The 259,202-nt window shown below is 51.1% G+C and overlaps 13 protein-coding genes and 1 long non-coding RNA gene across 45 annotated transcripts; 7 read left to right on the top strand and 7 right to left on the bottom strand.

Moving 5' to 3' along the window:
- Positions 1-13,704: 13,704 nt before the first annotated feature.
- Positions 13,705-41,520, bottom strand: CHRDL2 (chordin like 2). The gene is made up of 11 exons (XM_087758019.1): positions 41,439-41,520; positions 33,083-33,195; positions 32,534-32,627; positions 31,345-31,487; positions 28,090-28,183; positions 26,909-26,964; positions 25,394-25,562; positions 24,271-24,465; positions 21,316-21,498; positions 16,594-16,686; positions 13,705-14,727 (listed from the first exon to the last, which is right to left on the bottom strand). Exons 1-11 carry the CDS (start codon positions 41,518-41,520, stop codon positions 14,648-14,650), a joined length of 1,302 nt encoding a protein of 433 aa, XP_087614145.1. The 3' UTR covers positions 13,705-14,647.
- A 15,967-nt stretch (positions 41,521-57,487) lies between these two features.
- RNF169 (ring finger protein 169) lies at positions 57,488-87,249 on the top strand. Of its 7 annotated transcripts, none has more exons than XR_015705194.1 (7): positions 57,488-57,842; positions 71,161-71,237; positions 76,727-76,873; positions 77,800-77,912; positions 78,631-78,730; positions 81,395-83,783; positions 86,024-87,247. XR_015705194.1 is itself a non-coding variant. In XM_087759554.1 (6 exons), the coding sequence occupies exons 1-6, from the start codon at positions 57,503-57,505 to the stop codon at positions 82,604-82,606; spliced, it is 1,989 nt and encodes a 662-aa protein (XP_087615680.1). In that variant the 5' UTR covers positions 57,488-57,502; the 3' UTR covers positions 82,607-87,247. The 7 variants fall into 7 exon arrangements, 4 of the variants coding, with proteins under 4 accessions (XP_087615680.1, XP_087615681.1, XP_087615683.1 ...); XR_015705193.1 differs by having other exon boundaries at positions 83,980-87,247; XR_015705192.1 differs by having other exon boundaries at positions 81,395-85,770.
- Positions 87,250-88,670: 1,421 nt separating this feature from the next.
- XRRA1 (X-ray radiation resistance associated 1) lies at positions 88,671-106,021 on the bottom strand. Its single transcript, XM_087759553.1, has 18 exons — positions 105,824-106,021; positions 103,887-104,020; positions 102,690-102,832; positions 102,383-102,454; positions 100,599-100,671; positions 99,818-99,915; positions 98,437-98,570; positions 97,716-97,814; positions 96,331-96,590; positions 95,039-95,079; positions 94,177-94,293; positions 93,195-93,288; positions 91,925-92,043; positions 91,230-91,490; positions 90,503-90,659; positions 90,263-90,375; positions 89,473-89,578; positions 88,671-89,334 (listed from the first exon to the last, which is right to left on the bottom strand). The coding sequence occupies exons 1-18, from the start codon at positions 105,943-105,945 to the stop codon at positions 89,234-89,236; spliced, it is 2,244 nt and encodes a 747-aa protein (XP_087615679.1). The 5' UTR covers positions 105,946-106,021; the 3' UTR covers positions 88,671-89,233.
- Positions 106,022-106,057: 36 nt separating this feature from the next.
- SPCS2 (signal peptidase complex subunit 2) lies at positions 106,058-116,594 on the top strand. The gene is made up of 5 exons (XM_087759558.1): positions 106,058-106,146; positions 112,991-113,074; positions 113,412-113,576; positions 114,526-114,656; positions 116,338-116,594. The coding sequence occupies exons 1-5, from the start codon at positions 106,108-106,110 to the stop codon at positions 116,522-116,524; spliced, it is 606 nt and encodes a 201-aa protein (XP_087615684.1). The 5' UTR covers positions 106,058-106,107; the 3' UTR covers positions 116,525-116,594.
- A 561-nt stretch (positions 116,595-117,155) lies between these two features.
- On the top strand, positions 117,156-120,034 carry NEU3 (neuraminidase 3). 2 transcript variants are annotated; one of them, XM_087758480.1, is made up of 4 exons: positions 117,156-117,217; positions 118,422-118,477; positions 118,578-118,820; positions 118,939-120,034. In XM_087758480.1, the coding sequence occupies exons 2-4, from the start codon at positions 118,451-118,453 to the stop codon at positions 119,896-119,898; spliced, it is 1,230 nt and encodes a 409-aa protein (XP_087614606.1). In that variant the 5' UTR covers positions 117,156-117,217; positions 118,422-118,450; the 3' UTR covers positions 119,899-120,034. The 2 variants fall into 2 exon arrangements, with proteins under 2 accessions (XP_087614606.1, XP_087614607.1); XM_087758481.1 differs by having other exon boundaries at positions 117,194-117,217; positions 118,324-118,477.
- LOC148055964 (uncharacterized) lies at positions 120,005-121,215 on the bottom strand. Its single transcript, XR_015704966.1, has 2 exons — positions 120,713-121,215; positions 120,005-120,624 (listed from the first exon to the last, which is right to left on the bottom strand). It is a non-coding gene; the product is annotated as an uncharacterized LOC148055964 (long non-coding RNA).
- A 1,575-nt stretch (positions 121,216-122,790) lies between these two features.
- Positions 122,791-130,536, top strand: P4HA3 (prolyl 4-hydroxylase subunit alpha 3). Of its 4 annotated transcripts, none has more exons than XR_015704965.1 (13): positions 122,791-123,011; positions 124,621-124,763; positions 124,963-125,183; positions 126,148-126,297; positions 126,394-126,445; positions 126,636-126,793; positions 126,878-127,054; positions 127,498-127,562; positions 127,744-127,903; positions 128,445-128,502; positions 128,762-128,830; positions 130,069-130,165; positions 130,365-130,407. XR_015704965.1 is itself a non-coding variant. In XM_087758478.1 (13 exons), exons 1-13 carry the CDS (start codon positions 122,818-122,820, stop codon positions 130,433-130,435), a joined length of 1,620 nt encoding a protein of 539 aa, XP_087614604.1. In that variant the 5' UTR covers positions 122,791-122,817; the 3' UTR covers positions 130,436-130,536. The 4 variants fall into 4 exon arrangements, 2 of the variants coding, with proteins under 2 accessions (XP_087614604.1, XP_087614605.1); XR_015704964.1 differs by having other exon boundaries at positions 128,367-128,502; XM_087758478.1 differs by having other exon boundaries at positions 128,440-128,502; positions 130,365-130,536.
- A 1,563-nt stretch (positions 130,537-132,099) lies between these two features.
- Positions 132,100-165,851, bottom strand: PPME1 (protein phosphatase methylesterase 1). 8 transcript variants are annotated; one of them, XR_015704669.1, is made up of 16 exons: positions 165,670-165,850; positions 152,721-152,814; positions 150,113-150,205; positions 147,176-147,233; positions 146,566-146,617; positions 144,606-144,760; positions 143,981-144,071; positions 143,179-143,244; positions 142,261-142,393; positions 141,395-141,524; positions 140,664-140,708; positions 138,820-138,884; positions 137,728-137,795; positions 134,167-136,397; positions 132,993-133,176; positions 132,100-132,890 (listed from the first exon to the last, which is right to left on the bottom strand). XR_015704669.1 is itself a non-coding variant. In XM_087757131.1 (14 exons), exons 1-14 carry the CDS (start codon positions 165,765-165,767, stop codon positions 136,379-136,381), a joined length of 1,167 nt encoding a protein of 388 aa, XP_087613257.1. In that variant the 5' UTR covers positions 165,768-165,850; the 3' UTR covers positions 134,124-136,378. The 8 variants fall into 8 exon arrangements, 2 of the variants coding, with proteins under 2 accessions (XP_087613257.1, XP_087613258.1); XR_015704668.1 differs by having other exon boundaries at positions 132,100-133,176; XR_015704670.1 differs by lacking the exon at positions 132,993-133,176.
- Positions 165,852-166,020: 169 nt separating this feature from the next.
- On the top strand, positions 166,021-217,017 carry C2CD3 (C2 domain containing 3 centriole elongation regulator). 10 transcript variants are annotated; one of them, XR_015704974.1, is made up of 34 exons: positions 166,021-166,150; positions 166,280-166,540; positions 167,451-167,608; positions 168,314-168,513; positions 168,951-169,168; positions 170,036-170,168; positions 171,367-171,495; positions 172,708-172,852; positions 173,261-173,421; positions 174,669-174,884; positions 175,344-175,456; positions 177,271-177,389; positions 178,380-178,502; positions 180,010-180,477; positions 181,322-181,473; positions 182,675-182,918; positions 183,503-183,686; positions 184,499-184,679; positions 186,334-186,506; positions 187,448-187,568; positions 188,781-189,049; positions 189,883-189,972; positions 190,835-191,455; positions 192,344-192,661; positions 198,059-198,197; positions 199,560-199,624; positions 201,307-201,512; positions 202,607-202,707; positions 203,570-203,746; positions 204,722-204,939; positions 206,882-207,935; positions 208,608-208,710; positions 216,160-216,809; positions 216,918-217,017. XR_015704974.1 is itself a non-coding variant. In XM_087758508.1 (34 exons), the coding sequence occupies exons 1-33, from the start codon at positions 166,090-166,092 to the stop codon at positions 209,746-209,748; spliced, it is 6,999 nt and encodes a 2,332-aa protein (XP_087614634.1). In that variant the 5' UTR covers positions 166,021-166,089; the 3' UTR covers positions 209,749-209,762; positions 216,155-216,267. The 10 variants fall into 10 exon arrangements, 7 of the variants coding, with proteins under 7 accessions (XP_087614634.1, XP_087614636.1, XP_087614632.1 ...); XR_015704976.1 differs by lacking the exons at positions 216,160-216,809; positions 216,918-217,017 and adding exons at positions 213,149-213,272; positions 213,766-214,276; XR_015704975.1 differs by lacking the exons at positions 216,160-216,809; positions 216,918-217,017 and adding exons at positions 213,149-213,272; positions 213,712-214,276.
- Positions 217,018-217,162: 145 nt separating this feature from the next.
- Positions 217,163-221,761, top strand: LOC104022710 (putative mitochondrial transporter UCP3). 3 transcript variants are annotated; one of them, XM_009476458.2, is made up of 7 exons: positions 217,163-217,608; positions 219,150-219,288; positions 219,418-219,628; positions 220,131-220,328; positions 220,799-220,900; positions 220,982-221,162; positions 221,316-221,761. In XM_009476458.2, exons 2-7 carry the CDS (start codon positions 219,163-219,165, stop codon positions 221,410-221,412), a joined length of 915 nt encoding a protein of 304 aa, XP_009474733.1. In that variant the 5' UTR covers positions 217,163-217,608; positions 219,150-219,162; the 3' UTR covers positions 221,413-221,761. The 3 variants fall into 3 exon arrangements, with proteins under 3 accessions (XP_009474733.1, XP_087614640.1, XP_087614641.1); XM_087758514.1 differs by having other exon boundaries at positions 220,799-221,162; XM_087758515.1 differs by lacking the exon at positions 217,163-217,608 and adding an exon at positions 218,784-218,857 and having other exon boundaries at positions 220,799-221,162.
- A 456-nt stretch (positions 221,762-222,217) lies between these two features.
- DNAJB13 (DnaJ heat shock protein family (Hsp40) member B13) lies at positions 222,218-226,883 on the bottom strand. Of its 2 annotated transcripts, none has more exons than XM_087758518.1 (8): positions 226,749-226,883; positions 225,744-225,847; positions 225,290-225,451; positions 224,687-224,844; positions 223,398-223,511; positions 222,776-222,889; positions 222,604-222,680; positions 222,218-222,399 (listed from the first exon to the last, which is right to left on the bottom strand). In XM_087758518.1, the coding sequence occupies exons 3-8, from the start codon at positions 225,447-225,449 to the stop codon at positions 222,246-222,248; spliced, it is 777 nt and encodes a 258-aa protein (XP_087614644.1). In that variant the 5' UTR covers positions 225,450-225,451; positions 225,744-225,847; positions 226,749-226,883; the 3' UTR covers positions 222,218-222,245. The 2 variants fall into 2 exon arrangements, with proteins under 2 accessions (XP_087614644.1, XP_009474736.1); XM_009476461.2 differs by lacking the exon at positions 226,749-226,883 and adding an exon at positions 226,110-226,436.
- On the bottom strand, positions 226,790-241,311 carry PAAF1 (proteasomal ATPase associated factor 1). Of its 2 annotated transcripts, XM_087758512.1 has the most exons (12): positions 241,194-241,311; positions 241,074-241,114; positions 240,065-240,168; positions 239,557-239,646; positions 235,084-235,182; positions 234,224-234,374; positions 231,919-232,113; positions 231,467-231,558; positions 229,289-229,404; positions 228,312-228,394; positions 227,800-227,882; positions 226,790-226,928 (listed from the first exon to the last, which is right to left on the bottom strand). In XM_087758512.1, the coding sequence occupies exons 1-12, from the start codon at positions 241,238-241,240 to the stop codon at positions 226,851-226,853; spliced, it is 1,179 nt and encodes a 392-aa protein (XP_087614638.1). In that variant the 5' UTR covers positions 241,241-241,311; the 3' UTR covers positions 226,790-226,850. The 2 variants fall into 2 exon arrangements, with proteins under 2 accessions (XP_087614638.1, XP_087614639.1); XM_087758513.1 differs by lacking the exons at positions 241,074-241,114; positions 241,194-241,311 and adding an exon at positions 238,529-238,589 and having other exon boundaries at positions 240,065-240,172.
- COA4 (cytochrome c oxidase assembly factor 4 homolog) lies at positions 241,289-242,530 on the top strand. The gene is made up of 2 exons (XM_009476518.2): positions 241,289-241,409; positions 242,110-242,530. Exon 2 carries the CDS (start codon positions 242,122-242,124, stop codon positions 242,392-242,394), a length of 273 nt encoding a protein of 90 aa, XP_009474793.2. The 5' UTR covers positions 241,289-241,409; positions 242,110-242,121; the 3' UTR covers positions 242,395-242,530.
- Positions 242,531-243,604: 1,074 nt separating this feature from the next.
- Positions 243,605-253,140, bottom strand: MRPL48 (mitochondrial ribosomal protein L48). 2 transcript variants are annotated; one of them, XM_087758519.1, is made up of 8 exons: positions 253,035-253,140; positions 251,088-251,131; positions 250,729-250,766; positions 249,670-249,755; positions 248,723-248,895; positions 246,866-246,968; positions 245,946-246,035; positions 243,605-243,861 (listed from the first exon to the last, which is right to left on the bottom strand). In XM_087758519.1, exons 1-8 carry the CDS (start codon positions 253,122-253,124, stop codon positions 243,787-243,789), a joined length of 699 nt encoding a protein of 232 aa, XP_087614645.1. In that variant the 5' UTR covers positions 253,125-253,140; the 3' UTR covers positions 243,605-243,786. The 2 variants fall into 2 exon arrangements, with proteins under 2 accessions (XP_087614645.1, XP_009474738.1); XM_009476463.2 differs by lacking the exon at positions 253,035-253,140 and adding an exon at positions 252,705-252,790.
- Between the last annotated feature and the right edge of the window lie 6,062 nt (positions 253,141-259,202).

Here is a 259,202-nt window from a genome sequence, read left to right as displayed (position 1 = left end):
GACATTCTCCAGCTGGGATTAAAGCAGTGGTGGCAGGAGTAGGATCTTCGGTGCCTCGGCCCCAAATGCAAACCCTCTGCCCTGCCCAGGGATGGGGCAAAAAGGGGTGTCAGTGTCTGCATTTGGGGGGCACACAAATCCCAGCCACCCCTGAGGGAGGGGATATCCCTGCTCCCACTGGCTCTGCCGTGCTGCCCACCATGGTCCGGGGATGGTCCACCTGAGTCCATCCCACGCCAGCATTGCCGGCTGGGCAGATAAAGCTGTTCTAACCCTGGAAAAAAGGCTTTGCCATGCCATGACCAGCCGGATCCTCGGTCAGAGCTGAGTGCCGGAGAGAAAATCCTGTTCCTGTGGGGTGGGGAGCAGCATTTTGGTCTCTTGGGCCAGCTGGACATCCTGATGCCTCCATGACATCTGGAGAAAGTCTCTAAATGCTTCTTGAGATGGAAACTCAGAACCATTGTAAACCACCCCCCCCCCCCCAACCTCCAAGTGCTCCTACCCCAAGGGAGGCTGGGGGTCTCACCCACTCGGGTGCAAATCAAGAGTAATCAGGGGCCAGAGGCGTCCCTGCAGGTCTGCAGCAGTGAATTCAGACCTTCTGCAAGACCTTGCGGAGGCCAAAATTATGGGTGGGTTCAAGTAGGGACCAGGGGAGCACATGGAGCTGCCGGTGGCTATTGAGCACGATGGCTTTGGATGCGACATCCACCTCCACGCCCCGACCCAGCTCCTGTCAGGAAGCAGGGGGCTCCCCAAGGAAGGGTCATCTCCCACTCACCCTGTTTCTGGTGGTTTTCCTCAATTTGGGGAGACAAGCCTGGCCCTGGGGGGTTGTCTGCATGCTCCCCTCCAGCGGGCTAAGCAGTGCCACGGCCGCTGCTTGGCGACTTCAAAACTCACTGCAGGGGCAAAAAAAAACCCCGAAAAGCAGCATCTGCTCCCCAGGATCCCCCCTCTCCCAGCAGGGCCCACGGGCTGGAAAGGGGAGCAGGCTCTGCCCTGCCGGCATCAAAGCAAGGGCTGGTGCCCACGTCAAAGCTTGGAGAGCTTCATGAACCATCACAACACTGTGTTGGGCCTCTAAAAAAGCTCTAGGATGTATAAAAAAAGGCAGATTATAGAAGGGAGGAGAGGATGACATGGGAGAGGAACATGCACAGGGCACTCAGGGACCTGCTGAGTCCATCCCGCGGGGACACCGGGATGGTATTTCCCAAAAATCTCCCGCTGATGTACCCCACTGCACCATCCCAAACCAAGACGTTTGAAGAACAAAATCCCAGGGTTTTTTTGGTTGCAAGAGAGGCCTCCTCCCTCCCCTTACCTTGGTGTAAAGGGAATAAAACCGCAGGCTCTGTGAAAAGCAGAGCCTGAGCCCTCCCCACCAATTCCCGGCTGGGAGACTTGGCGCTGGGCTCACCCATAAGTTTTCCCCCAGCTGGCCTCTCTTCTGGCCTGCTGGCTGGTATTTTGCAGCTGCTTTTGTGCCAAGGAGCTGTGGATGACGTTATCCCTCTTCCCCAGACCAGGTGTGGGGAGCACGGCTGCTCCCTGGGGGTGCAAAACCTCGCAGCAGGGGGACGGGACCATCCCCACCGGGAACAGGGAGCCCCGTGCTGGTGAGAGCATCACCCAAGGCTCGTTTTGGAGCCCCACGCAGAGATCGGGCTACTCTACTGTTGGTCTCGCCAAAAGAAAGAGCAATGAGCTACAACCGAGCTACGACTGCACGTCCCAGCTCCCACCACTTCTCCATGTGCAGCCCATCATCTGTCTTCTCCTAGGGCCTGCAACATGACCCTGAGGGGCACCACGTCCCTTGGAAGCTAGCCAGCACCCAGTTCAACCCAGACATCCCCATCCCAACCAGTGCACACGCTGCCTAGCCGAGGAAGAGAGGTAAAACTCAAGTTTTGGGTCATGGGAGAATGATTCCTCCAAGGCAAGGACCAGCTAGAAAGGGTTAAATTGCCATTTCAAAGGCAAAACCTCCCTCAAAATCTTCTTGGATGCGTAGGGTTAAACCCTGACCATGCCAATGTGAAGGACAAAATTCCCTCTGATTCCAGCGTGCCCCAATTTTAACTGGAGCCGCTCAGAACTGCAGGGCAGGTTCAAGGGCAAAAGGCACCCAAATGCTTTTAGGGATCTGGTCATCTCGGGCCAGTGGTTGGTGAGGCTGAGCAGGAAAGGCAACGCCAGTCACACGATGTCTTACTTATTAGCAGATCAGCACTGTCTGGAGAGTTTGTTCTAGTCGTTTTGGGTATCTATCACAGGCTGGTGGTCCTTTAGATGAAGGGCCAAATTATATCCACCTCTAGCTGACCTTTTTTGTTGGTTTTGGTGATTCAGATTCATCTTCAAATGCCAATAATCCATCTTGGGAAGCCAGCAAAGCAGTTTGCAGTTCTCCGCTGGAAACCTCTTGGCCCAGGTAGCAATCGCTAATAGCCACATCACGTATCGATGCAGCTATCATCACGTATTGAAAGCCTTCGCCTGTTGTGTAACTGGGTCTTCCTGACTTCCAAGGAAGGTCACTGGGGGAAGGACATCGTGCAGTTCTCCTCTATGTCACGTCTGGGCTGCTATGTCAGGAGACTCCAGATTCCCTCGCTCCGCCGAGGAGAAGGAGCCTGCGTGGTGTCTGTGTAACTTCTCAGGACGTGCTAAAAGCAGCCTGGAAGGGGATCAATGTTTCCGTTCATGATTTAGTGCCGATCCTCCTGCCGCGGAACGGGAGCCGGAAGCCTGACGGGGTTTGGAGGAACCTCAGCAGGTCCCTCGGCAGCCCCCTGCCAAACCCCGCTTGCAAACTGCTGTCACCGGTCGCAAAACTCTGCTTTACCAGGTTTTCCTGTGCAAACTGCAGCTTGGAGCACTCGGCACCAAGCAAAAACCAGCCATAGAGACAGGCAAGAAGAAAAAAAAGACCTAAATTTGGCTTTTTTGGATGGACACTGACATGGTAGGTGTTGGCTGTGGGGGACACTTGCCTACATTTCCCATCTAGACAGGTTTCTTGGAGACCTGCCTGTCCATCCCACTCTGGACCTGGGGGTTTAATATCCTGTGGTTCTCTTTGCACAAACACTTGGAGGTTGGAGGACTCGTTGCTGAGGTTGTCCTGGAGTTTAGTCCTTCCTGCATCCCTCACCCCTCTCACCACAGCCATCACGGGGGGGAATACCCACCCTGGGTCTCCAGCAGCCGGTGGCTGTGCAACCAGCGTGGGAAAGATGTGGAGACAGGCAAGAAAGAGGTCCCAACCGTGGGAGTGGGCTCTCAGGACCTTCCTCCTCTGGGATGAAAGCTGGGTCTGTGGTTGGGGCTGGGAACAGGCGATGGGTTCCCACCTGGCAGGAGCCAGCATGCAAGCCCACGGTGACTTGTCCAGCTTTCTCCAAGCAGGACAAAGTCCTAGAGGGAAACTGGACCAGATCCTTCCTAAAATGTGGGCGAAAGCCTTCATGCCACGCGAAAATGAAAGATGCATGGGATAGCAGCAACAGGACCAAGTGACGAAAAACGTTTCCCACCCAGTCCTCAGCAGCCATCGTGCTGCTTGGTGGGAGCCCCACGACAAGAGCACAGCCCGCTCCAAGCCCTAGCAGTGCTTGGGACAGCCGTTGCTGAGCACTAACACCACAAAGCATCTCATTGTCTGTTGCAAACGGGGACCACAGCTGCCATTTTGCAGATGGAAGCACCCCCTCCTGGGGCGAGCAGGACTCCCACCGACATGGATCACTCACACACGTGTCCTTAGCATGGCCGCTCTCTTAAAAGACAATTTTTTTCCATCCCACAGGCGAAGAGCTCTCTTGTGCTGCAGGGCAGCTCCAGGAGGGACAAGGAGTTGGGAACAACATGGTTCATCCCCCTGCAGAGGAGAACAAGCTCATCCCAGGGCTGCTGGGTGAGGCTGGTGAGATGCGGTGCTATGGGGGAAGGAAGCCATTGGGACAGCCGCGCCACAAATTAATGATGTCCAACGCACACTGCAGCATTCACCCTGCTGCTCAGGACCTGGGAAGACCCTTGAGGTGTGGGTCCCCTGCCTTGCTGGGTGGCCCGGGACACCCCAAGTGGGGTCATCCAGCCAAAAAGCATGCCCACGCAATGTCCCCTCCCAAGCCAGTCACTTTGGCTTCCCCCAGTGACCCGCAGGGAGAAATGGTGCTGCGAAGGCAGATCTCGTGACACTGGATGGCCACATTTCACAGCAGACCCCTCCATCCCTTTGTCTCTGTCCCCTTTTGAACTCATATCTATGTCCTCGGCCATCACAAGAAGCCACGGTGCCCATTCCAGCCATGGGCTGAACCTTAGCACCCCAGCCCATCTGGGACCTGCACCTTCCCAGGGCAGAGAAGGTTAGCTGTCTTCCTCTGACCACCCCAAATCCACCCATCCAGGCGTCCAGACCAAAAATCCGTCACACAGCCACATTTCAGGGCTGTCCAGTCAATCCCGAGCAGATGTATGGGTGTCTGATCAGATCTGAGCACGAGCCATGCTGCCGTCCGGTCACGCAAGCGATTGCCCCATTGACAAGAGGAGGCCAATGCATCCAGCTGGCAAAGCTCCCGGTGCAAGTTGTGGTGGCTACAACAGTGACCCATGAAGGAAGATATGCCCTACATCACTGCTCCCGTGGCTATGTCAGGGTGTAGAAAGCTGGGTGTCCTCTCTGCAGAAGACGTGGTGGTGTCCATGCTTAGCATAGCCTCCACCAGGCATGGCTGGACACCCAGCTTCCGTGGGCATGGTGAGTGTGTTGCACAGCAGTGATTGCAGCAAAAACAGGGCTACAAATCCATGTGTTGTTCCTATTCAAGACCCCATCCACACCCAGACCCCCCCCGCCGCTGCCCCAGCCTGGAGGAGATGGGGGACAGCGCGTTTCACGTGGTTGGTACGAGGTGGTGGTGATGGGGACACAGAAGCCCACTGCTCCTCCCACGATGCAGGAAGGGACTGATGCGCCCCGGGGATGCATGCCCAGGCATGAAGATGAGGGAATGTGCTGGGACCCCAAGGGAAGAGCATTTGGGGACTGTAGGAGACAATGTTGAGGGGATGGACCAGCAGCGGGCAAAGGGAGGGATGAAGGTGGTCTGGGGAGGAACACGCATATGAAAATAGAGGGATAAGGGGATAAATGGCCCGGTTCCGTCTAAGCAGGCAGATGGTCACTGCGCTTGTCCTCAGTCAGCACAGTTTGTCTAATTAATTAGACTCCATTTCTTCATTAGGCTCCATTTCTAGCTGTTCTCCTGGTTGAGGGGCTCTCTCCTGTGTGTGCACGTGTGTTTGGTGGTCTGGGTGCCAGCAACACAGAGCACAGGTCACAGCCGGGTGTTGAAGAAGCTGTCAGTCTGGGACGGCTACTGGAGAGACTGGGGGGCTGCGAGTTGGAACTGGTGGACTGGGAGGTCCAAGCCAGCTACTGGAGAGACCATGGGACCTGGGTGTTGGCTGCTGGGAAGGCCAGGCAGGGTGCACGTGGGCTACCAGATGTGGCATCTCCTAACTTACATGACATGTAATGGCATGACATGGGACTCACTTCCCAGGTGGTCACCTGGAGATGGACTATACATGACTCTGGCCTGAATTTCCAGCAGGCTCCAAGCTCCTCTTGGTGCAGGTTTGGACACGACGAGCAACCACTCGCCCTTAAAAATCAACGGTGCTCCCTGCTGCCCAACTTGGCAACCCTCAAATCCATCTTCCAGCATGCGCAAGAAACTGCCCAATCTCCAAAGTGGTCCAAGTCCTTCTGAGCACCAGCAGAGACCTCTGCAAACCCCAGCTTTTCCATGGGGATTGCTCAAGCTTCACCCGCTCAAACTCAACCCCCAAAGCTTGAAGGGGAACATGTCCAGGGCAGAGCTTTTTGCTACTTGGACATGTGGCCAAGGTCTTCTGCCCTGCTCCCTCCAAGGCCACCACCTTCCCATTTGGGGACACTGACCCGCAGCTCAGAGGGGCACAGTGAGATACGGGGTGATGTTTGCAAGTCCTTCTCCCTGTGTCTAATGGGTCCATCAGGATTATTTTCATTGTCTGTGCAGCTGGGAGGCAAAAAGGGGTGTCCAGGCCAAGTAATCCCTCTTACTTCATTTTCAACTGTTTTCAAAGCCCCTGATCAGACGACCCAGATGGTGCTAAATGGCCATGAACAACCTTTAAACAGTGGGTTATTGTTGGGCTCATTGAGTTAGATAATTGTGATGGGCCTGAACTAATTAATTTCTACCCAAAAAAAAGCACTGAATCATGGTCTTTTGGCAATGCTGGTGAGAAGGACTTGTAAGCAGTTTCCTTCGGATTTATCCAGCCCATACAAACAGGGATCTCCGCCGGGGGCTGCATGCTCCCATGGGCAAAAAATAGGAGAGCAAGAAACATCACCTTGGTGCACCAGCAAGGGCAGCCGTGGGCGGCTCTCCTGCATCCCATGGGGCAGGAGGACCACGAGCACCGTGGGATGCTCCTCCAGCTCCGTCGTACCATCGGTCCGTCCCTTTGGAAACCCCACATTTGGGGATGGTCACGTAACACGTACAGGGCAGAGAGGCCAAGCGTCGTGCCGGAGGAAAGAGCCGTGGTCGTGCCGCGCCGGTCATGTTTCCTCCACCTCCCATCCCTCCTTTGGCTCCCGCCCTGCCAGCCTCAGTCTCCGAGGATTTCCCTGTTTTTCTCATCACCCCTTTCTCAGCACCCGTTTTCCAGGCAGCCGGGGGCTTTTTCCAGTGTCCAGATCGTCCTGACTCGCTGGCAAAGCTTTCCTCTGCGGGGATTTTTTGTTTTCCAGTTTTGGGGGTGTCAAGCTTTGACAAAGCTGGAGGCAGGGAAATGCGATCTCGTTTCCCCAGCAGCTCAGACAACTTGCCAGATTAGGTATATCCTGAGCTGCTCCGGCATCCAAAAAGGTGCAGAAACAGGGGAAAAGAGTGATTACAGACACATTTCTGTGTGAGAAGAGACAGGAAATATTAGGACTGTTTAGTCTGGAGAGGAGACAGGTCCGCGGTGGCACGAGAACAGCCCGTGAGCCGCGCAGCACGGACAGTCCTCTGGTTTCTCCATTTCTCATCGCCGCAAAAGAAAGGGATGTGCAGGGGAGAGTGGACGCGGGGGAAACACTTGCCCGGCAGAGTGCACGGGTCTCTATGGAGAGCTACAAGCACTGTTTTAAGAGAAATCCCATCCCTTTGGGGAGAAATCCCCCCCCTTGGCTGGGGGAAGGTGATATGAGAACATACATCCCAATTCAATGGGAGATGCTTCAACTGCGAGCCAAAAATTCAAATCATCTCCAAAGCCGTGGGCTTCATGCAGGACTTCCAGGGCAGCACCAAACCCAACAAAACCTTCTGTTATGTGACTTAATTTCCCCATGGCAGAGCCCTAAGGGTGCAGTGACACCCCAAAGGGAGCAGAGCACGTCACCAGCCCCGGCTCTCCCGTCTTGCCCAGCAGGGAACAAGGCTCCAGCGGACGTAGCCGAGAGGTACTGGCTTTCCCTTTGCTCCTGAGCTGCCTGCGGGGAAGGGGGGCTTCATGCAGATTAAGGTGAAAGTAGATATTTTGCATGACTGAAAATCCGATGCAATGGAAAACAGCAGGAGCCAAGGAAGTGAGTGTAGCTGGCAATTATATAGACATATAGTTTAGAGAAGTGTTTTGACTAACCTGATAATAGAGCATGAAATAGCATGGCTCTGACGTAAAAAAACCCTAAGACCCCAGAGGTAGAGCCAAGATTTCTGATGGTGACTTGCCATTCGTCCTGGAGCACACAGCCACAGGGTAATTCAGGTTGGACGGGACCCCAGGAGGTCCCTGGTCCAACCTCCGGCTCCAAGCAGGGATAGCTTTGAAGTTACATCAGGTTGCTCAGGGCTGCGTCCAGGCAAGGGCTGGGTTTCTCCAAGGATGGAGATGCCCCCCCCTTCTCTTGGTCCCTGTTCCAGCATTTGCTCAGCCTGAAGGGGAAAGCTTTTTTGGCATGTCTTACAGCTGGGCTGGGTCCAGCCTGTCACCGCCTGCCTGGTACTGGGGACCCAAACCGGACCCAGTGCCCAAATGTGCTCTGCAGAGATCAAAGGTGTCTCGGCACAGGTTGCACCAGCCATGGGATATCCGATGCACTTATTGCACACAAAACAGGTCACAGCAAGAGGAGGGAGGGATTGCAGGAGGGCTGGTGGGATATGGGTCCCATAGAAGAAACAGCAGGAGATATGGGTCCCGCAGAAGAAGCAGCAGGAGACATGGGTCCTGCAGAAGTGGCAGGAGATGTGGGTCCTGCAGAAGCAGTGGCAGCATGCAATTAGATCATGACATCTTCTCGCTGAGGGTTGAGAAGGGACTGGGGTGAGGGGACAACTGCCCCAGCCAGGGATGCTGCGTTAAACACCCCTGTGTGTTGCTGTTGCCCCATGGAGCCAAATCCCTTCCGACGGGAGAGATGCTGCCATAGTCCAATTGCGTGGATGCACCTGTAAATACCCCGAGGAGGCCGGAGCGAGTTAAACGGAGGAGCTGCCCTGCGGTGCTCAGAATGAGCAGCATTTAACCCACATGCAAAGTGCTGGCAGAAGCCAGGCAGATGCAGGCAGGGTGGCAAAATCCATCGATGCCACCTCAGCCCTCACGCAAGACCCCTTCTCCTTGCGGGGCTGGGCGCGCTGATGTCCCCTTCTCCTCCTGGCTCAGGCCAGGGCTGGTGCCTGGGTCCATGCCAGGTTCTCCTGGACAGGACATTTGATGTCCCAAAGCCCTCGGTGTCATACAAGCTGTGTTTGGGTGTTTGCTCTGAGTTTTTTTGCTCTCAAGACATCAGGCAACTGCTACGTGATGGCATCAAGATCCATTCTGCTCCTTGGTGCCACCAGTGGGTGCTGGCTTTCTGCTGATGGGTTTTATCCACATCAGCAAAGGTCTGAGCTGGCTGAAACTCCTTCTCATGCTCTGTCTAATTCAAGAGAAACATGGGGAAGGCTGTCCAGAGCAGGGGGACATCAGCCAGGTTACACAGGGAGATCTTGGAGAGCTCCATCTTTCCCAAACCATGCATCCATAAGCTGAGGTTTCTTCTTTCTCATAGATGTGCAAACACAGTCAGGACTGCAAGGTTTTGTTCCCAACCCTTGAACAGATCAGAAAGGAGTCACAACCAGCACAACCGGACAATGATAGAGCTGCAAACCCTGTTAAGAAGCTGTAAGGAAGGTGGCCCAGCTGTAAAGAAAGACTACAAAGGTGCTGAGCTACCTGGGGGTAAGGGGAGTAAATGCAATCGTCAGTGAGGGTTCATGGACGCTTTATGCATGGCAGGGCAGGGTGGCCTCAGCCCTGCACGCACGGGGAAGGACGCCGTCCCTGCTGGTCCCCCAGCCATGGTGGGATGGATGCCGTGAGACACGTGGGATGCCCCTGGGGAACGTCCCCTGCGGACCCTGGGAGCAGCCCCCTCAAACCCTCTGCAGAAAGCCCAGCCCTGCCCTGCAAACTCAGTGTCGCAAGAGATGAAAGGTGCCACGGCACTGTGCCAGCTTTGCCCCAAATCAACCCCGTCTTCACGGCTCGGGGTGGAAACGGGGTGATTCCTGCAGAGGCAAAGGGACGCAGGGAGGAGGAGCGGGGCGAGGGAGGCGATGCCACCAACCGCGAAATGTTGGCTTTTGATCCGTGGCTGCTGATCCAATTAAAAGGGTTAATCCCCAGAGATGCCCCCGTGGGGAAAGCAGCCTCTAAGAGGTCCCCCATGGGGAGGTATGGTCATTAGGGCAGGCTCCTGGGACGGACGGGTCTGGCGTATCACTGACACGACTGCAGGAGATTACCCACCGCTTGCAGCCCCGTCCAGCCCCACAGCAAGTCCCTCTGCCCCTCCTCGGCCACACGTCACCAGGCAGTGCTCCGTGCGGAGGTTGGTCACCAGCCCACGTGGCCCCTGTGCATGTCTGGGATGGTTTTGTACAGTCCTGGGAGAAATGAAGGTCCCTGACGCTGGCCAGCATTCAGAGTAAACCAAGGTAAAGCTGATGTCTTCTCCCTCCCATACCACTGCAGGGAAGGAGAAGCCAGAGGGCCCAAAAGGTTATGGCTGGAGAAGGATGGATGGGAAAGGATGGATGGATGGATGGATGGATGGATGGATGGATGGATGGAGAAGAATCATAGAATCATAGAATCGTTAAGGTTGGAAAAGGCCCTTTTTAGGCTGCCAAGTCTATCACTAAACCATGTCCTCGAGCACCACATCTATCTGTTCTTTAAATGCCTCTAGGGATGGAGACTCAACCACTGCCCTGGGCAGCCTGTGCCAATGCTTGACCACCCTTTCGGTGAAGAAGTTTTTCCTAATATCCAACCCAAACCTGCCCTGGCACAGCTTGAGGCCGTTCCCTCTCGTCCCATCGCTTGTTCCTGGGGAGAAGAGACCGACCCCCACCGGCTTCAGCCTCCTTTCAGGCAGTTGTAGAGAGCAATAAGGTCTCCCCTCAGCCTCCTCTTCTCCAGACTAAACAACCCCAGCTCCCTCAGCCGCTCCTCATAAGACTTGAATGGACAAGGAAGGATGGATGGGAAAGGACGGATGGATGGATGGATGGATGGATGGATGGATGGATAAAAAGATGGCTGGATGGATGGATGGATGGAGAATGGACAGGAAAGGATGGATGGGGAAGGATGGATGGATGGATGGATGGATGGAGAAGAATGGACAGGAAAAGATGGTTGGGGAAGGATGGATGGATGGATGGATGGACGGATGGATAAATAGACGGATGGATAAAGAGATAGATGGAGATGAATGGATGGGGAAGGGTGAGGAACCCACCTAAGAAACCCATGGTGGCAGCTCTGCCATCTGAAGGGAGAGCTGAGCCCACCCCTGATATCCCTGTTGGCTCAGGGATCACTTCAGATGGGTAAGAACCCTTCCTGCCTCACTGCAGGGAGCAGGGGGGAGGCTTCTGGGTCTCCTTGGGTGGAGACAAGCTGTCCTGTGCCGCCTGTGGCTGTGTCCCCTGGATAGCAGACACTGGTGCTGCTCCAGGACCAGTGCAAGGTGAAGCACCTCCAGGCTTATTCCTCCAACCAAACAAGCAAAAATCAACGTCATCCTGGTTTTCTCTGCCAGAAGCTGGCAGCCGAGATAGGGTGCTTGGCTCCTGCCTAACTGGAGCTCACCCCTTTGGGCTGTGTTGCTGCAGTGAGTGAGGGGGAACAGCAGCCAAGGTGAAAACGTTTTACTGTTCAATATAAAATTTATGGGGTGCCTTTTATGACAGCATCCCAAAGCAGGGCTGCAGTAAAGGGATAACTAAAAGGCAGCAGAAAGCCTGATCCGCAACAACTGAGAGCTGGCAGTGGCGTAACACCTGATGGTGGGGGAGAAGCTGACACCGGAGAAGATGCAATGCTGCGCGGAGGCAGCCAGGGCCTGGGGGTGCAATGGGTCTGGGAGGTAAAGCAAGCTACGGAAGGATGAGATAGTCACATCATGCAAATGGCATCTTTGGAGACTTCCACATCTTCCTTTCGTGGTGGGTACGCTCAGCACCAAACCCCGTTTGCTAGGACCAACTTCAGTGCAAGGACAACGGCAGCAGTAGGAGCAGAGCACACCCAATCCATCCCGGAGCATCTGCTCTGCTGCAGCAACCAGGGCAAAGCCCTCCGTGTGTCCTGGGAAGGGACCAGGCGGCAGCATCAGCTCTGGGTGGGAAGCTCCTTGGGATGGGACTGCTTCATCTCCACCTTGCATCTCCATCAAACCTCTCTCCAAAGAAACTCCCTCTTGCGTATCACGGTTAACCTCCAAATCTCCCTGCCCCAGGCAAAGCTCAGCCGGGGGCCAGGGCGAGGCAGCACTGACAGGGGTGAGGCAGCTCTGTGGTTATTTCAAAAACTCTTTTTAAAAGAAATATACTGCACCACGCTCTGGGTAGAGATTACTGGGTGAGGGACAGCAGGGACCTCGTCCCAGGCAGGTTCCTCCATCACTGCTCACCAAAGGGTTTCTCCTGGCCATGGAGCAGCTGGCACCATCCACCACCCTCGGGGAGACGGTAGAGGAGCTCTGTCTACACGGCACTCAGCACCCAAGAGGTCTCCTGCCTGCATCTGGGCTCAGTATAACCTATATGGGCTCAGCATAACCTATACTGGGCTCAGTAACCTGTAGGAAACCTCGTCTGGGCCGGGCAGTGCAGGGTTTGTGCTGGTTTTCTCAGGCCATCCCTAGGAACCAAACCGGGCAGCTTCATTTCAAATACCTGCCGCTTCTGGTAAATGAGTGTAAATTGGGCCTCAGCTCTACCTCAATTACAGCATGCAAGAGCCACTTAATTAGGCTGACGAGCGAGGGTCAGGCTCTGCCTGGGGACTGGCAGCATCCTCCCTGCTGGGGCACGGCTGCGGTCATGCACACGGCGGTGGGGTTAGAGGGTGGCTTCACCCCTCTTCCTTTGCCCCATGCCATGAGGGACACTTTTTCCTGATTTTTTTTTTTTTTGTTCCCAAAGAACTTTTTCCTGGATAAATATAACCAGATCAGCCCTGTTGCCTGGATCATCACACGGCTCCGGTGAGCACTGCCAGGTCGGTGCCCACCGGCTGCTCCGATTATCCCTGGTTGCTCCTTGCTGCAGGTCCGCTGGAGCTGTGGATGCTTTGCTCTCTGGCTTAGAATCACAGAATCGTTAAGGTTGGAAAAGACCCTTAAGATCATCGAGTCCAACCGTTAACCCAGCACTGCCAAGGCCGCCACTAAACCATGTCCCCAAGCACCACATCTCCCCGGCTTTTAAATCCCCCCAGGGATGGGGACTCAGCCCCTGCCCTGGGCAGCCTGGGCCAGGGCCTGACAGCCCTTTGGGGAAGAAGTTTTTCCCAATACCCAACCCAAACCTGCCCTGGCGCAGCTTGAGGCCGTTCCCTCTCGTCCCATCGCTTGTTCCTGGGGAGCAGAGACCGACCCCCCCGGCTCCAGCCTCCTTTCAGGCAGTTGCAGAGAGCGATGAGGGCTCCCCTCAGCCTCCTCTTCTCCAGGCTGAGCCCCCCCAGCTCCCCCAGCCGCTCCTCCCCAGCCTTGGGCTCCAGCCCCTGCCCCAGCCTCGCTGCCCTTCTTTGGCCTTCTCTGTCCTTTGGCCGTGCACAGATCCGGTTTCCATCCACATCCCGAGCGCATGGCAGCAACCGCCGTTTTTTGGGAGCATAAGGAAGAGAGAAGGAGAAGGCACGGCTGTCCCCAGGGCATGAGCTGCTCGTATCGATCCCTTTATAGCCCCATGTGAGCGGTTGCCTGTCCAAGAGTGAGCACCTGCACTCACTTAGCAGCTTGCTTGGGCGCCCGTCCAGCACACCAGGACCTCCCAGTTCCCGGCCCAGGTTTGCCCCCAGCCTTCGCCCGACCCCCGTGCCTACTGCCAGCCCCGAGCTCCATTTTCAGCCCCAAACTGGCTGTGGGCCGTAAGCAAATGGGGTGGGATGAGCAAAGCATCCATGGGATGCTCTCTGCATGCCCCAATCCTGCATCCGAACCCTGAGGACGTTGTCTGAGTGAGTGTAAGGGGATCAGATCCCCCCAGGATGGGGGTCCCAATGAGGCCCCCCCGAGTCGTAACACAGACCCTTACGGGGAAAGGAGAGCCGGCACAGGAGGCTGAATCAAGAAGACGCTTTAATCAGATTTATCAGACAGATTTGGATCTCCAAATAAATAGATTTATCAAAACAGAATAAAACAAGAAACCAGGGATAAATATATGTACCAAAACAACCTGAAAATCCCCCAAAGCTATTTCCAGACAGGGGGAGGGCGATGCTGCTGCACACCCTCCTCCCCACACTGCAGAAATGGTCCTGTTTGCCCTTTGGGAGATGCACCTCCTGTGAATACAGCCCAGTAGATATTATGTAGGATATATATAAATATATAGCATAATAACATGCTTAGTAGCGACCTTAGTGCAGTGTTTGGGGTCTCCGACCCTGTCAGCAGGTGGGTCCTCCCAAAAACTACACCTTTGAGTGACCTGCAAAGAAGGTAAAAGAATCCTCCCAGCTGAAACAGAGGAGAAAAGACCCAAGATTTTTCAAGAAACACCCTTTGGCGGGTATTCAGCCAAAGAAACCCTTTGCAGATCACAGGGGCTCCAAGAAAGGAACTAAGGATGATTTTTCTCTCCTTGCAGGTCATCTTTATGCCGGCGGTGGTAACAAGCATGGTCTTGTCCTGCTTTACTGCTAGCTCCTGGTGCTCTTCGGAAATGCCGGGGTGTCAGGGACGTATCCCCCCTCTTTACCTCGCACCAGGTCTGACATCTCCGCCCCCTCTCCTTCCTCCCTCCGCACACTCGACATCTTCGGTAGCAGGAGATGACGGCCGGCCTCTTGCGCTCTCCCGCTGGAGAGAGGCACCTCCACGGCTGCGGCTTCAACGCGGTTCAGTTTGGTTCATTTGCTGGAATTTCTGTAGTTTATACTAGTGTATCCTTTATTGCTGTGCCAGTCTATTTAATAATGCAACTTTTTTTTTTTCTTATATATGTGTATGTGTGTATCTGTGTGTGTGTGTAGATAAATCAATAGCTAGGTTAAAGTTTTTTCTTTACAAGTTCTTTGTTTCTTTCTCTGGGCTCTCTGTCATCCTCAGCTCTGACGTCTGGGCGCGGAAGATGTTCCAGTGACCTGGATGAGAAGGACACTCATTAGCAACAACCCTTGGAGCAGGAAAACACAATTTACCCCACACGTAGCACCCTCCGCACTGGAGGACCCACGAGGACCGTGCTGAGAGAGAGGTGGGGAGAGAGGTCTGCCACAAGGCTGGCCGCGGCCAGAGCAGCAGCTCATCAGCGGCCCCATAATCCGGTCCTAGACTTTGCCGTCTTGCAATTAAAGTGGTATTTGAGGTCAAGAGGGGCCCTGTATACCTCCTGCAAGGCAATTAACAGCACAATCAAGGGCATTTCCAATGCTTTCCCTGGAAACCACTCGCACGCTCTTAGAAGAAAGAGATCTCAGTCTGAAACCGGGATAAATCCCCCTCTCTGACTCCTCAAAGGATGTTTTAATGTGAGCGGTTAGGGCCATGTCCTCCCCGCGTGTCCGGGATTCAGGCTGACTCCCCGCCTCTCAGAGGGGAGAAGCCTTTTGCTTGTCCTCTGACTCATCAGCAGAAAGCCCAAATTCATGTTTCTTGGGCCATGGGCAGGTATGCGTCTTTCCTCCCTTCTGTCAGTCCCACTTCTTTGGGGTGGGTTGCTCAAACCCCTCCTATTTATACTCGTTTTTCTGCCGCTGCCCCAGCCTTGGCTCTTCATGCAGGGCATTGCCACCACCTACGGCCGGGGAAGGTCCTGCTGCAGAAGAAGAAGAAACCCCCCTAGGTCCTGCCACAGCCTCACGGGTGAGCTGCAGACTCCCTGCAAAGCAAATGCGTCAGTGGGAGCTGGGCAACACCCCAAAAATGAGCACAAAGCTCCCCAATCCCTCTCCTTGCTCCCCCAAAACACCAGCATCCCTGTACTTGCAGGAGGTGGCTGGAGGTGCTTTCCCTCTAGGTGGTTGTTTCCCCTGTAATCCCAGTAAGGATTATGCAGCCCTAATGTCGTCATCCCCAGGGAGGGCATATTTTCTAGCTGAATTAATCTCCTGTTGTGAAGAAATCACCAGCCAATGCTTTCCTAGAACTTGCAGCAACGGCAGAGGGATGGTTTCACAACAGGGTTATTTGTCAGGGGAAACTGAGGCAAGAAGAAGGTGGCACGTGCCAGAGACTCCATCATGGTGTGAGAGCCAACCTGGGAGCAGAGACTTGAAAATCCCCCGGGGTTTGGTCAAGCGATGTTGTCTTGACTGGCTTGAAGGTGAAAACAAGTCTCCACCTTCCTTGGTGCACTGGGCGTGCTGGTATGCACTGGGCAGCAGTGCTGTTCCCGGCTGACCCGGTGACCTGTGGGTGCTGGACAATACGGGAATGGCTCCGATCTGAACCTAACCCATTAAACTCTAACCCAGCCCAGGCAAAGAGGCAGCCAGCGGGAAATAGCACAGCAGTTTCGCTCCACACAGGCACTCTCGGCATGTGCACTGGCATTCCTGCTTTTTGCAACATTTACGCACATCCAAGAGCATTAAGAATGATTTTTAAAAATATTTCAAGAGTTTATTTTTTTTCAAATCCCTTGCATCATTTTTTTCCAATCCCTTGCATCATTTTTTTTCCCCCTGTAATGCCAGATGGATTAGATATAAAAATCAAACAGTTTTACAGGCTTTGGAGAGACAAAGCCTTTGGATTTCACAAGCATGCATCCACTTTTAGAAAGCTGGCTGCCCTTTTTGATACCATAAAGTGAAAATGTGACCGCTAACCAGGAGCATTGCGTATGCGTGTGAAGACAGGTCAGCCCTGACTCGGCTACATTTGCACAAGCCTCGTCCCTATGGTTCGCTCCCCACGTCGTGCCGGGATTTATGCAGCAAGAGACGGGGTTGTTTGGGGCAGGGTCTGCCGGAGGAGTGGAGAAATGGGATTTTTTCCCTCCTTACCTTCGTTCGTCCTGGTGATCAGCCTGAAGTTCTGTGCTTCTTGCTTGAATTCCTGTTTGCTGATCTTCTTGGTCTGTATCAGATGAAATATCCCTGCGGAGAGAAACAGAGGGCATCAGACTCTGCGGCGCTCAGTTTAAGGCTCAGATGGGTTTGGATGCACACCTCTCTCCCACCCTGAGATGCAAAAAGGACACAGGCTGCACTGGATGCCCCGGAGTCCTGGTTCAGTGCAGGACCAGCTGCCGAAACCTGGTGGGAGTTTGGGAGCGAATCCAGGGCTGGCCAAGGACCAGGAGAAATCTCATGTGAAAACAGTAACTGCTCGTTAAATCAGAACAGGGCAGGGACACCACCACGAAGCAGGTGAAAGCAATCAGATTTTGTTGCTCTGAAAAGCATCTCACCCTGGAGGGGGTCTGACCTTCCCCAAAACCATAAGAGAAATTAAGGTGAGACCAATGGGATCCCAGGATCCCCCTCCTCTCCGCTCACTCCTGACCACCTATCCTCCCCAACAGCAGAGACCCCTCCATCCCATCCCCGGATGCTTTCCTTTCCTGGAAGCAACCGAGGACCAATGTTTTCCATCCCTCTGCCCCCAGCCCTGAAACTCCTCCAGGACAGAAAAAAACCACGAATGACCTCAGCAGAGATTGATATTTCTGTCCCTGCCAGCATCGTCCCATTAGCGGAGGTGCCTGACTCAGACGTTTGACCCAAGAAAACCAGAACCTGCATTTAGCAACGAAAGCGACCTTTCTGCAGGATTAGGGGTTATGATATTCATATTCGCCTGCGAAGCGTGACAAATGGGGCAAGTATGCCTGGCACATCCTTCCCCACCTCTCACCCAGGCTCCCTGTGCGTCCAGCATCTCGCTGCCGGCAGATGTCAGAGGCAATGTGGTCCCCCTTATTTGGTTAAGAGACTTTCCCTGATTCCCAGCAGCAATTACACGTAAGAGTATGTAACGAATGGGAACTGGCTAGCAATCCATATAAACGAGATGTTGTGGACGGTGGAAAGTTAATACAGGAAGTCAAAGACATCCAGAGAAATATGTGGCTATTTGGACTATTAATAAGTCCTTTAAGTGGTTCAGGAAAAGAAGTCCTACCAGTAACAAAAGAAGATACTGGATGGAGATAATAAAACTGTTAATGACGCAAGGAAGGCACAAGTGTTCAATAAATCCTTCTGGTCTATACTTAGAAAGGAGCAGGAGGGTGTGCTTCTAGTCCCCGTGGCTGGTGAAGCTCTTTCCAGTACATTAGTAACCAAGAGGATATTTTAAACAAGAGCTTCAAGAGATAAACATCTTTTAATCAACCGACCTAGATAATGTTCACCCAAGAGCCCTCAGAGAGCTGGCTGAGACCTTTGGCCCCCCCGGACAGTCATTCCTGACACATGCCAGGTGCTGGGGAGCAGCAGAGGAATGCGGACGATGCTCTAGCACGCACAAGGAGAGCACGAGGCAGCGCAGATAAGAATAGACCGCTGCGCTTGCCATCTGCCGAAGAGGCAATCTGGGATGGAGCTGGTAAAGGGCGATGCCTTTTCCCGGCAAGCAGATCCTGTCCAACAGGCAGGATCATTCTTTGCAAAGTCTGGGATGAGGTGGAGGGAGGTGGTGGGGCTGTTGGGCACTTACCACCTTTCTTGGTGCTTTAAAGGGGGCTTATAAGAAAGATGGGGACAGACTTTTTAGTCTGCTGTGATAGGACAAGGGGGGATGGTTTTAAACTAAAACAGGGGAGATTCAGACTGGATAGAAGGAAAAATTTTTTCATGCTGAGGGTGGTGAGACACTGGCCCAGGTTGCCCCGAGAGGTGGTGGATGCCCCATCCCTGGAAACATCCAAGGCCAGGCTGGACGGGGCTGTGAGCACCCTGATCTGGTGGAAGGTGTCCCTGCCCATGGCAGGGGTGGGACTGGATGGGCTTTAAAGATCCCTTCCAACCCAAACCCTTCTGTGATCCTATGATTCTGTGCTTTAGGCACTGCCTCAGGGCCAAAAAATAAGCAGTCCAGTAGAGCACAAGGAGTGAATTAAGGACCAGCCCCATCTCCAAGGGAGCAATTCATCTTTTCTTATTTTGGAGAGACATGGGAGAGACAGGCTCTTCCACAGTGCCATTCTACCCATCCTAAAATGGGTGGACGGGACATATTGTAACTGCTTCTCTCTGCCGCCTACGTGGGGAACCAACATGACTCTTATGTCGTGTGATACTTAATGCTGGGCCAGGGATTTAACACAGTCTAATTCAAGAAACTGGTCTCAGGACTTGCTAAATCATCTGCAAAACAAAGCTTCGGTGGGTGGATGGAGACGGGATCATGGGTGGACATGGGTGTATGAGACCCATCCCAGCAGAACGCAACCTTTGACCAGAGCCCCACACCCCATTTTGGGCTTTGTACTTCAAGAAAGACACAGAGAGAGTCCAGAGCAGAGCTATGGGATGGACCAAAGGACCAGAAATTTCAATCAAGGAAAGCCTGAAAAAACTCAACTGCTTAAACTGTGTAAGAGAGGACAAGGGCAGGAGCTGATGGCATCTTCAGAGGAGAGGCATCTGCCCTTCACACCCACGGTGGAGAGGATGAGAAGGCATGAGCTCGAGCTGCAGGGAAGCTGCACACTGGGAACAGTCTTCCCTTAGGAAGGGGTCTGTGGCTCTGGAAGAGATTAGATGGGCTGTACAGTCTCCGTGGCAGGAGATCTTCAAGCACGTGCCAGAAGAGCGTGGGGATGGCTGGTCCAGACTCCTCAGGTCTCCTCCAGCCCAGATGCGAGGGTATACCAACATGGTGAAACACTGGGGATTGCTGAAGGTCCCAGAGCTGCAGGTTTTCAGGATAGAAAGGAATATTTTGATCAACATCTAATCAACAGCCTGGGAGGGTAAATGTGGGAAAGAGGTCCATGGGGGGATTGCACCTGCAAGTACAGCCCAGGCCTCCAGTGAGGTAGGGTGAAGGGCAGAAGTCAATGACAGAGCCTCCAAACCGTGCTCGTCCCTCTCTGGTCCTGCCTGTTCCTTTGTTGTCCTCACTCTCCATGATAATTCCTTTTCTAAAACATCAGAAAGTCACATTTCAAAACTCCTGAGGTGTTCAGACCCCTAAAAACATGGTGAAGTCCCCACTGCCACTCATCTTGGGGCTGGTGGTGCACCACCAGCAAGCTGGGTAAAGCTTTTGGCTGGGTGTTGGCGCCAGTTTCTCCTCCTGCCTTGTGGAGGAAACCGTCCCGGCACAGAAATAGATGAGGCCACGTAGGTATCATAAGCCCATACAAAGGCAGATGGACAGGCTCCAGGCGCAACTTGCAGCCTCTTTTCTCCACACATGCTGCTCTGTTGGTAGAGTGATGGACCATGGAGAGGTGGAATCCATATGTGACTGAGCTCATGCTCTTTCCCAATAGTAACACTTTGCTCTGCCAAGCAAAAGAGCTGTGTTGGCCTCGGGGACAAGGGCCTCCCCTGTCCTTGGCTGGCAGGGCTCGGGAGCTCCGTGCAGACGCAAAGCTTTTGGCCTCAGAAGGTGGCGAGAAGGTTTGGGTGGTGACCTCTGCCAAGGAGCGAGAAGAGGAAATGGTGGGGCCCAGACAGTGCAGGCTCAGAGCTGTTCTCCAGCTACAAGGTGCCATTGTGAAGGAGGCTTTGCTGAGGCGGGGGGGGAGGACAGGGAGAGGGGCACCATGGAGGACGGAGGATGGCAGGGGGAGGATGGAAACATGGTGGCAGTCAGGGCTTCATCTCTGGAGTTAATTTCTCCAGCTACTATCTAAGTGTGTCCACCCTTGGCAGCTGGGAAGAGCCAGCCCCAGGAGGGCTGAGGTCTCCTTAGGGACAGAGGTGAGACACAAACATACCCAGGAGACCAGAATACCTGCCTACAGATGCCCAGAAGACACCCAGCTACATGGGCTGAGGGTCACTGCATCCATAGGTAAGGTGTGACCAACCTCAAGTGCTCAAGGCACAAGTTTTTGCAAGGGGTAGAGTATGTCCAACAGAGTGAGGACACTGTGATGCTTTCCCAGGCCCAAGAGAAACAAAACACAAATATCTAGTAGAGATAGGCTCCTCAGGTCCATAAAAGTGTTGCAAAGCTAAAAGTATGGGGACAGAGCAAGAGATTGGTGTCATTTGACAGTGTATTTGCCATGCTCTGACCTCTGGAGGACACACCAACAGGAGCATCCAAATCCACCTGTCCAAAAAGTGGGCTGGGGGCAATCCATCCCCACTGCGTGCACCTTTGCAGCAGCTCTGCAAGCTTTGCTCCCAGTGATGGGTGGACTGGGGGAAAAAAAGAGTAAAAGTAAAAGTATGGAATGACCAGAACAATTTTTTGTTTTGTTTTCCATGTCCATTTGGCATGGAAGCGGGCAGGTTTGGAGGAGCAGCCCCATGGCCCTTGCCTTGTTTGCCCACGTGCTGTGCCTCTGAATGGTGTTGCAGCTCGTGACAGGGTACACTGGGGCCAAAAGTGGTTTCCAGCCCCTGGTCTGCATGCAACTGCAGCAAAAGAGCGTGAAAGGGGGGAGTTAGAAAAGCCAACCTGCTGTCAGCAGGTTTCAACTCACTACACAAGGTCTGGAGCACCATGAGAAGAGCCTGAAAAACTGAACAAAGCTTGGAAAGCACCAGGTTTCCACACACACCTCCTCCCTTGCTGGCTGGTTTCATTACAGTACTCGCCTTTAATCAGCTTCCAGTTGTAGATTTCCACCTCTTCCGCGGGCTCCTTCTCGATTGCGATCGTCCTGAGGATCTCCTTGGAGGTCTCTGAGCTCGGCGGCACAAACATGTACACCAGGACATGGTTGGGGTTCTTGCCACACTGGGCAGTGACTATTTCATCAGTGGGTTTGACTCTTGTTTCTGGGCAAAAACAAGAATGGAGTTGATTAAACAGGGGCAGGAAGGAGCTTGGAGGAGCTATCTCAGCACCCAAGTTGAGGAAAGGGCATCTCATTGGGTTCAATGCCATGTGGCGCAGCTGCATCTCTGAATGGGACCTTGGCTCCCAGGGTCCGATCCCCAGCGCTGAGATCAGCAGCAAAGGGAGATGTTGATAAAGGACCTATGGACCTGCTCATCCCCATATTTTCCATTCCCCTTGATTTTGGCAGCCTCTATGCCAGGGGGGATGGGGAAGCGGGATTTCTTCCACCTGGATCCCCCATACCCGCTGCAGAGACCTTGGTGCCATCATCACTGCAAAGCCCAGGCTGGATTCCCTGCTTCCCATCTCGCTCCCGTTGCCTTCCCGGAGGAGCAACGTCAGCGAAGTGAAGGGATGAGCCCGCAGCACGGGAGCCAGCACCGTGGCCGGGCTGCCTGGGCAGCATGCCCGGCTCAGCCCTGCGGGTGGGCTCAGCCCCAGCCCGGGCCCCCTCCCCACATGGGGTGCAACGGCAGGGAGACCCACACCGGGGGCACCGGCGGGACCCTATGTGACTTTTTCAACATCCTTGGTAAAGCAGAGCTGCTAATTTTTTAATTTTTTACATGTATCTGGAGTAATTAAGAATCCCCCATGGTTTTGGAAGGAGATTTATTGCCTTTGGTTGTGGTCCTTGGAACACAGAGGAGCCCAGCTCTGCTGAATTTAGCCTTGTTCTCTCTGTCATTTTGGATGCTGAAGCTTTTTACACTACTCGAAAGAAAGTTTGGCTATAAATAGACGCGTGGGGTTTATTTTAGTAGAACAGTTATTTTAGGCCTGATTCTGCTCTCCCTCGTGCTTTCTGAGGCGGTCCTGAGAGAGGGGATGGAAATCCCAATTTAAAGGGATGCAAAGCCGGGCTTTTCCAGCAATGGGAAGACAAGTGTTCAGCTCTGGAAGCTCAGCGTGATGTGAAGGGGGACGACCACAGCCCACCAACCTCATCCCTGCCACCGCGGGGTTCAGGTGCAGGAAAACCTCCGTCCCAGACCATTAAACTTCACCCACTCCAGGGCTACTCTTTGCATCGATCGAGGCAGCCCCACCTTCACGACAGGGAAGGAACCACACATCCTTGCAGGTACAACAGGTATTTAACAACCTCAGAGCTTCCCGCTGGAGCCACTCGATGGCCAACAGTGTTGGGGAGGAGGAGCAGGGACCCAGGGGTCCCGGCTGCTAGCTCTGCTCCCAGCAGCTGCCGTGGTTTCCCCATCCAACCAACGCATCGCAGCAATTCCCCTTCGATCAGGATCCCTTTTGCAAACAGAAATTGCTCAGCATTTCTCTCCGAGCTACTGGGTACGAAGGAGGAAGAGGAGGACAGTCATGGAAACTGCCTGGAAAAAGAAGATGGGTGAAACCTCCGTGCAGTGAAACAGAGGGCAAGCATGTAACTTGGCTGAGCAATGTGTATGTGTGTGTGATTGCTATCTACGAGTACTGGAAAGCAAGAAGAAAATAATTTTGGCTGGGTCAGAGTGTTTAAATGGTAATAAATGAAGACTGAACAACAGACAAGAGATCCCAGCAGAGAAAGTTGTAGACTTTAGACCAGAAAGACCCGCTATAATGGGAATGCAAGACTGGAAGGGCTCTGCTCAGTCATCACATCCCATTCCCACCAGGCACCACGTCATAAATCCTGCTCATAAACATATCAGAAACCTTATTAAAGCAAGCTGAGCTTCTGCCCTTCGCTCCCCCGGGGAGGCCATCCCAGAACCTCGCTGCTCAGAGGCTGGAAAACCTTGAAAATCACAGCTGAAATTATTTTGCAGCCTGTTTGCCTCCCATTCTTAAACGTGGCAAGGCCCCTTGCTTCTTCTCCCTGGTGAGACCCCTACATGAAACCACCTTGAAAATGCACATCAGAGGAGATCGCACAGCGATTGCTGCATCTGCAGTCAGGCTCAAAGAGAATCAGGTATCTTTAGTTTCTCTAGGGAAGCAGTGGGTGCTCCATCATCTAAACATCTACTCTGAATGATAGCACGGAGAGGTATAACCTAGAAAGCGTTCTCCAGTGGGAACAGGAGAAGATCTCATGCCCTGCCACATCTTTGCCAGGTCTGTGGTTTAAGGTAAACAGCTTTCCAAAGACCAAGAAGCAACTGAGAGACCCAAAACCCATTGAGCATGAAAAAAATGGTGTCCTCTCCACCATGTCCCAGCCCCAGCACCAGCCCAGTTCTATCTGGCCCACCCCAATAGTTGTGTGCCTAACCCTCCCCTTCCCGGGACAGGGACCTCAGCTCAAATTCAAACCAAACCATGAGTGCCACAGATAACCCCGCACTCGGAAAGTGTCCTCCTAATCTCAAACCTACATTTCAGCTGCCACAATTTAACCCTATGACTTCTTGTCCCAGTGGGAGGTCTGGAGAACAGACCGTGCCCTCTCCCCAGAAAGCATCTTCTATCTGTCTGAAGACTCTTCGCATGTCCGTCCTTGGGCATCTTTCTCCAGACTACACCCACCCAACACATGCAACCTTTTGGGATCGGTGCAGCTTCCTCACCTTGGGTCACTCCTGCTGCCCTCCAAGACAGGCCAACCCTTACATCAGTGCCCTGCTGAACTCACCTGGTGTGAATTCAAGTCACCAGTGATATGAACACCTACGCATCTGCTCTGCACTTTAAACCAAGGCGAAAAGAAGGAACTGGAAAGCAGCTGTAGGAGCAGGTGGGATCCCACCTACCTGGACATATTTTACAGCATTTCCCATCTACTTTCTCTGGATAGTCGCAAGGATACTCCTTGGGGCATGTGATCTTCTGGCAGTCCTGGACGCCATCCCTGCAAGTGCAGAGGATGCAGGGCAGGAGGCCGTAGAGCCGGAAGACGGGGTGCCACACTTCCCCGTGGGAGTAGGTCTTCCCATTGTAAACACAAGCTGGAGGAGAGAGAGATAAGAGCTGCTGGTGGAAATAAATCCTCCTCCTCTTTGTACACTCAAGGCTTGGTGGAGCTCAACACATTTCACCACCTTGCAAATGGGTGGCCCCACTGTCTTGAGGAACATGGTCCTCTGTCAACACATCCGGACACAGCGGACATAGGGATATTGCAGCCATCCCACCCAGGAGGTGCCATGGGGCAGGGGGACCAGCTCTAGGAGATGGAGGCTGCTGGAGTCAACCACCCTGGTGGGGGCGAGTGGTAAGTGTGGGCAGGAGCTCACCTGCCTCCAAGCCTCTGCAAGCCCAGGGTCTCTCCCAGGCTGTCACAGGCATGAAGCACAGTGAAGAGTGCCACCTGCTGACTCCTCCATGGAAATTTTTGGAGGTCCCAAAATTTCCTCCAGAGCTTCATCTCCAAGGTCTGGAAAGAGCCCTTCTGAAGACACAGTGGTGGGAGAGCCCCCAAGAGGAGAAGGAACTTGTCTTTTCCCCTTTGGCTCCATGGGGTTTCCTCCTCATCTCACTTTCCAACTCTTTCCTCCAGGAGGAAGACCACAGCACTGGGACAGACCCAGCATACGATGTGTAGGTGCAAGGAGGAACATCCTGTCCCTCTGCGGCACTGTCCTGGAAGGACCACATGGAATCTTCCAGCTGAGCACCTCCCTTCCCAGGTCCCAGATCTCCAAAACACCCCAAGGAGTAATCTTCTTCCAACCCTTTTTGGAAAGCGGTAGATTCATGCAGCCAAGGGGCTGTGGGCCACCAGGGCTGAGATGCTGGGTGAGGCTGGCTGTGGAGGAGTGGGAGGTGGGACCTGGTGGTGAAAAACTGCTGCTGAAACAGATTCCCTGGAGAATTCAAGTCCTGGAGAAGTCACCTTAGGCCATATACAGACTGCCTGGCCCTTCCATCCCTTACCTTTCTTGTGCTTCTCTTTCAAGACAATCTTCACGGTGGTGCCACCTCCTCCCTTGGGTTTGAAGCTCCTGGGAATGAACTCCAGGGAAGAACCGAGAACAGTGGATGCGGTGGCTCCGGGTGGCTTCCTGCCCGCTGCTTCCCCCGAGCACTGGTCTTGCGAGTGCCTCTGTGAGCAGTCAGAGAAAAGAAGGGGACTCAGACCCAGGTAGTCTGGTTGTTCTCACTCCAAAGCATGCTGGAAAAAGCCATGCACACCTTCCATCAGGAGTGGAAGGTCCAGAAACCACAGGGATGAGCAATGACCCAGGAGCCATCTCAGTGCCTGCCACCGCCTAAGGGGTGCTGAGCAGTTTGTGTCAATGCCCCGCACTGATGTCCGCCCTATGCTGCAAGTGGGTCACCCTCATTGGGGCAGCACCCTTTTCATCCCACACTCAACCCAACGCCCTCAGGTGAGGTCCTACATCACCAACACGGGCAGGGAAATGCACTGGTCTTTTCTAGATGCCTGCTGGGAAACTGAGGACCAGCATCCGTGCAACCCAACCAGGATCAGAGAGGTAAGGACGGGCCGTATCCTGCCCTCTCACCTGGCTGGCACCAGGAGGGTTGGTATGGAGCTGCCAGCCAGCGGGACTGAAATCCCGGGAACATCCTGGGCTTCCAAGAGCGAACCGCTGGGACAAGACATGCAACACAAAGAGTTCCCTTGTGTCTATTTTGGAGGTTTTATAGGTGGTGGAGGTGTGACGCTGGCGTTTCACCCAGCAGTATGGAAAAGGGCAGGGCCAGGAGCTGTAAGTGACCTAATCCCACAGACCTGGCATGGGCCGCCCAGCTCTGAAATGTCACTGTGAATCAACCCTCGGCAGCCAAGGAGTCACATTTTCCTTGCTGGGGCTGCCGATAAAAACAGCCCGGGGAAAACACGGTGGTGGCCAGCTCCAGCGCTGGCTGCTCTGTGGGAGCTACAACTGGGAGGCAGGACACCTTTGAGCCCAGGGTGGAGAGGAGACACCATCTCCTGAGGCAAAAGCCCCCAAAGACAGATTTGGGCCATCTGATTCTATGGGTAGGGGTCACGTTTGGCTGTTGGTCACCTCTGAGTCTGCTCTGCTCATGTTCTTCATCTGTTTTAACCCACTGGTCAACCTCAGCCAGGTTGGCCAACGAAGAGGAGAAGTGCCCAAGATTTCCAGTTCCCGCAGGTCTTTTGCTCTTCCAGAGACATCAGAGATGCTTCAGAGGAAGAGGACAAGAGTCTTTCCGTGGTGGTCTGAAGTCTCAGCCTATGCTGATAGCCTTCACCTAAAGTCAACTCCCAGACACGATTCATCTGCAAACCAGGTGTCTGTTGTTCTGCTATCTGAGGAACTGACTGTCCTCCTAGAGCCACTGTGGGTCATTTCTTTGTAGAAGACCATGGCCAAGGGAAAATGGCTTTCTTTGAGCTGTGTAATGGGGCTGTGCTAGCAGCAATAATCTGAGTTTTAAAATGCAAACATCACGTACAACACCTCTGTTTAACTGCAGGGGCTCCTCTTCCGTGGACTTCTCATACGAGCCATCTGCAAGGAAAAACATTGTCCTGTGAAATGCTGGAGGGCTGAAAGAGGATTTGTGCTCTGGGGTCCAGCTGACTAAAAGCAGTTCTCTTCAGAGTACTGGCCCATCTGTGCGGTCTGGAGAGAGAAGAGCTTCGAATATGCAAGTCACATTGCCCAAAGCAAATGGGAGCCATACCCCAAAAACCCTTTTATCCCCACTGACTATTAAAAAGAGCTCAGCTCCAAGACATGGCCTTGTAGCTTCTGAAGTTAGGTGGCATGAAAACACCCCAGAGGAAGAGTATGAGGTGATGGGGATGATCTGGCATTAAAAAGAAATCCAACGACATTTCTCACCAAGTCAATGCCATGCCCCAACTGCACCAAAGAAAACTAGGAGAGAGGAACACAAATTGCAGAAGGGGAGAATTTGGAGGAGGCACCTGGAGGAGGTCATTATGTAGCCATGGCCAGGAGACCACCATGGCCTTCCAGCCTCATAAATATTTCTTGTATTAAAGAGTCATTTTATGCTGTGACTTCATTGTCAGCAAGGTGTGAACCTGCCCATTTGCTCTTGAGTCTGTCTCATCTGGAGACATGGAGTTTGATTCTCTCCTCACCCTCCCAGGTGTGAGTCATGGGAAAGAGCAGCAAATCCAAGAGTTTCTCCCCCACGGAGAGCTGTGGGAGTGAAACTCAGCCATGCTGCACCAAGGTGGAAGGCAGGGGTTCCCTGGCTGTCCTGGAAACTTCACTGGAGCAACAGCAGCATGCACCATCTTTACATGGTTCATACGACCATCTCCATCCTGGTGGGTGAGTGGTCTGCAGGACTTTGCCCTCCATGCAGGTCACATCTCTTGCATGATGCACCAGTGGCAGGGCAAAGAGCTCCGCCCTAGCCAGCGCATGGGCTGCAGGGAGGCAGGACACTACTAGGTGTGGGAGGGGAAGCATGCAAGAAAAAACTTGAGCCCTCATCTTTTGTTTCCTGGTGCAACCAAGACACAGTAAGTGGCCTGATTTACAGCACAGGCTTCCAAAATCCTGCTAAAGTGGCTTGAAATGGCTTCTGCCAGCTGGTGGCAACCAGCTGGGGTCTCCCAGCCTTCGCTCAGGAGCAGGTCCTGGGCCCCTCATTACCTTTGCAGACCTGACAGCAGGAATCTGGCACGGTTAGGGGAGAGGAGCACAACAGCTCCGGGCAGGTCACCAAGCCGCAGTAAATCTGGCCTTCCTAGGAGGGCAGGAGATAAAAAAAGCATTGTCAGCATTACCAAGGTCTGGACAGGGCTGTAGGTCCTCCATGTTGGGGTGCCAGCACTTCAAATTGCAGATCTAGCATAAATCATAAGCACCCCAATAGTCCATCCTCAGATATCACCAATCTGCCCTCCCTCTGTCTTGGGTTATTTGATAACACCAGAGTCAAGCACACAAAGACACTGGGTCGAGAGCTGTGGATGGACGTTCAGGTGTAGACCTTCTTCCGCTGGCTTGGTAGTTAGGTTGGAAAACATCATTGCCATAGTGATTCAAGCTGAAAACCACAGGCCAAGGCCAATCTTGACCTTAGTGCATCCCTGTCCCACTTCAGTCAATGGATTTGCACCCATTTGCTGCACAGCTATGTTTTTCCTGCCCTGCAGAAGGGTAGAGAAGGATGTTCAGCAGCCCAGCAGCAGCCAAACCTCAACAGCAAGGTCCTCTTCTCCATGCAGCAATTTTCTCTGGGGTATCCCTAAGCTCTCAGTCAACCACAACCAAGAGGTTAACCAAGGATTTCCTTAGAAAACCAAACCACAGCAGGTTCTTCTACCGTCAGGAAGCCAAGCCGCTGTGTAGAGGACGTGAAGAGGAGGAAGAAAGTTTGGTAAATGAGAGGATTTGGTGGAGGTCACTGCAAACCAAACCCTGCTCTCTGCTTCGGGGACCTCCATGGGGTCCAGACCTGCAGGGAGCAGGGTTTGGCCACGGAGTCTTTTCCTTCTTTCTCCTTCTGACCGGCAGCTCACAGCGAAGACCTGCCCTGGGCAGGAAAGAGCAAATGTCATAAAAAGCAGGATTTATCCTGGAGGCTCTAGTCTCAGGGCGGTTTTCAAAGAGGTTTAGACCAGCTGTTCATGCAGCTGTTCTAGCAGCTGACAACATCAGACACAGCCCGGCGAGACCCTGCTGCTGCAAGGCTCCACAGCCATCCTTTTATTTTCCCCTTCGTATCCAAGGCATTATCCTGCCGAATAAACAGAGCCTGAGTGAGAGCCAGTGCCTCCGAGAGGGACACGTAGGTCTGCAGGCTCCTGGGGCTGGTGGTGGATGGGGTAGGAAAGCAGGGCCAGGTGGGCACATACAGCCAGGTTCGAGGGCTCCTTCCTGGTGGGCTGGCATCCAGCTGGGGTCCCTCAGAGAGAAACCAGCCTCAAAACTGTATAATTTCTACGTCGAAGCTATTCCTCTTGCCACCTAGCTCCAAGCCACCTAGCTCCGAGGTGTGCACAAGCACCAAAGGCTCAGACCAGCTATCCCGGTATCACGGATACTTTACTATCAAGCATCAGCTGATGGTAGCCACCGTGTGCATGCTCTTGGCATGAGAGAAGGAGGTGGTTTGGGCGCTCTCACCCCTTTTTTCTTTCCTGGCCAAGCTTAGTCAAATTATTTTCTGACAGCAAAGCACAGACCAGCGGAGCCTGCTGCCATCCAAGGGCTCTGTACGATGGGCAGTGAAAGCCAAGTCTGCAACCCTCTTCTTTTCTATGGCAGAGGCTATAGCTGCTGCAAGCAGTTCCCCACAGCATCCAAATCCAGCGTTGGCACTTTCTATCCCCCTTCCTTGCTCCCTCTCAAGGAGGAGGAGCTGCTCCATTTATCTCCCAACACACAGTTCCTGGCATGCGCGGCCCCATGCTCCACGCACCTTCCCCATCGCCGCTGGCCAGGCTGCCTCATGTCTCCCGAGTGAAGTGTCAGGACTCCTTTTTTGACAGTTTTTAGCAGGATCCCAGCCTGTGGGAGAGGGCTGGGCAGAGCGGAGCCAAGCCCTGTCTCAGGGCATTGCTGGAGGCTCACGGAGAAGGAACAGCCCTCCGGTGCTGGCAACGGGTGGTGGATGGGCAATCCATCACGGGGATGCATCCTGGCCACCGTCGCAGCCCTCAGGTAGGGCAACCAGGACCATCACGGAAGATGGGCATGCAATGGTCCTGCAAAGGTCATTGCAACTTGGTGTGAAAGGCAGACGCTTCCTGCAAATGCTTTTTGTAGACAGCCTGGAAAGCACGTGCACATCTCCAGGGCACAGCTCTGCACACGATGGCCCAGAGGGCTGGTGAACACACTGCAGGACTTTCCAGATGAAATCGGCTCCTGCTGCAGCCTGGCCACCCAGGTGCTCAAGCACATCTCAGCCCTGGGTTCAGCTTCTGCTTAAGTCCAAGCAAAGGGGATGAAGATCACCAGGCGCCTGCCCATTGCTATCCCTGATGGCCAGGCTCTGCTGCAAATGCCCCCATCTCTCTGCCGTTGTCTCCCGCCTGCGTCAGGGGTGAACTCCAGCCATGCAGGGCAGGAGCTGGCTGCTGGAGGCATCGCGAGACCCAGGCATCCAGCAGTGGTTGGGAGCCACCAAATCATTTCTGGAGCTCAGCTCAGTCCCACCAGCTCAACACTGGGCTCAATGTACCAAGAACTTCTGAAGCCCAAGAGCTGGTATCCATGCTGCCTTGCAGGCATGCTGAGCTCTCCCAGGTCCTCCGACCACAAACCCCACCTACTTTGCAGCAAGCACGTATGGGGAAAGGCTCCCGGCTGTCCTCTCCACTGGCCGTCTGCCATACGATGCCTCAGTGGGGCAGGTGGGATAGCTGGATGCTGCAGGGACAGCACTGGTCCTCGCAGCAGGCAAATGCACTTGTTGGAGCGCCCAGTGGGGATAGGGCTGTCCCCCTGCCCACCCCAAGGAGCCCCAGCAGGGTCCACCCAGAGTTGGACCATGGGATCTCCAGTGAATTACCTACCCTTGGAGCAACTTGTTTGTGCTGTTCCCACCAGGGAGATGCAGGTGAGTGCTTCGTGCTCTGACCCCAGCGGCCGGTGGCCATTTGCAGCACACCTTGCTCTGGGTCAAGGCCAGATAACACACCCGGGCAGAGAGGGAAGCACCCAGCTCTGCCGTGGTCCTTAGTCAACAGGCAGGGAGGACCCAGCACCATTTCAGAGGAAGCTCAGAGGAAGATCAGTTTCCTGCACTGACAACCTGATCCTGATGATAAACCATCCCACCATGGGCTGGTACCAGCCAACGGTCCTCATGAGGTTTTTGACCCGGTGGGCCACTGTTGGGGTGCAGGAGCAGACCCTGAGCCCTCCCCGCCCCCTGTGGGCTCGCAGGTAACTTACGGAGCAGCTGCACTGCACACACTGGTTCGGCTGGCGGCTAGGAAAGAGCTCACTGGTGGTGAACATCTCGCCTTGCTGGTACGTCGTCCCATTGTACTGGCAGGACTTGATGGGTGCCCGTAGGCCAGAAGGGGAATGTGGTTCTGGAAAAGAAGATGAGAAAGCAAGGGGATGAGAGCCAGCCCTTGCCTGGCCCTGATGTAGCACAGACGCTCAGCAGATTCCCCACCAGCCTAACCCAAAAGGACAAGGAGACCTTTACACACCACAGTTATCACAAAGAAGTGGCCGGGGTGTTGCATGGCCTGTGGGGATTTATGTGCCCAAGAGCTTTTGGAGAACGGGGCTGCCCTCACCACGCTGAGCTCAGCTCAAAGGTAAAACTGGAGTCTGACCTCCTGGGTTCTTGCACCCCTTGTGCCAGAGCGGTGGCAAAGCTAGTCAAAAACCATCGATGATTTGGGAAATTAAAAAAAAAAAAAAATAGAAAAAAAAGTGTTGTTAATTTTTATCTAATTACCCATGGGAGAAGCCTTTTTTATCTGACTCCGTCTGATGTTGGAGGTCATCACATCCAGGGGAGGGAAAATTTCAAGAATTTTGTTAAACATCTTCAAAAAAATTTTTTTCCTGTATCCAACACATTTTGCTGGCAAAAGATCTGAATAAAGTGCCAGCTTCTGGTTTGTCACTGAACTATGAACTGACACTTTGTCCCTACGAGGCTTCTTGGGATGGGGGGGAAGTTGAAGAAAATGGTCTGGTAGACAGCCTTTTTCCATCAAAATTACATTTTTTGGGGGGAAAAAGCAACGTGAGCAGCCTGAGCTGCCATTGCTGCTGTGACCCCGTGAGCAGGGCCAGACCCAGCATCGCTGCACTGCCCCAGGCATGAGCGTTCAAGTGACTGCAGCTGAGGTACGTCCTTCATAGAATCACAGAATCACAGAATCATTAAGGTTGGAAAAGACCCTTAAGATCAAGTCCAACCGTTAACCCAGCGCTGCCAAGGCCACCACTAAACCATGTCCCCAAGCACCACATCTTCCCGGCTTTTAAATCCCTCCAGAGATGGGGACTCAGCCCCTGCCCTGGGCAGCCTGGGCCAGGGCCTGACAGCCCTTTCGGGGAAGAAGGCTGCAGGACCACTGCCACCTTGTCACCACCTCCCCATGGGATGTCCACCTACCGAGACACCGCGGGCAGCACTGCTGGGGGTCAGTGACGGGGCTGGCGCACTGCAGAGCTGGGCACTGGATCCGGTAGCACCTGATGTTGGTGTTCTGGGGAGAGAGAGAAAGACAGTTCATTCAGCTACATGTTCACCCCTGCAAGAGGAGGAAGATGTTGGATGATGGTCCCATTATCATGATAGACTGTGCTGGTGTAGCTCATCGAGTCAAGGATGTCTCCATCCCTGGCTCAGACCCCACTGTCAACCAGCTCATGGTCTCATCTCTCATCATCAAAGACCACCCATGGTCCCACAGCAGCCCTGAGCCACCTCCACCCACAGCCCACTACTGAGACAGCTCCCTCACAAGGTCAACCCAACATCCCCAGGGGGACGTGGGGCTTTTTCAAAAGGCAAGAGATTAATCCATCATCCCTATGGGACTGGAAAGAGCTTCTCTGGTCAAATTAGACACCACAACCGATCTGCTTAAAAGCTGCCAAAGCAATATCCCAACGTAGCCGCATCCCCACCACCTCCCTCGGCACCTCGCAGGGGACATGCCTCGGAGCAGCTGCAGCGGATGCAGTACATCAGCCCCTGCGGCTCCAGGTAGGGGTGCCAGCTCTCGCCCGGGCTGTACTTCTTGCCGTTGAAGTCGCAGAACATATCTGGCCCTGAAAGTCAACCAGGAGAAGCTTCGTGAGAGAAAGGGACAGTCCTTGGGAGATCTCTCCTCCATCCGTGATGGGAAGAGCAAGGACAGCTCTGTGCCTTCATGCTGTCCCCCATGAGGAGCTGATGGCCACATCCCATCGACCAGGCCCGAGACTGAATACATTCCCCAAAAGCCTTTTTTTTTGCCATGATTTGTTTTTTTAGGCTGGGACTCATCTGACCAAACAGCAACTCCTCTGAGTAAGCTGGACTCCCTTCGCAAGCAAGGAACAGAATGGGTGTTTTTGAGGCAAAAATTAGAGTTGTCACTCTAAAATAGGTCAGTAGAAGTGCTCGTTGGAAGATGGACAGGTGATTACAGGGTGATGCTATGAGACTGAATTTCCCCCAGGGAGACCAGAAGGGCTGGGAGTGGTGGGGGAGATAGGAGAGCCTGAATTTAGGAGACATTTTCACTGTTACCCAAAAAAAAGAAGAAGAAGAAAAAAAGACATTTTGAGGTAGAAACACATTTTGCTCCCCCTAAGAGCTTCAGCTCACTCTCTCAAGGAGCCCTGGACAAGCGCTATCAGCACCCAGACAGCCAAGCACCAGCCCTAAGGAGCAGGACCGTGCTGGCTTGCCCCATCCCACCAGGCTCAGCCCCTTGGCTTTACTGGGCTTGACGTCGCACTAGTCTGGCTGGAGTGGGTTGAACCATGCTCTTCATTTATGGGGCTGTCCATGGGGACAGCAAGTCCACCTCGTCCACTTTTTGCCCCGAAAAGCACAAAACCATGTGTTTTTCTATTCCTCTGATCTTATCATCCTGAGAAGAGCCAGTTTCCAGCCATGCTCCTGAACTACAGGTGTCTGTCCCAGAAACCATCCAGCCCTGCCTACACTGGGCTGGGTTTAACCTTGCCGCAGGGAGAGAGATGAGATGGTGCCCAGCATGACTGGTGAAGGAGATCCCCTTTGGTGATCCACCCTCTCCCTGGATTTTAGCAGGTCCCTATCAACCGCCTCCATCTCCAAGCCCTTGGTTACACACCAACCCTTTGGCAGGACGAGGCCATCTTGCAGCAGGACCTGTGGGACAAACCATGGCCATAATCACCACCAACAACCACAGGGCTTTGGCCAGAAAGCCCAATTCAGTCATCCTTAACGTTCACATCAAAAAGCATTGCCTGGTCCTGCAGGACCAAGCTCCAACCCCGGTCAGACCTGCAGGAACCTGGACCCCGTAACTCCCACCGCAGCCCATCGGCTGCTCCCGCTCTCCCGTGGCGTGTCCCCAAGCCCTGACCAGCCGGAGGGACGTGACAGGGCTTAAGCTCTTTTGTGAATAAGCACACTCCTGCCCACGTGTGTTATTAGTGGTTTAAGTGCTTACAGTCCCACTAAAAACCAAAGGTAACTTAAAAGGTTATGTCATCGAGGGGATTTGAGGTAGTTTGGGCGATTACATTGCTCGAAGGCAGCGGAGACATTTATACTCCCTGAAGCATTTATGGGTCTTTTAAAACCTTGCGGCACCCTGGGGATGCGGGGAGAGGGGAGAGGGTTGTTTTCCGAGGCATGGTGCCCAGCTCATGCCCACCACACAAAGTCATGCAAGCTAGTGGGTGCTGACCCTGCTATGCTGCTGGAATGACTCCTCGATGAACAGCAAAGGGTCCCCACAATGAGCTCGGTGGCACTCACCACCCCAGTGATGCTAAAAGCCATCCCATGCTCCGCTCTGTCACCTGGGGTAAAGCAGTGGTTTAGAGAGCCCGGGCCAGCGTTGCCCTACCTTGCCAAAGCTGGTGTTTCTCCCACCGACCAAGCAAAACTCATACGAATATGCTGTGGTGGGCTGCCATCCCTCCTCCAGCTTCTGACCATCCTCAGGATGAAGAATGCTCTACCATGGCCAGACCCTGTGGCCATCAGGAAGGGCAGCCCTAGGGGTCTATGATGATCCTTATGGGTCCCTTCCAACTCAAGCCCTACGGGTCTGCCAGCAGCCCTGAGCTCCACATTGAGTTAATGGCTTCAAGTACATGATTCTCCAAGTTGTACCTTCAAAGGAGGTGGCCACCAGCTGTCCAGACCGCCTACTCCAAGCACAGCGGTGTGGGGCCAGCGCTGCATCTGCAGAGGTGGAGATTTGCAATAATTTTGGGGTGGATGCCACCAGAGGGACAGGCAGGAGGCTTTTCCCTACTCAGGTCTTTACACCGTCCCCATAGCTTGCTCCAAACTTCTAACAAGTCAGCAAACCCATATTCCTGGCCATGCACAACACGAGCTTACAGCAAACCACGCAAGAACAGGGAGTGCGTGACTGGAAACTGCAGAAACCCAGGAGAAAGGAAAAAAAAAGAAAAAAGAAAATCATCATTTTGCAAAAGGGTGAGAAAATGACTTCATTTTTCCCTGCTTGCAGCATCTTCATGAATTACACTGAGGGTGAAGAAATCAAGTTGCCTTCGTGTGACGCGGCCCTGCTCAGCTTGCAGGCTCCCATGCCAGTTGGCTGCTTCGTTTAAACATTTAATCACTTGCCTTTCACAAGTAGAGCCCTGGTTTGGGTCCAGCCCTCGAAAGCAGCCTGATTCATGTCTGCAAAGGGCCCACTGGTAAAATTAAAGCCGACTGGCAGCACTGGGCAGCAGCAGACACGTGTCCGCATCTCAGTAGCACTATGCCACGTATTTGGCAAGAGGCGCCAGCGTGTTTGGTTAAAAGCAAGCTGGGGATGGATGGAAGGAGGAGGCTTAAAAGCTGGAGGCTCTGGATCATTTTTTCCCATGCCAGGCTAATAATTTCATTTTCAGAGGTCAAACTTTGGATATCTTCCCAATTCACTGGGAGTGAAAAGCCATTTGTGGCAGTAAATTGCTCCCGTGCCGTTCAGTCTCCTTATTTATTGCGTCTTCGGCAACAGCACGCTCACAAAAGTCACGTTGTTTTACTTCTCGTTTTCCAGAGAGGGCTCCTGAGCTGCAGAGCATTTTCAAGGCTGCAGTACCAAAAATCCAGATGAAGCCATCACCTTGTTTTCCTTCCCGAGGACCATGCGATCCCTGGGTGGGAGAAGACAGTGGGCCAGCCTGGTCCACGCCACCTTGGAGACACAACAAGAGCTTGCTCGTTGCAAGCCAGAGGGTCCATGCTTGGAGGTGGCCCTATGGGACCTGGAAGCAGGAGCAGAGGTAGGAAGGGGCAAACACCTCCCATTGCAAACACCTCCAAGAACAGGTCCCATCTAACCAGTTTCTTCCCAAATACAAGAAGCCCCAGATACCAGACTCTGCTCTTCAGAATACCGTTATGGGTTGTATGAACCAGAAAAAAACAGGTGAAAGATGTGGAAATGATTCCTCTGCCACCCAGCAGCAAGTTCTGTGGCCTCGTGTCCAGAGGGAGGGTGGAAGATGCTGTGGAGAGCAACTCCTCCATGTGGGAGCTGCTCTGCCTTGCCCACCCCGAAGGGCTCTGCTGGGGACATCATGGAGGAGGAAAGTTTCTCCCTGCCACCCCATCCAACATATATTTTCTGCCATGGCTCCAGTGTTTTCTTGGGTGAGGACCCCCTGGTTACATCCAAATCATTGAATACCCCAGGCCAGGGTCTGGGGACAGTGGCCTGGCCCAGCTCATGTCCATACCCACCTGCTGGGACTGCCCTGGCCCAGCTGTCCCCAGGCATTTGGCGAAGCCCAAGTTGGCACCGACCAACACCATGCTGGGGAGCGCACCCTCAGCAAGAGTCTGGACACCCCCGGCCAATGCTCAAGGCTGTGACCAGGCCCTGGTTTACTTTGATTATCATTCATTGTCATTAATTATCATTAATTGCACCCTGGATGGCAAGGAGGGTACGTAAGATGAGATGGAAAGTAGGAGGGGGCGGACGAGGCAAGAGAGCGCTGTGGCAAAGAAAAGGGTGATCTCTGGCCATGGCAGGGACAAGAAGAAGCAATCAGCTTGGGGCAAAGCCTGGAAGATTTAGGACAGGTATTGTGGGAAGCTTTCCAGCTACCAGGAGATTTAAATCCCAGAACAGGCTATCGTGGAGGCTCTGAGACACTCTATGAACCCCCCAGAGCAGCATCTTCATGAGATGGTCTAGACACATCAATCCAGGGTGACAAACTGAATGGCAATGGCACGGAGAAACCCGCCTTGCGCTGCATTCAGTGACTGCTGTCGTCTCTCTCACACCATGAGAATGGCCTCGACGCCTCTTTAGGATGTCTCTCAACAGCTTCCTACACCAGCCACCAATAAGACGTCATCCTATGTCTTCATGACCTGCTCTAGATCCAGTAAGAGACCATGAACCGAGGGAAGATGGGCGAGACCCCACAACCTCTTTGTTGAACCATCAAACTGGCCGATGTTGGTCAGACCACCCCTGGACATCTCCTGGCCTCAGATGCAGACAAGTCCCCTCTGGCCAGCATGTCCATGAGACCCGTCCCTTCAAGCTCTCCCACCCACCAACACAGCCCGTTTGAGCCAGTTCCTTGCACCCCTCCACATTTGCAGTGGGCTGTGAGGACAAGGACATCCCCATGGGTTTCCCAACATGGTGTGACTCATCCCACTGCCTGGACACTTTGACCATGGTTGAACCAGGGGCCAAAACAGGTCAGATGTTCTCCTGCACCGATCCCAAGTGTGGCAGCAAGAACCAAGATGAGCTATTAAATTTGCACGTGTGATGGCTACTGAAATACCACGTTCTGCTGCCAAATCCTCCTTTGGCTCAGGCTCAGCCGTGGTCACTTCACCTTCCTTTGGATATAGGGACCAACGACGCTCAACACAGTCAAGCCACATACACACGCGCGCGTGCAAGACCCTGCCCCTACACCCCCCACTCCCACGTCAGGGTTTCCCAGACCTGAGCAGGGCATCCTGATGGGTCGTGGGAGGTTTAAAGATGCTTTTACATCACTGCTCCATCAGCCCGGGGAACGGCTCCCATCCGCACGCTCATTACCCAGCCGGGTCTCTGCACGCGTGGGATCACCGTGCAGCAATCCTGACTTACACTGGAGCTCCTCTATGCTACAGGACACTGAAGTGGCCCCAGAGGTGAGCCCCTGCTGCAGGTAAAGCCCTGACTTGTGGCTAGAGAGGGGCTAATGCAGACCCCAAAATGTGGAAAGCCTTCTGCCTCAGTTTCCCTAGCAGGGACTTTCACTCCAGGTACCAAACTGGCTCCAATAAGGATGCTACCGAACCATCCCGCAGGTCTCACCCCACTTCTCCCTTGTTTCACCTCACGGCACAGGGGTTTCTCCCACCTCTGTGTCCCCAGGCGATCCCCCCGCAGCTCTCCCCCCGGCAGGGCACATCGGAGCCAGGCTCCCGGCCCCGACAGCTTTTTCGGAGGTCACGCACCTGCCAGCCAGCGCCGCGCCGGGCGTGCGGGGGTGTGTTTATGCAAACCAGTTTGCGAGTTTTAAGAGCAGTCATAAATAAAGTGTAAAAAGTACTGTCTGGTACAGAAAGTCCAGGCGCTCCTATGACAGCCCTGTATTTATGAAGGGCTTAAAATGCAACTTAGCTGAGAAGGGACTGGTTAAAACACACCGGGCCCTTGACATGTGGCATCCTAATGACTCTGCTCACATCCAGATCGCTTCCCACGCACTCGCCTCGCTCAGTCCTGGGCTGGGAATTTCTTCTCGGGACTTTGGGAGCCTGGAAAACTCTGCAGCTCTGTAAATGCAGCCTCACGAAGCATCGCCAAGCTCCCCAGGGTGGAGAAGCCAAGTGAAGCCCCGGACCTAGAGCATCCCCGTGGGCTCTGCGAGCAGCAGATGGGGCCCCATTTCCCTCCTCTCCTTCCCAAGGGGACGCTCGGTTGTCTAAAGCGGGGCGTGCAGCCCTCGCCTCTCCCTTACCGTGGCCACTGGCAGGATTTGCTTTTCGTCCCCGGCCTTCCCGTCTTGGACCGCTCGGTCCCTCGTCACGCTGGATCCAAACTTGTAGGACAGACAGATCCCACAAACCCACTTTTCACCAGGAACCACATTAAAAAGAAATGAAATGGCAGCTTCCAAGCTCCTGGAGAAAACCACTGCCCCACGCTCTCCAGAGATGCTGGTGTTTAAATGTCTCTAGCCAAAACATCGTTGGGTTCAACTATTGCCGCTGAATTACTCATAGTGGCCGGGCTGAAGCACATTCGGCCCAGTAACCTGTGCCTCTGATATTTTTTCAGCTGAGAATGTAAATCCCCTAAAATAGCCTGTTTCTGTGGGCAAATTCTTCTTTTCTGACTTGCCTTCAAGCCCGAGCGTTTCTGCTTCTCACCTATTTTTAGCCACGACACTGTAGGTCTCTTGGCTGATGAGACTGCTCGTAACTAATTTATTCCTGACTTCATTCTCCCTGAGCGCTTGGCCCCAAGAAAAATGTGAGGCAGCGAGCTGCAGAGGTGGACGGTGGAGAAAAGCCCACGATTTGATGAGGACCTTGTCCCCAAGACCCCCCTGCCCTCGACCACGGGGCACCTGGAGCCCCAGCCAAGCCCCCCACAGCGTGGGATGCTCCCGGCAGCAGAACCAAAGCGATGCAGAGCTGGGGGCGATCCCAGACATCCCTGCTCCAATCCTGCCCCTGTCCCGCAGCCCCCAGCCCTTTATCGGCATTATAAATCCTGCAAACAGACCCCGGTGCTTCCTCCCAAAGCAGACAAACCCCTACCGTCCCCATTCATCCTGATTTGTGCCCAACTGAGGGGTTCTGCTACCATCAGCTTGAAGAGGAAACACCTCACCTAGCATCTGTTTCACTTTCTGGAGACGTCTCCATCCTCCTCCTAACGCGGGTACCACGGTTAACGCAGCCCCGGCAGAGGCAGGGAGTCAGACCCACATCCCTCGCGCAAGAAACGGATGCTGCGGTCTGAGCTCAGCGGCTTTCGATGAGCCCGGGGAAGGGAAAGGAGCCAAACTCACCCAGATTTTGCTCTCCAAGGCTCCGCACAGCCCCGTCCATCCGCCTGCCTTTTCCCCTCAGCCCACCCCACTGCCGGGACAAGCAATCCAGCGCTTACATTTTGGGTCGGCGCTCCAGGAGGACGATTATTTGCCGAGTGCCTAATGCACCGCTGGCAGCGGACAAGTCGTAAATCACCCTAATGCAGCCACCGACAGGCTCTACTGGGATTTCGGGAGATTAAAGGGGAGAATAAATATAGGGACACAACGGTCCTGCTCTGGTTTGCTCGGCACTGGGGTGGCTTTGCGATGTTGTAGGGGTGCCCAGCACCTGCTGGTGGAGTCCCAGTGCTTTGCCCGAGCCAAACCCACCTCCCAGCCCCAATTAACACCTCCAGCACCCTCCGAGCTGCTAAACAGCCCTGGCCAAGTCCTTCACGCCTTTTTGTACAAGGAAGTGCTCAACCTCCTTTCCCTTCCCCATCTCAAATCTTATCTGCCGCAGTCGGCCAGCTGGGAGCAGGAGCAATGAGAGAACAAGGGATGGATGTGGAGATGGACAAGGGATGGACGTGGAGATGGACATAGAGATGGACAAGGGATGGACGTGGAGATGGACATGGAGATGGACGAGGGATGGACGTGGAGATGGACAAGGGATGGACATGGAGATGGACAAGGGATGGATGTGGAGATGGACAAGGATGGACACAGAGATGGACAAGGGATGGATGTGGAGATGGACAAGGATGGACACAGAGATGGACAAGGGATGGATGTGGAGATGGACAAGGAATGGATGTGGAGAAAAGTTCCCAGTTTTGGTTTGGGGGGGTCATTTCCCCAAATTGCCCACATCCCTGTCCATCCTCGAAGGGGAGATGCACCCAGGTGGGGTGGGATCTGTGCAGGGGATGGGCTGTAATTCAACCTCCTGCCCTACGCAATTTCTAGCCCACGGGAGGAGGGTCCCAGACCTTCCCCATGCCCCTGCTGGCCCACGAAACCCCACAGCCCCCTCACCAGCACGCCACAGTGTGCTCGGCACTGTACGTCCCCACAAGGGACAGCAGCGGGTGGAAGGGGACACAGCCGTGTCCCCAGCAGTGCAGGATGGGGGACCCGGCTTGCTGCATGGCCTGGGACATCCTGGCCACAGAGGACCGGCACCTGCCATGGCAAGGAGCCTCCCCGTCTCCCTAGCCATGCCCGCAAAGCCCCCCCACAAACTCTTGGGGACCCCGGCGATGGGGAAACTGAGGCACAGAGGGACCCAGCGCAGCCTGGAGGGGAGCAGCGGGGGGACTTACGAGCCCGGGCTCGGCTCTCGGAGGCGAAGAGGAGCAGCAGGCACCGGAGGAGGAAGGCGAGGGGACCCGCCCCGGGAAGCATCGCAGCCCGGCGATCGGCGCCCGGGGGCTTCGGTCCCGGTGCCCGGGGGTGTCTTGGTCCCGGTGCCCGGGGCTGCCGCTGCCCGATGTCCCGGTGATGCCTCGGTCCCGGTGCCGGGGGGAGCTTCCCTCTCGCTGCCGGTGCCCGGTGGTGCCGCTGTCTCGGTCCCGGGATCGGATGCCTCGGGGCCAGTGTCCGTGCCCGGGGGAGCCGCGGTGTCGGTGCCCGGGGCTGCCGGTGTCCGGGGGAGCCGCGGTGCCGGTGCCTGGGGGTGTCGGTGCCCGGGATGCCGAGGTGCCGGTGCCCGGGTGTGCCGGTGCCCGGGGGAGCCGCGGTGCCGGTGCCCGGGGGTGTCGGTGCCCGGGATGCCGAGGTGCCGGTGCCCGGGTGTGCCGGTGCCCGGGGGAGCCGCGGTGCCGGTGCCGGTGCCCGGCGGGGCTCGCCTCGCTCCGATCAAAGGCGCCTCCTTTAGGGAGAGCCGAGGAGTTTGTTTGTTGGTATTAAAGGCGGAGATGGGGGGGCGGGGGGGATCCGCAGGGCGGTTTGTTTTTTTTTTTAATTATTATTATTTTTCCCACTTTTTTTGGGTGTTTTAGGAAATTCCTCGGCGGCGGGAGGGCGGAGGGAGGGCGGGCGGGGAGGGGGTGCGGGAGCCGCGGGTTTAACCCCTGCCTCCCTGCAGCCTGGCCCGGGCTCCGTGGGGCAGAGCCCCGGGGGGGGGGGGGGGGGGTCCCGGCAGGAGCTGCCGGCCTGGCCCCCGTCCTGGGGTGCTGGGAGCCGGGAGGTGAGCCTCAGGGGACATGTCAACCCCCGCAAGGCCGGGCTGCACCTCTTCTCCCTGCCAAACCCCACCTGGCTCTCAGACGCTTGAGCCAGGGAGAGGTTTAAGCCCCCACGCTGGGGCTGAGCCCACGCAGATGCTTCTGCCCCATCCCAGGGCAAAGCCGACCCTGGCACGGCCCGGAGCATCCCATGCTCCAAGCGGGGCAAAGCAAAAATCCTCTCTTCCCAGGGTTCTGCTCTGCCACAAAGGTCCCCCAGTGCCCTGACTCCCTTCCCAGTAAACCCCAGTTCCCTTCCCAGTGCCGCAGACGGGCTCCGTCCCTCCCGGGGCAGCGGGGTGCAGCTATCCCCCCTGTACCCGCAGCGGCAGAGGTTTCAGCGAGACAAAGCGGTCGAGCTCGCTCTCCCCACCAGCTGCTTTACATTCCTCCAGCTTCACAAAGCCATCTTAAATGACCAGCGTAGCCCCTGCCTGCAGGAACCCCCCCGGCCCCCAGCCACCATCCCAAATCGCTCAGACCTCGGCTGCCCCTCATCTCCGCAGCATGGAGCTGCTGGGCCTGAAACGCCGTCGGCTGGAAAGCCACCGGTCACACAGTCACCCCTGGAGAAGCCACCTCGCCTCCAGACATGTTGCTTCTGGTCCCGCTGCTCCCCAAATCCCACACGAAGCGGTCCAGCTCTGGCTGCCAGCCCTGTCTGTGGGGCTCAGCTTTCTGCTCTCCAGGACCCACATGGAGAAGCTGGGCAGGACTGGATCCTCCCTGAGCGGCCATGTCCACTCGGCAGCGCTGCTTCCCATGGCCAAAATAACCCAGGGCCACCAGTTCCTGGTGGAGATGGGTTCCTGCAGCTTCCTCAGACCCCCAAGGCCAGATTTTGTGTGTTTTTTTACCCATTTCTCCTGCTCCACCTTCACAGCTACTACTTCCAGGGGTGCTTAGAGCAAGACGCCTTATTAGCACAAGAAATACAGGCTTTAACGCAGTGCCGAACACCTGTAACAAGTAACACCTGTAACCTGTGCCCAACAAACAAGCGATGGGACGAGAGGGAACGGCCTCAAGCTGCGCCAGGGCAGGTTTGGGTTGGGTATTGGGAAAAACTTCTTCCCCAAAGGGCTGTCAGGCCCTGGCCCAGGCTGCCCAGGGCAGGGGCTGAGTCCCCGTCCCTGGGGGGATTTAAAAGCCGTGTAGATGTGGTGCTTGGGGACATGGTTTAGTGGTGGCCTTGGCAGTGCTGGGTTAATGGTTGGACTTGATGATCTTAAGGGTCTTTTCCAACCAAAATGATTCTGTGATTCCCTCCCCAGGCAGGCTTGGACAGAGGTCCCAGACCTTGCAGGAGCACTGGGCTGCTTCTTTGCAAATGGCTTCATCTCTACACCACGGGGTCTCTCTCTTCCCCTCATCTCCTTCAGCTTCCTCGCACCACTGGCCGGGGAGAGACTGTCATCACCTGCGATCCCGTTGGCACCAGGTGACCGGAGATCTCTTCCATCAGCCTAGTTATTTATTTTCCTCCATTAATTCAAGCTCAGGATTAGGCTTTCCAGGGTGTGAGATCTTTGTGCCTGACGCCAACTCACTTGAGAGTGGCACCAAGCCACCAGCCTGCCAACAACTCCAAGGTGGCCCCAAACCCCTAAGCCTGGTCACATCCATCAGCCACCTTCCCCATTTGGCTCAGAAATGAAAGCAGTCAAGAATTTCTGCAGCAAAAACTCTTCTTTCCCTCCATCTCTCCTTTCTGTCTGTCCCTAGCCCTGCCCCAGGAGCCAAACACATCCCCCGGTACCAAACTACTCCTGTAGGTGCCTGTTCCCGGAGCTGGATATGAGGGAAATCTCAATTGTAATAAGAAACCTGTTTTAATCACGCTTTGAATCATCAGCTTTTGTATTTTCTCTTTAAGCTGCTGAGCGCAAGAATTCAAGATGCATTTCTGCACCTGCAGGGGCTGGATGCATCTTTAGGGAAGAAGGTGGCAATCACCGAACCATGGCTAGCAAACGCAGGCGAGTCCTCACCCCACCTCGGCTCTCCCGTACGGGAATATCTGCGATCCTCAACGAGCGCAGCCCTGTGCGCAGCGCAGGAGACAGGGCCGGGTCGTCTGCAGGGATCATCACAGGTCTACTTGTTTACAAGCCCTAAAAATAATTATACTGCTTGGTGCCCAGCATGATCCTGCTGAAGGACCAAGTCACTACAGTAGGAGTCCAGAACCTAGGGCTGCTCTGCACATCGTCTGGCACCCACAGAAAGCACAAGCAGCGTCGTTGCTGTTGCATTTCAGGGCTAACCGAAGCAATCCTGGCACGACCACACACCTTCAAGACAAACCACAAAGCTGTTTTTTAGAGAAGGCAGCGACATGCCTTGTAGGTTACAGCATCTGAGGTGTCAGAGCAAAACCCAAAGCCCGGGATGGTCCACGCTGCCCACTTCTCCTCTGAGCGATGGGTCGGCACCCCTGCAGCCTCCGTGTAGTTCTGGGAGGGGGATGTCCCACGCCGTAGTTGGGGGAGCCGCATTTTTTTTCCCCGTCTTGCTGTCCCCCGTCCATTTTCTGCACACTGGCAGCTCCGTGCCTCCACGCAGTGCAGATTCACACCGGCCAGGTTCAGCTCACCCAACGGTCCCCAACGTACCGTCCAACCCAGCTTCCCTTGTTTCGCCGCTCCACTCATTTCCAGCTCCCTGCAAATTTTGCTAGCAATGCCCCTCTATTTCTTCCTATGCCTCGATAAAGACACTAAAGGGTTCTGAGTAAACAGCAGGCTCCTTCCAGCTCCCACCAGGAACAGAGCCGGTACCTCCTCTCCCAGCTCTTCCCTGGCGCAGGGCAGACTTGAAAAGCCCATTTGTAGCGTAGGTCTGTGGGCAAGTCATGAAAGTGCTTAGAAAAATGGGGACGCGAAGCCCAAGTCAATGAAGTTATTTTGCGTCTCTGCTGCAACAGCAACAGCTGAATTCAGGACTGTAGATCCTGGCCCCGCATCAGGGCTCAAACTTATGGGAAAGTTCAGCCATGTCCTAAGAGCAGACCCAGGAAATAAAGGCCAGCCTTGTCAGGAGCAAGGTGCTGTGTTACATCTCTGTTGCGTCTCATAATGAATACATTCACCCTTTGGCAAAAACGAGGTTTTTTATCTTCATCTGCGAAGGAATCCGGCTGACAGTTCGGTACTGCCAACATCAATCCATCTGCGATCATGAATCAGGCTCCAAAAACCATAGGATTGGCTTGCAAATAATAAAACTTGGGTCCTTTATATTTGCCTTCTGGTTCCTGAGCCTTTAGGTCAAACTTGCTTCATGTTTTCTGGGCAATCGAGAAGTCGAGACGATTCCTTTTTTTTTTATTTTTTTTCGAGTGAAAACTGAGATTCTCCTACAAACTACTGAATAAACAGCGTGGGCTCCAATAACATCCCCCGCCACGCAAGCCTCGTGGCAGGATCGTGAGCTGGCCAGACTGCAGGCTGGAGGAGCTGGCTGCACACCATCCCTTTCCCTGGAAGTCTGCAGCCCAGCATCCCCGATGTTTGATCCGGAGCGCGTCTGTGGGCCAGGAGAAACGCACACGCGAGGGCTGCCAGCTGCAGGCGACGGAGCTGGAAACCTGCAGGAGTGTGAATCGTTGCAAGCCGGACTAAAGAAGTCCAGCTGCAGGAGTGAGTCCTGTCCCAGGGATGGAGGAGCTGCTGCCTCGCTTGACATCGGGCTGCAAAAACACGTAGCCTGATGTGGTTTCTTCTGCTCGGGCGTGAGGGCTGCCCATCCTGGGGAACGCAGGAGTAAATCCTCATTATCAGTCATCCCGCGGTGAAAACCACAGTCCCCTTTCAAGCCCCACAGCCAGCCCACCCCACCGACCCTCAGCCAGCTACACAGTCCAAGCTGGCACCAACCTCCTTTCATCAAGCAGGGAAAATCACCTCCCATGAGTGGATTCTGTTTTTTTTTTTTTAAACACGGGCTGTGGCATGAGACCCTGAGCAAAACCACTGCAGCCTCGTGGGAACTGTGGCTGGCGGGAGGGCAGATGCGCTGTCACCCAAATTTGGGGTTGGCCAAGGCAGAGGCAAGATTCCTGTTGTAACTCCGTAGTCTCCCTCTGTCCCTGCTGATGACTAGTGACCATGGCCTTTATTTTTGGCATGCATTCAAGGAGTCGATGCATCCTGCATCAGCATGCCGGAGGTCCAAGCTAGAGTCAGTGGAGACAGAGCCCTCCCATCCCAGCAAGATGGATATGAAATGGGATGATGCCTCTCTGCCAGACTCCGCGGGGTAGGGCTAAATCGAGCAAAATCCAAGTTTTCTTCGTACCACAACTTCATCAAACTCCCATCCTACACCTGGAGCCTCAGGGGTTTCCTCTCCTTGCCTGGGGATTTGAAAGCTTGTTCATGTCACTTCTGCAGGGAGACACAAGCTCAGGGTACCTCCCCAGCCCCCGGCGCCAGCCCAGCCTCCCAGGAGGTCAAGAGTCGTATCTTCAAAGCCCCCCAAGCGCAGAAGACACGCCACCAATGCTGGCAGCCCAGCCCGAGCCTTGCCGCAGAGTTCAAACAAGGCTGAGACCAGCCCCGACTGATCCCCTCCCCCTGCTTTCCCACACCGCCTTGTTTTGGGGGGCTTTATCCCTCCCTCCCGCTGCCCTCCTCAAGGAGGGCCCTTGTCACTTTTGTCACTTCTGTGTTGCGCTGCTGTTGTGCTCTCTCTGCAGAAGGACGAGGTCTTGCAAAGTCCTGCTTGGAGAGCATCAGCCACAGGCTGGATACCCTGGAAATGCTTCCCATCAGCCCTTTTCCTATTTGCCTCTCTTTTGGGCCTTTCCAGAAGGCAGCAGCTATGAATTCTCCTCCATATCCAGGAGTGGCCACCACAGAGAAGTTGGTCTCCTCCACTTCTCAAAGCCTTGAGCTCACGCATGGGTTGGGCAGGAGTGTAAGACTCCAACTCCTGGCCCATCCTGCTCGACAGCCCTCCTCCCTGTAGGCACAGCAGCCACCAGGAGGTAGAGAGGGACATTTGGATAACTGGGGCTGATGGCTTGGATGGCTCTGTTCCCCGCTGGTCCTTCAGGGCACCGTGCAGAGATGGACAGCTGGATGGGGAGGCAAAACATCTCTCTCCGAGGTGCAGAGTCAATCTTGCCTCCCTGCACAATGCCCCAGGAGTTCCTCTCACCGCTGCCTCTGCAGCTCCGATCGGGGTGGGAAAAGGAGAGCTGGCAAGGATCCTTCAGGCTGAGCCTTCGCCTGTTTTTATGCTGTTCCTTCTCATGGATTAAACCAGCAGTGGAGTAATGCTGTAATTCACAGCAGTGAAACCACAGGAGAGGAGCTACCTCCTTCCCACGACTGACGGCGTAACCCTTGAACTCTGCGGCGGGCTCACTGCAGCCACCTCTGCAGCCGGTCTCCTGTGCCGCCTCGACCCAGGGCCTGGCTTTGGTTCAGTGACGGCAGGAGATGTGCCTCCAAGCTAGAACTCAGCACCGAATGTCTCCTGGAGCTGCAAGGAGACACCTTGCCTGCAAGCAATCAGCACCTCTTCATGACACAGCAGCTCGGGGAAGCTGCCTCCGGCTGCAATTCTAATACAGACATCACCTAACACATCATCTGATTTCCTGCTCCCATCCCGATGAGTGATTAACGCCGGCGAGAGCTCCTCCTGAAGGTCTCTTGAAGGCAACTGTGTTCGGGGGATGTTCAAGCAAGCGTTCACCGTCGGAGATTGCTCTGCCCAATGGACCACGCGTGAAGCAGCCCTGCTCGGGAGCTTTATCACATCTCATACAAAGACTATCTATGGAGGACATCACTCTGCCTCTCCTGAGGACATCGCCCTACCTCTCCTGACTCACACTCCGGGGAAAGGGAAGAGCAGCCTTTGCATCTGTCACCCTACAGCGATCTAACGGCCTGCAGGACTCGTGCTGGAGGCAACATAATTTATTACAGCACCTTGAACGCAAAGTGTGTTCCCAAGGGCTTTGCGGAGTTGCGGCAGGATCCAGTCAAACCCTGCGAGAGCACTTGCCAGCTGTGGGTTGCCAGCATCTGAGAAGGTCTGTTCCCCATGCAAACAGCCATGACTACTGCAGGCAGCGGTTGTTTTTGCATGAATCTGAGTGCTGAAGGACTTAAAAGAGCTCTAAAGCTGCATCTTTGGGGGTTTAAGGAAGTCAATGACTGATGAGGCTTAGATAATTTACCAATGGAATCACGTAGTCCAACCTGGAATGGGAAATTCGGTAATTTTTTTAGCATCTGAGCGTGTTGCCAAGCACAAGACCAACGAGCGGTAAATAGTCTATATTCAGCGATAGAGCGAGGATCGTGAGTAAGAGATTCCCCTCCAGAGACGGAGATCAGCAACCAAATAAGAGAGAGGGGTGAAGAGAGGCTGGGCAAAGCAAGGGGGAAGGGCAGAGAGGACAAACGGGGGAGCACAGTGCCCTGGGCCTGTCCATATCTCCTGTCTCTGCTGCAACACATGGCAAGCGTCTGGCCAGGGCCGGCACCATTGCTGGGAGGGCCACAAAGAGAAATGGCGGTGGCAAAACCCTGCCAGCTCCTCGGGAGAGGTGAGAAGCAGAGAAAGGTTCCCCGGCAGGCTGGGCAAGGCAGAGGTTTTGGCTTGGGGTGGCGGGATGCGAGGCTGGAGCCTTGCACGGGCTTAGGATACCCTCTGCAGGCCAGCGCTGAGCTCCGCACGTCCCAAATCCTAGAATCACAGAAGGGTTTGGGTTGGAAGGGGCCTTCAAAGATCATCGAGTCCGACCCCCTGCCATGGGCAGGGACATCTTCCACTAGACCAGGTTGCTCAGAGCCCCATCCAGCCTGGCCTTGAGCACTTCCAATGATGGAAGGGGGGCCAGGGCATCTGTGGGAATAACGGGCCCCCTCTGGCTCTGTCTAGCAGCAGCATCTACAGGACAGGCACCTGAGTGGCTGGACTAAGTCCAGACCCGGCAGCAAACCGCTGCCTCCTTCAAGTCGTCATTTGTCTTAATAAAGTCATTACAATTTTCTTGTTTCCTGGAAATTGGCTTTTTTGCCGACGGGCATTTTGTGGATCCCCACAACAGCGAGGATTGATGCACTGATATCCTTTTAGTCATCCGACAGCTAAACTAGGGACAACTAAAGATAGAAGTGTGGGTGAGAGAGCAAGCAAATGATAACCCTGAGCAAGTTCCTGGCACACATTTAGAGGCTGTTTCTTGGGCACGGAGCTTCCCTTCCTCTCTCCAACCGTGAGTCTTTCAAGGAGGCCTGAAGGTGTAGGGCTTCACCTCCGTCTCTGCAGCCACATTTTCTTTGCTGCCAACCCCATGTCTAGGGTAGCCACGAGCCTTCATCAGAGAGGGACCTGACACTGAAATGTGGTGAAAAGACAGATTGTTTTAGTGCCCCAGTAAACAGCTGAAAAGCAGAAGAGAAGCACAAGAGATTTCCATAGCAACCAGTGCAGAGGCTCTGCCTCCTCTGGTTTTCTCTGATTCACCTTCCCCGCACACAGACAGTCCAGGGGTGCTGGCATGAGCCCTGACCCCGCTGGAAAGGGATGGCCTTAAAGGAGGTGCAGGGAGCACATGACAGAGCCAGGCGGACAGAAGTCCCCTACACCGGCTCCTTTGCCAAAGGAAGCACCAAATTCCTCTGGAGGGGGATTCTGAACCTAAGTCTTGCTTAAAAATGCCAAAAAAAATCAATTCTTCAAGCTGATTCAAGCCCCTGAGTATAGAAACCTGCAAAGTGAAGTCATGCTCTCAGAGCCCTGAGTACAATTGCCATCGCGGTGACATCCAGCCCAAGCACTACTAATATCTGCGTTTCAGGCAATACACAGAAAGGCGAGAGCTCTGTTTGACTTTAAAATAAAGCCCCAGACAGACTCGATGCACCTTTGGTCTTCTCAGGAAAAAAAAAAACCAAACAAACAAAACCATAAAGTCACCCTGGCCAAGCTGAGGGCTACGAAAGAAGTTCTTGCACACCTGAAGATGAAGCTGGTAGGTAGCAGCTGAGGAAGCAGCTGGGCTGGAGAGCGCAGAGAGCAGAGGGGCAGCAACCGGCGGGCATCAAAGCAGGACCGTGGCTGGGGCAGCCCTGTGAGAAGAAACAACATCTGAGCCACGCTGGCATTTGAGATTTCTTCCTCTACTTATAGAGATTTGTAATAGAAACAAATACTCGTTCAGACAGGATGGCAGGTAGGGGGAGACATCCCAGCGGGACCGGACAAATCCCAGGCTTAAATTTCAATAAGAGAAATTCAGGTAAAAGAGTGAGAAATTAAAAGATTGGGACTGATCATTTGGGAAGGCTTCAGGGTCCCCACTGCTGGTGATCTTGGAGAAGAGGCTGCAGGAGGCTGTCAGCGATGACACACACAGAGCTGATCTCACCTTGGACCGAAGTGTAAGAGCAACCTGGATCGCCGTGTCCAGCCCTCTGACTGAAGGCTGCCAAGCTGTAGAAATTTAGTTTTCATGGTCAACCGGGCATCTGCACCATGTGCCATGCTGGGACGCAAAACACCTCCCAACACCCCACCTAACGAACAGATTAACGCACCGGGGGAGCGTCTCTGAGCTCAAAGACCTCTCCTGCGCCTGCAGCCCCGAAGCAGCAGGGAGTTCGGGTAAAAATCAATCCAGCACTCCTGGTTGTCCAGACTGGGGTGAAATTCCCTTAAATACGTTTGCTGTTGGTTCTTAAGGGCATTAGGCATTGGAAAGCAGGACGTGCAAACGCGAGGCATGGCTTCTCTGTGCTCTGCCCTGCTCAGCACACAGCTTTGCAAGGAAAACATAATTCCCAAGCAGACGCCCCAAAAACATGCGCAAGCGCTGATGGTTTGGTGGCATTTACTGATGCCTCATGCATGTCCCCTCCAAACCCTCTGCCCTGCTCCTCCACGACGGCTTCCTGAAGCCTTTGAACGTCCCTGTGTGAGCGGGCGTCTCTCCTGCTAGCATTCTCTCAGCAATGTACAGGTTCCCGAAGGCTCTGCTACCCTTGATCCAAAACCTGAGCGCTCTGCTCAGCTGCGGGTAAATAAACTCCAACTATAGAGTAGACAGGAGAAAGTGCTGGAGGTATCGGAAGGATGGAGAGGCACCAGAGAGATCTGGTGGCCACAGTGACCTAAAACCAAGAGAGAACAAATCTCCTGAAAAAAATCCTTAAATCTCTATTATACCCATCTTCCCCTCATTCCCAGGGCGCATGAGAGCAGTCAAACCCACGGCAGGCGACTGACAAAGTCCGGATTGTCCCATGTCCCCGCTTCCCTAGTCTGGCAGAAGACACAGCCTCTCCTGCTCCCTGTGTAAGTCCTAACACCCCAACCTCAGCCCCCACAGCTGGTGCAGGAAAGAGCAAACTCACCCCAGGGGAAGTTTCAGGGCAATGTTGGTTTATCTCCCTCTTCCTTCCCTGCTAATTCATCTCCCAGGATGACGGGATGTTACCAAGTCTCCTGTGCGCTTGGCGTTGCACAAATATTGAAGCAGGGGTCCAGGATCAGCTTAAGCAGATAATCAGAGAGACAGGACGGCTTCCTGACCCAGCGCCCACGATAACCTGGCAAGCAGAAGAGCTGGTGAGACGGCCAGGCCTCCTGCCTGCGTGGGAGCTGAGCATCTCCCACACCTTACATTTACCCCCCCAACAAGCCACGGCTCAACCTCACGTGCCCGCACGCGGCCTCGCTCATGCCAGGCCATCTCGGAGGCGGGCTTTCCAAGCGCATATTCCTCTCAGACTCATCATGAGGAGCCCAGATGTTCAAGCAATTTAGGTGTCTGGAGAGGGAGGTAGGCACCGGGTGGGATTTTGACAGCATGGAGGCTGTCAGTGTGGCCACCCTCGCCCACCCACCCGCTCCCAGCCCTTCCCGGGATGCCACACCATTTCTGGTACATCACAGCAATTTGTGGCTCTGCAGACGGGGCCTGTAGCTGCTAACAAATGAAATAGTCCTTACCCAGGCTAAAGCCACACTACGAAGTGCTTTCATCCTTCCCAAACAGGGCGGCCGCATCTAAACTCCTTTTGAAGAACAACCTGCGGCCTCAGTAACCCCAAAACCGTGCCGGGGGATGGGCTGGGTTGGGCTGGGGTTGTTCGAGACCAAAACTGCGCCAAGGATCTTTCTAAAAATTCACCAGGAGGCTTTGGGGTGTAACACAAACCCCTTCCCTGGGATCTGGACTCAGCCCCCAACCCCAGCACTTCAATTCAGGGAGCAGTTGTGCCAAGGCAGCTCCTAGTCTAGACTCCGCCGTTACCAGCCTGAGGTGGGAGGAAGGGATGCGGATTAACGAGGCCAGCAGGGAAACCAAGACAAGACTTATGGAAGATTTATGTCCAACAACGGAAAAATAGCTTTCTGGTGTCAGGGACAGGCTCAGCCAGTTGCCTGGGGAAGCATTGCTCAGGCTGAGCGGCTGGGGGAGCTGGGGGGGCTCAGCCTGGAGAAGAGGAGGCTGAGGGGAGCCCTCATCGCTCTCTGCAACTGCCTGAAAGGAGGCTGGAGCCGGGGGGGTCGGTCTCTTCTCCCCAGGAACAAGCGATGGGACGAGAGGGAACGGCCTCAAGCTGCGCCAGGGCAGGTTTGGGTTGGGTATTGGGAAAAACTTCTTCCCCGAAAGGGTGGTCAAGCATTGGAACAGGCTGCCCAGGGCAGGGGCTGAGTCCCCATCCCTGGAGGTATTTAAAGAACGGATGGATGTGGTGCTCGAGGACATGGTATAGTGATGGACTTGGCAGCAATAGGTTAACGGCTGGACTCGATGATCTTAAGGGTCTTTTCCAACCTTAACGATTCTATGATGATTCTATGATTCTATGATCCCACTGCAGGGAAAGGGGGTGACTGAAGAACCCCTTGGGAACCTTGGCAGCCCGATTTTCCATGAGTCCTGCACGCCCCTGGGCAATGCCAGGGCATGATATCACACAGATCTGAAACTCCGCGTAGCGTTTGCCTTTAATAACCAGCCAGTCAGCTTAGTACCCTGTCACTGGCAACATGGCAGGGAGGTTTGCATACCCTCATTTCCTGAGGAACACATGCATCTGGGTGCCACAGCTCCTCTCCTCATCCCTTCCCTCCTGGAAGAGTGTCCCTGCCTGGAGGAGGAAGGGGAAAAGGGGAGCTACCACGAAACAGACCCCAGGAACCGGCTCCTAAGGTAGCTGATAACCCCCCAGGGACAGAGCTGGGGTTCGCTGTAGGCACCGAGCTCCTCCCGGCCGGCAGCCAGCACCCCTCGCTCGTGCCCACGCCGCGCTGCCTTCCTTATTTTCAAAGCCTGTTTGCCTGGCTGTTCGCTGCCTCCTTTTCCCTGCTCGCCCCGCTCTGGATGCGCATCCCCTCTACGCCAGCTCTGTTTTGCAACCTCTTTCCCACGCCCCAAAAAACCCCCACGATGATTAAATGTGATTTTTGCATCTCTTCCTCCGAGGCTCCCCCATAGGATGCGGCACCTCGCAGGAGGAGAACGGTTCAAAGCCTTTCTCCCGCAGTAAAAGCTGTTAAATCGTCAGTCTGTTCCACGAGCATTGAAGCTCTCCTCCTCGTTTGCTAATCACTTAACACTGCAGGCCAAACGCTGTCAGTCTTCTGTCAGAAATGACTTTTCCTCGTATTAAACCTCTTGAGGAGTATTTGTTAAATGTCGTTAATGAAAATAATCAACTCTGCCTCGCTAAATCTTCAAACGCTGACAGCAGTGGATGTACAGCTGTGCTGTCCCTGCAGCTGCAAGGCTTCATCCAGCGCCGTAGGTAGGAGTGCAGCTCCGTAAGATTTTTAGCCCCGTTTCTTAGCTTGGGCTAAGGAGGCCTTGCAGGTCTCATCACTTCTTAATCAGCTGGACCTTTCAACCAGCCTGATGGAAAGATAGAAATCTCAAAGATATTGCACATCAAAGCGTTCTGTGCAAATGGGAGCTAGGTAGAAGAAATGCAAATTAGCGCCCTGCACTAAATTGGGTACACTAGCAGACACTGGAGAATCCACAAGGAGCAGGGCTTCATGGGCTCTGTGTGGAAGTGCAGTGTTGAAACCATAGAATCACAGAAGGGTTTGGGATGGAAGGGGCCTTTAAAGCCCATCCAGTCCCACCCCTGCCATGGGCAGGGACAGCTTCCACCAGATCAGGGTGCTCACAGCCCCAGCGAGCCTGGCCTTGGATGTTTCCAGGGATGGGGCATCTCCCACCTCTCGGGGCAACCTGGGCCAGTGTCTCACCACCCTCAACGTAAAATATTTCTTCCTTCCATCCAGTCTGAATCTCCCCTCTTTCAGTTTAAAACCATCCCCCCTTGTCCTGTCGCAGCAGGCCCTGCTAAAAAGCCTGTCCCCACCTTTCTCACAAGCCCCCGTTAAGCACGGCAAGGCCGCAATCAGGTCTGCCCGCAGCCTCCTCCTCTCCAGGCTGAACCCCCCCAGCTCTCAGCCTCTCCTCCCAGCAGAGCTGTGCCACCCTCGCACCATTGCTGTGGCCTCCCCTGGCCCCGCTCCAACAGCTCCATGTCCTTCCCGTGCTGAGGACCCCCGAGCTGGACGCGGGGCTCCAGGGGGGTCTCCCCAGAGCGGGGCAGAGGGGCAGAATCCCCCCCCTCGCCCCGCTGCCCACGCTGCGGGGGATGCAGCCCAGGAGACGCTTGGCTTTCTGGGCTGCCAGCGCACATCGCCGGCTCATGGCCAGCTTTTCATCCCCCAGCACCCCCAAGTCCTTCTCCTCAGGGCTGCTCTCCACCCCTCCATCCCCCAGCCTGTACGGACACCGGGGGTTGCCCCCACCCAGGTGCAGGACCTTGCACTTGGCCTTGTTGAACCTCATGGTGTTCACACAGCCCCACTTCTCCAGCCCGTCCAGGTCCCTCTGGATGCCATCCCGTCCCTCAGGCCTGGCACCCGCACCACTCAGCTTGGTGATTTGAAATTTTGTAATTTGATTTTATGTGATTGAATTTATGTGAATTGATTTTATGTGATGGAAATTTGATGATTTGATATGATGTGATTTACTCAACCTCCCTGCCCCTCGCACCCTAAATAATTAGGCAAGAGTAGGACCTGCCCCATCACCCCCTTCACCCCTCCTCAGTGAGTTATTTAGCAGATGTGATGAATTTCAAGTCCCTGTTTCAAGCAACAATAGAAAATGATGGGTTGGGGGGCAACCTGAAATTTTGGGGGTTAGCCTGAGGCTGCAAGTTGGCGATTTGGGTTCCTCCAGACCCCGTGGCTGTGGAACTGTGCACCAAGCAACAACGCTGACTGAATACCTACAAGCAGGTATTAGCCAGAAAGGGTTAAACTAAAGGGTTGGTGCGATACCGGCCCCTGTGCTCTGCCAGTTAACGCAGCAGAGAGTTCATAACCTGCTCATCTCATCTGTGAAGCTCCTGGACCTTTACAGGCGGCCAGGTGTTCTTCACAGTTTCACGTCCCCTAACAGGCGCTGAGGAGCCCAAAATGGAGCATGTGCTGTGGATATAAGGAAGAAAAGCTGTAAGTAACAGCAAATCAACATAGGATTGTTAGCACATGGGGATTTTGTGGTGTCTTTTTAAAGATCTTGTAGGAAAAGTAAGTTTGCAGAGGACACCCAGTCGGGCGGGAGCGTTGATCTGCTGGGGGGCAGGGAGGCTCTGCAGAGGGCCCTGGCCAGGCTGGGTCGATGGGCCCAGGCACTGGGTGAGGGGCAGCAAGGCTCAGGGCCGGGTCCTGCACTGGGGGCACAACAACCCCAGGCACCGCTGCAGGCGTGGGGAGGAGCGGCTGGGAGCTGCCCGGCGGGAAAGGGCCTGCGGGTGCTGGTCCACAGCCGCTGAACATGAGCCAGCAGTGTGCCCAGGTGGCCAAGGGGGCCAGTGGCACCCTGGCTTGTATCAGGAACGGTGTGGCCAGCAGGAGCAGGGCAGGGATGGTCCCCCTGTGCTGGGCACTGGGGAGGCCGCCCCTCGAATGCTGTGCTCAGCGCTGGGCCCCTCACCCCAAGGCGGCCATGGAGGGGCTGGAGCGTGGCCAGAGCAGGGCAGCGAGGCTGGGGCAGGGGCTGGAGCCCAAGGCTGGGGAGGAGCGGCTGGGGGAGCTGGGGGGGCTCAGCCTGGAGAAGAGGAGGCTGAGGGGAGCCCTCATCGCTCTCTGCAACTGCCTGAAAGGAGGCTGGAGCCGGGGGGGTCGGTCTCTTCTCCCCAGGAACAAGCGATGGGACGAGAGGGAACGGCCTCAAGCTGCGCCAGGGCAGGTTTGGGTTGGGAATTGGGAAAAACTTCTTCCCCAAAGGGCTGTCAGGCCCTGGCCCAGGCTGCCCAGGGCAGGGGCTGAGTCCCCATCCCTGGGGGGATTTAAAAGCCGGGGAGATGTGGTGCTTGGGGACATGGTTTAGTGGTGGCCTTGGCAGTGCTGGGTTAATGGTTGGACTCGATGATCTTGAGGGTCTTTTCCAACCTTAACGATTCTGTGATTGTATGATTGTATGAAGAGGGTGGAAGGGGAGCAGGAGGCCGGGATGGCCTGCACCATGCCCCACGGACACGCTCCCGGGCTGCCGGGAGCCCCCATCCACGAGGGAAGGTCTTAAACCCTCTGAGAAACCACCGGGATTTGAAGCAGCTCCGTGAAACCCCATCCGGCAGCAACAACCTGAGATTACAGCCTTCCATGAAGCACCTGGTGAGGCTGAAATAAAAGATGTCCGCCACACAGAGCCAGCTGTGGAGGACCTTCCCCACAGCCTAGGGAGCGGCAGTTTGCTAAGGAGCGTGCAGCCAGCAAGCCCTACGCCCTCCCCGGGGTGATGGAGGGGGCACAAGGCTCCTTCGGGGCCAGGGCTCGCCCACAGGGAGCCCCTCTCCCGCCATGCAGCCCCTGACAGGGCGCGCGGCCTCTGATAGGCCCCGTACCACACAGAGCCCTCACGGCTACTGAGGCAACCGGGAGGTGGCCCCTCCTTATATAGCCGTGCTCATGAATAACCAATAAGAAGGCGTGGCCAGTGAGGAGGCGTGGTCAACGAGGAGGCGGTGCTCGTGAAGCCTGACGCGCCGCCATGCTCATGAATATGAAGCGCGGGGCGTGTCTCCTTATTAATTATGCGGGGTGGGCGGGGCCTCCCGCCCCAACGTTCTGTCCCTTCAAAGTGTGAGAAGATGGCGGCGGCGGCGGGCCCCGGCGGCCGGGCCGCGGTACCGGTGCGGCGGGGTCGACGGCGGCGGGGTCGGGCCGGGGCGGCGGCGGAGGAGGACGAGGTGGTGTTGGCGGTGGCCGAGTGCCCGGTCTGCCGCCAGGCGCTGGCGGAGGCGGTGACGCCGCCCTGCCGCCACTCCTTTTGCCTCGCCTGCTTCCAGCGTTGCCTGCAGGGCCCGGGCCTCTGCTGCCCGCTCTGCCGCAGCCGTCTCTCCACCTGGGCCCGCCGCCAGCAGGCCCGCACCGAGCCCGCCGCGACGACGGCCGCCGGAGGAGGCGGGGAGCAGCGGCCGCCGGACCAAGGTGCGGCGGCGGCGGCGGCGGCGGCGGCGGCAGCGGCGGCGGGCCCCTGCCCCTCCCCCTCCCCCCGGTCCCAACGGCGGGGGGGGGCGGGGGGGGGCTGGGCCCCGAGGGGGCGGGGCCGGCGAGCGGGAGGTGCGATGAGCCGGCGGGGGCTCAGCCCCGAGGGGGGCGGGGCCTGCCAGGAGGGTGAGCTGAGTTTGCGGGGGCTCAGCGCCCTCCTGCGGGGCTGAGCTGGGGAAAGGGGGGGGGGCGGCGGGGCTGAGCCCCCCTCCTTGGCAGTGGAGGAAGATGGGCCTTGGAGGGGCAGCCCCGGGGACGGGGGGACGTTTCCCCACCTCGCCATGCCCAGATCAAACATCTCCTCCATGCACTGAGCGCGGCCGGGCTCAGCCGTCGGGCCGACAGCATCAGCGGTGGGGAACGGCGGGGGCAGCCGAACGGTGCCCCCCTACCCGGAGCGCCGGGGAGGTGCCAAGGGGCAGCGGGCTGCCGGCAGCGTCTCGCCCCCTCCTCAACCCCACGTTCATCCACGGGTTTTCACAAAACAGGGGCAGGTCTGGCTTCTCCTTCGAGCGCCTCCTTGAACCCCGAAATGGCAAACGGCCAATTATTTTTTATAATAACGTTGCCCAAAAAGCGAAGGGTTACGGCAGTGCTGCCCGTCGGAAGGGCTGGTAAAAGTCGGGCGGGTTCCTGCCGCGTCGAGAGACGAAAGCTATTGCGCCGTGGGAAGTCCCGCTCCCTTGTTGACATAAGAAAAAGTCCATCATTTTTGAGTTCATGGCTTTTTGTCACGAGTTTCCTCCCCGTCTCAAAAGCCGGCAGCCTTCCTCAACTCCTGGAAAACCGCTCCCTGCCTTTCATTTAAAATAAATCCTTGGTTGAGCTGGCGGCGTTGCTCTTTCCCGGTGGGAGCCGAGGCGCTGCGGAAGATGCCCACCTTGCTGCTGTCAAAACTCCCGGTGCGCCGGGATCGCCCGCCGGCGCCGCGGTGCGTGTTGGTCGGAGAGGTGATGCGGCAGCGCTGGCAGAGATCGGTCGCCTACGCTGCGCTTGCACGAGCGCTTCACCAACGTAGCAGCGCCGGTGGGAGCCCTGTGGAGCAGGGAGGGCTTTAAGCTACGGATAAATGTCCTGTTAGCCGTCCAGCTGTGCCCTGACCGTTTCTTTTTGAGCCTGTTACTGGTCTCCCGGTTCGTGCTTGTGTCAGCACCCTCTTAATTTGCTGCGGGAAAAATTGGCAGGATGAGCTTAAACAGCTTAAATTGGTGGTTTGAACTAACCCCACTAACCTTTGCTGGAAGCGAACTGGGAAGCCTTGGCGCAGAAGGATTTGCTGAATCAATGAACAGACGGGCTGGTCCGGAGGGAGCCGAGCCAGGCGGCTGGGAGCGGTTCCTCCCTGGCCCAGCCGGAGGAGGGACAGCAGAAGCTCCCCGAGCCGATCTCCACTCCAAGGCAGTGCTGTCGGTCATGCTTAAATATACTCGGCTTGGTCCGACCTAGCTTGAATGAGGATATCCAGCTGTGCTGCAGGAATGCTTACGCGGTGCCTTGGCTGTTGGTTTTGGGTTTTTTTTAATTTTAATTCTCTGCTTGTCTTGAATTGTCTAAGATGTATATATTTTGCAGCAGGGCACGCGGTCATCATGTTGGTTGTCATTTTCTGCCTGCCTGAATTTCCTAAAGCTCTGGAAGTGTCTTGGAGAGAATCATGGAGGGTCTTAGCGCTGAGAAACGTGGGGTGTGCCCCCCAAACGTGGACGGACACCTGCACCTGAGCGTCACCTTGTACACCTGGAGTATGGCTTTGTCACGGGCACTCTAAATTGGGCCAGACTAACCCCTACTCGCGCTGTACTCCGTGTTTCATAGCGTAGACCTTGCCACTGTAAAATTGCGCTGAAAGCTGTAGAGCAGTTGAGTTAACAGCTGATGAGGTGAGCTAAAATGAGCTGTCATCTTGAACGGCATTTCTGCTGCATTTCCAGCCTAGGCTCAAGCTTGTCCTTAAGCAGCGCCAGACGGCTGCGGCGGGCTAAAAGCTGTGAAGGTAATTGGCCACTTACGTTGTAAGTTGGGATAATAGTGTGGAAATCAAAGGTAGTTGATCCATTACAAATGGTAACCTACTACATACACATACTGAACATGAGCCAGCAGTGTGCCCAGGTGGCCAAGAGGGCCAGTGGCATCCTGGCTTGTATCAGGAACGGTGTGGCCAGCAGGAGCAGGGCAGGGATGGTCCCCCTGTGCTGGGCACTGGGGAGGCCGCCCCTCGAATGCTGTGCTCAGCGCTGGGCCCCTCACCCCAAGGCGGCCATGGAGGGGCTGGAGCATGGCCAGAGCAGGGCAGCGAGGCTGGGGCAAGGGCTGGAGCCCAAGGCTGGGGAGGAGCGGCTGGGGGAGCTGGGGGGGCTCAGCCTGGAGAAGAGGAGGCTGAGGGGAGCCCTCATCGCTCTCTGCAACGGCCTGAAAGGAGGCTGGAGCCGGGGGGGTCGGTCTCTTCTCCCCAGGAACAAGCGATGGGACGAGAGGGAACGGCCTCAAGCTGCGCCAGGGCAGGTTTGGGTTGGGTATTGGGAAAAACTTCTTCCCCAAAGGGCTGTCAGGCCCTGGCCCAGGCTGCCCAGGGCAGGGGCTGAGTCCCCATCCCTGGAGGGATTTAAAAGCCGTGTAGATGTGGTGCTTGGGGACATGGTTTAGTGGTGGCCTTGGCAGTGCTGGGTTAACGGTTGGACTCGATGATCTTAAGGGTCTTTTCCAACCTTAACGATTCTATGATTCTATGATCCTACATGCAGAGAGAGCGAGCGAGCAGTGGATGTGGTTTATCTTGACATTAGTGAGGCTTCTCAGAGAATCACAGCATAGCTGAGGTTGGCAGGGACCTCTGAAGCCCCAACCCCTGCTCAAAGCAGGGTCACCAGCAGCAGGTTGCCCAGGAGCGTGTCTAGTTGGGTTTTGACTGTCTCCAAGGTTGGAGACTCTTCAGCTTCTCTGAGCAACCTGTGTCAGGGGTTGACCACCCTGACGGTAAAAAAGTGTTTTCCTATGTTAAATGGAACTTCTTGTATTTCAGTTTGTGCCCATTTCCTCTTGTCCTGTCTCTGGGCACCACTGAGGAGAGCCTGGCTCTGTCTTCTCTACTGTCTTCCACCAGGTATTTAAACACATTGGTAAGATCCCCCCGAGCCTTGTCTTCTCCAGGCTGAACAATCCCAGCTCTCTCAGCCTCCTCTTGTATGTCAGATACTCCGATCACTTGATGATCTTCATGGCCCTTGACTGGTCCAGATAAATAACATCCACGGCTCTCCACTCATCCACTGAGCCAGTCATCTCATCATGGAAGACCACTACTTTGGTTGAGCATGCTTTCCTTTTTTTAAATCCAAGCTGACTACCTCCTGAACATGTCCTTGTCTAGAAGTGGTTCCCAGGAATAGTTGCTCCATCACCTTCCCAGGGGTCAAGGTGGGGCTGGTCCTGACATTTCTCCTCCTTGCCATTTTTGAAGGGAGGAGTGGCATTTGCTTTCTTCCAGGCCTCATGAACTTCTCCCGATCACCATGGCCTTTCAAAGGTAACGAAGAGTGGCCTCACAGTGACGTTGGCCGGCTCCCTCAGCACTCGTGGGTGCAACCCATTAGGTCCCATGGACATGCATATGTCTAGTTTGTTTAAATGTTCCCTAACCTGATCCTTCTTCCAAGGATGGCGCGTCTTCCTTGCTCCAGACTTTCCCCCTCGTCTTATGGGCATGGGATTCCTGAAGCTGGTCTTAGAATCACAGAAGGGTTTGGGTTGGAAGGGACCTTCAAAGATCATCGAGTCCAGCCTCCCTGCCATGGGCAGGGACATCTTCCACTAGATCAGCCTCACCTTGAGCGCTTCCAATGATGGGGCATCCACAACCTCTCTGGGCAACCTGTGCCAGTGTCTCACCTCCCTCATCATAAAACATCTCTTCCTTATATCTAGTCTGAAGACTAATCTCCCTTCTTTCAGTTTAAAAACATTATGCCTTGTCCTATCGCAGCAGGCCCTGCTAAGAAGTCTGTCCCCATCTTTCTTATAAGCCCCTTTAAGCACGGCAAGGCCGCAATCAGGTCTGCCCGCAGCCTCGTCCTCTCCAGGCTGAACCCCCCCAGCTCTCAGCCTGTCCTTCCAGCAGAGCTGTGCCACCCTCGCACCATTGCTGTGGCCTCCTCTGGACCCACTCTAGCTGTAAAGGCTAAGGAAAGGAGGCATTGAACATCTCAGCCTTTTCCGTGTCCTCCCCTGCCCCGCCCAGCAGCAGACCCACATTTGCCTTTTGCTGCCGATGTACTTGTAGAAGCCTTTCTTTTTGCCCATCGTGTCCATTTGCTTTTCGCCCTTTTGACTCTCCTCTCCCGTAAGATCCGCACTGACACGCCGGTGGAGACCTGGGGAGACCTTATCAGTGTTAAGGTCCTCAGATCCCTGAGAGGAGGCCATAAAGGCAGCAGAGCCAGGCTCTTCTCAGTGATTCCCAGTGACGGGACAGGAGGCCGTGGGCACAAACTGAAACACAAAAGAAGTTTCACTTGCCATAAGGAAAAAAACCCTTTTACTGTGAGGGTGGCCAAGCACTGGCACAGGTTGCCCAGGGAGGTTGTGGAGTCTCCATCCTCGGAGGTAGTCAAAACCCAACTGGACATGGACCTGAGGGGGTTACCGAGCAGAGGGGTTTGGGCTCCAGAGGTCTTTGCCAACCTCAACTATTCTGCGATTCTGTTATCAAACACTGAATAAGCTAATGTATTTAATTAAATCACTTAAAATCTGCAAAATCTTAAAAACTACTTGGTATGACCTCTTGACGTACCTGGATTATTCCAGCTTAAATTGGCCAATTAATTGCGGTTTCAAGTCTCGATTTTTGTCATTTAGTTTGGGGTTCGTACGTAATAGTGGACTTAAAGAGCTCGCTCTCTCTGCTGCCTTCAGCCTGGCCTCCAGCTGCTGCTCCAGAAGGGTGTGAGTGGCCCATAGGTCCCATGTCCTCTCCGCCTGCTCTGTGGGCATCTCTAAGTACCATATAACACCTGGAAAGGCACCCTAGATGCTGGCGTAAAACCAAATTTTGAGCTGAAGATGCAGTACTGGCTGTAATACCTTGCTGAGTAAGGTTTCTTATATTAAAACAGTTGCCTGGTGAAAGTCTTGGAAGGCAGATAGGTGCAGCAGATGGGAGGCTCGGAGACTGCGGGTACGTGTTTGAGGATTCAGCTAGCCAAGAAGAAGAAAGAACATAACATGTTCACGACGAGGTGCTCAGCCTGATTTGTAAGAAAATAAGTACAGTCACATTTCTCCCAAGGAAGAGGGAACACCCTATGAATTCAGACAAAAGAAAAGGATCTTGTGAAAAAGGACAAGCAGGTGAGATGGTGGCTGTATCTTCTCAGACAGCAGGCACAAGGCTCACCTTCAGTATCAGATACTCACCCCCATCGATAGATTTTTGCCTATCAATCCTGACATTACCGTCCCAGATTACAGATGACTTCAGGGAGCTTGGAAAATTGCTGAAGGACAAGTGTTCCCCCATGAACTGAGAAACAGAAATTCAGTTTTCCAAGGAAAGGCCTTGTTAAGTTGGTCAAGAGCTTTAAACTCCTAACATGAAAGTGATCTGAGAGGGAGAGAATAAATGACTGCTTTTGGAAGGGACAGGGGAAGTTTGCTCCCCTACGCCGAGGTAGGATTGAGTGTACCTAAAGCATTCCTCGTAGACGTCCGAGTCGTCCGTTCGTACACAGATGGCCGAAGGCGATCCCACGGCCGCCTTTGTTTCAGCCTCTGAACGCTTGGAAAATTTTGCCTAATATCGAATCAAAATCTCCTTTGTTACAAACGCAGCTGATTTCTTTTGTTTCTCTTCTGCCCGGTAGCTATGCAGAAAAATTAATAACCGATGCTTTTATAAGAGGGGTGGGGTGTTTTTGCCAGACTTCTAACATGACTTCCCCCTCCTTCCTCCGAGTCTTTTTTTGGCTGTGGTTTCCCTCTTTCCCCGCCGGACCAGTCCAGTCTAGTTCTTGAGCGTTTCCTGGTGATTCCTTAATTTCCTGTCATTTCTGCTCTTCTGTAGCCTGTCGCCAGTTTTTTTGTCTCAAGACCACAGTGCTAAGAGTTTAGAAACGATGAAGCCTTTCCCTGCTCCATGAAAAGCAGCGATTTACTCCCCATGCCAACCTGATTAAAGTCGACACCACCTCTTTTCTCCTCCTTGTCGCAGCGTTGGTGTTGTACGGCTGTTCGATGGGATGGGTTAAATTTAAGATCGCCCGGGAAAAGAAATAAGGTAGGGGTGCGGTAACAACTGCGCCATGAGACTGTTGGAGTGCTCGCCTCCTCCCTCGCTGTCCTCTCTCCGGTCATCCACGATACTGAAATTATTTTTAATCTGCCATTCAAGCCATTAATGAAGAGAATGATTAGGACCAGACCCAGAGCTAGCTCCAGTGGCCAATGCGAGAGGCTGTCCTGGCATGGCAGTGGATCATTAATTCTTGGAAAATAATTTTTCAGCTAGTTGTGCATCCATCTGAATAGCGGTTATACCTCGACTAGCTTTTTTTTTTCTCACTGTGCTTCTAAGAATGTTTTTTTTTATACGCTTCCAAATGAAGAAGACAAAATATTCTTGGCATACTGTTACTCAGGGTGCTGAGGACGGGGTTATCCTGCGAAACAGGGATATATCCGGATAATACGGGAACTAGAGGGTGAGCTGGGAGTCGGCATGCAAGGAAACCTCATGGAATGAGCCTGTGTCTGCTGGAATTTCAGCTCCGCCTGGGGACCAGCCCTGCTGTACCCAACCTGGCAGCTCCGCGGGGCTGCATGTGCGTCTCCGGCAGCTCCAGGAGAGCACGCCAGCTTTCGTGTTTGTGCAGTGCTGCGCCTGAGCTGAAACGGTCTCCATGAGCCCAAAGGGTCTCGGCACTACACCGTGTCCAGCAAAATTTCTTAACCTGTTTTCATGAGGTGGAGAGCTATCGCTCCGTGCCCCACTCCCACTCCTGAAAGCTTCTCCATCTGGGACTCAGCTTCTTCCCTCCAATGCTTTCATACCACACTCCTACCTCCCCAGCCAGCTCTTCTCCCTTCCCCACAGCCGCATAAGGGCAGGATTTTGAGTTCCTTTGCAGTGGCTCCTACTCTTGTATTTTCTTTCCTTATGCATTTCTGTCCAGAGCAAGTTTTGGACAGTGCAGGAGGGCAGGTCCTGCATGGGCTGCTCAAAAATACGTGGGTGACCCCTAACCCAGCGCATCCTGCTAGTCCTTAACTTTCTCTGTAAAGAAAAATTGTGGCTATCTTGGTCTCTACAGCAGGTAAAATACCCTCTCACCCCCAAGAGGTGAACTCCTATTACTTGTTTCCCCCTCATCCCCTAATTATCCCATCAAAGAAGGAGATTGGATTGAATTAATGCGAGTTGTTCGTACAGAGTTGGTGTTAGTTTGTCGGCTGCCTGTTACCTTCTAGATACTTGCTAATGAACTAACGATCGGTTGTAGTACCCGTGCGCGTATTGAAACTAAGCCTGCTCTTTTACAGTTTTCAAGTAGCTGCTTCCCCTCTCGTTCCCCTACTTCTCCATGACCTTAAAGAAAAGCCTTTTGCTCCAGGGAGCCTCAAAAATAACCACAAACAGCTCAGAACTTGCCGAGGGGGATTTCACCAGCTTCCTAAAGCCACCTCTTCTCTCTCTCCCTCTCGCATCCCCAGACAGCCTCTTCATCTTCCATCTTTATTCAAAGCCTCTTCCCGGGGGTTGCTACCAGCAGGAACACATCTTTTGGATTTATACCCAATGTGGCTCGAACAACCCCCGTCTTCGCCGAGACTGGCTCTCCGCACACCATGCGGAGGCATCGACCAATTCTTGGCCACATCCCTGGAGAGGTCTTTCCTTTTGCAGTCTATTGTATTCTTGAACTGGGTACGTTCCTTTTAGCTTTAATGGCCGTTCATCTATTTATGCCGCTGTGTGACTCAGAAATTTTATAAATCCTATCGTAAGACCTATTTACTGTACGTGCATCGGGTGAAACCTGCTGCCTTGCATTCACTGTTAGCTGTCCATAGAAACCAGGCAAGACAGACCCTTCGTATGGATGAGAAACAGTATTCAGGAGAGTTCTTCCAAAATACCTTTCCTTTGCGCTTTTTGTGCCATCCTTATTTACTTCTTGTTTCCGCACTCCTGTTTCTTGAAGTACCTGATCACAGTTCATTTTTGGTAAACACCAAAGCATCACTCTTCTGAACACTTAAGCTTTCACTGTGTCAAGTATTTCGCTGCCCTCTTCCCATTAACTGATGGACTTTGTTGTTTTCTGTCTTGCTTTCAATGCATGCCTAGGTCCACTTCTTGGTGGCTTGGTGCACCTTTTCCCAGCTCCCCAAGCCAAGCTTTTGAAAATGAAGAAACGGAATGAGAGGCGCGGGGGAAAGCAATGCTTTCTGTGCCCCGGCATCAGTGCTGGGGGAGCCGGGTCGCTCTGTTTGGAACGTAAATTAAGCAAAATTAGGTGATTCTGCCCCTCTGCCCCACTCTGGGGAGACCCCCCTGGAGCCCTGCGTCCAGCTCGGGGGTCCTCAGCACGGGAAGGACATGGAGCTGTTGGAGCGGGGCCAGGGGAGGCCACAGCAATGGTGCGAGGGTGGCACAGCTCTGCTGGGAGGAGAGGCTGAGAGCTGGGGGGGTTCAGCCTGGAGAGGAGGAGGCTGCGGGCAGACCTGATTGCGGCCTTTTTACCAAGGCCTGTAGCGACAAGGGGCAATGGCTTCAAACTGAAAGAGAGTAGGTTTAGATAAGGAGGAAATTCTTTACGCTGAGGGTGGTGGGACACTGGCCCAGGTTGCCTAGAGAAGTTGTGGATGCCCCATCCCTGGAAGTGTTCAAGGTCAGGTTGGACAGGGCTCTGAGCATCCTGATCTAGTGGAAGGTCATAAAATCATGGAATCATTTAGGTTGGAAAAGACCTTTGAGATCATCAAGTCCAACCATAAACCTAACACTGCCAAGTCCAACACTAAATGTCCCTGCCCATGGCAGGGGGGTTGGACTAGATGATCTTCAAAGGTCCCTTCCAACCCAAACCATTCTGTGATTCTATGAAATCTGTTGGGAAGGCTTGGGGTGATTGCTGAAATTATTGGTACTAGCCTATTTAGGATGTAGCAAGTGAGGGAGAAACGGCAGTATGTTAATAGCTATCAACCACATAAACGTTTTTCTAGTGTCATCTCCTGCTTCAGCTGGAACTCCAGGCTGAGAACGAGATTAAATCTTTTTTTGTCCCATTTGTGCTTGAGAACTGGTTTGGAGCCTGTTGTGGTACAGGAGCTGCTTTGGGGTGAAAAAACTTTTTTGGAGGGTTGCATTTCTTTTTTTAGCAGATTGGTCTTAGCTTGACTAAGGGTGGTGAGGCACTGGCACAGGTTGCCCAGAGAAGCTGTGGATGCCCCATCCCTGGAAGTGTTGAAGGTGAGGTTGGACGGGGCTTTGAGCAACCTGATCTAGTGGAAGGTGTCCCTGCCCATGGCAGGGGGTTGGAACCAGGTGATCTATGATGTCACTTCCAACCCAAACCCTTCTGTGATTCTATGACTCCGTTTCTGTCTCCGCTTTGCTGTGACAACGGGTGCCCGCGGCAGGGCAGGAGAAGTGGGCTGCCGATGCCGCGTGTTGTCCCACCGGTATGTGACAGCCCTAAGTCTTCCTACAGCCCCAACCTTACCGAGTCTTCCACTTAAGAAATAGTTGCAGATTTGTGGCCAAAAGGTACCGAGTTTTAATTTCTTGTTTCCAAATATGTCCCGATCCACTGCTGTCGAAGTATATATGTGTATATATGAAGTACACCATTCGTGTGTCTTCATGTAATTTAGTTAACATCCTTTTAAAAGAACTAGAATAGTTAATTCTTGTTGGAAAACTGTTTCCAAACCTCTCCGTAGTCAGAAAATTTCTAACTTCTTGTTTTGTGTTTTGAAAACATTAAGATCTCATCCTCATCTGCAAGTATAAACACTAACTGCTGGAAGTTAAAAGGAAAAACAGTGAAAACCTCAAGGTTTTGATTTTCCCTGCCAGGAATAAAGGGAAGCTACAAAGTCTGCTGAAAGTTTCGATGGAAGCTGGGGGTGAGAAGGCTTCGCTGCCACGGATGGCAGAGCTTTGACTTGCCGGATGGCATCGGTTTGGCAAAACCCAGAAGCCTCTGAACGACAGACAGGGAACCGAAGGGTTTCTGAATTGAGTTCAACTTATTTTTATTCAGCCCGTGTTGCTGAATTCACCAGATGGATGTTTCTGAATCTATCGCCAGTAAATATAAAATCTGCTGGTCAGGAGCGTGGATTAACGGCGACGGTGTGTAATGCACACTTCTGCGTGCTAACGTTGCAAGGATGGAGTCATTCGAGGGGATTGCGGCTACAAGTCAGATGCCTCTTATGAAGAAAACCAGTGTTAAATAGTTTGAAAATCTTTTGTCCTCTCAAATAGTGCAGAAATCAATCGTTTTTTCCAAGATTGAGCACAATAGGATGAAACCCTTGTCTGCCGGCATGAAAGAGCAGGGTGCCAGGTTTGACCCTGCCGCTCCGACTGTTTCGGTGCTATCACCCTGCTTGGAAGGAGCATCCCAGTGCCAGCCTTCCCAACAGCCCTTCCAAGCCGGCTTCATTCAGAAACCCTTTCTGTTGACCCCGCAGCTCACTCGAGAGGAAGAGCAAGCAGGAGCTTTGCTGCAAAATCAAGCAAAAGGCCATTTCTTCCATCATCTTACCCATTCGCATTGTTCTCCTAGGCCATAGCACACATCAGAACAGCTGAGCAGCCTTGTCCTGGACCTGAACATGCAGAATTAGCCCACGGAGGCGGGCCGGAGGAATATGCATGATGCTCTGATCATCTTGCCTTCCTCCCCAGCTGCATCCCGGTGCGAACGGGTCTGGTTCGATTCGCAGCGGTTCTGCGCCGATGGGAGTATCCTTGGCTGGGGGCAGCCACCGTGCAGCATCGCTCTCACCCAGAAACTGTAATGGGGTGTTGTAAATGTAGATACGCAGTTGTGCGTGTGTTTTTGTATTCATCTCTTCTATGCAGAGTTAGAGATTTGGGGTCTCTCACTTTTGACCCATCTCTAAAATAGACAAGTTGGTCCATAAAGATGCTATAGATAAAATTGCCTCCACCTGGTGCTGGATCACTTTAGCTAACCCGGCACAACTTTATAGATAAATGTCGTTCCATTATTTAAAATCTCTTCTGGCTTGCTGATCCCCTGTAAGGAACGAAACAGTTTATGTGGCTTGTCTTTACTGCGGCGTGTTTCCCTCGGGTTAGCTCGTATGCTTTTATTCCCCCGGAGGGAAAAAATACACCTTTTTAGCTATGAAGATAAGGTCTGAGACAAGCCTTAAACATTCAGAAGTAATTGAAGGTTGCTGCGGGCGCGTTAGAGATTGCTGCTGCTCTTGGGACTGTCTCCGTGGAAGTTCAGCTTGATAAAATTCACAAAGAACTGGAACTGCTCAAGGACACAATTGAAAAAACATTTTGAGAAGCCGGTGGAAGGTTTCCAGCGCGGCCGGTTGCAGGCGCAGAAGCAGGAGCGAGGAATGCAGCCCAGCCTCCCCAGCATCGCCACCGCTCGGGATTTTTATCACACATGTTGGGACATTTTGGATGTTTTCCTTTAAAAACAAGCCTAGCTCGTGCAGGCGTGCGAGTAAGAGGGAATAGCAGCTCTTTTTTAAAAAAAATAATCTGTATGCTTGATTACAAGAGGGTTTTTTTCCCCCTTTTAACGCAAATATTAAAGAAATACTTTGTGATTTGCTCAGCTCTGGCTTTGGCGGCGTTCCCTCTCCGGAGCTCCTGGAGCGGGAAGCTCCGGAGTTTGCACCCCACCGGTGGGGACGGACTGAAGTTACGGGGCTTTCCTCTAAGAACTTGAAAAGCAAACTGGTGGAAGGCAGGACAGGTGAAAACAGGATTTAGTCGGTCTTTCAACGGCATGTTTCGGCACCAGGGCTGTGACCTGCCCCAGGGAGGAGGCAAATGCGGCCGTGAACCGGAGGACGCCTGCCGGGGCAGTCGGCCTCCGGGTGTTTGATTTACCTGCCCCACCATCGACTTTTCATTTCAGGCCAATGTGTTTGAGGAATAAAAAAGCTTCCTAAACAAAACATGCGGTGGAGCTGCCGGTTTATATCCCTTAATTTTAGTGAGCTGGGAAAGGGAAATACCGCTGATGGTTCCTCCTTGCTCGTACCTGTTTCATCCCGAGCATAGCACGTCGGGATGATGAGCTGTGCTGCACCCTGCCTGGAGTACTGATACGAGCTGAGCCAGGACAGTTGTTCAGGGGTTGTTGTTTTATTCCGGTTGTTCCCTTTTCCATCCAAGCTCCTCCGACTGCAGCGCAACTTGCCCGGACTTGTGTTGCACAGACACAGGAGGGAGCTTTGAGGCCGACATAAAGAAGGGAGTCATTTGGGGAGTAACAGGCTCCAGGGATGGAGGTTAAACTATAACCCCGTGCCAATATGGTTTTGGTTTCTGAATTCCCGAGGGGGAAGGGAGGAAGCGGGAGCAGGATGGGGAATTCCTGCCGGACAGAGCAGCCCGCCCGACCAGCTTTGAAATATTGACCTCAGGGAGCACATTGCAAGCGGAATAAAAGCTGTGCTTGCTCCAGACTGGCGGGACCGCAAACGGCTGCGAAGGTGAAGGGGACGTGGAGGAATAAAAACACCGTTTATGTAGAAAATAAATAGAGAAATAGAGAGCGTTCTCAATGTGTTTCGTTGAAATGGCCGAAGGGCACGGGTGTGAATTCGGGGCGTTGCGCTGCTGCTGTCAGCCTGCGTTTCTTGGGCGTCTGGCTGGAGCAGACGCTTAAAGCCTGGTTTTATTTCTAGGACTCAGATTCCCTGTGACATCTCAGGGCTGTTACTTAACCTCTGTGTTTACGTCCTCCTAATACTCGCCTGACAGCTTAAACTGCTTGTCGAGAACTCTTGAGAATCTCAAAAGAAACTATAGAAGTGCAAAATGGCATTGCTTGGCCATCCTCCTCCGAGTTTCTGTCTGTTAAACAGAGCTTTGGTAGCGGCGTTGTAATATAAACATACGTGCTTGAAAAACTGCTGCAGAGCCTCTTGTGCAGTCCCTGGAGAGCTTACCCTTTTTGGGAAATAATGGACAACCCCAATCATCGTACACTAAAAAGTGTTTCCTTTTTTCTCTTTCTCTTTCCAGACTTTATATTCAGAGCACCCATTAAATTAAGCAAACCAGGGGAACTCCGAGAAGAATATGAAAGCCAGCTAAGGAAGGTACGGTATTCCGTGTAATTGTGGTTTTCCTTCGAGAATAACTGGGATTTCCTGCAGGAATGCCATCCTGCCTATAAGGCAACTCGAAGGGCTTTTTATTCCTGCTCTGTAACAAAGGTCAGTTATTCCCTTTATGCTGTTCGGCCAGTTCAGGAAAACATTGGCAGTAACTGAGCATGTAGAAGCCAGATTTTGCTGTCTTAGGCTGCCTGCCAGAACGTGGAAATGCACCTTGGTGGACCTCGAGCGACTGTTCGGTGGTGCAGGGTTTATCAGCGCATCGGTATTTGTGGATGTAATTCCATAAAGGCTTTTGCAGCATGAGGCATCTCCTGCAGTAACATCCTCCTCAGAAACAATCTATTCCAAACGAGTCCTTTCTGTCTGGTTTTAGGCAAGAAAAAAATGTCATTTAAAGACAAAAATCTGAGAAGGGAAGAAAAGCTTTTCAACTGTTTTGGAGTTAAAGTCTGGGAAAATATTTTCTGCATTTAAAAAGGGATTTTTTTTTTTTTTTAATATGAATCATTGAAATGTCTCCCGTGGCTAGTCATTTGTGGAAATTGGCTGCTTTTTAAGCGAGAAATATTACGGTGAAAGCAATGACTGCTGTAGCCGAGCGGATAAGGATTTTCATTGCAACCCCTCTCGTGAGAGTTGCCCGTAACGTGCTGAAACGTTCACGCTGCCGCTCGTAGCTGCTGCGGCTGTCGGCCCTTCCTCCGCCCGGACCGGCGCGCCGGCCGGCCGAAACAACGCGGACTCTGCCCCGCCGCTGGTGTCTCTGTCAATAGATTTAATCTCTGTCCTGGGGTCTTGATCTCTGTGATGGTGTTTTGCTTTGAGATGGGTCCAGCCTCTCGTTGCTTAGTTTACCTGCTGGGGAAAAGGAACAGGGGTTTAGAAGAATTTTCTTTGGGTTTTCCCTTCTTTGGGTTTTCCCTCGAAGATCTCAACAACCGTAGAAGTGGCTGGGAAGCTGACGTTTAGTTAGAAAAATCGCCTTGTCCGCTAAGTGATGCTAAGCAGGGAAATACTGCTTAGATGATATTTAAGGTAAATAACTCGTCTGGGAAATGCCTATATGTGAGGAGACAATTAAAAATGCAGAAGGATCTTCTCTCCTGCTTCTGCATGTGTGGAATTAGCAGCGACGCTGATAGGCAGCGGCACTACAGGTTATTCGGATAACTTTGGCTGCCTCTGACCTTTCGTTAAGTTATCTTCAGAAATGCAGACTCTTCTCTGGTCCGGGCGACTTTTGCTGGGTAGGCAAGCGTGCTTTGTGCCTAAAGTCTTCTGACATTTTTAGCCACGGGGAGGCACTTTGTTGAGAAGCAGTTGGTTTGGGCAGCAGTGTAAGACTTAAGCGCACAGAAATCTTATTCATATAAAAATCTAGTTTATTCATTAACTTAAATGTGCGTCACTATTTGGCAATTTAATTTTTTTTCACTGTAACCTTCAGGATGAGCATACTCAGGCTATCTTTGGCTTAAAGAAGAAATAAAGCTTGATGCATATCTGGATCTTCTGGAAGGATTAAACCATCTTCTCTCCCGTGGTCCATAAAACTTTTATAGGAGCATTGCATCTGTGCAGCACAAAGTGGGTACTTTGTCACTGCTTGTTAATCTTGATCACTCCATTACCGACTTTAAATATTATGTATAAAGTTACATCTAAAGTAGGCACATTTGAAGCATAGTCAGACTGCAGCTGGAGAGGTTTTTGCATCTACCGCTTGACTTCAGCAAAAAGATACCACGTGCAGCCCAGTGCCAACACTTTTCACTTCCCCACCAGTCACAGGAAATACTTTTAACATGTTTCTGGCATTTTGGGCATGTTTTCGTCTCGTTCCTGTTCAGCCTGCTGGCTTCCCCTTTTCGCTCACTGGTGGACGGGAGAGAGGTTTCTTTCCCCTGCCGACTTCAACTCACTTTTTATGAACCTCGTCTGAAAGAGCCTGGTGTGTGGGGGAGATTCTCTGAATCATCATCTAGGAGGAAAGGGCAATGTAATTTTGCTGACAAAATGGCAACCGATGACGCATTCGCGCTTTTTCCTTTTTCCAGGCAAAATTGTGACTGTTGCCGCTTAGCGAGAGTTTCTTGGGGTCTCCGACCTTCTGAATTAGGCAGGAGGAGATGAGAACACAGGTTTGGGAACCGAACCTTGTGGAGGACTGGGCTTCCCTCTGTGTCTCGAGGCAAGAGATTTCATCTCAGCTTCCCTGCCCGTGCAACGGGGATAACCCGTGCAACGGGGATAACCCGTGCTGCCTTTCCTCCCGAGGAAGGGAGAGGAGCATTCAGAAGCTTTTAAATCTCCCAGATGTGAGTTGTTTTATAAATCCTAGCTCTCGACCTGCTTCCCAGCCTTTTGCAGTTGAAAACAAAGTAGTTACCATAATTACGTACTGAAGAATTTTTATTTGAAGTGGGTAATCTCGTCGTGTAATTTTCTCAGCTGACTTTCAGAATGAGATGAAATGTTGTGAAATCTCGCAGGACAGCAAGATTTTTTTTCCTCTTTCACACAGCGCACTTGGTGCTCTCCTATTTTATATTTTTCCAAAGGAGGATATCGTTTCTGTATACTAAAAACCTAACTCATCCTGTTAAGCTGTCTTTCTATCACAAGCAGTCTTGCTTGTAATCGCACGCAATCAGGAGGGAAACTCCTACCTGAGGCATGTGCTGACATGCAGCTTTCCAGCGGCATGGGTAGACGGAGCAGGCTCGGGGAGCGAGCAAGCAAACCCGGACAGTTTATGGAGTGAAGAGAAGATGTCAAACGTGAGTTTACCAAACTTTTGGAAATTAACGTTAGTATCAAGAATGATGTTCCTGAAATTCTCATTTCTCGAGCAGTTCTTGAGCAAAAAATTAGCAATTGCTTGTACGCTATTTTTTCCTACAGTTTCAAACGGGATATCCGAAAGGGCTGCAGACAGGTTAAAATGCATTTTCTGATAATCGTACTGCTAATAGCAGTATTTCAAAGATGCTACTCACATAACATAACACATTCTCCCTGGGTAGATGTTCCCCACCAGCTCGTTTCAGTTTCTACTCCTCACGTCCCAGCACAATATTGCCACGTTTGTAAATTCATTCTCTGGGAGATAACTTACATCAGGCTACTTAAAATGATTTTTTTTAATTAATACGGATCTTATCATTGGAGTTTGCTTTTGTTTGCAACCTGAATTCTGGACCGAAATTCCTTTTTGTATCCCATTAATTAGGATTAGGATCCTGTTGTCGCTTTTTTTCACTGTTCAGTGTCAGCAGAGCTTGTGCTTGCACCTCCCATTAACTGTGCCATGGGTTGGCCTAAAATCCGTAAATATCCCTGGGTGTTGTTACATATGTTTGTGGCTTTAGATCTGGGAATTAAGTATAATTTTATAAGTTAGACAAAAAACATAAAGATTTCCATATAGCTTTCTTCCATGTGAGAAGTACAGAAGGGACACAAGTGTTGGGTAGTGTTTCAGCTGGCCAAAAAGAGTCATCTTTCTGATAAATCTTGATGCAAACTTGTTTTTCAGATACTTAAAAAAGGCTCCTTAAAGTGCAGAAATGCTGTTCCTGAAATGCACAGCAGACTATTCATCATGTCTGCAGCATGTGACCGTAATCTATATTAGTCAGACACTGTGTTGTAGTTATTGCTTGAGATTATTAATAGATCAGGAATTTAAAGATACCTCTTAAAACCACTCTAAACAAGAAGTCAAACCAGGCTTTGCAAACATTTGCTAAACACCCACAATCAGCCAAACAGCGGGAGGGGCGTCCTGTTTTCTACCTTCTCTCCTCCTACCTCTCTCTTCCTCCTCTCTGGGGCTTCGGATTCAGGAGGATTTGGGTCCTTCCCAGTCTGAAAATCATGCTCTCCTTTTTGTGTAACGCATGGTGTTTTCTTTGTCATCCGCATGTCCATGCTTTTTTCCCCCCCGCCCTGCGGCAGGCTAGAAAAAGACTAAATATTTTGGGAAGACTGAGGAGTTGTTGCGACGTCGCCCGCTGCCTTTACGTGCGGTGCTGTAGGATCAGCGCTCGAGCTGCTCGGGGATGCCTTGAGCGTTACCGGAGGGCACCAGGTCCTGCAGCACTGCTCTCCCGGGAGGCGAGGGGGGAATTGCAGCGGTGAAGGTGGGAGGGAACGTAACAGGGCAGCTTCTTAACCATCTGAGATGTCTATGTTCACATGCGAGGAACAAACAGAAGTATTTAATTTCCTAATACTTAGCCATAGCTGTGATTCATCAGCATGATGGAGACCGGTCAGTCAAAGGCCAGGCTTGTTGTCCCAGATGAGGATAACTTATGCACAGAGGTTGGCCAGCAGTGTGCCCAGGTGGCCAAGAGGGCCAGTGGCATCCTGGCTTGTATCAGGAACAGTGTGGCCAGCAGGAGCAGGGCAGGGATGGTCCCCCTGTGCTGGGCACTGGGGAGGCCGCCCCTCGAATGCTGTGCTCAGCGCTGGGCCCCTCACCCCAAGGCGGCCATGGAGGGGCTGGAGCGTGGCCAGAGCAGGGCAGCGAGGCTGGGGCAGGGGCTGGAGCCCAAGGCTGGGGAGGAGCGGCTGGGGGAGCTGGGGGGGCTCAGCCTGGAGAAGAGGAGGCTGAGGGGAGCCCTCATCGCTCTCTGCAACTGCCTGAAAGGAGGCTGGAGCCGGGGGGGGTCGGTCTCTTCTCCCCAGGAACAAGCGATGGGACGAGAGGGAACGGCCTCAAGCTGCGCCAGGGCAGGTTTGGGTTGGGTATTGGGAAAAACTTCTTCCCCCAAAGGGCTGTCAGGCCCTGGCCCAGGCTGCCCAGGGCAGGGGCTGAGTCCCCATCCCTGGAGGGATTTAAAAGCCGGGGAGATGTGGTGCTTGGGGACATGGTTTAGTGGTGGCCTTGGCAGCGCTGGGTTAACGGCTGGACTCGATCTTAAGGGTCTTTTCCAACCGAAACAATTCTGCGATTCTGTGATTCTATGATCTAACCAGTTTTAATTCAGGTGATGCTGTCTACGTGTCTGCCAAATTGTATGTACTGTGTTGCAGTCCATTTGAAGACTAATACTGAAATGTTGTAGCTTGCATGAAACTAGTTTTGCACATTTTTATTTGTAGTATGATTATCTACAAATAGACAAAAGCTTTTGTCTCTCTGTTTTAGAAAATGGTGTGGCAGAGAAGTCTTTGTCAAACCCTGGACCTAACAGTGCCTTTGCTGTTTTGCAAAGAAGAAAATATCCGCGGTATTTGTGTAGAGTGCTTGAACGCGAGAGCATTGTAGAAACAAACCTATCTTCACATTATTGCTAATGTGAAGGTAATGAGGGAGGCAGTGGCTCTAGTCTAGATTAGAGAAATGAAGACAAAAAATTAAATTATGTGGCCAGACTCTTGGAAAAATCACTTGTTGGCAACCAGGTGTAGAACTTAAGACATTTCAAATACGCTGTCTCTTTTGTCATTATCTCCAGCTGAGAGAAGAAAAACTACAAGAAGAAAAAGCTTCTGAGGATCTGATTCACAAGTTCATTCTAGATGACGTGGACGTAGGAAAAAGAAAAATGGAAGAACAGCAGAAAAAAGATGAATCTTTAGTGCTTAAAGTGAACCAAGAGTGTGTAAGTAAGCTTGTGCTTCTCTTTCCTATCCACATCGTAGCCACTGACTGCAGGTGAAATGCTGCTAAGGCTCAGTCGTGGAACAAGAACGAGTTTTTTTAAGACCTTGACTAGTTGAGCGTCTCCTGTTCCTGCCCGCTGAAACTGGGAGCTTTCATCCTTTGACATAGGGAGCTTTCCAGGATTACTTGATTGACTTCTTTATAGCCCTTGAAGGCTATGAGCTAACGGATTATAAAGATCCGTGTTAATGACAACTGTCTTCTAAGGTTTGTTATGACTACAGATGTTCTAGAGGTTTCTGCCCCCCCTTTTACCCCCATTACTCATGACTGAAGCGCAGCTCTTCCAAACGTATCAGGTAAATCTGTAGTAGAGGTAACCGCTCTGCTTTGTGTGTCCTTGGTCTTCAGGCACGTACGCATTTCCATGAACATTTCTCCATGAATCTTCTACAGTGTAGGTGTAAAATACTGTAGCCCAACAGATTCTGCATGCCAAGTTTTGCCTGTTTCTCATTTCAGTTGTGACACTCCGCAGGAAACGCTCTTAAGCTTTAAAGACTGATAGGCTGATATGTGGGTACTGAATAACGTCCCACAGTACCTTTCTTGTAGGATTTTCTCACATTTCCTGATCAATAAATTAACTTTCTTCAGTGACTGACAGCTATACGTAGGAGCTATGTGTTTATTTTTGCGTTATTTATGCTTTTGGGGCCAGCCTCTGAGCTGTTACAGCTCCAGCGAAGAGAGCCGCACGAGCACGCCTGTCTGCTGGCTGGTTGCATTCGCGGTTTATGTCCTCTAGGTGTAATCAGAACGGGGGCTTTTGGTATCTTTAATATCTTTGCAAGAAAGAGCTTTATTTTCCAAGTGATTCTTTTTGTTGTACGTGTCAGCTAACTCTTCCTTGATTGACTTCAGTTTCCCGAACGTCTCTCGGATTCAGAGAATGAAGAACCATTCCAGGGCAAGCAACCGCATCGGTCGGCTTTTGTTTCCAAGACCAGTGCCTACTCCTTTGCTTTCCTTTCGGGGTAAGATGCTGAGACTTGATTCAAGCTGATGAATGTTCATTGGAGATGTAAATCTCACATTCTTTTGACTGTTCTAAACATACCTGAGATGCTTTAAATTTAATTTAAATGGTTGTTCCAGTCCAAAATAAGTAATCATTTATTCTGGAATATTAGAACAGACTAATTGGTAGAATATAGCGTCTGTCTGATTACCTCCTACCTGTTATAAAATCCTGGAAGTTACTGTTGATCCCATGAAGCAGAAAAATCATCGCCCGTAGATGTAAATGACAGAAATCATTAAAGTACCAAATTCTGCGTGATGAACTCGGGAGTGCTGGATCCTTCTCCAGCACAGACATCACGAGATAGCGTCAGCCCCAGGCAGCTTATCAGCGAAAGCTGTTGCAGGAGGCAGTGGAAGCGGCTGAGTAACGAAGTGTGTTTTCACATGAGGAGCACAGAGGTTTCCATAGCGTCATCATTAGCTCTGACCTCAATTAGCTACACGCCGTAAGTGGAGGTGGCAGCGTGGTTAGCGTGGAGCCCTTGAACGCAGACCAGGGCCCTGCCGCAGATCCCAAGATTCCCGGATCCCTTTATCCCGAGGGCGTAGGAGGCATCTCTTCCAGCCGGGAGCTGTGAAGGCCGATGCCTCCCCCCCAGAGAGCGGCTGTCGGGCTGGTTGTTCCCAAGGTCACGAACAATCTCCTGTTTTCACACATCTGCTTTTCAGGAACCTAAGTGCCAAGGTGGAAAGGAGTCGGAGCTGCAACGACACCATTCAGGAGAGATCAAAGAGCAGGCAGAGATCAGCCCCAGCCAACAAAACAAAGGTACCAGCTGCGTCTGGAAACACAGGGTTTCTATGTGTAAACGTTCTTATCTGAGGTTAGACAGCGCCAGTCATCTGGAGATACAAAATACGGTATTTGTGGCGCTGCTGGTGCTGTGTTATCGCCATGGGGCCAATCGCTTCCTTGCAGCTCTCGATAAAAACGTGCTAGGTTAGAAATTACTAAGCAGAAAAGTAGACAGCTTACAGAGTTGTTTGTTAGCATTGGAGGATAATTGGAAGTTGGAAGGGTACTCATCATGCTTTTGTTTCGTAATTAATTTTCATTTCAAGGCTGAATTCCCAGCCGATTAAAGAAAAAGCTTTTAGAAGTTTAGGAAAAAAATCCTCTCTTCCTCCCCCTTTCTCTCCTGTTCTTTCCAAAGCTGTTTAAACAGAGAAAACTCATCACTCTCCTTATGTTAGGATACTTTCTTTTGCACTTCCGTGCTATGGGAAGAGCTGGCCCGGTCTTGCTTCCCCTCGCATCCAGCAGACCGAGTGAATTAACCGTATCTGTTACCCTGTGCAACAGGCCTGACTTTTCAGTGTGCCGCAGTGCTTCAAAATGAGCGGCGATCATGAAGCACCGCTGAAAATCCGAGCTGGAGGTTTTTCTGGGTCTTCCAGCAGTAATCGCTGAGTACCTTCCGCTCACTGGAGATGCCCTTGACAAATGCCTTTCCTTGCACCGTGCCTGGCAGCACCGCTGACCCCTCTCCGGCCCTGCCAGCAGGAGCAAATTTTGCATGCTCGCTCTCGTATTAATCTGTCTCTGAGGCCGTACCCTGCCTCCTTTCTGATGCTCCCCTCTGGCCCGTGGGATGCTGGTGGCTGGCAGCAGCAGCTTAATCATGCAATCATACAATCACAGAATCCTTTAGGTTGGAAAAGACCCTTAAGATCATCGAGTCCAACCGTTAACCCAGCACTGCCAAGGCCACCACTAAACCATGTCCCCAAGCACCACATCTCCCCGGCTTTTAAATCCCCCCAGGGACGGGGACTCAGCCCCTGCCCTGGGCAGCCTGGGCCAGGGCCTGACAGCCCTTTGGGGAAGAAGTTTTTCCCAATACCCAACCCAAACCTGCCCTGGCGCAGCTTGAGGCCGTTCCCTCTCGTCCCATCGCTTGTTCCTGGGGAGAAGAGACCGACCCCCCCGGCTCCAGCCTCCTTTCAGGCCGTTGCAGAGAGCGATGAGGGCTCCCCTCAGCCTCCTCTTCTCCAGGCTGAGCCCCCCCAGCTCCCCCAGCCGCTCCTCCCCAGCCTTGGGCTCCAGCCCCTGCCCCAGCCTCGCTGCCCTGCTCTGGACATGCTCCAGCACCTCAGTGTCCTTGAGGAAGAAAAAATCTCTTAAATCATGAGAGCTGTGAGTTCTCAGCCTGGAAGAGCTCCAACGCTGCTCCACAGGGGTCGCTTGCTAGGACGTTCCACCTCCTCGTGCTGACACCCCTCCTTCTTGGGCTCAGTTTCATCCCAGATGGAGAAGGGGAGGGTTCCATAAGGAACACAAACCTCTGCAAAATCCTTTGGAAGGTCACTTTGGTTGGTGCATATTGCTTGGAAAATGGTAAAATCCCCGCTGGGCACACTAAGGTGACCCCAGTGATCACCTAGCGACACATCTCTGAGGTTATGGGCATGGCCCGTGGTCCGAGAGCCTGTATTTAAAAACCTGGTCCAGTTCTTGTGTAAGCTGATAGGAGCTGGACTGAGCTCAAAGCAAGGGTCCATAACCGAGCTGCCTCCTCAGGACTCTGGTTTTTTTCAGTAGCTGGTTTATGGACCTGGCCAATTCAGTTGCACTACCAGGGTGTTCCACAAACTTACTTTGACCTCAAAATAAGCCAGTAGAAACACCTCTCTTTCGGGCTAAGCAGGGAAAGGCTCTCATTGCTCAAACTAGCTGCTGGATAAAATCATTTCATCTTAGAGAAGAATAATACCATTTGCAGTTGTGTATGTGCAGCTTTTCTTTCTGGTTTATCTGTGGCTGGATTCTCTCACTTTCCAAATGCAGCAGCATTAAGGGATGGTTTTGGAGATGACAAGATGACGAGAAATGCTGCTCTTAAGCTCTGCTAGAGGCTGTCTCAGGCAGCGTCTGCTGCGGTGGCCACGGCCTGGCCTGGGACCACTCATCAAGGTTGTTCCACCCGTCTGCCTCAGGCACATACCCGCCTTTTCTCATGACGTTTTGCGGCACGGCGCATTAAACCTGCGCCGAGTATTTTATTCTTTCTCTCCTACGGCTTGGTAGGGAGCAAAAAACCCTTTGGAGATGATTTCCCTTGAAGAGCATGGCTTCCTTCAGCCAGGGTGGTGCAGTGCTTCTCTGTTTCTCCTTGTCTTGCCTTGCTTCGAGCTTTTTGCCTTCAGAGAGGTTGCCACTCGCCCTATCCCAGCAGCAAGAACAGCTCTTAGACTGAAATAAATTTGAGACCCAGATCGCGCTGGACTCCGGTGTCCACTGCTTTTGTTCTAGATCGGCCGTGAAAGGTGCCGTGACCAGCGGAGGCTGCCGCGGCTGGTCCAGAGAGCTCTCTGGCGGGTCTGCTGCGGGAGCTGAGCGTGGTAGCCTCACGTTCGCCTGTTCTCCTCTCGCATGCTTGTCCATATTCTTCTCAATGACAATCGTTCTGAGCTGTGGTGCCTTGCCTTGCAGGTGCCGCCCGTCACCAGCCCGTCGACGCCGCTGGTTGGAGTTTTGTCGTCCACCCAAAACAACCGCTGCCTCTCCGCCCCGGACCTGACGGCAGAGAAACGCCTGGTTCTCAACCCCGTTTCATCCCTCTCGGCCCTGCACAAGCCAGAGCGATCCATCAGCCCCGAGAGCAACGACAGCATCTCGGAAGAGCTCAACCACTTTAAGCCTATCGTCTGCTCCCCGTGTACTCCTCCAAAGAGGCTTCCTGACGGCAGAGTCCTGAGCCCTCTCATTATCAAGTCCACCCCGAGAAACCTCAACCGGAGCCTGCAGAAGCCAACGACCTACGAGGCCAGCCCTAGGATACTGAAAAAATGGGAGCAGATATTTCAGGAGCGTCAGATCAAAAAGACTCTCTCTAAAGCGACCCTTACATCCTTGGCTTCGGAGCCCGGGGAAGATGTTATAGTTCCTGACATCACCAACTCCAGCACTTGCACTAAAGAGCAGCCGCAAGTGCAGGACGATCACCTTCCACCTGACACGACAGGAGAGCCTCGCCCCGAGCTGGATTTCTTTCCTTCCATCAGTGAAACGAAGCTGGGAAGAGGGAGTGAGAAGAACAGAGCTTCGCAAGCCTTAACAACAGATGACAGCGCCGCCGAACCAGATGCGAGATCAAATGTCACCTCCCTAAACACGCGAGTCTCCGAAATCCCTGACCTAAAAGTGAACACGTTCATGGACAAATCCTGTCTTAGTCTTGGCCCGAAAATGCTGAGCAGAAGACTGATGGGCGTCAGCACGTCGCTGCCTGACAACAGCACGCTAGGAGTCCCCGTCAAGACGTCGGGAAAAAAGCAGCTGAAATACCTGAACAACAGCGAATTGATCAACGTGCAGAACAGCACCTGCAGTTCTGTTGAGAACATCATCGGGGAACAGCCCCCGTCGCTGAGACGGGGTCGGAAGAGACGCTGCAAAACGAAGCACTTGGAGCACAACGGCTCCGTCAAAAGACTGAGGCACGCGGCCGGGGAGGTGGGCTTGCCTCCGGAGGATCGCTTGGTACGGGAGATGGAGCAGAAGCTCCAGCAAGAGGAGGAGGACAGGAGGTTGGCCCTGCATCTGCAGCGGATTTTCGACAGCGAGAATAGGACAGTGGATAGGCGGAAAGTCAGAGTCGATCGGTATCTGCTGCGGTCGAAGAGCACTCTGGGTGCTAAGTAGCACTGGTGGACGATGTTGCCTTTCTAGAGGACGATGAAGTTTATCAGATTATCTTATAGGAAAACTATTTTTTGTCATACTTCCACCCACAACAATTGTTTTTTCGTTTTGGTGGTAAGACATTTGTAGGTCCAGTTCAGAGAGAAGCCAGAGTCCTTTCAGATTAACACAAAAAAAGAGAGAGAGAAAAAAATCCTCCAGCTTTCTGGTCCATTGGTCTGAAAGAAGTGTCCATCGTCCCCGTGAATACACTGCAACGCCTCTACAGGCAGTCGGTGCCGTTTGGGTTCCCCAGCTGGGAGGGTTGTGTGAGGAGCACGCGGGGTACGGGACAAGGACCTCGTCTGTTCCTTGCCTTGCCGCTTCAATACGCCACAAGAAATCACAGCTCTGCTCGTGGAAAGTAGGCTTTTTCTGTCCTAGGAAGTCTTCTCCTCTCTGCCTGCCCCGTTTTCTTCCTTACGCTGCAGCTGGCTGCGGCGGTCGGACTGTTACCGACGTCAGCGTTCGAATGACCTGACTTGGGGGCTGTCGGGGAGGGAGGCTGATCCCTATTTCTGCTAGGAAGCACCAAACAGATCCACCCGTAGCACTTACAAATGAATGTATCTCACTGTCTGCACAGCAGCACAGATCAGAGGTTGCTTTCTTTATGTAGAAAGCCAATGCAGTGAAGAAAGACACAAAATTAGGATTTTACTGAAAAGCCTTATAGGAACTTGTGCATTCGTGTTAGTGACGCAGCAGAGAGCTCGGGTAGAGCCGCTGGGAGCCGTGCGCTGGGCGCTGGGACCCAGGGAGCAAATGCAGCTTCTCTTCCGAGGCAAGAGGGTTTCACGTTCTTCCCGCTGACATTGAAATCTAGAAAGGGAAACGCTGGCCGGCTGATTTCGGGAAGGACGTTCTCCCTGCTGACGCGTACCCTGCAGGTTCTTGCTCAGTTAAGAGATCTCTCAGCACACCTAAGACCTGTCCTTACGTGTCCAAGAGAGGCCCGAGGAGGCATCCCGAGACATCTGACGCATCACCGTCCTCTCCCAGGCGCCCGATGGGTTGGCGGTAGAGTTGGGACAGGAGCCCAGCCCTCCCGGCCCGCGGGTGCTCAGGGCGATGCGAGCCTGCCCTGCCCCTGCTCCGAGCTAGCTCTCTTCAGGTTCAAACCACTAAAAAAGCTCAGGTGAGCGATGCACTAAAAAATTTCCACGTCGAGGCATGAATTCGGGCACGGCGGCCTGGACCAGAGCTTGCTCGGAGCCTGGGCTTGGTGGAGCACTGCTCTGCCCAGAGGCGGCCCGCCCTTTGGGCTCTTCGTGTTTCTAACGCTCTTCCCCATCACCCACTAACAGCACAATAATTTTGTTGATTATTTCCAGTAATGGAGCTCAAAACCCATCAGCTCAGCTTGATACGTGAAGGCTGCCTTGCAGAGTATTCACTGGGGAGCCTCGGTGCCCGCAGGGGCCCTCGGCCAGGGCGGAGGCTGCGGCGTTCCCCATCTCGCTGATCCCTGTGCCAGACGACGAGCGGTGTTTTTGGGATGTAACTGAAGGACGTGGCCGGGGCAAACTCCCCGTGGCGTGAGGGGAGGACAGCCAGTGCATGCGAACAGCTGGATCTGATCTAAGAGAACGGTCGTTGCCCAATTTCCTCTATCTCAAAAATAGTTGAATTTCTCCCTCCATCTTAAATGGTTAAAAAAAACGGGAACTGGTTTTCTTTTTCTCTCCCGGCATGCTTGCGGAACTGCAAGGACCCTGGCGCTTTTTTCCTAATTGAACTGGATTTTTTTTTTTAAAAAGAAATCTTATATTTTAATGGATAAAATTTATATATTTTAAATACTATATTTCAACAGATTGACACTTTTGTTTTGAGAAATCCTATAGCAATGATTCCGTAATATATATCTCTCTCTCTGTATCTCCTTAACACACAAACTACTGGATGTTTAAAGTCGTACCTAGGGCTGGCTAGACCCGGCCCACTCTGGCTACCCGCCGCGCCTGGCGGGCCATGGCTCTCGGTGCCCTCTCGCGTGCCGCAGCCTCGTTAGGTGCTGATGGAAGCGGGCGTTTTTGCCCCAAAGCGAATCCTGCTCCTGGACCCGGCTGGGAATTGGAAGGAAATTAAGTAATGAGAGCCTTGACCGGACCTAGAAGAGCAGCATGGAGAGCAGTGGCGACGGCCTGGATCTGCCCTTTGCAGTGAAATGAGCTCGGGAGGGAAACCCACAGCTTTTACTCAGAATTCACGCCGTTTTTTCCCAACGTTTGGAGCTAAAGCATGCACTTCTCAAGTGCATCTAGGTTTATAATTCTTTTTACAGGCCCCCTTCTCCCTGCCCCTTCCCCATGGTTAAGCCCTTGAGCCCGGATCAAACTTCCCTAAACGGTTTCCTTCATTCTCGCGGCGCTTGTGTGGGTTTCATCCAGGCTCGAGCTGCCGGGCGCTCTCTGAGCAAGCCTACACCACAAAAAACTAGATTTACATGCTGAATGTATCCTTTCTTTGCCCTCTTAAAATAGATTTCGCAGTCCAATGCACCAGGCCAGTGTCTTAAAATATCTTCTTTTTAAAAGATTACATAAATATTTAGTTTTTTGTGTGTTAATTTCCTCTTTCTAAATCCGAGCTGGGCGGAAGCGCGAGAGGCAACGCCTGAGCTGGAGCTTGTCCCCAGCCAAAAAAAAAAGCTTAATGGGACCCCTCGTGTCCCCGGCTTCCCAAACCTCGCCTTCACCGGGCGGCTGGCTCCCCCTGAAAGAGAGAGCCCACGTCCCGGCAGCGCTGCTCAGCTCCCCAAGCATCACGCATGGTCCCATCGCATCCCCATCGAAGGAGGCCTTTGGACATGGCGTCACAGTCGCGTGGTGGAAGGGTTGCGGCCGCAGCAGCAGGGTGGGATCGATCTTTTCCCACGAGGTTGTGTGCCCACGGGTTTTTAGTCCGATGAAGCTGCTGGCTGCGTTTCTACCTTCGCTTCTCCATCTCGTTGCTTAAGGACTGGGGAAAACACGGGTCGTTGTCCAGCCGGCTCGCCTGGACCCTCTGCCTTCCTCCCGAGAGCGCGACTGCCCTCGGCTGCAATCCACCCGAGGCGGTGTCGGCTTCGAGACTTGAGGCGACGTGAAGCTAGGATGAATGTTTGATTAATTTAACACTCTGTAAGTTTGTGTAAGCTTGCACAAAAAAAAAAAAATTGTATATAATTATGCTTAAAAGAGCAGGAATTCCCAGCCTCCACCCTTTAGAGGTCAGGTATGATGCTACCTTTGCCACAGCTAATGCCAGCCGAGAAGTAAAATACCTCTTGCTGAACGGTGGACGCAGCACAAGATCTGCAGAGGCTCTAAGACGAAACCAGGTATTTATTTACATTTATACGAAAGTCCTCTCTAACCCTCCTCCTTTCTGCAGCCACCTTCTCTCCGGGACGAAGGCAGTCCTTGCCGGCCGTGGGACAGCGCGGGCGTGCGAGCGTCCTCCCCAAACGTGAAGCTGTCTTCTCTTGCGAGAAAAAAAAAAAAACCCACACAGGTCAAGAGATGGCACTGCCGGTAGCGCTGGAGGGGCTGGGGTTGGTTTGACGACAGAAGGACCGTGTCTGCCAAAGATGCCACCGACTCCGGAAAGTTGCTTTCTGACCACCCTCCGGAGCTCTCTGCCCGGGAAAAACCATACGGAAAGGTCCGAGTTTGGAGTCAGTGAGATCAGATAAATGAAGGAAAAGTGCCAAAAGAAGGGATCATGCCAGATGATTGTATAATGTTGTTCTATATTGTCAGTATTTTTCTTCAAATGCTATTGTACATGCAGTGCACAGTAGTCACGAAGTGTAGCTTGAACAAGCGCTTCTTTGTATTTTCTCAATGAAAGCAAAGGGGGAGGTTGAAGCCTTAAAGACTATCACTGGTTTGAAAAACAAGCCTTTAGCAATGCTCTGAGGACAGACCCCCGGACCCTCCAACAGCCCCGCGCTGTCTCCCGGTTGTCCGGCGAAAGGTTGACGAGGAGCTTGTCCCCGTGCGCGCGGGGGGAAGCCTCTGTAAAAACCCGGCTGCTCTCGTCCCTCAGGGGACCCAGGACGAAAACTCGCGACTGTCAGATGCCACGGTCAGGCGCGGCACCGCGATGGAGAGCCGTGGCCCCGCGGACGGCAGCTGGGACGTGGCGCCGGTTTGAACTACAAGCGCGGAAGCTGGGATGATCCCCACGTGTCGCAGGCCCCAAACCTTTCTCTTCCCCGTGTCTGTAAACCACCGCGAAGCATCAGCTCTAGAATTAGCTCTTCACTATGCAAACAGAAGAACCTGCAGCTGGTTACAAAGGGGCTTTCTGTATGCCTGGTTTCCTTGGTGTTTACTCTCAAACTGTTTAAAACAAATCTCGATGTTGCTACACTTTTTTTTCCCGATAATGCTTTAAATCGTTGTGCTTTCGTGTTCTCCTCAGCTCGCCAGCGGAGCACCGGAGTGATAAAAGACTTACGGTCGTTTTGGGTCTCAGCTGAACCACCGTGGCTTCACCCGAGCGTTTTAAAAAAGCGATGGAAGTTACTGAAGGACTGTTGACTTGCATGTGTAAAATGTGTGGGTAAAGCGACATGCAGGCGTCTGTCATGTTGTGGCTTCTGTGATTTGGAACAGAGTAAATCCTGCTTGTGAAAAAATTGTCACAAACCAGAAATATGCCAACTGTGTACAAATAACGTGTGCGTTTTAACAGCAACGAGGACTTTAACTGCAGGACAAAGGCCGAGGTTAAAACAGAATAAAACCAGGTTCTGACAGTGAACTAACCTGTTTCTGCTGAAGTTGCTGCGCCTGGAAACAAGCAGGATCCTACTGCTGCCTGTCGCGAACGGGTTACGGTTGCCCCTGGCTGAATGAGGTTGTTGATTCATGTTTTGCAGGGAAAAAAAAAAGCCAAAGGTGAGTATAATGACGTATTTTTCACGTAGGTGAGCAGCCAGTGGGGAGTGAGCGTCCTCCATCGCGCCCCACCGCTTGTCCCAACCCCTCCAGTTGCACTGACGCAGCTGGTTTTAGGGGTGCCAGCCCAGGGGATGGATTTGGGTGTTTAATAACCACTTGCACCCAGCTCGGCTCCCTGAGCAGGCTCGGGTCCGGCTGGTCGGGCACGGACCTGCGGCGGGACAGGGCTCCGTGCTCGGAGCTGCCACGAGCAGCGCCGGCAGCGCCGCCCTGGCGTGAGGCGGGTTTTCCCCAGCACTTGGCTGCGGGACAGACGGATGCTGGGACGGCAGGCAAGAGCCGAGAGAACCAGGGAGCTCGTGTTAGCTTGCCGCTCCGTTCCTGGCAGCGGTGGTGCTGCTCGCCCACGAGCCCTCCTCCTACGACCCCTCGGTCAGCGCGGGCCGATGGGTTCTCGCGGGCGGTCGCAGCGCGCTCTGCCCTGCTCATTGCTGCCGAAACCCCCCTGCAGTGCCCAGAGGGTGCAGCAGTTTTTCTTCCGAGGCGGTTTTTGCACAGGGATGGGTGAGCACACACCTTATTTTCCAGGAATTGCAGAGCACAACAGCGAGCAGACATGGTTTTCGTCTGCTGTCACGGCAGCGTTGTGGCTCTATCGGCACTTTCAGGCTAGAAGTCGCTGCCTGAAAGCCTGAGATGAATCTTGTCACCACACAATTTTCCAAACTCAGGAGGGGAAAAATAACTCCAGACACGTTACAAGACAGCGTACATTTTATCCAAGAGGACCAAGGTGTGGGATGCTTTATTCAACCCCTGGCTATACTGCGGACTGAACTTTGGGCAGCTTCTTGGCCTCTCCCTTCCCTGGCAGCTGTAGCTGTTTGGGGCTGCCCTGCTTGGGTGTTGCCTCTGCGAGAAGGGCTTTTCCCACCTGCACCTCATCCAATGTCTCGGCCGTTTCCTTGCCGATGGCGGCAGGGGGGATCTCAAACACCTCCCGGAATTCCTCCATCAGCCTCCGTGCCTCCCGGTACACCTCAGGGCTGGATTTCTTCTTTTGCAAAACAGAGGCTGGAAAAGGCCGGGGGGGCGAGCGGAGCGATGGGACGGCTCCTTGGCTGCAGTATTTCATCTTCCCTCCCACACCTCCGCCCGCCAGCGGCCCCAGCCCTCCCGTCCCCGCAGCACGGGCACGTCACAGGCAGGGACGCAAAGGCGGCTGCTGGGATCCAGCTCTGTCCTGGTGCCCACAGGAAACACGAGAGCCCCAAAAGCAAAGGCACCAGTGGTCTTCAGTGACTCAAGAGTGAAGACATGCTCTGGGTTCAAGCCTGGGCAGTGGCTCTTACTGTAGGCGGTAGAAAGTGCCTTAATTTCTTGCCTCTCTTCCTCTGCTCTTCCCCTGCTCTTCCCTGGTCAGCGCAGGGGAAAGAAGCAGCACCGGGGAGTCCTGCTTGCACTAGGATTGTACCAGCACCGGGGAGTCCTGCTTGCACTAGGATTGTACCACCATCAGGGCTGGGTGGAGATAAAACACGGCCAGTGCTTGGAGCCCTGAGTCCTGCTTCATCTCGAGGACAAAACCACTTCTACCGCAAGGCCGTTCTCCTGCCGGCTGGGTCTGGGGTGAGGTTAACCCAGCCGTGGATCCAAGGGACCTCGGCAGCATCTGCGTTGCGTTTACCCGCCACTAACCAGTAGGCAGAGCACCGGGGTCCAACCTCGTGGTGGGCTGAGGGCATTCAGCAGGCGAAGCCCCTGTCCTCTCCGCAGGGACGTGGTGGGCGGCTGCTGCAACAGGGGGGACCCTCCGTTCCCAACTCAGCCGCACCCCAGCACCCCGCCAGCTCAGGGACACCTTGGTGTTCACATCCTGCCCCTGCCTCTGCGGTGCCGTCGACAGGAGAGACCGGGAATGCAGGCACATACCCAAGGGGACTTCAGTGATGGTCGAGGTGTTCCTCATGGCCATCAGGATTCCTGCCAGGACCTCTGCTCTTGTCTTGCGGGCAGGAGGGCCCGGCATCCTCCCATGCTGCAAGGAAGAGCAGGAGGCTGCAGCCTGCTGCCCCTCCACCCTCCAGGCTGATCACAGAGTCACAGAATCGTTTAGGTTGGAAAAGACCCCTAAGATCATCGAGTCCAACCGTTAACCCAGCACTGCCAAGGCCGCCACTAAACCATGTCCCCAAGCACCACATCTCCCCGGCTTTTAAATCCCCCCAGGGACGGGGACTCAGCCCCTGCCCTGGGCAGCCTGGGCCAGGGCCTGACAGCCCTTTGGGGAAGAAGTTTTTCCCAATACCCAACCCAAACCTGCCCTGGCGCAGCTTGAGGCCGTTCCCTCTTGTCCCACACTAACATGGGCCGTGTTTCTGCACGAGGGAAGTGAGACGGTCTCTGTTTTTTTTCTGGACGAAGCTAGTCCAGTTTAGACACCACCTTAAGATAATTGAGCAATGCTGGATCAGCTTTCCACAACCCCAGAGCAGCGCAGTGGATTCAGGGACTGTAATTCTATTACAACCCCTGCCGCAGCCCCAGCTCAGAGGCCGTTTCCTCCACCTCCTGCGAGAGAGAGAGAACAGCGAGGCACCGGGATCGGGAACTGGGATCGGGAAGTGGGACCAAGCCCACGCTCGAGCTCTCAGCATCCACCCAGGTGGGCTGATCCAGATACAGATGTAACCATTCTCCCTTCAGAGCTTCGGCTCTTTACCTTTATCCGAGGCAGGTAGGGCTTCTGTACACTGTCCAGTCGTGGCTTTGTGTCCCGGTAAACCAGGGGGTGTTTCAGGATGTAGCACAGCGCCTGCACGTTCTTCTGTATCCCTGTGAAGCAGAGGGAAAATGGAACAACAAAAGCCTTTGCTGCTTCTTTCTTGGTCAGAGTAGACCACACCGATCATCAACCTGCCAAGGCTTTTCTGAGCAAAAGCCGCCTGCTGTCCTCGCTCACCGACTGGCTCGATAAAATCTGGGTCCGTGTCTCCACCGAGCAGCTCCTCGTAGCCTTCGTATCGCTCTGGAACCACCTGGGAGCTTCCTTCCCCGCTCTGCTCACTCTTCTCCACCCTGCCCTCTGCCACGGATCTCGGCAGGGACACATCCTCCACCTCAGAGCAGCAAAATAAAGGAATTCACGGTGGCCCTTTCTTACCAGTCAAGCTGATGGAGTCAGCCAGAGCAACTCCTGCTGTGGCCAGAGGTCTCTCCTGGTGGCACCGAGCCACGCAGCCACCACCTCATGCCATCTCTGCTCAGTGGGACCGGGCACAGAGGAGAGAGGGGACATCCCCATCCCAGCGCAGACTTTTTTCCCCTCTGATAATCCCAAGATTTTCAGGGAAATCAAGTCAAAAAGCTGCCCCGGTGAGCTGTAGGAGGGAGTTTTCCAGCAGACGCTGCAGGGACGATGCTGGACTGATGAGCTCCTGCAGTTGGGGCTACCCACCAAACCAGCACAGCCCCGTGCCACCCTGCAAAATAGGCCACCAGTTCTTGTTCTTGGTCACAGCGTTGCATTTATGCTTCTTTCTAGTGCTTCCTTCCGTAAATCCCTTGCAATCGAAGGAGGGTTCTGACCACTGGTACCCGCAGCACGTGCACGTGGTTCATTCACTTTGGAAATGAAGATCATTTATGGACAAGCCCCGCAGTCCTGAATACTTAGAGCCTGGCCTCACCTTTGTCATGAAGAAGGATGCAAGGTCCTCCTCGGCTGAGCCAGGAGGAGGCCTGGGGTCATCTTCCCCTTCCCCCAGCACCGTCCGCCGGTCGCTGGCTGGGGTCACGGAGCTGACGGGGGGCAGCGGCTGGGCCGGACTGGGAGGTGCAGCATCTCTCGCAGCCTCCACCGCAGCTGGGAGCTGTTTCCCCGGAAAGGTCTTGACAGGAGCTTTCAGCATCAGCGGCCGCTTCGTGACTTTGGGGAGATGCAACGTGACCTGGGGGGACACAACAGACATCCACACACACTGCCGTGAGTGTCAGCGTGGGGTCGGGCTGGAGGCTGGTCCTTATGGGACAGGGAGTGCCTGGCTCCAGGGACACCCTGGCAGCAGCTCCATTCCCGCAGGATCCCTCAGCCAAGGGATGATGGGCAGGGCTGAACCCAAAAACCCAGTGACAAACCCTGCCTGGGGCAGCAAGAAGGAGGTGGTTGGACTCCCCAGCCTCATCTCGAGCTAAATACCTCCAATCCTTCCCACCCTTCCTTCCATCCTTCCAACCCCGCTGGGATCCGTGTGTCCCACCAGCTCTTCCCGTGCTCCCCAGTGAGTCGGTTCCTGAGCAATCCCACCTCGAGTATTGCAGCAAGGGTTTCATCCTTGCCTTAGGCCGGAAAAACCCCAGGCTCCCAAGGCACATCCCTCCTTACCTTGCAGCTGGCTTCAAGAGGGATGGAGAAGTGCCACCTCTCCGTGGCTAGGCTCTTCCGTCGGACAAGTTTGATCCCCAGGTTGTGCTGGAGGAGCCAGGTCAGCAGCGGCGGCTGCCCTGGAGGAGCAGAGGTTCAGCTGGGGGAGAGCCCCAGCCCTGCTCCTTCACCGGCCGCCCACTGTGCCAACCAACCCCAGGCTCAGCTCAGAAGCCACCCAGTTTCGTAGGGAGGTGTTAGCCCTAAGGACACACGCCAGACTGGGCTACGTGCCACCAAGGCCAGAGGAGCAGTCCTGGCCTGTTTTACTTACGAATCTACATGTATAGAATCATACAATCACAGAATCGTTTAGGTTGGAAAAGACCCTTAAGATCATCGAGTCCAACCGTTAACCCAGCACTGCCAAGGCCACCACTAAACCATGTCCCCAAGCACCACATCTCCCCGGCTTTTAAATCCCCCCAGGGATGGGGACTCAGCCCCTGCCCTGGGCAGCCTGGGCCAGGGCCTGACAGCCCTTTGGGGAAGAAGTTTTTCCCAATACCCAACCCAAACCTGCCCTGGCGCAGCTTGAGGCCGTTCCCTCTCGTCCCATCGCTTGTTCCTGGGGAGCAGAGACCGACCCCCCCGGCTCCAGCCTCCTTTCAGGCAGTTGCAGAGAGCGATGAGGGCTCCCCTCAGCCTCCTCTTCTCCAGGCTGAGCCCCCCCAGCTCCCCCAGCCGCTCCTCCCCAGCCTTGGGCTCCAGACCCTGCCCCAGCCTCGCTGCCCTGCTCTGGCCATGCTCGTGCGGTAGCTCGTACAGGGAGCAGCACCATTGCAACATCTGATCAGCATCCTTCTGGCTACCTTCAAACGTTGCCTATCGAGGCCACGGGCACGTTTGGGGTTTATCCCCCCCCACTCAGAAAGCTGCTGCAGGAGGAAACTTGAGCCAGCTTCAGACAAGCCCTTTGTGGGATAAACACCATTCGGGGAGCAAAATTTAGCCTGAGACTGCACTGCTGCCCTCACGGATGGGCTGTTAGGGACTTTGATGGGGCCAGGAGCAGCAGCAGGGCATTAACAGCGTTTGCAAGAGCAGTGCTCATCTGTGTTGCTCTTTAGAGGGCAGCAATGATTAAAGGACCTTCCTGGGGGCCCGGGCCAGGGCCAGCGTGGCAGGAGTGTCCGAACACCAAAAGGCAACCTGGTCCCTGTCCCAGAGAGCTGACAGCGAAGGAGGGACAAAGCAGGAGTTTCCCCACGGAGCGGGGTTCATACTGTACTGCTCTGGGTGGTGGTAAGAAGGTTGTTGTGAAACGTCAGCTCCTTCAGGCACGGGAAGAAAGCCACGGGTGAGAGAGCTGTCTCATCCGCGATCTGCAAGATAAAATAGTTTACTCTTTGCTCGAAGCACTGAGTCACGCCGGAGGCTGTAGAGTTTCATCCCAACCCTCCCACCAAAGCGCGTCCCTCCAGTGCGCGGGGACCCTGGCACTGGGCAGGTACGTGCAGCGGGGAGGAGGAGACGGCATCCCTTAACCAGTGATGCCCAGCAGCTCTGCTGCAGCAAGAGGACTGGTGCCTCAGAAGGGCTGGAAAGTACAGAGGCAGGACTTTTTTCCTGCCTCTCCACCCTGCAGTCCAAACCACAGCCTGGCCAGGACACGGCAGCCAGAAATCAACTCACTGACAAGGCAGCGACCAAAACCAGGGTGATGACACACGGGGAACAGCAGCAGAGCTCACTGTGCTAGCAAGCGGAGCTGCACCATCACGTCCCACGGTGCCAAAAGCAGCAGGAAGAGGAGCTTAAATGTTGTTGCGTGTTACTCGTCCGTTGGGGCACACTGAGAACCCAGTGTGGCTCAGCAGACAGGTATGACCTGGCACTAAACCACTAAAACCACTAAAACCACTAAACCACTGAGTCCTCGATTAGATATCACCATCCAGCAGGCAGCTCCCTCAGAGGATCAGTCCAGAGGGAGGAAAATGCTTCATATATTCTCTGACGAAACCCCCGAATTTGCAGGGGTTTTAGCCAAGCTGGGTGCAATGCAGCTGCCTAAATAGGCGTCCTGTCCCACCCGAGAGATCCTGGATATCTGACACATGCCCGTGGGCTGGCAGATGGACACAGGGGCTGGGGAGAGCTCTGCCCTTCTGCAGTGGCAGCTAAAGGGTGTCTCCCAGGGAACTAAGGCCGGGCTCAAGCAGCTGAATTATTGTTATTTACACTATCCAGAGCCACAGGACCCAAATCACCTTGTTGAAGGCCAGGCTGAGATGCTTCAGTGCAGGAAAGGGAGCACGAACGTCCCTGCGCGTGGAGGGAGCCAGCAGAGTCTTCGAGGCAGATGGTTCTCCCTCCCTGGGCACAACCTTAAAGAGAGGAGGAAGAGTGTGAGCAGAGACACCGCTCCAGAGGCTCCGGTGGCAGGAGACACCTCCAGTGGCAGGAGACACCTCCAGTGGCAGGATACCACCCTCCTGAGCCCAAACACTGCTATCATTTGAAGAGCTTTTGGTTCAGACCTGTTTCGGTTGTCTTGGGGCAGCTTGCCGTGGCCTCTGGAGTCCCATCAAACGCATCAAACTCCATCAGCCAGCACGGAAAACGTGCACAGGCCCGGGAGAAAGCAGCTGTGCTCTCGGGGAGTGCACACGTGCCTTACGCTAGAACATGCTGCGAGTGCTCAGCACCTCTGAAGCTCAGCCCCTTACTCAAGTTCTAATCAAAATGTTTGGCTTCAAATATCTGATTCTGAAGAGCATCGCGTAAATAAATGTGTGGGGGGAAAAGATTACAGTGCTAAAAATCAATGAACTCCCAGCTCCTGAGCTTCAGTCCCCACCTGAGCCACAGGACACCCTTCCCCACACAGTCACGAGCAAACGGTGACCCAGCTTTCATTTGAAAGTGATAGAAGTTGAAGCTCCAGTGTCCCTTGGTTATGGGAAAATTTGCTCCTGATCTCCCTGATGAGAGACAATACTCACTGCAAGACGTGCAGGCACCCAGAGTCTCGGCTGTACCCACGGGCTGATGGAAATCCAGCTGAGAGGCTTGGGGAAGGGAAGTTTTGGAGCTCACACCCCAAATCACAGATCAGCCAACGGTTCTTACCAGTGCTGGGTGTTCCTGAGAGCCAGAATTAAAAACGACCTCTGCAATGAAACACAAGCAAAGTGAGGGTTTCTACATGAATCCGAGTGCTGGGTCAGCATCCCTTAAACGCAGCAGAAACCCTGCTACCGGCCTCAGGGCAGTCAGGAGCTCCCCACAGGGAGATTTTTGTTTGGAGTCTCACCCATGAGCACAAGGCCAGCATCAGAAGTTGCACCGTTGCCTGCTCCACAAATACCTAACACCAGGGACTGCTGCAGCAAGCCAGGGGACAGAAGTGCTTGGAGGAGCCCTGCCGGCAGCCTCCATCCCAGCCTGATCCACGCAGGTGACACCAGGCAGCCTCTGGATCCACCCCATCGCATGGCCCAGCATGGTGTGTGCATCACCCTTCCGTAAGGACGTCCACAGGGAGAGCTGACCTACCCCAGGAATGCAGACCTGTGCATGGGCTACCTACTCACACAACCTTCCTGCCCTCTGCCTGTCCAGGATCCACAGTAATCCACTTCCCAACCTGAGTTTTTACCCTATCTTTGCCAGTTTTCCTCCCAGCCAGCAGGCATTGTCTCCTTTGGAGCAAGCTACCCTGGAGGAGTCCAGGAGAAAGGGGCATTTCCGTCTGAACCATGGGAGATGTCTGCTTTAGCGTGATTCATGTCCAGTAAGCTCCCAGTAATCATAGAGGGACTGTACAGGTTTGTCGAGATGTCTAAAATGGTCCCACGTATCTCTGCCTCGCTGTTTTAATTTTGTCAGTTGATGAAGGGTCTGGAGCCCAAGGCTGGGGAGGAGCGGCTGGGGGAGCTGGGGGGGCTCAGCCTGGAGAAGAGGAGGCTGAGGGGAGCCCTCATCGCTCTCTGCAACTGCCTGAAAGGAGGCTGGAGCCGGGGGGGTCGGTCTCTGCTCCCCAGGAACAAGCGATGGGATGAGAGGGAACGGCCTCAAGCTGCGCCAGGGCAGGTTTGGGTTGGGTATTGGGAAAAACTTCTTCCCCAAAGGGCTGTCAGGCCCTGGCCCAGGCTGCCCAGGGCAGGGGCTGAGTCCCCATCCCTGGGGGGATTTAAAAGCCGGGGAGATGTGGTGCTTGGGGACATGGTTTAGTGGTGGCCTTGGCAGTGCTGGGTTAACGGTTGGACTCGATGATCTTAAGGGTCTTTTCCAACCTAAACAATTCTGTGATTCTATGATTCTAAACATCTAGCAGATCCTCACCCTGACACAACTGAGCCCTCTCCCACTGAAACACCCCGCGGTTTCAGCACGGGCACGGAGATGCAGGCGCTGCTCACCCGTCCTGCCTGGATCCCTGTCGTTCTGCAACACGGCATATTCAAGCTGTCCTTTCTTCGCTTCCAGCTCTGCTGGTACCTCCGTGTCCTCCTGCTGTGGCAGCTGGGGCCGCTGCCAGGGGCTGTTCAGGGACTTGTACCACTCTGCCCTGAAGCTGTCACCATCCAGCGCAGGGTGGAGGGAGAGCTGCCTGCTCTCTGCTTGGTGCAGGTAGGGAACAGCCGAAATCCCGTTCCTGTCCAGATTCAGCTCCCTCAGGCTATTGGAAGAGAAAATGCATGAGAAACTCCATGATTGCTATCGGTGTATGCAACCGGCCATCTGTTCGCCCCGGCGCCCGCAGGGCAGGGAGCTGGCCCTCGACCTGCCTCCTCGCTGAGCTCCCCAGCAGCAGTGCGGAGGCATCCGTGACACCCGCATCTCACTGCCCGTTCCCCCTCCTCTCTGAACCCCAACCACAGGCTCAGTTCTTGGCACAGCCCGGCGTTGCCCCTGAAGCCCATGACTTTGGTCCCCCACACCAGCCCGAGGTTCACCTAGCTCCAAGTTCACCTCTTGATGAGAATTTAACAGACAAGGAGACGTCCTGGAAGTTCATTAAATCACCCAGGGCGCTGACGAGCTGTGGTCTTACTGGGATTCCCTAACAATGTTCCACCTTCCCGTGGAAGTATTAACATCACCCATGCACTTGCCCAAGGCCACAAGACAGCTTAGGGAAGAGCAGAAACCCAAACCTCCGCGCTCCAGCCCTGCAGTTTCTTGCCTAAACCTTGCCTGCTCCCCCTCCTCTCTCACGAACAGTGCGGACAAGGTGCAGTTTCCTCCAGGAATGTCTTGGCAGAGCCAGGGCAACCAGCCAGACCCAGTTCCCACCTCCAGTTCACAGCACTGGAAGCACCAGGGGAGCATCAGAAGGTCTCTGCGCTGTCCCCAGACCCAGCCCAGCCGAGGCACATGTGAGCTGTCCCCCTTCCTAGTGACTCCTCTCTAGCTGAATCATGAAAGCCCACATTAAACAGAGGGAGCTGATCCGCAGCCTTTCCTAGTGCTGCTGCTCTGAAACAACGATGAATCCGGGGAGAAGAAGGGAAAATGGAGAAAGCAACTGCCATGTCTCAAATCAGACCTGGAGATCAGCAAACGCCCAGGGCAGGAGCTGAATTACCAGCCACCTGCCAGGTTTGGCCAGCTCGTGCTTTGCAGCAGGCTGTTTGCTGCCGTTCAGTCCCATCTGCAATACCAGAGAGACTAAACAGGGAAGTATCCGAGTGAATCACAAAGATTTTGGTTTTCATTTTAAGCCTGCTACCGTGCAAGAGCTGACGGAGGCAGCTGCCAGCCCCCAAAAGCCAGAGCTGTCTGCTGCCAGGTTCTTCCGTACCTGCGGAGATGAGACAGGCTCACAAAGATGCTCGGGTCTGACAGACGATTGTCATCCAGCACCAGGACCTCCAGAGACGGAAACCTTAAATGAGCAGATCTGCAGATACAAAGAGTCTCGTTAATAACACGCTCAAGCAAAGACAGGTGAAAAACACATCATTTGCTGTCACTGCGGAAGATGTATCCGCCGGGAGACCGGACTGGGGCTGGTTTTGTTCTTTTAATAGAAAACTGATATCTAACCTCAAAGCAGCTAAATTGAATCAGTCCCAACCTCCATCTAGCTCAGCATCTTTTCTCCAACAATGGCAAACCGTGGATACCTCGGCATGGCCACTGCGGCTAAGCTATATGTGAAGGGTCTAATTAACGATGAATAAATAACATCCTGCTCACGTGGCTCGGCCACCCAACAGGGCTGCTGTCCTGAGGTTCCTCTCTAGCTGCTGATGACAGCAGACACCCTGGGTGATCTGCGGCTGAGCTGGGATAACACTTCCCTGCTGCCCAGCACCGACCATTAGCTTATTTGATCCTCCAGTTTGCAAGGGAAGAGCTCTGTTGCCTGGTCTGATAAACCCCAGGCCGCCCGCCCTCACTGCTCACCGCTGCCTTGTCAGCCCCACCGCTCCATCACCCTGCCTTCCTTCCCGGCGCGTCCCGCCGGGATGCCAGCAGCTCCCCACCAAACCGAAGCATCACTTGCTGTGTGCACTTACTCCCACGAGCCTGCCAGGTCCGGAGGCAGAGACCCAAGCCCGTTGGCCGTCAAGCGAAGGACTTGGAGCTGGGACAAATCTCCCAATGTCCAAATGTCTTGGGGGGACAAGTTATTGTAGGAGAGATCCAGATCCTGAAGGACACAGAAGAAACAATCCCCTGGAGCAAAGAACAATCTCTGTTGGCTTTCCCCGGGTAAATATTAAATATTTACAGGAGGCTTTCAGTCATGCTACCACCCGCCCTAGGGCATCTCTGACTTGCAGGGACTTCGCTTGCAGCGGTGGGACTCCGCACCTTGGCAGAAGTGCTCAGGGCTGGTTCCGCACTCATACATGTGACTCACGGGACAACAGCCAGGAGAAAGCCGGGGAGCAGACCCTGCTGGGAGCGAGGATGAGGGTTTCTAGGATACGTGAACAGGAATAGCTTTGCTGGGGCATTACAATAGGCTGCATTTCCCCAGGAGGAGCTCAAAGCACTTTCTAAATCAATGTAATATGAATTTCCAATCAGCCTTCCCAGGGCTATTTCTCCAGGCTGTCAGCAAAGAAGATTCCGGACGCTGGTCATGGATGAAGCTGGGATCCAGGGGGGCATGACAGGAAGGGGAGTTTAGGTGGGCCCCATCCCCACCTTTCGTAGCTGATGCCAGTGACAGGGCTGCTCACACAGAGGCACACAGGGATGGACGGGATCAACCCTGGCCTCGTGAGCCTTGGAAATTTGATTCCCCATCGCCTGGGGACCTCTGGTCACCTGGTCAAACCCTGGGGGGTTAGCAACAGTGAAACATGGGAGAGCTTCATGGATCTGGGGACCTTCCAAAGCCCGCAGGCAGGAGGGAGGCCAGGATCTGAGCGTACAGAGCTGACAGCTGAGCCACCAACAATTCTTTGAATGAGACGAGAAGAAAGAAGCCTTTGAAGACAAAACTTTATATCCAGCAGCAATCAGAAACCGTGTGTACAGTGAGAGAGAGAAATCCAGGCAAGGACAGCTGCTCAAAGAGAGCAAGCCTAGATAAGGTGAGTCCAGCTAAGGCAGAGCCTGAGCTCTCTGTAGCAGAAACCCACTGCAGGCTGGAAGGAGAGGACGACTACAGCCACCATCCTAGGCACAGCTGCTTGTTCTTAGGATCCACTTTGTCTCTTTTTTAAAGAAAAAAACAAACTGACCCCTTTGCTGTGTTAGAAAGGCAGCCCATAAGTTGGGGAAACTGCAGACACCTATCTGGAGAGGAGGAGGAGAGCAGGAAGAGAGAACGACCCTGCAGTTTCAGAGGACCCACACTGCAGGGACACACGTCAATGCTACGTGTAGGCTTCAGAGTGACAGTTGGGAGGAGACAAATAAGGTCCCAGATCCCCCTCATCTTACTTCCAAATGCAGGAAATCTCCAGCAGTGATCTTCAGATTTCTAAGTCCGTTCAAGGAAAGTTCAAGTTCCCGCAGTCCTGGAAACTTCCGAAACGGCTCTGCAAGGGTGGAAAAGGAGATGCTTCAGCAAGTGAGGAACAGTAGTAACAGAGCAAGCCATGGGTCACCCGGGTCTGGAATGGACCAAAACCAGCAAGAACGAGAGCACCGGTATTCTCAGTGGGCACGTTTGAAAGAAAATGCCGGCTCAGTCCGATGGTTGTCCATCCATGATGCCCCACCAGCCTGCTCCTTAGACATCTGGTTTGCTTTCATGCGTTTGCTCCCACCCCAAATCAGATTATTGCTCGAAGCCACTGATGGCACGTTTAGCTTATATGTTTTACTAGTTCTAAAGGGATTTCCTTTTTTCTTCTTCAGATTAACTGAGCCCATGACACTGGATTTGGATTCACCTCCCAGCTCTACCATTAACCTCCTGAGCCTTTGGGACAAGTCGTTTCATTATTCCACGCTTCTATATATTAAATGAGGATTTTCTTTGTAAAGAGCTTTGTTTTCTAATAATGAAAAGGATACCACAGCGGCACACAATTCTCGTTACAATAAAGGGAATTAGCGCAAGGATTTCGGTTCAGTAACAGAAAGGAAGCAATTCTGCAAGGCAGTGCTGCATGTGTACCTTAAACCTCTTTGTAAAGCTCTAGACCTGTGTTCAGACAAGGGTAAGCTTCCCTGGGTTGAAAAGCAGCATCTATTTTTTGGTAATGCAATCCCTTACCTAGTGTCAGCAGGTTCTCAGCAGCATTTATAAAAGCAACGCAATCAAATTTCTGAAAATCATCTTCTTTAGCCTGAAGAATACAGAAAAAAAAAAAATCATTCCACTCCAGCCCTAAACTGGTCTGAAACAACTGGATCTCTCCTTTTCTCAGAATGCCTAAATCATAGTATTTCCCATAATTAGGTCGTCATTTGTTGTTCCGACTATGGAGAGCACCCCTCGGAGTATGCGTTCAATGCATGGCTGCCTCAGTGACCACCATCCACAAGACCTGGATTAGTTGAGCCCCAGAGCAAAGCCCCCTCTGCGTCCTCACCGCTGACCTTGCTCCCCGGCGTGCGTCGCAGGGCTCCTGGGCCACGTCTCGTACCTATGTGTGACCCAACAAACGTAGCCCTACGATTTCGTACATCCGTCCTTCACAGTGCCAGGAGGGAACCCTAAAAAGACACTAAAAACCTATCAGCACCTCAGCTCTTTTTCTCTTTGTGTTGCAAGCTAGTCATGAACCCAAATAAAAGCCACTTCTCTCCCCAGGGCTCAGTACTGGGGCCGGTCCTGTTCAATATCTTTATTGGTGATCGGGACGAGGGGATCGAGGGCACCCTCAGCCAGTTTGCAGAGGACACCCAGTCGGGCGGGAGCGTTGATCTGCTGGGGGGCAGGGAGGCTCTGCAGAGGGCCCTGGCCAGGCTGGGTCGATGGGCCCAGGCACTGGGTGAGGGGCAGCAAGGCTCAGGGCCGGGTCCTGCACTGGGGGCACAACAACCCCAGGCACCGCTGCAGGCGTGGGGAGGAGCGGCTGGGAGCTGCCCGGCGGGAAAGGGCCTGGGGGTGCTGGTCGACAGCCGCTGAACATGAGCCAGTAGTGTGCCCAGGTGGCCAAGAGGGCCAGTGGCATCCTGGCTTGTATCAGGAATGGTGTGGCCAGCAGGAGCAGGGCAGGGATGGTCCCCCTGTGCTGGGCACTGGGGAGGCCGCCCCTCGAATGCTGTGCTCAGCGCTGGGCCCCTCACCCCAAGGCGGCCATGGAGGGACTGGAGCGTGGCCAGAGCAGGGCAGCGAGGCTGGGGCAGGGGCTGGAGCCCAAGGCTGGGGAGGAGCGGCTGGGGGAGCTGGGGGGGCTCAGCCTGGAGAAGAGGAGGCTGAGGGGAGCCCTCATCGCTCTCTGCAACTGCCTGAAAGGAGGCTGGAGCCGGGGGGGTCGGTCTCTTCTCCCCAGGAACAAGCGATGGGACGAGAGGGAACAGCCTCAAGCTGCGCCAGGGCAGGTTTGGGTTGGGTATTGGGAAAAAGTTCTTCACAGTGAGAGCGGTCAGGCCCTGGCCCAGGCTGCCCAGGGAAATGGTGCAATCACAGTCGCTGGAAGTGTTCAAAAACATGTGGATGTGGTGCTTAGGGACGTGGTTTAGAGGTGGACCTGGCAGTTAGGTTAACGGTTGGATGCAATGATCTCAGAGAAGTCCTTTCCAACCTTAGCGATTCTGTGATTCTATGATTCTATAAACATCCCTAAAGCTAAAGAACAGCATTTTGCGAGGGGATGTAAGTGGGGAAGGGTCTACAACCTATGAAGACCAAGTTATGAAGACATGATCCAAAAGTTTGTAGGACAAATCCTCCAAGCCTGTTCCCAGCTGGCTGGCTCACCTTCCTGTGCAGGAAATATGCCTGCTTCTAACGTGTGTCTTCTCTGATCTCTGAACACTCCTGTGCTAATGTGGTAAAGCTTTCAACTTTTAAGGCAGTTCCCTAATATTTCTTGAGTCTCTGATACTCACAGAGACCAGATTTTGGCTGCTTATGTTCACAGAGCACAGATCAGAGGGGTTCTTCAAACGGTGGTGCTTCATCTGGAAATAAAAAACCCCACAAATGGTTAGTTCTACAGCAATCCTGTACATCATGTCCTGGGACCTGAGCCCCAAAACCAGTCCTCGGCTGCCCCGGATCGTGGGAAGGGGGGAGAAGATGGGATGGAGACGGGGAGGGAGAGGCAGCTACAGAGTCCATCCACCAGCAGGATCTCCCCAGCTCCACAAAGCGCTATCAGAAAGTTTAGGAATAGCAGAGGAAATCTGCACTCACCAGAAATGGCTCATCTTCGTTATTTTCTTCCATGGAGGCAGACTCTGGGGGCTTTCTCCTCTGCTGTAGTGCCTTCCCGGTGGTCCCCTTCTCAGTCCAAGCCCTCAGGGTAGCTCTGCGCCCCAGCACCCAGTGCCCAGACCCTGGCACGATGATGGACCAAGGCAGAGGAGACGGCAAGGTGAGCACACAACCCTCCAAATGTGCCCTTCTCAGAGTAGCTGCACTCTGCCTGGTGTTTCAGCCTGGCACTGAAATCCATCATTTTAAAATCCCCTATATGGGGAAATACTGAAGTATAAAATGTTCAGTGACCACGAATTTAAGATAGGAACGTTAAAGCTACAGCCAGAACCATGGAAGAGGAGAAACATGCTACTTTGTAGATGCTAATGGAGCCATAGGTTGCAGGCACGGAGACGTGGGCTGGAAGAGCCTTCTGGAGATCTCCAATCCAACCTCCCACCCAAAGCAGGACCATCAGCAACGTTCGATCAATCAGTCGTAGCTTTGTCTAGCGATTCCACCACCTCCCCGGGTAACCTGGCCCAGAGCTGCACCTCCTCCCCGCAAAAAAGTTCCTCCTAACATCCAACCTAAACCTCCCAAGGGGAAATTTTTGGCTTAGTTATGCCATCTGCCACTGTTTGTAGCTGTCCTTCAGGCAGCTGTAAGCCACCATCTCCCCTTGGACTCCTCTTGGCCAGATAAAAAACAAGCTCAGCACCCTCAGCCTCTCCTATAAGGTCCTGTGCTCCAGACCCCTCACCAGCCTAGTGGACCTCTCCACCACTTCTCAAATATTAGAAGACATTTCTGCCATTTCTAAGCATTTCATAGATGTGACTCTGAAAGCCCAGAGCAAAAGGAGAAGCTCTAGCTCCAAAGAGCTGCTGGAGAACCACACTGTGCTATCCACGTGCCTGCCTGAAGCTTCCCTCCCGCCGTCATGCAGAGACGCCCGCTGGAGCCCTCGTTTAATGGGTGCCCTAGACATCCAGCCTTCTTCATTTCAATGAAGTTTTAAATGATTTTAAGACCTTCTGGGCACTGTTTTAAGTTCCGTTATCAACTGTTATCAGCTGTGATGCTGATACAGGAAACCGCCGCTGAATGTACCCTCTATCTGGCCCAACAACAGGGTGGATGCTGGACCTGCCCCTACAGACACGACATTATTCTGCAGGGAGACTTCACCAGCAACACTCGAAGCAGCGTCACCTTCTTTACTTGCACGTAAAATGTTCCTGGCAGGGAAGCAGTTAGTTGCATAGTTGCTTCCATCACCCATTTTATACAGTCCTGTCGTAGCCATCTTGACTGCAACGTTCCTGGGGAGAGTGGGAAACAAATAAATGGGTTAAAATTTTCATTGGCTCTAACGTTACTTTGCTTTAAACAGCTCTTCCCAAGGGCAGCCACAAACGAAGTGTCAGCCTGTAGGCAAAGGAATGTTGTCGAGGACACACGAGGAGCGTCACCTGAAACAGAGAAGTAAACGAGGTGCCAGGAGTACGCGTGTTATTTTCCAGCTCAAGATAGCAAAACGCAGACACGGGTGCGTGCGTGAGTCGGACTGTGTGGACGGCGACTCAGGGAATTTCTGCTTTACCCCTCATTCCTCCTTCCCCTGTCTCCTTTCCCTTCTCACTTGTGGAGGCTCCGGGAAAAGAACCGCACCGGTCACCGCTCCCCAAACCTCGGAAATAAACTTCAAAGGCACTGCATCGCTCTCGTCCCACGCGCCTGTAGCAGGAGACGGTCTCCCAGTGCCATCTGATGGTCTCTCCACACTCGGACACAGTTCTGGCATACTATGGCACAGTTGGACTACAGTGCCAGTATTTGGGGTAGCTCTCCCCTGCAACAGGCGCACGCTGTGTGTTCATGCACCGATAGAACCGGGAGGGCAACTGTGTGTTGGCACCGGCACCGGCCAGGCGAGATGCTGCTTCACCACCACGCAGTGATGCTCAGCGCAAGGCGGATGCTGGCACTGCCGGTACACCGAGATGGCAGCGGGACGGGGTGCAGCAGGACACCGGTCAGGTTACACACCTGCACGTGCTGGTACACACGCAGAGCCCAACATCTACACCTGTCCGTACAACCCCTACACGCACGCTCCCTGCACATACCCACCCCACTCACACGCACACCCCATCGTGAGCACACACCACCCTCAATCCTGACACCCCACACACACCTGTTCCCCTACACCAACACATACACCCTCACACAAACACCTCAACACACAGCAGCCGCACACAGCCCCACACGTACTGGATACGCCCCCCCACGTGAGCCCACACACCCACGCATCCAACACATACTCCTGTAACTACACCCCCCCAACAGGCACCCATACACCCCAGCTACCCGTGAACACCCTCACACACCCTGCTCCCCCACGCACCCCCGCTCATCCCATCGTATAACACACATAAACACTTGACACACACCCTCCTGACGTACCCCTACACGCACACCCACACTGTCACCCCAACAGCCGACACACTGCCACACCCCCCCCAAAAACACCCACGAACACCCTCACGCACCCCGTTCACACACATATATGCACCCTGCGCACACCCAACACATAAACACCCACACACGCTCCTCGCTACACCCCAGCATGCGCACAGCCCATGTCCTTAACACCCCAACACACCGGCACCCATGCACACCCCACGCGAACACCCATGCACCCCCTCACGCACCCCACGTACACCCACGCACACGCTCCCCACACTAGCAGACACCCGCACCCATGCACACCCACAGGAACACCCTCCCACACCCCACATACACCCACCCCACACCCTCCCACACCCCACACACACCCACCCCATGCCCTCCCACACCCCACGAACGCTCACGCGTCGCATACACCCCACGCAGACACCCGTGGACACCCTCCCACACCCCCTCGCACACACATACACCCCCGCACACCCACCCACGACACCACAGACCCCCCCACCCCTCACACAACCCCCTCTCCCCCTCACACCCCTCACCGATGACCATAGAGTTGACGGTCCTCCACGGCCCAGAGGGGCCCCGCACCCGTCTCCCCCTCACCCTCCCGGGCCCCACAGCTCGGCCGGGCGGCGCTGCCCGGCCCTCACCCCGCGGGCCGGGAGCCGCCCCAGCCACTCTCCCGTCCCCGCTCCCGGAGCGGGCCCCGCACCGCGACAGCGACAGCGACCGCCACCGCCTCCGCCTCCTCTCCGCGCCTCCCCGCCGCCATAGCAACGGGGAACGCGGGGCGGGACGGACTACACTTCCCAGCGTGCAACGCGGCGGAGGGGCGGTGGCTTTTCCGCCCGCCCGCTCCCGTCGGCCCCCGCGCGGGGCCAATCAGGATCGAACAGGTCGTGCGGTGAGGGCGGGGGCGGAGGGCGGTGAGAAGATGGCGGCCAAAGGCGGCAGGAACGGGCTGCTTGACAAGGTACGGTGCTGCCCGGGCCCCGGGGCTCCCCTTCCCGGTGGTGCCGCCGCCTCCCGCCTCAGCGGTGTCCCGAGAGCCGGCCCGGCGCTGGGCCGAGCCGCAGCCGCCCCCAGCTCAGCCCTCAGTGTTCCCCCCCGCCTTTGCTGAGGGGCATCCCCCGCCTCAGCCTTGGGCCCCCGGTCATGGCCACCCGCTCCTTGTCGGAGCCGGGCGGTAAATGGCAGAAGAGGCCCTGGAGGGGAGCGGGGAGGGAGGAGACGTCCCACGGGCCAGGGCACCGGGTGAGCACGGCCGGCTGCGAAAGCAGCAGCAGCCGCCTGAGAGACAGCTTTTTCTTAAAAAAAAAAAAAAATTTATTTATTTTCCCCTGGTTTTAGCCCAGCCATCCTGACAAAATCCCGGCTAACGGTACAGCTGCGCTCCTCCCGGTGGGTGCTGTGCCAGGAAAGTAACGCTGGAAGATGGCAGAGATGTCAGGCGGAGCAGAGCGTACCATAAAAGTCTGCTGATAAGCCCAGTCTTGTCTCAGTAGTTTAAAGGAACTCGTTTGTAGAGTGGCTTTGATCTCGGCTGGGTTTTAAGCGGTCAGGTATTTGTGTCAGAGCTCTTTGCGGTATCTGGCAGTCTGGTAGCGGAAACTAAAGACCTGGAGGCGTTTTTTTTTTTCGTGAGGAGATGGAAACAGTTGCGGCCGTATCTCTGGGTGCATCTTCAGCGTGATGTATTTGGCATCTTTCACTGAACTTCCAAATACAGCAATTGGAAACACTTTGATTTTCGTTGATATATGTATATTCATAATCCCTAAAGAGCATAGTTTTCTTGCATCTGTTTGAGATGACGTTACCCGCACCATCCCTAAGAATTCGTTGTTTTTTCTTTAGAACACTAGATTAAGTTGTTGAGTGAATGTTTTCAGGGGAAGGTGTGCTAATGAAATATTTCTGCATATTTTCTGCAAATGTGCTCAGCTTTCGGTTTTGAAATGACAGCGCTTTGTGGTAACACTTCAAGAATTCTGCAAAGTATCGTGCTCTCGAGGTGTTCCCGTTCCTCCTGCCACGTTCTGTGGATGCCGAGGTGCAGTTATTTCAGAAGGAAAAGGAGTTGTTGGTAAGGGAAATACGTTGTTGGTGTGGGAGCTGAATCCTTCAGTGAGACACCATTGAGTAGTTTCAGCAGGGCTTCTACCTGAAGTAGGTACACACACCTGATAATGTTCTATCTCCTTTTCTCTACCTCCCCCGTCCTGATCTGTGTGCTTTCATTTCCTTCCCCTGGATGACTTCAATGAAATCTGGTCATTTCTGTGAACCGGTGTATGTATTGCTGAGGTGTCATTGGAGAATTGTGGTCTTAGGTCCATAATTTGCTCAAATATTTCTCAAACAGGAAAATAATGGGTTATCACCGAGGCTTTAAAGTCTTAGGAGAGGTTGCGCGTTTAGCGTATCTTTTCGTACTTTGCTAGTAAGCTAAATCAGGGTGATTTTAGGGAGATTTGCCTGTTAACTATCCCATTTTTTTTTGTCCTTCTCGTGTTCTTTCAGTGTTTGTGAAAATCAGGTAGCTCCTCCTGACCTCTCCCCACTTAACCAGGACCACTTAAGACTGCACACTCACTGGCTTCAAAATGGCACGCAGCAGCGGCTGCAGTCTTCTCAAACACCTAGAGATTTCACCCATTTAGCACAAAATGAAGTTATTAACCATGCTCTGGCCCTACTAGAGCAAAACCTTCTAAGGTTTTGCAAGCTTCAGGTCTAAAACTGCTTCCTGAATACCAACCGCCGCGATTGCCTTCTGCTGCTGGGCCCCAGAAGGAGCTCTCTGGTACCAGGGGACATTGACTCGGAGTACAGTCGGGCAGCACTGGTATTTTGGGGAGAGTGGGGTCCAGAATTCCTTCCTCCAGGGCAGAGGTTGAGCTAGTCGGAGCTGAGAATGGCCACGCTGACTCCCTGGAGCTTGCTACAACTCTTCCTTCAAGAGGAAGAGGAGGGAACTGATGTGCAGCGAGGTGTCCCTGGCCTCTGCCACTTGCAAATCCTGCTTCTGCCAGGCTCGTGGTGTGCAATGTCACCATTATTTTAGAATTTACGTTCGGGGGTGGGGACCTGTGGTCTGGGACTCGCTGCTCTGCCGGCTGCAGCCCTGCGTACAGGAAGAGGCAGTCAGCTGCGGTGTCGGCTGCGTGCCTTGAGGGAGTTGATGTGCATCGTCTGCTGAGGCTCTTCCAGCCTCCCTTGGCGTGTCCCGGTTTGAAGAGTTTCTGATTTTAGCGTTTAGGAAAGGGAGGTTACTTTCTTTTCATCCTTGTAATAGAAAACACAGATTAGATGCAGAAACATTACTCCCCTTGAAGAGTTTATATAGTCTACACTGGTGCTCCTCTGGCCGTAGCAACAAATCTTTTTTACTGGATGACTTCATTATTTATGTTTGTAATACCCAAAGTGCGCCATAAACTTCAGAGCAATATTTGAAGAGACAAGCGAGCTATCCAGAAGATGTTGCAGGCTAAAATTGGATGTGATATAAATGAGGCTGACAGTAGCGGCAGAAGGAATAAGGCGGTGGGGCGGGAAAAGTTAAGTTTGTGCCATGTCTTTCTTCTGAGAAGTGAACATCTTGAAATTTCTCCTGTAGGATTTTTCCGTGCCTCCTGCTTATGAGGGAGTTTTGTGAAGGGATTTAAACGAAGGTAGGTGATAGCTTGACAAACGAGCCTCGCGAGAGCTCAGATCCTGTGGTGTCTGCTGTGAAAGCAAGCACTTGTTTTGCTGTCCCATTTTTTTTTTTTTTTTGGAGCTAACAGCAGAATGGTCCCCTGCTGCTGTGCTGCCATCCAGCTGCAGGCAGCATCTTGACTTGGGTGTGAACAGCTGGGGCCTTTGTGTGCTTCTGCTGTCAGACTGGTGGTGCAGCTTTCTGAAATTGCATTTCTGATTTTATTCTTGGTTTTTAAGCAAGGTAACCGCTGGCTATGTTTCAGCCTTTGCTCTGAAGCCTTGTTCTTACACGGGTACGCTTTCAGGTACCAGATCCACTTCCTAGCTGCGCCTGGCTGCAGGACATTGTATTTGCTTCCCATTCACAGTTGGGATGTGTTCAGGACAAGTTTGTTAACCTTTCACTTGGTTTTTAAAACAAAGAAGTCAAATCACACCCAAACTAAAAATTGTTTTGAACTGGTTGGGTTTATCTTTTTCTCTGTCAGTCTGGAACCAAACCCGAGCTTTACTTTTGAAGCCTTTGGAGCTCGCACCCGAAGTGCTCAAAATGAGCAGCTGGTTGAAAAATACCATCCACTGGCTGGAGGAGCAGACATGTCTGCATCTGCCAGGCTCCGCAGGACATCAGTGCAGCTTCACCTTCCCTCCCCAACCTGTGCAGCCCAGGCAGGGCTGTTCTGCAGACCCGAGAGGCAGAGGCTTCCCCCCTGTTTGAGGGTGAGCTCTTGGTGGCAGGGGCCGAATCTCTGGCTCTCTTCCACGCTGAACGTGGGGATGGCCATCAGTCGAAGGTTTTGCCCAGGCTTGCGCTGGTATATAGACGTCAGTGTACAGATGTGCATATGTTTCTGTGCACATCTGGACACAGAGGTAGCGTGGATGTTGATGGTTTCCTTTGAGCACCTCCTTCTCCTCTTCCACAGCACTGGCACTCCGGGTGCCGGCGCAGCGTCCCAGCCTCTCCCTAGGTCTTTGGTCCCGCAGATCAGCCTGGAAGAATTAAGAGAAGCAGCAGCAGCACTGCGGTGCTGTACCATGTTAGGAGAAGTAACCTCGTGGGAACACCAAGACCAAGGTAAAGGGAGGGCCAAAGCTTCTCCCTGGCTGGAGTCCCAAACCGCAGATGCGTCCCCGTTACAAGGTCCCTTCTGACATGAACCACCCTGGGATTATCAAGCTGTTACTGTCTTGAAGCAGAACAGCCTCAGTCGCAGGGAAGCCTGAACAAGAACTGCTGGTTCAGCTCGTTGCTTTAGACAATCTAAGATTAGATTATTTCCCCCCCCAGTAACAGCTTTATTTCAAAAAACCCTGTCATGTGGGCTTTACATCTGCCCCTCAAAGTGCTGGTTCTCTGTCAGAGATCGGTATCGGTTAAATATCACTGATGTTATCTGGCAATTCCAGTGTCAGGTGGTTCGGGACAGAGAGCAAATCCAGTTCTCCCTCTGTCACGAGCTTCCTGGATATATGTTATTATGGCAGTGCCTCGACTCGTTTTACATACAGATGTTCCTCTCTGTGGAAATCCCTTCTGCAAAGGAAGCGTTAGCAGTCCTGTGCCTCCAGGGTGCCCATAAAATAGCTTTAAAATCTTGAGATTTGAAAAAATAGCCTTGGGCTTTATTTTAATTTATTTCTTGATTCCTGAGCTTTTATCATTGGTGGTTTCCAGCTATTCTGTCTTCAAGTATATCTAGAGAGCTGTTGGTTTTATTTGGGAGGAGAGGAGAAGAAATTTTAGCATAAGCCTTGATTCCATCCTCACGGGCTTTAGGAAGAAAAACCAGACATAATAAGATTGATTAAAAACTTGAGCGTTGATGATGGGATAGATGCATTGTGCTTTAATACCAGGTAAGCCATGCTATTGCCAGAAGCAAAGATTCCAGTATTAAATATTTAATCGTAAAACATATCGCAAAAATATCGCTTGAGTGATACCTGCTCAAGTATCTCGGGATTCTTGCCCTCGCTTAGGAACAAGCTGGAGAACGTTGTCTTATTTTATACGAAGGATTGTCTTGGTTTAGCCCTAGAAATGTGGAAAACTGTTATTCAGAATATATGCTCAGATATATTTTTTACTTCTTCAAAATAATTCCTTTAAGGGCCTTTGGGGGGAAAAAAAAAAATCACAACTGTACTTAAAGGCAGATCTGGTCTGAAGGAAGGCTTCCAGTGGCCTGCTGAGGTTCCTTGTGGTGTTAAACCCTTCTCATTCGCTTTGTTCTTTATTATTTGTAAAAAGCAGCAGGGGGAAGGGTCGACCAGCTGTAAAGACCGAGCCTTTTCAGGGAGTTTTATCAATGACAAAAATAAACTCTGGAGGCTGAATGATGCCGTCCCTCCTGGGTGAGGCCTCACACGAGCTGTACGAGTGCCGTAAAGGACAGAATATCTCCCCACAGTCCCATCGAGTGCAGGGTTCAGCTACTGGTGGATCCAGTAGCGAGTCCAGCTGTGCTGCACATGCCTTACTAGTCAATATTTTTGTCTTTAAAATGACAGGACTTTTCTGCACCCTACGAGAATAATTCTGCAGCAGAAGTAGCTGGTGCTGTTTCAGGAAAGTACTCTGGTTTCGGGTTTTGCTAGGCAGAGTACATTTCCACATCGACGGGCTTGTTGGCTTTCCTTCCTCTCCCTCGCCAGAACTGGAGCGGTGAGGCCAAGTCCAAATGGGTTTCGCCAAAGCTTTTTTGATTTATCTGTGGGATAAGGAAAGAGGGATTGGGTGTTGGTGTTATTGCTTCGAGACTTCTGACTTCAATTCACTAATCAGGAAAAAAAAGATGATTTTTTTCCTCTCCTTTAATCTTTGGGAATCCCAAAGGGCAAGAAATGAAACTGTTGTAGATGCTTTCATAAGGAAAAACAAATAGTTGAAAGAATTCTTCTGTATTCTTTCATGGCAAAGGGTTTGGCCTTCAATTGTCGTGTGTGCTAATTAACCTTAGGAAAAACTGGTGGCTACAAAAAAGAAGCCACCTAAAATATTTTGTAACTTAGAGTGGTGTGAGAGCTCTTTCCCAGTTATCCGTGGCTTTTAGACGCTTCTGGCTATTTCTTTTGTCCCTCATAAACCAGCTACGGCACGTGCACGCACGGTGACGTTAACTGTGCACCTAATAATCCATACCTGCAGCGCCTGGAGGAGAATCGGGCTTCTCCCTGTGCGACGGTAGGGGAAGCAGGTCAGGTTTTACATCTTACTTTAAAACGGTTTCATTCCTGCCAGGGAAGGGAAATGAGCTCTTCTGACAGGTAGTTAATAAATCCAACGCGTGAGCTTCAGGAGCGGGAAATAACACGAGTGAGGTTGAGAATTGCTTCTAATGGCAGCTAAAGTTTGAGCTCAAGTCGCTCAACTGTTTGAAATCGTTGATGGCTTAAAATACAGAGGGCTCAAACTCGTGTGTCCGACTGGCTGAAAGGAATAGCGTCACCAAAAAATAATATCATTCAGAGGAAAATTAACGCCTTTGAAAAGCTGAGCCCTTGTACCTGAGGTCCGTTATTGATGAAGGAACGGATTATGAGGAAAATCTGAGTATAGAGGAGCGAGAGAGTCTTTTGGTTTCATTCTGGAGGATGGTCTGACCGAAACTCCATTTCTTGTTCGTGCCTTTATATTCGTCCCCTCGTACCCAGACTGTTAAGGGCGCCTTGACATTTTCCTCCTCTCATCAACCCCCAAAGGCTCCGTTTCTAACAGCTTGGCTGAAAAGCGTGAACACCTTCAAAGGCAAGAATTAAGTCATAACTGACGCTTTCTGTGAGTGGCGGCGGGCGCAGCAAACACAGCATCAAAATGAGAATAAAACCGATATAAAAAGTCTCTTCACCAAATATCGTCAGTACCCGTGACAAGATGCATAAGCTTCAATCTGCGAGGGTAGCGGGTCCCTCGGTGCGGAGGGGACTTTTGGTGCGATCCCGCTGTGGAACAGCCCCCGGATTCCCCCCGTCTCTGGTCAGGTTTTCCCAAACACGTAGGTATTTTCTGCCCTGCCTCCTATCTTTGTGCTCACGGCAGGAACGAGCGTATTGCAATGAAAGGCTAACCCCTGCCCAGTTCCCTGAACTCCGTGTGGTTTGCGTTGCAGTGGAAGATCGACGACAAGCCGGTAAAAATTGACAAATGGGACGGTTCAGCTGTGAAAAATTCTTTGGATGATTCTGCCAAAAAGGTACGTTCTGCGACTGCCGGTTTCTCCCTCTTGGGAAACACTCTCTTTTCTTAGGTTTCTGTATATAGTTTAAAAACTGTAAGCTTTTTTGGTTTGATCGTGAAGTGCCCGTATCCATGCTGGTTCTGTAGCATCCCGTGTGATTCCCGTGGCTGAAGCAGTGTTTGTCCTTGGAGTATCAGGAATTATTATGGTGTCTGACGCAGACATTGAACTTCATAAAGTTCCTGCTCAGTTTACCCATATAATCGAGGTTGTTTTATCTAAATCCTTTCCAGAAGCGGTCTGAAATGTATGAAAAGCCCCAAATAAACTCGGCTGCCTGTTTCTCCCGCAGGTTCTCCTGGAGAAGTACAAGTACGTCGAAAATTTCCGTTTGATCGACGGCCGTCTCATCATCTGCACAATCTCTTGTCTCTTCGCGATCGTAGCTTTGATTTGGGATTACCTGCACCCCTTTCCTGAATCCAAACCTGTTCTTGCCTTTTGTGTTGTATCATATCCTTTACAGATGTTGTCTCACTTGTACCAAAAGGATTTTATTTTCCCCATGAAGCACAAAAAAACCCCTTTTCTCCATTCCCATTTTCAGCCCTGTGGGGAATTTTACTTCCCGTGGTGTGGAGATCAGCTGATAATCCAATAGTTTTCATGTGATGGTAAAATTCCTGCCCGGCTGGGTGTGACGCAGCTAAATCGGGGGGGGATCTGGGGGTCCGGCCTTCCCCCGCCGCGGCCCCGAAGCCCGGACAGCCACGCAGCTCAGCTCCCGGCTGCCTTGAGGCCATTTCCCAGATCTCGGACACCGATTGCACAGAGACTCCTCCGCTCCGGCCTGTTCATCTCGAGCTGGAGGTCAGGCCTTGAAAGCGTTGGGGGTTTGGTTTGTGTTTTCGTTAGGTTTTTAGTTCTACCTGGAGCCCGGTACAGGTAGAATTAAAGGCAAGGTATTAATTAAGATACCTGCAGCCTCTTTCCTAACATGACAGATCAGGTCCCGAGAGCGAAGAGCAAAACGGAGGTAATTCTTGCCAGCACCTCCGCTGAAGAGGAGCAGGTTAATTCTGCGGCGTTTTCCCTCTATCTCCCAATAGATGTTGCTCCAAAAATTTAGCGAAGTAATCGAAAACAGTATTTCATCGTGATTGCCGCTTTACCTCATGGTTTCGTGAGCGAAGCATTTAATGCGGCTGGAGAAATCCCGTTCAGGAAAGTGTGTCGGGGAGTTGTGGCTTCCCCCGCCGCTTCCCGGCGTCGATGAATGCTCTGGTGCAACGACAGATTTAAGGAAATGTTCCAATTCTTATTTAATTTCTCGTGCTAACGAGGCATCACCCAAGCGTCCCGCTCGGAATGATAACGTGGTTAAACGACGGTGTCTGAGGGGATCCACGCGATTTCCCTGCCTAATTCCAACTTAGTTTCCTTAACTTTTGGGTTTTTGCACATATTTTGTGATGATGGGAATCCTGACTATCTACACCTCATACAAAGAAAAGAGTATTTTTCTGGTAGCTCACAGAAAAGACCCCGCGGGGATGGACCCCGACGACGTTTGGCAGCTCTCCTCCAGTCTCAAACGGTACCGTTTGCTGCGGCGGTGCGGTACCGGCGCCGCTTCCGTCGGCCTGTTCTGCGTCCGCCCGTAGCTACCGCGGGGCGGAAAAGCTGCGTTTCGGGTAACTGTGGATAATATCGGGGTCTCTGCAGTATCGGGGCCGGGAGCTTTCCGCCAAGGATCTGTGATCTTTGCGGCTTCCCAGGCAACTCAATATTAAATAACTTCCCAGTTATTTAAATATTAAATATATTAATATCTATATTAAATAACAAATAAAATCCATTACTGTCAATATTAAATTGATTATTAAATATATAAAAATATATATTGATTATATATTATTCTATATGGTTATATATATTATCATCAATATATTGATTATATATTTTATATATTGATTATTAAATATATATAAATCAGTTATTAAATATATTAATATTAAATAACAAAATCTATTACTATCAATATTAAATTGATTATTAAATATATAAAAATATATATTGGTTATATATTGTATATTATAATATTATATATTAAATTATCATCAATATATATTGGTTATATATTATATATAAATATATATTGGTTATTAAATATATATAATCAGTTATTAAATATGTTAATGTCAATATTAAATAACAATCTATTACTATCAATATTAAATTGATTATTAAATATATATAAATATATATAAATATATATTGATTATAATTATATTGTTATATATTATGATATATTATCATCAATATATATTGGCTATATATTATATATAAACATGTTGATTATTAAATATATAAAATCAATTATTAAATATATTAATATCAATATTAAATAACAATCTATTCCTATCCATATTAAATTGATTATTAAATATAGAAATACATATTGATTACATATTGTATATTATAATATTATATTATCATCAATATATATTGATTATATATTATATATATAAATATATATTGGTTATTAAATATATAAAATCAATTATTAAATATATTAATATCAATATTAAATAACACAATCTATTCCTATCCATATTAAATTGATTATTAAATATAGAAATACATATTGATTACATATTGTATATTATAATATTATATTATCAATATATATTGATTATATATTATATATATAAATATATATTGATTATTAAATATATAAAGCCAATTATTAGATATATTAATATCAACGGTAAATATATTAATATCAATGTTAAATATATTAATATATCAGTATTAAATAACTTCCCAGGCAAATGAATATTCACCGCAGAATGTCATTATGCAGAAGTCATGCTCGCCGCCGCCATCTGCGCCGGCCCGGCGGGCGCCCTTCCCACCCGTGTCGCTCCGTAGGGTCGCCCTAAAGATCTGCCGTTATTTGTGTACCCGCGACGCTGCTTCGCTCTGGCAAAAATCCCCCTCCCGGTCGGGAAACGGGAGCGGTGCCCAGCGGGGATCTCCCGCCAGCGCTCGACTTCTGTCGAAGCGAGGGGGGGAAAACGGATCTCGCAGAGATTCGTTCATTCACAACCTTTAATGGTGTTACGATGAGCGCCCGCGCGTTGCGTGCGCGCGGGGACTCCGCTCCCGGGGGCTCCCCCCTAAAGCCGGGGGTCGCTCGTCGGCTTTTCCTTGGCCGTCTCGGCTAAGCCAGGCTTAACAAACCCTGCTCTGAACTCTCTCTGCCCTGCCCGCAGGTTTGACGACAAGTACACCCTGAAGCTGACGTTCATCAGCGGGAAAACCAAACAGCAGAGGGAAGCCGAGTTCACCAAATCCATCGCCAAGTTCTTCGACGCCAACGGGACGTTGGTGATGGAGGCCTACGAGCCGGAGGTGTCCAAGCTGCACGACAGCCTGGCCCTGGAGAGGAAAACAAAGTGATTTTGACGCCGCCTGCCTCCGGGAACGTGCTAAATGAACACCAATAAAGTAAAATCGCAACGAAAGTCAAGCACGGCCTCTGTTTTTGTCCTGAAATCCTGTTCCCTTTGGAATAAGCGGGATTTTTTAATCTTGGATCCTAAATTTTAATAAAACAGTACGATTGAATCCTGCCGCCTCCGGGGCGGACCTTGGAGGGGGATTTGCCCGCGGGGCCCCTCAGGAGGGGACCCTCGCCCCCGGTGCCTCACCTCCGCGCCGGGGGTTTCACCCCGCACCTCGCACTAGGAATTCAGGACAAAACCCTTCTGTAAAACAACTCTCCGCTCGCGAACCAGTTCCTTTTTTATTTTTATATTTATCTGACGGGGGAGGGTAGGGGATTGTTTTATACAAAAACCACCTCTGTGTGGGGGAGGGAGGAGAGGTGATGCCGTTTCTGCGGGGAAGCTTCCCTACCAGGTGGAAGAAAGGAGGCGGAGGGGCTCTGCCCGCTCGCCTCAAAACGGCATCTTTTAACAACGAGATTTGGGGTTTTTTTTTCCAATAAAAGGGAAGAACAGACGTCAGGCGCCTCCCGCCGCGTTCTTGGGGCGTTCCGGGGGGGTCCCTTTAAACCGCTTCCCTCCGGCCCAGGAAGGGGCGGGCGGGGGCGGGGCGGCGGCGGCGGCCGGCGGAGCCGGGGGGGATCCGGTACGGGGGGATCGGGTACCGGCGGATCGGGTGCGGGGGGGACCGAGGACGGGGGACGGTGGGGATCGGGTACAGGGTACGGGGGGGATCGGGTGCGGGGGGGACCGGGTACGGGGGGGGGGGATCGGGTGCGGGGGATCGGGGTACGGGGGGGCATCGGGTACGGGGGGGGATCGGGTGCGCGGGGGACCGGGTACGGGGTACGGTGGGGATCGGGTGCGGGGGATCGGGGTACGGGGGGGATCGGGTACCGGGGGATCAGGTGCGGGGGGGACCGGGTACGGGGGGGATCGGGGTATGGGGGGATTGGGTGCGGGGGATCGGGGTACGGGGGGGCATCGGGTACGGGGGGGGATCGGGTGCCGGGGGATCGGGTACGGGGGGGATCGGGTGCGGGGGATCGGGGTATGGGGGGGGATCGGGTGCGGGGGGATCGGGGTACGGGGCGGGGATGGGGTACGGGGGGGATCAGGTACGGGGGGTGGGAAGGGGATGGGGTACGGGGGGTCAGAGCATGCGGGGGTGGAAGGGAGAGGGGGTGCAGGGGGTGTATGGGGGGTCCGGGCATGGGGGTGCAAGGGGGAGCCCAGTGCATGCAGGGCGTCGGGCTGAGGGGGTGCGGGGGGTGCGGGGGGGTTACGGGCATGGGGGGGCAGTGCATGCGGGGGTGTAGGGGACGCGGGCTGTGGGGGTGCAGGGGGATTTCTGGGGGGTCTGGGCATGGGGGTGCAAGGGCGACTCGGTGCATGCGGGGGGGTCGGGCTATAGGGGTGCAAGGGGGGTACACGGGGGGGTTCGGGCCATTGGGGGTGGACGGGGGGTGGGTACGTGCAGGGGTGGGGGGGACAGGACATGAGGGGTGCGGGGGGACGCACGGGGTGCATGCAGGGGTGTAGGGGATTCGGGCTGCGGGGGTGCAGGGTCATGGGGGGCGGGGGGATCCAGGCGGGAGAGGATGCCTGGGGGGATTGGGGGGCGGGGGGAACGGGGGGGATCGGGGCCTGGGGCGGGCGTGGGCACGGGGAGTCTGGGCTAGGGACAGCGGGGGTGCGAAAGGGGATGGGGGTGGCACTGGGGGGCACACAGGGTCATGGGCAGTGCGGCAGGACGGAGGGACACGGGGACACCGCGGCCGGGCAGGACAGCGGGGTGCGACCCCGCCGGGGGGCTCCGCTCTCACCCCCCGCCCTTCCACCCCACTCAGGCCCCAGCGGGGCCCTCGGGGAGGCCACCATGTCCCAGGCCATCCCCTGCCTCAAGGTGAGTCCTTGTCCCTCTCCCCCATCCTGGGGGACACGAGGGCCACCCCCCCTTTTGCAACCATTTAACCCTTTACCGCCTGACCTTCCCACCCTGCCAGCGGCCGGAGGGCGGCAGGGAGAGCCCCCTCCTGCCACCGACGCCGCCGGGATCCCCGTGCGTCTTCCTGCGGGAAACGCTGTTCCGGCAGGAGAGCGGGGTCACCTACCGCATCCCGGCTCTGCTCTACGTCCCCCCCGCCGCCACCTTCCTGGCCTTCGCCGAGAAGCGCTCCTCGGCCAGGGACGAGGACGCCAAGTACCTGGTGCTGCGGCGGGGCCGCCGGCACGGCTCCTCGGTTGAGGTAAAAACCAGCCTGGGCTGTAGGAACAAGGTGCAACCTCCATTCCCGGGAGCGATGCCAGGCGGTTTCGGGGTGCAGCGAGACCACAGCTGAGCCCCGTTTTCCTCCTCGCCGGCAGTGGAGTGCGGTGGAGGAGCTGTCGGCGTTGGTGCTGCCCGGCCATCGCACCATGAACCCCTGTCCCCTCTACGATGTGACGAGCGGCACCATCTTCCTCTTCTGCATCTGCGTCGAGCAGGGAAAGACGGAGCGATGCCAGATCTGGAGGGGCTGCAGCGCCGCTCGCCTCTGCTACGCCACCAGCGCCGACGGCGGCTGGGGCTGGACCCCGCTGCGGGACGTGACGGACGAAGCCATCGGTGCCGACCTGTCCCGTTGGGCCACCTTCGCCGTGGGGCCGGGCCACGGGGTACAGCTGGATTCGGGGCGCCTGGTCGTGCCAGCGTACGCCTACTACGTGCACGGGTGCTTGTGCGGGCTTGTGCCGCTGCCTTGCTGCACCCGGCAGCACGCCCTCGTCTTCTACAGCGACGACGGCGGGCGCAGCTGGCATAAGGGTGCCCTGGTCGACGGCGGGCAGACGGGCGAGTGCCAGGTAGCCGAAATCGGTGGGAGCGATGCCCACCAGTCCTTGCTCTACTGCAACGCCCGAGCGCCGTGGGGTTGCCGGGCCGTGACATTCAGCGCCGACTGCGGGCTGCAGTTTGAGCGCTCGGCGCGGTGCAAGGCGCTGGGCGAACCGCCGCGGGGATGCCAGGGCAGCGTGGTGAGCTTCGCCGCGCCGACCGGCACCGGTGACGTACCCACTTGGTTACTCTACTCCCACCCCACCGACCGGCACCACCGGCGCGATTTGGGCATCTATCTCAACCCCTCGCCGCTGGACGAAGCAGGTTGGTGGCACCCATGGGTGCTGCACCCAGGGCCGTCCGGTTATTCCGACCTGGCCGTCTGCCCCGGCGGTGTTTTCAGCTGCTTGTTTGAGTGCGGCACAACCAGCGCCTGCGAGGAAATCGTCTTCTGCCTCTTCACCCTGGACACCTCCGACTGCAGCAAGCAGAACCCCAAAGCTTTTTAAAATGGACCCATTTTAGGGGGGGGATCACTCCTGACCACGGCGGCCGGAGCCGGCGAGCGCGGCAACGCTGGGACCTCACCGGGGACATTTCGGATGCGCAGGAGGCTCAGCATCACGTAGCTTTTATTTAATTATAGCTTGGCTTTTTAATCACCCGTCAGATAGATGATGTTGGCAACCTGGGAGGGGTGGAGGAGCTGCTGCGGGTTGGCCGGGGCCGGGGGATGCCGGCACAGCACCCGAAATGCCGCTGCTTCACCAAAAATCAGCATTTTTCACCTGCAAAAAAGCAGAGGGTGCCACCGAGAGAAGCCGGTCTCCTGAGGAAAAATAGCCAAAAGTGGTGATTTAGTTAAAAATACCGGCGATTTCTGCCTCCCCCCATGTGGCAGAGCGATTTCCCCTTTTTTACCATTTTTTTATCCTGTTTTCTTCACTTTCCTGGTTCAGGCTGAGTTTCGCCCCATATTCCCATGGGAAGAAGCACTCAAATCTCGGGGAGCTTTTTATTCTGCTCCATAGGGACACAGGTTGCGGCATCCCGACGGTGACAGCAACCTCACATCCCCGTGCTGCTGCCAAATAAAATCCTCCCAAAACGGGTGAAATCCAGCCAATATTGGGAGAATCCCGAGGGAGATGACCCTGCCGGGGAGGGACGCAGGACGGCCCTGAGCAGCGTCACCTCCCGGTCCATCCCGCTGCTACATTTTGGGCACGCAGCACCTGGAAGAGAGACACCCACCCCCCCAAGGTTATGGGGTTATTGGGGTTTTGGGAGGGGGGGGGGGTGGTCCCAGCATCCCCGTCTTACCGGTAGCGCTGAGGACAACCGAAATGTCCCCGCTGGGTCTCGTGGGCGAAGCAGACGCGGCGGCAGCGGCCGGTGCGCTGGGCACAAGGACGGGCGCTGGTGGGGACGGCATCGCCGGCGGTGGGGTGCTGGGGGCCGGTGGCCAGGAGCAGGGCCAGGAGCAAGGCCAGGCGTGGGACCGGCATGGTGTGGGGACACCGGTGTCACCTGGGGTTGTATTTATGGGGTTCGGCAGCGGGGAGGTGGGGTTTGGCGGCGGAGGGTTGCTGCTGGATGGGGTTTAGCGACGGGCGACGGCTTGGCCAGCTCTGGCGGCTGCCGGCGGGGACCCAGGGGACCCAGGGGACCGGGAAGGGACCCAGGGGACAGGGACGGGCCCTGTGTGAAGGTGTGTGTGGGGGTTTGTCCGGCTTCTTGGGGTGACTGGCGGGGGGGAAGAATGTGGGGAGGGATGATGCAGGGATGTGGGATATGGCTGAGTGATGGGGACGTGGGACATCGAGTGATGGGGACATGGGGCATGGAGTGATGGGGACGTGACATGGAGTGATGGGGACATGGGACATGGCTGAGCAATGGACGTGGGACACGGCTGAGTGATGGGGATGTGGGACACGGTTGAGTGATGGGGTCATGGAGTGATGGGGACATGGGTGAGCGATGGGGACAAGTGACAAAGAGTGATGGGGAAATGGGACCCAGCAGAGCGATGGGGACATGTAACGTGTAATGATGGGGATGGGGGGATGGCTGAGCGATGGGGACATGGGGTACGGCTGAGCGATGGGATGTGGGACACGGCTGAGTGATGGGGACATGGGATATTGAGTGACAGGGACATGGGACACGGCTGAGTGATGGGGACATGGGACATGGCTGAGTGATGGGGACGTGCAGCATGGTGGAGTGATGGGGACATGGGACACGGCTGAGCAATGGGACATTGCGTGACGGACAAGCTCTGCACCATCGTGCTCCTCCGTGACAGGAATTCAGCCGGTTCTGGCCCGTTTTCCCTGGGAGGCTCCAGGGGGGCTGGGGGGGCCGGGTCGGGGGAGGGGGGATTCTGGGGGGGCCGGGTCGGGGGAGGGGGGATTCTGGGGTGCCACCGCGGTGCTGTCCCCGCAGACGGGGCACCTGAGTGCCCGCTCCAATGAGGTTTTCTGCAAAGAAGGGGGTTTTCCAGGGTGAGAAAGTGTCCACGGTGTTGGTGGGAACCCAGTGGGACGTCCCCAACCCACCGCCCTCACCCGCTGGGATGGGATGGGATGGGGACAGGACAGGATGGGGACAGGCGGGATGGGGACAGGCGGGGTGGGAACAGGACGGGATGGGAACAGGGCGGGATGGGGACAGGAGGGATGGGGAAAGGAGGGATGGGGACAGGCAGGTTGGGAACAGGACGGGATGGGGACAGGACGGGATGGGGACAGGCAGGTTGGGGACAGGGGGGATGGGGACAGGTGGGATAGGGACAGGGCGGGATGGGGACAGGTGGGATGGGGACAGGGCGGGATGGGGACAGGCGGGATGGGGACAGGATGGGATGGGGACAGGCAGGTTGGGAACAGGACGGGATGGGGACAGGCGGGAGGGGGACAGCATGGAATTAGGGACAGGAATGATGGGGACAGTATGGGACAGGGACAAGCAGGATGAGGCCAGGGCAGGATGGGGACAGGGGACAAAATGGGGACAGACAGGAGGGGGACAGGATGGGTTGGGGACAGGGAGGATGGGGACAGGATGGCAACAGGCAGGATGAGGCCAGGGCAGGATGGGGACAGAGAAGAGGGGGACAGGGTCAAAATGGGGACAGACAAGAAGGATGGGGACTGGCAGGATGGGGCCAGGGCAGTTTGGGGCCAGAGAAGAGGGGGACAGGATGGGGACGGGGGACGGAACGGGGACAGACAGGAGGGGGACCGGCAGGAGGGGGACCAGCACCACCACCAACCCCCCCCCCCCCAGCCAGCGTGGCGGATCCGGGGCACCCCCCACCCCCCAGACCCTCCCCCACCCCCACCCCCACCCAAGGCGGGGCCTCCCCGCCCCTCCCCCCCCTCGCCCCCCCCCGGGCCGCTCCCGGCGGCGGCTGGGGCTGGATGCGGGGCTGGATGCGGGGGCTGGGGGCGCTGGGGCTGGGGGTGCTGCTGGCGCTGCTGCCCCCCCCCGCCCCGGCCGAGACCTACACGGCCATGCTGAGCGTCCGGAGGGCTCTGGGCTCCGAGGCCCGGCTGCTCCGCCGCCTCCGAGCCTACCTGCGGGAGGAGAGCGCCCGCCTGCGCCGCCTCGCCAGGTACCGGACCCGCGCGTCCCGGCGCGGCCACGCCGCGGGGCTCCCAGGCAGCGCTGGGAGCATCCCCTCCCCCCCGGGCCCCCACATCCCACCCCCAGGCACCCATACCCCCCCCCCCCCCCAGGCACCCACATCCCACCCCCAGGCACCCAGATCCCACCCTCAGGCACCCATATGCCCTCTAGGCACCCAGATCCCCCCCTTAGGCACCCACATCCCCCCTAGGCACCCCTATCCTCGCCCTCAGGCACCCCTGTCCCCCCTCAGGCACCCATATTCCCCCTTGGCACCCAGATCCCCCCAGGCACCCAGATCCCCCCCCCCCCCGGCACCCAGATCCCCCATCAGGGCACCCATATCCCCCCCAAGACAGACATATCCCCCCCAAGGCAGCCATATCCCCCCCAGGCACCCATATCTCCCCCCCAGGCACCCATATGCCCTCTAGGCACCCATATCCCCTCCCTCAGGCACCCAAATCCCCCTCAGGCACCGATAGCCTCCCCCAAGGCACCCATATCCCCCCCGGGCACCCATATCTCCCCCTAGGCACCCATATGTCCTCTAGGAACCCATATCCCCTCCCTCAGGCACCCATATTCCCCCTCAGGTACCCAAATCCCCCCTCAGGCACCCAAATCCCCCTCAGGCACCGATATCCTCCCCCAAGGCACCCATATCTCCCCCCGGGCACCCATATCTCCCCCCTAGGCACCCATATGTCCTCTAGGCACCCATATGTCCTCTAGGCACCCATATCCCCTCCCTCAGGCACCCATATTCCCCCTCAGGCACCCAAATCCCCCCTCAGGCACCGATATCCTCCCCCAAGGCACCCATATCCCCCCCCAGGCACCCATATCTCCCCCTCCAGGCACCCATATGTCCTCTAGGAACCCATATCCCCTGCCTCAGGCACCCATATTCCCCCTCAGGTACCCAAATCCCCCTCAGGCACCAATATCCTCCCCCAAGGCACCCATATCCCCCCCAGGCACCCATATCTCCCCCCCAGGCACCCATATGTCCTCTAGGAACCCATATCCCCTCCCTCAGGCACCCATATTCCCCCTCAGGTACCCATATCCCCCCTCAGGCACCAATATCCTCCCCCAAGGCACCCATATCCCCCCCAGGCACCCATATGCCCTCTAGGCACCCATATCCCCCCCCTCAGGCACCTATATCCCCCCTGCCCCAAGGGTGGGTGCTGCCTGGGTAAGGAGAGGGGCTTAACCCAGGCCACTCGATTTTTTGGGGTACCCCTAAATAGGAGCTTGGGGCATCGCGGGTGGACCAGGAGCACAGCCCAAACACTGCTCATGCCCCCGACCATGTCCCAGGATGGGGACGTTGTCCCCCCAACCCTGGGCTGGGGACCGGGGCCGTGGGTCACAGCATCCCTGAGGCACGGGCCATCCCCACGTACCCACCAGGGATGGGGTTCTACCAGTCTTGGTGGCGTTTCCCCACCTCTGGCTTGGCCAGAAGGTGGACGCTGGGGCAAAACTGCCCAACTATGGGGGGGGCTCAGACCCCCAGGTCCCACCCTGGGGGTGTCACCACCCAGGAACATCACTGAAAGTGTCACCCAGTGGGTGCCTTGTAGGTTTTATGAGAAGGTCCAGGCACTGCACCAAGACCCCAAGGCCTCGGTGGACAACCCCTTGCTGGCCTTCAGCCTCATCAAGCGTCTCCACTCCGACTGGCCCAACGTCATCTACAGCAACGAGGCCACCGAGAACATCCAGGGTACGGGGGGCATGCTCAGCTCCGTGTCCTCTGTGTCAGCTGGGGAGAGCTGGGAGGTGACGGGGACCGGGTGGAGGAGCAGGGGAATGGGTGGAGGAGCAGCAGGTGGAGTCCTCAGGGATGGAGAAGGGCTGATAAGGGCGACTGCACCCCAAAAGCTCATTAATCCCCCTCCATGCACCCCGTTACCCGCCCTCAGCGCTCCATGCCGACTTCAAGGAGGTGGAGCAGGAGCTGCCTGGAGCTGAGGACCTGGACGGGGCTGCCCGGGCACTGATGCGGCTGCAGGATGTCTACGCACTCAGTGTCAAGGGCATGGCCAACGGCGTCTTCCAGCGAGCCGGCGCCGGCCGCCCGCCCCTCTACAGCCCTGGCCGGCGCATCTCCCTCTCCGCCGATGACTGCTTCCACGTGGGCAAGGTGAGGGCGAACCCCGACAGCCTCCTACAAAGCTTTTCCAGGCTAGAATGTTGCTTCCATAGGGATAGACATTGGGTTTTCTTTCCGCTTGGATGCGGAGGGGCCCCTCTGACTCAGCCCGCAGGCATCCGCCCGCCCGCCTGCCTCTCGCCTCTCGGCTCTCGCCCAAGTAACGGGGCTTCTTGCTGCTTCGTGGCTTGGGGAAGGGAAGAGCCAAGCTGGTGGGCTGGGGGAGACCTCCTGCCCCAGCATTCCGGCTGGATACGCGGTCGGCCCCTGCCCGGGGGTAAAAGTGGGTCCATAAATCCCTGGGAAGGGATTTGGGTGCTTTGATAGAGGTTTTTGTTCAGGGCAGAGTCCTCTGAGTGTCACCGCAGAGCTGGGATGGAGTGTTGGAGTGTGGGATGGGATGGCATGGCATGGCATGGCATGGCATGCGGTGAGGTGGAGGTGGAGGTGGGGATGGAGATGGAGATGGAGATGGAGATGGAGATGGAGATGGAGATGGAGATGGAGATGGAAATGGGGATGGAAATGGGGATGGAAATGGGGATGGAGCAGGATGGATGGGGATGGGAGAGGAAAGGAAGGGATGAGACAGGATGGGGATGGCGTGGGAGGGAGTGGGGATGGGGATGGGAATAGGAAAGCAACAGGATGTGATGGGACAGGATGGGTGGGAATTGCAATGGGATAGGATGACGTGGCATGGGGATGGAATAGAATGGGATGCAATGAGATGGGACAGGACAGGATGAGACAGGGGAGGGACAGGATGGGAGGGGATAGGGGTGGGATTGGGATGAAGATGGTCATGGGGGTAGGAGGATGAGAAGGGGACGGGATGGGATGGGATGGGATGGGATGGGATGGGATGGGACAGGGTGGGGATGGGACAGGGTGGGGATGGGATGCAGGCCAGGCTGGCCCAGCCGGCGGGTCCGGGTGGTGCGCTGCCTTGCAGGTGGCCTACGACACGGGCGACTACTACCACTCCATCGCGTGGCTGGAGGAGGCCGTCAGCCTCTTCCGCCTCTCCTATGGCAACTGGAACCCCGAGGACCGGAGCAGCCTGGAGGATGCTCTGGACCATCTTGCCTTCTCCTACTTCATGGTACGGCCGTGAGTCCCATCCCCATCACCCTGGTGCCCGGTGGAGCCAAACCGTGGGCAAGGGGATGCTCATGGGCTCTCCACTCCCCCCATCCAGGCTGGAAACATCTCCCATGCCTTGAGCCTCTCCAGGGAGTTTCTCCACTATGGTACGTGGGGCAACCTCGGATACAGCAGGAGGAGGCAAGAGGTTTTGGGGTGTCACCATCACCTCTGCACGGCACCAGCCTCCTTCACCCCATTTCTTGCCCCCATGTGGGGTAATTCTCCAGGGACCGATGCCAGGGAAGGGGGGGTGATGGGGACATGGCGTTTCGGGTGACATCGCCTCTCTGGCAGACCCCAGTAACCAAAGGGTGGTGAGGAACGTGGCCAAGTACGAGAAGCTGCTGGAGATGGGGACGGCGGTGAGCACCGGACCCCTGCGACGCCCCAACGGCACCCACCTGCAGAGCCGCGACGCCTACGAGGAGCTGTGCCAGCGCCCGGCGGGGCAGGTGGGGCTGGCAGGGGGGTCCCATGGTCCCCCACCCCACTGCTGTCCCCCCTTTCACTCCCTCCTTGGTCCTCTCTCTCCCCAGCCAGCCCCAGAGCATCTCCCACAACTTGGCTGCTCCTACGAGACCAACGGCAGCCCCTACCTCCTTCTCCAGCCTGCCAAGAAGGAGATGGTCCGGATCCGACCCTACGTGGCTTTGTACCACGATTTCATCAGCGACACCGAGGCTGAGACCATCAAGGGGTTGGCAGGGCCCTGGGTGAGCCGTCCCCATCCCCAGGGATGTCCCTCTCCTGGAGGAGGGTGGCCCAAGAGCTGGTGGTCGAGGGTGGACCACCCTGAGCATGCAGAGATAGGAGAGGTTTTAAGCCAGGGCTCAGCCAAAGCCATCTGCAGTGAGACCTGGGGGGGGGGGGGATAAGCCCAGCTTAGCTCCATCTGAGCCCCCCCAAAAGATTTTGGAGAGAAACCAGGTCCATGCATGCACCTAAACCCCTTCCCAGGCAGGCTTGACTTGGTGACACCCAACTGCGTTGGCTCCAGCTGCTAGCACTGCTTCCATCACCCCGGTGGGACACCTTGGGGTGGGGATTTTTGGCAACCAACTGGTATAAACCCCCCAGTTTGGACCCTGCCCGGGGTCCCTGCTTGGTGTGGGGGTCCCCATCTGCAGCAATGTCCCCCCCACCATGTGTCCTCCAGCTGCAGAGGTCCGTGGTCGCCTCTGGAGAGAAGCAGCAGAAAGCCGAGTACCGGATAAGCAAGAGGTAGTACCCACCCCGTCCCTTGTCCTCCAGCCAGCGGGACCACCATGGTCCCGTTGCCACCACCAAGGTGGCAGTGAAGCCATGCTGGGGAGGCCTGGGTCCTCCACACCCAGCAATGCCGCGAGGGTTAAGCCCAGCCACGCGTGAATTTGGGGGGGCTGAAGGTGGGGTGCTCCCGCAGCGCCTGGCTGAAGGACACTGCTGACCCGGTGGTGCGGGCGTTGGAGCAGCGCATCGCTGCCGTCACCGGCCTGGACCTGCGGCCACCCTACGCTGAGTACCTGCAGGTGGTCAACTATGGGTTGGGAGGCCACTACGAGCCACACTTCGACCACGCCACGGTCAGGGAGCTGCTGGGGTGGTCCGCGGGGTGGTGCCCAGGGGGGTTCCTGTGGTGCTCTTGGGATGGTCCTTGGGGCGATCCTGGGATGGTTCCTGGGGTGGTCTCTCAGGTGGTCACCAGGGTGGTCCCTGGGGTGGTCTCTGGGCTGGTCCCTCAGATGTTCCTGGGGGTGGTCCCTGGGGTGGTCCCTGGGATGGTGCCCAGAGGGGTCCCTGGGGGGTCCCTGGGGTGGTCCCTGGGCTGGTCCCTCATGTTCCTGGAGGTGGAGCCTGGGGTGATCCCTGGGATGCTCCTGGGATGGTTGCCTGGGGGAGGTCCCCAGACAGGGGTGTCCCCATGGTGATCCCTGGGATGTTCCTGGGAAGGGAGGGAGGGAAGAGGGAATGAAGGAGGGAGGGAGAGAAAAGAAGGGAGAGGGAGAGATTTCCCTGGGGGCAGCTCAGAGCCACCAGCTCTGTTAGGGCGTGAGGTGCCTCCGAGCTGAGCCGTGCCAGCGTGGGACTGACCGTCCCCACCTCCTCGCTCTTGGGGCAGTCCAGGAAGAGCCCCCTTTACAGAATGAAGTCGGGCAACAGGATCGCCACGGTCATGATCTACGTGAGTCCCCCCCATCTCCTGACCTAGAGAGACTGCACTTGCAGGGGCATCAGTAGGGTTCAGAGTGAACGGGGTTGGAGATGGGTGAGGGCAGCCCTAAATCAGCCCATGGTGGGGGGTTAAACGACATCTGCAGCGTATTTATGAGCGCGGGAAGCGCTGTGGGGGACCAAGGGAGGTTCTGTGCCTCAGTTTCCCCATGCAAAGCAGCCGTATCACAGGGGGAGGGCTGTGGCTCATATTTTTCCTCCTTTTCCAGCTGAGTGCGGTGGAGGCCGGCGGCTCCACCGCCTTCGTCTATGCCAACTTCAGCGTGCCCGTGGTTAAGGTGAGGGGGACCCGCACGAGCCCCCTGGGAGCGGGGAACTGAGGACGCTGCTCTCGTGTCTCGCCTCAGGGAGTTGTGGCCGAGCCTGTCCCGATGCCAAACCCCAACCCCAGGGCTCCCTGATCTGTTTTGGGGTGCCAAACCCCAGCCCTGGGGCTCCTGGCTCCCTTCGAGGGGTGCCAAACCCGGCTCCCGCAGCTCCCGGCTCTGTTTTGGGGGTGACAAACCCTAACCCTGGGGCTCCCGTCTGTGTTTTGGGATGCCAAAATCCAATCTCAGGGATCCCAGCTCTGTTTTGGGGTGCCAAAACCTCAACCCCAGGGCTCCCAGCTCTGTTTTAGGGGTGTCACACCCCAGCCCTTGGGCTCCTGGCTCTGTTTTGGGGTGCCAATCCCAATTCCGGGGATCCTGGCTGTTTTGGGGTTCAAAACGCCAATTCTGGGGCTCCTAGCTCTGTTTTGGGGTTCCAAACCCCATCCCTTGGGCTCCTGGCTCTGTTCTGGGGTGCCAAACCCCAATCCCAGTGCTCCCAGTTTTGGTTTAGGGGTGCCAAACCCCAGCCCTTGGGCTCCTGGCTCTGTTTTGGGCTGCCAAACCTCAGTTCTGGGGCTCCTGGCTGTTTTGGGGTGCCAAACCCCAATTCTGGGGCTCCCAGTGCTGTTTTGGGGTGCCAAACCCCAACCCCAGGGCTGTCAGCTTTGTTTTGGGGTGCCAAACCCCAATTCTGGGGCTCCCAGCGCTGTTTTGGGGTGCCAAACCCCAACCCCGGGGCTGTCAGCTTTGTTTTGGGGTTCAAAACCCCAATTCTGGGGCTCCCACTGCTGTTTTGGGGTGCCAAACCCCAACCCCAGGGCTGTCAGCTTTGTTTTGGGGTTCAAAACCCCAATTCTGGGGCTTCCAGCTGTTTTGGGGTGCCAAACCCCAACCTCAGAAATCTTGACTCTGTTTTGGGGTTCAAAACCCCAATTCTGGGGCTCCCACTGCTGTTTTGGGGTGCCAAACCCCAACCCCAGGGCTGTCAGCTTTGTTTTGGGGTTCAAAACCCCAATTCTGGGGCTTCCAGCTGTTTTGGGGTGCCAAACCCCAACCTCAGAAATCTTGACTCTGTTTTGGGGTTCAAAACCCCAATTCTGGGGTTCCCAGCTCTGGTTTGGGGTTCCAAACCCCAGTTCTGGGGCTCCCAGCTCTGGTTTTGGGGTGCCAAACCCCGGGGCTCCCACCCCCTCTCTGCTCGGCAGAACGCAGCTCTCTTCTGGTGGAACCTGCGGAGGAACGGGGACGGTGACGGGGACACCCTGCACGCCGGCTGCCCCGTCCTGGCGGGGGACAAGTGGGGTGAGAGACGCTGGCCGGTGCCACCCTGAGGTGACACGGGGTTGGAGGGGCCGCTCTGCCAGCGGGGAGGCGAGAGGTGCTGGGAAGCCAGAAAAATCCTGGATAATAGGGAAAAAAATGTCACCGATAGCGGAGTGGGGTCGGAGAGGGGTGCAGGGGGACAGAGGCAGACAGGAGTCCTTGTCCTTGTCCCTTCCAGTGGCGAATAAGTGGATCCACGAGCACGGGCAGGAGTTTCGGCGGCCGTGCAGCACAGACCCACGAGACTGAGCCGCCGTGGGCTCGAGGACGTGGCACCCGTGGGTGGAAAAGCCACCCCGGCGCAGCGTGTCCCCAAGGCTGCAGCAAGAGGAGGGAGGGGAAGGGGGTGGCAGCGGCGCGGGGTGCTATCGGGGGCGGTGGCACTTGCTCAGCCACGGCTGAATCCGGTGAAAATAAAGTCAAAAGACACTAAAGCGGAGTCCGGGGGAAATACCTCGGTGTGGTACCTGGCGGGGTGATGGGGAGGGGGTGTATGTGTCTGCACCCCCGATGCCAGCCTGGACCCTAAACGTACCCTCAAGCCTCCTCCTCCAGCCCTAGACAAAAATTCTCTCTGCTAAAAGGAGTGGCAGAAATGACATGGCATTTCTATGGTAATCAGTAGGCTTCAGAGTGAACAGAATGGCCATCGAGGACCAGCACAAAGACAGTACACTCTCCTTCCTCAAACCAACCTGCCGCAGCACCTGGCTGCATCTTGGGCCTGATTGTGCAGCCCCACACTCCGCTCTCCTCCCGACCACAGCACGGGGTCCCCCTCCTCTGCACCCCAGAAGGGTTTGGGGGTTTATTTTTTGCAGGGCAGTCGCTGTGAGAGGGCCCTTGGGGAGGGAGAAGGCAGCCGCTGCCTTCCCGCCGCCCTGGCCCTCAGCCCGGCCACGCTTGCGCGAGCACCGCTCCCCGGGGCCCCCCCAAACAAGCTCCCTTTCTCCGGCCGGACTGCAGCCACCTGCGTGACTGGAAGGCAAAAAAAGGCAGCAGGGCTCTCCGGCAGCGCCTGGAGATCGGGCAGGGAGCCTGTGCCGCTCTCCCTGGGCGCTTCCGATGGCGGAGAGCCCGGATAAAGCGAGGGTCAAGCTGGAGGACACCATCAGCCCCCATATCGAAACTCTCCGACTCCACATCCAGCCAGCCTCGTCTATGCTGAGATTAAACGGATGAGATTAAAATCCTCCGGGATGGATGAGATTAAAATCCTGGATGGAGAGGCGGTGGGTACCGCAGCCCGGGGAGGGGCCGGGGAGGCTCTCAGCCTCTTTGCTAACTGGAAGGCAAAGGACAAGAAGTGAGGAGGGGGATAGAAACACCAGGCAGGGCTCTCCTGCTCGCTTTGGGTTCAAAAATGGGCATTTATCTCTCCGTGGCTGCATTTATCCAGCCCCGGATTAACGTGCCATAGGCACACAGGGGCTGAGCTGTGAGCAGGATTTGGGCACGGGAGCAGGAGCGGGAGCACGGGGCTCCAGCCCCCCGCCCTAGGAGGACGCCTGCAAAATTTCAGAGCAAATTTCCCCCGATGCCTGCTCTTCAGATCAGAACACCAAGGCCAGCGCTCAGGGTGTTACAGGACGGAGGGTCCGACGCAGCACAGGTCACGGAAGAGCCAGAGCGCCAGGGTTTATTACTTTCAGATGTTTCTGTACACGTGGGAGCCAGCGGTCACGGAGAAGAGGGGGAAAAAGCAAAAGCTGTGGGTAAAACATCCCCCTCCTCCCCACGCTGGCGGGCCGAGAAGGGATGGGGGAATATTTCGGATGATGAGAGGCTTCTGTGAGTCACCAGAAAAACCCAAGGCTTGGGCCTGGGCCTGGCGCAGGAGCAGCCGGATCTGCAGGATCCACAGGAGCCCGAGTACCGCAGCTGAAGGGAAAGGAGGAGTTCCTACCCCAGGCTGTGCACAAATGCTTTATTTGTAGGCGAGAGAAACGGGCATCGAACAAGACACGAACAGGATGAGGCTGACACGAGACACAGCGCGTGGCCTCCGGAGAACTGACGCGCACGCGCACACACACAATTTTCCTTTTGGAAACAGCAGCACATGGTAAGAGGTCACCCCGCCAGAGTGGTAAAGCCTGGCCTAAACTGGCCAAGCATCCCCCAGCAAAGCTATCCCGCAGGTTTGGGATGCCTTACGGACAAGGTGGCGAGGGTGCAGCGTTACCGGACGGATCAGGGCAGCCGACGCAGGCGAGGGAGGCAGGTTTGGGCAACGCAAACGGCAGTTTCGGGTTGTGAACAGCGCGCCAGGCTGGGAGAGAGGTGTTATAATGCACCAGGGCCAAGTTTTCTTGGAAACGGCAACCCATAAACTATTTTTTTTTTTACCTTAGCTGAAGATCTAAGGTCTAGGTTTTCAGGAGGGTTGAGCACCAGTACAAACCAGTGAATGGCCGATTGCCAGCCAGCTCTGCGGATCTCTCCTCCCAGACCCTTCCACACCCAAGATAAAAGGCAACAGCGGAGGGGAGGAGAAACTCCTCCTAAAGTTGAGGAGGTGGAGAACGTCAGCACAAAGCTGTTTGCTCTCTCCTGCTCCAGTGCCTGCCAGCTGCTCCCCCGCTCGCTGGAGACCCCGTTGAACGTGGCAACACACCGATAAAGGTTTCCGAGTCCTGGGACGGTCTCGCTGAACGAGGAGCCAGCAAGCGGCTTTGCCCTATCGCCATCGCTCAGCCCTGCCCTGCAGAGAGAGGAAAAGCAAGGAGGTTCACTCTGAGCTGCCCCAGCACAGTATTTACTGGGTGACTGGTGTCACCAGCGGGATCCGTCACACCACCACCACCTCTCAGAGCTGAACTGAGCTCGCGGTCGGGAAAAAGTCACTCTGTGCTTTACAGCAGTGCTTATTTTTTTTTCAGACGGTGTCTTGGTTGCACAGAAAGTGACCTCCAGTCGCAACAAGCATCGGCATCTTTAATTGGCTTTGGTAGCGCATCCCACTCACTTCCCATCTGGACTGGGGCAGGCTGGAGACAAAAAAGACAAGGCTCAAAAAAAAAAAAAAAAAAAGCAAGCTCCATACAGCAAGGTGATTCGGCAACCATTTCAACCCCTGGTCACTAACAGCGTTTTGAAAACACCGGCACAGAGGAACTGTGCTGGCTTAAGCACGTGCAGAGACAGGCAGCCGAGCTCTGCGTTCCCAGGATCTGTACTGAAAGCAAAACTGCACGCTTCAGGAATACAGAAAATACCTTTTCCCAACAATCTCAACGCTCCCAGAATCTACAAGTCACCGAGGGTTTTGTCCGGTGCATATAACCCGGGAGCTGGCAAAACCCGTCCTGGGTCTGATTTGTTAAATTTAAGTGAACCCTGCAACAACCCAGCCTCCCAAACTGCATCTTCTGCTCCTGCCAAGCCCTGGGATTTTCCGTTGTGAAAGTTTCCACCGATCCTCAATCCAACAACTGGAACAAAAGCAAGAGAGATTTCTAAATAATCAAAAGCGCCAGCGTAAAACCGGCATCCTTTCAGTTCGGACAGCCTCCTCCTCTTTATCTGCTTTTACACAGAGGCAGTACAACGCTGCGGGCTGTGGAAAAATGCAGCGAAAAGCTGGTAGTTACGGGGGGATTTCCGATGTCCCCATTTTTCACGAGTCAAAGAGAACACTTCTTCTCTCAGCAGCTACTTTTACCATGGTCTGTGCTACCCTTTGCCTAAATACCATTTATCTCTGCCTGTAGCTTCCTGCAGAGGGAGGAGAAAGTGCAACAGGAGCATTAATATTTTTCAGACGTAAGTACAGCCTCAAGAATGTACGTGGCTCGACACAGCCGAAAGGAATTCCCCCTCCACCCACCGCACGCTGTTGCTGCTGTCCCTGTAGTCACCTTTTTTTGAAGCCAGCACTACCCGAGTCCCTGCCTGTTCTGTGCAAGTCAGGACCGAGAGCTTGGCACGCAGCAAGGCCGCATTAAATAGGCTGTTGAAATATTTATTTTTTCACTCACTTCTCAAACGTTAACAACAAAAGATAATTCTGGGGAGCCCACAGGATTCAGAAACAGTCATTCATTTTCCGATGGTGCTTCTACAGAATACAAAACTGATTTTCTTTTGCTTTCCATGGAGACTTTTTTTTTTTTAATATCTCGCAAACTGTAAAAGCAAATGAAAGGGATAATGTGAAAGGCAAACACAAGGAGTTACCGCCACGAATCACTCGAAGCCAGATCCTCCAAGTTACTTCAGCGTGGAGGAATGTGACTTTCCCGAGATCATTCATGAGTGTGACAACAGGCACATGCTTAACTACCCCGTGAAGCGAGACTCCGGACACACACTATTATTTTAGTCTCTAACAATTTGAACACAGGAGTCACCTGGAAAGGCCCGAGAATTCTGCCAATCTTCAGGATACAGCTTGGGGAAAGTGCTCTTTTGCATCTCAACTACTGAAGATCCGTTTAATCCATCGGGAACTAAAACAGGGGTGGACGTTACATCAAGGTCACAGGAATGCAATAATTAACACGGTGACTTACAGAGGGAAGGGCCAGGAGCCAGCAATTGCTCTTTGAACACCTGAGTGCCGACGGCCAAAGTGTCAGGAAAGAGGAGAGCTCTCTGGAACGAGGCTTTCTTGTCTCTAATTCAAACATTTCCCACCCTGATGTGTCGGGGAAGGGACACAGAGCAAGGCCGCGACTGCTGTGTCCAGGGCTCGCGTGCGAATGCATCGGAGGAGGTGAGCGGCTCTCCATCAGGGTGAACGCCAAAGTTAAACCAGGCTTTGCCAGCTCTTCACGCCGTCTCCCTCTGCCCCACCTGCACCTCTCAAATGCCAAGAATTCACGATGGCTCTTGTCACAGGACGTACGCACAGATACACATCGCAGCTCCCAAATCAGGCCAACAACAGAACTCTGCCTCAGCAAAACAGCGTTAAAATACTGCTTTCATCACACAGCATCAAGGGGTTATGGACAGAAGGCAAAAAAAAAATATTTCAGACATCCAGCAGCAAAATATTGAGGAAAACCGCTCCAAAACATGTCTGCTCTTACGCTCAAGAGTGATTCTTAGGTGAAAGCAATCTGATGAACTGTCTGTGGATAATTTAACCCTGAAGAAAAGCTCTCTGTGTAACTACTGCGTTTACATGGAAATATGGAAGGCGGGCAGCGAAACGATCTAGGAAGTGGCAGTGAAAACAAAGTCTTTCCTCCAGTACCGGGGGGAGCACAACGCAGCAGCAGCTGCCTACCCCTCTGCATCAACATCAGCAGGACTGACTCCAAGCTCTTCCAGGGTTTTTATCTGCTGCACTTTTTGCGTTTTTTTCATCCAAAAGGCGCTGATCTCTGCTCCGCTGCGTGTAGCGGCTACAAGAAGGGAAGCATAAACACATTCCAGGCACGGAGAACGGCCGAACAGGCAAACTGCCTGCAGACCACATTGTTACCGCTGCTCTTGGGTCTTCCCCATAAAGGCAGGCCTGGAGTCCCCTGCCTGTTATGTGTCTGCAGTAGATGGAGTTATCCAGGCTATTTTTCTCAGTGAGAACTTGAAATAAGTATTAAGAAAGCTGCAAGACTCTGAAATGGAGCTCACGGTCCCCCCTCGCCTTTTTGTTTTACAGTCCTGTCCAACTTTGCACAGGAAAGAAGCATCTAGGCTGTTCCCGCAGCTTAACTCATAAGGCTGGCGTTGGTGAGACGAAACCTGAGCTCCCAGTGAAGCCGATTCCTCATCTGCTTTAGGGGAAAGAAATATCTATATAAAAAACAAACCTAAGGGGCACTTCAAAGACGATTAGACGATTCCATGGAGAAATCCTGAAGCCTTTGGCTATGCTGCAATGCCCTCGGTGGATCTGGACTGCCAACGGCCCCTTTGCAGTTGGGTCCAAGAAAGCCTGAGAATTGATGGAGATTGCTATGATCAACTACTTGGGATTTCAGGAGGTCTTTCCTTGTGGCAGCAGAGAGGAGCCCACTTCCAAGGGCCTGAAGAGCTTTTCACGGTCTTCAGTACAAGCTGCTTCCCAGCAAGGAAGTCCCTAAGCATTTACACATTCTGGAGAACTAGTTCTAGGGGATGAATCTCACACCAACTTCTCACTGCTGCTGAACTGGAGAGATGAAAGGATATGGATACATCACAGTGGCCTCTGGTGCAGTTTATTTACAACAGGACTCAGTGCTGGAGAACACCAGGGTATTAACAAGCAGGAAACACACTAGGAGGGAAAAAGGAGAGTGGAAGAAAGGTCACACGTTAAAATCAAGGTATTCTCTGCAGATATTTGACTCTGTGACACCCTAAATTTAGTTGATTACCCAAGATCAAACAAGGCCAAGAGGAGTCTATCATGCAGGTTAAAATCAGCATTGATGCATTCAACAATAACTTGTAAGCTACGCAGTAGTGAGAAGCACAAAAGCTTCATATGTTGCTGTCTGTGGCTTAAGGACACAATAAGGCCAGCGAGCCACCTCACTTTCTCCAAGCGTCTTGTTTTAAAGCTGCTTTTGCTTCAATCGTAATAGCAGAAGCAAAAGGCTAGCTCCTTCAAGACTCACAGAGATAGCACGGGTTGCCGAATACCTGGTGGAGACCCAACATTACAGTGCAGTACAGTCCTTTGGCCTTCTCCCTCTCTCATCATTTACACATCAACCTACACTATATCCTTTCACTGGATTTAAAATATGCAGTTCACAGTCCTGCAGTTCTCCTGTTTCACCCCCAAGGGCACAGGATAAAGGGGAAAAAAAGAAGGAGATCATCCAGCAATACCTCTTTAGCATTGCCAGTCCTACAGCATCACACATTCCGGGGCTTCTAGCTTTTGTTGAAGAACTCTTAACTAAAAGCCGGAAGACTTTTCAGGACTGCTGAAGAAACATGCTTACTTTAGGATCATCTTTCAGGTGAATGGTAAAACAGACTAGCACCTTCTATGAGGTCTAAGCATTGGTTTAGTTATTTGCTTTATGGTATTGTAACTAGGACTTAGTTTTTCCAGTCAACCTTATCAGTCACGACCTACTCTCACTGCGGTGTGGCTGATCGCAGAGGCCTGGCTTCTACAGTTCATTATGATATGAAAACACAGGAGATAAGCATGGGAAGCTGACAAAGCGAAGCACACAGCTTTACCTGTCTAATCTCCCAGTATTTCTTGGCCAAGAAGTGTGGTACAAGTTGTTTCCAAAACACAGGACCTTGATTACTTAAGTAAAATGCTATTTAAACTAAATACCATAAAGCTTGTAATTCTGCCTTCTGGCTGGCTATAAAGAAAGGAATCAGCTACGGAGGATCTGCTTTGCTCCTCCCCTCCAAGAAAGGAGGATTCATTAACACAAGTTCATACACGAGAAGTTTAGAGAGAACACACAAACATCAAATGCACTACTGGCTGTGATTGAAAGCTATTTGTTTACACGTGGTTTTTAGCATTATGCTAAAACGCCAACCTCCCACACTGAGAGCCAAACACGCAGGCAGTAAGAGCAAGAGCTCTGCTCGAGGGCTGCACGGCTCTAGCGCCCGCAGAGCCTTACCACTGGAATCCACCGATGGGCTCTGTAAACCTGTGACGGATCAGGAACGTCGCAACAGCTTCAGCAACCTGAGGGAAGGGAAGAAAAATTGGTCAGAATGTAAAGCGACACAAAGAGAACAAGTAATCCAGTGGTTTTCAAAGCCCGCAGTATTTCCAACAACAAGTCTGTGTCCTCAGGATCCTCTTGCTGAATCAAGTTTGCTCCTTTAAAACTAAGAGCTCTGTATAACAAGCTTTTATATAAAAAACGGACTACATGCTTCCACCTTTACTCTGACACTGATCTCACATCAAAAACTGACCGAACTTTTTCTCCACCTCTTTCAGTCATTCTTAAAACAATACCTAAGTTTAGCAGGTAAAAAAGGTCTGGCGAAATCACGATGCAAGTTATTCCTATAAAGAATAAATCAAGACAGTAACCTGACAGTAATAATACCTCTTAGAATTTGTATTAAAAATAATAACAGTGTAAGAACTCGGTACGTTTAGACAAAAATCCCTATTTCAGATTGGTAAAGAGAAGCCCAGAAAGGCTGAGTTTTACATACACAGCGGTCAGTGTAGACAAGCTTTAAAACCAGATGTGTTTCCAACCACAGGCTCCACTGGCTGCACCGCATTCCTGCTTCTCTCTGGACACTGACTTCAACAGTACCGAGAAGCAGCACTGCTCTGTCAGTCTGTAAGCTGTTTCAGTAATGTTTGTTTTGTATGTGGAAAATGTGAGCCATCCAACTCAGCAAAACACAGACCGACCCCAAAAGCTGCAGCTTAGCACAAGGGAGAGTGAAGAACTTCATGAGGAAAGGCGGGGAGGATAAATCCACGCTCCACATGGTATGAGTTAGTTATACCACCACTAGCCTGAGAGTTCAATCTGTAACCTAGCCAAGCTCTGTGTCACGTAACATCTTAGCCCAGGCTTTCCAGACAGCTTAAAAATCCAAGCTGTTTTGTGAATAGCCAGTTAAGATGTCGTGCCAAAAAATGCCCCTGAAGTATAATCTCTGCTTCACAGTAGACCCCTTTTGCATTTAAGCTGTGAAGACCGTGACTTATCTAGCTTCAACCCCACAGCAGGGCTCACCTTGTCTGGAGCATCTTCATGGACTGCATGGCCGCACTGTGGGAGGACCTGCATCTGAAACTTCCCTGTGGATCAAGAGAGTCATCACTGGAGCTGCTCTTTAAGTGGTCTTGATTTCTAACAGCAAGGCTTTAGGCAAGCAGTTCTTGTGTAAACAGGAAACATAGAATCACAGAATCGTCAAGGTTGGAAAAGACCCTTAAGATCATCGAGTCCAACCGCTAACCCAGCACTGCCAAGGCCATCTATACCATGTCCTCGAGCACCACATCCATCCGTTCTTTAAATACCTCCAGGGATGGGGACTCAGCCCCTGCCCTGGGCAGCCTGTTCCAATGCTTGACCACCCTCTTGGTGAAGAATTTTTTCCTAATATCCAACCCAAACCTCCCCTGGTGCAGCTTGAGGCCGTTCCCTCTCGTCCCATCGCTTGTTCCTGGGGAGAAGAGACCGACCCCCGCCTCGCTACAACCTCCTTTCAGGCAGTTGCAGAGAGCGACGAGGGCTCCCCTCAGCCTCCTCTTCTCCAGGCTGAGCCCCCCCAGCTCCCCCAGCCGCTCCTCCCCAGCCTTGGGCTCCAGCCCCTGCCCCAGCCTCGCTGCCCTGCTCTGGCCACGCTCCAGCCCCTCCATGGCCGCCTTGGGGTGAGGGGCCCAAAACTGAACTCGAGGTGCAGCCTCACCAGTGCCCAGCACAGGGGCACCATCACCTCCCTGGTCCTGCTGGCCACACTATTCTTGATACAGGCCAGGATGCCGTTGGCCCTCTTGGCCACCTGGGCACACTGCTGGCTCATGTTCAGCGGCTGTCGACCAACACCCCCAGGTCCTTTTCTGCTGGGCAGCTCCCAGCCGCTCCTCCCCCAGCCTGTAGCGTTGCATGGGGTTGTTGTGCCCCAAGTGCAGGACTTGGCACTGAGCCTTGTTGAATCTCATGCAGTTGGCCCCGGCCCATCGATCCATCAAACACTATGCCCTTAAAAGCACTGTGAATTTATGAACTCTTCTAAAAAGGACCTCACATTCTTTACAAACAAACCTCACTGTATGCATCGGGCAAAGAGGGACCAGGGAAGGCACAGAGTCTAACGCAAACTGTACAACACACACAGCAGACAGTTTCAACAGAAAGCAAGAACTGGCTGCTTAATTCATCTTCCCCAGGTGTAACTAGAGGAGGTTCCCAGGAGTTAAAACAAAGCTAAACTTCTTTGAGCTTCTCAACACAGGTGAGACTAGCTTTCAGAGCTGAAACTGTTATCAGGTCTACCTTAACATAATGTTTAACCTGCTACCCAATACTACTTTCCAGTACTGGTTGCTCTGGAAAATCAATGAAGCTGGGATGGGGAGGAAAAAAAAAAAACCAAACCAAAACATTCATGCAGATGCCGAATCTTGGCCTGATGTCTGCCAGAAACACCAGGAGATCAGACAGTTTTGGATGATCCCAAGTGTTCTATTTAGGAACATCAGGGATGTGGTTAGAAAGGGAAAAACCAGATTAGAAAGAAACCCTCACAGCCAATCATTCTGATCCACGAGAAGTGTGGCAGCCCCATGGCTGGAAACACTGAACTCCAGACTGAACAAAAACCACGGCAACAGCCCTTCACAACTTCTAACTGAACCTTTCCCTTCTCAACTTCTCCACCTTTTCCACAACCACAGACAGTTAGAGAACACTTTGGGATTGATTAATTCTTTAATGCCCATTTGTTTCGATATAGACTGCACCTGGTAAGAGGTCGTTCCAGCTACCTCTCGTTTGTGTACCCGTAGCAACAAGCTATCATCCAAAAAGAGCATTACAGTAAGGACAGAATAACAATATTAAATATTTACCTTGCATCTGTCCAATTGTTAGATCTTTATCCAGCCTGTCAACACCTACAATCAAACAAACAGATGTGTTGGAGAAAAGCCAGAGGGAGTATGACTGTCTAAGCAGGGCTTTACTCGACATTTTGAAAGGGACATTTGGCATGAAAAATGCAAAAGAAACATCTCTGACACCCACCACAAGGATGTTTCATGCTGCACCTCAAAAGAGTAAAGTGATAGGAAAGAATCCCAGCCAAAAATGGAAGAACACATCCTTCCCTACAACTTAAAAGGGTATTTATCATCTTTATCTTGGTTACACACTTAATTTCCTATCAGGGCACAAAAAGGGCCTACAACTGGCTCTAGAACATCGATAATTTGACTTTCAGTTGAAAAGTTCAAGTCACACCCATATCTGTAGGAAAATATTGTAGTAGTGAAGGCTGAAGGGCAGCTTGGATCTGTCCTGTTTGATCCTCTTCCACGTCACACAACAAACACACCCATCCAACAGCAGCAATGCACATGCTATTTTGATATTAGAGACTCTGAACTAATTCCAGATCTGCACGGATCAAATAGTCTGGTTTATATTTCAAGATACATAGAAAAGCCAAGGTGGAAGAGACAGATCTGCTAGTCTCAGAGAAAGACATTAGCCAAACGCTGACCCTATTGTCTAAAATACAAGCGGGACATCACCGAAGTGAACAGCCACTGAACCTAAATGGGATGGAAGAGACACGTACCAGCTAAAAGCAAAAGCTTTGGAGTTGGACAGCTTAGGAAGAGGTTAGATAAACCCCTGAACCAGCCATCCCAGTACTTTTCCGTTTTCGCCAGTTCAATTCGCCACGTGTATAAGTGCTCCTTCTTTGTCTGCAGGGAGGAGAGAGAGCTCTGCATTAGTGATCAGTAAAACAGCTGAAATAAAACGAATTCAGAGTGCCACTTGGAAGTATATATAAAAAATACTGTCTCCCTCTGGTGGATTACATGCTTCCAGGGGATGACCCTCCCTGCTCCTAAATTTCTCTCCAAATCACAGCCAACATACATGAGCAGGGACCAAGAAAGTCAAAGGAGCTACACCTATAGATCTGGAGGAGGCTGTAGTATTCAGGGCACTCAATTTGCTTTTTTTTACTGGCACAAATAGCTCACAAATTGTCTGAATGTCCAGGCTTGGCTCTCATTTAGGTGACACAGAAATAAAAGGGGCTAAGCTGGCTACAACGATTTTCCTCGAGGAATTTACATTCCTAGGTTGCAATTGCCCGTACGACCTCCTGAATGCTAACGTGCTGTGGAAACAAACGGAAATACCACAAAGACTTGGAAAAGAGCATTCCTCATTCAGGCCAGAAGCCCCATTTCAGGCCACATGCACTAAATCTGTGAGCATCTGAGGACAGAAGACACACGTTTTCAGATGACAATCCAAGACAGAATCAGTGGCACGAGACAAAAGAAAAACAACAGTCACAAGACAAAGTTTTTGGTCCCTGCAGTTCCTCCCTTTGATATTAGAATGATTGGGATAACTACTGGCTACTTCTCTTGCAGGGGAGCATCATGCAAACACAAGCTGAAAACACAGCAAGAAACCCCGTACCTCTGTGTCATCTTCTTTCTTCCTTTTGTTGACAGAGCCTCCCCCTTCCTCATCCTCTTCCTCCTCCTCCTCCTCTTCAATAATACCCTCCACTATGGCTTTAGGACATTCAGGACTGGCAGCCCCTTCGCACCTGTGAAAATAAAACCAAAAACTGATTCCCTGCCAAAACAAACAAAAAAACCAAACAGTTTTTCACCTAAAGTAGCCAGCTATTTCTCAGATCCTGGCTGAGAAAAAATCCCCCCAAGTTTAAAAGTAGCTGTGGATGAAAAACACGGTCATGACCAGTCACGGGACTGAGTGCCTGTGCAGCACATATATCTCAGTGCAAATATAAATGCAAACAGCTACTTAAAGGAGGCAGAAGTAGTCAAACAACCAAGAACAGCTTTTTTTAACAAAATATGAGACATTTGTAAAGCCTCCAGGTACAGTAAGGATTAGAGTGGCACAGGCAGGTCACTCTGATTCCCCCCAAACCCTCCTCAGATCACTCCCAAAACGCAACAGATAATTAAACGATATCTAAAAGGAAGTGAAAGACACCGTACCCAGAAGGCCGACCCCATTTAGGGCAAAATCTTCAAAGAGGCATCAGACTAACACTTATTTCTTAATGTGTGCGGCAAGGCAGACGAACCAAGGGATACAAAACCAGCAGTAGTTAACTTTTAAAAACATGGCTCTTGGCAGATTTTGCCCCAGGGAAATTTTGACCAGGTCTTCTCCAAGTGCCATGATTATGATTCAGTGCTGCTGCCGGTATCAACTGTGATCAAGGGATAAGAAATTTGTATTTGCTAGAAGAAATTTTCACTTCCAAGTGCATGTACGCTCTGTAGTAACAGTATTGTAGAATAGACAAGATGATTTAAGAGCTTAAAAAAAAACCAAAACAAAACAAAAACCACCTACTGTTTGACTTGACCGACCATAGAAACTCTGGCAGATTCAAGATTTCTTATTTGTCCACTTTTTACACTAGAAAAAAAAAAAAAATCAGAAGAAATCAGAAGAAGGGCAGAAATATTTACTAAAGAGATTCGGGAACCAGCGGGCCCAGAAACAGGAGCAAAACCAGCTTAGGATTGCCCCAAACCTCCTGTTCTCAGAAGGCGTTTGGAGTGGCTCACGCTGCATTCCGACTTACTCGAACCCTCTGTTGTCACTGTAACCATGAATTTAAAAGACACGTGGGAGAAGTGCTAGTGGAGAAACAGTGAAATAGGGTTATAGCCATTTCATGGCAGGGGACAGGGAGAGGTCAGAAACTACCTGGGTATTTGGCAAAAGAACAGGGCTTCTTGTACTCCAATCTACAAACTTAACCACGAGGCCTCTCCCTTTCAAACTCAGCTGCCAAATGTGTTCACAATTCTTTCTGAATCGGAAATAAGTCCTGTTTCTTACACATGGGATGGATGTCTCAAGCTTCTTCTGTAATAGTTGGGACACTTACAAGGAAGCTGCAATTCATACCGTGAAGCTTTCTATTAGCTGAAGCTCTTAGAGGATCCTTCTCCAATGCCTAGCCAGCTCTCCCAGGAAATTAATTATCTTTGAGACCTCTCTCCCCCTGTCGAATTAGCCAAGGAATTGGTGAAAACAGTGGGGGAAGCGAGCGCAGGAGAAAACAGACAAACTACATCAACTTTGTTTCTTTCAGTCAAGCTACAAAGACAAGTGATTCTGGAGGCTGCATGAGCCCATCCATTACCTCCACTCAATGGCATTCTCAAGTGACTTGAATGTTTTGGGACGACTCCTTAAGAAGTTCTGCATGCTGTTCAACGCGTCCATGGCTGTACCTAAAAACAAGTATTTTAACTTTATGGCATCTGATGAAGTAATTGTCACGTCCCTCTATACAGAGCTGGCCAGCGGGGACACCCTCAGAGAGAGCTGGAGCTCACTGGGGATTTAATGCTGTTAAGGAAAGTACAGCTTAGTACTCCTAAGCCTACAGTCATACCTGCTCCCACATTAGAGAATTAATATTTCACCAGGTAGAACATTCAGATAGTAAGAGAAGGCAGTAACCACGCATCAGCACCACACGTTATATAAAAAGCCACCCTTCTCCCCGCTGACGAGAAAGTATCGCAAAGAAAATATCAGGAAAACAGCAAACAGAGTTCATCTGGGAAAAGCAAAAGGAGGGGTCACACTAGAAAGACCTCTGTGTAGGTAGCATCTGTTAGGAGGATGGAATTGGCCTTGCTTTAAAAACTGGGCAAACCTTTCTGTATTCAGGGATTGGGGGATAAAAGAAAAAGATCCAAGGTGGAAGACAGAACTCCGTCCAAGGGTACAGGAGCCTATCCAAGGGTACACACACTTACCTTCCACAACATCGATCATGCACAGGCCCAGTAAACTTGGCACCAAATTTGCGACCGCCGTGTGCACGGCGATGGCACCCCCCATGCTGTGCCCGATCAGCATGATAGGCGGAGGAAGGTCCCCGTACAGAGCTTCAACCACGTTTCCGACGTCTCTGCCAAATTGAGATAAAAAGCATGGTTGGCATCTCTACCTTGATACATTTCTGAAGCAGATTTGTAGAATGGGAGGAGAAAGTGCAGATCCAAGATAGATGTCCGGCTCCAAATCCTCTTTGTATGCTCATTTAACCCACAGGTAATTGAGACAAGTTTATTCTCTTATCACTGTTTCGTCTAGGCACCAATACAGGAAATCATTCAAGCCGATACTTTCCTGACCAAGCATGTCATCTCCCTTTTTGTTAACAGAAAGTGCTCATTTAAAAGAAATCCCCGAAGAGAACATCTTACATTGACATTAGCTGGTGGGAATTTTAAATAAAAGGTGAGAAAGCTGTCAAATCCTCTTGCACGGAAACGTAGACTAAGAAATCCACCGTTCTGAAAGGAGAAACCTCTTGCAATTAAAAGAGAGACAATAACTCAGCTCCACTGAGGCAGTGATAAAGGCCAAGGCAAAAATAAACAACACCGAGCACAAGCAAAAAGATTCAGACTCTCTCTGAGCACAGATACTACAAGGCAAGGGGCAACTTCCCTGTCCTTTCCATAAGGCACCTACTTGAAACTGAAGCTGTCACTGCAGTAGGTAAAGCGGGCTGCTGCGACTCACAAAACCCAAAACAACAGCAGAGCTAATGACTGAAACCTACTGAAGAGCACTGTAGTTTAAGACACCCAAATCGGCTTTCCTGACTAAAACCATTCAGAGGAACCGGAGACCTGAGCAGTATTGCAACTAGAAAATGGAAAACAAGTTAAAAAAAAAAAAAAATGACTGGGTTGTTTGCTCTGTCAGAGAAAACTGCTTGAGGATTTGATTAAAAAAATTAAAACCAGCTATAATTTAAGGCTCCCTTTAAAGACTATTCAGGAATAACTTTCAAGCTCATCGCTAAGGGGAGAGAAAGTTTTAAAAACAAAAGGCAACTTGTCTTCCCCCCACGGTAATGCTGCTTCAGATCTAAAAAACCCTAATAATTTCATACAGCATCTCCTCAGGACAATAACACATCAGGATCTGACAAGCCGTAAGCAGTAGCAATAAGGGATACAATGGAAGTCAGAATACATTTCACACATGGCCTCCCCACAACAAACCAAGTGGATTTGTTCCCATGAAGGTTACAAAATCCTTCGTGATTTAATTGTGGTCATAGCAAAGAGTCTTTGTACTAACTGCGGACATAACGTAATGTGCTTAGCAGTGGGTATTTGCTTTTCTTACAGCTTTGTCAAGAGGGGGATTTGCATCCCAAAGCAGGTTGTGATAGTTTGAAAAAGCAACTCCCTCCATGCTTGGAAGACTCAGCCTGTGACCCAAACTTTGGGGACGCCGCCGGTCCAAGGCAGGCACGCTCTGAACGCTCGCTCGCGGAGCGGAGGAAGAACCAAACTGGTGATTTCAAGCTAAAATGCCCCAGTCGGTTATGTCCGAGGAAAGCATTCCCCTTCTATTAGGCAATCTCTAGCCAGTGTTATAGCGTGTTGCAGGTTTAAAGCGCTCACTGCAATGAAGCCACTGATCTTTAAACTGAGTTGAAAATCTGAGGGCATCTAGAGAATGACTCCCGTTTGGAATCTGACTCAGCTGGGAGAGGTATAATTTCAAGTAAACTTCAAACTGTCCCAAAATGGGAGGAAAAGAAGGGATAACTACCAGAATCATGTGAAATGAAACTATCTTCCAGCTCCCTTGAATGAAGGCTGTGCGTCCTCAAGTAGTTGTTCAATCAAGGAAAGAAAATAAAGGTTTGTGAAAAGAGAAATACTGAAGAGAGAGCATAAGCTTCCTTACTTGGACATAGTCTCTGCAGACAGATCTTCAGGATTCCTGACTTTTGTTTCTCCTGAAAGAACAAAAAAAGTTAAGTTCACATAAGCTGGAAGCCTTCAGTCCCCTCAGGACTTAGAGCAGCAACCGTACAAAGCTTTTCGGCACAGTTATGGAGCGCAAGCCTACTGCAGTTAACATGAATAATTAAGAAACCTGGAATTAATAGGACGGTTGGTACTTTATCTCACTATAGCTTACAGGCAGGAAACACTCCCCGTAACTGTTCCATATTTGCAATGTATCTTAAAACTAAAGAACAGACCTTATTTCTAATGGTAAAGACCACCTATAGGTTATGGAAATGTGAAGGCAAGGGTTGGTGCCAGTATGTAGGAAGCAATAAGCCCACCACCTCCGCGCACAAAGGCACAGGGAGTCTCAGCTTCTGGCACGTGAGGACGGGTGGCTGCAGAGCTCTAGAAGCCACTTTTCCATCCCTGCTTTTGAATAAAAATTAGGATGACTTAAGGATGCTTTCTTAGCCATCTTGGGAGGGATTCATTGCATCTTCTTTAAAAAACAAGAGTGTGTAACACGCTTATGTGATTTTAAATTTATTTATTTTACTTACCGTGGCCTCGGAGATCTAAAGCCACAATCCTACACTGAATCCTGTTAATGATTGCAGCCTGCAAGAAGGGACAAAGATAACATAATTTGCAAAGTGCCACACCTCATCTACAAAAGGATTAGCAACATTAAGCACTCCCTGAAACAACAGCAAAGGCTCGGATGGTGCGACAAAAACCCTCTGCTGACAACGAAGTGGCTGAACCCGGATTGCACGAGGTGTCACAGAAAGCAAGCAAGAGCATTCCATATAAACCATCCTTAATTAACCAAAGCTCCATCCTTTCTAGCATTGTTAACGCTGTCTCCGAGGACGTTTTTTTCCACTGTGCATAAGACATTACGTGTGTTTCCGAGGATAATGAATTCAAGCTCTGTAGCACCTCTGAAAACCGAAATGCAGCAGTGGGACTGCAGACACCAGAGTAACACCCCCCTTCCCCAAGCCCCACACCTTACAAAATCAGTCTTGGCTATAGAGCAGACATGAAGATGAAGCAGCTGCTTTGCAGCACACATTCAATTTGCTCTGAAAGAACAGGATTTTACAGTAAGGCAGAAATGTACCAAAATTGATTAGTCCAAAGGAGCCGGGGGGGAACAACTGAGGAATTTTTTTAAAGTAAGGTAGGGCCGCAATACGATTATGGCTCTATTTGTCCCTGACAGCTCAATTTACGTAAGTTATTTCAGACATCGCAGTGATTAAGTGGCATTCTTTGTTGAAAGGAAGACTTTTGTGTTAAGGAATCATTGATTATTTAAATAAAAACCCTGCAGGAGTGGGGGAATTTGTTGAGGGATTCTTAATAGAACCACCTACATAATGGGCAGAGATCTGAAAGCTACCCAGTCCTCATATTTTGGCTGTTCAGCTATTCAACTCCTAAATGACTGCAGCAGTTGCTCTCCCCAAAACCACTGAATCCACAAGTTAATATTTTAAGGCCCCTAAAGACACCCCGAAACCTCAATCTGCAAGGTGCTTATGCACCTAAGCAATAATTTAACCAGTCAGATGAGCAGTCTGCTGCTAAAAATCAAACCACTGTCAGCAGGGAGTAAGGGAAGAGGATCATCAATGTGGTGGGAGAGAATGGGAAGTCCTCCAGTGCTCCGAGTTCTATCCCAGTAGGAGTACTTTGGCCAAGGGACGTACAAACACAGCATCCAGGAAGCTACCAGGCCAATAAGGAAACGAAGAAAGGAGCACGCCGCTCCTGCAGGCTGTTATTTTATTTACAGATGGTTACTCTCCGTGCTTCCCAGTTTGAGTTTCTTCTTGGTTTTGGAGGGGAGGGGTTGTTTGGTTTTTTTTTTTTAAGTTCTGATTTATCCCAAACATTTAACATTTGATTGCTTGGGACAAACTTTCATTTCAAAATCCACAAAGGAAATAATTCTGCAGCAGCCACACAAAGGCATGAGCTAATTCTTGCGGCAGTTTCTTTCTCCAGATGCAGTCTCAAGTGCAAGGTGTAAATCTATGCGAGTCTTCTATATGATCTTTGTTAATCGCTAACAGTAACGTAAAAAGCTGGTAATTGTAAGGTACAGTGCTATAAATGCAATCACTCTGCTAAATTCTGGAGATTTTTAAATGTAAAAATGGTATTGGCGATGCTATTGGAAATAAAGAGCTCTAGAGAGGGTAAGAAGCCCTTTCCTTAACTGGGAAAAACGTGACTTCATACCTCTGCCTCCAATTAAAAGCAGTGACCTTCACTACACCTGTTTAAGGCGCTTGTATACCATAACAAAAACACTAAACTAGCGGAGGAAAAGACATCCATCCATCTTGGCAACTAAGGAGCTACAAGCAAGTAACTACAGCGTTCAGTAAGACAGAGATTTAAGACTTAAAGTTCAAGTGTTTCAGAAGACCCGTATCCGCACCGGTCTCTGGGTCAGCTCAAGTTACAAATGAACTGTTAGAGGTGTAAAACTCCTATTCAACACCAAAATTACAGCCCGGTTCGCAAAGTATTTTTCTAATGTGTCTCATCATAATATAAGATGGTTTATGATTACGCCATCAGGATTACTCAACAGTAGTCACGTTGGGAATTGAAGAGCAGTTGGTAGTGACTCTTGTAAAACCTTCATTCTTGTTACTCATTTGAATCTCTGCTTAGAGGCGAAGTGATCTACAGCCCACCAAACTGCTACAAGGAAAGAAATATGACACAGCCAAAGGCACAGGGGAGACGCAGAGACTTCATCTGCCCAATTGTGCTTCCATGAAAGTCATCCTATAGCGTCCTTCTGGTAAGGGCACTAGACAGCTCGAAGAGTTCCTGCATTAAAAAGGTCCCAATAAAAATCACACACTGCAAGTGATTTTACTTTACCTGAAATCCTTTAAAAAAAGTTTTCCTCCTTAACTCCCTTCATTTTTTAAAGGGAATGGGCGGGGGGGAGGAATTTTGGTTTGGTCAGTCCCCACGCTCACTCCTATTGACACCGCCTCGGTTTGTGTCTGACTTGAGTTGCTTGAGCAGCAAATGAGATTTCCCGACAAGTCAAACGGGACCTGAACCATGCAAAGATAATATTGTTATGATAAGATAAAGCTGTTGAACTTTCACCAGTAGTGATGGAAAAGCAGCCTTCCGGAAGAAAAACCATTTATATGCTCTGATAAGAAATGTCTCGGCACTTCATTAGAACACGCACGCTATTTGACAGAGGTAGGTTTGGTTACTTCTGATAATTAAAACCTCGACGATAAACCTTTGTGTGTGCTCTGCCTGTTTAATAAATACACTGCCAGTGAAATATTTCGAAGACTTGACTCAGGTGCGCACCAGGAGATTATAAAACAGTTTTCTGAATTGATTTTCCTGTGCTTAGCATAGCTAAATGGACAGTTGCCTTCCACATTCAGACGACTATATTTGCATACATACATACTTCTGTAAAGCAGCAGCTTACTTACAGTAAACACAGCCCAGGAAAGAGCAGAATGGCCTCCACCGTGTAACAGCAGTAAGACAGGCCCCTCCAATCCGCTTTTGTAAATTCGAAAAGTGTATGAACAGTTAAGGACATTTCATAGAGTTATTTGAAGGAAGTTACTCAGCTGAACGTATTCTGGAGCCTGCAATACCCAACAGTGTTTTGTTTCCACCCTTGGGTACGTACCCAAGGCCTTGTCTCTGCCTCTGATCAACAGGCACGTGCAAGCATAACCGCGACAAAACTTAACCTGCTTTACTGAAGTTTCAAGAGTTGTTTTCCTGCTGCCCAGGTCTGCTGCTCCCTGTAATCCACGCATCTCCTGCCTGCACCCTTTTCCCTCTGTGCACAACAGTGAATTGACAACTAAGAGAGAAACCAAACCAGGATCAGCAGGCACTTTTGGAGTATTTTCCTATAATCTCCAAGGAAAAACATCAGATAAGCCAATAAACGAGATTTTTAGGGCAATACAATTACTCTCTGGAACATACACAGCAAAGACACCTCATTACGGTAGCTAAAGTCCCCTTGCAGTATATCCGTAGACACTGAAAAATCAGTTTAACTACCACTAAACCCAATGTCACTTAGGGAAAGGCACAGAACCGGGAGTTGTGAGATCTGTGTTCAGTGCCCAAAACTGCGACCAACAGATCAGACAAGTCACTTCACCTCCTTCCGCTGTTCTCCCTCTGTTCTTGAGGTGGACAAAAGCCTTCTTCTGAACCTAACCGTGCTAGCTGTGGCTCCTGATGAGGCTGTTCATCGTTTTTCTGCTGAATACTGCAGTGCCCTTCGGATCTGCTGGTTGCAAACGGCTCACACAGGTGCTCCCTACACCGCTTCAGTTACAGTGAGCTGTGTCAGCTTCAATAGTTCCATCAGCTGGGGTTTGTCCCCACAAGGAGATGTGATGGAGCAGTAACAGGTAGCTGGGGCAGAACAGTGGGCACCAACACCATTCGTTAATTCAGCTGCTTCCACATCTGCCCATAGCCTTTCATACGGGAGCTCAAGCTTCTGTTAAAGGTCATAGGTAACACAATAAATCCCAAGTAACTAAGACTCGCTTAAATTTGGGATGCTTATGTACACCACATATCCAAATAGGCCCATTATCCTTTTTATTTTGTTATTTCTGAAGCCTCAGGGGTGTGCGCAGCCCTTATGTCAAAGGCAGACGAGGTGCACATCATGAAGAATTCATAGGATCAATTGGACAAATGCAGCTAATAAACACAAAATAATGACAAGCTGAGCAAAACAACAAGGAGAGAGAATTTTCTCATTTCCAAGCATCACATGCTACTGGCATTAGAGAAGTAAGTACTAAATTGGTATTTGGAGAGAAATACCTTTAAAGTTTGGGTTTCCTAATGGCCAAGCTAGAATATGCATGCTTAAAAACTATGCAACTATTTAAACTACAAGGTTGTGTTATTTAAACACAGATTAAAATGTTTTCATTTTGTAATTAGGTCAAAAGACCTGGAAGTACCTCTCAAACCTGCTTTTGTCGGAGCTGTAGGCAGAGGTAGGACTGGTGGGAAGTCTTGTCCCAGTACCTTCACACACTGTACTTGTTGGGGCGCTCCCAGCTAGCAAATGGCTCAACAGTGGTTTGAGCACGTCAAAGGGGATTACTGCCATCAGCTGGATTAAACAGTAACTGGAAGACTGGCAAAGAGGAGTCAGCTTGAAAAGAAGTAGAAAAGAAATACGAACACTTGCAAACGGGGCAGAGATCCTGGAGAGGAAACAGCCGCAGTCAAAACCTGGTTTGACACTGCCAGAAGACTCTGATGGCATCACCGCCACAGCGAGAAGCTTCCCTGCCTGCACACCAGGTAGCAGACCGACGATTTGGGGTGCGACAAGTAGGGACCCACACCTCAGGTGTACGTATGTGACCTCAGGTGGTGCTTTCTCAGCGTCACCTGCATTAGTGGGAGCAGCGTGGGTAGCATCCACGTCTCCCACAGGAGATGTGCGGATGTAGGAGACGCTGCAGTCCCAGAAGAGACCGGGTGCGCTTGTAATCCACACTCCTTGGGGTCGCAAATGACTGTGCACGTATGTTTGTTCGTGTGTTTTTAGGAACAGGACTTCCTGGGATCAGCTGCAGAAAGGCGTTTAGAAATTTGCAGGTATTTATTGACACCTAAGTGTTTAGTGTTGAGGTTTATCTGTTGTACTGCTGATGCTGATTCTGAACATACAGTTCACTGATTGCCAGTTATCTACCTGTTGCTAATAAAAATCAATAAGCAGCTTTGATCTTTTTGATATGGATGGGAACTGATGAGTATTTCCCTGCAAAATATGTTATTGAACTGTTGGAAACACTTTTTTAAATTAACGATTACTAAAGAAGCAATGCTAGGAACTGACCTTGCTAGTACACCTTAAGGCTCACCTTAGAAGGGGCAGCTCTAGTTACTGATACTGATCCCTACAAAAGAAAAAATGGAAGGTGAGAAGAAATACATGAAACAGATGAAGGGAACCCCAATAAACATAATGATAAACGTGATAATGCCCCAGTCACTGAGAATAAGAAAAGTTCAAACTAGAAAAAAGGATATATCCTTGCCAGTTTCGTTTTCCACCACAACATCCTCCATAGATTCAAAGTACTGGCTCCAAAGCACTGGCGAAAAATCACGCTTTCTTCCAGGGCTGCAAGACACACACACAAAAAAAAAATCAGTAAGAGGTATTTTTAGAATATTTCATTTAAATCGGCATACAGGCATCATTACATACATTGAAGAGAATACACTGGTGTTACACACCAGTTCTGGACTGGAAGCAAATGACGCATTAGCGAAATTGCCATACAACTACAATATTAGCAATTTTATGGTCAGTAAAGAAATCCTCCTTCCTCCCTGCCCACAAATTGTTGCTCCTATTGAGGAGATCACAGAGGTGCACAGGAAAACCAGTGGAGACACAAAGAGAAGATTTTCCTCGTAAAGCAACACCAAGGAGGACTGAAGAAGAGCAATTTAGACTGCCCAGACCTAAGCCAAGGGAGAAGAAAAAGAACAGGGCACACAGTGACAGCGTCCCAGTGCAATCTCCCACTTTGCAATGACCCACAGATCAGGCGCTTCCGATGTCAGAGTCAAAAGCCATTAAATACCTTTGTATTTAATGGTCTTGCTCTAGCCTTAAAGCCAGCCTGATGCTGACACAACTGGGAGCGCTCCAGTGCCTGGAACGCAGGAAGCCATCCTACATTTATGACTCAGCCCGTGAATCATAATTAAAAAAAAGAATATGTCCCTCTCAGAAGTCACCTTGACACCACAGTATTGAAAAGCAGAGCGTCAGCTATTTCCTCAAGGTTACGACTAATTTACCATGCACTACTTGTCAGGAGATTACAACTTTCCTAGAAATCTCCTCCGATTTTTGAAAGAAATAGCATTCAAACAGAAAGTCAACCCGTCCCGATGGCTGAGTGGCTGGCATAAAAGAGAACTGAACAGCATGGTATATAGAAGAAACTTAGAAACACTGTTGGGAGCAGAATAAATAAAATCCACCAGGTTTAAGTTAACAGCAGCACGTTTTAATTACAGCTCAAGTTTCCTGGAATTTACTGCAACGGTTAAACCTTTAACATATTTGTAAACAGATCTGGTATTTAAATACTGTATATAGGGCAACATCGGGACCGTGAAGGAAAAGAATAAGACCAAATTAATTCGGCATATACTTCCATATCTATCCTGCCTCAGGTAAGTATAAGGACCATGAGAACAGCATCACAATAAAGACCAATAAACACTCCTCAAGCTGCCGTCCTCCGTGTCCTTAGAGCTACGCAGGCAACGGTCTGTGATGCTGAAAATATCCAATAAAACATTTTGTTAGGAAGGATGCTATCAAACCCAGCAACGCAAGTAAAAGGTAGCGAGTCCAAAAGGCTGAAGTTGTTATATAAAAAAAAAAAAAAAAAAATTAAAAAAAGGTAGGATCTTTAAAACTGTATTTTAAATTAAGGATCATAACAATAAGACTGCGTAACATAGATGCCACAGGAGAATGGGCTTTCAGGCTCTGGTTTGCTCCAGGCTTTGCACTTATTCCCAGGTTGCGGCAATTCCTTTAGAAGTCATAATCTACCCATGCAGAAACACTGCTTTACTGTCATAAAAACAAACAAACAAAAAAATACCCCAGGAAACTAAAATCTGGCCAAACGCTTTCCAATCACTGGAGACTTCTGGAGGCCCAGTTCTACCCAGCAAACTAGGGAGCTAGCGCCCAGAAGCAATATTTCTTTTTCTGTCGCATCATTTGCAAATACTGATGGATGAGCGCTGCACAGGCAAGAAAATCGTAATGGTGGACACTGGGGGAAGAGAAGGTGCTTTGGAGATGAACCAAAACTGTTGTGTTAAAAGAAGACTCGGTGTCATGGAAGATTTGGACATCGGTGCTACCTGTGGACAGCTTCGTGTCTGGTAACTACTTCTACCTGGAGAGGTTTCTTCCTTTTGTATAAGCTGGCGTCTCCCTGCCAGTGCTCTGCACGCCCAGGGACTAATACCTGAACAGAGGCAGTAAAGCAAAGCCTGGTTTTCCCAGTAGCACGTTTCCAAAAGGTGAATCACAGTCGTTATTCCCTATAAGCAGTAAGACTCATCTCCTCTTTATAATAAGGCTAATTTCTGTCGCAGTTTGTTGACACGTACATCGCAAAACATTGCAACAAATTATACCTTAAATTAGCTGCTCCTGTATGTCAGGTCGTATCCAGCACCTTCGGGAATGCAATTCCCCTAAATTATTGGGTGAATGCAGATGACCTGTTCTGCGGACATCGTATAAACCCGGACTCTCAAAGGTGCCCAGTTGACAAACCAATTTATTTTCTGCTTCCATCAAAAGGTGCAGCTGTGCCCTCTCCTTGCATCCCCATTACTAACAAAAGGCTCCGCAATCAGAATTTTCCTGATGACTCAGTTGATGCAAAATCTGTTTCTCAGGCTGATATTCACTCAGTAAGGCTAAAAGAGTAGTGCTTAATTTTGGCAGTGACATAATTAGGCTAGATTCGAGCCCAGTACACAGGATGAGTAACAGTGCACCATTTTAACAGGCTTTTTGCACTTCAGCTCTTCTGGAGGAGGCAATCACCACAGAATATTAAAATCAAGCATGGGCGTGGGGGGTGGAAGACCTTCACAGAAGAAAAATCTCCTCTGTTGAAGGAAGTTTTTCCTGAATTCTTGGCTTCCTAAGGAAACAGAAAGGAACAGACAAAGCACCTTTGCAATTTTGTAGAAACAAAACTCCAGTTTCCCCTGACATTTCTAGAATATGAAACATAAAACAGCCACCCCCTGAAGGGTCCGAATTCACTTCTGTGGGTTTCCAGACTTCAATATTGCTCTTGTCAAATTTCAATTAAATAAAATGAGATGTCACACACCTACGTAAATCCAGAAAACATTAATCTCTTTTATTGCCTCAGCTTAATCTCATTCTCTGATTAAAGAAAAAATATCACATTCAAACCTTTGCCTTTCAAAGAATGCTGTAGATCAGGAAGAACAGGGTGATATAATATCAAGATGCCAAGTTGTCATAATATTGGGAAGAACCAAGCAAACCTGCATAGGTGTCCAAGTATCCAAGGAAGGGAGACAACATTTGCTGCGACGCCAATATAAAATCCAGCTAGGATGTTATACATGTATATATATATGCATATATACGTATATATACATAAACACAAAAACTCCCAGTGCAGGTCAAGATTCAAAAAACTAATGCTGAATTTCATAAGCAAAGCTTTGGTATGAAACACAGCAAACTCGTCTTATTGATAAGAGCTTCGAGCTACCTGACTTACAATTGGTTTATCTTCTAGGACCCCCAGAATCGGTACGATGGGAGACAGCAAAGGTCCATCCAGCTCTGCAACGTGTCACCAAGAGATGCCAGCCCAGCAAGTGCTCTGGAAAGGGTTAAGTAGGGTATGACCTCCAAATTTTCACAATAAGCAGGGTGGGGATCTCCAGAGGCTGCATCCTCAGCACCGTGTCGCATTAAGGGACAACAGTTTCCATTAGCGCGTCACATAAAATCCGAGTCACTTCCAGCCAGAGCTACTTCCACCACAGCTCTGACAACGGTGCCACGATTTAATTAGGCTTTGAGCAAAAAGGAGGACTTCTGTTTGCTTTTAAGCCCGCACTATGATAACACTTTGTTCTTTACAATAATGACTGCATACACCCCTATCCTATTTCCCTTGCCTGGGCCATGTATTTTTTCAAGCCGAGAGTCCTACTCTATTGATTGTCTCCTTGCCTGGACGCCATCCTAGCCCCAATCGCGCTCGCTCTCCATGTAATTTTGGTTCTTTCTGGAGATGGAAAGAACTGCCCGCAGCTTGGACGATTTCCCTTCCCCGGTTATTGAATAGGTAGGATGTGCAGTTAGCAACACAAATTTCATCACTGTTTTAAAATGCAGCATTTCAACGCAGTCAGACTTTTTCCACAGCGTGTTATGGCTGGTTTTAGGTTTGATTGTCCTGAGTAATTCCAGGTGATTAGCAAATATCGTCATCCGCCTGGCTACACCCCTTCCAACATAATCCATAAATCTGGCAAACAGCAGGAATTCCCTGGTAACCTCCCCCTTATTGTTGAGATCAGAAAGTTTGTAAGGGGATGCTCTTACCGGCGAGGTAGAACACGGGGAAATCCTGGAGGAAGATGCCGATTGATTGTATCATGCCAGAGGAAGAGTTTTGGTTGTGTGACAAATTAATCCACTTTTGTGAAAGCAGAGTTACAGCAGGGACAGCCAGTGTTAGAGAAGGCAAGGGAACGCAGTAGCCTGTTGACTAGCACAAGGACATTAAAGCCGTATTGTGTAGGAGAGGTACGAAGTCACATGAATCATCAGTAGCACAAGTTTGGGAGATTTAGCATCAAAATTAATCGTAACAACAAGCAAGAAATGAACTTCTCGCAGTTGCACACCAATGCTACAAGCCCAAGCTGCAACAACGTGCAATAGCTTGAGCTGTCACTGATGACATCGGGCTCGGGATCTGTCACAAATAGCAAAGCCAATGTCACAGTTTCTACCAGTAAGCGCAGATTTTTAAGCGCTCAAGACTGCCAGCGGGAATATTAAGCACAGCACTAACCAAAATCAGCTACCGATAGCCAAGCCGCACAGAAAATGTTCATCAATCCTGCATGGGCAAGAGTAGGTATAGAGGGACTCAGTATTGTTCCTTTTCTGACAGATGAAGAACAGATCTCAAAACCAACAAAGTCAAGTCACGCACTCAGGCACAAGGCAAGAAACGGCATTAACAGGACGGGGCACGCGGTCCCGGGATGCACAGGTCTCCGGGAAGCCAGTGGTTCGACGGCTGACTGCATACACCAAAGTGAGAACATGGTGACCCCGGTCGTGGTGTTGATTCTCAGGCATCTAAGGACAATCTCAACTTGGAGGACAGACTGTACTACCACTGCACAAGGCACTGGTGCCACCATGTCTGGAATACTGTACCTGCAGCTGGATCAATAAGTTAAGGATATAACTTAAGAGGATTCAAAGAAGTATAGAAATAATTAAGAGTGGAAAACAGGGCATATAGCGAGAAGCTTTACAGAGCCCTGTCTGGTTAAACACAACGCCGGGAGCGATGTGGGGTGGGTGGCGGAGGAGGAGTAAAGGGGTAAGCTAGGTTAACTTCATCTCAATTGCTGAGATTGAAGGGGATTTTTAGCTCGTTTTCTCAAGCAGATGTCTTCATGAGATCAGATAACCTGGAGAACTTGGTGTAAGTCTCAAGCCTCTTAGGCTGACCCGATGCAGCCCCTTCTCCTGGAACTGGCAGACAAACAGAAAAGGCAATCCTCCAGTTACTGAGAGCACTGGCACACCGCCAATGTAACGTGGAGCAAACCTGCGAGGCTAGCGAAGAAGATATCTCCTTCCTTCCCTGTTCCTCCAGATTTAACCACTCCCTGGGAACACACCTAGCTGAAAACAAAAATGGTTTTCATAGAATCACAGAGTGGTTTGGGTTGGAAAGGACCTTTAAAGGCCACCTGATCCAACCCCCTTGCCTGGAGCAGGGACATCTTCCACTAGGTCAGGGTGCTCACAGCCCCGTCCAACCTCACCTTGAATGTCTCCAGGGATGGGGCATCCACAGCTGCTCTGTTCTTTCCCAGATCTGTTCCCTACCTGGCTAACTGCGAGGCTGCCCAAACACAGTACAACGGAGAAGATGAAGATGAGTAGCAGCACAGCAGCCTCCGAACAACGCTTAGGAAAATATAAGTGACCTCTGATTTAATAGCAAACCCCCAAAAGGTCAGAATAACCCTTGTAGTTTTCCACAAAACACCTGATGACCACAGGAAGCCGGGCAGTGGCTGATTTTAGAGAAATACTCCTCTGAAGAAAAGAATTAGTATCTTTGATCTGTTATTTTTCCTAGAGCTTCTTTTTTTAGCGACACATCAACGCACATCCAAAATTAGAAGCAAGCCCAATAAACAGCAGCTGTGATTTTGCACCTTCCTATGCTGAAGCAGTATTTTGCTGACCAAATATTTAAACTGACAGAACTAATTACTGCTTTTTAAAGTATCCGGCAGACCAAAACAGAAATGGATCCAACATAATAACTTTTCTAGAATGATCCTTAAACTCCAAGCCAGCCAGCCGGCATATTAAACTGGAATCACAAAACAAATTCTGGGCACCCTCTACAGCTAGTTTATCCTATTGTGCAGTTTGTCCTCTTCATCACGTTCTGAAAATGTGCACATACTGCAAGCGATCCCGGAGCAACAGGAGCTCACGTGGCTCAACAAATCTCTCACCAATTTTTAAAGGGGTTTTCTTTCAGGTATTTTCCTAAAAAGAAAAAAAAGGTTGTACCAAGCAGGGAGAACTGCTTTTAGAAATGCCTTTTTTTTGCAGACCAAGAGTCCATATTTGAAACTACTAACGCAATTAAAGGACATCACATGCATCAATCAAGATACTTAATTCTTGCACCGTCTTTGAACCTGACCAAAGCAAATCAAACATAATTTATATGTAAGAACTGCCATGGTTGACAAGTTGTATTTAAAAATTCTAAAAATTGACAAGGACGGTATTTTAAGCTCTGCCTTAGAGATACTGAATACATAAAATGTTTCTTTATTTTAAAAGTTTCGGGGGGGGGGGGGGGGAATTGTAAAAAGGGAGAAATTAGTTGGAGCTGTCATGATCGAATTACACAGATCAGACCCAATCAAGGCCTTCCAGATAACTAAAAGATCTAGGAGATCATACATCATTTTTATTCACACATTGGAAAAGAATAGCAAGTTGTTCTTCGTTTCCAAATCCCACCCGGATCCTCAACTTTGAATAAGCTAGTTCTGTAAGCAAAGTGGGGAAAAACTTAAGACAAAATAAGCTAAGACAAAATAAACACGTGCACCAGCTGTTACAGCCGTGAGGAGCTGCTTCTGGGGGTCTCAGTCCTTTTGCTTCACAAGCGATTTTGCAAACTCCGTTATTTGATTTCCCTGAAGAACTCTGACCATAAAGTTACATTTTATTTCCATTTCAACCGAGTGATTCAAACGAATCACTTTCAATATGCAGGCAATTTCAAACACAACCTTCGACAAATTCGCTCCTTAAAATAAAAGGACATTGAAAAACAAACTTCAAGTTCCTCTCAGTGGTGTGATTTTCAGGTACTGCTTGAGTCGAAGAGAGGCACCGTCTTCCTTAAATGCAGGCAGGAGAGCGCTACGCTAGCAAAGGCAGGCGTCGCTGGAACAGCGCACGCACACGTGCGTATCTGCAGACGGGAGGGGGCTGTAATTTAGAGGAAGCAAGGTAGCAGAAATCAATGCGATGTGCTGTGAAATACGACGGAATTCTAAGCGTACATCTTGTGCTACCGCAAGAGCCAGTCAAAACTACGTTGCAGCAGCCATTTTAACTATTCAGTGGTTTTACTTAATATTAATATCCGTGTTCCACACGATCAAGGATTCAACATCCCTACTGTTTGCATTTTCACACGTGTCATTACTTTGATATACAACTGGAAGCGTGGAAATCTGCAGCTGCAAGCAGAGCTAAGAGTCACAGTGATGGAGCGGAGCGCTCGGCCCCGTGTGACAGTCCCACGAGCACAGGACAGCTACTTGCTTCAGCCACTTTGACTTCTCAATGAGATTCTCCAGTAAAGAGACATAAGGAAGCAATCGTGCTGGAAAATGGCAAAAAAGAATTTAAAAAAAAAAAAAAAAGAAAAAGAAAGAGAAATAAGTCTATTTTAACTTATTATTCAGTAATAGGTGACATTTTATTAGAAACTACTGAAACATGGATTAACCTTTTAAAGGCATATTACCAAAAGGATCTAAGACTTTATTTTGGTTAAGAAGTCCTCAATATAAATGGCAAAAGCTTCTTTGCAAAACGAATAATCTCAGACTAAGCTTGAAACCGATGTTTTGAAGAAAGCATCCTACCCCGTAACTTGCCTTTCCAGTCAAGGATGACTGAAGCTTGAGAGATCCCAGTGCTGCAGTAAATTATTTTTCTGTCTTCCTACAGCAATATCGCTTGCTCCACCCTCTGCTTCTTATGAGCTGCCTTCAACCACCCCATACAGTCACATTAACATGGCCTGCCTGGTTGATAAAAAAAGAAAGAATAAAAAAGAGAGTACCCAACACGCTAGTCAGAGGATTGGTGCATACGAAGCCAAGCATTTAGCCATGGAAAAATCAGCTTTCCTGCACTGTTGGATGTTAAGTTTAAACCCATTTTAACGGGTCTGCTTCCAATTCAAGAAATTCAAAGCGCAGAAATAAAACCAATTTATAAACACGAGATGCTTAACACAGCAAACATTTCTCTAAGTTTAATTATTTTTGTTCCCCACAGAAGTTTGAATTTTAAAGGACTATTTCAGTATAGCCTTGTACATTTGCCAGCACCATAAGTCACACTCATTTTTCTCTGTATAATTAATGACACTCTTTTTCGGTGGCCTGACTACGGAGTCTTGCACTTGTTTGTATTGAACTGCATCCTGCTAAGGCTAAACTCGGCTAAACCTAAGTTAAGCCTGGGTAGAAATACTTTGCACGAATGCAGAGAAGATGCAAGCAGCCACACAGCAGAACTGTAGCAAACAACCTGAACAGGGGGACAGAGTCATACCACCAAAAAAACCCCAGTTCTGCCGAGACGTATGAATGAAGTTATCGTCTACAAACGCAGATGAAATAATCTTTCCGGTTCACAGGTGTGTGAAAGCTTCTGTTGAAGTTCCACATCCAGTTTTGGGCACTGTTGTCCAAAAATCAAAACGCAGCTTAAGATGAGGAGAGATCAGAGATCTTGGGGGAAGAAGAAAAGGTTAAAGGAACCAAGTACTGAGCCTATAGACGGATCAGGTTCAGAAGCAAAGGTCTAGACAACGCTGACATCCAGCCGCCCTTATCTCCTGCGAGCTTCAGCAGCAACGAGAGACAAGCAAACGATACAATCGCACAAATAGGTTGACAAATTCAATTCCATGCACTTCTGGCATTTGAAAGCGTTGACTAAAAGTCTGAGCCACAGGGCCTGCTGCACCACTAAAACCAGCATCCGTGACCCACGCTCCATCTTCAGAGCAACGCTGGAGCTCTCCGATGCACCACGCTACCCACCCTGTTTAAAAAGCCACCTCAGCACCTTGCCAGATCTGCCTTCCTTTGCAACACCGCCATAAAAGCGTCTACAGCACGACAGCTTCACCTCACCATTACTTGTACTTTGCTGTCTCCGTATTCCACTTCTTGTCTCCTTTTTATGCTTAAGTCGCAAGTACCTCCGGATGATGCCATTCCTGTGTCAGACGTGCAGCGCCTCACACAACGGGAACATCGCCCGTAAAGGGATTTACTCGATGTTTACAGAGCAGTAAACCAAAAATACGACTGCTCCATGCAACTACAACGCGATTATGAACTATTCCCTGCTGCTTCGAAGGGGAAGGACGGGGTAATTCTTGATCCTTAACCGCAACACCAGATTTCATATTGGTACTTTTTGAAAGGGAAAAAAAGAGGTTTATAGCATTATAGAACAATAGAAAACAAACTTCCCTTCATAATCATTTTCCTAACAGAGAACGTTCAAAAACCTTCCGAAGATTGACCAGATAGGAAGCATTATATAAATTACTATATAGGATTGCTCCTAACGAGCACTGCATGAGCATAAATATTACCGAACTGCAAAAACACCCCACAGGCATACATCATAAAATCCATTTAAAAAATCCCTGGAAATGCTCAAATGTAATTTGTTTGTTTACCTGCGATGAGTAAGCGAAGCATCAAATATCATGGGGATTTTGTCACCACCTCATTAAGTTAGTAACTTAATAGCCTTTACTTTTGTCTATTTTTCTAATAAAAATTATCACGAGGATGGATTTTCAGAAACGACAACACTGACGCGGAAAATACGTCCCGCAGCATGGCATCGTTTTGCAAGAACACAGCCAATTAGAGGCACATGAAAAACACATCAGCTCCTTCAGCTTCGTGACTCTGAGGTCTCGCAGCAGAGTGTGGATCACCCTATCTTGCAGGAAATTAATTTTTTACTTTTTATTTAACACGGAGACACCTGCCTTCAGGAAATAGCCGATAGAAGTTGACACCAACAGCAAGACAAACTGCAAATTGATTTTCATCCTGTTTAAGGCCACTTTAACACTAATGTTGGCAGTTTTTATATTTATTGTTAAAGTAGGAATACCTAACTGAACAAGCAATGTGTCATGGTGTTTGTTCACAGTGCCATCAGCGTACACACTGCTGTATGGAAAGAATTAGATGGGGTGCTGTCAAAGTTTACAATGCGTGAAAGCAGTATAAAGTACATTCAAAATTACACAAAATAACTGCAAGGGATGAGACTCTTAAGTTAAACAGGATAAAACAAGAGGAAGAAAGAAAAACTTTATTTCTTCACCTAAAACAGGAAAATTGTGTGTTTGGCAGACTTTGTACAGCATAAGGGTTTGCTTGGTTAACTCTCTTCTGAACAGAGCCAGCATAATTAAATAATATATTTAACATTAAATCTAGCCTTGTATGTACCACGTAACCTTCAGCACACTCCTGTGAAATACAAGCCTCTCCACAACACAAATGGGTAAAGCAGTGGTTTAGTGACTTGCTCATAACCCCATGGTTCAACACAATATCAGGAAACAGAGCCCACGAGTCCCAGCTCTCAGTTTCAGATCACCGAGAGATACAGGAGAGCAGACAGCAGTCCTGAAAGTCATTCAAAACTGCTTCTTTCTAATTTCTATGCCTATTTCTATACTAACAGTACAAATTAATCCTTAAATATAACTTTTTATAACTCAAAGCTATGCCATTAAACACTTACATGAAGCTTAGCTTTAAAATAATTAATAATTAACAATAAATTAATAATCTTAAAAGAAATAAGTATTTGAAGATTTGTTAGCATTAGTTCATATACTAACTACATCAACTGTATTATATCTATCCAAATATAAAGAACAAGATGTGAAATAAATGTTTCAAAACTATGCTTTAAAGGAGAGGAGAAATAGTCCTCTCCCATCCATAAATACCTAAACAGTTTATTTCAGTCACGGCAGAGTAGCTGTCTTTTTCATTATTTCTTTTAGTTATCTGATTTCATGCATCAAGGCAAAGGAGATTTCCTGTAGGAATTGTAGGATATTTTTATCCTCCAAATAGAGCACTTCATATCGTGCAGGAGCCGTGCAGCACACACCTGGACCTCGCAGAGGCTGGCTCTCGCGCGGAGGCTGGCGTTCCTCCAGAGGATCAACCCCTGGTCTTTGTCACAATCCAGACCTCAGATTTCATACTTTCAACCACCATCGATGTACGAAAATTCATACAGCCCTGAAAACGCCTTTTCTCTAGATTTAATAAAATCTCCATGTTTCCGCCATTCTGCTTAAATCTATACTTTTGCAGAGGGCTGCCAAAGCATTCTGTTCAGCTTCCTGAGACCGCACCTCTCCTGAGCTCAAGTCCCCACCATTATTGCCGGCTTCCTTTGCTTCACCCTGCAACTATAACTTCCCTCCCTACAATCTAGCCAGAACCCTGCTGCAAGATCATCTTGCTCTCCTTTAACCACAACTAGGTACCTGCTTGGAAGACAAGCTTTTCCCTCACACCTTTGGAGGTTACTAAATTCCCTTCAAAGGTTACTACTAAATTCCCTTCAAAGCCATCCCATTTGCAACCCATTTTCTCCCTCTGACTCATCACTAGAGAATAAAGCTTTTGCTGAGGTTGTTCTTGTCCAGGCAGTCCTTTTTCATTGCCATCCACACAGCTAGACACTGGTCAATCTTCTCTCACAGCTTCCAAAACATGTTCTCACTCTTGCCTAAAAGATTTGACATCTGTACCGGACTATCCCAGATTTCTCATCATCCGAAGCAAGGACTTAAGTCACTTGGCAGAGCTCACCTACTCTACAGCTTCACATAAGTGTCTGCTGCTGAGAAATAACATTTAAATATATCTGTCTCCCCCAGCCATGCTTTCACCGACTTTGAGGTGCCACCTAGATAAATCACGACGTATTAGACCCTCCCTTCAAACACAGATGGGAAAAGGACTCAGGGAAAAGGGCTGCTGAAGAGCAATGCCAGCCACCTTCCCCCAGCACTGGGGATACTCATCATGCAGTAATGCCTTTGCCTGCCTCCTTGCCAGGGAGAGGCGGCTGGAGAAGCCCGGTCCAGGCGCTGCTCTCCTGGGGCACTGGTAAGCAATCCAGCACACAGCAGGGCCAGCCCAGGGCTTTGCTGGCCTCTCGCATCGTGTCACCATCCAGGGAGAGCCACCATGCTGCTGGCCACCTCCATCGGGCTGCCACCCCTGCACAAAGGTCCCCTCACCCTAATCCCCCAGCGAACAGCACCTGCTTTTCTCCTTTTCCTTGCCAACTCCCCCAGGAACAAGCATCCCCCCCCCAAAGGTCCCTCTCCCACAGCCCCCCCACCTCAAATACCCCAGCACCAAACACCCCAGCCCCTGATCCCCCCCAGCAACAAGTAACCCATCCCCCAAAACGCACCCCCAGCTCCACTCAGGGCTGAGCACCCCTCTTCGCACAGGGCCCCCCAACCTGCCTGGACCCTCTCCCCTCTGCTGCCAGCTTCCAGCAAAAAGGACCTCCTGCCCCTAAACCCCCCGATAACGAGCATCCCTCCCTCTAGACCCCCCAGTAACGACCACCCCCTCCCTCCAGAGCCCCCCCAGTAACGAGCCCCCCCCCCGCAAACTGCCAGCGAGACCCCCAGGTCCACAGCAACGAGCATCCCTCAACCCCCCAGCACCAAGCATCCTTCCCCCACCGCCATTGGCCTCTTTCCCCTTCACCCGCCCCCCCGGTCCCCTCAGCCGCCCCCTGCCCTCCCCCACCTACCCCATACGCATCTTGGAGCCGGACTGGCCGCCACCACCGGGCAAAGGAGGCCGCGGCGGGAGGCGGCCCAGGTGCAGCTGCTTCTCCAGGGCCGACATAACGACGAACGAGGAGCCCAACACGCAAGGACACACCACGAACCCCCCCCAAACCTCGGCCGCCACCACCAACCCCCGCTCCGCGCCGCCCCACCGGAAGCGACCTCCCCTCACAGCGCCGCCGCGCGGCACCACGGGTAACGCGGTCCGCCGCCGCCGCCGGCACCCGTCGCTCGCTCCCGTGGCCTTCTGGGAAATGTAGTCCGCGCCTCCGCAGCGTGCTGCGGTGCCGCGGTGCACGATGGGAGTTGTAGTCCCGGAAGTGCGGCTCGGCGCTCTCCCTCCGAGGCGGCGGTTGCCGGGAGGCCTGAGGCGAGGCGGGATGCGGCAGAGGAGGCCGAGGGTGCTCGCCCCGCCGGCGGGGGGCTCCCGGCGGAGGGGAGGTGGGCCGCTCCCGGGCGGGAAAGAAGGGTCCGTGAGGTGGGACGGGGAGGAAAAGCGGCGGCGACGGTTGGGAGCGCGCCTCAGCCCGTGGTTTGCGTCTGACGCCGCTCGGTCCCTCGTCCCCGCAGGTACCGGCGACATCCCCGCTTCCACCAGCCTGCCGCCGCTCGTAGAGGGCCCGCTGCGCTGCTTCCTTCGCTGCACCGTCTCCCGAGTCCTATGGACGGTCCCCAAGCCGCCCGCCGTCCTCGTCCGCCTGAGGTGGTGGGGAGAGACCTCCGACGGCACCATCTTCCAGCCCGCCTCCCGGCCGGGCCAGCCGGCGGGAAAAACCACCGCCCGCTACGCTGTCCGCTGTGGGCCCAGGCAGTTCGCTGCCTACCTGACAGGTAGAGCCGCTTCGCCCTGGGTCAGGCAGCTCAGGGCCTCTGCGGAGGCGGAGCTGTTATTTACCCACCGAGTAACCCCAGTCCTGTTTTCACTTATGGCTTTTTAGGTCGTTTTCCTGATTCGGGAGGCTTTTGATCTCAGCCTGGAATTGCTGACATCAGTCTCTCTAGTAGTCAGGTTTAGTGCTCAGGTCTGCAAACTATTGAAGTCTTCTGTGGTCTCCACAGTTTCAAGATGAGGTGACTTTTGGTGTTATAGATACCATATTAAAGATGCGTTTCAGTGTTCTAAGGGTGTGAAGAATAAAAAGATACACAGATGAGCTTGTAACATTATTAAGGGACTTAATTTACTGAAAGGTCTGCAGGAAATTAATGCAAGCCTGATGTCTAGAGTCTGTCTGTAAAACCTGTGCCTGCTATTGCTACTCATAGAATCACAGAATGGTTTGGGTTGGAACAGACCTTCAAAGATCATCAAGTCCAACCCGCAGCCACGGGCAGGGACAGCTCCCACCAGATCAGGGTGCTCACAGCCCCGTCCAGCCTGGCCTTGAATGTTTCCAGGGATGGGGCATCTCCCACCTCTCTGGGCAACCTGGGCCAGTGTCTCACCACCCTCAGCGTGAAGAATTTCTTCCTTATATCTAATCTAAATCTACCCTCTTTCAGTTTAAAACCGTTATGCCTTGTCCCATCATAAGTAGTCCTTTTGTGGTAATCTTGTACTTATTGATCATAATTTATTATCAGTATAACACTTGTTTACCTGCTGCCTCATTATCATAATTTCATGATACGACATTATGTTAACCTCTAGCATCTGTCATTTTAACAGAAAAGTTTTAATTGTGTTTAATCGTGACCGTGTTGTGTGAGAATGAATCGAAGCTGTTCCTAATTCTCGCAGATATGGGTGTGCTTGTCCTGGAGGTAATGACCAAACTTGACCATCTTCCGATTGGCAGAGTGCAAATCACCAGACTGTCCCAGCTCTCTCCCAGCCATCCGATCAGTGGGTTTTTCACCGTAGTTTCACCAACATCTGATAAACTAGGAGAGCTGCAGGTAGCCCTTACGTCTTTGTTCTTTATTATAAATTGTATTGCTGTAACACCAGTATGATCAGGTGCCAGGATCAAGCTGCGCTATGTGCGCTGCAGACCTGGTCTCTGTCTGAGGCATTCGTGAACGAAGGTAGCAAATGAAAAACGAATACTGACGGTGTTGACTCTGTTTTGTTTAGAAGGATGTGTGGCATTGGTAGTTCAGCTTGGTAAAGAAAATTTGTAGGCTCTCCGCTGAGAGTGAGTTTTAACAATGGATTTAAAAATGGATACTCAGTTCTAACACTTCTCCACAGCCTCAGTGGGCTGAAATTGTAGAAGATTTTGAAATCCGGGGTTAAGAAGGTGGTGTTCTGTTTTGCAGCCCTGGCTCTGGACAATTTATGCTGAAAGATAGTGGCCTGGGATTTGAAAACATGGAATGTGAAATAAGTAGTTGGAAATATGTCAGTTTTATTTATGATATAAATATTTTTATAAATAAATTATTTTATATATTCATATATAAATATATTTTATATATTTATGTTATAGAAATAATTTTATAAATAAATATAAATATTTATAATATATAATATTTATATAAATATTACTTTGTATCTAAAAGCAACAGTTTTCCGTAGCGTGAAATGTAAAATTGAATGGAGTGTGTGTTGCACTTGATTAAGAAAAGAACGCAATACTATTTTCACAATCTGTCTCTCAGGTCTCACTGGTTCTAGAACCTCTGCCGGAATCGTATGACACCAGCAGCTCTATCCCAACCACAGATGCAAGTTTGGATCTTGCTCCTGCTCAGGGAAGCAGCAAGCCCCCGTTTCTTGCTCCATCACAGCAGTCGAGGCAAACACGGGTGACTATTGCTGACCAAGAGTCTGTTAACAGTAGCAGAGCCACAACTCCCAGGTATCTTTTTTTCCCCGTGACAAAAACCTGGTTTATTTGCAGTTCACACACTTTCTTTTAAGTAATGGCTATACACTCGTGAGTTATGGAATACTTGATCTTTTTGAACGTGTGTTTTGTATGAAATCCAGAACATTCAGCTTTGCAGAGCTTACAGGGACAGTTTCTCATCTGATATAAATTTACATCCTCTGTTGACTTAGTTCAAGCTATGCTGGTTGACACAAGAGGTGCCACAAACTTTTTATTTACAGCTTGAGTTGGTCCCTGATGGTACGAGTGGAAGATGAGGAGTCATTAAAATAACGTGTCGCGTTTCTTTTCGGAGCGTGTGTTGAAGGGGGGCAGCTGCACTGCTAGGGAGAATTTGAAGAGGTTTGAATCCCTTTACTGCTCCACTTTAGTTGTTACTGAAATAATGTTTCATTTTTCAATAGAGGAAAGCACCGTTTGCTCTTTCAAGAGAACTCTGAAAACATAAAGGACGCTTTTTCTGCTTCTCATCGCCGTCTGATTTTACCAGATGAATGTTTGAAAGCGAATCCTTCAGATCAGCAAGTGTCGTTTCCCACCAGCACTGATCCTGAAGCACCCGCTAGAAGAAACGTGCGGGTGCTCTCTTTGCATAACCCAGCTACAAAAGACCTGCTTTCAGGTTTGTGTACAATTGGCATCATCTTTTAGATTTCACAACAAATAGCTCTTGATAATATTTCAGGTGCCTGTCTAGAGATGAAGACTTACGGAAAAGCGATGCTTCGCGTGCTCTCACTGTATTATTTCAAACAAAATTATAACAAAAAGGTCTTTACTTAAAAACTGCTGATTTAGTCTTGTTAGAAGGTGGCTTGCGTATCCAGATCAGGCAAAACATGCTGTCCTAGCATGAGCTCTGACATGGAGGGGTAAAACAAAAGGAAGCTCAACTTCACAGGCAGTTTAAGCATTGACACGTCTTCCAAGATGTCCATCAAAGGTGCCACTCACATTCAGGTAGGTCTTGGGAGGGTTTCTATGCCATTGGCATTTTCAGATGGAAAATGATTTCTTTTCCATCGCCTGCCAGTTAGCATCCCTTTTAGATCACAGACTGGATTCAAATGAGCATCAAAGTAGGGCACATTTCCATATGTGTTGTCTTTTGAGTTATTTTTTGTATTTACAGAAAAGACCTAAAATTAGACTGCTGTTGAGACATCCTAAGGTGACAAGCTACTCTTCCATGAATTAATCTTGCTGCTGTATCTTAATAATGCCCCTCTAACGCCTGACTCGGTGCGTGCAGATGAGTTATTTGTACGGCTCTGAGCGGGAGACTGATAGAGGATTACTCTCTCTCACTCCAGCTGTGCTCTCTGTTTTATGGTGTACAGCATGCGCTTAATCTCCCATATGTCGAGATCTCTTTATAACAGCAGAAAACAGAAGTTTCTTGACTGTAGCTGGCACATTTATTGTGTTTAGACGTTGCTTTTCAGTTGCATTTGAATGCTGAGATTTAATCCTTCTGCTTATTTCTCAGCTCTTTTGGATCAAGGCAATAAACTCCGTGATGCCATGGTTGTTTCTGCAATGAAGTCTAGCCCGGACATGGAGATTGAACTGAATGACGTGTCTCCTTTTATAGAGAGAGATGATTTCAAAGCACCAGCAAAGTGAGCTTGGAGAAGGGGGAAGTCATATGAAGTTTCAAACCATAAATTTTGAGACCTTACCAGGAAAACTTCAAATACTGAGATGCACGTGATGTATTTTAGGATTCTCGTTCAAATGGGAAATTAATTTCTACTTGTGAATAAAAGCGTACATTTTGTGAATTGATTTTAATCATCATGTAGTAAGCTTTGATTTAAGCCATGGATTTTAATTTTGTTTCGCAGTGTATTTGTATTTAGTACAGTTATTTGATAAGGAAATGTTAAATGTTGATAAGGAATAAGAGTATCATAAGGAACATAGCAAATTAAATGTTACTGGATCTCGGAGAACAGGTTTTCAAACAAATGTAAGTAATTAGTGACATAAACTGAGTACTTTTGCATATTCTAGTTTGCATCTCTTGGTGCCAAAATACCCATGAAAAGTTGCATCTATAACTGTGTTCTCAGAATTAGTAGTCATTATCTTCTTCCATATGATCTTAGCAGATTAAAAAAAACCAAGCGTTTGTGCCTTTTCAACTTCTGACTCCAACTTTGTTTAGCACTAGGCTCAGTAAATGTTCTCAATTCAGTGAAATTGAAATTTAGAGGTATTAAGAGAAATGCGTGGTTCTTACAGGAGAAACTTTAATTCCTTATTTTTGGAAAAAGGTTAACAATGTCTTTTGTTCCACTATAAACCAGAAAATAACGTCATTGTCTTTGATAGTCAATGATGCTATTGCAAACACAATTTAAATTATTTCTGCTCAAATTATTCCAATTTGTTTAAAAGCAGATGATTTTGGACTTGCCAGGAAAAACTGAGAGAACATCATTTATAAACATCTTGCTTGTCTTTCGCAGGCCCTCTCTCTTCTCGTTTGCATCAGCTGTGCTTAAACTGCAGGATCGGGCCAACCTTTAGGGTTGGACTTGATGATCTACGGTTGGACTTGATGATCTTACAGGTCTTTTCCAACTTAAATGATTCTATGATTCTATGGCACATTGCAAACTATAAGATTTTGGATGTGACTTGCAGCAGCCAGGGTTGCAGAAAGTTTTGGTGTATCTGGAGATTAAGCTACAAACTGGAGAAGGCTGGACATAACCTTTGATTTTTTTATCCTTGATGGATTAATCTTGAATGTGCCTTAATATCTTTCTTTTTCCTTTTACTGCTCTCTGTGCTGGAATCGCTGTTATCCAGGAGCCCAAAAGGCTTGAACTCAAAGTTTGTCCCCACTCCTGAAGATCCCCATCTCTTCGCATCTGAAGTTTCAGGTCAGGAATTTGACCTAAACTCTGAAGAGAGAGCAATACAGTTGCTGTTGGGCAGGTGAGTGTAATGCGCTGGGGGTTACTGCAAAATTGGCCTTATTTCAGCACTTTATACTGAAAAACACCTCTCGACTCTTCGAGTTCTCCACATTTCTGGAAACGTAACCCGTATGGGCAAGCGATGGAGGTGTTTTACACCTCAACTTTAATGTGTGACAACCCAGACAGCTCCAAGTCTCTTGATGTAAAAATTATGTCAGAAAGATTAACCACAATCTTTGATACGATTAAATTATTTTATAGTTGTAACTGTTGTGCCCTAAAATGTTAAGTACATAAAACAAATACAGTGTTTCTTTGAAGAACTTGCAGTCTGTAAATGAAAAATAGAGAGAACCAATAGTTATTTTTAATCTTTCTCCAAATATGAAATCGACCTTTTTCTCTCATTTTGTGAGGAGGAGCAAGACTATAAATGATGCTTAGGTTGTCGTTATCCAAATCGGGGCTATGAAACATACAGCTTCCCTGTCAGATATGGTTCAAAATGTCGGTCTTGTGCCCTGCACTTAATTTTTCCCTGCAGTTTATCACTGGATGACACTGAAGTGTTTGCAGATCATAAAATGGTTTTGAACTCACAGCACAGCTAGAAAACCCTTAAACCAAACAAAACCCGACTTGCTCCAACCACCTTCTAAAGATACTTGTATTTACCTACTCAGACATAGTTTGTATTTATTTTTTATTAAACTGTCCTTAAGCATTACTGATATCTTGAAGCATTCTGAAAGTTATAAAGTACTTACAGATAAATATTATAGGTGGATATTAATAGATATCTTTTATGATGAGGGTCATCAAGCACTGGAACAGGTTGCCCAAAGAGGTTGTGGAATCTCCAGCTTTGGAGATATTCAAAATCCAACTGGCCAATTTTCTTATTCGCATCCTCTGCCTTTGAGCAGGGGTTGGACCAGATGATCTCCAGAGGTCCCTTCCGACCTCAACCGTTCCGTGATTCCGTGGATATATATATTCACAGGCGCTGTTTTCACATTGGGTTCAGAGGTGTTACCACCGGATAACCCATCAGGTTGGGTCACAGACGCGTTAGGTTGGGCACAGTGCTGGGTAAGCACAGTGTGGCTGTATCTGGAGCCAATATAGCACGAATCCGGTATAGAAGGGGCAGTATTGTCAGAATTCAGAAGACATTGACTGCAGAACTTGCAACGCTAAGTTATGTTTCTTTCTCTTGTGTCCACAGTGCTGATTTATCTCCTGTGCATTTCTGGGATCGGACAGGTTCCCTTTTGGATTCTCTCTCTCTCGGGAGTGAGGTGTATGACAGTGAACTCAATGATCCCCATTACGACCAGAGTCTGCTAGAGAGTCTTTTTTACACGGCTCCTGTAAGTGGAGAGCAAAAGGAAGGTGCTTAATAGGTAGTCCCTAAGGTGAAGAAAATCAGAAGTTTGCATCAAAAAAAAAAAAAAAAAGGCTACAGATTTCAGTATTAGTAAGGCTTAATAAGCATTAAGTATCATACAGAAGCTTGTGAGAACATTGCTTAAAATTAATATTAACAAAAGAATACTATTAAGACTACAAAGTCAAGCAGTGAGTTTGGAAATGGCTGGGATTGAGGATGTCCATGAAGACTTTTTAAACCTCTGAAAAAATTTGATACAATTTTAATTGTTTCGAATTATACAATCCGCAAGTTGTTTTTCTTTTTTCTTTACGTATCATAACCATTACATATCCTTCTTGACAATGATAGTTAACTTATTATTTTATGTGCATTATTTCTGTTTCAGAAATCTGATTCCAGTTTAAGTGATTTCCTCAGTGATGATGATGTTAACACCTCCAAAAAAGTAACCAAGACAGAAACTCTCAAGAAAGCTGATCCAGTGGATCCACAGAAGGATTCTAATGCCTTGGATCAGGATCAGAAGGTGACAGAAATTAAACCAAGGTAAATGTTACATTAGTGACTTGTTTTGCAGCATCCTACTCATTGTTAGTATTAGCCAGAATCACACTAATGTTACCACGCTCCGTCATTATCACACAATTCACTGAATAACCATTTTGGTGGGGAATTTTCATAGCATCTCTGGGAATGATGGAGCATCAGCATCACCCAGGAATTGCTATATGTTGTTAAAGAAACTATTGAGATACAATTAGTTAAAATCACGAGTTTCCCAAAAATGCAATAAGCCTAGTAATAACGTTTTGAACTGTGGAAGCAGAAATGCTGAGGCCTGAGCAGGCCTCTCGACTGAACTCTCCCCCTGTCTCCTGAAACAGTAATCACTGTGTAACCGTCATGATAAATTAGTCCCTGTGCTGAAAAAAGCAGACTCCAGACCAGCTTTGTGCAGTTCTGTGGCCTTGTGTATGTACCAGATGTGAAATAACTCACATCCTATTATCTGTCTTTGCACAGTGGCTCTAAGTGTATAAAATTTGTATCTGCTTTACAGGGACAGAGCTCACATCAGCAGTCTGTTTCCCTGCTGATTTATGTTCTCTCCTATAGCTGTAGTAAATAAACTTCTGTTCTGACCTGATCTAAATTGTATTCCCTTTTTTCCATGACAGAGCCAATAAAAGTGTCCCTAAAAATCCAGTTATGAAGCTTTACTTGCACAATACCAGTTAGTATTAAGGTTTTATGACTTTTTTTTTTTCCTAATTCAGCTCCAAACAATTATTTCTGAAACTTTTCTTACAAATACTGCTGTTTTTACATTCAGTTAAAATTCGTATCTCCAGAGGTACCAACACAAAACCATTTGCAAGTCAAGTCTTACAAATAAAGTGCAAGTGAGATTTTAAATTGTGACAAAAATCCTGTTGCTGTTCCTCTGCAGCAGCGACTTGTCCATGTGTATAACTCTATCATCTCCCTTTTTTCGTATATGATATTAAATGGAGCTTTTCTTTTTGAAGAGTTGGACTGCGTGAGATTTTTTCAAAACTCCAACACTGTGGAACATACGCTTTTTTTTTATTATGATGTACCCTAGATATTGCATATTGTAAGATTTCTGTTACAGAGACCACCAAATTTGTTGTAAAAAATACATGAAAAATGTGTGTTTTAATGAACGATGAGCAATGTTTAAATAATATCCCACCAAGCTACAATTTTCCCTTCATGTGGTCGTCTTAAGAACGTTCGTGTAGTCCTGATTCTCCGTTTTCTCTCTTCAGCTGCTCTCCTACCAGACCACTTGCTCCTCCAGAAGATCACACAGAAGCAGCTCACATCCCATCCTTGAGTGCTGACAGGTTGGCGTTGCTGGGGCGAATACACCTAGCCAGAGTCATCATTGAAAGCTTGAAAATCCCTCCGGAGAGCATCCAGATGACACCAAGGAAGAAAGGCTTCATGGGGAAGCCGCCAAGGCCTGCGTCAGTTAATAAGTGGTAAGGGGGATTGTTTCTCACCAGCTTGTTTCTTGTGCCTTCGAGGTAGATTTCTCCGAGGTCTGTTGTGTAGTCCAGCTTACCTAAGCTCTCCAGGCTTCTGAGGTCTTCCCATTTCTCTGCTCCTCTCAGGAAATTGTATACCGTAGACTTCTGAAAGTTAGAGCTGTGAATAATTTATCCTGATGTGGGCTCACTTCAGGCTGTGCTTTTTCTGGGGAGGTACCACTGTGCTTTGTGCATGGCAGTACCTTGAAAATGAAACGGGTTTTTTTGAAGGAGAATCTGACATATACATAATCTGTTGAAGGAATTCATACAATAGGTAGTTGAGTTATTCTAAAAAAATAGAGTAACTTAATAAATTGTGAATATGAAACTTGCCCGCTATGTTCAGTTTCACTATGTACATTAGATTTTTGATGGATTGTGATCATCTAGTCACTTTTTTATTCATAGTACCTTCTTTGTTGAGTACCACTTTCCTGTGGGAGCCTCCAAGAATGAAAAAGGGCAGGTCTCCATAACAACAGAAGTAATTCGAATAGCTTCAAGTAAAATCACAGATGATGGTAAGAGCATTACTTTTCCCCCTTGTATTTAGTTTTGTTGACTCCTTCGTCTCTTAGAAATTATTTAGTAGCATTTTCTGTGTATTTTCTTTGCTGCTGGAAAAATACAGTATGATTAGTGGCACCTCTGCCAACAGAGTTGCTGCGCTGCAGGTAGTGGAATGGTCCTCTCAGGGAGGAGGAAGCCAAGTGATTTTTTTCTTTTTGATTCCAAGAAGTATTCATATTGTGATTTTCACATTTCTTTTCCTAGGGACGTAACAGCAGGTCTGTAAGCCCATTCCTTCATTTCAACATAAACCCAATATCCTTTCTGCAATAGTCTGGAGATGATAAAGTACTTTTAGAAGTATCAGAGATACTTATATCTCGAATAAATAATTTTTCCAGATGCTGAAGTATGTCACGTAACATCTGCAAGAGCTCAGAGAGTCTGCTGGATCTGAGAGAACTTGACAAATCCTGTGCTCAAATCAGTAGACGTTAATCTCTTTACTGAGAGTCACCAGTGCTTGTATCTCTGAGAACAATTTATGTTCTGTTTCTCTCCTCAGTGAGCAGAGAATGCTGTATGAGCAAGATCCTCTCTGCCCAGTCTTCCCAGAAACTGGAATTCCAGGGTGACTTTCAAATCCCTCTCCCGTAGGGTCATTCATTGGCTTTGCATCTCTCTGGGTGGCACTGGAGAAGTCTGGGGGTAATTCTGAGCTCTCTTGTATATTCTCCATCCGTGTCCAGACAAAACATATAATTCTTCGGAACCTTCGCTCTTTGTAATACAAAAATAACACGGCCTCCTGCACTTCATCTTGTGTAGTTAGATTCCAGCTCTTTGGAACCTAATAAAATGGATAAGGCTGAAAATAATTTGAAGAAGCCATCAAGTCAAGCCACTGTACCGTTATCTTTCCCGAGAGCTGTTTATCTCATTTATTAAAAATGCCCAATGAGAAAAATTCCATAGCAATCCCAGGCAAGCTGTAGGAATGCTGGAGTTCCTGTTAGAAAAGTTTCCTTTAACCTCAGTTTTTGTCATCACAAGAATACTTACATTGTGAACATGCAAAGCATACCGCTTCAACACTGTTGTACTTCTTATTCTTCTCTTTTCTAGACTAAACACCAATTCGTTCAGTCTTTTCTTGCAGATATTACTTTTCTCCCGAACCTGCGATTATTCTTGCAGCTCAGCTCAAAATGAGACAGGGTTCTCCCACTGAAGAAGGGAAAGTCTTACTGTGTGCTGGGATGACAGAGACTTGGTATCAACTGTAGCCTTTAGATGCTGTTATAATATTAATTTTGTCATGCCGCCCTTCTGCTATTTTCTGGCCTGGGAAGAACAGTTTACTTTGGGCTTGGTGTTAATCAGTAATGCAAAATTAAATGATTGTGTGTGTAACAGAGCAATCTCTGTGGGAAAGTTTATTTATATTCAGTTAATTTTGAATATTTGTTGCTCCTGTGAGCAACAAAAAAAAAAAAGTAGTAAATTACCTGCAGAGTTGTAACATAATTTAATAGGTTGAAACCTCAAGGATTCTTGTTGAGGGTTCCAGCGACAGCCCTTCCCCCTTCAGCTCCCAGCCTGGCTTGATCTCTGATTCTGGCAGATGTGCAAATGCTCTCTGTGTGTTTGTCCGTCCTTTTCGAAGTGCCATCACTTTCCCCTCCTACCTCTGAACTTCGTGTGTCTCCACTCACCCTGCACGTTCTCTGCAGAGGCTGAAGATTCCCCTGTTCCTGATCAAGCTCAAAGGACGGGTTAGCTCTGAATCCAGCCGAGAGCTCACAAGTCTCTGTCTTCCTTGCAGTGGTGAAATTTCAGCAGCGGTTTGTGTTCCCTGTCCGTTTCGGTGGAACGATGATAGAGCACTGGTGGAGCTCTGACCTTGCTTTTAAAATCTACATGAGAAAGAGCACACAGAAAAAGGTACTTATTAAAAGCTGTTTATACATTGTGTATTGAAAAGCAAAGAGATTCTTTGCATTCCTATTTCCTCCAAATACTCACACAGACAGCAACGGCTTTTCTAAGTCTTCTGCAATGCTTCATTGCAATTGCTGCCATCTCAGGCGTCAGAGGCAAACCAGACAAAATAATGTGGCTTAACTTGAGCCACTTAATCGACTGTTGCCAGGTATTACGAAGGGAGATGATGTTATGTGCAGATACTATAAGTTGACCTAATTGTTGTTCAGTCTTGTCACCCAACTAAATGATTTTCTGAGTTCGAGACTGACAGGCAAAAAAAATTGTCCTTCCCTCATCTTTAAAACCGATCTCTTGCTGTTTAATCATATTGGATCGATTACCAGCATTAGTCTTCAGTGAGAACGCAGCTCGTTTAGCAATATAGCATGAGTTAATGTGGATGCAGTTGATATCATTACTCTGCCTAGGGTAAGGGGAATAATATGAGGTGTGAGAAAGAGGTGTAACTTGTGCATTTGGAGGGGAAAAAAACTGTCGTTCATTTGGCTACAAATATTTGCATATCATCTGCATGTGATGAAGTCAGCGAGAGGTGTTAACTCAGCTTATGTTTTGTTTTAATCAACACCAAGGACATCTGCCCATCTGTTCGCATAGGAGCTTTTCTTTGAATGGGTGAATAAATGGCATCTCTAAGTATGTAGATTTTGCACAGTTACTAGGATTTGGGATGTTCATTTTTGCATTAACCTGGAAATGTTTGCTGTAGGCACTGGGAGAATTTTTCTTATTCTTGACTGGGTGATCCTTGAAATGGGAACTAAGGGAAACTTTCCTACAAATCCCCATTGGTAAAACTAGTGATGTAGGAGTGGGGAGGGTGAGTGGCTGCCCATGGCTTTCCAGAAGGCTTTCATTTCACAATATGCCCTTAGTTCTTTAAACCTGACAGAAATCTTGCATAATGGATTCTTTTTCTGCCCTCAGCCGGTGGCCGTCGGCTCAGCAGCGCTTCAGTTACGCAAGGTTATTCAGTCTGAGTTGCTCACCGTCAGCTGTGAAATACCTGTGGAAAAAGAGGGAGGTCAGACACAAGTCGGACCCCTGAAGGTATGTGTTTTACCATATAAAGTTTGATCTACATGACCTGTTGTTACCAATTTTGGCTGGATATTCTCTCTTTTTTTACATTTTTCCTCCTCCTCCTTTTCTCTTTTTGTTTTAATTTATCAGGTCTTGGAGATTAAGGTTTGTAAGACCAATACAAGATAACACAAACCTCTTTTTTCCTTCGGGTTTTGGAGAAATATTTTGAACCTCCTCCAAGTGTAAGGATGCTGCTGTGTGAAGTTTCTGTGGCTGCAGGGTAAAAGGAGGGTCAATAAGATAGGGCTTGGATACAGAAACCACTCTACAGGCAGATTTTGGGTGGCAACCGAAGTTCAGTGCAAGACCTTATGGAAGGGGAAGCTAATACTTAAAGAAAATTGATTTTGGTCGCCCTGTCTCTTAGGTTTCACTTGCTCAGTGTCATACCTGCCTATCCGCAATGCGTGTGTGTCCAGCTGTTCTGGCCGGGGCGTGGAGGATAAGGGATATCGGCTGTTGAGACCACTTCACATTTCTTGGGTTCTTTCTGACCGATGGCCTTGAACTCCTCATATTTGGACGCGTTCTGCATACTCTTTAGGAGTAGATACCGTTTGGGATCTTTTGCTACAAAATCTTGTCTCATTTCTCCTAAGTCACAGGCAAAATTCTTGAGTCTGATTATTTTGTTTTCCTTATTTGGGCATTTTATGGCTCCAGTCCTTTTCTTTATCCTGTTACCTTATCTTCTGGGCTTCAGTTTGTTCCTCCCCTTCTTGCTGTCTTGTCATGTGAATGAATCCAGCAGATCTATGATGCTCTGTAACAGTTAACACTTGCAATTCCTTTAACCCTTATTCTGGTGTTTCTTTCATTGCTTTCACACACACGTTTTCATTCATACCAATCTAACTGTTTCTCTTGCAACTCTTGACAACATGAAGAGGCAATTCAAACAGGACAGAGTGTTAAAAAACAAAGAAAAGCCAAAAAACCCAACCTCAGAAAAAAGGAAGACAAATGCAGTGGAATATGTAGACCGTTGGAGAGAAAAAGAAGGATCCCACAGAAGGGAGAGGGGTTAGGGACAGCTAAAATCAGCACAGAGTGTAAAAGTGAAAAAGCAGTGAAAGAAAGCATTTAGAGAGAAACACCTTTTTTAATCGTTTTTCTCCAGCAGCAAGTGCTGTGGAGCAAATAACAGTTGTGATACGTTGCCACAGTACTCTTCACCTTGGCTACGTAGGTGTTCCTTTTTCAGTCAGCTTTGTGATTGGTTTTACTTTTTTCCTTTATTCAGCTGAAATTGTATGTTTTTATACTTCAGTTACTGCTTTATTTGATAAAACCGCAGGTAGTTTATTTTGCATTGACAGTTGTAGCTTGTAACCAGCATGTGTCTAAAGGTAAGCCTTCTGGGTGATGATCTAACACGGTTCTTGAACGTTTTCCTGAGTTTACGTTGCAGTCTCTTGTCTTTGTACGGGGCACGTCTTCTGATCAGCCCGCCTTGCCTTGCACAACGCAGGTATCCTTAGAGCTCGCAGCCGACAACAAAGACTTCACTCGCACCGCCGCCAGGTCGGCTACGGCTGCGCAGCGAGTCCCGGCTCACGCTGTCAGGAGTCCGCGGCTGGAATCCCAGGAGCCCAACAGGAAGAGTGTAACTGCAGAAAGCCCTCGCTGCTTGAAACTTCACAACCACGAGGACTCGCAGAAGACGAGAGCGGCCAGCGTAAACCTCGCGCAGCCACCGCGGGCTGTACCAACCTCTGTAGCTCGTAATCTGATGACACAAATCACTGCATCTGAAGAGGCTGGGTTATTACTGCACGTGCTGTTGATGGTGCCTGATGGGAAGGATTTTGTTGCTGAAGACTATGGGCTCCACAGTTCTTGTAACGTGTATTTAAACTGCAAGCTGCTCAGCACGGAGGAGGCCACGAGATCTGCTGTCGTATGGGGCACAACACAACCTGCCTTTAATTTTTCTCAGGCAAGTCACAAGTCTTCCGCTTAAAAGTGTGCTACTCCACACTGACAAACGTATTTCAAAGATAAGTAGCTTTTACGTGCGTAAGAACTTCTCTGCTTAGCTCTGTCCGGTATATTAAAAGGATTTTCAGTACTGTTTTGGCTGCATTGCACAGTTTGAAATGCAGTTCCTTGAATCATCCGAATAATAAACGAGACTTTTGAAGTACAAAAGAACAATAGTCAAAAAAATTTAGGTTAAAACTTAAAAAAAAAAAAAAAAAAGTTGTCGTCATCCTAATGTGTAGAATTTTTTGGTTTGTTCTGTTGCTCGGTGTTCTTTGTCTTCTCAATGGATATATCAGCACAGAAGTGGGGGTTACTGTCCTAGTGCGGGCCAGAGCCTTCCCCTGGCCAACAGCAGAACTTCAGGCATTTAATAATGGTACGATTTTTTTATGGACATTTTTCTTTGCAAATGTCATTCATTTTACTTCTAACAGTGCCTAGTGACTTGTGAGAGTGAAATGTAAAAACATAGCAAAAGACATCTGAAATAGTTGTCTGAAATTATTTATCTGTTGTTTAGTAAACAGGCGTTTAAAGATAAAAGCAATGTTTTTTAAGATAGCATACGATCTTACGTTATAATTTATCTAAATTGCATTTATTTTCCTGGCTAGCTCTTTTCCAAACCTACCAGTTTTCTGAAACTTGTTAGGCAAGTATGCATTTGATTTTTAATTTCCATTTCTAAAGAGCACAGTTCTATAGACTGGAATAATGTCGTGTTACCAGAATGGTCTGTACTTAGCAAATAGCTTCCAGTGTATTCTGTGTCCTAATTCTGCATTAAACTCTTTCAGGTGATGCCTTTTTCATTGACTTCCAAACACTTGGAGCGGCTGAAGAACAACGTCATGATTATTGAAGCATGGAACAAGATGGGAAGCCCTGGCTGTGACAGACTGCTGGGATTGGTGAAACTTCCTCTGCATCAGTTTTACATCTCATTCAAGTAAACCTCTTTGTTCCATATTTTATTGGGTCGGGATATATCCGAACTGATGCTCAGAGAAAGAAGGGAAGGATGGTGTCTGGGGTTTGTGTGGGAGGGTTCTTAATTATACTTTATAACAAAAGGCATTTTTGTCGTGCCAAGCTTCCTCTGGCACTTCTCCTACACTGAGCAACGTATGGGTAAGTTACACCGTCCTCATATAGAAATACGAGTAGACTGTGAGAAATAAAGACACTGTGCTGCGTCAGGTTTGGAGCCAGGTTAACTTGTGGTCCTGTGGAAGAGTAAAACTAGCAGAGATCGAAGTGACTGCACGGGAAAAGTAAGCGTGGCTTTCCGTTGGTGATTTTCCAAGGTTATGACTGATAGAGTGATTTTGTTCCTGATTATGCTCTGCGTAGCTCCCGTCGCTACAGATGCTGTCAGTTTGCACAGCACAGGATAATGCTTGTGGTATCAAAAAGGTCTCTACTTCATGTTTTAATTGTTGTCTTATCCAACAGGTCTCTCCAGAGCTCTTTGTTCTTTTTGGTTCAGTGTTTTGGCTTCTTGTTCAGTCAGGTAACATACCTGCTTAAAGAATTTAAATTTATGGAAATACTGGACAGAAGCGATTCTTTCTAATGCAGAGGATTAATTCCTTTTATTTTGGTCAGCCTAGTGATAGGTGAAAATCAGATGGTGCTGGAACTGACTGGCCACTACTTTGTTAATTATTAGTGTGTCAGCTGTATAATTTTTTTAGTAATCCGACGTAGTTTACTTGTGTATATCTTCCGTCTATTATTAGAGGTTTTTACATTTCTCTGGGAGACTGTCCCCGTTCCTTCTTTTCCTCCTGCCCAAGTCCATCCCCAAAGGCACGTAACTGCCTCATAAAACTATAATGTGGCTACAGTATATTAATAGGAGTCTTGTTCCAGTTCATCATCTCCCTCACAGATTTCTAGGCTGGCTTACAGCTAAGGCCGTGGTAGTTTTTGGAGAGCTGTGCTTTCTCATTGCTGAAAATAGCTCACGGATCTCTGCTTTGTGAAGACTAATGTAACTGAGATGGATTTTGGAGGAATGGAGATAGATTGGTTTCTAACTGCATTGAAAGTCCCGTCTAAAATGAGCTTTGTGCGATGGCGTTCATATCCAGCTGGCTCATTCTCATGCTGGGGTGCTCTTGCTTTTTTGTTTTATTCTGTTCTAGAGATCCAAAGATTTCCCACCTGCTTCTTCAAGCTCAGTACCCAGTGGTTGCTGTGGACAGCTATATGCCTGTGGTAGATGTTTTTACTGGCAGGAGAAGTGGAAGCCTGAGGGTCATCCTGGCGATGGGGTCAGCTGATCAAATAGTGGCACTGCAAAGGCTAAAAAATGAGGAAGGAATGGTACCTCCCGTCACACAGCGCCCTTCCCACTCTCTGGACCCTCCTTCTGCAAAGCCCACAACGGTATCGTTCAATAAATTCCCATTTTTGTCATTAGGGACACGTGAAAAGGATTTTACCAGTGGGTTCGCTAACAGACCAGTGATCCCCAATCTCTTTTGATGCTGTAGCCAATTTTGTTATAAATGATCACATTCTTTGCAGAATTATATTGTTTGTACTCTTTTCTTACCCACTTTCCCTCACCAGTCTTGACGTTATTGCCCTTTTTACTGCCCTGCGTATCCACTGTTTCAATCTACATGACAAGCGCAGTAAAAAAATAAAAATGCTAGAAAATCTCAACTCTCACAGCCTTATTCCGTACCATACAGGTTCTGCCACTATCTTTGAGTTGGATATGTATGAACTTTCATGCTTTTTATGTGCTGTGGTTTTTTGCTTTTGCAGGAAAAAAGTTGCATTTCAATTTTTCAAAAAAAAAAAAAAAATTTGCTTCCAAGCTTTCTGTGAGCTTTAGGGAGAAAAGAGCAGATAGGGGTTCTGAGCCCCCCGGCGCAGGCTTCTTAGAATCTCATGCTCCCAGTCCTCTTGTATGCTGTTTCCTAAAGTCCTCCTTGCTGTGTGGGTTTCCTTTGTTTTATTAGGAGTTAGACCAAGAAGGGGAAGACCTGATGGAGCATGTGTTTGAGATCCACGTGGAGGGTGTGAAAGGACTCGCTCCCTTGCAGTCCACCGTCTGGGGAGAGGCCGACTGCTACGTACAGTACTATTTCCCAGTGCAGGAGGCGGGTTGTGGTGCGCTGCAAGGAGCCGAATTGCACGAGGGTGGTAAGTTTCTTTTATAATCCGTCCTTATTTAGAGCATTGCTTTAGTTAAGTATTGCTTAGTAATGTCCTCTCTGCTTAAGTAAGAGGGTTTGTATTTCTCTGAGCTTCCATAATGCAGCCAATGCTTGCTTTCCTCAGAAGATCTGCGTACAACTGTGCTTGGGCTGCGTCAGTAAATTAAAAGCCTGCTTTGACTGAGGCAGGTGGCGAAGTTCCCCACCAAAAAAGATAGCTAGTTCTGAATCTCTTCACGTGGTACCTTTTTGTTAAAGATCCTAGAGGGCTTCGCCAACCGATCCTGCAAAGATGCAAGAACAGATTCGCTGGGAATACGAAGATTGCATGCGGTTAAATTCAACGAAGGCTTTACATACACAAGCCTTTCAAGATGCTCATTTTCATGGATCTGCCAAGAGAAGGCTTGCCTGTTTTAGATCGTTAGAATTATAAAGGAGTGTTTAAATAATTACAGTGGTAGAAGAGGACTTAGTGTTGATCTTGAGTGTTTTGAATCACTAACATCTATTTCCTCTGAAAGATGACAGTCGGTAACATTGTTCCATAGCAACTCCTGTGGGCTGTGTCAGCTTCCAGCCACATTTAACAGTCGTTTTCAGCCTGTGGCGCAGAGGTTCATGCGACTGCGTGAATTGCTCATCAAAGATTTGTGAAGTGAAGCTCGGAAGAGCAAGTCGTCTGGTGGGAGGGTTTAACTTCTTGTCCACGGGTCCTGCCTGCTGAAGGACTGCAAATAGAAAAAGGTTGAAACCCCCAAATGCAACCGTTTTTAACCAACTCTGCTTGACTTGTAGGCATCAAATTAAAGCCGTTTCGCACAGCAACCACTTTGTGTGTCCCTGATCCCGTCTTTAACGATGACCATCATCATTCTTTGTTGGTTCCCGCTGATGTCCCAGTCCAGAGGCTCCTGGTCAGTGCATTTATGGCACCTGGAGCAGCTGGAGGAGGAATCCAGTTTGAAGTCTGGTGCAGGTACAGAATAACATCCTATTCTTTGTCGATGTCACAGCAATACAGAGAGAGACATATCTGCTATTGAAAAATCTCTAGCTGTGGGACGGATATTAAGTGAAAGTGAAAAAATGGTGAGCTCATCAACATTTGGTGATGAATATCTGCATTTAAGATTGTGTTTAAGACGTGAGCCTTTTTTTCCTCCCAAGAGTGTAAATTACTCTTTTCTTCTTACAGCTTCATTAGAAAGTGTGTGCTCTTAGTTTGCTTTCTTCCACTTCGTTATCAGCATAGTGATCTAAAAGTAGAGTTCAAACACCTGACACATCTAAATTTTACTTAATAGCACCCTGGCAGTATAATTTCATTGTTTTGTTTTGTTTTTCCTAATACAAGTCACCAAGTACAAAAGAATATACTATAAAATGCTCGTAAGTTCAAATTGTAGTTTCTTTGGCAACTGAATTAATTACTAGTAATGGAAAGCAGAGACCACGAAGACAGGTGGCTTTAGAAAAGCATAATTATGATAACAGCAATGTGTTCATTCTGTAGTAATCAAACCAAGTTTTTTAAAGTTTGCAAGTTCGCATGAGAATTATTACATGCTGGATGTGTTTACATTAATGCTGGTAATGACCAGCGCAGTTGAAGTGACCAATTGTTGGTACCTGGCCTTTCAAAAATGTGCTTTAGCTCAGTTTTCTGAGGACGTTTGGACTTCGGTTTGATCTTGCCCTGACCACTCACTGATAGTGGCTGGTAAATTCAGGCTGTTTTGGGTGAAAGGAGCAAATTACTGAGCCAGAAGCCTTTTAAGAATTCTGTAAACATCCTCTTGCCAGTTTGCAATATTTGAAATGGAAAAAGCTTACCCACAGAACCTTGTAATTAGGAAGGAGATTAGATACTGACTGCCAGATTCCAAATCAAGAGAGTTCTTGCTATGATGCTGTCAGCATCTTGAATTACTCCTAAAAGTGTATGGGGGAAGAAGTAGAACCCAATAGGTGTAATATACTCCAAGATGTTGGGAGTATTATTCAGGCAGTGCTCTGCCCAAGACTCGAACAGTCGATTAATGTTCAGGATTTGTCCCAAAACGGAAAGAGAAACACAAGGCTATAGCACTACCATGTTACGCAGTCACTGCTGCTGAAAACCCAGTGGATGCCTTTCTCCTGATCTACCTGTTGTTCATCAGATACGGTGCCCAAACTCATTTTAAGATGAGTCTGAAGCCAAGTGGCACAGTAAGAAGCAGTCTAGAGACATTTTTTATACTCACAAACTGGTACCACAAATCTGTTCTGCAAGTCGCGTTTTTATTTATTAACGGAAACTGAGAGCGGAGAATATTTCGTACCAGATCCTTGTCTTGTTTTTCTTTGGGATGCCAATTTTTAGTAGAGTTTCTGCTAGTTGACTTGCTAGGACTAGTGCAGAAGTATATTTGTAGCATTATCTACTTGAGCACTTACTGTTGGTTGTTTTTTTTTTTTTCCCTGTGGAAATTCATTTACTTGAGCTTATCCCTTAGCTGTCAGGAGACTAACTAGTGTTTGAAAGCACATGAAGTAAAGTTGACTTATGTGCAGTCGTGAGAGAAATGGTGATCATCTTGTCATCACCAAAACAGCACGATTGATGCTGCTGCTTTGTGTCTTACCAGGTATTATTACCCAAATGTCAGAGACCAGATGGTTGCCAAAGGGACCTTGCCTTTGTCCCGGCTGTGTGCTATGGTGACTATGCAGCATCGCGAAGAAATAGGGATACAGACTTTTAATCTCCCATTGGTCCCCAGGACTGATTCCTCAGAGGAATTTCATCTGCGGTCTTCAGGTAAGGAAGGCTTGTGGGTTTTCACTTTATATTTAAAAAGCAAAGTCTGTGTATTTGCTGCCAAGGGAAGTAAAAATATGTATTTGTGTTGGAAACTGATACCAGCCATGAGTGTTTTTCCTCCCAGCTTTCACTATCACTAGTGAAGAATCAGTGATTAAACGCGAGCGACGTCAAACTCCTAACAAGTTTTAAAAAGCCCTGCCTGCGTATTGAACTGCTTAGTTGCCAAATAAGCCGCAGTCTGTAGTTAAGCTTCCCATGTGAGGTAGGGAATGGGAGATCTGAAGAAGGGCTGTTCACGGTACGTGGTGTGGGCAGAGACATCTTTCTGTTCTGCTGTGGTTCTTTCAAATGATACAGACATCAGCTCTGGGAGGCCAGTGAGGAAATCCGAGGCAGCTTCTTGGAAAAAATCGCCATAAAAAAAGCTGGGGCTGGAGAGGGAGTCCAGTATGCTTCAATTATTTTGTAATAGGTTAGCCACGTGCAGCAGCAGAAAATCTGTCTCTCTGAAGATTTTGTCACTGCAGTGCTATAAAAAAGATGTGTTGAAATACTGCAGTGGGCTATTTTAAAAGTATTACAATGAATGCACACATGAGGGCGCGGCTGGGTTAAACAGCCTCTCCTAGCTTTACTAGGCCATGAATTTGCCAAAGAGAAGGAGCCATTACGACCATCTGATCTGACTGCCAGGAGGGCAGGCTGCAGGATGCAGTCCTTAAAATTTCCTTCTGTGCCTCCTGTATCGGGCCGTAACTTCTGGCTGAAGTACGGCATCTTGCACAGTCAGTCTCAAGGGATTTCATAGGGAATTATTTTTTTGCATCAATAGAGCAAGTTTTGTATTAAGAGGTATAACTAAATATTGATTATATTGGATGTAACTGTATAAAAAGCTGACCATTTCTTTCCTTTCTTTCTTTCGTTTAATCCAGGCTTGCTTGATGTGAGTGTGAGATACCAACAATCTGTGAAAACAGCAGCAGGAATAACTGCTCAAGCTGTTTCTCTTTCTGTACAAATACACAGAGCAGCTGGTTTGCAAGCAGCAGCTAGGTAAAGCCTAATTCAAAAAGGAAGATTTTTCTCTTAAAATAGCTTTATCTGGAGGCAGCAGGCTGAGGCGTGAGATTAGAACAAGTTGCAACTGGCCAACTTTCCATCTGCAGAGACCGAGATTCAAACTAGGTTCTGATCAGAAGTGAAAATAACTTTATAAAGAACATCAGTGGTTATTTTTGCCCTTTAAACTGCAGTACAGTGCGGCAGCATTCGTTCTGCAGAAGGCTTGAGACTGTAAGGGCACATTTTGCTACATTTCCACATTTTTCTACACCAAAGGCTGATATAAAAATTGGCGGATATAAAATGGTACCTATTTGGGCATTGGATCTGGGTGCTACTGATGCTATTTAAAAGCTAGCTGAGATGGTTTTCTTGAATTTCACTGTGGAAACATCAGTAAACGAACTAGGAAATGAAACATGTTCCATTTCACCAGAAGGCTGCTGCTCTAAGTGCACGGTATCACCTGAACTTAGTTCCAATAGGTGATTTTCAAGAATTAAGAAAGAAAGGGCTAGAAGAGAGGGAGTCAATTCCGTAAGAGAAGGATGGCTCCTGTCATTTTAGAGCAGGGCTCACTGGCCCTTTCTCGGTGTTGCTGAGCTCCTGGTCCGTCTTAATTCAAGTAGACTGAACGAGGATGAGGGTCACCCTGCGGTGCTTGGAGAAGTTAAGAAAGTGGAATGACCTCAGGCTCCTCATCCTTCAGGTGTATGACCGGCGTAATACCTGGGTCTGTTTTACTTGTAAATAAATCATCTGCTAATTCCACCTCCTTTTGCTCGTCAGTACTAGTCCGTAAAAATAATTTGGCTTAGCCTTTTGCTTCCTTCTGGAGCAGGTTCTCTGGGAAGTTATCCCGCAGCTTTTTCGACAGTAGAAGATATTTTTAAAGGTGCTGAGTACTTTCTCAGCCACTTTGGTCTCAGATCCTGACAATGATAAGAGCGCAGCCGCCAGTGGTGGACCTTGTGATGGTTACTCTCACCATTTCTTATCTGTTCCTAGTCTGTTCAGAGGAAGAAAAAAAGGTGAAAAATAATACGCAGCCAGAACCTACATCTGTTTTGACAACATTCCCTGTTTTATCCAATCTTTTCACCATGAAGACTTGAAACCTTTGCTTTAATTGTGGTGGTTCCTAGATTCCTTGTACATTATATTCATTCTCTTTCTTCTTTCCTTTTTATGTACTAAATGAAGAGCTGTGGCACAGAAGAACCCTTCAGTCCAGTACTATGCAGGTGTGGGAGTTAATGCTTACGTCTCTGTGCACCTCTCCTTCTTACCTGAGGCAGAGAGACGCAACACGCGAGCGGTGGCTCGTACTTTCTGCCCAGAGTTCGAGCACCATGTAGAGTTTCCTTGTAACCTCGTCATTCAGAAAAGTAGTGGAGAAGCCTCGTGTCTGGGGGAGCTCTTGCAGTCTGCCAATATCGTCTTCTCCATCTACCATCAGAGCACCAAGTCAGGTAAGGAGGACAAGTGATTACAATGACTGAATGCTGTTGCAGAATGATCCAGTCCCCTTAATTTTTAGTTTAGAAAAGAGACTCTTCTGTGCAGTTGCTAATAGATGTAATTACCTAAATTCTTCTCTTCAGAGAAGGCTTTGGGAGCCTTTCCCTTGTGCAAAGAGAGAAGGTTTCTAGGACTCCAGGTGACCATGATCACCTTTTAAATGAAAAGCTAATGCAATTAACAGTAATAGGGCTTGTCTCTTGGAGCACCCTGCCTTTGTATGCGCGTGCCTTATTGCCTCCACTTCACGAAGGAGGTAATTCAGAGACATGATAGCTTAAAGCCTCCAGCGATCCTGTGGCAGATAGGCAGGATTCTTCTACAACGTAACAACACGTTGTAGAATTATTTTATAAACAAACTTTGCCTAAAGATGACATTGTCTTTTACTCCTGGGGGAGAAAAGTCAGGAGTGGCATGTTGTTAGGCTGACTGACCCCTAGCTCCTCACCGGTTACTTTATGTTCATCTGTGGGAATATTCCCTAAAAGTTTGTCCCGATTCAGTGGCGGTGGAGCGTGTATCCTGTAATAAATGTGCTCTGGCAACGCCTACAGACAGGTTTTGTTCACACCCCTCTTTCTCAGGGATTTTGGCCTGATATGTACTGGGCCATTTGGTTTGACTTTGTCCTTTTTTCGTGGGTTAAAAGTGTTTTCAGTATGACAGCTGAGCTATTTGCTGTTGGGGCAATACAGCTTTCTTTCAAAGGAGATACTGTCTGAATCACTTTTAAATTTTGTGTTCCCATTTGATGTTATTTGCAAAATGATTTATTTTCCAGCCACTGAGACATTGGCAGCTCGGACATCAAGAGATTATCTTCTTGGGACAGTCACAATTCCAACCAGAGACCTGCTTAGAAGAAGATCAGGTAGTACAGCAGCAGTACGCTGCTGGCATTCTGGGCAAATGCTATAGTAATTGCTTAAAACAATTTTCATTCCCATTTTGGGGGGGTTTGTTTTGGCTTCTTTTTAGACCAAAGTTCTCTCAGACATCACGCATGCCTTTATTAAATATCCTGTATTAGAAAACTCACATAAGGGTTGTTGTTTGAAGGTCAGTTTTCAGGGTGTAGAATATATAGTAGCTGAATGAATATTAACGTCCTTAGTATTTTATTCAGTGCCATTTATTTTCTTCTTTAAGATGGAAAGTCCAAGAGTAATAGTGTTCAGTGGAGGACCAATGATTGCTTTTGAGATGTCACAGCCCAAAACAAAGGCTTAGATAGGTTAGAAAGCAGTTGGATTAACTTTCTTTAAACTAAATGTGAGATATCTCCTCTATCTAGTGTCAGTTTGTGATGATCATGTCTTGTAATAATAACGTTTCCGTTATCATCTTGGTTATTTCTGCTTTAGTCTCAGTATAGTGCTAGTTTTCTCCAACATGAAGTTTTGGGTTTATTTTTAATGGCGAGAGAGGAGGAAAAAGCTGAGAATGCCTGATTTTATAATTGGAGATTCAGGGGTTATAGTTTTGTTCTAAAATGAGTGTCGTTAATGAAATGGAAAGTAAAACACCTTTGGGATCAAAGCTACCAGTGAGGATTTCTGAGCTCTAACAGTTTGCTGCTTTTTCGGGTTAGAAATCATTTGACAAATTGCAAACTTTCACAAGAAAGAAACACTTCAAGGACTGGTCCTTGCCTAATGACCAGAGAGCAGAAAATGCTTTCCTGATGTTTTTAAAAGGTAGGATAAGGCTAATTATGAATTTTTCTCCTGAAGGTATTACAGGCTGGTACCCGGTTACCCTGTCTGAAGATTTAATGCCTTCGCACTGCACAAACGTCATGCAGGCCATTGTGGGAGGACTGGAACTTTCTGTTACCTTTGCTCACCAAGATGACAGAGAGCGTGTTTTGGAGGCCGCAAAGCTCTTAGGATGGAACAGTGAGGAGAGCCACGAAGACAGCATGGATGATAGCGATGAATGGGAGCAGAGTGACAATCCGGTGACCGTGACCATCTCAACTCCAAGAGTGTGGCTGCCACTCCACTGTGTGCTGCTTGCAGGCCAGACGCATCTCAATAAAAGCACTTATTGCTACCTCAGGTATAAGCTATATGATCAGGAAGCCACGTGGACTTTGCTTCGGAGGCCAAAATTGAGTGACGACACAAAGAACGTAACAGTGAACTTTAAGAAACCAAGCAGGGTGACTCTCAGAAGGAGCCAAGGACTGCTCTGGTTCTTCAGAGAGGAGAAATTAGAAATCCAGGTGTGGTGGGCGTATGGTAAAGAAAACGATGCGGAAAGACCACTTGATACAGATCGTCTTATTGGATCTGCCTATGTCGACCTCGCAGCGTTAGCAGAGAGGTCAAGGACAGCGCTAAGTGTTAGCGGTAAGTTCCTAAAGAGCGTTGTCATGTTTCGTTCCTCTTCACTGATGTTTTAGTTTCCTTCCTTCTCTAGTCACTTGAAGCAAAACATTTACAGCTTTGTTTTGTCCGGCATGCAACGCGCAGTCAACTCCTCCTTTCATTGAAGATAAACAAGGTTAAAACGCTTACTTCTCTGAATTCCAAACTTAGCAAGTTTAAAGAGGTGAAAAATTGGCAGTAGTGATCAGTAATAGGGAGAGCAATTAGCCTACGTGGATTGATGAAGACTGTTTCTTCAGAATTACAGATTTGGCATCATAAGAGAGTGAGAACGAATAAGAATAATGTCTCTCAAGGAGGCTGAATGCCTGCAGTCAGAGCAAAGGACTAGACACCAAGCAGGTTGTGGAAACCTCTGCTTTGTTCGGTTGCGTAGGCTTCTGTCATCTGCGTGGGATCCATCGGCCACCAGCTTGCAGGCAGATTTACGGACAGGTTATTGGCTCTTCTTTGGAGCATGCTCAGGGAAGGGAGAAGGAACAAGAATTAAAACAAGATTTTATGCTGCGTATGTATTGTATTTTCCATTTATGTGTATAAAATTACGCAGAGGCGCTATTCCCAGGACTCTCAGGAAGTTGATGTGCTTTAAAATAGTAATCTGGGCTGCCAGTGGGAAAATGAAGGTGGACCCAATTTGGGGGATTGGTCACCTGTTTTTAACCTTTACAGGCTGATATTTCTAACAGTGCACTGGGTGGTACCTTCCATAGAAATTACACTGAAAAACAAAACTCATTCTGCTGGTCCGATGTGAGATCTTTACTGTGATGAACCGTGCCAGCTTTTTTCCAAGATCCTAGTTTTCCTTTGGCTTGTTTAGCTGGTTGTTTGTGAATTCTCTTCCAGGGGTTTATCCGTTGTTCAGATGCAATGCTGCAAGCCTAGCAGGAGCTGCTGTACGTGTTCACGTCGTTCTTTCTTCCACTTCTGCTGCTCTGCCCAGCAGACTTGAATGTGCTGAGGAATACAGCAACAGTGAAGAGGAAGGCACAGAGAAAGCGCCTGATCTGAGCCAAGAGGTCCCTGAAAATCCAAGTCAGGAACTGGATATCTTAAGTTCAGAAATCACCAACGGCAAACCACAAGAAGACGACGTGATGTTTCTGGAAAACACAGTTGCTGTCAATATCCTCGTGGAAAGAGCAATGCACCTCAGTTTAAAAGGTAACACCACCGCCGCCGCCACCCTTTTTTTCTTTCTTTTTTATTTTTTTTCTGGGGTCTGTTCATTGCAGATACTGCGTGGAGCAATTTACAACCAAATCCTCCGTCTTACTGCCACACAGTGAATGGATGTGATGGGTTTTGAACTCGGCCTTGTAGTGTTGCAACCTCGACAGCGCTGCATCAATGTATAAGTACAGGGGAAGCAGAGGTTAAACTACTCAGCCTATCTCTATTAATAAAATCCAAAATATAAATAATAAGGTTCGCTGTTACAGATGACAGCTGAATTCTGAAGTTAAGCATTATCTGAATAACTTAACCCCAAGACGCTCATGTCTCAAAGACTCTTGCAAATTAGCATTTTTAGCATATAACCAATTTGTAAAGCTGGCTTACTCGTGCTATCTGGAGACTGCCAGCCACAGCGGTGAGGAAGGGCGATGTAAGGGCAGAGCCATCTGAGCTTATCCAGGCTTAACGCCGCTTCCCGCTCCGTAGAGTGGGCATTACAGTTCGGTGGCTAGTCACTATGCTGAGGGTCACCAAAGAATTGTTCTTTGCTTTTAAATTGATGCTAAGTCGATTAAAATATTCCTTCCTAGCAGGTGATGTTTGGTTTTGCGCAGCAATGTAACCCACTTGGTGAATTTGCAGGTTTTTGGAGCTTTTTGTTTTTTCCCTCGAGTTGCAGTCTGTAAATGAGTCTCTTGGTTAAAGATGAGTTAAACTCTTTAAAACACATCAGGTGCTCTGCCCTTCACCTTGGGCACCTCCAGCGCTGCATGACTTGATCACCTTGTGTTTGCTCAGCACTTGGAGGGATCTGATCTTGTTTGGGCCATTGCACGCTACCTAAATACAACCAGGAATAAGGAACTGACCCGAGGTGAGCTTACTGGAAACGTCTCTCTTAAGATCAACTGTTTCCCAGCCCCGGTGATATGCCAGAAAGGAACACTCGGCGTTTTATGGCGTGATAACACAACTAAAAGAGTCAAATATAAGCCATGATTTAAATATAAGTAATTCTGGTACCTGCTGAGCCCCGCAGATGGCTTTTTTATAATGATTCTGCAGTATTCTGGAGTTCATGGTCTTTGGAAACCTGATGCAACGTGGTTTGCTACGGCAAAGGTTTTGATGGGATAAAGGAGGTTTCTTTCGATGGTGTACACTACTGCAATATTTCCATCTTCAAACAACTTACCATTTTAGGGGATTTTTAGAAGTAACTAACTGAGAGGCAACTGGTACACCGAAACAAATGCTACGTAAGCTGGTTTCAGGAAGAATTTTCATTCTTCCTGACAACAATTTCATCATTGTGTTACAGATCAAAAGGCTGGAATACATTTCCAGCCCAGCGTATTATGGATGATAAACTTCCTGAAATTTGGGAAGAATTACTTAAGATACACAATTTTCAGAAACTGAGCGAAGATACGAAATGTTTCCCCAAGCCTCTTCATGTGTCTCGTGGTCTAAAGTCAATTTTCCTGTTTTCTTTTTCTTCATCTTCCAAATAACATAGAGAAAAGAAATAGCCTAAATGTCATAATGCTGGAAAGGAATGAAATTCTATAAAAATGCAGAAGTTCTACAAAATGCAGAAGTTCAAACCAACAAGTCTTTTCTCTAACTTAGTTCTAACCGTTTCGAGCACTGTTTCGAACAATATCAGAACAGAATTTTCCATGCATCTTTTAAGGGCTGAAATCGCTTTAATCTACAGTTGCTAACCTCTTCCTGCCATGTTTTTCATCTTTTTCTGTCCCATCCTGGCATCCCCAGGGAACAGATGTCTGCTCATTTTCTTCTCTCTGTGGTGGTCTTTTTTAAAGTTAAGCTTCACCACTAGCGAACGGCTGCTGGGTTGGCGGGTGTGGAGCCTATGATTCTCTCCCCGCAGGGCAGCTACAAAACAGAAGCGTAGGAGCGCGGGCTTCTCCACGGACCTTGCTGGGACGTAGGTCCCTGTGTTTATCAGTGGAAAATCATCGCCAGCAAAGGGGAAGGAGTTTCCTTTCCCACTCCTGGCTTCTCTGCCAGGACGCTCCTAACAGAGACTTTTGTCACATGGATGACTCTCCTTTCAGAATAATGTAAAGAACAGGCTGGATCGTCGGGCTGGGGCCAACTGGGTGAGGGTCAGCAAGGCTCAGGGCCGGGTCCTGCACTGGGAGCACAACAACCCCAGGCACCGCTGCAGGCGTGGGGAGGAGCGGCTGGGAGCTGCCCGGCGGGAAAGGGCCTGGGGGTGCTGGTCGACAGCCGCTGAACATGAGCCAGCAGTGTGCCCAGGTGGCCAAGAGGGCCAGCGGCACCCTGGCTTGTATCAGGAACGGTGTGGCCAGCAGGAGCAGGGCAGGGATGGTCCCCCTGTGCTGGGCACTGGGGAGGCCGCCCCTCGAATGCGGTGCTCAGCGCTGGGCCCCTCACCCCAAGGCGGCCATGGAGGGGCTGGAGCGTGGCCAGAGCAGGGCAGCGAGGCTGGGGCAGGGTCTGGAGCCCAAGGCTGGGGAGGAGCGGCTGGGGGAGCTGGGGGGGCTCAGCCTGGAGAAGAGGAGGCTGAGGGGAGCCCTCATCGCTCTCTGCCACTGCCTGAAAGGAGGCTGGAGCCGGGGGGGTCGGTCTCTTCTCCCCAGGAACAAGCGATGGGACGAGAGGGAACGGCCTCAAGCTGCGCCAGGGCAGGTTTGGGTTGGGTATTGGGAAAAAGTTCTTCCCCAAAGGGCTGTCAGGCCCTGGCCCAGGCTGCCCAGGGCAGGGGCTGAGTCCCCATCCCTGGGGGGATTTAAAAGCTGGGGAGACGTGGTGCTTGGGGACATGGTTTAGTGGTGGCCTTGGCAGTGATAGGTTAACGGTTGGACTCGATGATCTTAAGGGTCTTTCCAACCTTAACGATTCTGTGATTCTATGATTCTATGAACATATTTCCAGCAACCCTTCAGCCATCGGTAGCCATCGGCACGTTGTGCTGCCGGTCCGGACCATGTCATGCAGGAGGTGCTGTAGGCTTCAAGCCAAGGTGTTTTACCACCCCCTTCCTGAACTGTCAGGTCACACATCTCGATTCCTTCTCTCACCTCATCCTTCGAATACTGCTTTTATAAAGCAGAATGAAACTACTATTTCTAAGTGTAACTTCTTTGCAAAGTTCAGGCATTGGGAGTTGCTAGGCTAAATCAGGCTCCGTAAGACTCCTTTGAGCTGAGCTTTCTTATCAGAGCCAACAATTCTTTCTATCATAGGCTTTTCTTTTCCTAGAAGAAAAGCAAGCTAAGATTTGAGAAATGCTGGTTTTGCTTTTGACCATAAAGATTGATTTTAGGTCTGTCTTTACATGCAGGAGGTGGCGTGCGAGTCCGGACGGGTCTCGCTCATTCCTCTAAGCTGAGCTCACATCGCCCACGTCTGTGCTTGAATTGTCATATCTACGGTCTTATCAAACTGCAGTTTTGTGTGGCATGTTTTAACTGAAGTCATTGTGGATATTGTGAAAAAAAATCTTCTTCTCAAGCAAATCCTCATGGTCAAGGCATAAATGAGCAGTAACTCAGTAAGCTACTGTAAATCAGTCACATATGATCATACTTTCAGAGAGAATCGGACTTCAGGAGAAAAGAGACTTATTTTTACTTAAATCAGATTCATACTTATCGGTTTTGATCATTCTGGCCAGCAAGGTCTTGAAAAAGTCCAAACCCTCGTGCTGAGTCCTTGGAAAGCAGAAAGGAGGGAACAGGCTGTAATAACTGTGTTGCAAAGTCTGATCCTGTTTCCCCTTGGCTAAGTCCATTTCTCCTAGCAGATTTTGCCAGCTACAAATTCACCATCTGAACAGCTGCGTAAGCAGTAAAACGCTACTACAGCTTTACAAGCCGTGATACACTGCAGCAAGTTAATCTCACTAATGTGAACGTGACTAAAAGGGTCCAAGCCTGGAGGAAGGTTCACCTACGGAAGGGGAGAGGCCCTAAGCATCTCCCCTCCTTTTTGGGCTATAATTCAGTGCAAGTGATTGTATAATTTCTGCAGCTTCCACTCAACAGTCTCTAATCCATAATATCCAGCAGCAGCTGGGGGACGTCTAGCTCCATCCCTTAATTTGACCTCACGTTCCTCTGATGATAAACTATCTGCCTCTAAGTGCAAACATACCCAATTAAGTCAGACTGGTTAATTCGTTACCTGTTTTCCCACAAACCTTCTCCCAGGCTGTTTCAGGATGAATGAGGGCAAAAATACTTACGGTTCCAGCCCTGAACTATGTTTACGCAAGGAGTCTTGTAAAGGTTTCACTGGTGCATTGCAGAGTGAATGCCATCCTCGTTGCTTAGCTTGGCAATCACAAAGGTCTCGTTTGTGCATAGATTAAAAATGGTATTTCCTAGAGCTACTTAAAAACAATTTCAGCAAAGCCTACCTACTGCCCCATGTATGGCTCCTGGACTAGGACAGGAAGGCAATTGATGTTTCCCTCCCCAACTCTCATATAAACTTTGACGTTTTGGCCAAAATGTTAAGGCCTCATCTCCACTAGACTTTCTTCTCTCAAATTTCCTGCTGGTGCAGCAGCAGGGCTGGTGGGAGCACACGTACACTTCATAGCGGCCGGTATTTTACTTTCCGTGTGCTCTATCCCTGCTCAAAGCAGGGAAATATAGGAAACTGTGATGATTGATCTGTAACACAAACTCCCGCTTCTGCAATGGGTAGGAAGGGTGGTGGGAAAAGTTGGGAGGGAAGCCAGCAAGAATTTGAAATAAAATTGTATATACTGCTTTTTCCCCTGTGTTTAAATCTTCATAACAGATGAGAGCGGTACTTGTTTTCTACCTTGCAGGGATGTTTAGTTTCTCTATTTCAGTCTTTCTGAGAAGAACTAATAGAGGCTGTAAAAAAGTTTATTAATCCTTGGGTATCGTTAACGCCGGCTGTGCATTTTCTTATTCAGTCAACACAAGTGAGCTTCCTCTCAGCAATCCGGCTGTGAAGTCAAACTGCCTTTTCTAACGCGGTGTGTTTTCTGTGTTTGCAGCTAGGATTGCCAGACTCTGTGGTCCAGCATGGAGGGCAGGTGAAGCACTGGAACTGGGTGCTGGGGACCAGGGTTTTATTCCTAGCTTTGCCTCTGACTTCTCAGATGATCTTGGGCAAATGGTTTTTCCCTTTCTCCCTTCAATATTCCAGTTTCTGCTCTGTAAAAGGTTCATGTAATATTTGCTCCCATTGTAAATATAAAGTATTTTCAACTCCACCAATGAAAAGGAGTATTTCCTAGATGGTGGATTTCTTTGTTAATTATCTGGTTTGAATTGCTGAACTACCTTTAGATTTATTTTTTTTTTAATTATTAATAACAAATCTGTATTTAATTCTGTATCATTTTAGGGAGTCCTTTGACAGAACGTGAAGTAACAGTGCCCAGTAGCTGCGTATCATTTGCTGTGGCTGGTGCAGATGCTCCAGTAACCACTTCAGTCATAGAAAAGACAGACTCACCGGTCTGGGACTTCCAGCAACAAGCAAGGTAAGTGCCGTGGACTCGCACAGCCACGCTTTGGGTCTGACAGCCAGGCTAGGTGTGAAAAAGACATATTCAACTCGGGGGGGGAGTGTTTTTCTACTTACCAGGCCTGTACTCTGAGCTAAAAATGGTTGTTACCATGTTTTATGATCACCACACGCTCATATTGGGTGGAAAGTTGTTTGAGGAGGCTTGGTCTTAAAGCTAACGTGAGGAAGGGCAGTTCGACGTGCGCGGAACCTCGGCCGCGTTATATTTTGGCTTAAGACCTTGGGTGAGTCACTGTGTTTCCACTCATCTGTAGTTTCCCCGTCTAGAGGAAGGGGCTGCTAATTGCTAAAGGGCTCTTGGCAAGGTTAGGTAAGACTTGATCCAATTTATTGCCTTTTTCTCTATGCTCTACTTTGTTTCATGCTTAGAAATTATGCCCTGGTTCAGGACCAGAGCTCTAAGTTTGGATTTACCTACTGAAACTTTATATATCTGGCAGATAGATTTCTGACTCAGAGCTGTTCTTGGATATCTGAGCCTAAATTACAGCAGATGAATTAACCGCTCCAAGGAACCTCAGCAGATCGAGTCATAGACGGTACTATTCCGTAACAACCTGGTGTCTGCAGTCTTGTGGTTTCCCCGGTGTTTCTGTACCAGATTTTAAATTAATTCCAACGCAGTAGCCAAAAGCGTTTTCTAAACTAGGTGGAACAAATCTGTTACAGGCCACAAGAAAGTATACTGAATTTCTTTTGTCCATCACAAAATGCGTGCAAATAGATACCAGTGCCTGCGCAGGAGTGGGCTTTTCTGCCAGGCCGTCGAGCTGGGGTTTTGGCTTTAGGGAATTTGTAATATGAAGATGAAACCACTGAAAGATTGATAGCTGAAGTTTAAAGTTTTGTTTCAGAGGTTGCTTATGCTCAGGGTCATATCTGAATTGCTTCAAACAACTTAAAAGCTGTTCTACATTTGACACTTCAGTTTTCAGGGTGTTTTTTTCCAGAAATCAACTTCAAATATTACAGCTTTTAACCATAACCCCAGTGCTTTGCTGTCACTGTATTACTGAGTCATGAAATAAACTGTATTTCCGTTTCTTCATGGTTTTATTGACTTACCTTTTAAATTTACAACAAGAGCGAGGAGAGGGAAATACTTCTTGAATAAGCAAAAGACTAAACCATGTCAAGATGTTTATGCTTTTGAGGGCTGAATGATTTCGGGTTTTGTTGTGTTCCCTCCCCATCATTCCAGAAGGAAACCGATTTGCCTGGATAGATACAATGGCATTGAATCTTCAGAGGCATTTTACTGCACTTGCTCTTTTTTCCTGCTTTGCATAACAAGTTATGATTTTGTTCTTAACAGATTATCCAAAGAACTTCTGCTGGATCCACAGCAAACCTTGGTCTTCAAAGTGTGGCATAAAGCAGGTAATTTTGTAGTGCGCTATTGAGAGGAATGTCTTTTCTGCATCCCTTTCCTTGGGTGACTTGTATTTAATACAAGTAAAGTCAATTCCGTTAAGTAAGTTGGAGTGTAGAATTGTAAGGACATGTTTCACCTTCCACTAGAAGAATGCTAGAGATAAATACCCATTGATTTCCTGCCCCGTCATCATCCTTCTTTTCCCCATTAATCATCTGGCAAGGTTTGGTTCCGTTTTTCATTTGATGGTATTTTACAGGCAGGATTTTCCCAGTGAAGGAAATTCTTTACTGTGCCGTTCACGTGCTGCTTGTTGTCTCTGCAGTTGGTTCAAGCGTGGCCAGCCAGTTGTAATCCAATATTTTTGTAGTGGCATGGATATATTTTAACAGTTGCTCCTGTATCCAGTCTCGGCGTTCACTGGGGGGGTTGAAGGCCTTGGGTTTCAAACCCAACAAGATAAAAGCTTTTTGTAAGCATTTTTACTGAACCTGGTCTTTATTGTTAAATGATAAAAGAGGCTGCTAATAGTTCAAACTGGTGTTTGCTTGTTTTGTTGATAGCCCAGATTTAATTGGTACCAAGCAAGCGCAAAAATCTATGTGTTTGTTGCTGGGAAGACAGCCCTACTTCTTCAATTCAAACTGCTAGGATATGATCTTTAAAATACTGGGGCTTTTTCTTTCTTTTTACATATTAAAGTTCAGCTGACTGATTTCTTGCTTCAAAAAGAAACTTGCTGGGTAACTCAGCCTTTCTCTGTATTGTACACAATACCGTGTGTGCACATTCATTCTCCTGCCAATCCCTCTCCCTGTCCTCATCTTTCATTTTCTCTGCAGGGACATTTTTAGCTGAATAACTGCTAAGGTAATCCAAATAATATCCTCTTCTTGGATAGGATTGTTTGTTCTGTACTTCAGGTAAACTTGCAAGACAGAAAAGACAAAATGTTGCACAAAAATGCAACAGTGTAATGACAAATCAGCATTTTTGAAAGTTTTGACAACGTGAAAAGGGAAGAAAGAGGAGTTTCCGAAGTGCGAGTGCAATTCTGGAGGCGGAATGCATTTGCTGAGGTCCCCGGATTGGCCTCCAGGTTAATTTTTTCAAGTCCGATTGTCTCTTATTTCTAGCCCATTTTCAGGTTGATTATTTTTCCCTTTATTAAAACCCTTGTTGAACTAGTTCTTCTGATTTAAGTATGGCATAGGGTACGTAACCCTCATGTCCTTTCTTACACCTGCAGCAAAGCCCTCATCCTGCTGGGAATTATTACCAAGGCAGGTGTTCAGGTTATCAACAGCTGCAACAGGGACAGCTATTTTGGCAAATCCATAGGGAGGAAGCTGGTTTAATTGCGTGAAACAATTTTTCCTGCTTTACAATCAGGCACCGTAGGTTTCTTAGTTTGAAGCATGTTAACAGCCAAAATCTAAGTCTCATTTCTGTTGTCTTAAATTCTCTTCTCTACTTCTCCACTTTTTTTGTTCCACTCTTTACTTGCTCTTTACCTCATGAGAGCTGTCAGCTTTTAAACCATTTTTCCAGTTTTATAAGGTGTCTTTCCCTGGAAAGTCTAGACATATTTCAAGGACTGTACAACTGACTGATTTTTAGCATTCCTGAAAATGTTTCGTTTATACGCAGTTTAAATTAATATGTGCTTTATATTCTTCTTCCCCAGAGACTGAGCGAGTGATAGGATTTGCATCAGTGGACCTTTCTCCTCTTCTTTCTGGCTTCCAGCTCGTGTGTGGGTGGTACAATATTACAGACTTCAGTGGGCAGTGCCGAGGACAGATCAAAGTAGCAGTTTCCCCTCTTCAAAACATAAATAATCTCAAAGAAGAAAGGCAGGCAAGGATCCGGACCCAGCCAGCAAGTTCTCCAGTACGTACTTCAGTTTCCTCCCCTGCACATATCTGATTAGAATCACAGAATCACAGAATTGTTTAGGGTGGAAAAGACCTTTAAGATCAGAGTCCAACCGTTAACCCAGCACTGCCAAGGCCACCACTAAACCATGTCCTCGAGCACCACATCTCCCCGGCTCTTAAATCCCCCCAGGGATGGGGACTCAGCCCCTGCCCTGGGCAGCCTGGGCCAGGGCCTGACAGCCCTTTCGGGGAAGAAGTTTTTCCCAATACCCAACCCAAACCTGCCCTGGCGCAGCTTGAGGCCGTTCCCTCTCGTCCCATCGCTTGTTCCTGGGGAGAAGAGACCGAGCCCCCCGGCTCCAGCCTCCTTTCAGGCAGTTGCAGAGAATTAGATTCCTCATAATCACCACTGACTCCGGAGGTTTCTGAAGTAATGAGCAAGCATAGCAAATTCAGAGTACTTCAATGGATCAGTCTGTGTAAATACACAAGAAACACTTAATTCCTTGTGTCGGAATGCTGCTCTGTGTTTTCGTGGTAGCCGCAGGCCAATGCTAGGTACAGCACTCATTCAAACCTAGGTCATCTCCAGCGGCTTCACTCTGTTGTTGCTTCGTGGGTGTTTGGGTTTTTTTATTGTTAGGAGAATATTCTGTGGTTTTGGATGTCTGGGAGCCTGGCATTGCTCTGTTTGAGGCTTTGGGTGGCAGCTGATGCCCAAAAACATACTGTAAGTTCAGCCTTCCGTTGGTTAGGAAATGTCTAATCTGGCAGAAATCTATTTTTCTGGAAGATTTTCCATGTCTTGTGCGTGTTTTATTCTCTAGACTTTCCAGTTACGCTGGGGTGTGATATACACGTGTAACGGAGCCCCTACACGCTACTTCCCATCAGCTCACTCTTTGGTAGTGGGGGGGGAATTAACAAATGTTTCTGAAATAAGAGTGTTGTTAAATGGTACTTCAGCTCAGTGCTGGAAAATCCTTTGAAAATTTAAAGGTATTTAGGAAACTTAAGTTTTTGTTTGCTAGCTCAGCAAGATACTACTTTAATTTCTCTGTTTTCTCGCTGTGGAAGGCTCATGTGTGGTGTTCCTCTTTATTCTAGGTGAAGGCCAGTTTTCCAACGATTCCCAGTAACGCTACAAGCGTTTCCAAGCAGATGTTGAATCCTTTGTCAAAGGAAGTCGGTGTTCCTGCTCGGGAGCGGTAAGTCAGCTGGCTGTCAGTCATTTTGATCGTTTTCAGGGCTCAGACATCTACCTATCTGAGGCTGTTGATTATTGCAGAGAATATCAAGCCCTGTCAAAGGTTTTTCCCCATGTTTGGACTTCAAGATTATACCACGTTCCCTTTGGTGGCCCAGGAGATAGAAATCCTGAGGCAGTACCTTTCCGCAAAACCCAGAGGTTCTTTTTCTTCTCACTGATGTTCCTTTTGTTTCATTACACCCTTCTACATTAGGATTTACACTATGCCATTGGTAAAACTGGCAGATACTTCTTCCAGGCCTTTCTAAGAATAAGGGTTGTGTTTGTATTTGTTTTTATTTTTAATAAGTATAATAAGCGTAAGTTAGAATAGAGTATTACTGATATATCCCCTTTATTTTGCCATAACTCCTGACCATGGCTGGTGAATGACAGCTGGTGAAATGCTCTCATATTGCACATTCCAGGACTAGGACTGTCAGATATCCTGCAGCAATTCCTGCTTTCTGTCCCTTAAAACAAGCACCAGTGTTTATACATCTAACTAGCAACATGTGAGAGAGCATTTTAATTCATGGTTGGTTTATTTAGCGTACACAGGAGATGATACTTTTCCTGTATGTGTTCTTTGAAGTTTAGAGGGACCGTGGGCCACAGTTATTTGGTCTGAACAGAGGGTGGTTGCAGTTTACTTTCTTATAGTGTAAATCCGAAACAGTAAATGCCATTCTTCATGACATTTGAAAGAGCTAGTTTCATCCGTCGGTGGTTCTTTAATGCATGTAAAGGTGTTGGGTATTCTTAGTTGGCAGACTTTTCACAATTAGAGATTTCAAACCGTTTTCTGTTGTTAAACGTAGGCTGGTTTCTAGCAGAATTAGTCCCCTTGGAACACACACGCCTCGTCACGAAGAACACATGCAGAATGTGCGCAGATTTCACGAATCCCTGCAGCAAGCAGAAGGGAACGCGCACCGGGCAGCAAAGATGGACTCATTATCGCTGTCATCACGAGCTTCTCTTCTAACTGCTCTCAGGTAAAGCAGAGCTGTAGCCAACAAGGTAATTCAAAGCCTTAGGTTTGCAAAGCAGAGCTTGAAACTGAAGAATTCTTGCGTCCAGTTTGAAAGGAAATGAAAACATGCGATAAGTGGTTAAGAGCTATCGGTTGGGATATCGGTGGGATTTACAGCAGGGTGAGATGAGGTTGGAAAAGCAGGGACGAGGGGGACAACTCTGCCTTAGGACTGAGGCTCTAGCAATGCTGTGAGTCTCTGAAGGGAAACAGCAACAGCAACGTTTCCAGATCTGGACTGAATGCTTTGCTTTGTCCGTCTTTGTACCTCTGTAACGCAACAGACGCCGTTAAGCCGGTAGTCCTCTGAGGTGGCTTTCACGGATACAAGAACAGGCCTGTAAGCATTTTCATGGTGCGTGCAGCAGGATGTCCTTTCCCAGCAGGTTGCCTTTCTCCTTACTAGAAGCACTTTTCTTTTGACTAGATTCTAGATTTAAATCAGGTATAAATTTTAAGAGAAGAATATTTATTATCTGTAGGAATATAGGACTGAAAGAGACTTTGAGTCATTCCATCCCTTCCCCTGCTACCACAAGCAAGATATCATAAAATCCTTAGATCTTAAGCAGGTGGAAATCCTCAGATTTAAGATTTAAGCTGAGTCATAAAGTCAATTAATATTCTTGGCTTTATGACTCCTATTGGAAGGTCATCTTAAATCCAGCTCCTTTGATTAAGTAAGTTTAAAACTCACTCTTTTTTTTTAACTTCCAGCCTTCCAGTTTCGTAGATAATTCAGCATTTGTTGTTGAGTGTTACCCTCTTGCTTAGACACAGCAACCTCAACGCTTAGCTACTGATCTATTTTTCAATAATAACCCTTAATCTTGTATTTGCATATTTACATGCTGTTGACTGGAATGATACACATAGAACCAGTCTGCCACAGTTGGTTTTTCTTTCCTCTTACCAAATTTCTTACCACTGCTTACAGAAAAAACTTGAGGGAGCTGGATGAGGTTCAAAGCTACTTCAGTCAGAAGCTGACCCGGTCTTTTCCTGAGTTCAGTTATGGTAACACATCCAAACCAAGCCATGAGGAGCGGGAGAGCGATCATCAGAGCTTGATGAGCAGAGAAGTGGATCGCAACGGACGCCATCTTTTGGCAAAATCTAGTCAGTTGGTGTCTCAGGTCAGCAGCCTCATCAATGGTAAGTCGTCCCTTGGTTTGGAGTTGTTTGTCAGAAGCTGCCTTAAAGTATCTTCAGATTTCTTGAGTAATCAGGACCAGTTCCTGGCGTTGGTCCCTTGGGAGAATGCTTCAGAGAGACTTTCAAACCCCTGTCAGTAATGATAGTGTCGCACTGAAACATTCAGAAGGAAGATTGTAGGTGGGAGTTAAGGCCCTCTCAAGATAGCCTACATTCTACTTAAATTTCAACGTCTGTTCAGTAGAAAAAGGGCAAAACAATCCACAGAATGGTACTGAGCTGAGCCTGTGGTTCTTTGCTAACAGGAATTGGCACATCTCTCTTTCCAGGTGAAATTTATGCCCTACGACAAATAGCTAAAATAAGGCTCTTTTAGGATAGGTAAGACAAAGCTCTTAGTAAGCAGCTTCTTTTCTGTTTATCACATTTGATACATTTCCTCTTTTAGAGGCATCAGCGCAATTAATTTTCCCTGTCGTTTGTGCTGTTGGACACAGCGTGACGCCCTTTATAAGGATGGAGTATGGCGCAACAGGGAAGGAAACCGTATCCCTTTGTACACCTTGTTTTCAGATGTTCTTTCACTCTGCCTGGCATTTCTAACAGCTCCGGCGTAACCGCTCTTCCCCTCAGCGCTAGCCTGCTCACTGATTGCAGTTAATTTAATCTTAACTGCTCGTGCCACTCTGATCTCCTACCAGAGAGGTGCTGTGAGCAGCAAAATGACTGGGAAATCAAATCCGTGCTGGTGCTTTTAAAATCATTTATCAGAGTAGAGAATAAACTGTGGCTCGGAGCGCTGCCAGTGGAAGAGTTGTTCTGTGCTCTTTCTGCCTGTGGCTACCCACAGGGAAGCAGCACTTCCAAGAGATGGAGCGGGAGGGCGCGTTTCTGTTACGCCAGAATTTGCCATTCTTGTCTCACCACCGTGATCTTCTCATTTTTTTTCTTTTTCTTCTCCAAGGTTTTGCTCTTTTTGTGCCCCTTCTCATCTTTATTGGTTGTTGTTTACTGCTTCTTTACACGCTCTCCTCTACAATCTGTCTCCGACTCCTCCTTTTCCAAATGTCCTCCACTGTGACCTTACAGCAAGACTTTTTCTCTTGCCTCAGAGTAGCAGTAGTTGGCCGTTTAACCTAATACTGACAAACTGATTTCTGAAAGAATGTGAGAAGTGAATAGTTAACTAGGAACCAAAAATGGGCGATTGTGGCTTTTAAAAGAATTTGTAAAATCCCCAGAGATTTTCAGGATTTTATTCATGTTTAGGCTCCTGATCCAATCACCTTTGTTCAAAGCCTGTGTTAGGAGCACGGGCAGCTCTTTGTTTTCAGGCTTCACATTTTTACCACCACAACTCAGCCAATTTCTGGTTTACAAATATTTAACGAACAGTTGTCTGTCATTTGATTCGAGTTGCCAAACTGAACTGAAAACCGGAGAATATCAGCAGCAACTGTGTCTGCTGGGCCCCTACATAAAACTGGGGAAGCTACGAGAGGAAAAGGTGGTTAGATTATCCATCTTTCCTGTCTGGATTATTCCTCTCTCCTTCCCCTGTGGTCTGAACTGTCCACACTGGTTTTAGCCACTCCAAGCAATAGGTATTTTTTCCATTTGCCTCAGGTATATTCTGTATATCAGAGTATTTTCACTGTCCAATTTTTTTTTTCTTTACATTGACGTAGGTATTTCTAGTTATTTCCCAGTAATTTCATCCTGAACATTTCCTTTTTTCCTTAGAATTTCTGTCCTTCTCCTGGCCTTGTCAATGGTAAAGAGAGCAGAACGTGACCACATCAGCAGAATGTTTGACAAAGCCGTGCACGTTTAACTCCTAAACGTTCTTGCAAATGTGATTTTCTGCGGAAAGCCCAAATAAATCAGATAAAAGGTGAATTGTTGCTCTGTGCATTTACTGATGCTGTTTTCTCTTAATCAGACTTACAGACTATAACTAAAAATAGGAAAGAATCTTCAGATGTGCATCAAGACAGCAGCAGAAAGCTGGGTGCTACGCCCGTACCCAACCAGAAGGATGAAGAAGCCAGAACTGAAGTGTGCCAAGGCCAACGGGAGTTGGGCTCGCCCAGCGTTTGCAGCGAGTCCAACTCGACACAGCAGCCCTGCTCTTTTGGGAGATCCGTGTTTGAGAGACACATGTTGCATGAATTTCTAGAGCAAGCTGTCCCTGAAGACGAGCTTCCTTTGCCAACAAGCTACATCCAGGAAGGTGAAGGTGCTTCTGCCCTCCAGCCACACAGTGAAGAAGAATATGAAGAAGACGTTATAGAACCACGAACTCTTAACGAAATAACAACCATGACGGACAAAACTAGTCCCTGGTCCAGCGTGCTGTCTGAAGCGGAGCAGGGTGCTGACCAGCAGCACGTAGACTTGGGGCCTGAAGATCAGCGCTCGGTGGATGTAGACTGTTTGCGCAGAGGAAACAGCAGACGGAGCAGCACCTTCTCCAGCCTACTACAGGGCGACAACCAAAGCTTGCTCACTGCCCTTAGCCCATGCGTTAGCCTCCACGCAGACGAGGGCAGTCCTTGGGCAGGAACAGGCGGCTTTCAGAGCTTGAATAGTGGCACAGAAACAACGGAGGAGGAGCTGTTTCAGCCTGGCCATTTGTCAGAAGTGCATCCAACAGCCAGTGGCCCTGTAGAAGATGGAAATTGTGACTGGGATAAAGCATTTAACACCAAACCGATAGAGCAAAAGGTAGAGTTTCACGCAGCCTCCAAAGAACTACTGGCATTTCCAGGAGGTGTTGGTTTGACCAATCCAAAAACCACAGAAAGAGAGAAGGAGGAAAACGGTGAGGTCGTGAATGAAGATTATCAAGACGAGGAAGAATGTGGTTCCGATGAGATCGGTGTTAAGAGCGTAACAGCCCAAGCAGGCTTGGGAAACAGCGAAAGCTTTTCTGACGACAGTAGTGAAGACCCACTGGAAGAGTCAGAAAAGTCTGTCAAACCGACAATTCTTTTGTATCCTTCTTTTCTCTTTTCCTAAACACGTTGCATTCAGGGAGCGTGTCTTACTTCTTGGTTAGAATCTCACTGGCCTCAGGGAAGAGAAATTTGCTACGTGGAGCTGTTCCCTGGGAAATGAGCCTAGAATTGGTGACCTGGGAACGTGTTGGAAGACCCTGTTGCGTTTCACACAATGTAGTGATGACTTCCTTGCCATTTTTAACCAATATATTCTGTGATCCGTGAGAATTCTTTCATTTTGGGTAGCTTCAATGTGTCTTCTTGCATTTTTTCCCCCATGTTGTTCTCCATGTATTATAGCTCTTGTGTTTCTTCTGTATTAAAAAAACCGTAGTTTAATTTGCTTCTAAAATACTTCCCCGTGTTTCCTGCACGGATCCCAAATCTCGCTCAGTTTCACTAGGCTGCGTTGGAATTTTTGCAGCATGAAGTACTCTACAAATATGTGAGGTATTACTGTAAAGCAAGTTTGTGCCCCGTGCTTTGTGAGGCCAGGTGAGAGAACCAAGCATTCAGAACGATAGAAAATTGATTAAAATGAATGAGATTCACCATCTGGGATCCGTTAACAGCTTTTACGGTGAGACTTATTCCACATCTGCAGCTCCTGCGGAGCTCCGTGCAACTACCCGCTGCCAGAGGTTGTTCCTTAACAGCTCCGCTCAGATCTGATCCTGTTGTTGTTCCCAACTTCTTCCTTCCACCCCAGCAGATGGAAGCCTCCATGAGGTTGCTCAGCATTTCTTCTCATCCTTCCACAGCTCTGAAAGTAAGTATGGGACAGCCTTTCCTTTATTGCCCTAGCTTAGCGGCGTCCCTTCGTTAAAGCGGGAACGGAAGTAATTCTCCCTGCCTTCGCCCGTCAGCACTCGGGTTAGAGGTGATGGCTTCCGAATCAAGTCAAGGAGAATCTTTTGGATGCCTCTTCTCTCTGTGAGAATCATTTTCAGCATTCGTGGCTGCATCGGCTGTGATATTGATGCATTTACGTTAATGAGTTTGTCTATATATTCGGTAAATTGGGGTCACTGGAAGTGGCAGGTGCTCACTCCACACTTCCTTGTGCTTTAATGTAAGGTAAGGCGCATAATTTCGCGGACGCGAGCTGTAACTCTTGATGACGACTCCGATTTGTATCTTTTAGGTAGACAGATAGGTATCTCTTAGAGTTTGCAGCAGAGAGCCCCTCCTTGAGAGATACCAAGTAACTGCTCTGCGACGGAGGGAGTAGTAGAACAGTTGGAGTGGTCGTTACTCACACAGGAAAGCTGTTGATTGCTTTTAGTGTTTCCTAGGTGGTTTTATGTGCATAAGCATTTATTTACTGCAAAAGGTCAGAGAGAATTTTATTTCCAAAAAGTTTGTGGCTTGGTTGTTTGGAGGTCTACATCTTATTCTTTTCCAGCCACAGCTTTGCTGTGGGTGTTGATGTGGGTCTGGGTGCTGCAGCAGCGGGGCTGTTGGTTTACCACTCCCAGAAAAGAGAACGTGTTGGTTCCCTTCCTTATGACCTAGGAAACAAACGCTGTAAGGAACGTTTATGTCATCGGAAACAGCTTGCTTGATCAGACAGAGCAGAAACAGGCAGGATCTAATAGCTCTGAAGTAACGGGAAGCTGCTTTAAATTAATAAACATGTTCGCAGCTCAGGTAAAATACCTGACTTTTTGCTGTTTTGTGTTGTAAAAACGATTTTTTTCTGATTTACTAATATTATCTTTCCCTAAAGCCCTTGAAACTTGTTCCTGATGAAAGCAGAGACCTCTGCCAGAGGAGTCTTGGGCACAGCATGCTTCAAGGATCCTAAGATATATCTTGATGGTAACACCGAGACTGCAGTGTGCCGTAGCGCTTGTTAAGCATACTTTTCACGCTGCGTCTAAATATTTTGCATGAAATACGGAATCAAAAGCAGAATCTCAGATGTGTTTTTCCTTTGGAATCCCCTCAAATTCTCCTTGTTCCCTTCTGTCCCTCGCTGATGCCCCCTTCCCCTCTGTCTCGACGTCATGTCCCCTCCTCTAAGCTCGGCAGAGTTAGCTCCGGTTCTTCCCGTGGAAGCACCCTGTCTTTCTGCACATCTGCAAATCATCACTCAAACCTACGGTTTAATATTAATGTCAGCTTTACTTGAATTCCCTCTCTCTGCAGCGCTAAGCTTAGTGGCTAGAAACACACTCCTGAAAGGGATTAATAATTAGAGAGCATATTAGCAAGGTGCTATTTATTTGGGGGGTTGTTTTGGTTTGGGGTTTTTTTACGTTGGAAGGGACCTCAAGGATCATCTGGTCCAACCCTTCTAGGCAAGAGCACAGTCTAGACGAGATGGCCCAGCAAAAAATGTGGATAGAGCTGACCTTAAACCAGCTTAATTCCCGGTCCAGCTACAGCTAATCCTTCGCAGTAGCACTTGTAGGCTTCTGTTGAGACAGGACTCCGGTGTGCCTTGTGCTGTGCACCCAGCACCAAACAGCCTGTACGAAGAACGAGAAGTTCTTTGCTTACGCCGATGGTAAAATGTCGTACAGGAAAAGTGCTTTCTCATAGTTTTGTTCTTAATTAGCCTTAAGAACCTCAGTTTCTAAATTTGGGTTTGTTTGGTTTCTGCACAGTTCAGCAAACGCTGAGCGTGACAGCGAGGCTGAAATGCGAGCTGTTCTCGCCCGAAGATCAGCAGTCCCCTCGCGCTCACGCGGCAGCTGGCAAACGTCGCTCCTGGCCTCCCGAGCGTTCCTGCCGCCTCTCCCCGTCCCGTCTGACTCCCTGCTTTCCCCGCCTTCCTGCGCAAAATGACGAGGAAGCGGCCAGAAGGCGAAGCGGGCAGGCGTGTCAAAGGAGCTGGCAGCGTTTTGAGACAAAAGAGTCGTCTCGGCTCCTGCTGCAAGGCCGTGGGGGTCTCAGAAGGTGCTGCAGCGGCTCAGGCCTCAGCCTGGATGCTGTGGTCGCCTTCCAGGGACCTGAGTTTTGCAGAGCCTCATGAAATCTAAACTTTTTTTGGCCTTTTTTCTCCATTACATCAGCCTCGGGCTTCCAGTTCTTGAGCTCCTTCCCAGCTCTCCTCTTCCACGCTGGTCCCCACTGCCCTGTCTGAGCCAGCGGTCCCGGTTCAACTTCTGCTGCTTCTCAAGTTCGGCGAGCAGCTTTGCGCTTTTCTCCTCTCAGTCCTTTTCCAGGCAATTCCTGGTACAACTTAGGGAAAATTATCCAAGTTCGTGGCTAAACTTAACAGCATCCAACACCGGATCGGATTTACTGTAAAGCTACAACTCTTTTAAAAAAGAGTCAGAGCCATTGTGTAGGAGGCCCAGAATAGTATCCAAATCTTATTTCTGACTGTTGCTCCTGGTCTCCCTTCCCCTTCCCTTTACTACATTCATATATTCCGTGTTATTTTATATACTATTTCTGATTTCTCAGGGCAAAATAACCTCTCTGGGTGCGTTGTTTCACACAGAGGGCACTGCAACACTGCTTCTGGTTAGGGATTGGGGCAATCGTCTGCTGGAGTTAAAACATTCAAACGTGATTCCAATGGGATGCCGGCTGGGAAACCGATGTTACGGCTTGCTGCCGTTCAGAGTTGGCCCAGTCTGCTGGTAACGAAGCTGGGTTTTTATGGGGCAGGAGGAAGTATTTAAAAAATTGGAGAGTTAATAAACTTTTCATTAAAATATCTTGATTTCCCCCCCCACCCACCTCTATGAATATTCCAGAAGGATAAGAAACTTATACGGAAACCAGTTTTACTCTGGATAATTAGTATTTTATATACATAGATTTACCTTCAGTGTAAATTAGAAATAACACTTTTATAACGCAGGCTTAGGCAGATTCAGAATAACAGGCTTTTCTCTGTTCTGAAGATGCAGATGGTTAGCAACGCTCCGAGCATCCTTTCTTGGTTCTAATGCTGCTTCTTGATCTGCTCCCGTTCCAGTAGCAGCCACTAAAGCTCCTCTTTTTTTCCTTACTCCGCTTACCCGGAGAACAGAGCTAAGGCTTTCACTTACTGCATTTGTCCTCCTAACCCGCTGAACAGAAATGCTGACCTTCTCTCTCATTTTCACGATCAGAAAAAGCAGAAAAGCTGGCTGTGTTCTTCGGGTCCGTTTCGGAGTGCTGGCCGCGGTCCGCAATTTGATGGAAACCTTTTCCGAAAGCAGAAGTAGGTGCAAGGTCACTCCAGGAGTAGGCTGTAGCCTATTAACACAGATCTGGTTTCACTCCTTCATCACTGCACGAACAAAATTAGCCATCGGACTCGCCGCACCACGGGCCTGAGACATTTCTCCGCCTCGGTTACCGGAATTCTTTGACCTTGAAATAAGCCCCCCCCCCCCGACCTATAAAATGCCAACAAATCTGTTTGCTGTACTCCAATCCCTGGCACACAGCAATCAGATAATCCTCGGCTGGTTTAAGTGTCCCGCCGTATCGCTGCCGTTTCTATAAAAAGAAGTGAAGCGTGCTCTTCTGTGCCTAAATCCTCTTTCCTCTTGCCTCTTTCTGATTCAGCCTGCGTGCTTCGTGGCCGAGCGTCAGATGCTCGGGGTCTGCGACTGCGTTGGCTTAGAGGCAGGGAGGGAGCAAGGCAGGAGAAGCCCTGCCTGTGCTCGGGTCGTAGCCTGAACTGGGAAAGCCTGTTTCGGAGGCGAGGGATGGCGTAAACACGACGTTTCAGATGTGTGCTCTAGAAACTATGCCGAAGGTTAAAACTCTTGAGTATTTAAACCTGCCCCGTTGATATAACAAAGGAGCATCTTAAAAATGCAGCGTTGAGGCTAGAACGCCTTGCTAAATGTTACATGTGCGAGGAATTTGCATATTTTAAAGAAAAACAGCTTTATAGAGAGGTGAGTGTAGAAGCGTAGCTCTTCCCTGTAGCCGTATCCCAGAACTGGGGGTGAAGCTAAACCCGCAAATGTAATTTCGTGAGGCTGCTGACCACCCGTGCGAGCGGGGAGCGTTACCTGCGCTTTTCAACTTCGCGCGGTTTGGTTCGCACCTGTGCGTGTCGAACAGCAGCCAGAAGAGCTGCTAAACCTTCCCTACCGCTGGACGTTCATTTTTAGGAAGGTCCTGGGGATAGAAACGTGCATTTTGACACCTCTGCATGGCTGCAGATGGACGCGGCGGCGTGAAAATCAGAGGAGGAGTATTTTAAGCCACTTCTATCTGAAACAGCCTGCAGGTGGTTTGTTTTCCAGGCGCACCTCGTGTACGGACAGTCGGGAGCGTACGGACGGCTGTCCAGCCGCGGTGTCATCTAACAGCAGCAGGCACCTGCTCTTCCGTCGCGTTTTCGCTTGTAGAGTACAGCGCTCTTTCGGGGTACGTGATTGCACCGAGGGCAAAACGTGCGCGAGGGGCAGTGTTTTCTGCGGCAGCCTCTCGGGCCAACCAGAGCGGATGGGGAACAGCTCTGTGACGGGGCCCTGGCTTCACCTGAGGCAGGAGAAGTCCTGTGGCACCTCTGCCTTGTGAACTCTAAGAACAAAGCAGAAAATCTCATTGAATTTCTCCTTTAGAATCAAATTTAAAATTTCTCACAAGCAGGGTGAGATGATTTTACAACTGTTTTGGGTCAATGCAGTCCAACAAAAAGTCCTTTCATTCCTGCAGAAATGTCTATAGCGCAAGTGAGAGGGGAATTGTGAGAGGTAGGAAGCGCGGTTTCATGACCCTCAAAATAGGGTTAATTGGATGATTTGGGGAATTTGATAGAGAACCATTGCTACAGCGTAAACCTGCTTCTGCTTTAATGTTGCAGGTAGGTCCTGCAAGCCTTTCCCGTGCCCGTAGCCCTGCAAACAATCTTTTGTAGGTACGTCAGCGGCGCAGCCTCCTCCGGGGTAGAACAGGGCGCTCGTCCGAGGACAAACAGCTTCCTCGCAACTGGAAGGGAAGGAGAGTTTCTGAAGTACAGCGCCAGCGCAGAGAAGCGGCGCGGGGTTGTCTAGCTGCCGTTTGGTCAGCGTGTTGCGTTTAAGAGCCAGAATTTCCTTCTTCTCCTGGTTTTGTTCCAGTTACAGACCTTCCCGGGCTGAGGGATAGGGTGGTCTGCACCAATTCTTTGCAAATACATAAAACCGGCGGCCAGAAGCGAACGCCGCTTGATGCGCTAAAACCAGAAGCCTTTCGCCAGCCCGCTGAGCTTTCACGTTGAACGTTTTTCTCTATGAACTGCTTACGACTGCCGGACAGAGACCAGGGACCAGCAGCGAGCCAGCGCGAGCTGGTGGCCGTCCGTCTCCAGCCAATGCTAAAGTCTCAACAGTTTCTTAGACAGTTGGCACAGAAAACAGCGTGGGAAGAATAAGGTACTGACCTGGTCTTCGGCGGACAGCCTTGAGCAGACTGCGCTGTCAAAGGGAGGTGCTTTGGCCAGCCAGCCTCTCTCTCTGCTGGTTTTTAAGCTTCTAATGTTGCCGGGTCTGCATTTCATCTCTCTCGGCTTCTTCCGTTTTGGTTTAGGAAAGATCATCCTGGAGCGGCATTAAGGAGAAAGAAAAAGAAAGCAAGGATTCTCATCAACGTATGTTTTTTTCAGTGCGATAAAAACAGGCAGTGTTTTGAAGTATTATAAGCCAAAGCTATTTTCCTGGATACAGTTTGAAGTCTTTTCACGTGATTTACACAATTAGCCGTAGGAAACTGGGTATTGAGGGTACAGGAATTTACCGTTAGCTTGTCGTAAGCCTTTTCTGCGCTGTTGGACATAAAACCGCGCGAGCTGTTCTCACCCTTGTCATCCTTTTTATTAACCAACCAGCCAGCGACCAAAACCATCGTCTTTGTGAGCGTTGAGCCGTCTGTCTCCCGAGTCTGGCTGCGCAGGAGCAGGCTGAAAAATCATCCTTTAGGGAATCCGGGCCTGTGGTTCCTGGCTCTCTTGGTCTCGTCTGTTTGCATAAATTGTAGCTGATGTTAAATTAACTTACAATTAGCCTCCTGTGCAAACACAAGTACACCCAGGACGTATAGATCAGGAGGAGTTTTTTATCTACACGGGTGTTTTCCCGTAAGGGTCTTCACCAGCGATGCTGTTGCAGGGCTAATACTCAGTGTGCTCGTCACCTGAGCGCAGGTAACCCAACCCAGGAAATCTCCAAACCCGCTTATTCCTAAAAAACCCCGTTTCCCTCCCCAAACGCTGCACGGCAAAGCGGGGAGCGCACAGGAATGGGATCGTGGCACCGTTTCTCCCGGGAGGGAGCCGATCGCCTCGGGAGACCTTTCCACCGCGAGGCTGAGCCCGGCTGGGACGGAGAAGCAGCCCAGCGATGCAGGCGAAAGGCCGGACCGGCGTATCGCCTTTCCGAATCACACCCCGCTCTCCAGGAGCCTTTTCGGGCTCCGCAGCTCATGAGCTGCCTCCGAAGGCAGCCGAAGCCGGGTCTCTCGGTGCTTCGCAGGCATGACCTGGCTCTAAACCACTTGGGGAGAAAGGCGATTTTCTTTGTACGCTGAAATTACCCGTCTTTCGTGCTGCTGTAACGTCTGGGAGAAAGCCTGGCGGCTGGGAGGATGCGTGCAAACCTGATGTTAAAATGCTTCAAACGATGGGTTTTTATCTGGTGGGCTGCTGCAGGGGTTCCTGCGGGCAACCGGGATGGGCCGCTCGGATTTGTCAGCAGCCTTGGATTTGTGGCGTAGGAGCCTTGCCTCTCCGTTGCGAGGTGGGTTGGTTTTTGGGGTTCTGCAAATTAAAATAATAATTGAACAGCAAAATTCAGAGTCGGAGCCCGGTGACCACACTGGTGTAATGCTTTTGGCTTCGTAGAAGACGACTTTGGCGGAGGGCAGGCATTCACAAGTGCAGAGTTCGCTCGCCAGAGCAAAGCTCTGTGGTTTGGACCTTTCTCATTTTGCCTTTCAGCTTTTGCTTTCTGCAGCGCTGAGGAAGAAGAGCATTGCAGCAGCTAACATTGTGTCGAGCAGGGAAATACTTCACCGCCGTGGGGTTTTTCTTCCAAACAGTTGGAACAAACAGGGTTTTTTTTTTTCCAAACAGTTGCCTCTGTGTGCGGAACAAGAGAAAAACCCCTCCGAGGAGAAGTGGCGAGCAACAGAAAACACATCATGAGGGTTTTTTTTTTTCCCTGTGTATCCAACTTCTCGCACGCGGCACGGCCCTGCGGTTTGCCGCAATCGGCAACCAGGCGCGGGGCAGCACTGGCGGGGCTCTAACGCCTTCCTCCTTCTCTCGGCAGAGCAGAAGCGGAGCCGTGCCGAGGGGCATCCCCTACCGCAGGCCGCATCGCCCCAGGCCCACGGCCCATCTCTCGGAGGAGGAAACCAAAAGAATCGCCAGGATCTTCTCCGCTCAGCTCTCCAAGAAGGAATAGCGCCGGCGAGAGGCCGTCCGCGGCGGCTGCTTCCCGAGCCGCGGCCCGACGCATCGGCAAGGGCCGGGTCCTCCAGGGAAGAGGCGATGGAAGCTGCAGGTTTCAGGCTCAGATTTTTAATTAGCCTAATTGGCGTCCCGTTAGAGGGACGTACAAGGGGAGCTGAGGGACCGCGTGCCTTGCCAGGGCAGGTCCCCGACGAGACCCACCACTTCGGGTAACTGCTGAGCTGTTACCTGCTCTCCAGCTACTCCATTTTGGGGATTTATTCATGGAGCATTTCTCCAATTAACTTTTTTTTTTGTTGATTTGAGTGAACACCAAGCATCGCATTTTGAGACAGCTGCTTTTTCTTCAACCAAAGGCTGGAGAACATGAGAACTTTGCCATCCCAGCGGCAAGCGGAGAACTGTTGCCTCGCTGCCGCCGTGTGCTGTGGATGGGGAGGGAAGAAGCTCCTTCGCCAGCGGCCTTTCAAAAATAGTGGGGGGGAACCATCATTTTCTGATTCTAGAGGAACGTACGTAAATACAGGCCAAGGATACTGTAAAATACTGATGTCTGTTCAAAAGGGTTTTACTAGAAACATGAAACTTTTCTAAATTATTTTTGTATATTTTTACATCAGGTACTTTTCTGGTAACGGACTTTGATGCAAACCGAGCTAAGTTATTTTTGTACCGCTCTCCGGTGTTTATCTTTCAATAAAATTCCCCTGGTTTCTTGTCGTCGGGTGCGAAGCGTCCCGCGGCCAGGGCGGGAGCCTGCCGTTGGCACCTGGAGGGGACTCCTTCCCCCAAGAGCCGCCAGTCGCGGGCGACAGAGGACAGCGTTAGAATTCAGGATTTAAGGAACCAAGGCGTCGGCATCCCCTCCGCAGGTTTGGTTTGCCTGGATTGCCCGCGTGCTGCCTGCGCGGCTCCGAGCCTCCCGCAAGCCGGGGCAGGTTGGACAACAGGAGCGATGCGTGCGCCGCCTCCTCCTGCTGCTGATTCCGGTGGCATCCCTAAAAAAACCCGGCTGGGTTGGGAACATGGTGACAGAAGAGGTGACTGTTGCCGCCGGGGTTATATCTTGGGTGTGAGGTAAACGGCTTCTTCGTCTTGCGCTTAGGGCAGCGAAGGAGCGTGGTCTGGCCAGGAAACCAAGACGGCGGCCAGCTGGAGAGGGGGTCAGCGCCGAGCACCAGATGAGCTTCTGCCTTGAGCCCGATCGGCGGAGCAAAGTGGCTTCAGGGTGTCAGACCGGCTCCAAATCCCTCCTGTGTGCTCACGCACGAGGCGAGAACCATAGAATCATAGAATCACCGAATCGCTAAGGTTGGAAAGGACCTCTGAGATCATCGAGTCCAACCGTTAACCCAGCGCTGCCAAGGCCACCACTAAACCATGTCCTCGAGCACCACATCTCCCCGGCTTTTAAATCCCCCCAGGGATGGGGACTCAGCCCCTGCCCTGGGCAGCCTGGGCCAGGGCCTGACAGCCCTTTGGGGAAGAAGTTTTTCCCAATACCCAACCCAAACCTGCCCTGGCGCAGCTTGAGGCCGTTCCCTCTCGTCCCATCGCTTGTTCCTGGGGAGCAGAGACCGACCCCCCCGGCTCCAGCCTCCTTTCAGGCCGTTGCAGAGAGCGATGAGGGCTCCCCTCAGCCTCCTCTTCTCCAGGCTGAGCCCCCCCAGCTCCCCCAGCCGCTCCTCCCCAGCCTTGGGCTCCAGCCCCTGCCCCAGCCTCGCTGCCCTGCTCTGGCCACGCTCCAGCCCCTCCATGGCCGCCTTGGGGTGAGGGGCCCAGCGCTGAGCACAGCATTCGAGGGGCGGCCTCCCCAGTGCCCAGCACAGGGGGACCATCCCTGCCCTGCTCCTGCTGGCCACACCGTTCCTGGCAGCACCTTTGCCTTGGCCGCAGACCCAGGGCACGGCCACGCTCAAAAGGGCACCGTGGTTTCCATCACGGGAACACAGGAGGGTTTTACCTCTGAGCCGCTCGCGTGGCCCCTGCCCCGGGCTGCTCCACGTGAGCGCGGGGGGCATGTTACACCACGCGGAGGAAAGCCCGCCGGTAAACAAGCTCGGCAGCTGCCAGGGATGAATTACGGCTGCGTGGGCCGTGCCAGGGGCAAAGCGGGGAGCGCTCGGCGCTGCTCTGCCTCCGAACTGCTTTACTTAAACCTTGGGCAAGCGTTTTCTGCATCTTGTCCTTCCCAAGCGCATTCGGGCTAAAAAAAAAAACAAACCAAGGTCCCAGCGGCCACCAAACGGGCAGGACAGGACCGCGTTGTCGGGTGCTGCTGCCCCACAGCTTTGCTGCAGTGGGTGCCGGTGGGCTGGGTGGGGGAGCAGAGGGCTGAAACCCAGCCACCCTGTCACGGGTGCTGGGTGGCCCCGCTCTCATCGGCTCAAATGCCAGCGGGGTTTCGCTGTCACCCGATCCCCGCGGCCGCCGGAGCGTCCCCGTCCCGTCCCCCCCCGGGTGCCATATAAGGGGGGGCCAAGGCGCCGGCTCTGAGGGCGATGGCTGCACGGAGAGGGGCGTAAGGCAGGAGCCAGGACGCGGTGCCGAGGTCCCCACGGTGAGGCCAGGGGGGACCCGGCCCCAGGCAGGCCACCGTGGGGGAGAGGCTTTCACCGCGCGCCCCTGTTTCGGCCTGGGTGGGAGGGAGGGGTGGGCGCTGGCGGCGAGGAAGCCCCGAGCCTCAGTTTCCCCAGGGATGCAGGCGAGGCAATAGGGCAGAATTTGGCTTTCGGTTAGTCCGAAGCCAGCCAGAGCCACCATGGCACATCGTCACCTCTGTCCCCAAACCGGCCACCGCCTGGAAGCCCCGTCCGACGCAGCGTCCCGACCGCCCCCCTCTTTCCTTCCAGCCCCTCCGCCACGATGGTGGGCCTGAAGCCCCCCGAGGTGCCCCCGACAGCCGCCGTGAAGTTCGTCAGCGCGGGGATGGCCGGCTGCATCGCCGACCTCTGCACCTTCCCCCTGGACACCGCCAAAGTGCGGCTGCAGGTACGACCCGCCGGGCCCCCCGGAATCCCACGGGCAGAGGGAACACCCTGCAACAGCGGGACCCCAGAGCCGGCGGCGGTTTTGGGGGGGGTGGATGGAGGGCAGGGTGACGCGGTCGGCGTCCCACAGATCCAAGGCGAGGTGCGGATCCCCCGGAGCACCGGCACCGTGGAATACCGGGGCGTTTTGGGGACGCTGAGCACCATGGTGCGGACAGAGGGACCCCGCAGCCTCTACAGCGGGCTGGCGGCCGGGCTGCAGCGGCAGATGAGCTTCGCCTCCATCCGCATCGGGCTGTACGACTCGGTGAAGCAGCTCTACACCCCCAAGGGTGCCGAGAGTGAGTGTTCGGGCGGTCGGACCCCCGTCCCTGCGCAACCCCCATCCTGCACAACCCCTCGCTTGGAGGGACACGGCCCACCCTGATGGGAAACAACCCAACCTGGGGTGAACAACCCACCCTGACGTGCACAACCACCCCAAAATGCACCCTCCACAAAGCACCCCCGACCCCAAGCCACTCGCTGCTGGATTCCCGCACAGCCGGGGGTTCCCACACAGCCGAAGGTCCCCACACAGCTGAAGGTCCCCACATGGCCAGGTGTCCCCACATGGCCGGGTGTCCCCGCACAGCCAGGGGTTCCCGCACAGCCAAAGGTCCCCACACGGCCGGGGGGTCCCTGCACAGCTGGGGGTTCCCACACACCCAAAGGTCCCCACATGGCTGGGGTCCCCACACAGCCGGGGGTTCCCGCACAGCCAAAGGTCTCTGCACAGCCAGGGGTTCCTGCACAGCTGAAGGTCCCCACACAGCCGGGGGTCCCAGCGCCTGCCCTCTCCAGGCACAGGGCTGGCAGCGCGGGTGTTGGCGGGCTGCACCACCGGGGCAGTGGCGGTGACGTGCGCCCAACCCACCGACGTGGTCAAGGTTCGGTTCCAAGCCAACGGGGCGCTGGCGGACGGCGCCCGTCGGTACAGCGGCACCGTAGATGCCTACCGCACCATCGCCAGGGAGGAGGGCGTCCGTGGGCTGTGGAGAGGTAGGGATGGATGGCAACGGGGATTGGGATGGATAGGGGAATGGGGACAGGGATGGGGTGGGAACAGGAATGAGGAAGGGAACTGGGATCAGAATAGAAATTGAAATGGAAAACATGGGGATGAGGAAGGAGACAGGGATGGCATAGGAATATAAATGGGAACAGAAATGGGAATGGGGATAGGAATGAGGAAGGGGACAGAGATGGGATGGGAACAGGAATGTAAATGGGAACAGAAATGAGGATGGGGATGAAGAAGGGAACTGGGATGGGAACAGGAATGGAAATGGGAACAGAAATGGGGATGGGGATGAGGAAGGGGACAGGGATGGGAGATGCAGAGGGGAATGGAGGCTGGGACAGGGATGGAATGGGAATGGGGACAGGGAGAGCAGGGCTGGGGCACCCATCCAGGATGCTCCAGGAGGGGACGTGACCGCCACCCCCGATGGCACCCCGCTCCCGCACAGGGACGCTGCCCAACATCGCCCGCAACGCCATCATCAACTGCGGAGAGCTCGTCACCTATGACCTCATCAAGGACACGCTGCTGCGGGCACAGCTGATGACAGGTGAGGCCGGCACGGGAGGGGACGCAGCCGGGCGCCGTCCCCATCCCCGCGACCCTCACCCCCCCCGGCTCTGCCCCGCAGACAACGTCCCCTGCCACTTCGTAGCCGCCTTTGGCGCCGGCTTCTGCGCCACGGTGGTAGCGTCGCCGGTGGACGTGGTGAAGACGCGGTACATGAACGCCGGCCCCGGGCAGTACCGGAACGTGCTCAGCTGCCTCCTGGCCCTGCTGATGCAGGACGGCCTCGCCGGCTTCTACAAGGGGTGAGTTTGGGGACGCAATGACACCAGTGCGGACCAGCTCTGCTTCAGGCCACGGCATCGCCCGGCCCAGACCCATGTGCCGCCACCGGGGCTTTGGGGACCGCGGGGACGTCCCCGCACCGTCCCCTCCAGCGCTGCTTTTCCCCGGCGCAGGTTCGTCCCCTCCTTCCTGCGGCTGGGCTCCTGGAACGTGGTGATGTTCGTCTCCTACGAGCAGCTGCAGCGCGCCGTGGCGCTGGCCCAGTCCTGACCCCCACCACCCTGGTCCCTCTCGTCAGCGTTGGCGAGTCACAGGAGTAAATTATATTAATTGCTGAAGCGGCGGGGGAGCAGCGACGCCGAACGCTCCCAGCCCGATGAGGAAGGAGAAACGTCGCAGAAGGGAGGTTTCCCGAGAGAAGTTTAGGGAGGAAGAAAAAAAAAAAAAATGGTTCTAGGTTTTTTTTTTCCAGCCGGGAAGAGCAGCACTTCCCAGCAGCGGTGGGAAGGCGGCGAGCGGCGTGGGCAGGCGGGAGCGAGTCGAGGGCTGGGGGATGCGGCGATTCCTGTTATTCCTTACCGACGCTTCCAATAAACCGCCCCTATGGGGTCTGAGCGCAGCAGGGCTGCCTTGCCTTTTTTTTTGGGGGGGGGGGTGGGTTTAGGGTCCTTCTCCTGACCCTGGGGTGGAAAAGGCAAACCAGGCCTTCTCTGAAAGCAAAAGAGGCGTTTGGCTTCGCAGGGTGTCGCACGCCATGGGGGACGGGCTTTAGTGGCGCTGCCAGCCCCCGCCAAGGGGAAAGCTGCAGCGAGGCTTTGAGCAGAGCCCCTGTCCTGGTTTTGGTCCTTCCCTCACCCCCTGTGCGCAGTCACCCCCAAACCACCGCTGTTCCCCCGCACGAGCTGAGCTGCGAGTACTCCAACCCCCCCCCAAATCCTCCAAGGCCCTCGGCTTGGCTGCGGTGCCACCGGAGGAGTCGGGGAAAGCACAGTGGAGCCCAGTCCCGGGGGAAACAGCCTCAAGGGCGCCGCGTTTTAGGGTGCTGGGTACCAGGAACAACCCCTACCCGCCGACAGCGCTGGCACCAGAGCTTTATTAGGCCCCTAGGACAGGAGGGCGCTTTTCAAGAGCGTTTTCTTGTCAGGCGTGAGCTTTCTGGGAAAGCAAATGTTGAAATATATGAGGAGGTCCCCCTTGCGGCGGGGGTCCCGGAGCAGCGGCATCCCCTCCCCTGGCACCACTTTACAGGACTTGGGGCTGCAAAGCAAAGGAAGGGGCTGAGAGAAGGCACGGGACGATGGCGATGCGGGACCCACGGCGCCGAGCCCCGCTGTGTCCACGGGCAGAGCCCCACGTGTGCTCCCGAGCGGCTTTTTTCGGTGTTTTTTTTCCTGCATTCCTCTGCAGAAGAGCCCCATCTGAGCACCTGAGCCCCCCACCCCCTCGCCCCGCGGCACTCACTCCACGATGTGGTTGACGGGGATGTTGAGCAGCCGCCCGTCCAGCGTCCTGACATCCACCGTGCAGCCGATCAGCGCCTGCAAGGGACGAAGCGGGGCCCGGAGCCGCGTTCACAGCCCCGGAGGGCAAAGAGAAGCCGGGGCCGGCTCTGGCGCCTCGCTCGGCTCTTTACCTTTCCCAAGGGGATGGTGGCGACGTAAATGAGGTTGTCGTTGGCTCTTTTAAACCTCGGGTGGAGTTTCTCTTGGACGACGAAGGTGATGTCAGCCGGGATGATGTTTGGACCCTAAAATCGAGGAAGGAAAAAAAAAAAAAAGTAAAGAAACTTGGAAGTGGTTTGTTTTTTTGAAAATGATTTTATATGAGAGAAAAAAAACAAAGATACCTGGAAATGGCTTTGTTTTTTTTAAAAAAAAATGATTTTACACAGGGAAAGGTGACACAAATGCTTGTCCCTTTGTCACTGCTTTCAGCTGGCTGGGGAGAGGGGAAAAGTATTATTTTTTTCTTAAAGGAAGAAAGTCTTTGATAAAAGGCTCCGGCTGAGCCAAGGGAGATCAGACTGCGTTTCGCAAAGGTGATGCCAGGCGGAAAACCATCCCTTCCAATTATTATTTTTTATCTCTCAAGGCAAATCCAGGCAGAAAGGGCTCCTTCGAGTGTTTCTGAGCACAGTAATGCTGGATCGCCCCGTCAGCCGTGCCGCCGACTGCCCTCAGCGATGGGAAACCTGCAAAGAGCGCGCGGTCGGTCCCGAGGAAACCTGGCCCAGAACTTCACGCCAGGGCCGTTACCTGGTCTCCTTCCTTCTCGAAGGTGATCCTGGTGCCCTGCTTCCAGCCCGGCTGCACGTCGATCGTTAGGATCTTGTCTCTGATGCTGCTCGTGTGACCGTCTTCATTCATCACCTGGGGGTGGATGAGGGGATTAGAAGAGCTGGGTCCTGTCCGGAGAGGTGAGACTGAGACCAGGGGGGAGCACGGCTGCACTCTGTCACCAGAGCGGCCAGCACCAGGGGCCGGCTCCATCTGCAGCAGCGCTGAGCCCCCGGCTGGATCATGACCTTGCAGTGGCGGACACAGCAGGCACCCCTGAGCAGGCTGTCATGGAATCACCGACGGATTTGCGTTGGAAGGGACCTTTAAAGCCCATCCAGTCCCAACCCTTGCCATGGGCAGGGACATCTTCCACCAGATCAGGGTGCTCACAGCCCCGTCCAGCCTGACCTTGGATGTTTCCAGGGATGGGGCATCCACCACCTCTCGGGGCAACCTGGGCCAGTGTCTCACCGCCCTCATAGTATAAAATTTCTTCCTTCCATCCAGTCTGAATCTCCCCTCTTTCAGTTTAAAACCATCCCCCCTTGTCCTGTCGCAGCAGGCCCTGCTAAAAAGCCTGTCCCCACCTTTCTCACAAGCCCCCGTTAAGCACGGCAAGGCCGCAATCAGGTCTGCCCGCAGCCTCCTCCTCTCCAGGCTGAACCCCCCCAGCTCTCAGCTTCTCCTCCCAGCAGAGCTGTGCCACCCTCGCACCATTGCTGTGGCCTCCCCTGGCCCCGCTCCAACAGCTCCATGTCCTTCCCGTGCTGAGGACCCCCGAGCTGGACGCAGGGCTCCAGGGGGGTCTCCCCAGAGCGGAGCAGAGGGGCGGAATCCCCTCCCTCGCCCCGCTGCGGGGGATGCAGCCCAGGAAACGCTTGGCTTTCTGGGCTGCCAGCACACATTGCCGGCTCATGGCCAGCTTTTCACCCCCAGCACCCCCAAGTCCTTCTCTGCAGGGCTATCATCCCACCAAGGGACAACAGGGAGAGGGGATCTGTGACACCAAGGTGCCCAAGGAGGGGGGGTTGTAACTGCACGGCTCATCCAGCTGTGTGCAAGCCGGCGGCAAAGAGGGCGAGGAGGGCTTATGCTCCACAGCAAGGCAGCTGTGGGTACAAACGGGATCAGACTGAGAAGAAGAAACTCAGGGCTGGAACCAGGAGACTGGGACAGTGAGAGGAGGGAGGCAGGTCACGGAGCAGAAAGGAGACGGAGCCCAGGGCGAAAATGGCGCGCTCCCCCATCAACCCCGCTGCCCCTACCCTGCGGGAGATCTTAATCTTCTTGGTGCAGCCGTAGAAAAGGTCTTCAAGGGAGAGGTAGAGATCCCGCACGATCGGGGGGTCTTGCTTCATCGCTCCTCGTCCTCGCAGCCCTCCGAAGGGCAGGATCAACTCCGAGCCGTCCTCGGCAAAGAACTCTGCACCAGCAAGCAGAGGGGGGATCGCCTCATCAGGGGGTCTCCTTATGGAAGCCGAGCACCCCACATACACCACCCAGAAACCTCCCGTCTGCTTCTGCCCAGGACCACCTTCCTCCTCCAGCTGAAGCGGTTTGTCTCCAGGAGTGGTTTTTATCTTGTTTACAGCAGTAACCCTGACCCCTCTTTTTGACGGAAATTCTCCACAAAAAGGGTCACAGCGGTAGCTGGGGAGAGCCGACAGCCTGAACACGTGGCCTCTCACCCACCCAAAACCAGGGGAAGTCAGGTTCCAACCTCCAAGCACCAGGGACCAACAGCACCAGAGGGACCTGAGAGTAGCTGGGCAGGCAAACATCCCCTAAAGCTCAGAGCTGGCAGTGGCCACGGCACCACGGCAACCACAGCCGGGGCCGGGGCCACCCCTCGGAGCCCCCCTGCCTACCTGCAAAGGGGTTGTCTCCACCAAAGAACTCCTTGAAGACTTTGTCAGGGTTGTTGTGAAACACGTAGCCGACGGTCCAGGGGTTGTCGTCACCGAATTCCAAGGGGATGCCGCCTTTGAGACCCTCTTCTCCAAATTTGTCATAGATGCCTTTCTTCATGGCTTAGGGAACAAGGAGGAGTTGGGAATGGCCGCGCTCTCCAGGCTTTGCTTGGGGGGAGGCTGGAGAGGGGGTTCCCCCGCCACCTCGAGAAGAGCAAACTGGGGTGGAAGCAGGAATGGGTGCCAGCAGTCAGCCTCGCTGCGGGGCACAGAGCTGATCCCACCTCCCTGGGTGTGCCGGGGGCCGGGGGTTTGGACCTCAGTGCAATTCCAGCCAGAGCAGAGACGCTTCCCCCCCGTCCAGCCCCTCCTGCCCCTAAACTCCATGGAAGAGAACTGTCTCCTCACTTACGGTCGCTGAGGACATCGTAGGCCTCCGCCAGCTGCCTGAACCTCTCCGGCGCCCAGGGCTCCTTGCATTTTAAAGGATGGTTCTTCAAGGCCAGCTTCCGATAACTACGAAGGGGAAAAGGAGGAGAGAGCCCAGCCTCACAGCCAGCCCTGCGGGTGCCAGAACACCCCCAGCCCAGGCTGCTCCCTCACAGCTTCTCCCAAGCCCTTTCCCGCCCTCAGGCCCCTGCCGTGGAGAGCAGGGGGAGGCAAATGGCGGCCACGCACAGGGCCGCCCCCCGTTCCCAACACCACCTCCCGGTCCCCCAGCCCGCTCCCCGACCCCGGCAGGCCCCGGGGGTCTCCCGACAAGGCCAAAGCCCCTCACGCCTTCTTGATGTCGGCGTCCCGGGCGTCGCGGCCCAACTCCAGCACGGCGTAGTAGTCCTTCCCCATGGCGGCCCGCTCCTCCGTTGCTATGGATACCGCGTCGGAGCGGCACTTCCGGTCGCTCCCGCGCGGGGCACCATGGGAGTTGTAGTTCTCACCGCGCACTTCCGCCGCCCCCCTCACCCCCTCTCATTTTTATTTTTTATTAAAAAAAAGGAGTTTTCTTGGAAAACTTCTTTTCCACGCAGGTGTTATCAAAGCAGTTGCTTTATTTCAGTCCATACTGTGGTACCATCGCCTTCATCGCCCCCACCTCCAATTTATTTGTATTATTTCTCCCCCACCTCCAATTTATATTACTTCCCCCCCAATCTATTTTTATTACTTCCCCCCCCACCTCCAATCTATTTTTATTACTTCCCCCCCCCCCCCGAAACAGCAGTTTTTCAGCAGTGAAAAAACCAAATTGTTGCAACACAAGATCCTGTCTAAATGCCCCAGAGCCGCTCTCCGCATTAAAAACGATCAAAGTTGTGTCATAGTAAGAAATATTACCTGTCACCAAAAAGCTCTGTACAGAGCCTGGCCATCACAACAGCCTCAGAAACGTCTATATACCTCAGAAACGTCTATATACCTCAGAAACGTCTATATACACATTTCAAACGCGCTGTGCAGGAAAATAAGGTTGGAAGAGCTGTTTTGACGCATCTCTCTGCTATTCGGCCGATCCAAACACTTAAAGGTCGGAAAGTTGGTATCTCCTCACTATCCCGTCTCTGCAGCATGTGTAAATTTGCTTCTCCCAAGAAGCTACCTGAAAAAGAAAGGGAGAAAAAGCAGTATTTAAGCAGAGTTCTCTCTCAAGTGACAGTTAAAAGTAAAATTCAGGTGCTCATTGAGAGAGATCAGCTTTTCTTTTGGACTTTCACTGAGGGAAGAGGAGGCGGGTGTCTCCTGAGACAGCATTAGCAGGTTTTTAAGGACAGCTCGAGGTTTCACCAGAAGCTTAGGGAGCAGGTAAACGCTCACGCAAGCATTCTTCTGTTAGGTCTGAAAGGGAAAAAAATTACTTTTTTCGTGTTTTGCTCAGGCCAAGGAGTTGTGCAGGTCAAGCCTCAGCCTCCACATGAGGCCGAGTGTTAACCTTGAGGGTGTGCGGTGGTTGGGAGGAGGAGAACTGGACCGTGGCGCTGGAATGGGTTAAAACAGGAGCTAATTTCCACCAGGCTGAGAGCCCAGGGAAGCCAGCTCACGCTCCCTGATCTGCGCAAGCGCAGCGTCTGGAAACACAACAGCAAGACCAACTTTCTGGTCTCAAGTCACCAGGGGACAAGAGAAAACAGGCAGCACTGCGCTGCCGGCTGTTGTTTTACCCCGCTGAACCTCCGAGCACAATTAATTCACGCTTTTTACAGAAACACCGTTCTGCCAGAGCTACTCCAACAACCAAGCTGCTCAGTTTTGCTCCTGCACGATGGAGATAATGCCAGCGTATACCGCAGAGGATTTGTTTATGCAAAATATTAAGATTATTCAGGTAGGGAAAAAAAAATAAGCTTAAAAGTCAACTGTGTGAAGGAACCTATTGTGCGGGCTGCCAAATCCCGAGATACAGGCAGCTGCCTGCTACTTGGCATCACCTTTCCCTACACCCTTTATCTTGGGCGATACAGTGTATCCCTTACCTTGTACACAGGGTCACAGTCAGCTTCTGTGAGATCGAGGACATAATCGAGGTCTTGCTGAATGATAAAGCAGGTTCCGTCACCTACACAGAGCAGAACAGATACCGAGCAAGGAAGGAACATCGGCCAATTAGTGACATAAGCCATGCTCTTAATTACAAACAGGTACTAACAGGTCTATCAGAAACACCTGATCACAGAGTATGAGGTCCCCAGGAAGAGGGAAACATGCTGTGAGGATATCAGAGAGATGGGAAAAGGCTCTAAGGGTTGAGATGCACCTTGGAGGCCCTGTTTCAGAGGAACATGGGGGAGATGGGGGTGGAAATCACAAGGCGAAAAGCATCCACATAATATAGCTCCGACTATATCCCCTTTTTGCCACAGACACTGTCGGGCCCTCTTCTACAAGCCAGCCAGCGCTCATACGCAAGAGGGCGATACCCAAAGAGCACAAAACTCCTCGATTCAATTACACAATTTCTACTGGCACAACACAGCACTTGAGTTACCTTGGCTGGCAATAAATCCATCTCGGTACGGGAGCAGCGAATGCACCGGTGCTCCCGATCTGTGGATGACCTGGATTGGAGTGCTAGGAAAAAAGATCAGAAACAAGGGAGTTAGCTAGCAGGTGAGCACCAGTAAGCCTCCACACTGGATTACAGACAGAGGTTATCTTTACCAAGACACAGACAAAAGCTTGGAGCTCATCCAGCATGAAAAACTCTTCAAACTTTGGTGCCAACCTCTCCAGCCCCCAGCCAAAACCACCACCTGGACGCCTCCCTGCTCAGAGCTCGTCTTTGACCCTCCTAAAAACCAACTTAGAGCAGCTCCTGCCCTCAGCGACAGCTCCATTCCAGTCCTACGCTGGAACGAGGAGCAGGGTAAATGCTGGGATCCTACACAGACACTTAAGTCTCACTGGTGAAGGAGAGGACGGGGCTGTGCTTTTGCTGGGAGGAATACTGCTGTTCAGAAGTTTTCTGCTAAATCTATCTACATGTGTATATACATAGATTATATATAATCACACAAATATTCATATATAACATAATATGCACAGTACACGAACATATTTTATATATATATATTAAAGCAGCAATAATCTGCAAGGCAAGGATATGCCAAGAGCACCCCTGGTCACAGATCTAGACTGAAAAGCTTTTCAATAACTAAGGAATCGGCACAGAGCCTACAGCCTTACAAAGTTTCTCTTTTTCTTCTCTCTTTCTCTATAGAAAGCGCCTATAGGAGGCACCTTCCAGAGAACCTCCCATTAGATCACCAACCTGAGAAGAAGTATCCTCCCCGGTGCTCCCCAAGAGAAAGAAATGGCTGCAAGAGGCTCAGAAGCTCACGGTGCCATGGCTTGGGCTGTATCCACCCTTTAGATGGGGCGATGTCTGCCAGCACCCCCAGTCTGGCTCTTTCCCAGGCAAAAAACCTAATTGTCATTTAACTACTTGCAGCCCCAGGCACTCACTTTGTGTTTCTGACATCCAGCTGGTATATGTTCCCATCCTGAGTCCCTGCTAGGATATAGGTGCTCGAGAGGAATGTGCAGCAGTTGAACGCATCAGATCCGACGAAGAGGAACACCTGAGAATACGGGAATGAATTCAAGTGTCAGACACTCACAGGAGACCCAGGAGAGGGAAGCAATAATTTATTTAGAAGTCAGTACAGTCGTTTCCATGAGTCATGGCACAAACTGGCAAACCCAGAGCTAGGTTAATAACCCCTCAGCTCTGCTGCAAGGTGAGCAGAACGGCGCTCCAGGATCAGTTTTGCCAAGTCAGCAGAGACAATGCGATCAGTGAACGCTCCTGTGTCTCCTTTGGAGAAAGGATGTGTCACACAGCGACAAGCGAACCGACGCTGAGCTCGAACTAATCTTCAGACACCCACGGAGCAGCAGGACCAGAGCTGCACGGTGGGTTGGCAAAGATAACTCCTTCCAGAGCCGCAGTCATTCTCACAGAGGCTGCGAGCTTTTGCCAGGTGGGCCCTTGCCATCTCACTGACCAGCCTTGGTGAGCACATCTGTTCCACCCAAATTTTTACTCGCCACAAGCAGTTCAATCTGCTCCATCATCGGGAGCTCCGGTCCTACTGCCCAGGACGGTCCAGATAAAATCTTCAGTACCAGAGATCTACCAACTCCATTTTCCTTCACTAAGAGGATGGAGATGGACTGGCGGCCTCCTGAGGCCCCTTTGACACTCTCATTAAAACACCCACCAGAATAAACAGCAACTTTACACCTCGGCTGGATGAGACAGCCTGCAGTTCCTGCTTTCACAATGACATCTACTGGCCACTGTTTAAATAGTCTTCCCCAAACCTGGGTTCAACTCCTGAGCAATTGATACTCCTCAAATCCCTGCATACAAGCCTAGCCAGCAGGAAGGAGAGAAAGCATCCCTTTGTTGCACCAGGTTTTAGTCTTTCCTCCACAGAATATACATGGGGAGAGCACTGCAGTGTAGGACCTCGGCCAAAGGCAGGCAAATCAGCTCTTCCCTGCCTCCAGCCTGGTTCTGTCCTTTTCTGTGCCACGTGGCGAACCTCACCAGGGGAACGGAAGGGGATTAGCACTAGCCAGTTCACCCATCCAGGTTAGTTTTAACCTGGCTCAATTCCTCAGCCCAGTGCTCTTCACAGCCACGTGAATGGCAGCTTACAAACCGAGGAGCTGCTGCTGCAGCAGCAATGGAAAGAAAGGGACCTGCCGGGAGGCAGGGAGGCTCTGCAGAGGGCCCTGGCCAGGCTGGGTCGATGGGCCCAGGCACTGGGTGAGGGTCAGCAGGGCTCAGGGCCGGGTCCTGCACTGGGGGCACAACAACCCCAGGCACCGCTGCAGGCGTGGGGAGGAGCGGCTGGGAGCTGCCCGGCGGGAAAGGGCCTGGGGGTGCTGGTCGAGAGCCGCTGAACATGAGCCAGCAGTGTGCCCAGGTGGCCAAGAGGGCCAGTGGCATCCTGGCTTGTATCAGGAATAGTGTGGCCAGCAGGAGCAGGGCAGGGATGGTCCCCCTGTGCTGGGCACTGGGGAGGCCGCCCCTCTAATGCTGTGCTCAGCGCTGGGCCCCTCACCCCAAGGCGGCCATGGAGGGGCTGGAGTGTGGCCAGAGCAGGGCAGTGAGGCTGGGGCAGGGGCTGGAGCCCAAGGCTGGGAAGGAGCGGCTGGGGGAGCTGGGGGGGCTCAGCCTGGAGAAGAGGAGGCTGAGGGGAGCCCTCATCGCTCTCTGCAACGGCCTGAAAGGAGGCTGGAGCCGGGGGGGTCGGTCTCTTCTCCCCAGGAACAAGCGATGGGACGAGAGGGAACGGCCTCAAGCTGCACCAGGGCAGGTTTGGGTTGGATATTAGGGAAAACTTCTTCCCCAAAGGGCTGTCAGGCCCTGGCCCAGGCTGCCCAGGGCAGGGGCTGAGTCCCCATCCCTGGGGGGATTTAAAAGCTGGGGAGACGTGGTGCCTGGGGACATGGTTTAGTGGTGGCCTTGGCAGTGATAGGTTAACGGTTGGACTTGATGATCTTAAGGGTCTTTTCTGACCTAAATGATTTGATGATTCTATGACTGACACCTTGGAGCCAATTTTATAGCAGCATCTTAGAGCACTCTCCCAGGCAAGTACTTCTGATTGATAGTCTCAGACTCCTTACCGGCTGCCTGCTCTGCAGTCCCACTCCTTGAAGCTTCTTGTCTTCTCGAGCCAGCAGCAGGATTTTCCCTTCTGTCCCAATCTCGCGTTCACCTGACAAAAGGACAATAGTTAATTCCAGCAGCGGGTACGCAACAAGCCTTGATGGTACCAAAACCTGACAATTTGGATCACCCCTGCTGAACCTCTAACAGCGTTCCTCCATACCCTAAGACACCAGATGCAGCAAGGCAGGCCAGTAATCAAAGAGATGCCAGTCTTAATCACTTAAACTGCTTGATAAGGCTCAATTCTTCTGCAGGACTGGAGTGCTCTATTCTGGTGACCGTAGTCCCCATCCCTAGGTGGTACGAGGGCACACAGCAGCATGCCACACGCTCAGGATTATTGGTGACAAACCTAAGCAGCTTGGGACAGGGGAACGAAGGTGAATTTTACAAGAAAGATCCTTACTAGGAGCTTTTTCAGGCGTGCCCAGGTTCAGCGAGTCGTCGGCAGTGCCCACGGCAATGCCGTTGACAGGAGAGCTGCAGTCAGCGATGACACCCAGACAGGCGGATTTCCCACAGTCCCAGAGGCGGGCAGTGCCGTCTCTAGAGCAGGAAAGGACATTTCTTCCCCGATCCACAATGGCAGTGTCCAAAATACCTGCATCAAAGCAAAGGCCGTGTTCAGACAGACAGCGCAGAAGGCAGACAGACAAAATATCTCATTTCCCAAAGCGAACTCAACTACAAGCCCCAAGCCACTGTCCCCAGAGCGCCACCAGTCACACACAGCCAAATTGCGTGGGGTGCAATGTGGGGCAGGGAGCCGCGGCATCCAGAAAGAGGTGTCTGTGGAAGGCAGCAGCTCCCAGCAAGCCATACGGAGCGGGAGCCACCGCCCCACGCAAAGGCAAGATATTACCAATAAAATGATCAGCAAAACCTCACCTCAAACTGAGCTGATACCGCAGCTGCTGCTGAGTTTCTACCTCCATAATTAACCTCTAACTTGGGCAGAAAATAGCCTGGCCCAGCACTTTTAGAACATTGCCAAGTCCAGCTCCAGATAATCCCCAAATTGTGTGGGGCAAGCAGCATCCGCATTATCCAGCTACAGCAACACCAAAAGAGCAGTTGCTGCAGGTGCCAACATCCCCTAACAGCTTTATTTCACTGCGGGCTGTTGAGTCTAGATCTGAAAAATGACGCAGTGTTTTTTTGGAAGGGAAGAGTCAGATGGTTGGAAGATTTAATTGACGCTTTCCCTACAGAAGCAGTCATTAAACATGACAAGCTCAAATGACAGGACAAGCCAAGCAAACTGACTGCAGCAGTTTGGGCTGGAGTTATAAGCAGTGAATAAAGTCAACCTCAGAGCCACCAGGAGCCAGCCAGTCGTTCCGAGCAAAGCTCTGTTACGCTGCCTGCCCCGTTTTGTTTACGGGACATTTGCAGCAAAGCATTTTGAGTCCACACAAATAGATCACATGAGAACAATGGCAGGTTCAGCGCAGGACAAGTTTTTGAGTTAATCAAGTTTTGGGCAGCCAGCCACGTGGCTTATTAACCTTTCCAATAAAGCCTTGCACCTTGTGAGACCGGGAAAACAAAAGCTTGTACAGAGCAGTTAGTTGCTCAGGGAGGAAATAATTTGGGGCAGGGTTTTGGGCATCTGACGCCACATTCACAACTCACTTGGACTTGCTCACGATCACCCGAGCATTCAAGTTGGCATCCCTGGCAATCACTATGACAAGACAGCACCACTGGCCACTGTGCTCTGGGCCAGGCGTAAACAGGAGTAAAATGGGAGCCCGCTTAAGCGTTACGTATAAATCCACACTGCTTCTGAACGAGGGGTCCTGGAAACCAAAGCTTCTTTCCAGAGATTAACAGAGGCTCTGTCCAGAAACTTGCTTTGATCACAGCTCTCGGGAGCCTTTCTGGGTACCTCATTTTCCACCCCGTGCAGTTGTTCCCTGGGACTATGCCAGCGTCAACTGGAGGAGTTTGTAGTGTGGACCCTGAACACAAGGAACAGCATTCAACTCACCACAGAAGGTGGCCAGTGCATCCTCTACATGAGGACAGAAGGAAGGTCAGGAATTTACTCTTTTTCAGCAGCAAGACCATCAGTAGGGGCAGAGCTGAACATCTGCCCTTGGTACAAGGAGCTTAATCCAGCCCTTCTTAAGAAAATCACTTAAGTATCCTTGCAGCTGCCCTCGCTGTGCCTTACTCATTTTCAACAGCACACATCCTTGAGGCAGGTAACTGCCTGCCTGAGTTCTGCAAGTCCACAATAAACTGCTCTATGCTTTTCTGGGCAAGAAAAAAAGAAAAGGAAGAGGTTCTGGAGCAACTGAAGGTGAGCAGGATGATCGGGGTGCAAGCAGGAGGCATTCCCAGTGCAGGCAGCGAGGCTACTGAATGCGGATCAGGGCTCTGGAGAGCTGAGACCGCCCTGGAAGAGCTGAACGCCCTCTGCCTCCACCTCTGGCACTCGCAACGGGCTAACAGACTGCACCCTTCCTCTTTTTACCTTAATTAACGAAGAAAACACGTCAGTGAGAGAAACTATTTCAGCTGTCTAATACAGCAACGACTGATCTTTTTATTCAAGTTCTGGGAGCGTGAAAAAGATGCTCTGGATGTCTAATCCAAATGCACAGCACAAAGCGCAGCAGGCTGGTGACTGAACATTAGCCCTCAGGTGCAACACAATTATACACATGGCAGATGAAGCATTTTAAAGGCTAAGCGCTCTGTACCTCCTTTGTGACCTTTAAATGTTACTACGCAGCTGGCATCTTCTGCTGACCAGATCTTTAGCTGGGCATCCATTCCCCCACTCAGAACCACGAGGCCCGATGGGAAAAACCTGCAACAATTCACATCATACACATGGCCTTCCAATAGTCTCTGGAAAAACAAAGAACTACGTGCTAGTTCCATTGTTATCACCCTTATGCCGAGCAGTTTTTGACCTATGACACTGGAAAACTTGGTGTTCCCATGGGGGCAGAGGATTAAGCTCAAATCCTCTGGGTTTGTGTTCCTGCAACGGACTCGTCTGAATTTGAGGCAGTCAAAGAGGCAGCAGGTACACTTTGGGCCTCCGTCTTCCATTTGAGTAGCTAGTTACATAGCAAACAGACTACATTTCATTCTAATAACAGGTTAAATGTCTTTATCCTCTGCCAAACAAGCAGCTGACAGGTCAAGCTCCACAAGAGACACCTTAACTGGGAAGGTGGTTAATCCATCACGGGCAGGAGTCTTTTTTTCCCCTCACTTCTCTACTGCAGAAGAAATTCGGTGCTTGTACCACGCAGGTTAGGAGCTGTCAGCTACCTTCTGCACTCTAGCTGTCATTCCTAACTACCCATTCTCATTTTCACCCTGGGACTCCTCTCTGGATTGCTGAGCATCATTTCCCTTGGGAGAAGTCACGCTTTCGACCAGATTTGACTGAAAACCTCCAAGATGTCAAATTTCAATGAGCTTTTTAATCAAAAGCCAGATTCTTGCCTGCCCTAGACCCCAGCGTGCGGACAGCCTGACCCAAGCCACAGCCAAATGACTTCAGTCACGTCACAGACAACACGACATCAAAGCTAGACGCTCTTACTCTTATTTCTCCATTTGCAGCCTGCCAGATTTTCATGGTCCCATCTGTGCTGGTAGACACGCCAAGCCCTCCACCACTGGAAATATCAAGACAGGTAATCTGCAGGAGGGTAAAAACATCAAACGTTAGCTTTATATGACCCCGTACATAGGTATTTCTGCTCTGTACTGGGGGAGGCCTGCCAAGTACATCATTCAGCACTATTATCTGCCCAAGACATACTGCTGCACTCATTTAAAACACCCAGAAGAGCTTCCATACTCCTAGCTAAACAGTTTCAGCTTGATAATACCCTAACATTTAAGCAAGGACTTCATAGGCTTTCTCGCCTCACCCTCTCAATATGTTTTATGAGATATTAATTAAGCCCTTAAGAAATCAAAACAAGTGGATCCTGAACAGCAGGGTTTTTCTAGAGGACAAGGGCAGCATAAAAAGAAATTCTTCTCAATTTATCTGTTTACGCAGATTGCTGCATTTCTCCTTCAAAGGCGAGCTGCTGATCTGGGCTGGCCCACAGCCAGGGCTCAGAGAAGTTGGGTGACTGGAACCTGGCACAAAGCACCCCAGATTTCTTCTAATCACCACCAAATTTGACAAAGAAATTGTTATTCTCTGCCTATGGCTCTGCAGAGATCTGCAAAGCAGGGAGAAAAAGAAATGCTGAGTCAGAAGCCTGCAGAGACAGCAGTTGTATTTCAGGTTTACCCCAGGTGAAGCAGAAATCTGGATTTTTCTAGCACCTCGGGCACACAGAGAAGAAATTGAGCCAAGCTGTTCCACCCTAGCCAGAGATAACTGGCCAGCTTGAGAGCACGCAGACTCACAAGCCCAGAAGACGCAGATATTTATGAAGCCAATAAATGGCTACATGTTCTGAAATGCTCAAAACTAGTTCCTTCTGCAGGCAGGCTAACTCCTCGCACAGCCTGTCACACTAAGGCACTAACAACGGCCTGCTTTGCACACACACTGGGAGAGCTGAATGCTTCTGAGGAGAGCAGACCTTGAGCTTATATTCCTGTAAAAGGGTAGCTGTTCCTGTGATGCCAGACATTATTGCTGCCATTTGGGAAAGACAGATGTATTTTAGTTGTGCACGAAATAAAATAACAGGTATTCTAGCCTTGAAAGAAACAATTACATCTTCCAAGTGACAAAGATATTTCCAATATAGATTGCAGCAAGACCAAACAGGCTGAAAAAACAACTGTATAGATTTTGTTAGAACAAAGGTTAACACTAGCATTGCATCCTGAAAAAAAAAACAAAAAAGCTATCACAACTACATAGTGGAATAGCTGCCTTGTCTTGCAAGATTTGGATACTGAAGTCATGCTGTATCACCTCCAAAAGCTTCCCAATAATTGTATTTGCACTCCATAGATTAGAAGATAGTACTTCCGCGGCAAAAACCACTGACAGAAATGAGAAATGCAGATCGCAGTCCCGTCGTCGTTCCAACCCCTCACCACCACGACGAAGCGTGGTTTCCAGCCTTAACTCGCACAGTCCGTCAGCGCGCTTGCAGGTCCCAACCACCCAGTCAGGTACGTAAGGGATGAGGCTGCTCATCTTCATCCCAGGCTTCAGGTTAAATGTTTTTCTGAACAATTAACTACTCTCAAACAGGATTGGGCTTTGTCGATGCTCTTGCACATGCTCAGTCTTAGCTAGCAGCCAGTCTGAAGAGACAGTGGGATTTACTACCACGTTCACAGGGAACCCCAAAGATCATAGAATCACAGAATGCTTTGGGATGGAAGGGGCCTTTAAAGCCCATCCAGTCCCACCCCTGCCATGGGCAGGGACATCTTCAACCAGATCAGGGTGCTCACAGCCCCAGCGAGCCTGGCCTTGAATGCTTCCAGGGATGGGGCATTTCCCACCTCTCGGGGCAACCCCTTCCAGTGCTTCAGCAGCCTCAGCATGAAAAATTTTTTCCTTGTGTTTAGTCTAAGTCTGCCCTCCTTTAGTTTAAAACCATCCCCCCTTGTCCTGTCGCAGCAGGCCCTGCTAAAAAGCCTGTCCCCACCTTTCTCACAAGCCCCCATTAAGCACGGCAAGGCCGCAATCAGGTCTGCCCGCAGCCTCCTCCTCTCCAGGCTGAACCCCCCCAGCTCTCAGCCTCTCCTCCCAGCAGAGCTGTGCCACCCTCGCACCATTGCTGTGGCCTCCCCTGGCCCCGCTCCAACAGCTCCATGTCCTTCCCGTGCTGAGGACCCCCGAGCTGGACGCAGGGCTCCAGGGGGGTCTCCCCAGAGCGGAGCAGAGGGGCAGAATCCCCTCCCTCGCCCCGCTGCCCACGCTGCGGGGGATGCAGCCCAGGAGACGCTTGGCTTTCTGGGCTGCCAGCGCACATTGCCGGCTCGTGGCCAGCTTTTCATCCCCCAGCACCCCCAAGTCCTTCTCCTCAGGGCTGCTCTCCATCCCTCCGTCCCCCAGCCTGTACGGACACCGGGGGTTGCCCCCACCCAGGTGCAGGACCTTGCACTTGGCCTTGATGAACCTCACGAGGTTCACAGGGGCCCACTTCTCGAGCTTGTCCAGGTAAGACAGGAGTGGATTGAGAGACTTTGCCAAGAAAGATGACAGCTGGAGGCCTGAGATTTAAGGACAACGCCCTTGGGCGGATCAAGTACATAACAGACCTGCATCAATCTCCAGCTGTTTCCAGATGTTAAGGAGGACGTCCTATGGCATCCTATTGCTGCACGTGTATCAGCCAGGGCTTGCGGGGACACGATATGCCACCCTGCAGTCATAAGTTCCCCTATCCAAGCAAGAGTCAGACCAAACTGCTCTCCTGAAAAGCTCCGACAGCTCAAACCACAGCTAATTTTAACAGGGTGCAGGATCAATACTCAACCTCCACTTGAAAAAAAATAATTGGGAATTAAAACAGGAATTAAAAGATTTAAATAAGAGCACAAGGTAACAGTTTAGCCGTTACAACAGCCATTAAGTACATTTACTTCTATATTGGTCATGTGACAAATACATTGGTAACAGGAGTGGCATTTTATATAACAAACCAATCCGTGGTAATTTGCTCCCTAGTTAAAAAAAAAAAAAAAAAAAAAGCCTGTGAAGGTCATTCACGCCTCACTGACATTCGACATATTCCCAAATTTTCAAGAGGGATACGTAAACGGGCAAGGCCAAGCATGAGTGCTCAGAACAAGAGGCAGCAGGTAAAAAGGATAACTGGAGCTTAGTCCACACTGGCTTTAAAACTCATCTACATATTAATAGATACTGCTTCAGCTGCTTTCCAGAGGAGAGATCTGCAGTGCAGCTGTAAGCCATCGCCCCCGTTTGACAGCAGACTAAACACTTACGCCTGCATTTCCATTTTGCTGTGCTTTGAATGTCGATTCCATTTATCACACAAAAGGGCAGCTGGGGACTCTTAAGTAGCACAAAGCTCAGAGAAGTGACTCACCTCTGTCTCTGGAGCTGCCAAGCTCCATCTCTCAGCAGAGCCACGCTTCCTCTTAAAACAGCTGTAGAGATGCGGAATTGCCTTTACGTCAAAACACGCCTTGATTTCTACTGCTTTTGAGCTTCGTTAATAGAGACTGGCTTTTCAGCATTTTCGGCTGGGTTTATCACAACAATTTACTCAATAAATCATGAGAAGCATACTAAAACATCTCCAGGAGCTTTCAGGGGACTCCCTTTAGGGCAGCCGGCTGTACCTGCCGGCTACACACTACCTAGTTGCTTAGACCATTTCCACGTAGGGTTCAGCGTTCAGCAAACACACAGACTACTTTCCAGCAAAGCCAAATTACACGCTTCTCTTCAGTGAAGAAATAAAATTTCAGGTCAGAGTCAGCCTTTCTGTGTCACTGTTCAGTGAGAAGCTGTGCTTGTTGTACCCCCAGATTGACAGGGGTGCAATAAGAAAGATTATTCAGCAAAACGAGCAGGACTGCTTTTAAATAATGTTGTTCAACCAATTTATTTATTTTTTAAATACAAGCTGGGCCATTCTGGTGTCTGAATTCCCACCAGGTCAGAAGGAATTTATACAACATTCGATTCCCAGCCCCGCAAACAGAAATTAATACAGCAAATATCAAAACCACACAGCTTCATTACACAGGATAGATATGAACCAGTCAGAGATGAAGAGCTCAGTGGCTTATTTTTATCTTGGTTTTTGATACACTAATTCACCCATCTTATTCCTTTACAGGGGGATCTGTCATGGGCCTGTGGTGCGCAGAAATTAGATCACTTGCAAGAAAACAGTCTAAACAATTTTAGAGATTATTTTTGGGGGGTAAACTTAACCATAATCAAGTTTTCCAAGTTTCTACGATCTGATATGTTTTATTACCTCATTGCCACACAAAGTCATGCTGCAGGCCACCCCTCAGAATGAGCACGCAACAGTCAGAGACACGTTGTGAAAGTTCACAGTCACTTCCAGTTATTTCCCACTCACTTCGCAAGGTTACTTACACTTTTCTGATGAATTCTACAAAAAGTTGTGTACGGGGCCAGGAATTTTGTGGACACATTTTCGTGAGGACAAGAAATGAGAATGCTTTTCTAGAGGGGGGAAAAAGAGGAGAAAAAGAATTAGAAATGCTGTTAGTCCTACTGAAACACAGAGGCTGCCAAGGTAGAACTACGATCTGGACCCAGCTGTGATCTCTCACAGCCTAAAGACTGATGGAAGGTGCAGCACTGGGCACGTCTCCTTACGCCTTCTCAAGATGCGAGCCCCGGGTGGCAAGGGATGGCCGCGATGGCGTGGCCAAATATGATACACAGTCGCAGCCCGACTATGGGATGCTACGGACCAGCTCCAGGGTGCTGCACAGGCAGGAGGCCCAGGATAGCTGGATAGGACCATGCAGGGGACTGGGTGACAGCTTTAGGCTGCTATTTTGACTGGCAGAAGATTATCACCCCTTCATGCGCGGTAGGCGGTTACCGACCCCCCCCTCCCCTCCAGCCCTGGCACCTTGGTGACTTCCCCAACCACGAAGCCCTCGGAGGCGGCGATGTCAGGGACGCCCTCGGTGCTGAGCCCGCGGCGGGTCAGGCTGCCATACAGGGTCGGCTTCCCTGCGGGGAGAGCAGCCATCAGCTGGGCCAGCCTTCAGACCCCCCTCAGCTCACCTTCCCCTCACCCTCCCCTAACCCACAGGGCACCCCCCAACTGCCCTGATGCCCTCCTAAACCACAAGGCCCCCCATAAGCACCGTCACCCCCTCCTAACTCACAGGGTCCCCCCTCCAATTGCCCTCACCCCCCTCTAAACCACAGGGCCCCCCCAACCTCCCTCATCCCCCTCTAAACCACAGGGCCCCCCCAAACCACCCTCTCCTAAACCACAGGGCACCCTCCAACCTCCCTCACCCCCTCCTAACCCACTGGGCCCCCCCAACCACCCTCACAGTCCCCTAAACCACAGGCCCCCTCCCAACCTCTTTTACTCACTCCTACCCCACAGGCCCCCCCCAAGCACCCCCACCCCTCCTAAATCAGAAGGGCCCCTCAACCACCCTCACCCCTTCCTAACTCACAGGGCACCCCTCAATCACTCTCACGTTCCCCTAAACCACAGCCGCCCCCCCTCCCAACCTCTCTTACCCCCTCCTAAACCACAGGGCCCCCCTCAACCACCCACACCCCTCTGAAACCACAGGATCCCACCCCCCAGTCGCCCTCATCCCCTCCTAAACTACAAGGACCCCACAAGCACCCTTACCCCCTCCTAACCCACAGGGCACCCCCCAACCACCCTCACACTCCCCCAAACCACAGCCCCCCCAACTGCCTTCACCCCCTCCTAAACCACGAAGACCCCACAACCTCCCTTCCCCCCTCCTAACCCACCGGGCCCCCACAACTTCCCTCACCCCCTCCTAAACCACAGCCCCACCCCTACTGTCCTCACCCCCTCCTACCCCACAGGGCCCCCTCCGCCCGCCTCCCTCCGCGGCCTCCTCAGGCCCCCCAGCACTCACCAGGGCTCCGGCAGCTCAGCCAGGCCTCCCCCTCGTCCCTTCTGCGGAAAGAAAGAGCGGCGGTGAGTGCGGGGCAGGGGAGCGGGGCTCGGGGCAGGGGAGCGGGAGGGCTGTGCCCACCTCAGCGCCTGGCTCCAGTCGCTCTGGATCCGCAGCGTCGCCGCCATCTTGTCGGGGCACGCGCACCCCCTTCCGCCTCCTTCCTTCCCGTCAGCCCCCGCGGGGCGGAAGCGGAAGGCGCTCTCCAATGAGCGACCGCTCCCGCCGCCACGCCCCACCCCGGCAGTGCCTGTCCCGAGGCCAGCCTTAAAGGGGCCGCGCTGCGCCGCTGGGCAGGTACGGGGGGGGGCATGGAGGGTGCTGTGAGATGCCTGAGGGAGGTGCTGAGCACCCAAGGAGGGGCATGGAGGGTGATGGGCACCCATGGGAGGGGGTAGGGAGCATGGGGGGGTGCTGAGCACCCATGGAAGGAGGTATGGAGGGTGCTGAGCACCCGTGGATGGGTATGGGCACTCATGGGAGGGGGTGTGGAGGATGCTCAGCACCCATGGGTGAGGGTAGGGTGCATAGGGGGTGCTGAGCAGCCATGGGAGGGGGTACAGAGGGTGCTGAGCACCCAAGGAGGGTCAATGGAGGGTGCTGGGCACCCATGAGTGGGGGTAGGGTGCATGGGGGGTGCTGGGCACCCATGGGTGGGGGTAGAGAGGGTGCTGGGCACCCATGGGAGGGGGTAGGGTGCATAGGGGGTGCTGAGCACCCATGGGAGGGGGTATGGAGGGTGCTGAGCACCCATGGGTTGGAGTAGGATGAATTGGAGGTGCTGCGCACCCACGGGGGTGGGAAGGGGTGCTGAGCTCCTCCTGGGGGTGCCTGGAGCACATGGGGGCACCCATGGGGGCACGGAGGGTACTGAGCACCCATAGGGGTGTGGGAGGGGGGTGCTGAGCACCCATGGAGAGGGCTAGGGGTGCTGTGCTCCTTGGGGGATGCCCCCAAAACAGGAGGCAGCGCCCCAACGCCTGCCACCGCCCTCCAGCCCAGCTCCGCCATGGCGAGGCCCGGACACGCCAGGAATCGCCCGTCCTTGAAGGAAGAGGAGGCCGAGGAGGCCGAGGACCCGGTGGACGCCATGATCTCGCGGACGGGCTGCGCGGCGCAGCACCGGGCGCTGCAGGAGTGCATGGCGGAGCGGCAGGACTGGCGGCACTGCCAGCCCCAGGTCCGGGCTTTCGGCGAGTGCATGGCCCGACGGCAGCGCGCCAAGGAACCGCGCCAGGCGCCCGGCTCACGCCAAGCCCACCCCTCGCCCGCCGGGGACTGAAATCAGCGGGGACCCCCACGAACGGGGCGGCTGCGCCATTTGACCCTGGTTTGGTGTTATTTTTTTAATTCAAGCGGGTGGATGCGCCAGTAAATTCACGCTACGTCATTGGGAAATTAAATCCGGTGGCGTTCGTCGTCCTGGCTGAAGTTCTCGGCTCCGTCTGCGCTGCCGGGGATTATCGGGAGCTCGGAGCGGAGGGTTGTGGGGTCAGATGGGAATTTCCAGCCCAAAATGTCCCAAACTGGGAGCATTCCCATTCCTTGCCGTGGATTTCCACTCCATGTCCTTCCCTGCGCCATCCCAGAGCTTTTCCCACCAGGGATAACCTCACGTCCCACAGGACAGGGTTTTGGGGAGGGAATTTATCTCCTGGGAAGCCCCAGGAGCATTAGGTATCGGGGGGGAAAAAGGGGCTCTGACGGAGTGGGATGCTGCTCTGAACACCACCTTCCAGCAACTGAACTATGAAAAAGAAAATAAAATCACTTTTTTTTTAAATAACATTTAGGCTGGAAAGGGAAGGGCACCCGCGGCTTTTGCCAGGGGGAACTTTCCAGGCCGTCTCCCAGGAAGGTGGGTGCTGGGGCTGCTGAGGGGCTGGGATTTGGCACTGCCGGCCAAAAAATCACAGCCGGCACAGGACCACGAGCAACACGTGGGCAGCCCCAGTTTGGGGGAGAGTGCTAATGAAGGAGTTATTTTCCCTCTTTTTAAAGAGCTGGTCCTTAGAAAGGGGGAAAAAACCCCAAAGAAACCAGGTTTTGGGCAGGAACAGAGCCTCCTTTTAGCAGCAGGGCTCAAATTTGGTTACAACACACTTCCTAACAGGATGGGGTGATGAGGTGTCATCTCATTCCAGCCTAAATAAAAACAGCTGCCTGCACCCAATCTCAGAGTTAGAAATAAGGAGGATTGGAGCAAAAACCCAGGTGCACAAGTAATTTCTCCCTTTCCAAAGGGCTGTTGTAAAAAGTAGATTGACTTCAGGGATCCAGGGGAAAGTTTATCCTTGAAAGGCAAATCAGAAACTAAGGAGTTGCAGTACAGCATTATTAATTTGCAGAGGTTTCTGCAGATTAAAACTTGAAGAAATCCTCCTATATCAAGAGTAAAACATACAGGAAAACACACCAAAACAGGGGAAGAACTGAGAAAAGCCACATTTCATTGTGCTCCCCCTTCACTCAGTGTACAAACCAGTCAGATATAAACATGTGTATTTGTCTTTATTAAGACAAGCTTGACAACAGTGGAAATTGCTTCCAATTCACCAAATTATCAGTACGGTGCTCGTGAAGTCGCCTTCCGGAGGCTTGAGCAGCCACGGAGGAGAAGCCTCGCTCTCCCAGGGGTGGCTCTGAAATGGATGGAGCGTTCTTCTTCCTCGTCTCAGTTCATCTGCGCTAGCAGCTCTTCAAGTTCTGGTCGAGACTTCAATCGGCTCTTGAAGTCAGCTTCTGTGTGCTGTGGAGGGAGGGGAAAAAAAACACCAAGCAAATCAGAATCGCTTCGCGAGCACTTTTTGAAATCAAGGGGAAGACAAACCCTCTCCCAAAGAGAATCAAAGAGTGGAAAAACAAAAGACTTAAATGTCCGCTGAAGCCAGGGAGTGGAAATCATAGAATCACCAAATCGCTAAGGTTGGAAAGGACCTCTGAGATCATCGAGTCCAACCGTTACCTAACTGCCAGGCCCACCACTAACCCTCATCCCTAAGCACCACATCCACACGTGTTTTGAACACTTCCAGGGACTGTGATTGCACCATTTCCCTGGGCAGCCTGGGCCAGGGCCTGACCACTCTTGCTGTGAAGAACTTTTTCCCAATACCCAACCCAAACCTGCCCTGGCGCAGCTTGAGGCCGTTCCCTCTCGTCCCATCGCTTGTTCCTGGGGAGAAGAGACCGACCCCCCCGGCTCCAGCCTCCTTTCAGGCAGTTGCAGAGAGCGATGAGGGCTCCCCTCAGCCTCCTCTTCTCCAGGCTGAGCCCCCCCAGCTCCCCCAGCCGCTCCTCCCCAGCCTTGGGCTCCAGCCCCTGCCCCAGCCTCGCTGCCCTGCTCTGGCCACGCTCCAGCCCCTCCATGGCCGCCTTGGGGTGAGGGGCCCAGCGCTGAGCACAGCATTCGAGGGGCGGCCTCCCCAGTGCCCAGCACAGGGGGACCATCCCTGCCCTGCTCCTGCTGGCCACACTGGTCCTGACACAAGCCAGGATGCCATTGGCCCTCTTGGCCACCTGGGCACACTGCTGGCTCATGTTCAGCGGCTGTCGACCAGCACCCCCAGGCCCTTTCCCGCCGGGCAGCTCCCAGCCGCTCCTCCCCAAGCCCGAGCTCTAAGCCTCCTCCAGGCTGGGGGTAAAACACAGAGGGCAGAAAGCTTTTGGACACGCTTGGTCACTGCCCGGGCTCTAAAATTCAGCCTTGGAGGCTCCTCCTCAGCTGGCTAACTGCTTTTGGAAGAGCGAGCAGTGGCATTGTGCTCAAGAAGTCAACTGGACACCCCCAACTCTGCCGCTGCCTATTACCGTAGCAGCTACTTTCCTGAGGAGACCTGCCACTTTCTCCAGAACTTCACAAGAATATCCTAAAGCTTTCATCTTTCTTCCGCACTGCCACTCTCATGAAGCCAGCTTGGGTCTCTCCCCTGGGCTTCCTGCAGCAGACTGCATTGACTTTGCAAATGGCACAATGTCACAGTTCTCCCTCCAGAGACAAAGCCATCGGCCGAGATTAAAAAAAGAAATGGCAGCCCTAAGGCAGAGACAGGACTGTGACCAAAGCAGAGAAGATTACTGGACTCAAGAGACCTTCTCCTGTATTCCTTCTGGTTTTGCAGAGCTGAGATAACTAAACATTCTTCAAAGGCCACTTAAGAAGCCAACTGTGTTTTCATAATTGAGTTTACTGCATTGCCTTCCCTTCCAAGGCACAAAAATCTTTTGTCCCTGAACAAAAAGGGCTTCCTGGGACTCTTCTGTCTGAATGTAAAATGACAGAAGTTGAAATATCTCCTTATGCCTGGTCCACCAGTGAGTGGAGCTCTGTCCTGAAGTCCTCGGTGCCGAGAAAACTGTCGGGCCTTCCTGCAGAAACCAAGCTGAACCCCTCCCAGAGCAAATCCCACCAAAACAGGGCACAGCATTTGGGTTTCCAGTCTCATTTTTGCTACCAACTGCTCCATGAAGTTCCTGGTGATTCCCACAGCACTGCTGAAGGAAAGCGTTCCCTTCTGAGTCGTGGGGAATCTGCAGCAGCAAAGGAAGGCAACTTGCAACCTGCCGTCTCCTACAGATCTACAGGATTGGCTGGGAAGGTGCCTTCTGTGGCACTTATAACAGGAGGCTAAATGGAAAACGAAACACTCATCAAGAATTAGAGGTAATGGTTTTTCATAGACCAAGTGAGGGCCTGGTTCTGGGAGATCCTGGGCATCCGTAAGTCCAGAGGAGGCAGCAGCCTCAGGACCAGGTTTGTATTTTCAAAGCAAATGGACATCACACATCATATCTGCTTTCTAAATGCAAAGGCACTGGTGAAATTAAACATACCTCTTTCACTAACAGATGGACCCCTTCAGGCTGGTTACTCTGAATAATTTCCAAGAGTATCGGAGCAAACGTTGAACTCAATCCGCTGATCTGAAAGAAGAAATCAAAGTGCTGCAGGAGCAGAACACCACACGCAGAACGGACTCGTTATACTAACGGCACAGAAAGAGAGTCCATTTCAGTCCGAGCCTGTGGTAGTCAACCGCTTCAGTAGAGGAGCGCTCTCTCCTTCGTGCGCACACCTCTCGCATACAGCACAGCCCAAAGCTCTCGTTTCGGCTCTCCGCTATGAACACTGTGCTTCCCGTCCCTGCCTGCATGCTCTCCTGCACGTAAAGAGACTTAACCATGCAGGAAGATCTTAACGTAGGTGAGACTCTAATACAAAGGCTGCCACGGCAAATCTGCAAGCCCCAGCGTTAACTACACATCAGCTCTCCCCAGTGGAAAAAGTCTACCTCTAGGTTTAAAATGTAGTTCAGCAGAGGTTTAGCATATAGCAAGGGAACACACTATAAAATAGGAAAAAGTCACTTAGGAGAAATACCTGTTTACCTCCATCAGTTGTACACTTTTGAAGCTGGCCCTGATATTAGTAGTATCTTTAAATTTCATTGAGTTTGTCCAATCATTCATCCTTAAACGTGACTTTTCTACCCCTCGTATCAAGTATCCTGCATAAAATAGGTAACAAATCTTCTGGCTGAAATGCAGAATCCAGTAACCCTTCCTCTGCTTCTACTTTGTGAGTAGCCTTTAGCAAGAAATCTAATTAGACTTCTTTGTGCTTCAATTTACGCACAAATTACGCCTTTCATCTGTTCAAGGAGCTTAACTCCAATTGTTCAGGGGTTTTGAGAGCCTGAGACAGGAGGTGCTGCACAAGAGCGGCAGCGCTATCAGCAAAGGCCGGCTCGTACCTGGACAACCCTCTGATGGGTAGTGAGGACTGCATCCAGCTGCATTTTGGAACCTCGCTCTTCCAAGAACAGCACTTCGTTGGTTTTGGTGGGCATCGCGTAGCTGCAGGAACCACAGGTCAGTGCTTAGGACAGGGAGGATAGATTTGCACTACTTTACAGGAATGAATCAACCTCCAGCAGCAGAGAATGTGGAAGGAGATTAACTTTTCATGAGAAATTAATTATGCAAACAATGTATCTTGCAAATCAAGCACTGGCAGAAGCCGGGTGTTTTACTGGAAAGAGAGAAGGGTGAAGCTTGCAGCACTACTGCAAGCAAAAACCTGTTTCAGCTACAAACACCAGCCTGAGAAGAGAACTTTTAACTTCTTTATAGTTGAAGGAGAGCTTTAAAGCAACAGTTCTGACTTATTTTGTAACAGTCTATCTGTTCTCATCGGGAACAGAGCTAAAAACCACTGCTGCAACGCACCGCTCCAAAGACATTATTTTCACCTCTGAATGGAACAGGAGAACGATCAGGCACTGGATCAGATCCTGCTCTCCGGTTAGCGACACTCCGGAGACCTCAGCCTCCCCATCTCCATTTGCACAGCATCAATAACAACAGGCTACATCCTACTGCCCACGCCTTACCCTACCAATTTTGCTCTTACAGGGAAAATCACTTCTTTCTGTATGTACTGAACTCTGCATGCCAAGTCCGACCTCAGAGGGCAGAAGGATGACACGAGGCAGTAACGCTTTACACCAAAAGCGCTATCCACAGTCTCAGGCTGTGGGATTTCTCCGCAAATGCTTTCCAGCGCACTGCTGCTGACAGAACTGTAATTTCTTAGCGTCACTGGGTGGTCTTCTCAAAAGAAACACCTATCAGTCACCAATGTGTCACAGGTTTTAGTGCTGTTTGGTGCAAAAGGCATCACAGAGAGACTACGAGCGACTGCTCTGTGGGCACAGGATTTCAGATCCGTGGCTGACAGTTCAGCAACGTGAATGAACGTAAAGAAAACGATTTTTTGATAGATTTAATCGGCATGAGCAGGAAACAGCGCTTATATTCAAAGGTACAGTTTGCTGTAACCTGTTTCAGCTACAAACACCAGCCTGAGAAAAGAACTTTTAACTTCTTTAGAGTTGAAGGAGAGCTTTAAATTTAAGATACACATTTCAGATAATCACCGCTAAGTGTTTTTACCTCCTTAGAGCAACACAGTGCTTCTCCAGTGACTACAGCTCCCTGGGTGCACTGCAGGCACCGAGGAGCTGCATCAGATTCCTCAGACTCATTAAAACCTGCAAAGCTGCTATCAGGGGTACGCCTGCTTCGGAGATCTAGTGTGCAACTGAAGCACCCTCTACTACTAAAGTAGCAGGTGGCTCTCCCACAACCTTCAGAGGTTTCCCAAGCTCATTCTAGTTTGTATATTCAGTCCCGCTTGCTTACTTCGCAATGTATGCACAGAGGAAAGAGCCTGGATAAAACACTGTAAAGAAAAAACAGCAGCAAGAGTCAGCAATACTTAAGCCTACGTTCCCGGGCTCAGCACCCACAGGCTTAAGCCTTTTTCTCAAAGGAATGAGAAGTAACAGCTATTTTTTTCCCTGAGATCTGTTCAGTCCGTGCCTGAATAACTCCCTTTCAGCCTGCCTTATACGAATAAAGCATCCAACACCATACAGACACACAAAAAGAGAACACCAGGCAGATGACAGCAGATTTCGATTCCCTCGTGACAATCTATCAGAGAGATTAGTCTGCGTCCTTGTCTGCAAGGTATCATCATCTACGAGCCTCGCAGAGCCTAACGCAATGCGCTTGCGAGGGATGACAAACAGCCGCGTTCCTCATACCTTTCATTCACCCTAATGGAGAGTCGGTTGCAGAGTTTATGCACGTACTGAGCAAAATGCTCCACGAGACACATATCATAGGAAGTCATCTGGATGTTGACATCTCCATACTCATACTCGGTTCCAACATTTATCTCTTTCATCTGTACTTTATCCTTCCTCTTCTTTGGAGCCTGTATTTAAAAAAAAAAAACCAAAAAAGAAAGAAAAAATAGAAAGTGTATCTGTTTTGAACAAAGCTGGAAAGAAAAAACAGTAACTCTTGCCCACACAGGAGACCGTGCTAGGGCACTCTCCTCTGACAAAGGTTTGCTGAACTATGTCGAACATCTCGCAGCCCATCTGTGCTCCCTTTCCCCGACGACAAAACTGGGATGACATTATCTTAACAGATGTTCTCAAGTTGAGCAGTTCAGTTCTTGGATGGCAGCATCACAGAAGTTACATAGAAAATACGTGCATACCATGATTAATTTCTTCCAGAAAAATCCAAGGAGTAGAAAACAAACTGCTTTTTATTTCAGTTCCTGCCTTCGAGGCAGATGTCTAGATGAGTTATTGTTTCCTCCTTCCACAAAAATTGTCGTCTTTCCAAATTTCAGGGAATGTAAAAAGTTTAAATGCAAATAAGACCTGCTCACAACATTCTGCAATAATTTGAAGTTGGGGTGTTAAATTCGGCATCAGGAAGAGATTCCTCCCTCCCAAAACTACTCATTAATTTAAACAAGAACGTACTGGACAAAGGAAAGTATTTATGCAGTGTTGTGAGTGGGTACTTCACGTGACATAACGCTCTCTACCGAGAAAAGTAGCAGTAAACCATTACATTATTCCTTTTTAATATGGCTCATCAGCCATGGAATTAATAGCACCAACATTTACATCAGACTGTAAAAAGATGGATCAGCTGAAAGCAAGCACAGCAGGGGAGTTCTTATGCCTACCTCCTTCGGGAGCAGGTATTTAAACTTCCCAATACCATGCGTAGGACGGGATTTGTAATGTCTCTGGCAACTCACGAGTGCATCACCTGAAAATCAAAGCAGAGCAAACGTGTTTCCAGCTGAACGGCAGACAGCCCTTCTTTTAACAAATGTACACGGGTGCTTCGAGAGCCCAAAATCCACACCGGGGGCAAGAATTTGTCCTCGGTTCTTTGACAGGAGGCAAAGGCAGGCTAAGGCTTCGGCTGATCTCTGCCCCACGCAGGCAGCCTGTGCATCACAGCAAGCCTGTTACAATTCTCAGCTGGTTACAGTGAGCAACAAATAAGGGAGGAAGAGATTAAAGGTGACTCATTTCCCAGGTGAATTCTCAGGCAAACAAACAGAAAAAGACAGACTTGTCAGCACCAGTGGATGGTGAGGACACGGGTGAAATGTTACATCTGTCTCCTTTTATGCAACAGCAGTGATGCCGCTATGATGGATCTGAGCCCCGCTTAATTTTAAATCCAAGCCTGTTCAAATATTCATGTCCTAGGAAGCCAAATCAAAATGGCATTGGCTTTTATTTATACTTCCTTCTCCAGGGTAAAATGAAACCCTCAATAACCCTCATTTTAATAAAGGAAGCTCAGAACAGCAAAGAGAAACTGAACACCAAGGATCTAAGCCACTCAGTTATACTTTGCCTCCACATCAAAATAAAATTCTAATTTAAATTGCGACAGTGGACTCCACCAGCTCAATAAATGTTAAAGTGGGACCTCACAGGGGTGTAAGTCTGTTCCTGGACAGTAATATAGCAAATTGTACCTGGCTGGCGTCACTCCACAGCGTAACACCATGACTAGGAGTACCTGCTCAGCCAAGAACAGGGAAACAGAACAAAAGCTTAGAAAAAAGCTATGGAAGTGGAAAAGCACCTGCTCAGGTTTTTTAACCAGCCCAAAATTGGCTAAAAAAAAAAAACCTGAAAGGAAGACACAAACACCAAGATGTGTAATATTTATTTTGAGTAAATGAAGTTTTGCCTTGCATCAGATTAGTAAGAGGCCTTACCTGCAGCACACAGATGGCTTTCTCTGGGTGTTGCCGCTCTGTAGGAAGCAAGATAATCGTTAAATTTCTGATTTCACCCACCTGTGGAAACACAACATACTGGGCCAATCTCCTTGAACAAAGATTCACACCCCAAGTCCCTCAGACACAGGCAGATCCTTTTAGCAAAGAGACTTTATCTTCTTCGCACCCTACAGCCCTTTCAGCTCCCAGACATCAGCTGAAAGTCTTCCCTCCACAATTAAAAGACTTTCTTTGGCAAAACGTACTTTTTTTTTGTCACGTATGTTTTCTGACAGCCTCAACAGAAGTCCCTTTTACTGTGTTTTACTTGCTGGGTTTGGTTTCAGACCACTCACCTGCTGAGCGCCAACACCTGCTTTAGCGTCTTCAAGCACAGCACCTGCAATGAGCCACCACGGTCAAAATGCAAAGAGCACAGCAGATACTCAGACCCTGGGAACATACCAATAACCCTCCCAGTCTCTCCACAGCCTCCAGCCACTGTCACTCCCCAGAATATAGCCGCAAGAAGAGATGAAGCAGAAAGAAGATGATGACTGCGGTAACCTTTCTGTGCACCCCCTCGCTGTGCTTCAGGATCCAACCTCCTCTCTGTGACAGATCATATTCATCCCTCGCACCGTCCCACCGCCTCCAGGTTACAACAGGCACGGGAACAACCCTTGTGCTTCTTCCAGCTCCACATGGGTGGAGGGAAACACAGCTCATCCATCACCAAGGCAGCATGAAGCAAAGAGCTTTGCTGGCAGGCAGGACCTGCATCATGCCAGTGGCGGTGGGGGGATAATTAATGTCCCCAAAGAGTGACCAGAGGGACAGGGAGGACCAGGGATCTGCCAGTCTCTGAGGGCAGTGACAGGGTGGGGGCTGTAAGGAACCCTGTGTCTCTGGGGTGATCCTGGGGTGCATGAGGAGGGCTTGGGGGGGGGGGGGGCACGGAGCAGGTCACACAGAATCACACAGAATGCCCTGGGATGGAAGGGACCTTTAAAGCCCATCCAGTCCCACCCCTGCCATGGGCAGGGACATCTACAACCAGATCAGGGTGCTCACAGCCCCGTCCAGCCTGGCCTTGAAGGTTTCCAGGGATGGGGCATCCACCACCTCTCGGGGCAACCTGGGCCAGCGTCTCACCGCCCTCATAGTATAAAATTTCTTCCTTCTATCCAGTCTGAATCTCCCCTCTTTCAGTTTAAAACCATCCCCCCTTGTCCTGTCGCAGCAGGCCTTGCTAAAAAGCCTGTCCCCATCTTTCTTATAGGCCCCCTTTAAGTACTGAAAGGCCGCAATCAGGTCTGCCCGCAGCCTCCTCCTCTCCAGGCTGAACCCCCCCAGCTCTCAGCCTCTCCTCCCAGCAGAGCTGTGCCACCCTCGCACCATTGCTGTGGCCTCCCCTGGCCCCGCTCCAACAGCTCCATGTCCTTCCCGTGCTGAGGACCCCCGAGCTGGACGCAGGGCTCCAGGGGGGTCTCCCCAGAGCGGAGCAGAGGGGCAGAATCCCCTCCCTCGCCCCGCTGCGGGGGATGCAGCCCAGGAGACGCTTGGCTTTCTGGGCTGTGAGCCCACATTGCCGGCTCATGGCCAACTTTTCATCCCCCAGCACCGCCAAGTCCTTCTCCTCAGGGCTGCTCTCCATCCCTTCATCCCCCAGCCTGTACGGACACCGGGGGTTGCCCCCACCCAGGTGCAGGACCCTGCAGGTACCTGGCCCAGGTACACCAGGGTAGGCGAGCCAGGGCACCCCCGAGAGACACAATCCCCCCCAAATCTAGTCCCAGGGCCGGGTCGGGCCTGTCCCTCCCCAATAGCAGGGCTGGGCCTGACCCTCCTGTCCCCAGAACCAGGCCTGTCCCTCCCCTTCCCTCCCCCAGGGCCGGGCCTGTCGTCTCCCCGCTCCCCGTCCTCCCCCGGTACCGGTACCGGGCCCCGTGCCCCTCACGACCCGCCGGTACCTTCGGCAGGGCCGCGATCATCCCTACGCCTCAGACGGAGCCGCGTCCGTCGCTCAAAGCGTCCCCCCACCGCTCCTCGGTGCACCCCCGCCCGGGTCCCCGCCGCCCGCGGCTCCCGCCTCGCGTTCCGCCCACCGGGGCTTCCCTTTGGGGGGATAATTTTTGGACAACCCCCGGTGCTCGCAGGGCCCCGGTCCCCTGAAGGAGGGGGGGGAGGTGGCAATGGAGGACACCCTGCCCCTGCTGCGTCCCGCCAGTGCCGCCCCACGGAGCAGCGCGACGTGGCAGCAACCGCTCGGCGCACCCAACCCTGCACCCAGCACCACGCACCCCGCTAGCCGCGGCCCGCCCTCCGCGCCCTCCTCCTCGCTCGCTGATTGGCTTTCCGCCGCGTCCATCGAGGCAAGGCGCGGCGGCCATGTGAAGTGTGGCCTGCTTGGACTCGCTGTGCTGAGTGCCATATGTCTGACCCCGCCCCGGCGTGGTGCGGCGGCCATCTTGAGTGTGGCCCGCCGGGTACCGCCTTGTGGCCGCCATGTCAGCGCTGTGAGGGGGAGCGGGGATGGAGGGCAGGGCGGGCGGCCTAGGGCCCAGCCGGCTTCAGGGCGGGGTGATCTGCCTCCATGAGCCCTCAGTCAACGCACAATATCCCCGCTGGCTGTGGGATCGAGGCAGGGACCCAGCGGGGGCTCAGCAGGCCCCTGCTCCAGCCTGGAGCCTGTGGGGTGTGAGGGCGCGCAGGGCCAGCCTGGGCGTGCAGGGCTGAGGCAGGGCCAGAGGGTTTGGTACTAAAGTCTCGGTACTGCAATGATCTGGATGAGGGGATCGAGGGCACCCTCAGTCAGTTTGCAGAGGACACCCAGTTGGGCGGGAGCGTTGATCTGCCGGGGGGCAGGGAGGCTCTGCAGAGGGCCCTGGCCAGGCTGGGTCGATGGGCCCAGGCACTGGGTGAGGGTCAGCAAGGCTCAGGGCCGGGTCCTGCACTGGGGGCACAGCAACCCCAGGCACCGCTGCAGGCGTGGGGAGGAGCGGCTGGGAGCTGCCCGGCGGGAAAGGGCCTGGGGGTGCTGGTCGACAGCCGCTGAACATGAGCCAGCAGTGTGCCCAGGTGGCCAAGAGGGCCAGTGGCATCCTGGCTTGTATCAGGAACAGTGTGGCCAGCAGGAGCAGGGCAGGGATGGTCCCCCTGTGCTGGGCACTGGGGAGGCCGCCCCTCGAATGCTGTGCTCAGCGCTGGGCCCCTCACCCCAAGGCGGCCATGGAGGGGCTGGAGCGTGGCCAGAGCAGGGCAGCGAGGCTGGGGCAGGGGCTGGAGCCCAAGGCTGGGGAGGAGCGGCTGGGGGGGCTCAGCCTGGAGAAGAGGAGGCTGAGGGGAGCCCTCATCGCTCTCTGCAACTGCCTGAAAGGAGGCTGGAGCCGGGGGGGTCGGTCTCTTCTCCCCAGGAACAAGCGATGGGACGAGAGGGAACGGCCTCAAGCTGCGCCAGGGCAGGTTTGGGTTGGGTATTGGGAAAAACTTCTTCCCGAAAGGGCTGTCAGGCCCTGGCCCAGGCTGCCCAGGGCAGGGGCTGAGTCCCCATCCCTGGGGGGATTTAAAAGCCGGGGAGATGTGGTGCTTGGGGACATGGTTTAGTGGTGGCCTTGGCAGTGCTGGGTTAACGGTTGGACTTGATGATCTTAAGGGTCTTTTCCGACCTTAATGATTCTATGATTCTGTAAAGCTGCCTGGTTTGGCCCTGCCACCTGGCACGAGCACTGCAAAGGGTTTGTTTTTTTTTTGCGGTTGTAGAGGCAGGGCTGGACCTTACCCTGTAGTCAACAGCCGTGTAATGGTCCCGGGTTGGCTGTGGCTGCGCTGGCAGGCTGCCACAGGCCTTGAAAATGAAGGAGTGTGTTGGCATGAGGTGTTCGGGCCCCATGGCAGGCGCGCTTTCAGCTCGTGGGGGAAGCGAAAACAAACTCTTCTTTCAGCAGCTGGCTGCTCCCTCTCAGGACAGAAGTGAATCTTGCCTTACTGCCAGCGCTTTGATCCCAGCCGCTGTCTGGAGGCAATTCCCTAAAACATTTTAAGTGAGGAGAGTGGAGGAAGGATGGACTGACAGGGACCTCCCTGATTTGCAGGATGTGTTTCCCAGTGGGAGTGGAGGTGGGCAAGGGGGTCTGCCTGGCAGATGGGGGTGGGAAGGGACGGGCGCTGCGTGGCCCTGTGCCCCCCAAACCTGGCAGTCTGGAGTTGGCTTGGGAAAACTCATCCCTTCGCACACTGTCCCCTCCTGTCTCTTCCACCTTCGTCTTCTTTACCTGGCTATCTCCAACACATGCCTTCATTTCACCTAGCCTCTTCCCCACTCCCTTCTCTCCTACCTGGCCCCAATTTCCCCCTTCTTGTGTGGCAGATGCTCCCGCCTGCTTCTCTAAGCCCCTGTCTTAGAGCTCTCCATCCTGGGCAGCAGCTGCCTGGCAGCTTGATTTCGGGGCAGGATTTCCAGCTCTGCTGACTGATCGCTGCTCCGATTGCTTTTGGCTGGAGCTGTCAGGGCTCATGATGGACTTTCTCTCTCCAGTTCATCTGCGTTCGTTGATGTGGCAAGTCTCCTCCACTGCCGACCAGACTCGTGCATTTGATTCCTGCTCTGTGATTCACCCTGCCAGACCCTGTCCTGCATTTCCGAGTGCCTGGAGCTCCCGACACACACTGGCACCTCAGACGTTCATCCCCATTGCGATCTGGTGTGTGGAGGGGAGAGAAGGAATGTGAGAGGACAAGGTTTGCTGGGCTGTCTCCTCTGCCCGCTCAGCGTATGGAGGCAGCAGAGGGGATCTGCGCCACCTTTGCTCTCTCCTCCACGCTTTGCAAGGACACGAGCTCCCAGCTCTGAGCTGTGTTTTCGTGGCGCTCCCCGGACACGACAAAACTGCTCACGTGGAACGGATGTTGTACTGCCCTTTGATCTCGACTCGGGAGCCCCAGGCAGGGCCACCCTGGTTATGATGCTTGTTTGATAACTCCAAGGCGCTTCGAGCAAGGAGTCTGAGCTGGGTTAAGACCAGCACTCCTGTTCCAAGAAAGCCGGGCTTCTCCTCCTGTGAACTTTGAAGCCCTGGAGGAAATTCCGTGCTTGAGGAGGGGCTGCTGTGACTGGAGGGGGCCTGGCTGGTCCTGAATTTGTGGGGGTAGGCCGTGCCGGGCACCGCAATTAAGAGCAGGTCACGGTTGTTCCATGACCTCAAACGCTATGTGCTCATGGAGGGAGGCTGCACCCCCTAATTCCCTCTGCCCCTCCTGGGGACTCATCTTTTGGCCACCCACAAAATGTGGCTGAGGGGGGAGCGTTGCCCCAGGCCGAGTTGGGGGTACAGCAGTCACTGCTAAACGTATGGCAGGAATCCCCCCATCGTTGTCCTACGTGTCTCAGTGAAAACCGAGTCCCTCTTTTCGTTGTGGAGTTTCTCCAGCATCTATCATAGACGGATACATTTTAAGGCCAAAAGGGACTGTTAAATCACGTAATTCAGTCTCCGGAGCATCACAGCCTATAGATTTCCGCTGACTTACAGCTGTATGGAAGCAGATCACTCCTGTTTCGATGAAAGCATCTTTCTCATAAAGGCTCCTGCTCTTGATTTTCCCTGGATACAAAGATAGCGCTGCTCTTGGCAGCTTGTTCTGGCAGCTGAGCACCCTCCCTGTTAAAAACGTGGATCTTCTTTCCAATTTGAACGTGCCTCGGCCCCAGCTCCCGGCCGCCGGCCCTCGCCGTCCCTTTCTTTGACTAATGAATCATTTCACAGCCAGGTAGCTGAATCCCTGTTTGCAGCAGCACAACCTGCCTTTTTGTGACATTTAGAAAAAGAAGCAAAGGTGTTGCTTTGTTGCTTTCCCCCTCAGCCGCAGAAGCCCGAACCACTCCTTTTCTGTACTGCGCTAAAAAATCCAGGGAGCTCTTCTTCCTCCCAAGGCTCCCCCGGCTGCTGAGAGGGCCAGGCCGTGCCGGAGGGGTTATTTCATCCATCCTCTTCTGCTTCGCTGCAGATTTCTCCCCGTCACGTAGCTGGATGTGCCATCAATGACCCAGCGTGGTGCACAGCACGAGCGCTGGCAGAGGCGATGCTCAAGTGGTTGGCGACCTACGCAGAAGGTCGGCGCAGGCTCCCTGCCCCTTCTCAATCCGCTCGCTGTCGTGCTGTCCGGAGGAGCAAAGCGCTCCTAGGGGAGCTGAGATCCAACGCCTGAAAGTCTCCATTTCTTTTCAGATTTGTCCGACGACGAAAACAATCAAAAAGCATTTAAATATACCCTAGAAGAAAACCTCTGATGTGCGTGTCTCCTCTTCTGCCTTCCTAGGACCGCGCCTGAGGCCCGCAGGAGCCGGCGGGATCATCTGCCCTGGCTTCAGCGAGCAGAGGCAGGTCCCTCAGTTGCTTTACCTCGAAACCCTCATCCGTATCCCTTGCCAGCCCCGCGGGCTGAAACCTCTTTGGGAGGCGAGGCAGAAATGTTTCCTTTGCCCAGCGCGAAGAGATGCTGAGCCCGAGAACAGCTTTTGTGATAAAAATAATTATTACTAACAGTCAAGACTTCTCCCTGGGAGAGAGCCCTTGTTTTTCCTGGGATCAGAGGGAAAGATCCCTGAATCCGTACTGACGCGTAAACAAGGACAAGTTATGTATTTAAAATGATGTTGGAATGATTTAAGGCGGCTCTCTGGATTCCCTGTCCCCGTGGTGTAGGAGAGCAGCCACACGACCGGTGCCACAGCAAGGGGGAAGCGCTCGCAAATGCCGGGTGCAAAGCTGAACGCGAGCTCCTGCTCGTATCTTTATTAAAACTTATTTAAATTTAATCACCTTATTAAAGACACGGTTTCTCTTTCAGTTCACCGGCAGTTCAAGGCCTGGGAAAAAAAACCCAAACCTTGGAGAAGCAGTTAATCATGTTGCGAGAGTACAAATGAAATGATCAAAAATAGAAAGCGTCGGCCGTTCGGTTTTCAAAATGCCGCCTAATTCCGCACCTGGACTGCGAGCGCTGGTAGGGGTGAGACTCGTGTCCGAGGACAGGATCTCCGGAGCGGGGAGGTTCAACGAGCGTTTCCATTCCCCAGGCAGAGATGGAGCTTGGAGACGGCGGCTGGAGACACCAAACAGAGGACATTCACGGCCGAGGGTGACCTACCTGCAAGCAAATCCTTGCCGAGAGCCTGTGCCCCCTTCGGCTGCACGGACCGTTTACAAATCCCAGACGGTGGCTCACGTGGAGATGGAATAATATTAGTTTTAACCCATGATCTTTTTTCAAAGAGGAGACGGATTTGGGGCGTGGTGTCCCCTTAGCAGAACAGCGGTGCTGACGTAGCCCTCGGGCCTCAGAGAGGAAGGCGTTGAGATGTGGGAGAGCACAGGAGAACAAAATTCCCTGGCAGTGAATATATTTAGGGGGACACAGCGAGCGGTGGGTGCCATTTCGTAAGAAAGATGGGGACAGGCTTTTTAGCAGGGCCTGCTGCGACAGGACAAGGGGGGATGGTTTTAAACTGAAAGAGGGGAGATTCAGACTGGATGGAAGGAAGAAATGTTTCACACTGAGGGCGGTGAGACACTGGCCCAGGTTGCCCCGAGAGGTGGTGGATGCCCCATCCCTGGAAACATTCAAGGCCAGGCTGGACGGGGCTGTGAGCACCCTGATCTGGTGGAAGGTGTCCCTGCCCATGGCAGGGGGTTGGATTAGGTGACTTTTAAAGGTCCCTTCCCACCCAAACCATTCTGTGATTCCATGATGATTTCCCTGACCATCAGAGCAGAGAAGCTCTGGAGCAATCTCCCAGATGGGAAACCCATGGAAAACCTGCCCGTTTCCAGCTGGAAAATACCCGACGGAGCATTATTTGGACCTTGTTGAATGGATCGCAAGAGATTTGCACCAACATCGCCATGAATACGATGGTGGGGTGGGAGCTGCGGACCCCGGAGAGCTCCGTCGCGTTCCAGGCAGCCAGGCTGAGCTGTTCCTGGGAACAGGAGGCGATGCCAGCGCCAGCTGAAGCCCAGGGGGGTGAGTGCTTCTGAAGAATCCCATTTTGTGTTCAAATTCAAGCAAAGGAGTATCGATCCGTGCGGGATTGCACCAGCGTGGGACGGGAGGGAGCAAGGTTGCGTGGACAAGAGACCTCCCGAAGCCGAGGTTTAAAGAGGAGGGGCCGGGATGCAACTGGGAGCCTCCTCAAGGGACAAATCAAGCTCCCAGGGGGGGCTCTGGCCTCTCCGCCAGGCAGGGAGGGAACACTGAGCCTTTTCCGAATGAAAGCCCCAGCCACCACAAAAGGGTGACAGTGGGAATCATCGTCCTCGCTGGGAAACGTCTTCCCCCGCTACGAGGGATCCGCTGGGGCGGTGGTGGAGTGAGCATCCCCAAAAGGTGTTTCTCTGAAAGGAATATCCGTATCCGTTTAGGATTAGGCCTTTGGCCTTAAGGACTTTGTTCCTCACACCTTTGGGGTC

The sequence above is a fragment of the Nipponia nippon genome, unplaced genomic scaffold (genome assembly GCF_047370975.1).
Source record: "Nipponia nippon isolate SJK-2023a ecotype South Korea unplaced genomic scaffold, ASM4737097v1 scaffold_2, whole genome shotgun sequence".
Lineage (NCBI taxonomy): Eukaryota > Metazoa > Chordata > Aves > Pelecaniformes > Threskiornithidae > Nipponia > Nipponia nippon.
Note: the sequence above shows the minus strand (reverse complement) of the source record. Positions and strands in the feature narration are given on the sequence as shown.

Coding starts and splice junctions, on each gene's coding strand:
- C2CD3 (XM_087758504.1), top strand. CDS start 166,090: ATGCGGCAGAGGAGGCCGAGGGTGCTCGCCCCGCCGGCGGGGGGCTCC. Junction 169,169..170,035: donor TACAAAAGACCTGCTTTCAG/GTTTGTGTACAA, acceptor CTTATTTCTCAG/CTCTTTTGGATCAAGGCAAT. Junction 198,198..199,559: donor GACTTCCAGCAACAAGCAAG/GTAAGTGCCGTG, acceptor TGTTCTTAACAG/ATTATCCAAAGAACTTCTGC.
- COA4 (XM_009476518.2), top strand. CDS start 242,122: ATGGCGAGGCCCGGACACGCCAGGAATCGCCCGTCCTTGAAGGAAGAG.
- NEU3 (XM_087758480.1), top strand. CDS start 118,451: ATGTCCCAGGCCATCCCCTGCCTCAAG. Junction 118,478..118,577: donor AGGCCATCCCCTGCCTCAAG/GTGAGTCCTTGT, acceptor CCACCCTGCCAG/CGGCCGGAGGGCGGCAGGGA. Junction 118,821..118,938: donor GGCACGGCTCCTCGGTTGAG/GTAAAAACCAGC, acceptor CCTCGCCGGCAG/TGGAGTGCGGTGGAGGAGCT.
- LOC104022710 (XM_087758514.1), top strand. CDS start 219,163: ATGGTGGGCCTGAAGCCCCCCGAGGTGCCCCCGACAGCCGCCGTGAAG. Junction 219,629..220,130: donor CACCCCCAAGGGTGCCGAGA/GTGAGTGTTCGG, acceptor TGCCCTCTCCAG/GCACAGGGCTGGCAGCGCGG. Junction 220,329..220,798: donor CGTCCGTGGGCTGTGGAGAG/GTAGGGATGGAT, acceptor GCTCCCGCACAG/GGACGCTGCCCAACATCGCC.
- RNF169 (XM_087759554.1), top strand. CDS start 57,503: ATGGCGGCGGCGGCGGGCCCCGGCGGCCGGGCCGCGGTACCGGTGCGG. Junction 76,874..77,799: donor TTAAAGTGAACCAAGAGTGT/GTAAGTAAGCTT, acceptor GATTGACTTCAG/TTTCCCGAACGTCTCTCGGA. Junction 77,913..78,630: donor TCCTTTGCTTTCCTTTCGGG/GTAAGATGCTGA, acceptor TCTGCTTTTCAG/GAACCTAAGTGCCAAGGTGG.
- XRRA1 (XM_087759553.1), bottom strand. CDS start 105,945: ATGGCGGCGGGGAGGCGCGGAGAGGAGGCGGAGGCGGTGGCGGTCGCT. Junction 102,455..102,689: donor ACGAAGATGAGCCATTTCTG/GTGAGTGCAGAT, acceptor TTTTATTTCCAG/ATGAAGCACCACCGTTTGAA. Junction 91,491..91,924: donor CTCTTGAAGCCAGCTGCAAG/GTAAGGAGGGAT, acceptor GTGTCCCCCCAG/GTCACGTTGCATCTCCCCAA.
- P4HA3 (XM_087758478.1), top strand. CDS start 122,818: ATGCGGGGCTGGATGCGGGGGCTGGGGGCGCTGGGGCTGGGGGTGCTG. Junction 123,012..124,620: donor CGCCTGCGCCGCCTCGCCAG/GTACCGGACCCG, acceptor GGTGCCTTGTAG/GTTTTATGAGAAGGTCCAGG. Junction 130,166..130,364: donor CCTGGCGGGGGACAAGTGGG/GTGAGAGACGCT, acceptor TGTCCCTTCCAG/TGGCGAATAAGTGGATCCAC.
- MRPL48 (XM_087758519.1), bottom strand. CDS start 253,124: ATGGCCGCCGCGCCTTGCCTCGATGGACGCGGCGGAAAGCCAATCAGC. Junction 250,767..251,087: donor CAGGTGTTGGCGCTCAGCAG/GTGAGTGGTCTG, acceptor TGCTTCCTACAG/AGCGGCAACACCCAGAGAAA. Junction 249,756..250,728: donor AAGCCATCTGTGTGCTGCAG/GTAAGGCCTCTT, acceptor TTTGATTTTCAG/GTGATGCACTCGTGAGTTGC.
- CHRDL2 (XM_087758019.1), bottom strand. CDS start 41,520: ATGCTTCCCGGGGCGGGTCCCCTCGCCTTCCTCCTCCGGTGCCTGCTG. Junction 32,628..33,082: donor TCCGCTGCAGCTGCTCCGAG/GCATGTCCCCTG, acceptor CTCTCTCCCCAG/AACACCAACATCAGGTGCTA. Junction 31,488..32,533: donor GTGCTGCCCGCGGTGTCTCG/GTAGGTGGACAT, acceptor CTTCTTTTCCAG/AACCACATTCCCCTTCTGGC.
- DNAJB13 (XM_009476461.2), bottom strand. CDS start 226,177: ATGGGGAAGGACTACTACGCCGTGCTGGAGTTGGGCCGCGACGCCCGG. Junction 222,681..222,775: donor CCACCATCCCCTTGGGAAAG/GTAAAGAGCCGA, acceptor CGTCCCTTGCAG/GCGCTGATCGGCTGCACGGT. Junction 222,400..222,603: donor CCCGTCAACCACATCGTGGA/GTGAGTGCCGCG, acceptor TTTGCTTTGCAG/CCCCAAGTCCTGTAAAGTGG.
- SPCS2 (XM_087759558.1), top strand. CDS start 106,108: ATGGCGGCCAAAGGCGGCAGGAACGGGCTGCTTGACAAG. Junction 106,147..112,990: donor GGAACGGGCTGCTTGACAAG/GTACGGTGCTGC, acceptor TTTGCGTTGCAG/TGGAAGATCGACGACAAGCC. Junction 113,577..114,525: donor CCTTTTGTGTTGTATCATAT/CCTTTACAGATG, acceptor TTTTGCACATAT/TTTGTGATGATGGGAATCCT.
- PPME1 (XM_087757131.1), bottom strand. CDS start 165,767: ATGTCGGCCCTGGAGAAGCAGCTGCACCTGGGCCGCCTCCCGCCGCGG. Junction 138,885..140,663: donor AACAATTGGACAGATGCAAG/GTAAATATTTAA, acceptor CTTGATCCACAG/GGAAGTTTCAGATGCAGGTC. Junction 137,796..138,819: donor ATGAAGATGCTCCAGACAAG/GTGAGCCCTGCT, acceptor CCCTTCCCTCAG/GTTGCTGAAGCTGTTGCGAC.
- PAAF1 (XM_087758512.1), bottom strand. CDS start 241,240: ATGGCGGCGACGCTGCGGATCCAGAGCGACTGGAGCCAGGCGCTGAG. Junction 235,183..239,556: donor GTAGAATTCATCAGAAAAGT/GTAAGTAACCTT, acceptor ACCCTCCTGCAG/ATTACCTGTCTTGATATTTC. Junction 227,883..228,311: donor TGGATTTATTGCCAGCCAAG/GTAACTCAAGTG, acceptor TGCTCTGTGTAG/GTGACGGAACCTGCTTTATC.